Source organism: Sinohyriopsis cumingii, chromosome 18 (genome assembly GCF_028554795.1).
Source record: "Sinohyriopsis cumingii isolate HCF-2022 chromosome 18, ASM2855479v2, whole genome shotgun sequence".
In the NCBI taxonomy this organism is placed as follows: domain Eukaryota; kingdom Metazoa; phylum Mollusca; class Bivalvia; order Unionida; family Unionidae; genus Sinohyriopsis; species Sinohyriopsis cumingii.
In genome coordinates, this window is record NC_142978.1 from 87,819,981 (window position 1) to 88,077,910 (window position 257,930).

Consider the following 257,930-nt stretch of genomic DNA (forward strand, 5'->3'; position numbering starts at 1 on the left):
AATTTCAAACAGATTTTAAAATGAGTTACAAAATTGGAGTATATTTGGTATATTTCCATAACTTGAGTATAATATTTGACAGTAATGAAGACTTCTAAAAATTAAGGAATTCTCCATATTAGTGTGTGCCGTACATTTCTTATAACACTATGATCGAGGGAGGTAAAGTGCACATATGAAGTTACTTTTTGGTTTTCTCTCATACTTAATAGTGTCAATGACTTCACGGCAAAGTAGAGAACAAATAACACTGGTCAACAGTGAAATCATTACTGACTTGAAAAGGCCCTAATCTGTAGTATTTTGGTGTGCCGAACACGAATATAACCGTGAAAAATTTGTATTGGCTCTCGTTTTGAAGATATTCATATACCTCATTTTCTATGTTTCACTGTGTAAATTTCTCCAGTAGGACTGCAGCAACATCCGGAATAATGATGTAACATTGCATAATACCATCATGCTCACATCATCCACAGTTGATTGCATCATTTTCTGATGCAATGCAATACTAATGCCATGCGGCTGCTGAAGTAAGTTGACGTCAGCAGTGTACTATACATGTGTAGGCCTATTATACTAATGCCAGGCGGCTGCTGAAGCTGACGTAAGCAGTGTACTATATAAAGCCCAATCAGATAGGTTCAGCATTTAAAATATTTTAGACGTTGTGCGAGACAGTTCAAGCTACTGTTACATAAAACTTATTATTTTATCCATTTACGTACAATAAAGAACAGTAATGCCTCGAAAGTGTGTTAATACCGCGGACAATTTTTGCTATATTTGTGGGGAAGTGACATTTGCCAACCAGAAGAAAAGTATCAATTCTCAAGTGAAGAAGGCATATCATCTTTACTTCGGATGCAAGGTTGGTGACCAAGACAAGCCTTGGGCTCCGCATATATGCTGTGCTACATGTACAACACAGCTTTCACAGTGGTTGAATTGCAAAAGGTCATCAATGCCGTTTGCAGTCCCAATGGTGTGGAGAGAGCCAAGCAACCACCTAAATGACTGTTACTTCTGCTTGGTTCCTCCTCTTTCCGGCGGAATAACGAAGCGAAAGAAGTCGAGAATAGTCTACCCAAACATTCTGTCTGCATTGAGACCAGTTCCACATGGTGAGGGACTTCCTATTCCAGAACCTCCAGCAGAATATTCTCTTGATTCATCTGACGAAGACAAAGGTGAGTCGACCTGTTCTTCTCCTGGTCCATCAGCATGCAGTGATCCAGATTTTCACTGTGGTGCATCATCAACCCCACACAGAATAACACAGGAAGAACTAAATGACCTGATTCGTGATTTGGACTTATCAAAGAACAAGGCAGAATTGCTAGGATCAAGACTCCAACAATGGAATCTTCTAGAAGAAGATGTCACAATTACTGCATATCGAAAGAGCCACCAGCAATTGGAGCCTTTCTTCAGAAAGGAAAGTAATCTGATATTCTGTTCCGATATTGAGGGCCTCATGAATGCTTTAAAAATCACTCATGACCCACAAGAATGGAGACTATTTGTGGACTCTTCGAAACTGAGTCTCAAGGCTGTGCTTTTGCACAATGGAAACATTCTTCCATCTATTCCAGTAGCGTATGCTGTCCACATGAAAGAGACATACGATAACTTAAGGCAGCTACTGAATTCCATTGAGTATAACAAGTACAGCTGGCACCTCTGTGGTGATTTGAAGGTAGTTGCCCTTTTAATGGGACTGCAGCAAGGATATACAAAATACATGTGTTTCTTATGCGAGTGGGATAGCCGAGCAAGGGAAATGCACTTCATGAGGAAGGAATGGACTCACAGGCAGAATGTAGCCATTGGAGAGAAGAATATCCAACACCCAGCTCTGGTTGAGGCTCAGAAAATCTTGCTACCACCCCTTCACATCAAACTAGGTTTGATGAAGAACTTCGTGAAAGCCATTGACCGGACTTTGCCAGCATTCCGATACCTGCATGAAAAATTTCCTCGACTCAGCGAAGCAAAGATTAAAGAGGGAGTTTTTGTGGGTCCTCAGATTCGAGAGCTTTTCAAAGATGACCGGTTCAACAACTTGCTGGAAGGTGACGCGAAACAAGCATGGAATGCTTTTCGCCTAGTTTCTACAAACTTCCTCGGAAATGTTAGGGCAGAAAACTATAAGGAACTAGTAGAAGACATGTTGATGAAGTATAAGAAACTTGGCTGCAATATGTCTCTAAAGATTCACTTCCTTCATTCCCACTTGGATTTCTTTCCTAGCAACTGTGGTATTGTTAGTGATGAACACGGCGAACGTTTTCATCAAGATATCGCAACAATGGAACAAAGATACCAGGGAAAATGGTCCACTACAATGCTGGCTGACTACTGCTGGACACTCCTCAGAGATGCTCCCGAACAGCTGTACAAGAGACAGGCGAAGAAATCTAAGATGTAGTCAATGACTTGATTTTTTATAGGTAGGCTATTACTATTGGAATGCATTTCGTTATGTAAACATTAATTTCTTGCAGATTACAAAAAAACTAGAGCCAATTTTGCAATTTGACTGTCATATTCGTGTTCAGCACATAAAAATTGATAAGAATTGACTAATTTTATTTCAGTAACATGACTTTTGTAAAAATTTGTTGTCCAGTGTAATCATCTGTATTTTATGATTGTATTAACATTTATGATGAAGAGCCACTGGGTTGGTCTGAGACTACAAGTGTCATGGACAATGTGGAATAATGCTGACCACGTATAATCTTGTTTCCTTCGGAATTAAGAATGTCTCGCGCCCAAACTTCATCTCCAACACTTCCTTGAGCAAGCACATTACAGGGACTTTCTATACCAGGCACAGTAGCAGTATTAAAGGTGTACACTACAACAAGGCACAATGCGACCAATTCTTGACAACTTCTATGTCTGGAGTGTGGTATCCTGCTAATGAAAATGTCATCAGTACTACATATAACCCTGCCGCTGGAGCACATAATATTCCGCTATTTCTGTCATATCCATTTCCCAGATTAAGGTAGATATCGTCGAACACTATAGGCTGACCATTGGCAAAATGACTCAAATCAGTAAAGTAAATCTTGCAGTGAATGTGGTGTACATAGAAATACAGAAAACATAGCTGGTACAAGGACCTGACAATTGTACCATTTATCGATGTAAATCAAAGAATACAGTTTTAAAGGGAAGACAATTTTACGACTGGATGTATTGCGGGTAACTTTGGAAAGAACTTATCAGGGACATGACAGAGTGTATATTCATTTAAGTAGAATAGATATAGTATGAGTTCGTGCTTACGGCTGGGTCATACTTGCCGAACGTTGGAGGGCATTAAGTGGTAATATGATTGTGTCATAAATGAATGTGTAATAGAAATGGAATATTAAATCATAGAACATATTCAAGGTGGCCAAATGGTCTAAGGCGCTCACTATTCCGGATCAATACCATCTCACCTCTGCGTGGGTTCGAGTCTTATGCTCGGCTAACGTGGGCACGTGAGAAAGCTTGTCAGTAGCTTCTGGTGGGTCGGTGGTTCTTGTCGGGGTTTTCTAAGGTTCTTCCTCCACCAGTTATACTGTCCGCCATGTATAGCCTATATTGTGCTACAACATGACGTTAAACCCTACAACAACAACAACAACAGAAAACGTATTCATAGAGATAACGTCATACGTGCAAATTGCTTTTACATTTTTTTGTAGAGATCATCTTTAGGCTGCCAAATGTCTAATTTTCTTTTTAAAAATGTATCAATATTTGATCTAGTTGTAAATGTAATAACTAACCGATGAATGTTTTAAACCTTCCATGCAAACTTAATAAAGCATTTTAGAGACACACAACCCTTCCATGCATGCTTAGTACAGAATTTCACACAGATACACAGAAACCATGCAACCATACTTAATACAGAATCTAACACACAGACATACACAACCTTCCATGCATGCTGTATACTGAATATCACACAGAGACACACATAAACCATGCAACCATACATAATACAGAATCTAACACACAGACATGACTAATGTTTAAAGTTATTGCCATCAGCATACGCCGAATGTTTACCAACAGTTTTCTCCGATTGCACTATGCCATTCATCGGGTCCTTTCTGTCTTCAATGTCATTTTTACGACCATGTCTTCTTTTTATTTTAGCGACATTTTTATGACGATGTCCTACGTCTATTCTGTCTTCGCTTTCATTGTTGTAGTCATCTTCTAGCTCCATTTCAGCTTCATCTTTATGATCATATTCTTTTTCATTTTCATTTCATATTCCAACCGTGGGATCAATTATCGATAAAGATTCCTCATGTAAGGGTCTAAAGCCATTTTTGGCATGTCATTTTAACTGCATATTGTTATCCTCACATTTAAGTACACGAAATTTTAATTCTTTCTGAGGTATTAGTAACTTCTTTTGTACGAATCTCTTCATCGTTTCCTCATACTGAATTGACTTAAGCTGTTCTTTTATCGACGATCAATCCTTTTGAGCGTTGTATATAACTTCTTTTCAGATTTGAATCTATCTAGTTCTTCAATGATATCAATGAATTCCTCCCTTAAGATGTTCTCCAAAGCTGGATCGTTCTCTTCATTTTTGAGTCTCCGCTGGTCCTTTCTCTGAGAATTCCTTCTCTTTAGCTCTTCCTGGGTCCTAAGAAAGTCCTACACAATACGTCTTAGCTCTGCATGCTTTGCCTTCAGTTTGTTTATGTCCGAGGACATTTCCAGTACAATTTGAATGAAATTACGTACCAGTGTTTCTTTGAAAATATTTTTTGTAGATTCGGCTCTTGAAATAGGGCAGAAGGCTAATATCAGAACTAGTGCAAAGAATAGTGGAGTCATCTTTTTCAAAATCCAACAGGATGTGTTCGTGACAAAAGGCACACAACCTGAATAGTTAGTTGATCGCTCAGCTAAACGCGGGCCGTTTGGTTACAAATAGTTCAAACTGTACACGACAAATGGAGAGCTAGAGAATGTATCTTCGATACGTAATCTGTGAATTATTTTTATTATCAATGAAATGAATCTATAAAAGAATCCCAACCTGTCTGTCGGCACGAGCTTTTTCTTTCCCAGGCTAAACTCTTACTCGAACAGCTATTATATAAAGGGGATGTAACAGTACGTTGCTTCCAATCTTACCCTATTTATTAAGGATCGTCACAGTTCATCGTGTCAGACAGGTGATAAGATAAGAAGTCTGGGTCAATAGATGGCGCCTTGGATAAATTCTCGTGAGAGCTCTGTTACAATAATAAATACCATCGTAAACCCAATGAAAACAATGGAGTCTGTGAATTCAGTGTCTTACACGAGGGTTCCAGCAAATTTTGCGTATATCATCGAAGTTATAAGAGTGATATTTCTAGCAGTAAGACCCTATTTTATCTAAGTAACCTTTTGTTTTACAGGGAACCACGGACGTAGAATAAGACAACTAAACACACATACAAAAACTAAAAATAATTTTTGATCGTAATTGCGAGTGGAATTTGTCTTTACACAAAACCGCAGAAACAACTAGGCAGTAAAGATCCTATGTGGCCTTACTTTGAGAAGTTTCTTATCCTCTTTCAAACTATTTGTAAAGAAAGGGTCATACCAAAGATAAATATTTTTCTTGATACATTAAAATGCAGCTACTGTCGAAATCTATGAGAAGGATAAGAAAGAAGCTGATGTGCATCCGAATGAAGAAGAAGAACAATATTTCTCCACTAGAGACGTAACCACCCAAATACGAAAAGGCCTTGGTGACCGTCCACGCAAAGATGAACACAAACGTAGGACAACTAAAGATTCTCTGACAACCAAAGGTTTCAAAGGTTCAATGAATTTGTGTGGACCAACTCGTACCTGGCAAGACGTTGATCTGCCCGCGAACGCGTACGATATATATTGGTTGGAAACGCTAGTTGGGTCCAATCGCTGTTGGTAACAAACTGCCAGAAGTCATTAATGAGGACGCAACCATGTGTCATCGATTGTTCACCAATAATATCATGGACATGGGGACCTTTCATTTCTTGCTAAACTCACTGAAGAGATCGACGATATATATTACAAATGAAGTTCGTACACTAACGATGTGTTATGAAGCAATTTTCATTGAAACACCACACATTTTATATGGAATCAACGCCACCCAGATGATTACAATCTCATAAAAAATCTAAAGTTCTTTGCGGCTTTCTCAACGCAAATCACCGCATGAGAATGACACCCACTTGAGATTGCACAAGCGTCGTTGCGTGTGTATTATTTTCACCTCAAATCCTACCACAGACGTTTGATGTTCTTAAATCAAATAATTCGTTGATTTTTTTTGTTTTAACTGATGAAGGAGCAAACTGGCAAGATATAGAATTGATTAATGAAGAAATTGGACAAATAATTTGTTACATTCTGGTAAAGACTCTGACAAATTTTATACATCAACATGAATTCACACTCAGCTCTGTCAACTCGATTAAATATGCCGTGTACGAAGTTGACATTGCACAATTGTGAATCAGGACAATTTTCGGTTGGCCCGAAAAGATTAATGAAATTCCCGAGTAAACGAAACTTACGGGAAGGATCTAAAAGGTTCGGATACCATATTGCGCTAGATATTGCCCGGATTACCTCAACGATTCAAATCAATTTATCCTGTGATGTCATTGGTCGCCGTTATGAAAACTGCGCGTCAGCAAAAGTTGCTTCTCAAGGTTAGATATTGTTTGGGTTTTCACCAAGACCAGTGACTCTCCGGTCAAATGTTACACCGAAGTGGGTGACTCTTCCATCAACAAGGGCAGTGCTCGAATCGGTCAATACATCTATCAACGTAATAAATGTATTAGACGAAACCGATACTGTATAACAAAAATATATTAGAGGAAACCGATAATGTATAAGCAACGGCAAAATATGACGAAATACCTAATCTCATGTTTAGCTTGGAAGCGCCTTTAAAGTTCAGTATTATCCGTACCCGGTCAAGGATCATAATAAAAAGATCAAATAGAATTACAGGTGTATAGTACGTTTCTGTATTTTCTTTCTTCTTGGAAATCGCTGAAATATTTTGTACAAGACGACTCCAGGGGTGCCAGTTCTATCGCCGGTACCAACATTGGATTTGTCAACAATGGTCAATGTTTGCAAGGCTATTTTCGGAGCAAAACATAGTCATATTATATCGAAAGCAGTAATGGTACAATACAGAGTGTTGTTGGTGTCGCTGATGGACATGTTGTGTTGTTAAAATCAACATTGTGAATGCCCGAGATAATTCCTTCTTTGGCAACAGAAACACATTTGTTGTCGCTTATGAGTTCTGGAAGAACATAACCGCTGTCATTTCACACGCTAACCAGAAATTCGAATAATGGTAATGTTCAGCAGTTATCATGGCAAATATCTACCCAACAACATAACAGCCCACCAAGACATGTGTTTTTGGCTTTTCGGATCATAACTAAAGCGTGCGTTGGACAGCATGTGAATAAAATGCTATTTGGCCATTTAAGAGTGTCTGAAGATTCGTTGTGGTTAACGGCCATCACGAACCAAGGGTAATTTTGCTTGATTTTACCCACAATCATATTACCCGTGGATATCAAAAGCGGTGTTCGATGATGGCTGTGATCAAAACGTTGACACTGTTCTTCTGATTTCCCCTCATAATTCTACTGCGTTGTACCAGATTTATTACTTTTTGTTGGCAGACTTTGGACCTGAGCAGCCATTTTGTGGTCTACATGCACTTTCATGCACTTGTAACTCATGTCCACTTCGGTGGTTACGACTGCATTCTTGTGATTCTCTTTCATAAGATGTGATTGTTGGAGTGTGTAGTTTGTCGAATGAGGATTATTGATGAACCAGTGTGAACACATAATTATTGATGTAGTAAGTGAAAAACACAATCTAAAATAACATCCTATCATGAATTTAATGTTGGTCTTAGTCCAAAGCAACTTACGAAAATAAGGAGAGCAATATGAAACAGTTGCGGGTTCACACTGATAGTTTTCTCCTTAGAGTTAACTGAAAATGACTCATGCACAATATAGTCAACTTAATTCAGCCAAACAAACTAGCACTTCGGTGAAATGAAAATTATCCACGTCCGAGTTGACACAAATTTAAACAAAAACGGGTAGAATATTTCCATTCCTTCTTTGTTACGGCTGCTACGGATGCAAAAGTGGGTGCGTTAGGGGCAGCCGAAACAGCATCTGGGGCCGCTTTGAAACAAAATCCATTAGAAGCCGCATAATATTTTGTAAATGAATAATAAAAAAGGAAAAGGCCTTCGACTGCCTGGAACAACACGTAGAATATCCTCAGGCTGAGGTTTTGGACTTCCCAGTATAACTCGCAAACGGTTATGAGTCCATTACCCAATCTCGGTTTGCTCGCTATGACAAAGTCATTGAAGCATTTCCGATGTGTCTTTATGCGGAATATTCTTGCATTGATGATTCCGCGCACAAGGGAAACAGGAATCGTTAAAATGGTTCAACAATATGGCTTTGTAATCATTGAGTTACATACATCGTGACACCCATTCTACTATTACCGCAACCCGAAGTGGAATAAGTCGTATAGCGTTGTTTAATCGATTATTGCGCTATAAACTCGACTGGACTGGCCAATATGCGGACATCTTGTTATTAAAGTGCTGCTTGCTCTAGAGCGATCATCAACACCACAAGAGTTTGTCACTTAGAAAGTACACTGAATAGTACACGACATGCTATGTTATGAGATGTTTTAACATTTACGGACATCGACATGCTATGTTATGAGATGTTTTAACATTTACGGACATTATTCACTACTTAGCCCGATGTGGCGCTGATGTGGATTTAAGCAGATTTGCCAACAAAGCGGATTTAACTGAGTTTAAAAGTCGGGTGCTGTTGTCGTCGACTAGAGGCGAGCTTGTATTTTTGCAGAGCCAATTGGAAAATTGCAAGCGTCAAACATGTACATTGAAGATGATATTGTAAATGTGCGAGGCGCTATCACAAAAATCTGGTCGCAATTAGTGAAATCGTGAGAATCAAAGACTTTGGAATGTCTCTGCGTCTATCGAATGTTACGACCCTATAGTCTTAAAATAAATAATAGAAAGAAAGAAATGCAAATCGTTTGTAAAACTTAACAATGTACTTAATCCTCTAAGCTATAAAATGAAAATAAAAGACAAACTTACAGAATTGTGAATTAAATCCAAAACAATCCTAAAACTTCTGTAAGTCCAAAGGAATATATAATTTTGAATGAATTCCAGGTCCTGAATCTGCTGATTTACCAATATCATTTAGTGTGCTGCTGTGCCAACTGTCTTGAGTGTATCGCAATGGCATTGCCCAGAATGACATTGAATGAATTCATAATAATCCCAAATCGCTGCTTTAGTCCAGACAGCGATACGAGCACTTTGCAATTGAAATGAATAATTTAAATAAATTATCCCTTTCAAATTAAATCTAAACACAACATTAGCTACATATGAGGACTGATATTAAAACAAGAACAATACTAGAAAATAGGAATAACTGTTCCAATATCATATAAATCCACGACTCTATTAAAACCCTATGCCGCAATTCATCCACGTGACTTTTTTCACAATACCTGACTTCTGTCGAAATAAATCCCACATGATCTATCTCGCAATACTCAACCAACCAATCTCAAATTACCCCAAACTTGTAAACAGGTGTATTATGAAGGCTGAGTATAAAACAACTAATAATACCTATTAATAGCTCTATCTAGAAATAAAATCTACAGTCATGGGCCAAAAGTCAAACACAATTCAAATGTACATAAAACAATGACTATGTTAATAGGGCTATACTAAGACGAAACTACTTTTATGTAAAGGCCGGTCGGCTACTGTTGGCTATACCTTCACCGATACGTTTAGTAACATCATGGGGATATATTAAAGGAATATTGACCAATGAAGAAAAGAAAAATGATGACGTCATACAAGTGGTCGATTTACTTTCGATAATATGGACGGTGATTACTTTGATAAATCTAAACTTCACGTGTTACATATGTCTGAGTTTTGATTGTATTGGTTTTATTCAGATATGAAGGTAAGCTGCTACAGTTATTATATTTTTAAATGATGACTGCGTAGTTATCTATCACAGACACATAACTTTAAAGACACTCATTTTCGAGAACTTTTCACATATGCAGTATCAAAATCATTTGTCGTCGGAGATGAAATTCAGTTCGAAGGACTCAGAGTCTATCCAGAAGGGTATTTAACTATCTTTGGTATTCGTATTAAAGATTAGATATATCATTACATATAATATTTGGGTTCTGGCCGCAGTGATAAGGTTACTGAATTTACCGACTAGGTATTGGACTAGCTTACCTGTGAGGCTAGCATTGACGATTTTCTTCCACTTTTCAATGAATATCTGCGTGAGATTGGTGTTAACGATCCCCACATACACTGAAGTATAATCATCTTTCTGATGGTCATATAGAAATCAACAATAGGAACCACACTGAAGCACCAATGCCAGCTTGAATTCATCCCATTGAAAATGCATTAACACACGAAAATACGGGTCACTGACTCTGTCACAGAATTAGGCAAAAAAAATAACTTGGTTTTGCCTTAGAACTATTTGACTATTTCTCGTTGTACATACGTACAACGTTATCTAGGGTGAATAAGTGTTTTTCCAGGTAAGCGACTGTATTAAAATGTACCTCGTCAGAAATTACTTGCGACGAAGGGACATTAATAACATGATATGCACGGGTATTTTACCCTGACTTTTGCTCACTCTCCTATGGATTTAAGTAAGATCGATTTCTAAACCAACACTGGTCGTTTTGGATCACGTCAAGGAGTGTACGCTCTCCATTGTTCTCCAGCCATAGGGGTAAGTGTTAAATTTACATTTCATTTGATATGCGAAGCTTATTCGGTTTGTAATCTCTTATCCCGTAATAATGCATTTATTACAACGCAGATTTGAACTTTGAATTACAAGTCACTATTAGAGGTTAAAGTATTATCATATATCTAGAGATTATACAGAAACTATTATTATGACCAATTTGGTTTTATTGTAGCTGATTGTGACTGTCGCTATGATTGTGACTGTGACTAAGACTAGAGCGGACTAGAGTTTACTAGAGATGTCTGAAGCTCTCTGACGCTGTCTAAAGTTGTTTAGAGATGTCTGGAGTTTCCAGAGTATTTAAGGCTGCGTGCTGTCGATACGTATGTATGTATGTACGTATGTCTGTGCCACGGACGTAGACGTAGCAAATTCAGAAGGGTGCTGTATGCTGTCTGTACGTGTATACGTATGACTGTACATGTGGTGGATCCATAAAGGATGCGAGCGGCCGATAAAAGTGTGGGCCAACCCAAGGAATCGTGCGACTGTACAAGGGGTCTAGAAGCATACGTTTGGTTCAATTGTTGTTCCAATTGCATTTTTATGTTCATATGATTATTTTGAATCTTAGTTGTGTTCATAAGATTATTTTGAATCTTAATCGGAGTTCATATCTGAGATTATGTGAATCTCTCTTGTTGATATAATAATGTTTCAAGCGTATTTGCAGTCCATGAGGTTTCTTGGATCTGTATTTCATATTGATTTCATATTTTGGTTACTTTTCAATGTGTGAATGTTGTGTAGAGTGATTTGAGTCAATCGTATGTTGAGAGCGTGAGAGAATCATTGTATTTTTACATCATATATTTTTCTTTATAAATTCATTTCATAAATTTCCATCTTTCTCGCATTGTGTTTGACTTATTCATTTAGTCCAAAGACCCAATCGGTTTCTATTCTGCGACAGACTCCACAGCCTCGCGTCAACCCACTCGGGGATTGTTTCTACAACGATACGATGCCGTCATCCGTATGGTTCTGAATAACGTGGTGCACCCAAAACGAACAAATGCCGGAGATTTAAATATTCCTTAAGAAGATATGTTGTATAATTGTATAACAGGTGTAACAGTGAAAAAAGAAGAAATGGTTAGAACTGTGTGTGTCCCACCTAATTAATGATTTTCCAGCAGGTATACTATTCGATCGTATCATTAATATAACTTTTCCAGACCTTCAATATTACCTACGGAAGATATAGAATATATGTTGGGGTTTGGACTGAGACAAGGAAATCTCAGTCAGGGGGTTACATTATTTGTCTCCTTACGAGGCTTGAAATGTGAAATTTAGTCATACAGGCATTCTGATGGTTAAAGTAATTTTACTCAAAAACATGGCCAAAGAATTCGTGGAATATTTAATTTGTACTTTTCCAATTTTCATGTAAAAGATTTTGTCTTCGTCAATTTTTACTTGTTGAAATTCGGTTCCTTGTTCGGAATAATATTTAAAAGGAAATTATATCTTTTTCAAAATGACTATCTTCAACTTAAAAACAAAACTTGCACACTTGCAGATAGACAAAGAGATCTGAAAATCACTGAGAGAAAAAAGTAAATGCATTCTTGCAAGACTGTAATGATGTACATCCTGACAAATCTATTTTCCTCTCACTCTGATCACCTAGATTACGTTGCCATTCAGATACCCCCTCCCGAACAGAGTCCGCTATCCTTTGAGGTTATCGAAAAAGAGATTTTATAATGAGTTACAAAGTTGGAGTATACTGGTATATATATATATATATATATATATATATATATATATATATATATATATATATATATATATTTATATTTATATTAAGGGATTCTTCATGAAATTAGTTTCTTCTGCCCTGCAATTCATATAGCACGATGATCCAGACATCTCTGACAGAGATATCAAGGGAGGTAAAGTGAAGATATGGAGGCATTTGAACCTATATATTATTGTATGTTTTCTCTCATATTTAATAAGTGTCAATGAATTGATGGACAAAATAAAATAACTACCTATATTGCATACATTTATTGTTACCGCCATAACATTTATGACGAAGTGCCACTATCTTGGTCTGAGATTATAAGCGTCATAGAGAAAGTGGAATAGTACTGCCCACGTATAACGAATCCTTCCTTATGAAGCATGTCTCGTACCCAGACTTCATCTCCAACACCTAGATGAACAAGCACATTACAGGGACTTCCGATAGAAGGCCCCGTAGCAGAAGACAAAGTGTATACTACAACACGGCACAATGGCGACCCATTTTTGACTACCTCTACGTCTGGAGTATTGTATCCTGCTGACGAAATTGTCATCAATACGATATACAACCCTGCCACTGGCGCACGGAATATTCCGCTATTTCTGTCATATCCGTTTCCCAGATTAAGGTATATATCATTGAACACAATAGGCTTACCACTGACAAAGTTAATCAAATCATTAGAAACCCTTGCGGTAAATGCGGTGTACACAGACGCTGATTTTCGTATCATTCCTGAAAAGAAAAAGAGAAAACAAATCGAGACGATGGTACATAGATTTAATAACTGTAACATTTATAAATGTCGATAAAAGAATAACATTTTGAAAGGATTACTTTTATGACGGAACATGTTGGCAAATTTTAAAAGACCTGATTAGGGACGTGACAGTGTACGCAGGAATTTAAGTAGAATTGATCGGGTATGTATGCGTGCTTACGGCTGGGTGAATCTTTTCGAAAGTTAGAGGGCATTGAGTGGTAAGATGCCTGTGTCATGAATCAATGTGTAATAGAAATAGAAAATTAAAACAGAAAATAGCATATTGCTCTTTCATTTGTGTACGGATAATCTAGAGGCTGCCATATGTCTAATTTTCATTTTGTAAATGTGATAAGTAAAAGATGACTATTTTGGTATTAAACCTTTCAGGCATGGTTAATACAGAATTTCACAGAGACATAGAACACATTCAGGAATGCTTAATATAGAAAGTTTCACAGACACAGGCAAACCTTCCATGAATGCTTAATACAGATTTTCACTCAGAGACAGAAACAGTCCTTCCAGAAATGCTTCATATACAATTTCACAGAAAGACAGAAACAATCCTTCCGGACAAACTTAATTCAGAATTTATCATAGATACACACACTAACCTTCCAGGAATACAGACTTTCATAGATAAAAGTAAACCGACCAGGTATGCTTAATACAGAATCTTACACACAGACGTACACAAACCTTCCAGGCATGCTGAATACATAGTTTTATGCAGAGACACACACTAACGCAAAGCCAATGAAAAAGATATGAGAAAAAAGATGAGTGATATTTACCTTTATAGCCATCAGCATAAGCCGAATGTTTACCAACAGTTCTCTCCCATTCCTCCATGCCAATCATCTGGTCCTTTCTGGCTTCAATTTCATTTTTGCGACCGTATCTTTTTTCTGTTTTAGAATAATTTTTATGACGATGTCCTCCGTCTATTCTGTCTTTGCTTTCATTGTTGTAGTCATATCCTAGCTCCATTTCAGCTTCATGTTTTTGATTATGTTCTTTTTCTCTTTCGTCTCGCCTGTGAGCTTTGGCATCAATTGTCGACATAAACCACTCAGCTGAAAATCTAAAACCACTTTTTATATGCCCTTTTAATTGTACGTTCTTACCCTGCCCTTTAAGTATACGAAGTTTTAATTCTTTCTGAGTCATTAGTAATTTCTTTTGTACGACTCTCATCGTCCCTTGTTCATGCTGAATCGACTTAATCTGTTCTTTCATTGACGAACAATCGTTTTGAGAGCCGTGTATCATCTTTAGATCAGCTTTGAACCGACCTAATTCTTCAACTGTATCAATGAATTCCTCCCATAAGTCGCTTGGTAAAGCTTGATCGTTGTCTTTTCTTTGGAGTCTCCTCTGCTCCATTCTCTGAGAATACTTTCTCTTTAGCTCCTCCTGGGTCCCTACAAAATCATGCACAATACGTCTAATCTCTGCGTGCTCTTCCTTCAATTTCTTCATTTCCGATGACATTTCTAGTACAAGTTGAACGAAATCACTTCCCAAGTTCTCTTTTACAATATTTCTTGTAGACTGCGCTCCTGCACAGGGACATAATGTTAATATCAGAACTAATGCAAAGAATTCAGGAATCATCATTTCCAATGTCAAGTAAGTTGCGTTCGTGACAAAGGGCACAGGACCTGATAGTCATTTTGTCGCTCTGGACGTTTGGTCACTATAGCTGAAATTGTACACGACAAATGGAGACATAGTGAGTTTATCTTATATACATAATCTGTGTCGAATTTAGTAAGCAGTGACTGAAAATATAAAAAGTTAAATCTGTGACAGGCACATGCTCAAGTTTTCTTCTCGTCCAGAATAAATTCTTGATCTAATAGCTATTATAGAAATATAAAAGTTGACTAAGTTAACGATCAATATTCAATCGTGTTAAAGACTGTTTTCCTGAACTTTGTGTCCTTTCTATCCCCAGTTAGTTAGAATTAACTGGAAACTGAGACCCGTCTACTATTCCTTTGGTTAAACTTAATCGGTATAAGACAGAAGTACTTGCCCGAATTTTATCAAAACGAATACAAACCTTCGGCCAGTATGTTTATTAGCCACTTGGAACTGTACAACAAATCTTTCAACCTAGGGTACGATCTTCTTTTCTTAATCTACCCCTATTAAATAATTGCTTTTTTTCATTGTGTATAATAGCTTCATTTTGACGTGACTTTTGTTGATTGCTCATGCAATAATTACTTATTTAACGTGTCATAAGTGATATAAGTCTACGATTGGCGAGATCAAATGGTGTCTTAACTTTGTTCTTCAGATACTGCACAAATTTGTTTTAACGAATCAGCAAGTTTTCTTTCCGCATTGAAAATTAATTGACGAGTATTTACGTTAATACACCATTCTTGGTGTCATTACATACTAAATGGTCAACTCGGTATGTTAGAGAAGAGTCTTTAAGTATAATACATATATATATCATTAACTCAGGCGACGATATTTGTTTTATTATTATATAACCATCATGTGTTTGGATTATATCCTACACAATGTAATACACCTTCAAATTCTCGCCGTCCTTTGTAACTTCTCTTCAAATTTACCACAGATTTAGCAGATATTAAACCGAATGATCGGTTTGGAGATGATATGATCTGTTGAAATACATTAACTTTTCCAAAATTTTCTAATGAATTTTATTTCACAAGAGTCAGATCATGTAATATAGTGTGAGACCAGATCACAGTATGACATTGTTGACAAGGCAGTAACTGGGATGTAGCTTAGTAGAGAAGCTAAATATGACGAGGCACACATCTCGGCAACATTTATATGACTCTTTAAATGCCTCTAATGTAAAGCAATTAAAATTAATTGCTCAAGATCACAAATATTTTACTTTCAAAATGTGAAAATTATAATTAAGAAATATTTCAAAATACTTGACATAATTATTTCCTACATTTAACCTTGAAATACATAATGAAAGACTCAAAATTATTCAAAGAAAGACTGTTGAAATGAATCATATTATTAATAAAACAAGACCTGTCGCATTGTAAAATGACAGTATTGGCGCAAAAGGTCACTTCCAATCATACCCCATGCGAATCGTGACTTTCCTATTTCATTCTATCAGACACACATAACTGACAAAGTGATAAAGAAGATAAGACGTCTGGGTTAATAGATGCCGCCTTGTACAATTCAGATGAGTGTTGTATTGCATTGATATTTAAAGTCGAAAATACGAGGAAATCAATTTAGAGTGAAAGTTCATTATCTTTTCTGAATCCCCTTGCAAATTATTGCATGTTTCATAGAAGTTACGGGCATGATAGTTCTAGCGGTCAGACCATATTCTATCTAAGTAACTTTTTTATACACCAAAACCATTCAGTATACGACAAATAAACACACACACACACACACACACACACACAGTAATTTTTATTGTAATTGCGAGTGGAATTCATTTTTACACCAATCACGCGTGTAGAGTTCCAACAACATTAACATAAAATATAGGAGATATTTTTCATATAAAACACAAAATAATGATTATTTTTTTGTAAAAAATATTTAAAAATAACTAAAACAAACTTACCATGCATTGAATTTATCGGTTTTCAGAAAGTTATAGAAAAATATTTCATGCGTTTAACGTAACATCGACAAATGTCGGTAACAAAACAATGTATATTTGTTTACCTGTTTATCAATGCCACTTGTATTACAAACGAGGAAACAAGAGAATACGAAATGTTGATTTTCAAATTTTTCCAACATCAATAAAGAGATACTACAACTCTAGAGAAACAAAATGCTGGTGAAATTATAATATTGGACGATATTCGGGGGAGCAGCAAATTTAATAAATGATATTGTATTCGGCTAAATGTTTAGTACAACTTAAAGATCTTGTATCTTACAAGGTGGATCCACAATGATAAAAAACAGAGTTTGATTTAAATCAATAAATTGTGATTTAGTATATGATAGAGCTTTCTAAGAATCAATATTAGAAATGACAACATAGGATATAAATCTGAAGTCATCCATTCGCTTGAAAATATTGAAGAAATGCTATTTCAAAGACAATAAATCTCACCAGCGTAAATTTCAGACTGATAAAACATGGCACAAACCTTGTAATCTATATAGATTTTGAAGGTAAGTTTATTATTGAAAATGACATTTAATTACTAAATTACTAAACATTCAAAAAGACAATCAAAGCAACCAGTATTTGAGACGACATCGTCGCGATAGGTGTGCCCAAGCAAATATGCTGAAGAAGCACAGCCAGCTGCTCCGAAGGAATGACATTACAGAAACAACATGTACATAGGTGCAACTAGGTATCAAACCAATCATAAAACGTAACAAATCCTACAAAGGAAACTTGGTACAGGAAATGACAAAAACAAAAAAGTAAAAAAGATTTACTTGAGTTCTAAATATTGCGTTAAAAAAAGACCATAATTAAAATGGTATAACAGTAGAAGACATTATGAGGTTAGAGAAAGTGCAACCAAGAGGGGACTTACATATGAATGCGGAAAAGATATAAATAAAGGTTTGGTGTATTTACAGAAGAAAAGCCATATAGATGCCCATCGTTTACTAAGTAGCATTATTAATGGGGCTGATAGATTTCCGTTACTAACATAGGTCAAAGCCTTCTATAATACATGCCTTTATCCTACATCACATGAATGTAAATTACATTTCATGAATTCGTGTGACCTTAACAAGTGACCTTAACATACCAGGTCAATACATTGCTGCATGACTATATCCCACTATACGTTATAAAATATATTATACGAAGACCGTTTTATCTGCACGAGAATGTATTTCACAGAGAATATTTTCCATGTACGAGAATATCTTATATTTATTGTGGCTATATATCTAATTCAGATTGACGCATACAATATACTGATGAGTATTACTAATTTGGGGATTAAATTCCTAGAGGAATGGAACTTTTTTCAACGTTACAGAAAACATGAAATCGCTGTCCTTTAAATGAATCATATAGATTTGTTATTACTTCAACGGTAATTGTGCAGTGATTTCACCAAATACCCGCTTGAAAATTGTATTTGCATTGAAAAATCTTCTATATATCAAAATTTGGCGACTGCACGTGGTCATATATCTCGCTTGCGAGAAGCTGACATGCCTTTCAACATCACTGATTTTGATTCATCACGATTTACGATTAATGAATGCTATGACAGTTACCATCCAACATGGAATGGTGTCCAAAAAGCGTCAGATTAGGTTAAGAAATTACGAGGATAGATGAATCATATTTTAGATTAATGAATATCATCCGTATAACTGCAGCACAGTTAAATATCAAAATTCTTTCAGGGGCCAAACCACCAAACATTGCATGTATAGTTGAGAACGAACAAAACCGTTGAAGTATCTCACCCTCTATCGCGCCTGAAGCAATTATGTATATTCATCAACAAAAAAATACAAAATTTAAGTTATATAAGAGTTCTCGTGAGCTTCAAGATTACCGGGAAAATTATCCCAATCGTATATAAGCCAAAACAGAAACGTGGTAAACAATGTTTTATTAAGTCTGCGTCAGGAACTTGTTTCAACCTTTTTGCACGTGCGTGAGACAATCTTTCTGTCTGGATCTAAGACTTTTTCGTAATCGATAAAGTTCCTACCATTGACGACTTTGATTCAAGTTAAGATAATTATGTCTCGTAGGACTGTGATGCTTCAACACCAAGATACCCCAGCGAGAATATTTTGATGAGGCCGTCAGAAAAACACAGACGTGATCTGTCACACAAATATAAGCACATATCCGTGCAGTGATCTGGAACAGCTGTAAATTATTAATAATATCTCGCGGCATTGACTCGCATGACATTGCAAACATTCATTGCACTTGGTGTGCTATTGACTACTCCTCGGATGAATTTTATATGTCTCCTGAGGTCATTTAGGAACTGCATAGTTTCCTCTATGTGGACTTGACCAGAACGTCAGGAAAATATCGACCTTTTTGGACGCTTACGTCTGATAAAACAATTTTAACAAACAAATTAAACAGATACAACGACGTAATCCGCCATACCAGAGGAAGTGGACCGACACAGGGTCGTATGCAATCAACTAGAGCATTTATGCGAGTACATGGATACACGTAAACGTGTCAAACATATGTTACAGTCGAGACAAACTGCACGGAAAGACCTCACAGTGAGCTTCGAACAAACCATTGTATCGCTGATTAAACCAACAAATGGAAAGTATTACCAAGACTGCCGAAGCTGCTGAAACGAACAAAGTGGCAGAAGTCACTGCCTAGATGATGAGAACACAAAGACGACCTAGTCTGATCAAGCGCTGTCGAGAAGAATTAATAGAAATGTGTAAATAAAGAAACTGAATCATGAAGTTGAAGATAAATTACGCTTGTTTCACAAAAGCAACCATCCGAGTATCTATCAGAGCTAAAAGAAAAAGTTTAAACATGTCAACAACCAGCACGGAGCAAATCTGTAAATATCCTGTACGGTTTGTCGATACTGTACCTGGCCCAAAACAATTAAAAGGCTATACATTATAGCATGAACTACTGGCGGGAATTCACTCCAGGTACATGAAAGAGAACTGGCCCTCATTAGCATACAAGGAATGAAGTGGACACACAAAAATATAAACAGTAAAGATCTCATTTGGCCTGAGTTTTAGAAGCTCGTTATACTTATATCAAACCATTGGTAAAGAAAGCGCCCCACAAGATGTCCAGATTTTTCTTCCTAAATTCAATTTAGCTATAGTCAAAATCAATTAGGAGAAAATCCCAAACAAGCACATATGTATCCAATAGAAGAAGAGGAGCACTATTTATTAGAGGAGAAACAAAGCCACCCAAACAGCTAAGGATTCTATGACAACCAAAAGTGGTTCTAACTCGGGTTCAAATGTGTCTGTGGACCAACCTGTACCCGACACGAAGTTCAACTTCCACTGAGCTCATTCATCATTGGTCGGTTAGAAACTCTAGTAGACGCTCTTGTTCGGGTAACAGTGTGTGTATGGTGACAAGAATGATCGTTTCATTCACCATTCAAAAGCATAATCAGTTTTTTCTCTGTGTGAACGTAGTGCTAGACCCACCGAACAAGACTTAAATATTTACAAGACAGAGATTCTCTGTAATTGTATGGCAATTGTACCAGTTAAAACAAATAATTTGGTTAGAAATCCATGCGTGAGTTGCACCTGATCAAGTTAAGATTTTCTCACAATTATACTACGAGATTACATTATCATTAGAACTATGACAGACTCTTAATGTTACCGAAGTGATAAAATAATAGAGGCGGAAAGCAGTCACTAAACAAGCCAGCCCATTTTCATGCCGAACTCAAAGTAAATCCAAACCATATTACAGATTTAGCTTCTGTGTGAATTTATAAATGCTAGACTTATTATAATTAGGTTCATGCCTTAAAAATTAGAGAGGTGTCAAAATACAAAACTATCCAGTGAGACCTTAATCAGCCTGCCAGTATGTTTATCGGTGCACTGGCCTGACCGTGGCATCTCTGTAGTACCTTCGCTTGAGGTTCACGGCGGTTTCACGAGTGTAACTTATTGGATATACGAGTCTTTCACATAGATCAGTAACCAAACTCCAAAACCCCATGATGATATTACTTAACAAAGTAATTATTTTAATTGTGCCAAAAACCAAACATGCCTTCAACAGAATCTAATTGTTAAGAAAATTAAAATATAACATTAGATTAATGGCTTCCATATTTAAAGACATAAAACAGCACAATACAAAATAGATTAATTCTACAGGAATCTATAATTGTCATGTAAGTCGTTTTGTTCAATAAATTCGTTAAATCACTATATATAAGTTGACATCAAATGCATGTGGCGACAAAAACCTTGATGAAAATGTTTTGACATAAAATTCATGAAACAGTCTTCTTAACTGCATTTTCAAACAGCTTGGTGTGTCATCTACAGATATGACTTTTCTACATTTTGTACTCATTGCATTCCACTGCGTTGTATCCATGTTCCTGAGGTGCCATGAATCGAATCTTCAATACTTTCAATTAGATTTGATGTTATCAATACAATATGTTCGTACAAGTCATTATCGAAAGGCCATACATAGCTCTGTGTGATTTCACCTAGGAAGAGGTATAGTGAAAACAATACAAAAGTTGTAGCTTAAAGCATTCAGTTGGTGTGCTCTCCTCTGCTGTAATTAGGTAATTGATTCACTCAGTCGTTGCATTTTGACTGTCCTGTACAGTAAGTATACTGGTGATGCATAACAGAAAGTCCATATCTGATCTCAGACCTTGTTTGGTAAGGCTCTCACTTTGGCTCCCAAACATGTAAATTCTATCTTCTTTGTTGAAGATATATGGGTTACTGCATTTGTATGGGAAAATATGAAAGAGTTTTTGGATCTAAATATTGCTAGGCCTTTGGAGTGTAGTATATCCATCCGACAAAACGAGTTCATATTTTCCTATACAAATGCAGTTACCTTTTAATTATATGCTCATATTTCTTTAACTACCTAAAGCTTAATAATAAAATTCATTATAAGAAACAATGTATTTGATTTATGCTTTATTTCCAAAATAAATTCACAACCGTCGATTCTTCAAAATACATAAACAATATTCATTTGCACATAGCTCCGCCCACGACCTTTTAACTTCATAGCGTACCGCGCGCTCATTCACTCATTTGAAAAAGAAATCCCATCTTGCTCTATCTAAAATTGAAAGTTAAAGTCATATTATGAATGACTGCGCCATTAAACAAAGTTCCCAGCTGGTCAGGAATGGAGGGATTTAGTTGTTCTGTCAATCCAGCTAAATTCTGATTATCTCCTTGACCTTCTGTGAGTTTTCCGCACCGATGTACATGTGACTAGAAGGACTAGTATAAACAAAAAGCTGCATAACTGTTTCTGTTCTGCCGTGGATAGTTTGGAATCGTAAGCTGGAAAAATATGAATGTTTTTAAATCTAAATTCTCAAGAAGATGATTGATTCAACATTGTTTTTTGGTGAACAACAAATTCATTTCGTTTTGGAGTGCAGTACAGTCTACTTTGGAATGTGATTTCGGTTTCAAAAATGTAGTCTGGATTATAGGCCTACATATTAGAGTACATTTCCGCGATATAGATCAGTATTTTGAACTCACGTAATTCTTGTTAGCAAACTTTAATTTTCTGTGCTCTTCTCGGTCTCTAAATCCAAACATTTTTCCAAAAATGTAGAACAGGGAAAATTGAAAAGCAGCTGGCGCGTGAGAGCCCATTTCACCTGCTGAAAATAAAGCTTATTCGTCCTTGTGGCTTATCGGCTCTGATGCTCTTGCTTTTCTTTCAAAACCAGCCTTCTTCATTTGCATTTTTTTTTTTAAGAAGTTAGTGCTTCGATTGATTTCTGAAATGAACGATCTCGAAGAGAGACGGGATACCCTTTAGCCTTAAGATGCCGTTCTATGGTGTTTCTTATGGAATCTAAAGAGAGTGGCTCATACTCAGAACCATTGGCTTTGCGAATCGTTATAAACATCTCGGCTAAATACGTGTTTAAATGACCCGGAATGATATTTTCAATGCAGCGTGTCTCACGTTTGTTATCATACAGCCATCGCTGCACATTTCTGATATCACGTTCAGTCGCCTGCCTTGTTGAAAGTTTCTTCTGTGATTCTATGAATTCATCCACATTGTCAACTTTGGTATCTCTATTTTCAAATGGCTCAAACAGTTCTTTCACTTCATCCACAGACAAATAAAATATATCAAAAGCGCAGGCGCCTGCGTCCATTGTCTTTAACAATAGAAAGTAGTTCCTTTATGCACGTGAATGCAACATGTATTTGCACGCGAGTTCAGTATCGTAAAATATTTCACGATTCTGACAATGTAATGCTAACGGAGAAAACAATGAGCATATAATAAGAAAGTTTTCAGTTGTTCATGTTATATCCAGGTGTTGATCTATCTTCTATTCTTCCTTATCTTCCTGTTGATCCCTACACGGTGTAAAGTATCATTGGTATCTGGTATCAAGGACATGGCGAAGTGGAAAACTTTTGTTCTATTACAACACAATGAGTTTTTTATATCTCAAACTGACGATTAGTTGTTCATAAATTTGCGTTTATAGCTTTGAAGACGTGCAAACTTAAACAAGTGTGATCGGCTGCCTTGAGTAGAAGTGCTGGGGCTCCATTGAGGAAATTGTTTTGCAAAGAAGCGAGCAAAAATGTAGAAAACTCACACGATTTTGTACGGCTGTTTAACAAAAACATTACTAAGTATGCTAGAAAAATCTCTTTCCATTCAGATAACATGGTACACAATTGTGATTCCTTTGTCACCTAATACACGTCGATGAAAATTATGCTGAGGCAAATTATAAGAGAATCAGAACTATTTCCATATAACATAGAATTCTTTGTCTATGTGGTGCAGTTTGTTCCTTTGACCATGACACAAAAGCAAACTCAACTTTAACCAAGGACCAGAACCTGGTAACATTTAGATGTAACAAGAATACTGGGTCACATTATACATCTTCCACTCTGTGTTTAATAGTTCTATCTGCATGAACTAATACAACATGGTTGACTCTCAATGGCATGGCCCTTTGGACAATGCATACAATAACTGAAGTTACTGGCCAGAAACCATTATTTCCCTATTAGATTTACCATGACTGTACCCTATGCCCGCTAGATCTCAGAATATAATGGTTGCTTATTACCCAAAGTGCAATCCATCTACAAAGTTTGGTCAATGAACGTAATCCAGAATTAATTGTTCTCCAAGCCCACTTCTCTTAGTGCAACTGCTATTAACTTCCACGAATATTCAATTCCTTAAGTGCAAGACATCAAAAAACTTTGATCAAGGTATGTGGTCTTAACTAAAGCTATTATTTTTTATGTACATTTCTTTTTGTATTGTGTGATTGACCTTTATCTATCATTGAGGGAAGGAGTTTGGGCCTACTTAACTAATGTCATTTTGTGTAAACATATTATATAGCTAATTTTTGTCTATTTTTGTAAATTATATATTAAGATTATTTATCGGTAAACGCTTAGTTGGATTTTATTTGAGGACATTGGTTTTTCCCTTGGGAATTCCTGTTGTACCTGTTATTTGCCATGTTCTTTACTAAACATTTAATAAAAGACTTAATCATGTCTACAACCGAGAAAGTTCTTGAAATGAACTTTTGACCTCATCCTGGTCCTCATATTGTATCTAAGTCATTTATATAAGGTAGAAGTAAGCATAAATTATATAGTCCTATCTTAACATCCTAAGTGGAATCAGCAGTTTAGATGTCATCAGTTTTACTTTTTAGAGGAATTATTTATTGAAATTATTCATTGGAATTACAAGTGTTTATTAATACTTTCGGACTAAATCATTATTATGCAATTATTTTGAATTCATTCAGAATTATTTTGGATTATAGCAATGTGATACATTATGACTGTTAGCACGTCAACGTTATTCCAAGCTATAGGTACATCGGCACATTTAGAACGGGAATTAGCAGGGTCACATTAGAGGCAAAGACAGACCATATCTCTGGAAAGTTTTGACTGAAGTTTGACCTGTGTTCATAGAACAGATGTCCCACACTGTGCCTGAAAATGTACCTAAACAAAAGACATAACCACAAAGAAAGGCATCTGTACAGACATGGGTTTGACTATGTTCTAAAAGCTTTAATTGTAAGGGGAAAAATGTCAAATTCAAACCTGATCATGGTGGGGTTTTTTTGTTGTTAAAATCGCATACCAATGGATTTCAGTTCATATTCACTCCAAACATTATTCACAGGTGAGAAATAAAGTTACCTTTCTTTTAGTTGCGAAAACAGAATGAATGTGAAATTAGCATAATTCTGTTAAATAAAAATAACAGGATGAATGTGAAATTAGCACCATTCCGATAGGCAAAATAAATAGGATGAATGTAAAATTAGCATCATTCTGATAAAATAAACAGGATGAATGTGAAATTAGCATCATTCTGATAGATAAAAGAAACGGGATTAATGCGAAATAATTCTGAAAGATAAAACAGGATGAATGTGAAATTAGCATCATTCTGATAGGTAAAATAAGATGAATGTGAAATTAGCATCATTGTAATAAATAAACAGGATGAATGAGAAATTAGCATCATTCTGATAGATACAATAAACAGGATGAATGTGAAATTAGCATCATTCTGATAAATAAAATAAACAGGATGAATGTGAAATTAGCATCATTCTGATAGATAAAAGAAACGGGTGAATGCGAAATAATTCTGAAAGATAAAATAAACAAGATGAATGTGAAATTAGCATCATTCTGATAGGTAGAATAGGATGAATGTGAAATTAGCATCATTCTGATAGATAAAATAAACAGGATGAATGTGAAATTAGCATCATTCTGATAGATAAAATAAACATGATGAATGTGAAATTAGCATCATTCTGATAGATACAATAAATAGGATGAATGAGAAATTAGCATAATTCTGATAGATACAATAAATAGGATGAATGAGAAATTAGCATCATTCTGATATAATAAACAGGATGAATGTGAAATTAGCATCATTCTGATAGGTAGAATAGGATGAATGTGAAATTAGCATCATTCTGATAGGTAGAATAGGATGAATGTGAAATTAGCATCATTCTGATGGATACAATAAATAGGATGAATGAGAAATTAGCATCATTCTGATAGATAAAACAAACAGGATGAATGAGAAATTAGCATCATTCTGATAGATAAAACAAACAGGATGAATGAGAAATTAGCATCATTCTGATAGATAAAATAAACAGGATGAATGAGAAATTAGCATCATTCTGATAGATAAAATAAACAGGATGAATGAGAAATTAGCATCATTCTGATAGACAAAATAAATAGGATGAATGAGAAATTAGCATCATTCTGATATAATAAACAGGATGAATGAGAAATTAGCATCATTCAGAGAGATGACATAAACAGGATGAATGAGAAATTAGCATCATTCTGATAGATAAAATAAATAGGATGAATGAGAAATTAGCATCATTCTGATATAATAAACAGGATGAATGAGAAATTAGCATCATTCAGAGAGATGACATAAACAGGATGAATGAGAAATTAGCATCATTCTGATAGATAAAAGAAACGGGTGAATGCGAAATAATTCTGATAGATAAAAGAAACGGTTTGAATGTTAAATAATTCTGAAAGATAAAATAAACAGGATGAATGTGAAATTAGCATCATTCGGAGAGATAAAATGTTGTTGTTGTTCGTTATAGGGTTTAACGCCATTTTTCAGCACAAGATAGGCTATACATGGCGGCCAGTATTAATGGTGGAGGAAGACCCCAGGAAAACCCTGGAAAGAACCATCTACCCATGAGAAGCTACCAACAAGCTCACATATCCACATTGGCCAAGCCCGAGACTTGAACCTACACAGACAGAGGTTATATGCCAGTGATCCGTGATGGAGAGCGCTTTAGACCACTTGGCCACTCGGGGCCACGATAGATAAAATAAACGGTATAAATGTGAAATTAGCATCATTCCGATAGAATAAATAGGATGAATGTGAAATTAGCATCACTGTGATACATAAACATGATGAATGTGAAATCGGCATCATTCTGAGGGATAAAATAAACAGGACAAATGTGAAATTAGCATCATTCTGATAGATAAATTAAACATGATGAATGTGAAATAATTCTGATAGATAAAATAAACAGGATGAATGTGAAATTTGCATCATTCTGATATACAAAACAAACACAAGGTGAAATTAGCACGGTTCTGACAAAAAACAAATAGGATGAAAGAGAAACTAGCATCTTTGGATAGACTATTGGAATTCTGACACAAAACAAACAGGATTAATGTGAAATTAGAATCACATTTACAGAACAAAAAAGATTATTGGGAAATTAGCATCGTTCTGATAGAACACACACGATTTTGGGGAAATTAGCATTGTTTGGATAGATCAGGCATGATGAGTGGACATAAATAATATTATATCATCTCTTTATTTATTCAGTACCCAAAAAATGCAAACGAGGATTGTTTATTAATGTGGCATTTTATTTGACACATTCATTGCATTTTATGGGTGAAGAAAGAAACAAGTGACCATCATGAAAAAAAATGGCTCAGTCTTTATATGTCTTTACATCAAAGACATTAGTTTTATTACAATGCCAAACGTAACATGGCACACAGTCATACAACTAGTAAAGTGGAAATAATTAAATAACTGTACAAATAATTATTATATCAGATGAAATGAAATAAACTTTTGTACGAAAATCTAAAATTTACTCCGGACGCCAGTGGGAAACAAAAGACATTTGATCAGCTAAAATATTACAACAACAAATGCATGGTATTACAATGTGAAATTTATCTTGCTATCCCTATATATGCAATTATATAGAAGATTGTGGTAGAGTCCTTTGTAATGGCTATATTAATGTAAAAGTCACATAATTATCCACAACATTATAAAATGTCCTGGAAACACAAATCCAAATGGAAACCAATATTCACTGGCACTAACATTTCATTCATGGACACCAACATGTCATTTCCCAAGAAAAAGAGTTTCAAAATTCTGATCAAGTACATTTTATCCATTTAATTCGACTGATGAAATATGTGCAAGAAGTAAAACTATGCACACAACCACAGTAAAGCATTGATTATCTGTACACTACTCGTCTGGGTGCTTCTACACTCATCAAGCCCATCAGAATGTCCTCCAGATCTACAGCTCTGTCCTTGCGTTGTATCCTTTATCCAGCCAGTCAACAGGCCTGGTAGAATGTCCTGCAGACCTATTATTTCTTCTATATGTCACATCCTTTACTTTGCATTGTATCCTTTACCAAGCCAGTCAACAGGCCTCGTAGAATGTCCTACAGGCGTGTAATTTCTTCTATACATCACATTCTTTACCTTGCATTGTATCCTTCACCCAGCTAGTCAACAGGCCTGGTAGAATGTCCTACAGACATCTAATTTCTTCCATACATCACATCCTTTACCTTGCATTGTATCCTTTACCCAGCTAGTCAACAGGCCTGGTAGAATGTCCTACAGACATCTAATTTCTTCCATACATCACATCCTTTACCTTGCATTGTATCCTTCACCCAGCTACTCAACAGGCCTGGTAGAATGTCCTACAGAGCAATAATTTCTTCCATACATCAGATCCTTTACCTTGCATTGTATCCTTTACCCAGCTAGTCAACAGGACTGGTAGAATGTCCTACAGAGCAATAATTTCTTCTATATATCACATCCTTTATTAAGCCAGTCATTAGGCCAATGGAATGTTCTCTAGAACCACATCTTTCCTTGACATTAAATCCTTTATTAAAGCAGTCAACAGGCCAAATGCAATAGCCTCTATGCCCCCATTCTTTCCTGACATCAAATCCTTTATCGATACATTATTCAGGCCCAGTGGAATGTCTATAGGACCATCAATTCACTCTTCATATAACATCTTTTTTTTTGACATACATTAAGCCCAGTGTAAAGTTCTCTAGACCAACAGCTTACTTTACATTACAGTATATCCATTTTTCAGACATTCATCAAGTTCAGTGGAAAATTTTCCAGACAACAAATATTTCTTACATTACATACTGTATTCAGACAGTCGTTTATCTTGATACATTTAATAATTTCAACATAGAACAGATAATGTTGACTACAGAAATTGTACAATGATTTTTAGAGTGAAAACTCTTCAAGGAGTAAGAAGAAAGAGTCTGAATGGAAAGGTTCATCCTTCAACAATAATTTGCACAAAGAGAAATCATATGCAATAGTTATTCTCACATAACTACCTAGCAAATATATTTCATGTCAAATACACAGAAAAAGAAGCTTTTTATACATGAAAAACCTGTAATTGAGAATAATATTCAGTTCAGCTGTTTGAACTGGAACTATTTTGGATAAACAAATGCACGTAATACTGTGTTCAGAAAGCAAGTAATACAGAATTCAGGGAGCAAGACATTGTCCAGTGAGCACGTAATACAGTGTTCACTGAGCAAGTTATATTGCATTTTAAGGAACAATATATTGTTCAGGGAACAAGTAATACAGTGTCCAGAAAGCATGTAACATATCATTAAAGAAGCATGTAATACACTGTTTATACAACAAGTAATACAGTGTCCAGAAAGCATGTAACATATCATTAAAGAAGCATGTAATACACTGTTTATACAACAAGTAATATAGTGTCCAGAAAGCATGTAACATATCATTAAAGAAGCATGTAATACACTGTTTATACAACAAGTAATACAGTGTCCAGAAAGCATGTAACATATCATTAAAGAAGCATGTAATACACTGTTTATACAACAAGTAATACAGTGTCCAGAAAGCATGTAACATATTATTAAAGAAGCATGTAATACACTGTTTATACAACAATACAGTGTCCAGAAAGCATGTAACATATCATTAAAGAAGCATGTAATACACTGTTTATACAACAAGTAATACATAATTCAGGGAACAATACAATATTAAGAGAACAATATAGTGTTCATGCAGCATGTAATATATTCTGGAAGCATGAAATACATTGTTTAGAGAGCAAGTAATACCGTGTTTAGGAAACACCATGCAATGTAGTGTTCTGCATGCTTGTAATACAATGTTCTGGGAGCATGTAGTAGTGTTCAGGGAGCATGCATTAGTGTTCAGGAAGCATGTAGTACAGTGTTCAGGGAGCATGTAGTACAATGTTTAGGGAGCATGCAGTAGTGTTAAGGGAGCATGTAGTACAGTGTTCAGGGAGAATGTAGCACAGTATTCAGGAAGCATGTAGTAGTGTTCTGGGAGCATGTAGTACAGTGTTCAGGGAGCATGTAGTACAATGTTTAGGGAGCATGTAGTAGTGTTAAGGGAGCATGTAGTACAGTGTTCAGGGAGAATGTAGTACAGTGTTCAGGAAGCATGTAGTAGTGTTCAGGGAGTATGTAGTACAGTGTTCAGGAAGCATATAGTAGTGTTCAGGAAGCATATAGTATTGTTCAGGGAGCATGTTGTACAGTGTTCAGGAAGCATGTAGTACAGTGTTCAGGGAGCATGTAGTGTTCAGGGAACATGTTGTAGTGTTCAGGGAGCATGTAGTACAGTGTTCAGGGATCATGTAATAGTGTTCAGGGAGCATGTAGTACAGTGTTTAGGGAGAATGTAGTACAGTGTTCAGGGAGCATGTAGTACAGTGTTTAGGGAGCATGTAGTACAGTGTTCAGGGAGCATGTAGTAGTGTTCAGGGAGCATATAGTACAGTGTTCAGGGAGCATGTAGTACAGTGCTCAGGGAGCATGTAGTACAGTGTTCAGGGAGTATGTAGTACAGTGTTCAGGGAGCATGTAGTACAGTGTTTAGAAAGCATGTAGTAGTGTTCAGACAGAATGTAGTACAGTGTTCAGGGAGCATGCAGTAGTGTTCAGGAAGCATGTAGTAGTGTTCAGGGAGCATGTAGTACAGTGTTCAAAGAGCATGTAGTACAGTGCTCAGGGAGCATGTAGTACAGTGTTCAGGGAGCATGTAGTACAGTGTTCGGGGAGCATGTAGTAGTGTTCAGGGAGCATGTAGTAGTGTTCAGAGAGCATGTAGTACAGTGTTTGGAGAGCATGTGTTCAGAGAGTGTGCAATAGAGTGTTCAGGAAGCATGCAACATTGTTCAGGAAGCATGTAGCAGTGTTCAGGGAGTAAATAGTCTAGTGCTTCTGGGAGCAAGCAATATGGTTGTAAATTGTGATGATAATATCAATATATTCATAACTGTTATGACTACAACTAAAAACACATTGAAAGTATTTTGATACACACAATATCATAACCTGTGTATTGCCACACATGGCATATTCTTGCATTATCTTTACCATGACTTCCACTGAGCAACAAATTAAATTGATACAATTAAAATCAAAGCAGTTGATTCAAGTTAAGAGTATTAAAATCATGGTTTATAGAATTTCTGAATGAACAGAATACTTAGAAACAATTTTATTAAGTCTGTTAAAATAAAATTTATTAATAAAGAAATTAGGAATATCCAATATGTATGGAAATGTGACAAGACTAAAACTGAACTAAGTCAGAATCACAATGAAGAAAGAAGAGTTTATCTTGAGATTCCTTTTGAACAAACATGGATGAAATATGCTACAATTATTACTGCAGTACTAAAGTTAAAAACATTGAAATCTTAGAGATTTTAAAATCTCTCAGTCTATCTCTCCCTCTCTCTCTTCTCTCTGTAGTTTCATATCAACATACAACATGCTAACACATTCCAACTTTTTGTAAGTACCATAAATTAATGTACTAGCACAAACTCCCATACTGCACTTCGACCACATGTACCAAAATGCCTCGCCATCAACCCACACAAACATTAGTGTTTTGTCATTAACTTGCTCAGTGATGATGATGGAAAATTCAAGTTACTGTGCAGAAACCATTTTTATTCTTTTAATCACTGCTGCCATGAATTCTCACCATGAAATCAATAGGGATTTTCTGCAGTCCAAGTACAGGCAATCCATAGTCAATGCAGATGATGAATAACTCAAGAAACCATTTTAATTCCTGAAGTCACATGACTTTGACCAATAACCTCTTTTACTCTAAATTCAATATGGTGATACCTTACCCAAAGTGCAAGCCATCTGCAAAGTTTTGTAAATGTAGTTGATGGTCAACTTGAGTGATTGTATAGGAAGTGGGCAATAGACATTTACATGGACAGACAAAATCAATCCACCTTATAAAAACTGAATTAAGCCATCGAATTATGCATCCAAACATGCACACCAAATTTCATTTGCTTTGCCTCACATGATTTGGCATAATTGTGTCCCCAAAATCTTCATTTAAAAAACAACAACAAATAATACAAAAATGTGTTTTAAAAAAGACCAAAAATAGGTGCAATTGCCTGAGGATCTCATGAGGTCTTCTACATATCAATGCGAATATGCATATCAAACATTGTTGTAGTTGTTGTAGGGTTTAACACCATTTTTCAGCACACGATAGGCTATACATGACGGCCAGTATTAATGGTGGGGGAAGAACCCGGGAAGACCTGGAAAGAACCACCGATCTACGAGAAGCTACTGACAAGCTTTCTCACTTACCCACAGAGGTAAGATGGCAGTGATCCGTAATGGAGAGCGCTTTAGACCACTCAGCCACTCGGGGCCCCCATATCAGGTGTAATTTTTTTCAACCTCAAATGGACTTCATTTTTGTGTAAAGGATGTGTAAATAATTAACACAATAAATTACTACCCAATGCTCCACCTTAATGATTTTTATATTTTTCTTCTCTTACCCTCACATTTTATTTTGAACATCTTTCAAGAATATTACCAGTTTTTACTTTATACTTGTTAGACTACTGTTTTACTTTATCTGAATTTTTATCTTGCACTTTTTACCTTTACATATCTGGAGCATTTCATTTAAATGGCACTTTGAAGCCTGGATAATGCTGGAAGTTCTAAATTCAGAAATGTGGACAAAATATAATAAGTGCTGTAACATACCGAATATCTAATCAGGTCATCTAATTATGATGATTATAAAATTTATCTAATTATGATGATTATAAAGTTTATCTAATCAGGTTATCTAATTATAATGATTAGTTCATCTAACTGATGATGATGAGAGAGTGGGAAACATTTCATGGTTCCATGTCTACTTGTTTTTGTGCTAAATAGGATTTGGGATGGATGTACCAATGGAAAGCAGCAGAGCTGCTATAACACTAGGCATAAAAAACAAATATATGTACATTTTAGATGCTGCTATCAAGATAGGCATAAAAAAACAAATAAATGTACATTTAGAAGCAAAAGTTATTTAAATATAGGTTTATTCCTAGCAAAACCAATAAATCTGGTAACAGCTAGTGAAATCCATGAGACAAAAAACGTAGTAAAAAAACCTGGAGACAAAACTAACTTTCTGCCAAATATTTGTGAGTCCTAATGAGCATGCAAACCTCAGATACTATAAGCAAACTAATTACAATTATAAAGATACAAAATCCTGCTTACAGATTCTGATCCTTGAAAATGAGTTAAACATTTTTATTAAATGTAACTTTGATTTGTGACATATATAGAACAAGTTCTTTTGTCTTGAAAATTTACTTTTTATTTTTATTTCATTATTTTCAGAGACAAAGATTGATACAATGTATACCAAAAACTCAAACTTCAAAATCACTTTCAATCTCTTTTCCAAGCATAAATATAACAAATCCCTCTGTCTTTGAAAATTCTCAAATCAATAGCCAATAATTAAAAAGTGAATTTTAAACACAGAGAAAACCTGGTCTGAGACCTATCGTGAACAACAAGTACTGATTGGAACTGTAGTCCATTTACAGGCAGAGATTGTACAGACAGTTTTAAACCCTTCATGGGACTAAAACATTGCAGATACTTAAATCATGACTAGATACGTGTAAGCTGCACATGTTGCCAGACTGATTGCACATGACCCTGAAGAGATGTGTACGAAACAATAATATGGTATTTTTAAGTATATAATACAACCAAGAAGCCAATGAATAAACCAATAAATCATAATCTAGGTTTTATAATAAATATGAAATGCATGATAATAATGACAAAAATAAATTTTACTTCACACAAATAAAATATGTTTGTGAAAAAATTAAAACAACGAAAGTACAAAGAATACTGATGGCTTGAAGTGTTCCTCATTTACATACAGATTGAAGAATATAACTCCAGAGACAATTAATGGTCTCGTTAACTATTATACACCCACCCCTTTATTAATCTGTATAATTCCTTACTGTATTCACTTTCTTTATACGTCACTTGAGAATTTATATTCATATCTGAAACATTATTTGAGAAATTTAAAAGAATTTTCTGCAATTGTTTCAAGTATTAACATTTATGAAACAATACTGAAGGCAGATAACTTCTTCCAGGTCCAATCCTTTACCAATTTGAGTTAGATTTTTGACATAAAGCTTACATGAAAAGCTCATGGTAGTATACTTTGTTCCAAATTTTGGCAAGGAAAAAGGTCTGTTAGTATTTTCAATGGTAAAGACTATATTTGGTAAGACAGAATGGAAACTATGCCATAAGCATTGAGGGGCTTATATCCCTTCAACCCAATTGAATTAAAAGAATCCCTTGAAAAGACTTAAATTTTACTGGCTGAAAACAGGAATTTATGATAAAACAGTTTCTTCCTTTTAACTGCTTAACGTTGAAACCATCGCTGATATTCTTTAATGAAGACAAGATTTTCTAATTAGCTGTTGTAGTGGACATAATGGTTGTCAGATTAGGAAACCCCATGCTGATAGGACTTTCCACTTTTGATGATTTTCAATATGGCTGCCATGGTGACCATAGTGGATATCAGACTGGAACCATTTCTATTTAGAACCGTCCTGACATCATAAGACTGGATATCAGACTGGAACCATTTCTATTTAGAACCGTCCTGACATCATAAGACTGGATGTCAGATTGGAATCATTTCCATTTAGAACCGTCCTGACATCATAAGATATTTTTTGGGTGCAAGTAGAATGTTAATATGACCTGTCATCTGGGTGAAGTGGCAATAAGAAGCTTTTCAAGACAGCCATTCTAGTGATCATATTGGAAGACAGATCAGTGTTGTTTTCACATACAACCAAACAGACATTATAAGAAGTATTTTACTGCACAACCGGTGCTGAGATGACAATTCATCAAATAGTAGAGATAACAAAATTTTTACGATGGTCACTGTGGCAGTCATTTTGGATGTCTGAGAGGCACTACTTTGACTGTAATATGTACCACAGCAAAATACTGTCCAAGAGTCAACCTGTGTGAGCACTAAGTAGGGTTTTACTGAATACATATTCTTTTTCACCTTGTTGCTACATTAATTATGATGTGTTATATACCTAACAAACCAATTTCTGTACTGCATATGAATGTATTTTATTTATAAATAAAGTCCCTCAATTATAAGTCAAAAATGAATTAGTAATGATTGATATAAGCCAAGTTATTTCTTCTAATTTATACAATTTTAAATACAATTTAATTGGCATTTGCTCCCTATCTCTATAAACACACACCACACACACACACACACGCACCGATATATATATATATATATATATATATATATATATATATATATATATATATATATATATATATATATCCAATATGTTTCTAAAAGACTAAGAATATTATTATTGGCACTAGAAACTCATCAACTCATCACATTTCCTTTTAAGATACTAAATGATCATTCCACCCCCACCCAATATACATAAAATGTCACCTAATGCAATAAATCGGTAACATGTGCAACTAACGTCTGTAACTATCCGAACTGCTGTAGCTCCAGCTTCTCCTTATGCATGACCCAGATCGGCTGCCTCTGTGTGATTTAGATGGACTGCGTCTACATGACCGAGATCTGCTGTAGCTGTAGTTCCTACTGTGATGTCGGGATCGACTACGTGATCGGCTGTAACAGTATGAGTCGAAGCTGCTGACAGAGCTAGGGGTGGGTGGTGTAGGACGATGGTATGGAACCGGACGCTTTCTCGCACTGTATATGATGAATTAGAATTATAAGGTGCCAACAAACCTTTTTTAATTGAAAAATTTAATTAAGTTACATGAAGCACAGCTGATACTATTTTATAAAATTATATCATTATGTTTTTGTTTACTTAAAATTAAGTAAGGGTTCAAAACGAAAATAGGAAAGTTATGAATTGCAAAGTGGTTGCTAAATCTGGAATGAAGTTTATTGAAAATTATAAAATAATCAGATTAACATGTTCAAAATAAATTATGGAATATTTTACTGCTTATAACTATAATAATTGTTCCTTTTTATGACTAAACAATGTTTATGGCTTCCATCAAGATTACAGTTAACTTTTGGAATGATTCATGTTCAACAGTTTGTTAAATGACCATGATGAAAATAAAGAGATGATGATGATGATGATGATGGTGATCATAAATGCCAGGTGATAATTATTAAGAAGACTAGTCTACCAATTTGGGAATCATTCTCTAATCAAGAAACATTTATCAGACAAATATAACAATTTGTTGTTCTTTTCAAGCATGATTCATCCAAGACATTAACAGTGTTACCGTATAAGTCAACCTGCTTTATGCATATCTTATAAAAAGGTATATTAATAGCATTATCCGTCATTTCTCATCTTACAAGTTAATCTTGCTGAAACTATGTAATACTGTGTAAGATAATTTTAATACATTTTATGCCAGTAAATGCAAGAATAATTACTATCAAACCAAACTATTGTTCACATAATCCACTTGAATTTCGTATGTAAATGTTGACTATTACACTTTGAATAATCAGTTTTACAAAAATGCTTTTGTACCGGTGTATGATTTAATGACTATTACACTTTAAATAATCAGTTTGACAAAAATGCTTTTGTACCAGTGTATGCTTTAATGACTATTACACTTTAAATCTGCAGTTTTACAAAAATACTGGATGCTTTAAAGATGACTCATTTTTTGACTACGCATTCAATGATAAACCACTCTATCAATTTCATCTAATAATTATCTAACCACTCTATCAAGTTCTTCTAATATTTATCTAACCACTCTATCAACTTATCTAATATTTATCTAACCACTCTGTCAAGTTCTTCTAATATTTATCTAACCACTCTATCAACTTATCTAATATTTATCTAACTACTCTGTCAAGTTCTTCTAATATTTATCTAACCACTCTATTAAGTTCTTCTAATATTTATCTAACCATTCTACTTATCTAATATTTATCTAACCACTCAATCAACTTATCTAATATTTATCTAACCACTCTATCAAGTTCATCTAATATTTATCTAAACACTCTATCAAGTTCTTCTAATATTTATCTAACCACTCTATCAAGTTCATCTAATATTTATCTAAACACTTTATCAAGTTCATCTAATATTTATCTAAACACTTCATTAAGTTCATCTAATATTTATCTAACCAGTATCAAGTTCATCTAATATTTATCTAAACACTTAAGTTCATCTAATATTTATCTAACCAGCATCAAGTTCATCTAATGTCTTATCCAACCACTCCATCAAGTTATTATATGTACTTTTTATTATAATGACCCTTTTAATTATAATGAACCTTTTCCACTTTAGCAATCTAAAGTTTCTTTTAAAGACATGTTACAGTACAACCTGTCTTGAGAGACCACTGATATGAGAGACCACCTGTCTTGAGTGGCCATATTCTCCAAGTATAGATTTATTGATTATATAGTGTTATGACCTGTTATGAGACCACCTGTCATGAGAGACCTTTATATTTTGGCAGAAGGGATGGTCTTTCAAGACAGGTTCCACTGTAATTCTGAAAATATATATACAAAAATGATTGTTCTTTTAAGAAATAAGGATTTTCCCATTACATTTACTCCCCCTCTTTCAGCTATAAACTGGTTGTCCTGTTTAATATCATAGATTTTGCTACACAAAGAATAACTTAGCTATGCATTTTAATGACAGATATTAAAATGTTAGAATTAGCTTTTCTGCCTTGCACTTCAATTGTTACATGTCTTACAAAATGTGTTTGTTTTTTGCTCTATATTTTCATGTCAGACATAAAAGGAGATTTGAGCAGAAATTCTACCTTAAAAATGCAACATAAAGAAATGCATGCAAACAATCAAACTATTAAATGAACACAGAAACAAGCAATCTGAAGTGTCAACTCATGCAAACAATCAAACTATTAAATGAACACAGAAACAAGCAATCTGAAGTGTCAACTCATGCAAACAATCAAACTATTAAATGAACACAGAAACAAGCAATCTGAAGTGTCAACTCATGCAAACAATCAAACTATTAAATGAACACAGAAACAAGCAATCTGAAGTGTCAACTCATGCAAACAATCAAACTATTAAATGAACACAGAAACAAGCAATCTGAAGTGTCAACTCATGCAAAAAAGGAAATAAATTCTTAATATCAACAGCATATGTACATTCCAGAGTACAACCATGTAGAGGGGAAGCAACTGTTGATAAACAGAATGGTCGGAGGGTCTCATAACCAGGTTTGACAGAGGATATTCCTAGAGGGTCATTGAGGGCCAAAACAGATATATATATAGAAAACAATATACACATAACCCTATAACAAATCCTAAAATCATGATGACCTTTCAATTTTTGTAACTTGCTCCATAACATTTTCTGAACTTATTTCATTTTCTTTTTAAAATATAGTAATAGCTTCCCTAATTTGCTAATTTCAATTTAATATTATTTTATTCAATTTCACTGATGACAGCATAAGAAAAAGACACAAAATTTTAATGTCAAGATTATAACTGGCTTTAAAAAGTCAACAGCAAACATATTTAACCAGTCTCACACATCTACCATAGTTTTTTCATGGAAAGGCTGATAATGAAGCTGAATTTGAATCAGTTGTTTCCCTACACTGACAATGTTCATGTAGTGGACCATGTTATATGCAAAGCTGCACTGTATTGAGGTACATGTTGTAATGGACAGGTTTCCATCCAGAACAGCAACAAACTATGAATTTCAAGATGGCTAAGAAAATGATTTCTTTGGACAATATCTTTCTTCCTTGTCCATCGTATAAAAATAAAATGAGGAATCTGTCACATGTGTTTTGATTTCCAGCAAAATTAGGAATATTGGAAGTTGTTTTGACTACTACTAGTAATTTTTATTGAGAATCAAAATGATACATCATATTATAATTGGGCATTTTTTTTCTAAGAAAGCACAGAAGGATAGGCCAGTATATGCCAAAAACAAAAATTAAATTAAGTTACAACTTCAAAAATATAATCAACCCAGTATAGTCCTATCTATGACTATATCTATGTTATATCTGAGTCTATGCAAAGCTAAATGGCATATCATGGAGCATGTTACATTAGGGCCCATATTAGAGAATGTTATCCCAAGGTGCAAATCTGGGAATGTGTTATACTAAGGTCTATATCAGGGACTGTGCTACACTAAGGTGCTTTATATTAAGGGTCCACTAAGTCTGTGTCATGGCTTTAGAGAAAATTGATGAAAAATACTGGCAATCAAACTTGTTCATTTATTGAACCCCCCCAAATATAAATATAAAACCCAGCATAAAGTCATTTCAGAAATGGGTGACTCATTCATTTCTGAATTCTAAAAACAGTTACAATAAATAATGACAAACTACACTGATAGGGTCAGTGTTTTTTTCTATATAAAAAATGAAATACTGGGAGCAAGTAAAATGTACCAGAAATGTAGAACACTGATGACCACTAATTGTAGTGGGCACCTTTAAACTGACCTAAATGCAATACTTAATCAAGGTCTAGACGGATTGAAAGACAAGTGGACAAAGGTACACTATATGCCCCTACCATAAAAAAAATGAGTTGTCAAATTTTCATTCAAATTTTTATTTGTATTTTTAATTAAAGGGAACTTTTACATGCATTACAAAAACTGATGTGTGGGGTTTATCATGCTAATGCTATGCAACCAGACCAATAATTTGGGTTATCTCCCTTCATAGACTATAAACTGGATAAGTTTTTCTTTTTTTTCAAATTTTATTTCACACTCAGATGCAAACTGGATTAGTAATTTGAAACTTTAAAAATGCATTGATTAGTATCATAGGTTAGTATCTGAAATTTTCAATTATAAATCAAGCTTAAAACTTGCATTGTACCATAATTCCTGAAATAGACCAGCTTTTTAATATCGCCCTCTTCTGGGACGGTTATATGACGGTGAGGGTGATCGTCTTGATGAATAATACTGAGTGGAGTTTCCAGTATGTGAATCTCTTCCTGAGTTTCTTTGTTCTTCCAGGGACCTAGACCATGATTCACAAAAAGATAAAAGAACAGAAATGGAACATAAATACAGAAACAAATGAAAATAAAATAAACAAAATAAAATTAAAAAGCATGCAATAACATTACCTTAAGCTAAATGTGATGGCTAAAATTATAAGACAACAACTAAATATATACATGAAAACACAGTGGCTGAGGAAACAATGGTGTAAAATAGACTCAAGAAGCATATTTACTTGTGATACAAAACAAAAGCTAAGCAAATTGTGAAATATGAAAGAATAATGCAAAATCATAGATGATTACTAAATAATAAAGAATAATGTAAAACCATAGCTGATTACCAAATATAGTCTGATATGACAAAAGCATGTAAACAAATTTCCTTTTTTTAAAGGAAAATGAAGCAAGCAGTTACAATAATCTACTGTTTACAGTTTACCAGGGATTGGTGTGAAACAAATGTCAGTGGTATCTGTCAATTATTTTTAAAACTGCCATGCTACATACAATAACGGAAACTGTATTATTTGAGAACTAAAATGTTATGCTACAACTGTGAGCACTTTTGCCTTTTGCTGCTGCAGAAAGGATTGCTCATCTGTTTTCCCTTTTTTTTTTTCTTACTTCCACGAGTCTACAAGACTAAAGTGCATCCTGAAATAAACTGCTGCATTCCACTGAAAATACTGGCCTTATTACGAAGCACTTCTTTCAAATGCTTGTTACATACATTGGATGGTAATGAATCTAATCAATCATTTTATAGTAATGAATCTAATCAATCAAATATGCCATCACTTTTATAATTTTCTAACATAATAGACCAAGTGACTAGCTTAAAATCTTCTACGTGCTATAGCTTCCAAAATTTAATAGCAAATAGTAAAGAAAATCCTATCACGCTTTAGTAACAAAAAACTAAAATTTGATTACTCTCTGTAACCATAAAATCTTGGAGATAGAGACAAATAAGGCATGATTTTACTTAAAAAGGTATTGAAACTTATGTGAATTTTTTATAGGTGGATGAAATGATATGGCATATAAAACTAGAAACATACTGTTAATTCACTATCATGTTATGAAGTACTGATTTTCATGGATGTTGTGGTTCTTATTTTAAAAAAATGAACAATGTTTCTTCTATGGAAGCAGATGAACTCCTCCAATCCATGAATAAATAAGGAAAACTGTTTCTTCTACAGAAGCAATCCATGAATAAATACATACCTGAATATTATTTTTCACAAAACTATAAAATTATTGTTCTTATGAATTCTCAGTATTTTAATACCAGCATTTGACTATTACAAAAAAAAAGAAAATTCTGCTAACTTTACAGCCTTCCACTGAAGATACAAAAACTGTTGATTATCTAAACAGCTTTACAACATTCCACTGAAGATACAAAAAACCTGAATATCTGAACAGCTTTACAGCATTCCACTGAAGATACAAAAAACTTGATTATCTGAACAGCTTTACAGCCTTCCACTGAAGATACAAAAAACTTGATTATCTGAACAGCTTTACAGCCTTCCACTGAAGATACAAAAAACTTCTGATTATCTGAACAGCTTTATAGCATTCCACTGAAGATACAAAAAACTTGATTATCTGAACAGCTTTACAGCATTCCACTGAAGATACAAAAAACCTGATTATCTGAACAGCTTTACAGCATTCCATTGAAGATACAAAAAACTGTTGATTTTCTAACAGCTTTACAGCATTCCACTGAAGATACAAAAAACTGTTGATTTTCTAACAGCTTTACAGCATTCCACTGAAGATACAAAAAACTGTTGATTTTCTAACAGTTTTACAGCCTTCTGTTGAAAATATAGATAAATGTTGATTATCTGCAACAGCTTTACATCCTTCTAATGTATATATGGAAAAATGTAGATTGCTGGTCTCAACTGGGACCAAAACATTGAATAATTGGTCATCTGGATAAATGAATTTCGGAAGCAAAAAATAACTAACTGTTAATGGAAGTATCAAGATCAAATTGGTCAGATAATCATACATTTTATGAATGACTTATTATGTAAATGTTCAAGTGCTGTACATATTTAACATGTTTCAGAAAAGAGAAAGTAGCAAAATTAAAAATATTAAGATATTTTAACTGTGAAAACAAGTGGCAGTAGGTGTTGATCATGGTAAACTTGGCTAAAATGGATTCTTTTCAAATGTTTGCATTAGGTGGTAAAGTTTTAGCAACCATTAAGTCACCACTGCTTGTTGAAAGACAGGTAATTACATAGTCTTGGATGCTATAATCCTGAAGCACTATTACTCTTTTGTGTTGTGAAATAGTTTGTTCCACGAAAAACATTATGAAATGCCTTGAATCTGACTGTCTTTAATCATGCATAATTAACTTGGGATTCTGCCAGACAAACTACATATTCTCATACTCAGCTACAATCAGGTGCAAGAATAAACTGTCACTGTTGGCACCTCCTTCTCTCTCCCTCCCTCTTTCCAAATTACACTCTGTTTCTACTTAAAAATGATAATTTAGTGATTCATAATACCTGTTATATTCCATCAGAAGCCAACATTTATTTATTTTGGTAATTATCCCAGTAACTCCATTAATTTCACTAATAAATCCAATCCTAAAGTATGGTTGCTTTTTATATTTTAAATTTGTTTCATGAAAGGCATTATAGCACCAATTTGCACGACTTCCTAACCATCTTTAAAATAATTCCAATGATAATGATGTTAAGATTTTCTGGGTATAGTCCAAGTAAAATGAAAGTCACCTACACAAAACAGGGACATACTGATCTACACAAATGTACTATTAGTCCCTTAACATGCTATATGACATGGTCATGTGACCCTTCATTCAGACCTGACCCTTAATGATAGAACTGCACATACTAATTGTGGATTATAAATATAGTTGCCTAAATTTTATCAAAACCAATCAAGTTTTTTCAGATTCTCTAATGAACTCAAATAATACTGAAACATTTTAATCTGACATCATGATAAAAAGATATGTGAAAATATGCCAATGTTCTGAATTGCTGATTTTAATTCATTCTTGCCCTTCCCATATCAAATGCTACCAATTCCTGTAACGATGTGACATCATCAGAGTCAATCATACCTGGTTATCCGTCTTCTGTCCAGGTGACTAGGAGACCCCTTTCGAAGACGAATGGAAGGACTTCGTGACTCACGATGCCAAGACCTACTTCTACTTGATGATCGGCCCCTACTTCTGCTAGAGCTGTAGCTGTGACTTCTGTGATTAAATGAACAGTGGGAAACGGATAACAGTTTTTAGTATGCACACCCAAAAAACAGAGAAAAAATAAACTACACTCAACACAGAGATTCACCAAAGAAATATATCATATGTTTTATTTGCATCCATCCATTTTTTATGTAATTTGACAGTAACTAAATACAGCATCACAAATCCTAATCAAAATGGGTGGTTACTCTATTGAATAAACACAGAAGCAATAACTTATACATCAAAAGAGAACTTTTCATACCGGTGTGATCTTGACCTTGTGTGCTGTCTTGGAGACTTAGACCGTGAGTGAACAAGGCTATGTTCTCGTTTACTGCTTTTTGGCGAAGACTTCTGTGAGGATTTTGATTGTTCTGCTGGGGTAGGACTTCTTTGTCTTCTCTGAGCTGGAGAGTAACTTAAGGAATGTCTTCTTTGCCGTGGTGATGTTGAAATTGATGATGAAGCACTTCTCTCTCTGTCCTTTCTTTTGCCATTTGGCTGTGAAGGTCTTTAATGTATAGAAGATTATTAATTTACCAAGAACCATATAAACTGATAAATATTAGAATCTCTCCTATTGGTCTTTACAAGTCACAGAGCAAAATATAAAGAGTGGGTATGATCTGGATTTTTATGTAGCTTTAACAATTTTTCAGTCATATCACTACAATGTCTGCAATATGGCAGTTTATAGTGATGTCTAGTACTGAGGCATCATGCCCCAGACATGAAGCATGATGTCCCACCCAATTACATTACCCAGACACCATGCCGACCATTCTAAGCAATAACCTCTTAATGCTAAGCACCAAGCAAGGCAGCTGCTAGTACCATTTTAATCAGTTTTTGGTATGACTTGACTGGAGTTTGAAACCCACAACCTCCTGCATCAGAGGCAGATGCTCTAACCACTTAGGTCACAGCAGTCAAACAATATCAAGTGACTGCAACCCTAGAATATGCTGCTTGATGGAATATTCTAATGGTATGGCTACTAACAAGTTATTTCATTAAAGGACTGTATATATAACACTCCTGTGTAAACTAGGACACTTTTGTTATTTTAGACATAGGCTTCTTACAATTAAAACTAACATCAGATAAAAGCAACATCTTCATTAATACTGCAGCTATTATCAGATTTAGTTGTGTTTTTGTCATTAGTGTTAGAAAAAATAATCAACAAGAGTCCCCCGAAGGTCTGATGCCCTACTAGGCATAAAGAGTTTCCAAGATTTCAAGGTCTGATGCCCTACTGGGCATAAAGAGTTTCCAAGATTTCAAGGTCTGATGCCCTACTGGGCATAAAGAGTTTCCAAGAATTCAAGGTCTGATGCCATAATGGGCATAAAGAGTTTCCAAGATTTCAAGATAAAGACCATTTCTTTCTTATAACCATCAAGTGCTGAAACCATCTCTGACATTCTTCAGTGATAACAAGATTTTTAAATTAGCTGCTGTGATACACATACTGGATGTCAGCTTGGTACCATTTTCATTCAGGACAAAGTAGACAGCACTGGATGCAAGCTTGGTACCATTTTCATTTATGCCAATTTGGTACCATTTTCATTCAGGACAAAGTAGACAGTATTGGATGCCAGTTTGGTACCATTTTCATTTAGGACAAAGTAGACAGTATTGGATGCCAGTTTGGTACCATTTTCATTTAGGACAAAGTAGACAGCATTGGATGCCAGTTTGGTACCATTTTCATTTAGGACAAAGTAGACAGTACTGGATGCCAGTTTGGTACCATTTTCATTTAGGACAAAGTAGACAGCATTGGATGCCAGTTTGGTACCATTTTCATTTAGGACAAAGTAGACAGTATTGGATGCCAGCTTGGTACCATTTTCATTTAGTACAAAGTTGACAGCATTGGATGCCAGTTTGGTACCATTTTCATTTAGGACAAAGTAGACATCATTGTATGTGCTTTTGGTGAAAACCCCCATGTCATTATCAGAATCCATTAAAGGGGAGAGGTGACAACAAGATTTTTCATATGGTCAGCATAACAGCAATATTGGCACAATATTCGTTTACAATGTGGTGAAAACCCCCATGTCATAATGATCACCATTCAAGGTGAGTAGTGACAACAATTTTCAAGACACACATCATGGCAGCCATATTGAATAAACAACTGGCACCATTTTCATTTAGGACCTACAAGGTATCACATGAAGGCAGCTGGTGAAAACCACATGTTGATAGAGCCATAGATTTAGAGGAGTAGAGATAACATTTTCAAACAGTACCTACAAAGATAACAGCTGGTGAAAACCCCATGCTGATAGAGCCATAGATTTAGAGAAGCAGAGATAACATTTTAAAAATATGACTTCCCACTCAGAAAGCATAGCAATAGCAAGATTTTCAAGATGGCTGCAATTGGGGCCATATTGGAATGTCAGATCAGCATCATTTTCATTTAAGAACTGGACATCATAAGAAGTCTTTTAGTGAAAACCCTCTGATGATATGACCATTCAATCAGGAGAAGTAGCAGTAACACGATTTGCAAGATGGCCACTGTGGTGGCCAAACTGGATGTATGGGATTTTTCACCAAAAGAACAAAATAAAAAATTCTGAAAATGCTGCAGAAGAAAACAGAACATCTGTGTCCATAAAATCTCATTGCCTATGCCATCCCAAATGAACTCAAGCAAACAAGAAATACACAAATCTGGGGACAAAACAGTCATGAATAATATCGAATGCTGGCAATTCAACTCTGCTAAGGTCTCATCTATAATAAGCTGTATACCAAATTTGGTTGAAATCCAAATTAAGAGAGTTCAAGTGCAGAAGTAAAAGTGAATAGGTCTAACAGTCTACAGGTTATGATTCAGCAGAATAATTAGCAAATAATGACATATATGCTGATAATCAACTTCAGAATGTTGTAAATCAAACTTCGATAAGGTCACATCGGTATCAGGCTTCCTACCGAATTTGGTTGAAATACAATAATAATTAAATCAGCTATTGTGTGAACATGAAAAGGGTGAGTCTATCAACCAAGAGATAGAAGTCTGCTAAACAATGACAAAGAACACTGACAATCATGCTTAGCCTTGAACTCCTAAAAATAAACATGCATGACAGTTTTTGTTGAAATACATTAACAATTAAGCTGCATACCATTTCTGGTTGAAATACAATAATAAATCAAATTTTCTTTAAATCAAATTTTAATAAAGGGAGTCATTGTGCAGAAATAAAAGTTGGGTTGAAAATCAAGTGCTATAACTCTGCATAATTATGAAGAAAGCTTACAATAAATTCAACCAAGGTCTCATCTGTATCAAGCTACACCCCGAATTTGGTTGAAATAAAAAAAAATAGCATTGGGAGTTACTCTACAGACATGAAAGTGGAAATGACAGATGATTGCAATGACTGATGTACCAACTGCCAGCAAAGAAAGACAAATTTTGTACGGCTGGGCCTCAAAGTTAAAATGTATTAACAGCTCAATTTTCTGTGCATAAAGCGTACAATTTTAGTAATAAATTTACTTATATAATCAAAAATGAGAAATGCCCTCATTCCCCAGACAAATTTGTTACCTTGCTGAATGGCTTGGAGACTCCTTCTCTGACTCAGATGCCGAGTCCTGGTGTTTGACTGGAGATCTGGATTGTCTCACTTCAAGTTCTGTTGTTCTTTCATTGCTGGAATCATCAGCTGTATCAGAACTATTGAAAAAGAAAACTACAGGTCAGACAAGAAATCTTCGGAATTACTATGTATTGCCTACTGCTGGACCATAGCAAATCTCCACAAGGTAAAGCTAGTTATCAGAGCCATAAAGTGATGGAAACTAATACTGCTGGACCATGGCAAATCTCTTGTATAATTACCTCACAATGTAAAGCTAGCTATCAGAGCCATAAAGTGACAGAACCTTATACTACTGGACCATAGCAAATCTCTTGTATAATTACCCCACAATGCAAAGCTAGCTATCAGAGCCATAAAGTGACAGAACCTTATACTGCTGGACCATAGCAAATCTCTTGTATAATTACCTCAAAATGTAAAGCTAGCTATCAGAGCCATAAAGTGATGGAACCTTATACTGCTGGACCATAGCAAATCTCTTGTATAATTACCTTAAAATGTAAAGCTAGCTATCAGAGCCATAAAGTGACAGAACCTTATACTGCTGGACCATAGCAAATCTCTTGTATAATTACCCCAAAATGTAAAGCTAGCTATCAGAGCCATAAAGTGATGGAACCTTATACTACTGGACCAAAGCAAATCTCATGTATAATTGCCCCACAATATAAAGCTAGCTATCAGAGCCATAAAGTGACGGAACCTTATACTGCTGGACCATAGCAAATCTCTTGTATAATTACCTCAAAATGTAAAGCTAGCTATCAGAGCCATAAAGTGATGGAACCTTATACTGCTGGACCATAGCAAATCTCTTGTATAATTACCTCAAAATGTAAAGCTAGCTATCAGAGCCATAAAGTGACGGAACCTTATACTGCTTGACCATAGCAAATCTCTTGTATAATTACCCCACAATGTAAAGCTAGCTATCAGACCCATAAAGTGACGGAGCCTTTTACTGCTGGACCATGGCAAATCTCTTGTATAATTACCCCAAAATGTAAAGCTAGCTATCAGGGCCATAAAGTGACGGAACCTTACACTGCTGGACCATAGCAAATCTCTTGTATAATTACCCAACAATGTAAAGCTAGCTATCAGAGCCATAAAGCAACTGAACCTTATACTGAGGGATGTTCCAGAAAGGTATTTAATGACATGAAGTCACAGTACAGCTTGCTTTAATTAGCCAAGCTAAAATTTAAGTGAAATAATTCAAAAAGTTACAAAAAGAACTGAAAGGGACCTACATTATGCAAGTATAGAAGTATATTGAAAATCTACAAGGACTTATTTTATCCCTTATTCAAAATAAGAAAAAAAATATATAAGAATAATGCTGGGAAATAAACTTAAACTCTAATCCAAACATGGGTTACTGAAGCCTTCTTTTTACATAAGTCATCAATACACTCCTGAAGATAAATGCACTCACAAAGATTCATAACTGTCCATATTTTTACAAGTTTCTCAATGAACAGATTAGTATGGAGAATTCTCATAAAAATGGGAAAAAGAAGCCCAAAGTTTATTGTGTACAGATTTTTTGTTATGGACCAAGCTTTGTAAAAATCAAGGTTTCTTTATTTTCCAAGAATTGTGTGTGCAACTTTTAGTTATTTTTACAAAGAAATATTCAATAATATGACTGTACCTTTCATAGTTTAATATGGTAAGCAGCAGCATTATTCAAGTATTTTTATGTAAAACCATCATTCAATGGTATATACACTGCTACAAGAGAGATCTAGTACCCATTTACGTGTGTGCTCTGCCACAGTCACTGTGGTCATAATTTGTTAACATCTTACCCAATATGGCCTCTTCCTTGCCCCATATGCAAACCTGCCAAAAAGGTTGCGAAGAATGCAAAATACTAAAATATGTTGGACTAGGTATATGGCATACAAGTAATTCTACTTGGAGTCATTTTGACACTGACCTTTTACATTCTGAATCCCAAATTAATAGGCATCTTCCATATCTCAAATGCAAGCCATCAACAAGATATTAGTCACAGTAAAAGGCACAGAACTGAACTTATTTTTCAGAAACCGTTTACCTTCTTTTAGTGTTGGTCATCTTGACCATTAACTTGTTGAACCCACAATTCATAGGTGCTGTTCATGTCCCAGATGCAAGTCATCCACCAAGTTTGGTCTTTGTGGCACAGAGCCTGGGCTATTTTATGGACACTATTTTCCTTCTTCAGTCCCTCTGGACTAGAACTCTGACCTTTTAACCCATAAAATCAATGAGTCTTTCTTGTCTCAAATGCAAACCATGAAAAATGTTTAGTAAATACATGTGCTTCAGGACCAAAACTTTTGTACAAATCATGCTTCCATCTTTCACTTCCAGTGTCTTTTACCTTTGACCTTTTAACACAAAATAATAAAAAGTCTTTCTTGACTAAGATGAAAGTCACCCAAAAAGTGTGGTCAAAAGAGGTGTCAAAAAAATGGAGATATAGTATGGAAATGACTTTTCTTCTTTGAGTCAATTTGACCTTTGGTCTTCGACTCCAAAATCAACAGGTGTTTCTTGTCTCAAATGCAAGCCATGAGAGGGTGTGGTCAAGTTATTGCTTGAAAACATGTCTCCTTCTTTCAGTCCCCATGATGTTTAACCTCTCAAGCCTAGTTATATTTCATAAATTTATTCCTTGCTCCAATTTTAAGTTAAGTACTATGTTTGGCAATGGCTAATGGTTTTGGAACTTTAGTTATTGTGCTCTTAACAAAATACAAAACATATGGACTGATGAGCAACATCATAACATGATATGCTCCACGTTATGGTGGTGCATAAAAACCTAATGCTAAAATGTACACCAACGATAACCACAATAACGTTAAAGTCATAGCAATGCTTCCATGGCTGGACACAAAGACTGTTAAGGGGCCCTGAGTAGCCGAGTGGTCTAAAGCACTCACCATTACGGATCACTGCCATCTCATCTGTCTGCATGGGTTCAAGTCAAGGTCTCTGTCAATGTGGGTATGTGAGAAAGCTTATAAGTAGCTTCTTGTGGGTTGGCGGTTCTTTCCAGAGTTTTCCCGGGGTCTTCATATACCATTTATACTGGCCACCATGTATAGCCTATTTTGTGCTGAAAAATGGCATTAAACCCTACAACAAACAACAACAACAAAAACTATAACACACAATAATTCAAATAATCTTTCATTTTACTTTTGTCTACATAAACAAGAGTATTATGAATGGCAGATTGATGCCCACCCTGTGCTTAATGGTTATCTGCATTGGCAGCAGTTGGTGTATGGTTTAATCCGGATATTATTGACCAGTGTGTCTCAATAACCTTGACTGAAGGTCAAGGTATGAGGTCTTGAACTAAATTTTAAAAAGTAATGGTATCTGCACAGTAACTTATTTCAAGGCTTTGTATACTGACTGAATATCATGGCTATTGAGACCCTAAAGGATGGCTTGTACTTGAGATAAGAAATAATTATAAAGATCTTGGGGGTTACTACAACTGTGACCTTTAACCCCCATGCTTTATGAAACTGTTGAACAACCTGGAAAAGATGACCTTTTGCAACATGGCTAAAGGTCCCACCAGACTGAATTGAGCCTTTTGGGATAAAGACTCTCTGAGGTAAAAGCTGGAGAATGCGGAATCAGATCTCCATCCCACAGCATGGACAGTATTAGTAACAGAACAGTTCTGGTAATAGGTGAGGCTTCTGGCAACTGCTCTAACCTTGTGAGCCAAAATGTGTAACAATTTCATCAGAGTTGAGAGTTATTTCTCGATATATTGAGGGAATAACCCAATTAATCACGGATGAATGGGTATGTACAGTTATATCGTCCTGTCCCTGTCTGAAAGTTAAAAATAGGCGTTATCTCCCACAATGCACCTGCTCAGTCATTCTAAGATACCACTACAAGGCTCACACTGGATCCAGCAAGTGCCTTCATTTGAAGCATCCAAAGCAGACCACAATTTCGGTACAAAGTTCTGGTTATCCATGGATGGAAGACTGTTTTTGGCGATGAAAGATGGCAATGCCCTGAGTGAAACTGACCCATCTTGTCGGAACTGCATGTAATTTCGGTCCCTGACAGGGCATGTATTGTGCTGATTCTGCCTGCCACAGCTAATGTGATAAGGATGCTGGTCTTGTATGAAAGGTACGCCAAAGATGACTGTGAAATAGGTTCAAAAATTGTTTTGTTCAGCCAGGAGAATACCCATGACAGGTTCTACTTTGGGCACTGAACCAACATTTTTGGCAGTCTATAACCAAAAAAGTTGGAGAGGAGGAAGGGTAAGTCTTTGGTTTGTTTGATATCCTCTCTTCTATGACAATGAAAGATGTCAGCGATCATGGAGCAGTAACATTTGATTGTGCTTGCTGCTAACTTTTTCTCGCCGAAAAGCCAGAGGTGGAAGTTAACTATTTCAAGTAAAGAAACCTGTAGAGGTATAACGTGTTCTTGTGTACACCACTGTGTAAAAAATTTCCATTTGCAACTGTACGCTTATAGAGTGGTGGGCCTTCTTGCCTGAGTGACTTTTTTCACGATTGGTTGAGAAAACTGTTTTTTTTCTGATGGCCTGTTTGAGGCTTCGCATCTTGATTGAATATCATGGTTACAGAGACCCTAATGGATGGCCTGTAGTTGAGATGATGTCACTAGTGTAAAAACCATGGAGGTCAGCAGGAAAACTACCAATTAAACATATTTGCTGATCATACCTACATGAAAGGATGTTTATCGATCATTTTTCAAGTAAGGGCATTTAAAAGAAAATAAAGTTCTATGACTTTTGGACTTCTTGATCACTGTGTAATATTGTTTTCCTCTTTCATACTACAAATATGCTACAATATGTATTGAAATACACTGTCCTGTATTGCAATATATCACGATTCAAAAATTCTTGCAATATTCATCCATTATGTCCAATATTCACACTGTGGAAAATGGCTTATCAGAAGCAGGTCAAAATCAATATTCAAAAAGACTTTGCAGAATTCATTACCAAATCTGATCCTGGAGATACAAGTATGATAGAAGTACACTGTTACTGAGGTGAACTGTGCAATACAAGTATGACAGATGTACACAGTCACTGAGGCGAACTGTGCAATACAAGTATGACAGATGTACACCGTCACTGAGGCGAACTGTGCAATACAAGTCTGACAGATGTACACCGTTACTGAGGTGAACTGTGCAATACAAGTGTGACAGATATACACTTATACCGAGGTGAACGGTGCAATACAAGTATGACAGATTGCAGAATTTATTACCAAATCTGATCCTGGAGATACAAGTATGACAGATGTACACTTTTACTGAGGCGAACTGTGCAAAAACAATCATCATGGCAGATACATAGAAGAAATGCAACCCAGATTAATGAAAACATTCAAACAGGTCAAAACAAAAATCTGTAAGAAACAGTGGATTTTATCAGCTTCAAGGTATTACAAAACTAAGTAAGTTCTTCATAAATCGCCAACATTTTTCAACATTTTGGATGATATCTAGCACATTAGTTATAAGTTCGGATGCAGCAGGGCTTTTTACTTGTTAGGCACATGAACACAATCTATCCAAACTTCTGAACAAGCTATGCTGCATTTTCTGGAATCTGTTGCATTTGAATTAAATGACTGGAATATTTAACATAAATGACCTTACTGGAACCTTCCAAATCAAATCCATTTGCTTTGTGTTCCTATCAAAATTGCAAGAGGTTGAATTAGGCTTTAGTGTTGCCATTAAATAAAATGCCATGAGGCTCAACTGGGTTTTACTGTTGCTTTCTATTAATTCAAAAGTCAAGAGGTTGAACTAACCTTAAGTACTGCTTTCAAATGATTCAAAAGCCTTACTGGAACCTTCCAAATCAAATCCATTTGCTTTGTGTTCCTATCAAAATTGCAAGAGGTTGAATTAGGCTTTAGTGTTGCCATTAAATAAAATGCCATGAGGCTCAACTGGGTTTTACTGTTGCTTTCTATTAATTCAAAAGTCAAGAGGTTGAACTAACCTTAAGTACTGCTTTCAAATGATTCAAAAGCCAAGAGTTTCAACTAGAATTTAGTGCTACTTTCTACTGAATCAAAAGCCAATAGGTTGAACTAGGATCTAGTGCTAATTTCAAATGATTTAAAAGCCATGAGGTTTAACTAGGATTTAGTGCTACTTTCAAATGAATCAAAAGCCAAGAGTTTGAACTAGGATTTAGTGCTGCTTTCAAATGATTCAAAAGCCATGAGATTGAACTAGGATTTAATGCTACTTTAAATGAATCAAATGCCAAGAAGTTGAACTAGGATTTAGTGCTACTTTCAAATGAATCAAATGCCAAGAAGTTGAACTAGAATTTAGTGTTACTTTCTAATGAATCAAATGCCAAGAAGCTGAACTAGGATTTAGTGCTACTTTATACTGAATGCAAGTTACTTTTTCTGTGGTAAGTTAAACTCCAGGAAAAATCGGAGAAAATATAAAAATGACTGTCATAGGGACTACAATAGGATGCCAATTGGTTATGCAATCTAGTGATACCTTATTGTGATGTCACAAATCATATTATTTCAGAATGAGCTCCTGATACATCATTAGTTTTGTCTGAGACAGGTGACCAAGACAGTATGACGCACATAACTATTTAATATAAAAAGGGATTATTATAATGGGGAAAAACTCCTGTGTGATCTGTCTAATATAAACTGAAAGTATAAAGAATGTCGCTAGGAAGTAAATGGTAGATATTTATAAAGGACAACTCTTATCTAACCTGTCAGTCTTCGATTGGACTTCTGAGTCGGAGTCTGAGCTGGAACTAGGACTGGTTTTCTTCTTCTGTTTCTTGGCTTTCCTCTGATCATGCGATTCACTGGAAACAATGCAATATAAAGTCTACAACAAATAGACTTTTAAACACTACTTGTTGAGTGACTGAATTGTGTTGATTCTAGCACTGAATTGTGCTAATGAATCCCTGTATTGTGCTAATTCTAGCAGTTTATTTATTGTATTAATGAATCCCTGTATTGTGTTGATTCTAGTACTTTATTATGTTAATGAATAACTGTATTGTGTTAATGAATCACTCTACTGTGTTGATTCTAGTACTTTATTATGTTAATGAATTACTGTATTGTGTTAATGAATCCCTGTATTGTGTTGATTCTAGTACTTTATTATGTTAATGAATAACTGTATTGTGTTAATAAATCACTCTATTGTGTTGATTCTAGTACTTTATTATGTTAATGAATAACTGTATTGTGTTAATGAATCACTCTATTGTGTTGATTCTAGTACTTTATTATGTTAATGAATAACTGAATTGTGTTAATGAATCACTCTATTGTGTTGATTCTAGCACTGAATTGTGCTAATGAATCACTACTGTGTTGATTCTAGCACTCTATTGTGTTAATGAATCACTGTATTGTGATGATTCTATCACAGAATTGTGCTAATGAATCACGGTATTGTGTTGATTCTATCACTGTTTTGTGCTAATAAATTACTGTATTGTGCTGATTCTGTCAATGTACTGTGTTAATGAATCACTCTATTGTGTTGATTCTAGCACTGAATTGAGCTAGTGAAATACTGTATTGTGTCGATTCTATCACTGTACTGTGCATATTATTCATGGTATTATGTTGATTCTAGCACTGTATTGTGTTAATGAATCACTACTGTACTAATGAATCACTGTATTCTGTTGATTCTCTTACTATATTGTGCAAATGAATCACTGTACTATGCTAACAAATCACTGTACTGTATTGACTGTAGAACTGTTTCTTTTCGTTAACAGTACATGATGTGATTGTACATAATTTAATAATCCTCTAATTAGATAATGGAAATGTATGCACCAAAACCAATTTTCTTCTTTGAGTCACACTGAACTTGACCTTTGATCTTTTGACTCAACAGATTAGTGCAGACCACCCAACAATGACTGGTCTGTTATGGACAGTAAATGTTACTGCGCAGAAACCATTTTCCTCAATTATAGTTTTTCTGACCTTTTACCTTTTGACACCAAAACTGACAGGCTTTTTCCTTACCCCATGAGTAAGCAATCCAGAAACTCTGGTAACTATTAGTGTTGGAGAACTCAGTTATTGTGCTGATATTTTTTTTCTTCATTCAGTCAGTGACCTTTGACCATTCTGAAGCCAAAAGTTCTTCCTTACCCCAAGTGCAAGATATTCACAAAGTTTAATAACTGCTGATGGTGGACAACTTGTTATTATGCAGAATTGAAATTGATAAGAGACACACAGATAGACAATACATAATATGGCTTATGGTACAGATATAAAAATAGAAAGTGAACTCAGAAATCTATTGACCATAAAATAGTTCCTATACTTTTCAGTCTGTCATTAAAATAAGAAATGGCACTATTTGAAGAGAAGATCTCCTGCACAAAACTAACTTAAAAATAAAAGATGGTGACATAGCCTATGATAATGCCCATACTGATGTTAATGCCCTTATTGATATTAATGACTGTGACACCAGGGAAATGGCATAAACCCTCCAGCCCTTAGTGTAAGTCAGCAATCTAAAACTGAAAATGAAATGGAATAGAGCTACAAATTATGGGGAAGTGATTCTGTGGCAATGATTTAATTTTACAGAAAGTTACTTGTAGGTTAGCTCCTCCTGACATCCTACATAAAAAACATCTATACTAAAGCATATCATGTAGTTTTACAATCACGTCTGTTTTTAAGGATGAATGATTCTGGAACTTAGCATGTACACACTCAAGTTCTTTATAAAATGCTGATAAAACCAAGCATGGTAGTGTGTAAAATATTCAACTAACAGAAAATTTCCTTCTGTAAATAGAAAACAAAATAGATCTTCAGATGAAAAATAAAAATTTAAAAAAATAAAAATTATTTTTTACCTTCCTACATTATAATGATGAGATGCCTCATCATCTGCAATCAATGGTGACATGATTGAAAATAAGAAATAACCACTGTTTTCATTAATACCGAATTTCAAGTCTATTCATTTATAAACATTACCTTTTTCTCTTTTTGTGCTTTCTCCTATTCTTATGTTTTTTACTGCTTGACCTGGAATATGTTGAAAATGTTTAATCATGATGGAATAAACTGACCATGCAACCATTCTGCCACAAGGAATCTAAATTTGGATTATGTCTACTGCTTGTTATAAATTTACAGAATCAAATATTTGCAATTATAAATTCCATCCTGACAGATAACGGTCAGTCAACCTGACAATTTTAAGAAACATTTTTAATATCTGTGATATGAGCTGTAAGATTAGGGTAACAAAATTACACCATTTATACTTATGTACAAGTCGGATCCAATTTCAAAACACCATAGAACCTGATCTGCCATCACATAATGCCTCAGCAGTCCAGGGTCTATGTTGTTTGTTCAACTAAATAGTCCTAACAAACTGCATAGACACAGATCTGCCAGTACATTATGTGATGGCAGATCTGGGTCTGTGCAGTTTGTAGCAGGATCGAACTTGTATGTGAATATAGATGGCATGCACATCTTTGGAACCAGTTACAGTGGTGTCATCTTTCAATATGCACCAAAGGAAAGGCTCCTAAATTTAAAACAATTAATTGTCTTGTGTTTTTCACTTCCATATTTACTACTTAAATTGGAAAAGAGGAAAGTGACTGAATCCCCAAGTAACTTCTAAATTTACCACTAATGATTGGCTCATCATAGAACTAACTGTAAAGTTTGTACAGTTGTCCATACACCAGAATTAACAGTATAATTCAAAACGACTTAAAGAATGGAAAAAAATTTAGAAAATTGGTTAATTGGTTTTAATAGCACTTTTAATTATTGGCTTGGATTTCCAATCTGACAGTCTAAATGAAACTGGCATACCTTGGATTTAGAATCTGACAGTATAAACAAAACCAGCATACCTTGGATTTAGAATCTGACAGTATAAACGAAACCAGCATACCTTGGATTTAGAATCTGACAGTATAAACGAAACCAGCATACCTTGTGATTTAGAATCTGACAGTATAAATGAAACCAGCATACCCTGTGATTGAGAATCTGACAGTATAAACGAAACCAGCATACCTTTTGATTTAGAATCTGACAGTATAAATGAAACCAGCATACCTTGTGAATTAGAATCTGACAGTATAAACGAAACCAGCATACCTTGGACTTTTAGTCTGATGCTCTACAAACTGAGCTCAATGGACCAAGTTACAATGTGATGTGATTTGGATTTTTAACTTAGCTTTAAAAAAAAAAATCAGTCATTTTGCTACGATGTCTGCAATGGGGCAGTTTATAGTGATGTCCAGCACTGGGGCATCATGCCGCAGATATGTAGCATGATGTCCCACCAAGTCAAATTATCATGACACCAGGCGGAACAGTCCTAACACTAACCTCTTAGTGCTGAACGCCAAGCAAGGCAGCTGTTAGTACCAGTCTCTGGTATGACTTGGCTGGGGATCATACTCACAACCTCCCGCATCCGAGGTGGACGTTCTTACCATTAGGCCACCGTAGCGGTCCCAAGTTAAAATAATCTGTATCAAGCTGATTACCAATTTGGAAGGGATGAGTCATTGCAGGAACATATTGTACATCTTGGGATTTTTGTAATTTACAACAAATTAATGCCTGCTATTGCTTACAAAAATCTGTCAATCCCCTGAAAATGCTCTTTTTCCAAAGGCACTTGTATTCCTGTGCAAGCTTACTACCCAGATTTTACAGTAGGCTCAAACTGCAAGCTAATGACAGAACAAGAGGCCCAAGTGGGTATGATATCCCTTCTTCTGGAGGAAATAAAGTTAGAATGAAGAGGTCTATATGATGATTTCTGCAGAAATTCATTCTAATTCCTGTTGACTGCATATTAAGAAAACATGTGCTTCAAGATGTCTATTTTTTGTATCCTCATCCATATTTAATTAAACATCCACATTATTTATTCAGTACTCAAAGGCCTTTATGACAGGCTGCTTTCTGTTCAAGCTGGCCAAATTTTGTTGAGTGTTCAATATTCCAAGGCCTTTATGACAGGCTGCTTTCTGTTAACCTTTGTCAAATGCTTTTGAGTGTTCAATATTCCAAGGCCTTTATGACAGGCTGCTTTCTGTCCAAGTTGGCCAAATCTTGTTGAGTGTTCAATATTCCAAGGCCTTTATGACAGGCTGCTTTCTGTTAACCTTTGTCAAATGCTTTTGAGTGTTCAATATTCCAAGGCCTTTATGACAGGCTGCTTTCTGTCCAAGTTGGCCAAATCTTGTTGAGTGTTCAATATTCCAAGGCCTTTATGACAGGATACTTTCTGTCCAAGTTGGCCAGATTTTGTTGAGTGTTCAATATTCCAGGGCCTTTATGACAGACTGCTTTCTGTTAACCTTGGTTTGTTTGTTTGTTTGTTGTGGGGCTTTAACGCCATTTTTCAGCACGATATAGACTATGCATGGCAGCCAGTATTAATGGTGGAGAAAGAACCCAGAAAAACCTCAGGAAGAACCACTGACCCACGAGAAGCTACTGGCAAGCTTTCTCATGTACCCACATCAGCCGAATCCTAGACTTGAACCCACGCAGACAGAAGTGAGATGGCAGTGATCTGTAACGGAGAGCGCTTTAGACCACTCGGCCACTCAGGGCCCCCGTTAACCTTGGTCAAATGCTTTTAAGTCTTCAATATTCCAAGGCCTTTATGACAGAATACTTTCTGTCAAGGTTGGTCAAATTTTGTTGAGTGTTCAATATTTTAAAGCCTTTATGACGTGGTTTCCTGTCAAAGTTGTTGAAATGCTTTTCAGTGATTGTTTTTAAAATAATTTTCCATTTAAGTAATTCAGCCATATTTCATAATGGACAGACATAATTTGCACATATTTCAAATAACTCAATGTAAAATGCTTTCCTCAATTTATTTTAAAATTCCATTTAATACTTTCTGAAAAATTACTGTTAGAAGCTTTTTCTGTATTTTGTAACAGTGGTCATATTTAGTAGAAGATTGACATCGCTTGTACAAAATTAAAAGCCCATTATGCCATGGTGCTGTCTGTGTGAATTCTATTGATCAGTTAAGAACAAGTAATTTAAAGATTTTCCTCGTTTTAGCAACAATGACTATATCTGATTGCAAATAGGTGTCACTTTCTATAAAACTATAAGTCCTTTATGCCAACATGTTTCGTGTCAAAATTGGTCAAATTATATTAACTCATTTTTGAGGAGTCATTTAAAGTTCTTCTACTTTTTAGTAATTGCAGCCATGTTTGAGGGCAGATCAGCATCATCTATTAAGTTTAAAAAACCTTCAAGCTAGTACGCTTTCTATAAAGCCATTGCTTTCTCTTTAGTCAAGCTCTACTCATCAGCTTATAAGAAATGGGCATCAACTATTTCTAGTAATATTGGCATCACTGTTATAACATTAAATTCCCTTCATGACGGAATGGTTTCTGTAAATGTTTATCCAATTTTATTGAGTAGTTTTTTAATTAACTAGTTGCCTAAAAGTTTCTTATTTTTAGTAATGATGGCTATATTTGATGATGGATTGGAATAGTCTATAAATTCGAAAACCATTTGCACAAAGACACATTTATCAAATTTGGTCAGATTCTGTTAACCAGTTTTTGAGTTGTTTTAAAGGTTTTCCTATTTTTAGTAACAGTGGCCACATCTGATGGTAAATAAGAATCATTTGTATAAACTTGAAAGTCCCTTCAGCATTTCCATCCAGTTGTCAGATTCTGTTGACCAGTTTTTGAGTTGTTTTAAAGGTTTTCCTATTTTTAGTAACAGTGGCCACATCTGATGGTAAATAAGCATCATTTGTATAAACCTGAAAGTCCCTTGAGCATTTCCATCCAGTTGTCAGATTCTGTTGACCATTTTTTTCATTTAAGAAGTCACTTTATGATGTATCCTTTGTAAAAACATGAAGACCGTATGCCAGGATGTTTTCTGCCCCATCTGTCTCAAAATGTCCAGGTAGATTTTGAGAAGTTGAAAACAGCAAATGTTGACAGATGCATGATGCACATTCAACACAAAATAGATACGGGATCATACATGAAGCTCAACTGACCTTACTGACAGGTGAGCTAATAAAATCTTTTCCTAGTGTCCTAAATTTGACGCCTTCAGTTTCTGAGCTAGAAGGATCACTCTCTTATCACTATGTAATTTCTGACAAACTATACCCATGATATCAAACAAAGCTGTGTTGTCAAATTATGGCCAGTGTAATATGTTTGTTTTCACACGTGAAAAACTAAAAGCTGTAAGACTGGGGTTTGTAATCTAAGATGTTAATGTAAGCTTTATTCTTGATATAAGTTTAATGACTTATGATTATTGCAAATGCTGTTGCATCAACAATCTGGTGTAAAAATAACCTGAAATCAAATTAATGACTGAAATAAGTTCTTACAGTATAATACAGTACTCCATCACTATAAAGCCCTTCAATATAACAAGGTTCCTGTGATAGGCGATGATAAAAAAACTTCTGTTTCATTAAGTAGTAGTAAAATTATATTTCTAATGTACTCCATTATAGGTGGCCAAGTGGTCTAAAGTGCTTGCCTTGACAGATCACTGTCATTTCACCTCTGTCAGTGTGGGTGTGAGTCTCAGGCTTTGCCTAATGTGGGTATGTGAGAAAGTTTGCCAGTAACTTCCAATGGGTCAGTGGTTCTTACTGTTTTTCTTTTAATTGTTCCTCAACCAGTTATACTGACTGCCATGTATAGCTTTTCATGTGCTGAAAAATGGCGTTCAAACCCACATCAACTACTTCATTATATAGTGCTCTTACTATAAGGCTGAATACTCTAAAACTCCCATGAACAGCGTTGTCAAAATTCAAATTTGCTATTAAATTAATTTCTGGAGCAATACAAACGTATTCAACCCATTTAAACTAAAACGGACAACAGAATGTCATTTTGAAAAAGACTGACGCTGCATAGAACTGACCTGTATGCATCCAGGATGTAGAAAAAGAAATATGTGTATTGCAAGGGCTTTATTTATCTATTTCAGTGTTACAATTGCTTTAAATACATATTTCTGTCTTGCAATGGGATTAGTTACATAATTTTGTTTCAAAGACTTTAATTGCCTGTTTGTGTTGCAATGGCATTAGTTACCTACTTCCAGCACCTTAATTGCACTTACACAACATACATATTTGTTTCACCAGATTAACAGGGCCACTGTTTATGCTTATTCAAATTAACTCACACTATACACAATGCTGTCATTTTCAATGAATACATGTTACTAATATGATGAAAAGTGTCAAACATACAACAAATATAGATAATTCTATTTTGACTCAGATCATATATAGTTCACGATAACAATCTGTAAATTTATAATGTAATAACATATATATATATATATATATATATATATATATATATATATATATATATATATATATATATATATAAAAGCTTCACAAAATTTTATAATTAAAATACTTTAAAATGTATTTCACCTACACTGGGTGAAATAAATAAGTTGACACAAAATTAGCGTAGATATTCAAAATAGAAACAGAGATCAGATTTGTCGTCTTTTCTTACCTTTGTACCTGACCTTGCTCGAGGTCAAGCATGTGTGATTGTTAGCAGTTAAAAAAGGAGGTAATGGTTTAGTAGTGCTTATGATGAGATTACGTACTAGCATCTCTCACACCACAGAGTAGTCTGACACATGCAGAGTCTCTGGGTGTTCCATAACATTAACAATGAATATAAAACAGCAATCATTAACTATTTATCTATTGTAAACAACAAATCACACACAATAATTCAATATGATAGTGTTTTTGGATGGAATATATATCCCCCCCCCAATGCAAGGAGAAAATAAACTGAAATGTTATCTCCCCATTATGGGTTTCTTTCATCAAATAAATGTTGATAATTCATATAATTAAAATTCTGTATTTATCAAAGATACATTAAAATAAAACGAGACTGATACTAAAGCAAATACTCCTAGAACATGTTCTCTCATAAATACATTTATTCAAAGATATAATGTCTTGTTCAGGTATGTTAACCTGATACAGTTATTATGAAAATCTTTCTCAGAAAGGCCAACACTATTTAAAGTTCTCAACATACTAAAAGAAGAAAATTAAGCTTGCTTCACTTCAATTTATCGACTCACAAATAAACATGGCATATCTGGATGCTGTCAACATCTTACAGACAACCAAAGTCTCCCTCAAATACAGAATTTTTATTCTTTTTGCCAAAATTTTGATCACACTGACAACCCAAGTCTCCCTCAAATACAGAATTCATTCTTTACACCAAAATCTTGATTGCACAAACAAAGTCTTCCTCAAATTCAGAATTCATTTTTATGCCAACATTTTCATCATACAGACATCAAAAGTGTTCGAAAATACAGAATACATTCTTGACAAAAATTACTTGTTATCCAGAAAACTGATAACAGAAACAAAATCAACAATGCCAGCATCAGATCTTGATGATAACTTGGAAAATATTTATAAAGTTGATTACTTTCACACATTAGAATGCACACATTGACTCTTGACTGTATTCTACTTGGTGTACATCAATATCAATCTATTTACCATAAATCTGTTTTTACTCATGGCTATGAAATGCTTATTTCAAATTATTCCACTGCTTTATTCATGGTTATGAAATGCTTATATCAAATTATTCCACTGCTTTTATTCATAGTTATGAAGTGCTTTCATCAGATTATTCCGCTCCTTTTATTCATAGTCATGAAATGCTTTCATCAGATTATTCCGCTGCTTTTATTCATAGTCATGAAATGCTTACATCAAATTATTCCACAGCTTTATTCATGGTTATGAAATGTTTGTATCAAACTATTCCACTGCTTTATTCATGGTTATGAAATGCTTATATCAAATTATTCCAATGCATTTATTCATAGTTATGAAATGCTTACATCAAATTATTCCACTGCTTTTATTCATAGTTATGAAATGCTTTCATCAAATTATTCCACTGCTTTATTCATGGTTATGAAATGCTTATATCAAATTATTCCACTGTTTTTATTCATTGTTATGAAATGCTTTTATCAGATTATTCCACTGCTTTTATTCATAGTTATGAAATGCTTTCATCAGATTATTCCACTGCTTTTGTTCATAGTTATGAAATGCTTTTGTCAGATTATTCCACTGCTTTTATTCATGGTTATGAAATGCTTTCATCAGATTATTCCATTGCTTTTATTCATGGTTATGAAAATGCTTTCATCAGATTATTCCATTGCTTTTATTCATGGTTATGAAATGCTTTCATCAGATTATTCCACTGCTTTTGTTTATAGTTATGAAATGCTTTTATCAGATTATTCCACTGCTTTTATTCATGGTTATGAAATGCTTTTATCAAATTATTCCACTGCTTTTATTCATAGTTATGAAATGCTTTTATCAAATTATTCCACTGCTTTTATTCATGGTTATGAAATGCTTATGTCAAATTACTGAACTGCTTTTACATTTCATAGACCGGTTTTTACTCATGTTCTCAAGTTCTGTACAAAATCAAGAAAAATGGATTGTTCTCCTGACAAATTATTACATACAAATCTAAAGCAAAGGAATAAAATAGAGTTACAGCTGTCCTATAATCTTCTTAATGACCCAGGTATAAGTATATACAGACAGGTTTACAATACCCCCGTGTTCAACCTGATGGCCAATGTATAAACAGGCTTATGGTACCTGCGTAGTCAACCTGATGATAAAGATATAAACAGGCTTACTGCATACCTGTAGTCAACTTGATGACGAAGGTATAAACAGGCTTACAGCATACCTGTAGTCAACTTGATGATGAAGATATAAACAAGCTAACAGTACCTCTGTATTCAACATGATAACCAAGATTTACACCAAACCATTGTCTTTTCTGCATAATTCAACCATTCCAATTTTTCCATTTCCATCTTCCATTTTAATGTTTTAAAACTTTTAATGAAATACATCTTAATAACAAATGCCACAAAGTAGTTTTTGTTTTGTGGTTTATTCATCATTCAAGAAACTGATACAACCATGTTGTTCATTTATTACAAAGCCAATGAATTAAATGTTAGAGGAATAAAATAGATGTTGCTATTATGATTTACAATGGAACAATAGATACAAAGAAATAAATAGTTCTGGATTTAAATAAACTCAAAATTGATATCTTACCAGCTCCCCGATAGTGAGATAACAAAATAAAATCAAAACAGTAATTTATTCACAACTGTACAAAATATAATGGTGAATAATTCAGAGTTTAAACAGACAAGTTCTATGCCACAGAATATATATAATATTATTTGCTTGAGAGTTCAAATATAATTATATCAAAATAAAAACTGAATTTCCATCTTTTTTTCACCACAAGTTGACAAAAATATTCTCAGCTGTACATCAATGTGATGCTTAAAATCTACGCAATATGTAGCATATAAGATGATATATCCAGGATGAAATCCACAAAGCATCTTGATTACATTATCAATTTATATACAATATCAACACCCAAAGGATTAAAGATTTTCACTAACTTTAAATAGAACAGTAATTGGAAAACTTTCATATGAATAAAACTGCATATAAATCTTGCGTACATAATGCAAAAGATGAATAACTAACTAAATAAATGTTTCATACATAATGCAAAAATAATAACTTACTAAATAAATGTAATCATTAACATCTTTCTAAAATTGTTTTCAAATGGCATTGCAAACACTAGCCAGTATTGTATGTAATAAAGCATTTCTGCTAATGCCCTCAAAAATGGACAAAAACAGCCCTTGTTTCATGGGTTTCAATAATTGTATATAGTTCTTTTCCCCACTAATATGGACACTTATGTATTCCAATAACCCTAGAAAGTACAAGGCTTTCAGATTGCAACTTTCTGGCACAGGGTTTTACTATACCAGAAGCTAGTATAGTGTAACCCTGCAGAGGTGACCTACTTCATAATCATGTCCTATTACTGTCTGTTTCATAACCTGCAATCATAACCTTTTTATCTGTAATATTAAACAAAAGAACCTTAATGAGAAAAGAATTTCATTTATTTATATAAAATTAAAAAAATGTTCAGTACAAATTACCAAAATATATATTGACTGGAAATTAGCTTTGAGACTGGAACTTGTACACCCTTGGAAAGAAAAAACATTTGACAACATGGCAACAGGTTTAACATTAGGAAAGTCTAACCCTAAAAGCTGAATGCATACATTAATGGGGTAATGAACAGTATAAAATTATTAAAGTTCAAGTAAATGGGACACTTTCTCCATTAGTGAAGCCATTTGCTTTCATACAGTTTAAAATGCAGCATCAGGTAGTATTTGTGATGCTGACAACTGTAAAAGGTCTGTAACAATATAATCCAACTTGTGGATAGTGGTCATACAAAACCAGTCTTAAGACAAATATGGTCTTTATTTGCAGATAAGAATGTGAAAGAAAGAAAGAAAAAGAGAAAGAGAGAAAGAAAAAAGAAAAGACAGGCTCGGTAGGTTGGTAGGTTGGTAGGTTAAGTGCTGGTAATGACATGAAGTAGACATTTACCACTAGTAATCACTGATCACTATAAGCAGTATATGAGGGTCCATGGTACCAAAATAATAATGATGATGATTGTGTTCAACATGTGTCATGAGGGTCCATTTTATCAAAAAATAATGGAAGATGTTTGTGTTCAACAGGTAGCAGCTATACAAAGGCAAACTATATAGGAAATTTCAAAGAAGAATGAATATTGGTGGTCTCTATTGGCTAGTGGTCGCTATCTGCAGGTGGTTATTATAACAAGTTTGACTACTGAAAAGCAAATTTACTTGTTTGTATGTAATGATATGAAAACTTGTTTGGTCAACAGTCTTAACCCCAACAAGATATCTGTCCTAGTTTATACTTTTGTAATCAAGATGCTATGTGGACATGAGGTGGTTGCTGAATCAAACTTGTATACAACACCATACCACAAACAAAATTACAATGAATAAATACCTCTACATATGTATGATGATGTTATAAAATTTAAGAAACACATACAAAAAAGATGTATATTTTTCAACTGAGACCTGAAAATCAAGTTAAAACATTTTTCCTTGTTGGTTCTAACATAACCATTGATTATATCAGATATTTAGTAATAATTCTTCTCAGTCTTCAACTTTTGTTGGTCAATTTAAGAAGAAAAAGAAAATGTTTCCTTGTCCAGGTCTCAGCTTTATCTTTTTATCTAATATTCATTACTTAATGTTAAGGTAAGATTAAAGGACAGTGAGAATCTTTCTGAATTCAAACCAGTACTGACAGAATAGCATTCATTTCAAGAAAAGTCAGTACTGATAGAATGGCATTAATTCCCAGAAAAGTCAGTACTGACAGAATCAGAATAAAACTGACAAAAGCCAGTATTGATAAAATGGCATTAATTTTAAAAAAAACAGTACTGATAGAATGGCATTAACACCAAAAACAGACACAAATTGGTAACAGATTCTTCCCCTTTGTTTTTGATGGATTTGAACTGTACAACACAAATTAAAAAATTCAAGTTCTTTTTCAATACTGCTCACATAAGAACATGGGGAAAATATGGAGTGATCTTCCTTGGATGCTCACTCTGACAATGATCTGCCACTGAAAAGTCACATGAAGCAAGACAACGCCAATCCTACTCACACATACCGATCATGTTTGTGTTTCTTACTCCTTTTCTTTTTTCTCTCTGGTGAACTGCTCTTATCTCTGAAAATTGAATAAAGTATGAAATACATTAATAATAAATTAACAAACACCACATGTCCATATGCTCTTCTCTATGACTGATTTTCTTACCAAACCACACCACTCCTAACTTTCTCAAGGAGAATACATACAAAATATTATATCACTACGCATATTGGCAAACATCCTTAATCAAGCAGTGTGCCTCAAAGTTTGAAATTTCTATTAAACATGATGTACAAAGATGTTTTAAGTAATAGTTCACATGCACCACACAAACACACACACATACACAAATCACATAAAAAGACATACAAGCAGTATAACTATATCAGTTGAACAAAGGAATCAACCAGTGCTATTCCCTCTGATGAGCTACAATAGTAATGAAACTGGTTAGGGACCTGGGTCACAAGGACACACCATTAGACGGGAGGGTTTGCTTCCACATCAAAACAGTTATTATCTTCCCCAAGCATTGGTCCAGGGCTAGTAGCATCCTATAATGCCCTAGTGTGCATAAACCAAGAATTGGTCCAGGACCAGTAGGATCCTACAATGCCCTAGTGTGCATAAACCAATAATTGGTCAAAGACCTGTAGGATCCTACAATGCCCTACTGTGCATAAACCAATAATTGGTCAAAGACCTGTAGGATCCTATAATGCCCTAGTGTGCATAAACCAATAATTGGTCAAAGACCTGTAGGATCCTACAATGCCCTAGTGTGCATAAACCAATAATTGGTCAAAGACCTGTAGGATCCTACAATGCCCTAGTGTGCATAAACCAATAATTGGTCAAAGACCTGTAGGATCCTACAATGCCCTAGTGTGCATAAACCAATAATTGGTCAAAGACCTGTAGGATCCTAAAATGCCCTAGTGTGCATAAACCAAGAATTGGTCCAGGACCAGTAGAATCATACACTGCACTGGTCTGCATAAGTAAAGCATTGGTTCAGGACAAGTGGGATTCTACAATGACCAAGTGTGCATAAGCCTAACATAAGCCTAATATTGGCCTTGCAAGCAAGTCAGACATATAAATATTTACTACTGTGCACAGAACATAAACAAAACACTTTATAAAAATTAACAAAATTTTTAACAAATTCTGACATTCACATACCTTTTTGTTCATTGAAAAATCAATTGTCTATTGAGTAATTTTATTTATATAAAGTAATTTATTAAATTATTATAAATATCAGAAATTATATATTTACACTCACCATGATTCATGATTTTCAAAAACTTGCTTGGCCAGTGTTTCAGTGAGTTATGACACAAAGAGGCCAATCAATAGTATTAAGTTGGAAATTTTAGCCAATGACATTTTATCATATCAAGCTAATCTCATAATAACATGAGACATCACTAACAAAATCCATTTGACATATTATTTGCATGAAAAAGCCAATCTTATAATGAAATGAGATATCACTAATAAAATCTATTTTACACATTATTTGCATGAAATGCCAAATAAATAATCATCTTTACTTTAGGATTCTCCTCTCAGATGCCTCCAGGTATACTGTAACAGCACGGGATAAGTTAAGTCTACATGTACAACTGAATGCACCTCCAATATTATCGATAACCAAAATTTGAGAAGTTCAATCCATATTTTGATGGTGTGGTAATATTTTGCTCCTATTTTCTGCCATTTTGAAATCCTATTCTTCATCCGAAGCTTCACTGTCTGTTTGACTTTCATCTCTGTTTTTATGGATTTTACCAACACACTCATTAGAATCATATTAGCAGCAATTTTATCACTGACCCAATTTGAGCATCATACTGACTTTCCGAAATCAATTATCTGTTGTTCTATATCTACATCTTAGCAAATCTTTGCCAAGTTTACATAAGTGCTACATTTTATGTGACTGGAAGCATATATGAAATCGACGAGACTAGATATTTTCTTTCAGTTAAAGATATTAATGAAATCGATGTGGCAATGTCCTCAATATGTCGCTCCAATTTGTATAATATATTTTCATGAAGACTCTTGCAATCCACCTGTGTGGAAGCCATCAAGAGTGGCACGTTCGATGCGGAGTTAAATTCAAACAGATGAATGAAATCCAGTGGACTAGAGGGCTCAAACAGAATGGCGGCATGGTTTAAAACTGAAGCAGGAACAGGCATCATTTGTATTGGAAACACATCACTTGATTTTATTGCACTTAGACTGAATTCTGGAAGAGTAAAGCCATTCAAGTCTGATACAGATCAGTGACCTAGGAAAATGGGATTGTGTGGTTTACCTTATTCTAAACAAAGGCCATGGCGACTTATCTTATAAAGGGAAATTGGGATTGAATTTAAAAACTTCAAATGGTAAGATGACATCTTGGCTGAATTTCGTCCTTAATTTGATTGTGTACATTCAATTACTGTAATTGTGTTAAATTAATATGTGTATTTGTTTTTATTAGACTGCTTGTATTAGGATGTGGATTTACATTTATTAGACTGCTTGTGTTAGGATGTGTATTTGTTTTTATTAGACTGCTTGTGTTAGGATGTGTATTTGTTTTTATTAGACTGCTTGTATTAGGATGTGGATTTACATTTATTAGACTGCTTGTGTTAGGATGTGTATTTGTTTTTATTAGACTGCTTGTGTTAGGATGTGTATTTGTTTTTATTAGACTGCTTGTATTAGGATGTGGATTTACATTTATTAGACTGCTTGTGTTAGGATGTGTATTTGTTTTTATTAGACTGCTTGTGTTAGGATGTGTATTTGTTTTTATTAGACTGCTTGTATTAGGATGTGGATTTACATTTATTAGACTGCTTGTGTTAGGATGTGTATTTGTTTTTATTAGACTGCTTGTGTTAGGATGTGTATTTGTTTTAATTAGACTGCTTGTGTTAGGATGTGTATTTGTTTTAATTAGACTGCTTGTGTTAGGATGTGTATTTGTTTTAATTAGACTGCTTGTGTTAGGATGTGTATTTGTTTTTATTAGACTGCTTGTGTTAGGATGTGGATTTGTTTTTATTAGACTGCTTGTGTTAGGATGTGTATTTGTTTTAATTAGATTGCTTGTGTTAGGATGTGTATTTGTTTTTATTAGACTGCTTGTGTTAGGATGTGTATTTGTTTTAATTAGACTGCTTATGTTAGGATGCGGATTTGTTTTTATTAGACTGCTTGTCTTAGGATGTGGATTTGTTTTTATTAGACTGCTTGTGTTAGGATGTGCATTTGTTTTTATTAGACTGCTTGTATTAGAATGTGTATTTGTTTTAATTAGACTGCTTGTGTTAGGATGTATATTTGTTTTTATTAGACTACTTGTGTTAGGATGCGGATTTGTTTTTATTAGACTGCTTGTGTTAGGATGTGTATTTACATTTATTAGTATGTAGTTGTTGTTGTTGTAGGGTTTAACGCCATTTCTCAGCACACGATAGGCTATACATGGCGGCCAGTATTAATGGTAGAGGAAGAACCCAGGAAAACCCCAGAAAGAACCACTGACCCACGAGATATTAGTATGTAAGAAGCATAGATTGATGGTTATGGAAAGTTAAACCCTGAATTAGGTTTACATTTATTAATTATAATGATGACACTGTCACAGCCATGTTATATCCAAATTTATGTTATAACAAAGTGTAGTAGGGATTCCCTGTGCTACGAGCCTCTCACAACCATCTTATGTCTAAAATTCTTGTGTTTACGAAATGTGTTCTAGTAAGGTTTCCCTCTGCTGTCAGACAGTCACTCTTCTAAATCCCGACACGATTTTGGTCCTCCATTAAAAAAAAACCTGAACAAATTTTAAGGTGGGGTTGGGGTCCTTCTCCAATGGGGTTTCGAGGGGCAGCGCCCCTGATCCAGGGGTCCAGGGTGCCAAAGGCCCTTGGCCAAAACGCATTTTACACTAATAAAAATCTGCTCATGGTGCAACTTATGATCATAAAATAACCAAAATAATCATTTGAAAAACTAATAAACTTACCAAAAAAGTTCAACTTGACTTTAATAATTTCACAATATTTACAGTCACATGAATTCGTTCTCCAATACTATTAATGCTGAAGTTATTTCATGTGCATGTCAGTGTTCACATCATAATTAAGTCACAATAATTTCTCAATATTTGCAGCAAATACAGTTCACCTCTCTCCTTTCATAACAAATCTGTAAAATAAACACCCTAGTACATCAACTATATACAAATAATCCCATACATTCACTTGGACATAACCTGCTGATATGCCAGTCAAGCTCTTTTTGCGGTTTGGCAAAGACTTCTTTAGCCTTCCTTTTTGTCAACATGGGCTTTTTTGGCTCAATGTGCCATCATTTCTTTTCCTTCTCAATGAAAGCCTTTTTCCTTTCAAGCTATGCTTGTATTGCGACATGCAGTACGCATATTCTGAAAGAGGGCTACATCTGTTTTTGCATGCAAGAAATCTTTCTTCTTATAGTAATTAACTGTACTTTTACCAGATGCCTTCTGAGCTTCAATTTTTCCATATGCAGCATCTTTTGTAGGTGCTGTTCTAAACTCTTCCAACTGCAATTACTTTAATTCAGATCTTAATTGAAGAGGTCTCAAAATGCCAGTCCTCTAGTGTTCAGTTTTCTTATAAACTGACCAACTAAATTTCCATCAACTTTTCGCTCCAGCCATTCCCATAAGTTTTTTAAACCTTTATCTAAACTCTTCGTGTCATGGTCTCTCTCGACAACTCGGGACACCATGTTTTGCAAGCATGCTTCTTCTTTCCATTGCTATCAGTTTCCATTACACGAAGATTCATTGGATGAAATTTAAACCTTTGACCAATCAGAATACTCTTTGCAAGAGTCGTGTGCTAACTAATATATGGAACGAATAATTTACAAGGGTCATTGCAGAATGGTACCAGACAGACCATTTTTTTAAAAACTGGATCAAAGATGATATAAAAAAACAGACTATATCAAGAAAAATCTGATTCAAGTCAGGAGAAAACCGGAATTCTGCTTTAAAAAGGAGAAAAATAATGATTGTAAATCTGACCAACTGGATGGTCAGACTATTACACATATTGTGAGACTGTTTCCCTTGTACAGTTTGACAATTACATCTGTATGATCAGACTATTATACTTAAATGCCAGGCAGTCACTCCTGTACAATCGGACCATAACACCTGTATCGTCAGACTATCAGATCAGACTGAATTCATTGTTATACAATCTAACTCTCATACATGTCAAATCAATTATACGGGAAGCTTACCTGGATTTGGACTTTTTCTTGCGTTTTGGAGGTGAGCTTAAGGACCTCTCAGGGGAACTGTCGGAATCCTTCACAATACTGTAACACAAGTTTAAAAAAGTCAGCTTTCAGATATATCACAGGAATTTCTAGGACAGTACTCAATGCTTATTATTTGATAATTTATAATCAGGTAAAAGAAAGTAAAGTCAAAGTATGACAAAAATCTGTAGAAAAATGACATCCTTTTGGTGAAAAAAAAGGGCCTGACATTAGGGTCTCGAACAACCTTTATGATCGTTATTATTAATGTTCCTTGGATGTAATTGTTCTAAAGCATACACTAGTACAATATGTTGCTTAAATTTGCAAAGATATGTGTATACTGGTTTAGATAAGTTTGACAATGGATAAATACAACATGGACATAAGTGTCACACTGTCAAATTTTTACTAGCTACCTTGTGATGCACATAAAACATGCCCCAACATCATGAGAGAGAGGGAGAGAGAGAGGGGGGGAAAGAGATTTTTCAGCCCTTCTTCATATCATTTTGTTCTCTGTACCATATACTGTACCTATTTAGCAGAAGCTTTCATCAAAGGGAGAACAGTAATAAATGGAAATGATAAAAAATACATAAAGTACTCTTTCATCTTCAAAGACATAATTTATATTGAAAAATTCAACACATTCATAACCATGAGAAGTCCATTTTACTTAAATCCCATGAATGATCATTCAAAATGCTGTCTCATTTACTCCACAAAATAAAATGGCACATTCCAACCAAAGATGATGTTTTATCAGTAAATGCATGTACACTTTATCCAGTTAGGCAGCATCTGGTTTTATCTTTGATCAGTCAAGAATAATAATTTCAATTATTCAAGACTAGGCACTTCTGTTGGCAAATACAAAGGTGTTACTGCTTGAAAAACTTGCGTGAATAGCACCTGGCATTCCACTTAAATGTATATGTTAACATAAATAACCATCCTTAAATGAAACAAATGATTGACTGAAAATATAAACAAACTTGCACATGTCCAAACAAGAGTCCCTTGAACAGACTGACATTCAGTTGGCAGAAAAGAATTTCCAGTAATTCAAGTTACTGTTCAGCAATAACAAAAACATTTAAATTAGCTGTTGTGGTGGACAAAACAGATGCCAGATTGACACAATTTTCATTTAGGACTAAACAGACATCTTTTTAAGTCTTTTTGTGAAAACCCAATATCAGTATGAACACACATTCATGGGAATACTAAAAGCAAGCTTTCATGACAGCTGCTGTACCAAGCATGCTGGATGTACAATTGGCATCATTTTCATTTAGGACCAACTAGATATCATAAGTCGTCTACTGGTGAAAACCCCATAATGATGCAGTCATCCATTTTGGAAGTAGTAGAGACAATATTTCTAGATGGCCACCATGGTGGCCATACTGAGGGTCAGTTTGCAAATATTTTCATGTATGACAAATCAGATGCTATGTCAAAATGACTTTCCATTTAAGAGTAGTAGTGATAAGTATATTTTCAAGATGACTGCCATGAAAGTCATTTTGGATGTCATATCACCACCAATTTAATTTAGGACCAACAAGAAATTATAAGTCTTTTAGTGAATACCCCATCTTCATATGACTTTCCATTTTGGTGAAATAACAATATCAAGATGGCTGCCATAGTGGACTTATTGGATGTCACATCTGCACCATTTTTAGACCAGCTAGACGCCATAACAAGTCTTTGGAGAATCACCATGTTGATATGATCTGCCATCTAGAAGAAGTAGTGATATATGATTTTCCAGATGGCCATTGTGGTGACCATAGTGGAGGTCAGATTGGCACCATTTTCATTTATGACCAAGTAGCCATCATACAAAGTCTTCATGTGAAACCCCCATCTTCATATGTCCAATCATTCGGGCGAAGTAATGATAATAATATTTTCAATATCGACATGTGTGGCACCATTTTCATTAGTACCAACTAGATATCAGAAGTCATTTAGTAAAAGTCCCATGATGATATGACCATTCATTCAGGAGGAGTGGTGATAACAAGATTCTCTAGATGCCCAATAGGGTGGTCATATTGGATGTATAAGCAACACCATTTTCACTTGGAACCAACTGCACCATGGGATATATGTGAGTGTAAAGTTCACTACGATCCTCCATGTAGTTGATGAGGAGGCCTGAGCAAACTATGGCCCACATGCCAAATCCAGCCCAAAACCCTGTTTTCTTCTGCCTATTTATATCATAGGGTGTGGGTTTAAACATTGCTAATTAGGCCTGTGCCTTGTACGAAGTTGCACATGCCTGCCACAGGCTTGTTTTGTCTATAACCAGAAGACCTAAAAACAAATCCCAAATATGATGTTGCTTAGTAAAAAGTGTTAATTTCCTTACAAGTCTGACCAAAAATAAAAATTTAAAATTTTTAACACAGATGTAAGAAGATGTCAAAAACTATATTGGAAGCAATAGGAATGTAATTTTTGTGCTGTGAATATACACAATCATGGTTTTCTAGTGTGTGGTATATTACAATTAAAAGATTCTGTGCTTTCCTGGCAAGACTTTAAGAAATCAGTATTTTGTAATGATACTAGCCTCTTTGTATTCAATGGTCACTTGTCACAACTGACATGCCATCAACACTAGCCTTTTTGTATTCAATGGTCACTTGTCACAACTGACAAGCCTTTAATAGTAGCCTCTTTGTATTCAATGGTCACTTGTCACAACTGACATGCCTTTAATACTAGCCTCTTTGTATTCAATGGTTACTTGTCACAACTGACATGCTTTTAATACTAGCCTCTTTGTATTCAATGGTCACTTGTCTCAACTGACATGCCTTAAACACTAGCCTATTGTATTCAATGGTCACTTGTCACAACTGACATGCCTTTAATACTAGCCTCTTCGTATTCAATGGTCACTTGTCTCAACTGACATGCCTTAAACACTAGCCTATTGTATTCAATAGTCAACTGTCATAACTGACATACCTTTAATACTAGCCTCTTTGTATTCAATGGTCACTTGTCTCAACTGACATGCCTTAAACACTAGCCTCTTTGTATTCAATGGTCAATTGTCATAACTGACATGCCTTTAACACTAGCCTCTTTAACACTAATGAAAATTCAAAATGATTTCAGTAACACATTTCCTTAATTATCTGAAGCTAATTGATAATTTAGAGTCTATATTTATCCCTATACATGAGGTAGGAATGAAAGTGTTCAGATGAACAGTTAACTTTCACTGCATGTAGATTTAAGTGACTGCTACATGTATTCTTATAAATGGGGTGGAAATTAAGTGTTCAGTTCAACCACTAACTTTCAATGTGTGCAGAAGTGACTGCTACTGCAGTTTTGACTTTCACAGCTGACTTACGAATATTTCTTCTGTGCCATAGCCATAGCTTTTGCTGCCTCCTCCTTTGCCTTTCTGTTGGGATCAAATGCACTGCCATCAACATAGTGCTCACTGAGACCAAATGCTTCACGCAGCCTGGCATTTTTCTCCTGTGTTGCCTCTGCAATCTGATGTGTTTCCTTGGCTCTGAAAAATAGGATTTGTTTAAACAATAAATATTTTGATAATGGCATTGCTAAATCCAAACTCTTCCTTGGAATGTATCCTCATGTTAAAATAAAACATGCTGGTGACAGGATAAAAAAGGATTCAATTGACCTTACACAAGATAATAGTTCTGCCTACCAAATCACATGACACAAAGGCGTGTTAACTTCTGACAAACATGATTCTTATTATTCTTAGAAATGTAAATTACCAAGTTGCATAAATTATACTGCAGTACACAATATCCATGTTTGTGTTTTAAGTTCATACAGTAATAACCCATGTATTTAATTACAGTAAAACAAAATCACTTTTAAAGTGGCTTGAGAACATATTAAGACAAGAGGACATTCACTTCAAAAGATGTTTTTTGTAAGTTTAGTATAGTCATATCTATAATACTTTTAACTGACTATTGTTTAGATTGTCTTAGAGGTAAATGAATTGGAACTACATAGCAAAAGCATAATAATTACTGTTCACAAGTACATGTATACTGCTGTTCATAACAATTTTAATGTTCTGATCTGTTCACAAGCTGGAATTATGATCAGTATCAAAATTACAAAGCCTGTATTTACATCTCTTCACCATTATCAATGGGAAAATCAAAACATATTTTGTGATAACCACTGCTATTGTTATACGGAATGTTTACTTTGTTTCCCATAAGGATCACAGTTCAAGTCAAGCATTACATGGCTAAATTCCCATATGGATCACACTTTATGCCATGTATTACATGGCAAAATTTCCATATGGATCACACTTTATGCCATGTATTACACTGCTAAATTCCCATATGGATCACACTTTATGCCATGTATTACATGGCAAAATTTCCATATGGATCACACTTTATGCCATGTATTACATTGCTAAATTCCCATAAGGATCACACTTTATGCCATGTATTACATGGCAAAATTCCCATAAGGATCACACTTTATGCCATGTATTACATGGCTAAATTCCCATAAGGATCACACTTTAAGCCATGCACTAAATGGGTAAATTCCCATATGGATCACACTTTATGCCATGTATTACATGGCAAAATTCCCATAAGGATTACACTTTATGCCATTTATTACATGGCTAATTTCTTATATGGATCACACTTTATGCCGTCTATTACACAGCTAAATTCCCATAAGGATCACACTTTATGCCATGCATTACATGGCTAAATTCTTATATGGATCACACTTTAGCATTACAAAACTAAAGTTTTTGAAGCAGGAGTGAGAATTGTCAGAATTAACTACATAGTAGAATTAACTGCAGGTGAAAAGTCTGTAGTTTACCTTAGAATGTATTGTTCACTCTTAAAATTGTTTGCACAGGATACCTCATAATTATAGTACTCTAAAATACTTGTGCACAAAGACTGGTTCCATAACGAAAAAGGTTTTATGGCTAATTGTGACAACAGAACAATTATTACAACCATTGGAAATATCGCCTCAGGTACCTGTTGTTATGTTCATACACATGTAAATACATATTAGATTAAAATTATAACAAAAGATAAAATTCGTCAGTTTCCGAACTGGTGATCTACACTTACAAACATAGGACATTCTGACTGATATATGCTTAAACTAAAAGTGTCCTACAGGTCACCTATAAATGACCCACAATTTACAGATACGTGTAAGGTGTATGTCAATGTATGCAAGTACAAGTAAAATACAAGTCAACAAAAGAACCATTACATGCATGCCCAGTGTAGAAGTCAGCAAAAATACCATTACATGCATGCCCAGTGTAGAAGTCAACAAAAGAACCATTACATGCCTGCCCAGAGTACAATCAACAGAAGAATAAACTAGCTGTATTGTGGATGGGTTTAATTATACTATTGTGGAAGATGTTGGTATCTGGTTTTTCTAGATCTTTAGTGTCTATGGTTGACATGATATTTTTGAATTTTTTTCTTATTTATTTTATCTGGGTACATTTTTAAAAAGGAATTGGCCATCAATTGGTCTATTTTAGTTACTGTTCCTCCCTGCCTACTGAATAAACCAAGTAAGATGTGTTTTTTTCTTCTTTTCTTACATTTGTGTTAGCAACGTGTTGCTACCTTCCACGCATATATCAGAAATGTAACAAAGGGGTGTTCTGAAGGATTTAATTGACTGAAAAGAAGAGGAATTTTACTTACCATCCACATACAAATGTCAGTCTTTGTAAATATATTAATTACTAGTGAGCGGCCAAAATCCGATGAAAGATAGATTCTGAGATAATGCCTCATCCAGTTATCTCCATTACCAGAAATGTCAACAACAAAAAAAGCGGATATCTCACAACATACAGTGCTCAAGCTAGATGTCAAGATAAGTGGATTATATAACAATGCGCGGTTTAGATGGTTTGTCAATATGGATAAAGAATTTGTTTATGTAACAGTAGATACATTTCAGTGCATTTTATATCCAGTTTGTGGCTTCCTTTCATGGAGCCTCTGAATTTCTCTGCTCCAAACCAATGGCTGTATACACAAGTTTAAAACAGCCAACAAATTGTAGCCAATAAAAAAAAAATTCGCCAGATGGTATATTTTGCTGCCATAAAGGAAAAAAAATCCAAGTTTGCGACATTGGCAAAGTCCTATGTGATCCCAGAATAAACTTTTTACATGTCATTTTTTGTACTTTTAAGAAGAAAAACTAATTTTTCATGTACGAGAAAAATACATATAAAATTGCAGAAGCCATGCCACGACCTCTTGTATTATTCAACTGCAATCTCTTCCCCAAAATGATAATAAACTTTTAATGTTTTTTTTGTACTTTTAAGAAAGATTTGTTTTCTTCATATACGAGAAAAATACATGTATACTGAATTTTGGGAGCCACCCCACAACTGTGTTATATCCAAATTCATGTTTTAATGGAACGTGCTATAGCAGGATCACACTGTATATACACTGAAAATATATATATATATACACATTGCAGATAATTATACTGTCTGCACTTATGTACGTTATACATACATTTATACACAGCTGATAATATTACATTATAACTCATTGCAAATAAATATATAAAATTATTTGAATAGTTTGTTCATTTTGTGGCCTTGCACTCTGGCCCATAAAACACAACTTGTGCTTTAAGTAACACCATATCTTTTTTATTTTTATTTCCTCAATTGTCATTACATATGCTTATAAGAGAAAAAACATGAAATATATTTATAACCCTAACAAAACAGTAGCCATGTGATAAATACTGAATTATTGATTCCACAGTACATGTACAGTTAGAAGACACAAGTGAATCTTTCTATCAGCAACACAGCATGGGGCACATTCCCTGTGGAAAAGTATGATTGTTTTTTAATGGATGAAAGTGACAGGGATAATGGGCTACATCTCATTCCCTAATTACATCCTAATAGATAGTGTCCTTGTATGGACCAGAGGGACTTTTGATAAACCTCTGAACTTCTGTAAATTCATTGCAATAGAATTGGTCTATCACATTTGTCTGACACTAGATGTAAACAGCATACAAAAGTACTTCTAACTGGATGGCATTCAGTAATGCTAGCATCATGCACTTTTAATGTAAAACACCGTTTGACTGTATTAACAGCCTATACTTCTGTACACATTTTCATCATAAGAGGGCAAATGTTTACATCAAGTTGGCATTACATTATATTTTTCGCATTTCTTAAATACTGCTCTTCAGAATAAAAAAAATAAACATAACTTGCCCTTAAAAGAATTATATTAATCCATATCCTCAAGTAAGTATAAACGCACATCAGGTTAATACATTCTAGGTTAATTAACCAGGCATCTACAGTACCTTTTGCAAGCTTCTATTCAAATGTCTCAGTTTGTATGTTCTTTTGCAAGTGAAACTAAATTTGCTGGCACAACAGTGAGCTACCTCTCTCAATGTTAGCTTTTGCCACCTAAAGCCATCCACTTGCAACCTGTACAGTTAAATCCTTAGCCTAGCACTATCCTAATGCTTCCCTATGCTGACCTCACTCTGGCTGCAGGACTGCAAACCTAATGCCATCTTACACAAGCCATACTTAATGCAGTCAAGACCACAGGACACTTAACCTAACTCTAGCCTAATGTCATCTTATGCTAGCCTTAATGCCCATACCTCTGGCAGAAGGACTGTTAGCCAGGTGCAAATCTAATGCAACCTAATAACATTAGCCTTAATGAATGCTACCATACACTAGCCTTACTGAATGCAGCTCTGAGGACCAGCCTTACATAATTCAGCTCTGGTTGTAGAAAAGTTTGCCTAGTAGCTGCTGTACTTAATACAACCTTGCTTGCTCAAAAGATAGCCAAGTACCAGTCTAATGCTACCTTAAGCTAGCCTTACTAAAGACAACTTTGATTGTAGGACTGTTAACGTAGCACTTGCCTTATCCTAGCCTGGCTCAAGTCGAATACTAACTTACGCTAGCCTTGCTCAAGCCTAACACTACCTTACTCTAGTATTGCTATATGCTGCCCTTGCAACAGGACTGTTTACCTACTTTACTCTAGCCTACAGGGTTATTGCACCAAAATGATTTTTATTTTCCAGGAATTTTCCAAAAGATTTTAAGGAGAAAATGACAAATTTCAGGAGTAAGTTTTATTAAAGTCTGACAGTTTGATTCAAGAAACAATACTGCAGTTCAAGCTCATATGAAGTATCATGGCACATCCACAATGTTTGCCCTGGCCATACTGTAACTTGGAATTCTGTAAAAATCCCAGATAGAGAACAAGCCTGGTTAATTTTGAGAAGGGGGTTAAGGAACCAATGTACATCAATGCTCACAAACCAATGCTGAACAAGGATGGGGGTGTTTACAACCTGCCGCATATTTGGGACAATCTGTAAACATGACTCACTATTCCATCAGGCGATGTTAACAGTCAGTAGAGATTAAATCAGTCTGCTGATGTAGTCCTTTGCGCGATACCTAGCACTGGGGCATCGTGATGCAGACATGTAGCATGATGTCCCACCCAGTCACATTATCCTGACACCAGGCCGACCAGTCCTAACACTAGCCTCTTAATGCTGAGTGCCAAGCGAGGCAGCTGATAGTACCATTTTTGTAAGTCTTTGGTATGACTCGGCCAGGGATTGAACCCACGACCTCCCGCATCCGAGGGGATGCTCTAACCACTAGGCCACCGGAGCGGTCTTAGCGCGAGGACGAAAGCTTCAGGTTCGATTTCTCTATTTTGTTTGTGTATGTGGTTGAAAAGTTAAAAATATTGTCAAATATTCCTATACTACATGTATAACTGATACAACCACCTTTACACTAATAGGTTAGCAAAATGAATATTATAGTTATTTTAATTTGTTTTGTTAGTGTGAATCACATTTCATAAAAACTTTGTTGAGAGACTGATAAAAAAAAAGAATCTGTCATTTAACATATCTTGTCATACTTATTTGAAAAATCCTGGATATTTTCCTTTCCTGGTAACATATATTATTTCTGTAAATCTACCAATAAATTCAATGCCAACCAATAAATTTAATGCCAATCAATCAAAAGAACATAACATTCAAAAACTGATCTGCAGCATCACAAGCAGGACAATGCTATACATGTGAAGTAACATAGAAAAAGGTGTGTGACAAAAATGTCTAATAAGTAGAACTATTTAGCTACTGTGCTAATAGCACAATGCTATACATGTCAAGTAACAGAATAAGGTGTGTGACATAAAAATGTCTAATAAGTAGAACTATTTAGCTACTGTGCTAATAACACAATGTAAAATACAGGCATTCATATGGTACTCTACAAAAGATATCAAGGTTGACTGGGATAATGTTTGTGGATGATTCTCTGTCTTATTCCAAAATTCTGTGGTGGTTTCAACATTTTAAAGAGTCCACGGATGATGAAGCATGATCTGAAAGACCACTGTCTCCGATTGGTAAGCGGGTAAGTGGCTGCAGTGAATGGGACAACTGATGCAGATACTTGATATACAATAGAAAATAGGTGTTAGTACATTGAAAAATCACTGGTAGCTCAGAAAGGTTTGTGTAAGGTAAGTCTTGTATTTGTCAATAGCTGATCAAAAACAGACGGGTTCAAACTGTGAAACAGCTACTTGCCAAATAAGAAAAGTGTGACCAAAGACATCTAAATAAGATTGTCATTTTTTAAACCCAACTCAAGAGAAAACAACAGAGTTTGGATGGGAGAAAATAAACAAATCACTTGATGTATCAAGCAGTTTTACGCATTACTGTTTTATGCAAAAGACCCAGTTGTCTAGGTACCTTGTCTGAAACTGCTTATTTCATGACATTTTTTAGTCTCCATAATGTTGCCAGAAGCTGAGGAATACTACTGAAGCAGTCATCTGCATACCAGTACCTGAGATATCCTGCTACTCCAAGACAATATACTGACACATAATACGCCATTGTAAAAGACTTCCGAAGAACCACAGCACATAAACTCTGCCACATCCTTCGGAGAGCTCCGATATAGCTCCAAGTGATTTCTGGCTGAATCCAATTATATAAGATTTAGTAGGGTGTAAATGATTTAAAAACTGTCAACTACAGTTGGAAATGCAGTCTTCCAATGTATGAACAACATAACAAACAGTAGATACAAAATGGCATTTAATACTTGGATAAAAAGATTATGAAAGTGAGTGGAGATGCATGGGGATTACAATGAGAGGATACACTTATAAAGAACATTTTTTTACAGTGCTCTAATATTCAAAACATTTTAAATAACCCTCATACATCTAACAGTGTCATATGATTATTTCTTGTCATATTTGGGCAATACAAAAGGTGGTTAAATTTGTATTTATTGTCAATTTTTCAAACTGTAATTCTTGTTGACTGTGGAGTTATCACTAGCTCTCACCCTGGCCCTACAGTGAGGATGTTACTATTAACTGCTAAAGGCCTTAGGTCATCCTGGCCTTACAGTGGGGATGTTACAAGCTGTTGAAGGCCAGTGAAATAAAGACAGCAATTATTGGCAGAGTGTGTGTGTGTGTGTGTGTGTGTGTGTGATTTGGATTTTTAACGTAGCTTTAACAATTTTTCAGTCGTATCGCTATGATGTCTGCAGTGTGGCAGTTTATAGGGATGTCTAGCACTGGCGGATCATGCCGCAGACATGTAGCATGATGTCCCACCCAGTCACATTATCCTGACACCAGGCTGACCAGTCCTAACACTAACTTCTTAATGCTGAGCACCTAGTGAGGCATCTGCAAGTACCATTTTTATAAGTTTTTGGTATGACTCAGCTGAGGTTCAAACCCATGACATCCTGCATCTGAGGCAGATGCTTTAACCACCGGAGCAGTCAAGTATTGGCAGAAGCAGAGTGTTTGAATTCTGATAATAAATCACTAATAACAGTTCCCTTAGCAGGAAAACATTAAGCTTTAACCACTTTTTATGATGACATTTCTAGTTCTTACACTATGTCAACTGCTTAAAACTGAGTTAAGTATGGTGTAATTTTGAATTATCTACCTATTCTGGAAATAATGTGTAAGTAATTTCTCACTAAAAAATAACCTTTTCAAAAATTCTGTTTCACTACAAATCTGACGCTACATTTATGTTTTGCCTGTCAAGTCAGACATGTAAGTTACATGCATGAAAACTGCAACAAAACTGGAATACAAATCTTCATGTTATCAATGGAAATAATGCTGCATCATGTATAGTCCACAGATGATATCATAGCAAAATGTTTACATACTTGGCAGATGATATCATTGCAACAATGTTTATATAGTCCACAGAAGATATGGCAACAATGTTTACACAGTCCACAGATGATTTCATGACAACAATGTTTACATAGTCCTCAGATGATAACATGGCAACAATGTTTACATAGTCCACAGATGATTTCATGGCAACAATGTTTACATAGTCCTCAGATGATAACATGGCAACAATGTTTGCATAGCTGACAGATGATATCATAGCAACAATGTTTACATATTCCACAGAAGATATGGCAACAATGTTTACATATTCCACAGAAGATATGGCAACAATGTTTACATATTCCACAGTTGATATGGCAACAATGTTTGTATAGTCCACAGATGATATCATGACAACAATGTTTACATAGTCCACAGATGATTTCATGGCAACGTTTACATAGTCCACAGATGATAGCATAGCAACAATGTTTGCATAGTTGACAGATGATTTCATAGCAACAATGTTTACATAGTCCACAGATGATATCATGGCAACATGTTTTTACACAGTCCACAGATGATATCATGGCAACATGTTTTTACACAGTCCACAGATGATATCATGGCCAACATGTTTTTTTACACAGTCCACAGATGATATAATGACAACATGTTTACATTATTATTTTTAATGGTCCACCACTTGTTGATTGTTATTAACGACATCTGAGACTATCTTTTGAATGTAATTTTTTCCTGTACAGAACTGATAAATTTGTTTCTAAAGTGCACTTTCAAATCTGACAAATTTAGTAAACTTACATCATTCAAAATGATTAAAAGTGCCTAACACAATGATGGCCAGCACACTCTGTATACTAGTACACAATTAAAAATCAAGGTAGCTCAGTAGTTAGCACACTGAAATCACAGTTATAAAGATGTGGGTTCGAATCTCACTATTGCAGCAGCCTGGATCAGCTACCATAGGGTGTCAATAGGATAGGCAATTTGCTTCACCACTAAATAATCTGCTTCTGATTTTGTGCCATAAAACACAAAACCAAATCAAATATACGTACGGTATAATATATACTCACTTATTAGATGATTCTAAATGCAAACTGCAGACACCCAGCTCTTCATCACATAAAGCACTGGCTGATCTCAGATCTGGATTTTTGTTGTTTGCAGTTAGACTCGACTTATAAGCGAGCATATACAGTACACTGTACTTACTTTTTTACATCGTTCCACTCCACAGACAAACAATTGAGGCGCTGCTTATTCACTGATGGAAAGCACAGTGTAATACCGCATGCATATATGAACCACTTGTTAAGATGCTTGCACCAAGTTCCAACAAACAATACATGAGCTACTTGCAAAAGTATGACTGGCACAAAGACACACTCTGCTGCTAGCATAGATTTCAAATATGTTGGGCTGGGTGCTTGTTAATATCCTCCCTCTCCTCAAACAAACAGATATGCTGCTTACACTTAGACCATGGGCACATGGCCAGACTCTTCATACCAGCATAATTTTGGAAGTGTATTTGCAGCATCTTATCCTTCCACCCCTAACAAAAATAATCGATTTATGCATACAGAAGAATAGCAGGCATATAGCCACATGGCACACTACCACACATTTCAAAGTATCTATGTAGTACAGAACTTGTTAAAATCCTTCCAACCCTGAAGCAAATGTGATGCTTAGACAAGTATGGCAGACATGAAGCCAAACTATGCACTCTAGTACACTTTAACAATTACATATGTAACACTCATTAATAGCCTTCCAGTACTCAAAGGATAGGTGAGCTGCGTAAACACAAGAATGGTGGGCACATAACTGCACTCTCCAATCTAGCGAATTTGTATACTGTTATAAATACATGAAAATTTTTCCTTGAATAAATACTGTTCAAACAAACAGGATACTTTTCTCAGCAAATGTGAAACATTTTTTTAACATCCTTTCATCTTTCAGACAATAAATGAGTGTTCTGGTTGCACTTACTGCCTTTAAAATCAAGTTATCTATAAACAATACATGAAGAAATTGATACTTCAAGATGTCTTGATACCTTCTAAAACACCTACACAATAAAAGATATTATATACAAAGACAATATATTATACCTACATGTAAACGTCAAAACAACCCAGTGGAATTCCTGGATACTGGCAGGTCTGGCGGCTATGTGACTCGAAATGGGAGATATTCACATCCCTGTTACTTGATCGTGGGGTATTGAACTGTTCCCAGAAAATATCAAATATTGTCCGACTGGCTTGGGATCCAAAAGGAAAACTTTTTATCTTCTGCCCACACAGACAGTCACATGAAGTCACATGCCTGTCAGCTGGCCAACTGGCCTTCCTCAGAATGAGAACTCCATTTTGGTTCTCTGGTTTACATTTGCACTGATCATGACCACTCAAAGAACTGTGAGCACTAAATGGGAAAAACTGAGGAAAATACTGCTCCATGCTAACACAGATGCCAAATATGTTCACATTAAAGCAATCTGGCCACAATCTTTATGTTTGGAATTAAACCTTCAATAACACTTGTATCTTCTACAGCCATAAAAAAAATGGGCATTCTCCAAGAATTAACACTGGTCACAAAAAATAAATTGTGTACATTAGCCTCAATTGTTCGTTATACTACAAAAAACCACTTGATCCAGTACTGTAAGCTTCTTTCCAGGAAATTACATTCTGATCCACCTAAGAACATCACAGCTATTATGTCAAAAGATACAACAACAACAACAGGATTTTAAAAACAATCTGTTTTTATCAATGACATCATATTTGCCTCTGCAATTAATTTGTCTATTATATGAATCAGCACATATCCTACCTCTGTCACCAACAATTAAGTTACAACCAATAATGAAGAAAAAGGCATTCCTTTGAACTGCGGTGGCTCTTTTTTTATAAGTGATGATAAACCTAACTGACCATCAGGATTAAGGTTTCTCCCCTGTCAAAAACATCATGGAATCTTAAGTATGATAAATTCAATTAAATAACAATTACTCCTCCTAATAAAGACTGAATTTATATTAACAATCCATTAGTACAGAACATAACCGACAATGGCTAAAGTACTATTGGTTTATTCTTTTTCTATCTAGGCTTCACTGAATATTTTAAGGCTATCAGAATATATATATATATATATTAGACTAAACTGACATTTTAAAAAAAAAACTAATATCATGACAACTTTTGTTTATTTTGGCTTTTGAACCTCAAGGTAGTTCCAGAGATTAATGTTCTTTCAACAAACACTATGGAGATAAGAGTTTATGTATCAAACAGTATTTGAAACAATTTGCAACATGGAATGTTTAATTCTATTGATCCATACCAACCACTAAATGCTGTTAAACTATACAAATTCTATGCAGCAGATTACTGCATATTAGTGCTAAATGACTTTGCTTTTACATTATCACATCAAAACTTGATAATGATGGTTGGAAATAAAATCCATATACTGGTATGTGCAGACAATGGGAGTAAACTGAACAGATCTATAACAGACATTTATTTGTAGATCAATCAACTGCAGACAATTAAATTACTCAACAAATTACTTAAGTTAGATAAAGTTTCTATAATGAGTGGCTTTCCATTAATATGCTAAACTTTTTAATAACCAACAAGATGCAGGAAGGGTAAAATTTAGCTGCTGAATGGAGATAATGTAGCTGGTTAAATGAGTTACCACATAGGGACAAGAGACTCCCTTTTATTTAGCTAAAAGGCAAAAACACATGGACAAGAAACCCTTTTATTTAGCTAAAAGAAAAAAACACAAGGACAAGAAACCCTTTTATTTAGCTAAAAGACAAAAACACAGGGACAAGAAACCCTTTTATTTAGCTAAAAGACAAAAACATAAGGACAAGAAACCCTTTTATTTAGCTAAAAGACAAAACACAGGGACAAGAAACCCTTTTATTTCGCTAAAAGACAAAAACACAGGGACAAGAAACCCTTTTATTTAGCTAAAAGACAAAAACACAAGGACAAGAAACCCTTTTATTTTGCTAAAAGACAAAAACACAGGGACAAGAAACCCTTTTATTTAGTTAAAAGACAAAAACACATGGACAAGAAACCCTTTTATTTCGCTAGAAAGTAAAAAAATGAGCTTAATCCTAGGTGTGGATGGATGTACATACATATGGACACGCAAATGGATGCCAGGGTGATTGTGAAGTCAAGTTTCAACTAAAGCTCAAGACAAACGTATATTTACGAATTTCATGCAATTTGACTAAAAGCACACAAATGTTTTTAATGCATTCAGATGATGCAGAGCAAATCAGTCAGAAGCATTTAATCTGCGTACTGCTTCTACAATAAGCAAGACTGTGTGCATATGGTACATACAATCAGCAGAAACCAAGCTATGCTTTGGGCTTTTCTGTTATGTAACTATCTTTTATATTACAGTACACTGTAAACATTTTTAGTTCTTAAGGTTGAAATAAGGTAATGCTATTATTTCAAACTCGGTTACGTGTTTCTCTCAAAGCAAGAACATTGAAAACTAAATCATCTCCTTTTATGAATGATTCCAAGTTTTGCAAGGTCCAGAAGGACATTATTCATTTCTGGAACGAAAGAGTTTAGACAAGACATCCAACATTGAAGGATTTGAGTGGGTAATTGCATTGGTCTAACACAAAATTGAATTTAATCTATCTTTTTGCTATGATCAGAATATTTATCTTCCAGTCCGACAGGACTAAATTCAATTTTACCTGGGCACCCAGAACTGATTAACCAATGTGCATAAATACATAATTGGCTATCACATAATGTACAGACAGTTCTGTGTCAAGTGTACAGACCATTGTCTATTGAAGTCAATTATTCACAAATTAGACCATCTTGGAACATGTGGATCCATAATGAAATCCCCAAGACTCCTCATCTACAAGACAGTAATAATTCACTCGTATTGGTATTTTACATACTAATCGTGTATATATATATATATATATATATATATATATATATATATATATATATATATATATATATACACACACACACACATTTATATTATGAAACTATTATCACAGAGTCTTTGAGTACCTGTGTTATGAATGTTTTACATTTTTCTTTTGTTTCAATTACAAAATCTTATATTCTAAATGTTGTTGGGGGTTTGACAGTGTGTTAATATTTCAAGAGAAGAACTTTGCATAACCCCACACGTGTAGTTCTAAATAGCCCTAATCAAGGTTAATTCCCTTGCTTTCTAATGAAAGCTGGCTGGTAAGTGCATACACTGAACTATGTGTATACATGATTTCAATGTGAAATTACTAAAAATGAATGCTGACATTCCACAAGGGCTATAAACAATAACCTAACATATCAAATCTGATAGAATTTAATCAGAAATAATGTCTCTACAGTGGTAACAAGATTGGCATCAGCCTATAAGATGCCAGATCATTAATATCCATGCCACTTCTAACTGAACTCACCAATGCCTATTCCTCAGTAAATGGAGCAATTTGTAAAAATAACATGTAAGTTATTTTTCTAAGAATCTATTATTCATTTTAACAAGTTGGTGCTTTTGACAAGACAATGCCAACCTAAATATGCATTTGAAGTTTTAACTCATTGGCAATACAATTTTGACACAGAATACAGCCAATGACTGAAAAACTGCTATTTTTGAATGTAATGAATTGACGTATAAATTGTTGCATTATTTTAATCACGTACTACTCTTCAATTTTTAAATTTACATCTATTTGGAGGGGTTCGGTGAATAGCTACATTTGTTATATTTACAATGAAGTATGGGATTTCCATATGTGATGAGTAACGTTTGGCTTATGATTTTTGTAATGCAGACACATTAAGTAAGACTGTTAAAAGAAAATAGTTTTAAAAAACCCAATAATATAGCTTTAAAATATTCATTTCTTTTCTAACACTTGTTAGCTATTGGCATATAGCAAAAAGCACTGCAGTACTGGTTTAGTCAATATTTACTATTAAACATTGTCACAACTGCTGTTTTCATGTAAGGACTAATCACAGACAAGTACAGTTTTCATGGAAAGGACCAAACAATGGCACAGACAGTTAGTGTTTTCACATTTTTAGAGTTCACAAATATGGCAACATCCTGTGTATCAGGAAAGGCACTGACTGCAGAAAGGAAATCAAGATGTCCATTACAAAAGCACTCAGAACCAAAACTTTGGAAAATACTGAATTTTCTACACCTTTTATATTTATTAAAATGGGATGTCCCAAATAATTCATTTTCTTTTAAATCATATTATTTAACACAGACTGATGGCATAAAAATAAATCAGCATGATAGGATTAAAGAAAAATCAGACTTATTGGAATAATTGGGCTATAATATCTTCCACATCTGCAGAGTTGTGGATAGCAGAAACACCATTAACTTCCACAAGGCAAGTATAGCAGACAAAACAAAAATAATAATTTCCCCAAGGATTCTTTTCAACTAATTTTATTTAGCCACAACTTCCATTATCTCCTCTAGAGAGTTTGAAAGACAATAAACCAGCAGCTTATTGTCAGGAATTTATGCTCAGTGATGATGAATGTGTTTGTAATGCCCTCTGTGTCCACCTAAAGAGTTCCAAAGCAAGTGTATGACAAAAGGTTTAAATACAACTTTTCACAAATGGGGAGAAACACTCTAAACCTAGTTTATCTGACATAGACAAATCTTATAAGGGATAAAAACTCTTGTGCCTGAATGCTTGAAAAAAACAAATCTTGACCAATGTGAGCCACATGGATAGACAGAAGTACAGACAAGGGTAACACTATATGCCTCTAGTAATGATGTGCCAGACACCACAATTGAAGAATTAATGGTACACATTTGGATAAAATGAAAACATAGTTCCCAGATTATTCTGAACAACTAATATTATTTATTTACACTTAAATAGAGCTGAATTATGGTTTACTTAGGCAACAGACCAGAAGATTTCAAGAATACATGCTTGATGGTGATATACATGTCTCAAATATGTTCAGTGTCAATACAGAGTCTAAAGTTTCAGACCAAACAAATTATGACATATGTTCAGCGTCAATACAGAGTCTAAAGTTTCAGACCAAACAAATTATGACAGAGAACTATATCAATCATGTGATTTATCAAATAGACAAGCATGGCTAAACAGCTAAGCAGGTCAAGGAAATGACTTCTGCTGGCTTCCACTGGCTGTATAAGCATGCACGGCATGAAATTACTTCTATTGGCTATATACATGTGGATATGCTTGGCATGAAATGACTTCCATTGGCTATAAGGACATGCATGGCATGAAATGACTTCTACTGGCTAAACCGATTTACATGCCATGAAATGACTTCCTGTGACTATTTTGACATGCATGGCATGAAGTGACTTCCGTCACCTACATAGACATGCATGGCATGAAATGACTTCTATTGGCTATATACATGTGGACATGCATGGCATGAAATGACTTCTATTGGCTATATACATGTGGACATTCATGGCATGAAATGACTTCTATTGGCTATTATACATGTGGATATGCTTGGCATGAAATGACTTCCATTGGCTATATACATGTGGACATGCATGGCATGAAATGACTTATTGGCTATATAAATGTGGACATGCATGGCATGAAATTACTTCTATTGGCTATTATACATGTGGATATGCTTGGCATGAAATGACTTCCATTGGCTATATAAACATGCATGGCATGAAATGACTTCCATTGGCTATATACATGTGGACATGCATGGCATGAAATGACTTATTGGCTATATACATGTGGACATGCATGGCATGAAATGACTTCTATTGGCTATTATACATGTGGATATGCTTGGCATGAAATGACTTCCATTGGCTATATAAACATGCATGGCATGAAATGACTTCTATTGGCTATATACATGTGGATATGCTTGGCATGAAATGACTTCCATTGGCTATAAGGACATGCATGGCATGAAATGACTTCTACTGGCTAAACCGACTTACATGCCATAAAATGACTTCCTGTGACTATTTAGACATGCATGGCATGAAATGACTTCCATCACCTACATAGACATGCATGGCATGAAATGACTTTCCATTGGCTATATAGATATGTATGGCATGAAATGACTTCCATTGGCTAAGCAGATATGCTTGGCATGGAATTACTTCCACTGTAAAGACATACATGGCATGAAAAGACCTCCATTGGCTATATATACATGCATGGCACAAAATGACCTCACATGGCTATATGGACATGACTTCCACTGTCAATATAGACATGTATGGCATGAAATGATTTCAACTAGCTACACAGACATATATGGCATGAAATGACTTCAACTGGCTATATAGACATGCATAGCATGAAAATGACTTTCATTGGCTATAGAGACATGCCTGGCATGAAATGTCTTCCACTGGCTAATATGCCTGCCATATGGCTACAAGTACTTCATCCATTTTACTGCTATAAGTATTGAAAACAGTTCAAATTCACACTTAATTAAGTCAACATAGTGCCATTATCAAGGATTTGTAGCTTGAGGAGACGGTGATGAGAATGATAGAAACTTTAATCAGTTTCTGATACTCGGATGTTGATGCAAAGATATTCTGATTTCGTTTCAATCATTAATGGCACAAGATTACCAATATTTTGAAGAGAACAATCTGGAAACTGCTATGCCCACCACCATCACTTCACTTGTTTACTGCTAACATGTTCACATCACTTTAAAAATGCTTTTGGGCTATTTCTCAATAAAATGGGTAAATGTACTAATTACAGTTATATCACAACCACATTGACTGAAAACATATTCAGGAATATTATTCTCATTTGGAAATTAAAAGTGAACTTTACCTTATATCATGACATACATTATTAAAAACTAAACATTAACTATTTACAGACTGCAAATGTTAAAATCTAGATGGAAAATGATATATACAGCGTATGTTGGTAGTTATTGGTATCAATGACACACAAGAGTCTACAATAGGAACTGCTAAAAAAGTGAACCAGTCTGAATTCCAGAAAGTGTAATGATTGTGTATTTTAATTAAGTAGAAAGTCTTGTCAGGAATTTATTGCTGCTGTATTTCTTGCTTCATTACTCTGAGTGTTGTCTCACTGCATATAAGCACACCAAACAGAGAAGCAATAAGACCTTACTGCTGGGAAATGGTCAAGAAACAAAGACTGTGATATGTAATGAGAGAGTGAGAGAATAAGGTTATTTCTGTGAATGGTATTTCTATTTCATCATTGGAGTTACCTCTGTGTGTGTGTGTCTGCATGTGTGTGTGCCCAAAACCAAAAATGCTTAAATAAATAAATAAATAAAAACCATGTGTTTTAGCATAAATATTGGCTATTTTTACCAAACACAATGAGCAAACTTTCACTCTGGTGCAATTCTTCTGTCACTAAAAGTTTAAATCACATTATATGCATCCATTCTTTTTACAGTAGGTTTGATTCAACATTTTTGGTACAATCTGTGATGATTAATGTAACGATTGTTAAATATTAATTGTTTGTGCAGAGTACAATTTTGACTTTACACCATAAGAACTCTTCTGGTGTAACAACATGTTAATATGACTTTCTGATTAGGACACTTAGCAAAATACACAAAATTTTCCAGATGGCTACCATGGCAGCCATATTGGATATCAGATCAGCACCATTTTTTTAGTCAGGACCAACTATGTATCATATAAAGTATTTTGGTGAAAAATCCATATTGATATGAGCATCCATCTGAGAGGAGTAGTGTCAACAATATTTTCAAGAGGGGCCCTGAGTGGCCGAGTGGTCTAAAGTGCTCACCGTTACAGATCACTGCCATCTCACCTCTGTCTGAATGGGTTCGTGTCTCGGATTCAGCCAATGCAGGTATGTGAGAAAGCATGCCAGTAGCTTCTCATGGGTCGGTGGTTCTTTCCGGGGTTTTCCCGGGCTCTTCCTCCACCATTAATACTGGCCGCCATGTATAGCCTATCGTGTGCTGAAAAATGGCGTTAAACCCCACAACAACAACATATTTTCAAGATGGCCAATACTGCAGCCCTGTGGAAGGTCAGATTAGCACTAGTTTTATTTCAGACCTACTAGTCATCAGATAATGTCCAATTCTAGTGAAAACTCCATTACAAAATGGCTTTCTATGTAGTTTGCAGTCAGTTTACATCATACACAGGTGAATAATTGTTGACTTTGCTATAAAATAGTTCCCATTCTCCTGAGGAACTGTAAATAGGATGAAGGTAACATGAAAAGACATTAATTTTAGATTTAGCATTCCCAGCTTGCTCCTAATCATCATATATACTGTGTCCAGTTTCCATTAAAACATCTCTAAGCATCATAAATATTGTCAAGTTACCATTATAACAACTCTAAGTATCATATATACTGTGTCATGTTTCCATTACAACCACCCTAAGCACCATATATATTGTCAAGGTTCCATTATAACAAGTCTAAGCATCATATATACTGTGTCATTTATTGATTGATTTTATTTTTAATCTTTTAAAAATTATAAAAAGTCTCATATCGACCAGCAATATAAAAAACAAATAGTTGAAATTAAAACAATAAGATGGTAACGGTACAAAATAAAGCTTCCCGATCAATGGGGGATGTAAATGTTGTATGTAAATGAACAAGGTATTAAAACGGGACGGTATATATATTGCATAAAACTGCACAAGGCGATAGCATAAAAGTTAGAGCTTAGAGTAAATATTCACTGCTTTCAGGAACTCTATAATATAGTCATGTTTATAGTATCAATATATAGTATCACAGTATACTGTGTCAAGTTTCCATTATAAATTAATTATATCAACCGTAAGCATCATATTATATTGTCAAGTTTCCATTATAATAACCCTAAGCATCATATATAATGTGTCACATTTCCATTATAACAACCATAATACATAATATATACTGTGTCAAGTTTCAATTACAACAACCCTATTCATCACAAATACTGTGTAAAGTTTCCATTACAACAACCCAAATCATCACATACTATGTCAAGTTTCCATTATAATAACCCTTCAGAATTAATCATGTGGAAAATTGCACTGATAGACTTAACATTAAAAGAGCTAGAACAAAGATTCCATAGAACAAACAATTTTTCTTACAGTTTCTTCCTTTTTAGAATTTAATATAGTAATTAATACTTGTATCACTCACAGGTATCTAATCAAAGATTGGTGTATCACATATAGGCTATCTAATCAAAGATGGGTGTATCACATACAGGCTATCTAATCAATGTTTGGTGTATCATATACAGGTATCTAATCAATGATTGGTGTATCACATACAGTTATCTAATTAATGCTTGGTTTATCACATTTAGGTATCTAATGAAAGCTTGGTGTATCATATACAGGTATCTAATCAATGCTTGGTGTATCACATACAGGCTATCTAATCAAAGATTGGTATATCATATACAGGTATCTAATCAATGCTTGGTGTATCACATACAGGTATCTAATCAATGCTTGGTGTATCATATACAGGTATCTAATCAATGCTTGGTGTATCACATACAGGTAAATACTATGATGCCACAAATGAGAATGTGTCTGCATATATTCAAAGTTCTGTTGTTGTTGTTGTGGGGTTTAATGCCATTTTTCAGCACATGATAGGCTATACATGGCGGCCAGTATTAATGGTGGAGGAAGAACCCGGGAAAGTCCTGGAAAGAACCACCGACCCACGAGAAGCTACTGGCAAGCTTTCTCACATACCCACACTGGCTGAATCCGAGTCTCGAACCGGCGCAGAGTTGAGATGGCAGTGATCCGTAATGGAGAGCGATTTAGACCACTCGGCCACTTGGGGTCCCTTCAAAGTTCTGGTTACCTGTCCAATTAAAGCTTGGTATATTGCATGTAGTGTATACACTCACTTGTAAGATGAGTCAAACTGCAAAATTGCACAGACCTAGATCTGCCATTGCATAATACGCCAGCAGATCTGGGTTTATGCAGTTTGGTAGGAGTAAACAATAGAACAAGCAAGACAGACCATGATTTGCAGGCACACTATACTATGGCAGATCAGGATCTTTGTTATCTGCAGTTTAACTTGTCTTATAAGCAAGTATATATGGTACAGCATGGTGAATTAAATACAGATAACTAATTAAAGCTTGGTGTATTACATATCTAATTAAAGCTTGGTATATTACACACAGGTATCTAATTAAAGCTTGATGTATTATATATCTAATTAAAACTTGGTATATTACACACAGGTATCTAATTAAAGCTTGGTATATTACACACAGGTATCTAATTAAAGCTTGGTGTATTACATATCTAATTAAAACTTGGTATATTACACACAGGTATCTAATTAAAGCTTGGTATATTACACACAGGTATCTAATTAAACTTGGTGTATTACATATCTAATGAAAACTTGGTATATTACACACAGGTATCTAATTAAAGCTTGGTATATTACACATAGGTATCTAATTAAAGCTTGGTATATTACACACAGGTATCTAATTAAAGCTTGATGTATTACATATCTAATTAAAACTTGGTATATTACACACAGGTATCTAATTAAAGCTTGGTATATTACAGACAGGTATCTAATTAAAGCTTGGTTACTGCACAGATGTGAGTGTGTGATTTGGATTTTTAACGTAGCTTTAACAATTTTTCAGTCATATCGCTACGATGTCTGCTGAGTGACAGTTTATAGTGATGTCTAGCACTGGGGCATCATACCGCAGATATGTAGCATGATGTCCCACCCAGTCACATTATCCTGACACCAGGCTGACCAGTCCTAGCACTAACTTCTTAATGCTGAGCGCCAAGCGAGGCAGCTGTTAGTACCATTTTTGTAAGTCTTTGGTATGACTCGGCCGGGGATCGAACCCACGACCTCCCGCATCCGAGGCTACTGCACAGAGATACCTAATTAAATATTGATGTATTACATACAAGAAAATACTATGATGTCACAAATGATAAAATGTCTGCATGTATTCAATCAAAGCATTATTACATAGATTTAATGGACATACTGGATTCATCCAGTTGTCTAGGACAGGTTAGTCATACGACAGCGATGTCTTAAGTTGATTGCATCTTGTCATACACAAATAACCTGGGAATGTGTAGTTTGCAAAGCAGAAAACTACCCCAATCAGTAAAGAAACAGAGACAACTTTGGAGTGTAGAAAAAAGAAAATATTAACTCTGACTGGATGACATAATTCAATTTTTAACTGCATGGCAACAAATTGAGCAGCAGATCTTCCACATAAAATAATACATTATTTAAGTGAAAAAAAGAAAACAGTTTTGTCATTTTAAGCAAACTAAATTTTTTAAATAGTGAAACCACACAGAAAAAGAATTTGGTTGAGAACTACCCATCAAGCCATACTGGCTGAGAAATTAAAATGGATCTTTTACACTATAAATGCAGTACAATTACAATACTGAAAAAATCTAATAGTTCAAAGAATGTTGGATTTATAAAGATTTAGCTAATAAACCTTGATTCTGCTATTAAATATCCCACAGATGGAAAATGTGACCACTGCTTGTTAAATTCATATGGTTTTCAAAAGTACCTATGCTGCAACACTTTTGTGACACCAACTATTTCTATGCAATAAAACTACAATTTAAAAGTATTCCAAAAAATAAAATTCACTGCAAAATTCTTCAATGCATTGTACACTTTCCTGTTTTAGTGAATTCCACCTTGAAAGTTAAAAATCCAAAGAACATCCATTAACCATGAAGTGAGCAATAATTAAGGCTACCCAAACCATGCAAACATGTATCCAACAATTACAGCATCTCCCACATTATCTTATGATATAAAGAGAAAGGTGATTGGCCTAAATACAGAATAAGCAGCAACATGCTGAAAGCTGATTGGTTGGGTATCTAACATAAAAAATTGTTAGGTGATATATGAGTGACTTGCAGGAAAGAAGACCGACCAATTATATTAAATTATTCAAGGCTGTAGCTACAACAAAAACAAGAGTAGATCAATATGAAGTGGAGCCAAGACAGATAAAAGCTATACAGATTACTCAATCCTTCTGTTTGAAGGATCAAGTATCCCTTTCTATATACTGCTATATTATCAGCAATGTATTTGCACAATACAATGATAAACTGATCGTGTCTTCACATAATCATCCAAAACCAAACAAAAGTCACTCAGTGTCTGTCACTCTTTTTGCAAACAAAAATTTCTAGAAATGCAAAATAAGACTTTTCTCTTCTGTCCTTTTATTCATTTCAACACTCAAGTAATAAAACTATCTCAAACACAGGGGTCTCAAACATGGGGCCTGTGAGTGAGCCGCATGTGGCCTGTGGAGTTATTTCCTGTGGCCCAAAATGACAGCCGGAATTTGTAAAATAATTAATATAATGCAATTTTTTCTTCACATCCAGACAGTTTTTATAAAACTTCAAATTATTACATCATTTACTTCTTGTTTCCAAAAATTCAACTGGCTACCTTTTATGTGAGCCACTTTCGCTGTATGAAAGGCTTCAGTGATGCAGCCCTCAGGCCAATGTACTATAAATATTGTAGGCCTCAAGTTTTGAATTATGCTTGAGACCCCTGCTCAAACATTAACTCCAACATATCAATTTTGGTACAAGAGAAAATTAAAAATTCATTCATGTCTAAGTTAGCATGTTCACCAGATACCTGTGAATTTAGTATAAGAATATTTGTCATGGCCTGGAATTTTGAACCATGGTATCATGGACAGAAAATCACCAAGCTTATCTGAAATGTGTCAAGATAAACCCATGAAGTTCAGTTAAAGTAATAATTAAATATTGTTTGGGGAAAACAAGTTATTTAAGTGGTATCATTAAAGGGAATCATCACATATATCCACAAACTCAGTCTGATTAAAAGAAAACTCCCACTTTGTAACAATATCATAGCAACAGGCAAGAAAGCTATCAACAACAAAAAATACTCAAGACCTCTGACTTTAAAACCAAAATTTCAGTGTTGACAATCAACTTCTTCACTGAAATGCAATTAAATACAAAGTACAGCAAAAATTCACTTGAATGTGTGTACAAATCAAACTGTTCACAAACTCAGTGAAGTACAAAAATGCAAACTGTGATGTCTGGTTCAATCCCAATGTCAACAATTCTGGTTTTCAAAGCTCCTTTGTATCAGTGCCAATACATTTGCACTCAGATCTGCACCATTTTTTTTCAGAACCAATATAATACTACATTATTAAGTAATTTTGTGAAAACCGCATGCCATTCATGCGCAAGAAGAAAGTGATAACAAGTTTCAAGATGGTGCCATATTCATCTGTGAGCATTTTCAGTCAGAGGCAGCTGCATACATTGCTATCCATCCATCCATTCAGGTGAAGTAGCCATGTACAGATAAAGATTTTCAGGACGGCTATCAAGGCAGCCATGCTGGCAGTTAGACCAGCAGCATTTTAATATAGAATAAATACATACTGGAAGAAAGAATCGGTGTATTTTCTTTGTAATTTTTAAATATTGGTATGACCATCTTTTTAATAGAAGCAGCTGTTAGGAGACTAAAATTTTGGGTGGTCACATTGGCATAATTTTCCTTTCCATGTAGTGAGGTGTTTTAGCAAAAAAAAACATGGACATATGACTGACTATATACAACTCTTTAGAATTGGTGGCCATTAGGGTCTAGCACCATTTCATAAATGACTAATTAGATATCATACAAGGTTCCTCAGTGTCTATATGACCATCAAGATGGCCATCAGAGAAGCAATAATGGATGACAGATAGGCACTACTTTGATTTATGTTCCAATAAACATGATGTCTTTTAGTGAAAACCCATGTTGTTAGGACTATGCAGATAGGAGAAGCAATGAATAAATTTTAATTTCACCACTTGCTCTGTAAAGAAAGTGTTTTGAACCTTACACTCATCCTGAATAAATTTTACTTGTTTTAAACTCATGTATAATTTTGACAACTGAAAACCTAAGCTTCACCTATGTTATTTTTTAACAATTCTGGTTAGGTCTTTTCTAATGCCTTTCATGCTCTACACAATGTATGTGTTTCTGACCTTCATCATGCAACTTCATTATTTCCTAAATACAACCCTTAAACCCACAACTAAGGATGATCCTTTGTTTGATATTAATGGATAGTTGAGACAAAATGAGCAAAATAGCACAATGGACTCTTCATCGTTGTCAATGTAATCAAATTTAATAAAATAGCACAATGGACTCCTCATCATAGTTAATGTAATCAAATTCAATAAAATAGCACAATGGACTCCTCATCAAAGTCAATGTAATCAAATTCAATAAAATAGCACAACGGACTCCTCATCATAGTCAATGTAATCAAATTCAATAAAATAGCACAATGGACTCCTCATCATACCCTTAGTATTCAAATTAAACAAAAATAGCACAAAAGACTCATCATCACAGCCAAGATAATAAAAATTCAGAAACAGCACAACAGACTTCTCATACTTATGGTAATTAAATTGTTTAAAATAGCACAATGGACTCCTCATCATATTCTAATTAATCAAATTCAATAAAATAGCACAATTGACTTCTCATCGCTGTCAATGTAATCAAATTCAACAAAACAGCACAATGGACTCCTCATACTCAAGGTACTCAAATTCAACAAAATAGCACAACAGACTCCTCATGCTTAAGGTAATTAAATTCATTAAAACAGCACAATGGACTCAAATTCAGCAAACCATACATTTATCTTATCTTTTTTTAGAAATACTCTGTTTTGAGCAATTTTCTTTCCTCTGCTTGTATTTTCCTTCCTTTCTTCAATTTTCCTGGCCATCAATGAAAAACTTCTGAATTTCCAACATGCCTACCAATCAATTTTACATGGCATCCACCAATATCTTCATAGATGTGAAAATCACATATTGCAACTGATAGAAATATCCATTTTGCAAACCAGTTCATATTGTCTAGTACTATCACTTTTTCTAAATGAACTGCACTAAATGCAAACTTGTCAGTACCAGTCATTAAATTCAAAACACGTCTGCTCTAAATGGATAAAATGATGAGTAGTCCTGGTGTATGAGATGCTTAGGTAAATCTAATTAATGAGGAAAGGAATCAGATGATCAAGTTTGAATATTAGATAATTGTGCATCTGGCAGATAGAGATTCAAGACAAATATATATGCTTGTCAGGTAACAGCACCAAACATTATTTCTATTGATTATGTTATGTCCACTGAGCCAACGTCTGAACAAAATATGTCACTGATCAGAGGAAACACATTTTATTCTCCTTTTTATTTGACAAGTGGCTTTAAATCGCACTGAACCAGTTGAGCAGGTGTCTCTCAAAAGTCACTCACATGTCCCTTTAAGATACAAACAGACAAGTTTAAGTTTTGAGCCTGAAGAAGTTGATAACAATGATTCTGAGATGTTGGAATTGCACCATTTTCATTTGAGACCAACTAGACATTATCAGACTCTCTTTCGCAGAAAACCCCCATGTTCATGTGACCATCTGTTTAGGAGGTAAAGTGATAGCAAGATTTTCAAGATGACCACTGTGACAGCCATACTGGAAGTCATCTGCACCATTGGGACCAACAAGACCTAGGGGTGAATGTGTTTGTAAAGTTTCATGCCAATGCACCATGTAGTTTTGGAGAAGCAGCAACTAACTGGTGCTAATTGAGACGCAACTAATTTATGAAACATGAACAGGCCACATGATATGTTTGTCTAACAGCAGTTAACCTACAGAAAAAAAACAATTGTAGCAAACTGTCACAGGATTATGTTGATAAAAAACAATATAATCATTACTAACTCTGTGAAAGCATCATAATTATTTATGATCACTAAATATTTCAGACTAACATGTTGAAATACAAAATAGCATTTACAATTCAAATTGCTTTTAAGGGAAATTCCGAAAACTCCAGATCTTCCAGTTTTTACTTAAACGTTAGCTACATACATATATACAACATTTAATAATGAGATACACTGTACCATATTTTCTGTCTGCTTTTAGAAATCAAATGTTAATAAATGAATGAATATTCCATGCCCAAAAACAACTAAATCAACACAAATGATACTATACTACCTCTCCGGTCACAGCAAAGTAACAACACTTGTCATGTACATTATTAAATGAAAGCAGACATTACTTGCCTAGTTTTATTTAATTTATTTCAGTGCACAATCAAATAAAAGCATTATAAAACAACTTTACACATAAAGCCAAAACCTGATCATCTACCATTGATGAAATTCTTCAAAAATGTAACTCTAACTGGTTGCATAGTTTGTCAATGAATTAAAAAACAAAGGCCAGGACAGTATATTAAACCCATAAAGCACTGCTACAAAATGAGTGACCTTAACCACTAATATAAAAAAATCCTCATGTTGCAGATGGAAATGTCTACGCTTCAAAATTAATGATGAAATCCATCAAGGTTTTCTAGGAAACAAACAAAAATAACTTTACCCAAGACCTTGAACCAAATTTTCTATGACTGTGAGCTTGACCTCAAGGTCCAAGGGTCAAGTCAGAATGTTACAAAGTGAACTATCTTGGCTTCACAATGTAAATGACAACCCCACCACCCCAAAAAACAATGAAACAACAAGCTCCCCAAAGTAGTTCTAATCATGCAAAAGAAAACAATCATAAGCTGAGGAAGTAATTGATATGCGCAGAAATCAGAGTGGAAAAAATCTCCCTTAGGGGATACTACATTCCATCAATATTTTGATGTCACCGTTACTAATTAAATATTCAGTGGCAATTTCATATTAAATTCCTCTTGCACATTGTCAATTTTCAATTCCGTCTTCTCATTTATGTTGTGGCATTAATAATGTAAAAGGTTTGTAGACATTAAATGTGATGTTTGTGCTAGTAGCAGTTTAGTATGTGTAAAGGAAACAGAGGACTGGTTTGTCTAACAGTGTTAGTGGACTGGGGAGTGGGAGCTGATGATTGTTTTGGTGTATGTAAAGGTGATAGGGAGTGGGGAGTGATGATTTTTTGGTGTATGTAAAGATGATGGGGAGTGGGGAGTGATGATTTTTTGGTGTATGTAAAGATGATGGGGAGTGGGGAGTGATGATTTTTTGGTGTATGTAAAGATGATGGGGAGTGGGAGCTGATGATTGTTTGGTGTATGTAAAGATGATGGGGAGTGGGGAGTGATGATTGTTTAGTGTATGTAAAGATGATGGGGAGTGGTGAGTGATGATCAATATGTGTAATAATGACATAAGTGTGGGGACTGATGATTGGTGTATGTGATGGTGATGGCTAAGTGGGGAGTAAGATGGATATTATTGAGACTGGTATTACTGATGTGTAATGGAGATAACTGAGTGGGGACTGATGGCTGGTGTGTCTAATGGTGATGATGGAGAAGGGAGTGGGGGCTGATGATTGTTGTGTGTAATGGTGATGGTAGAATGGGAAGTCAGGATTGATGACTGGTACATGTAATGGTGATATTGGAATGGGGGAAAAGATACTGATGAATGGTTTGTGTAATGGCGATGGTAGAATGGAAAGTCGGAACCAATGATTGGTGCATATAATGTTGATAGTGGAATGGGAAATGGATGCTGATGATTGGTGTGTGCAATGGTGATGGTAGAATGGAATGTTGGAACCAATGATTGGTGTATATAATGGTGATAGTGGAATGGGAAATGGATGCTGATGATTGGTGTGTGTAATGGTGATGGTAGAATGGAAAGTCAGGACTGAAGATTAGTCAATGTAATGGTGATAGTGGAATGGCAAATGGAGACTGATGATTGGTGCATATAATAATAATGGTAACAATGGAATGGGGAGTGAAAACGGATGATTGGTGCAGATAATGGTGATAGTGAAATGGGGAATGGATACTGATGACTGGTTTGTGTAATAATAATGGTGGACAACGAACTGATCATGTTACAATGGCTGCATATCATGATATGCAGCTTCCAATATGTAGTATGTGTCTATAAATGCTATTTAAGTATGTTTACCTGTAAGGGTGAAATGCATGTTTACCTGTAAGGGTGAAACAATAATGTCTTAATAATGCCATTAATATATGGCTTGATATTCAATACTTATCAATACAACTAGTGAATAAAATGGTGAAAGATTAATAATTATTCATTGACTCTGAAGAATAAAAGTGATTTTTATAAGGTAAGTATTGCTTTGTATTTATTCCACACCTTTAGTATCAGCTTGTATCAGAATGACATTATGCAGAATGTCAAAATAATGTCTGTAATGCCAAGTTTTGCATTTTCTTTCTGAATGAACAAATACTTGCACCTGAAAATAACTTTGTCCATCATTCGATCGGCATTTTTCTCTTATGGGCATTTGATTTATTTTCATAATAAGTGCTACAGTAGCTGTCCACCAATGTTGTTTTTGACTGCATAGTTCTGACTCAGTGTCTGACTGGGTATCAAAATTTATTTAATGTACACCATTTAGCTTCAAGTATATTCTTTATTGTCAGTGGTACACCAGTTTTCATGGATTTCATGATGCCAACAAACCACATCACAGCCGCTTTTTATACTCACAAAAATGTAATTTGGACCATAGTGCAAACTGAATACCTTAGATAATAATAAAAACACCATCTAACTGTCAAGTAATTTCAAGATCAATGTATTTATATGGTCTAGACTTGATCCTATCTATTATTCTATCTAAAAATTCATTTCTTTCATGGCCTTAATACCTGAAAGCAAATTATCTAGAAATAAGGATGTCTAATTGCATATTTTTCTACTAAAGTAACCTTTCTAAGGTCAGATGAGAGTATCTAATATATGTGATTTGTGTATAACATGAATATTTCTTGTGCAAAATCAACCAAGAATCATTTCTCTCTGTATCTGATGTAATTAATCCAATGGCCATTTCTTTGACTTTTGTGTTCTGCAGGCCATTTACTATCTTGTCTAGTTATCCAAGGATTTGATGTAAACATTGTGTGTTTAATAAACATGACTTGATTGTCTTTTATGTTATTAGCTATAGTCACACATCAGTAAGAAATATGGGTTGTTAGCATTTTTGTTGTTGCTGTTGTTACTGACCAAGGTGGGGCCCCGAGTGGCCGAGTGGTCTAAAGCGCTATCCATTACGGATCACTGCCATCTCACCTCTGTCTGCGTGAGTTCGAGTCTAGGATTCGGCTAATGTGGGTATGTGAGAAAGCTTGCCAGTAGCTTCTCATGGGTCGGTGGTTCTTCCCGGGGTTTTCCTGGGTTCTTCCTCCACCATTAATACTGGCTGCCATGTATAGCCTATCGTGTGCTGAAAAATGGCGTTAAACCCCACAATAACAACAATAACAATAACTGACCAAGGTACTATGCATCCAACAAGACGTCAGGAAAACTATGACCACAATGGGGCTTGCAACCATCAATAACAGACTTAAAGGCAAACCATATAACTTAAATAAACCCAATTAACTGGCCCACACACCTCAAAAGATAAAAAGTGTATTAATTTTGCAAACTGATTTTGTGCTATAGACTGAAAGGAACAAATATACAAAATCATTCAGTACTTTATGGACCAAAACTACTTCATTTTTCAGGTACTAATCAGCTAATTAACTGTAATATGCAGTTCAACTACCTGTCTACTACTAATAAATGGTCTAAAGCTGCAGCTGAAATTCTCTGGGAAAAAGGAGAGCAAAAACTTCATTGAAAATTTCTACTGAAGAAGTGAGCATTAATGTTTCGTCTCACTACATTCTGAGGAGACATCAGATGCTATTTAGAATATTATCCTTTCACAATAATGATTGGATTATTCTAATGCATTAGCTCATTCGGCCCCATAGGTTTTTGTCGTTTTTGCCTGAAATGTGCGTAGGAAAGACATTTGGGGGGCTATTTCTGAATACATCGGCTTTAAACCGATTTTCCATGAGACGAATGCCTAGTTGTATTAGAAACATCATTTTCCATTGGTTATTTTGCTTGTGCATGAGCAGAAGGGTAAAAGTTGGAGTGGGTCTTTTGGGGGTTGGGGGGTTTGTTGCTAAATGGACCCATCATTTTCGTATGGAGACCGCTCTTTACTCCAAATCCCCACCTTATCCAAGTTTTTGCAAAGGATCACCTGTCTGTGTGCAGTTAAGACTGGTCTGCCTTAGATCTGAGGCCAAAAGGTCTAAAATCCGAAAACAAAATCACATTCCGACCATGAGCAAATTTTGGGTGGGGGAAAAAACGGGTCCAAAATATGAGGTTTTTCCCTATGTATTTTGTAGTGCAACTAGAACTTCCAGATTATCAAGTATCATTGTAGATCTATATCTGTCTACCTTTCTATAATACCACCCACTTTAGTGTATCATACATGACCTTGATGCTACAGTGCTCGGCAGTAGGCTACTACCTCCTGCCATGTAAATGCGGTGCCAGAGGTTAATGAGTTAAATCACAGCACTGTCCATTAATCAGAATATGAAACTGGTGTAGAACTTAAACTACAATATTGTCTCTTTTATTATTCCACAAACTAAAATTGCCTTTGACTTACTGGGAAGAGGTGATAATGTCATGAACTAGGTCAGTGGGGATAAACCTCTATTTGCCTGAATAAACACACATACCTCTATTTACCGGTACCTGAATAAGCACACATTCCTGTTTAGTCAAAACTTGCATAAAACTTCCATCACTAACCTTGTGTTGAAAATTCAAGATTGCTTTTAGGGAGTTAATCAGCTGCTAAAATCTGTCTAGAACATCAACTTTTTCCTTGTAACTTACCAACATGAACTTGTGACTTAAAGTATCATGATTGGACATTATGTTCTTTGATGTGATGAAACAATATTATGATGAACTTTTACGTAAAACAATTCACTCACATATGAACATTTTATCATACAGTGCAACTATTAGGTAAAATACTGCATATAGATGGTTACCTGACATGTTATAGGATTCCTTCAGGCCCTTTGAGGAGTCGCCAAAATTATAAAAATCTAGCTATACAGTGTCAAGTAAATTTAGGTACAAAAAAATACACAACAAAGATAAAGAAAAAAATGAGCAAAATCTTCAAAGTAAAATTTTATATATAAACCAATTTTTTTTTTTTAAAAAGTCTAAGGCATTCTCAGCTGGAATATAATCCCATGACATATCACATGAGAAAGATAGCTGACTCCATCGGAATCCTCTAATGAGATACAGGAGGCTGTATTGTATTGGGTCAGTGATACAGTCTACAAATATAGGGATCATGACGACATACATGAGGGAGCAAATCATGTAAGTCTATTATACCTGCAGGGATCAGGAGGGTCTATAAATATAGCGATTATGATAAACTCAATACTGCCTGAAAAGGCATCTATATATGTGTTATGATCATAGGTGACTGCATTTGTATGGGAAAATATGAACAAGTTTTTCTGAATAAATAATGCATGATCTTGGGAGTGAAGTGTTAGTATTAAAAAAAATTGTTAATATTTTCCCATACAAATGCAGTAACCTTTTTATTATACTCATTTTGCTTTTCTGCAAAAAGCTCAATGATAAAAAGAATACATTACAAGAAACAAAGTTACTGAATCTTTGTTATATTCCAAAATAAATATATAACTGAAGATTCATCAATACACAGTAACAATAGTAATGTGCACATCACAGTGATGTTTGAACTTTGATGTGCGGGTGACATTAGTTTAAAATAAATTTTATTTTGGTCTACTTAAAAATGAAATTCAGTCATCCTGTGAATGAATGTGCACTGAAAAAATATTTCCAGTTGGTCTGGAATGAATGGATTTTGTTTTTTTGTCGATTCAGTTCATTGCTGCTTTTCTGCTTGTGATGTAATAGATTTAAGAGCTGAGTTAATTCCATACGATGATGTACATATGATTTGAGCAATGGAGGAACAGCACTGAATTTGGTCACTGATTGTTTGGAATCATAATGTGGGGAAAATATTAATTCTTTTATTTGAAATTATCAAAAAGACACTATTGAACAATACAATACATTCATTTCCTTTTTTGTGCAGCAAGAAAGAATGTGATTTCTGTTTGAAATGTTGTCAAAGTTACAGTAAAATTTGCAGCATCAAGTTTTGGAACCCATGACATGTAATTTGTATTTTCAGAACAAAGAAAGTACATTTTAAGGAAATTAAAGATGCAAAAATATAAGTATATTTATTGCCATACTTATTACCAGCTATAGAAGATAAATGTTTATGCCGTCACATGCATGCTCTCTGTTGGAAGGAACCCATGTACATGAACTGTATGGCTTCTATCATTAGACTTTATCCAAAACTTTGTATCGAAAAACTTAAACAAGGAAATTTGCAAAGTAGCTTACAGTCTGTTTAGCTAGCAGAAATAAGACTTTGTCATCTTGGCTTATTTGCTATGAGGCTGTTAGTTTTATACCAAATCCTTCAGTTGCATTTTTCTCACAAATTTAGTGTTTTGACTGACTTGCAAAATGGTACGTTTCTGATAAATATGAAATAGCCCTTATCCTTATAATGCTTATCTATGCTATTTTTATAGACGCTGTAGAGCACTGGTCATAGTCTGAACTATTCTATTTGCGAAAAGTTCGAACATTTATACTAAATAACTGTTTAAATGATCAGAATGGTGTTTTCAAGAATGTTTGTTGTGGACATCATGAAAATCATGTTGATTCGTTTCAGTGTTTGAAACTTTCATTTGTGACTCAGTAAACTCGTCCACATTGTTAACTTTATTATCTCTTCTTTCAAATGGATGAAACAGATTGTTTAGTTCATCCACAAAGAAAACTAATAAACCAAAAGCTAAGTGTCTGCTACATGAACGTACATTGTTTGTTAACAATCAAAGTAGTTCCTAATATACAATACTAATTTTAGACACACATGTCGTGCAATATGAAGCTGTTCAGTATGAAATAATAATGCAAGATTCTAACCATGTAAAGTAAACAGAGAAAAAATGAGCATATAAGAATTTATAGTTCTTGGAACAATTGATAGTTCCATGGGGCAAGTGATTCAAATCCAAATGCACTTCAGCTTAACCACATTTCAGTACGTTGGTGAAATATACAAAATAATACTTCAGTTATTCTTACTTACATTGGTCTGCCAAATTCATCTTTTTCTACAGCGGACTCTACAACACCTTCTTTGTCAATGAGCATCTTGCGGAAAGTTGACACTTTGGTTTCAATCTCTTCTTTGGAATAGCTGAAAGAAGGAATGCAACATAATAATCTGGTATATCGTAAATGATTTTTAAATTTACTTACCTTTCTAATAAATAACTAAAATGAACCGACTTTCTATGGTGAACATGGCCGTTTCTTCACATGTCAAAATATATGAATAAATGACTTGAATCAAATTTATTTACAATGGTTTATATTCAAGACTTACATTCAAGGACCAAACTTACTTGGAATCATATGGCTTATTTCTGCAGTAGGCATAAATTTAAATTTTTAAGCTATTGGGTACAGAATATCCGATTCTGTGGGAATCATTTTTACCAAATGTATGGTATGTGGATGCATCTCTGTAAAAGTAAATTGTGTTCTTTGATCAGTGATAAAAATTGCCTGGGGCAAAACTCTGAATACGATACAGTACTTGATATTTTAAAGAGTATAATGCCTTATAATGAGAACTGCTTAAAACGAAGTACATGATACATTTAATGAAATAGGCTCCATAAACATACTTGTATTATAAAAAGGAACTGTGTTATAATGAAAAGCCTTAAAAAAAGGTTGAATGCTGGATCACTCAAGCTTTAACAACATTTCAACTCCATAGGCTAAACGGATGAACATTCTTACATGTTCTTGAAGAAAATAAATTAGAGAGGTACATTTGTTTGTTTTCGATTAAGTTTTGAGTTTTATTTATATAGCTCCAAGTAAGAACAGAAAAGATATGTGTATATCAGCATAATAATAAGGGCATTTAAACCCGTATGATAACAGGATGACATGATGTACACACAGTATATTAGTTACGGTAATGCCACTCAGACAGGATAACTTTAGGATGAATACCACAAGTAAATATGGTTATAAGCAATGTGATGTTTTATTGCAATATTTAATCTGTCTTTATCACCATCCTTCTTACAAATTTGATTCTACAAGAATAGCTGTCATGGATGAACCATAGACCACTGGCTTGCCCTGACATAATCACACTCAAGGGATCTCTGAATAGTATTAATGAACCAATTTATATTCAATAGACTGAGCTACAGTTAACAATTGATGAAAACATGCATAAAAATTTTGATAGCATATGTGGGCTGTCTTTTTCAATAAGTTAAAGTTATGGAACAAGTGATCCTTTCTATCAAATGAATACTGATGTCCACATGCAATAAGTGTCTTAATTTCTATTTTAAAATTTTTTTTTTCTTCATTTGAAACTTGACATGTTTCTTGATTAAGATAGACTCTTTTAGAACAAATAAGCCTATAAGTAATCACAAATGAAATATGTATAAAGATGCTCCTAAGATGTCAACAAGAAATATCACCTCTTTTTTAGAATGGCATCAACAATTTGTCAGAAGCTTGAACAAGTAAATAAATATCACTGTCTCCAATCTTTCTTTAAAAAAAAATTGTACAGTAAATTGTGTTAAATATTCCAGCATGATGAATAATGCCTACAGTCTATATTAACAATGAAAGTCCTTTTTAACACAATAACCCCTAGTGATGACTTAACGGAGCAGGAGGTAGTAGCCTACTGCCGAGCTCTGTAGCGTCATGGTCATGCATGATACACTGAAGTGGGTGGTATTATAGAAAGGTAGACAGATGTAGCTCTACAATGATACCAAATAATCTAGAATATCAAGTTGCACTACAAAATACTTTTTTCTACCCAAAATTTGCCTGTGGTCGTAATCCAATTTTGCCCGGATTTTAGACTCTTTGGTCTCAGATCTAAGGCAAACCAGTATGAACTGCTAACAGACAGATGAGCCTTTGCAAAAAGTAGGATAAGATGGGCATTTGGAATAAAGAATGGTCTCGACAAAAATAATGGCTCCGTTTAGCAAAAACAAGACAAACAAAAAAGAACTCCAACTTTTACCCTTCTGCTCATGCACGAGTCAAATAGCCAATGAAAAACAATGTTTCTAACACAACTTGGCAGTATGTTATTGAAAGATCACCGAGGATTTGGTGTTTTCTGATCTATTCAGAAATAGCTTTCAAAATGTGTTTCCTACTCAATTTTCAGGTGAAAATGACAAAAACCTCCAGGGGTTAATGTGTTAATAACAGACAGTGCTTGGAAATATACAGTACTGTACTATCATTTTCCATACACTTTTTATTAGTTTTTTTTTCTTTCCGGTGAACCTCACAAATAAGGCACCTAAAACTTCAAAAATTTCAATCTGCTGGACAAATTATGTCCCAAACATGATGGAAAGAAATTATAGCATTTATGGATGTATGGTGTATGAAAATTTGAGATAATACAGTAATGTATCTCCATTAAGCTTTTTACATATATAAAAAAATTCTGACATTTTCCTCATAACTAGAAACATTTTGTTTTCCGTAACAAGCACTCTTTAGGGGGAAAATAAAAGCTAACAAGACTGGCTAGTTAAATATGCATAAAGTTGCCTCCTCTGAAATTTGCAGAAGAGAGACTTATCTATTTTCCCCAGTAACAACAATTATTGTAATTAGATGCATGAAATATTGCCTCCCTGAAAAAGGAAAAAACAGACTGATTTGTTCTGTATTCCACAGTAATGATTATTTTCATCAGATGCATGAAACAGTATCAAAACTCCTCTAAGTTACCGTATTCTATTAACAGCACTTATCTTATCAGTTAAAATATACCATTATTTATAAAAAAAGATGTATGGTAAACTGTTCATGTCTGTAGGGAAACTGCTAAGAAGCATTAGATAGTTCTAATATAGGCAAGCATTAAACATTAACTCAGATTTTATGATCAGCAAAATTAATTACAGACTTGCATTTCTGAAATTGCAGTATTGCTGGGAAAATACTGCATCATTTCATTGAAAATGCACAACAAACTGCAATTCAAACAAAATCTGATACAACCACTGTCTCCCAAATGCCAATTACATGTGGCAGATGAATCGCTTCATGGCATTAGTGAGATGGAAGTATGTATCTGTGATAGCTGTGTACAGTACATTGTTGTTTATTTTAAAAGATGGTATCTTCTTTTTTTACTGCATAACAATAGATGGGACTGACTTTAAATATCCCACATACCAACTTTCCTAGCAATAGTTTTTTGAAGGTGGACAAATAAAATTTGAGAGGGCTGTAGTCTGACTAGTGATTGTTTTCCTATCTTAACACATCAAGGTATTCTGGGCAAAATGGATGCTTGAATCAACATCTGTTTATTCATTCATATCTTGTGATATAGACAAATCAAAAGCTATGATCATAGGTAGCTGTGCAAGGGTAAAAGCTGAGAAAGATAACTTCTTAGTAATGATAAAAGAAATGGATATACAGCAGTCTGGCAAAGTTGGCATCATAACAGATAATATCTTGTGCTGGAAAATGCAAAGTGATAAGGTTACTAAAAATGTTAACTAACTGCTCTATCTCTGGAAGAGAATACAATCTTACCTCCCTCAAGAACATAGATATTCTATAATGCAGCTACCCGTCTTCACTAGCCAAGGATCACTAACCCTATCTACACCTTGGCATATCAAGCAGATATTTCTGTGCTTCGCGTCTGTGAATTTCAGTGGATGCGGCAGCAAGCCACTGCACCCAATCAAAATTAAGTTGTTCAAATTTTAACACCGTCGTGATCTAGACAAGGGGAGCACACAACTTCAATGGACTGATAAATAAGCACTTTTCCAGTGCCAGTTCGTGTATGCACAAATACATTTCACTTAAATAGACATGTAATGGCTTCCCTCTGGTACATACTCATACTTTCAATGATAAACTTACAAAGTATCCATCAGTCGATATACAATGCACCACGCTATTGGTTCGTTGGAATTACATACTAAGGGAGGCAACACATGAAATGCAATAGACGTTGCTAGACAAAGCACCAATACAGCTGTTTGATCTCCCAAGGTGTAGATAGGGTTATTGGAATCTTGGCTAGCGAACAAGGCATCTACCAAGCCAGATCTTGAATACTGTTGTTCTATTTAGGGTAATAGTTATAGAGATAATCCAGAAAGATTACTGAAATTTCACCAAAGAGCAGCTAGAGTTATTCCTTATGCAGATTTAAATACACCATCAACAACATTAAAACCCTAAAATGGCTTCCATTTTGGCAGAGAACTTTGTTTCAAAAGGGTTTTCAAGTCTATAAATCCTTACATGGACTGGCTCATGATTATCTTAAATGTAACTTTAAATTGGATGAAAACGTACAAGTTTGAATGATTTTGTTTCATTCAGTACTACTACAATTGTTATTTCATGTATTCACCAATTTATTGAGTGTGTAATCAATAAATTGTCCAAAATAGACAAGTCCTGAAACCTGCAAATTGGGTCACAGTGATTTAAATTTGTGACTGACAAGTTACTCACATACCAATTTTTATAAATGTAGGTGAAATAGTGTCCAAGATATTGAGCAGTTACCAAATTATTAAGAGGCTAACAAGTAAATGAACAAAGAAACAAAACCCAACACATACATGTCATAGTCTTAGCTTCATAATGGTATAAAGTACCATAAAAATCATTAAAAGACATATGTGCCAACCTGGGCTGGCAAGGAAAAAGTATAATCCAAGTGGACAAAAAGAGTAATCCGATCAGAAAAAGAGTAATCCACATATAACATAATAAAATTTATTGAGCATATGTACAAAATGACTATTTACCCCTTCTGGTCTTTTAACATCAATTACTGCTTCAAATTTTCATATATAGCACTTTGAGCTTTAAAAAGCAAGTCTCTCATATTGTATTTCAAAACACTTTGTACACGCCGAGATTATGAATGTTTTTCACACCAGTAGAGAACCAAGTGCTGGGTTTCAGAGCCTGGATCTGAATTCAGTTTTATTTTTGTTAACAATACTGAACAATCTCTCACTGTCAGCATTAGAATGGTAAAGAACCAATATTCCTTTCATAACCTGACAAAAAAAAGGAAATATATATCTTCCAGTTATTGGATCTTTTAGCTGGGCAATAAGGTGCCATTTGCACATCAACTCTGTCTGCAAGAAGTACATTGTCAGGTGGAATGCCAACTAGATACTTCAGGGGTTCTCCTAAAAACATTATCAGAAGCCTTTCCTGCAGCAAGGTGTATCATATGACAGGGACAGACTGATATGTACAATGATGGAGACATTTTTCAAAATATAGAACGCAACTCCTTTATGAATTCCAGTCATCACCAATGCATTATCAGCTGAAAACCCCATACAGTTCTGCCAACTTATGTTCATTCAAAGCATTATTAAGCAAATAAAAAATGTTTTCTCCAGTGGAATCTATTGTTAATTCTGGTAATAAAAGAAGAGCACACTGACTTTGCCCTTTTTGTTGTCAAGGTCTGTTACACAGACTGGGTACAACTTTTTGTCATCATAATCACTGCTCCTGTCTGTTGCAATACTAAACAGACCAATTTTCATGGCTTCTTCCATTTTAAGCCAAGTATCTTCTGCTAAACACCTAACAATATTGATGATTTTATTCTTGCACTGGCATATTTTCTGCAATTTCGGAATCAGGGAACATCCATTTGAACAAAGGAACAATGTAGTCTTATACTGCTAGGGGTAGTCTGTGTTGTATTAAGAACAAAGGACCAATGTAGTCTTATACTGGTAGGGGTAGTCTGTGTTGTATTAAGAACAAAGGACCAATGTAGTCTTATACTGCTAGGGGTAGTCTGTGTTGTATTAAGAACTGGGTAAATAATGCCTCTGCATTTATTAGTTCTGCTGTAAAATAGAAGTTACAAGTTACCTTAGTATTGGAGTTAGTAAAATGAGCCAATTCAAGGTTTCTTTGTTTTACCATCATGACCCATATTAAAATCCTTTCCACACAGCCTGCAAGGGGTGTGAAGCTGCCTTAGAATGGAACGCTGTATTGTGTAATTCATGTATTCATCTTTGAATTGGTTTTGTGTCTTTTTCTGATGAATCTGGGAAATTATTTGAAAAACAGTTTTGCTCTAACACACGCATTACCAGTACTAGAATATATTTGACTTGACTTCAAGTGCCAAATGCCTACAGACTGGTTCTGTACCAGATACATGTATGAATTAGGACACAGAATCTGCAAGCAACAATTAAAAATTAGAAAACCAGTCTGTTCTCTCCTAACTAAGCCATACAGCTGCTATAAACAGAAGCCAAGGTCAAAGGTTTTAAAGTAGAAATCAGCATGTTTCTTGAAAATAGGGCAGCTGCTATAAATATAACATAATACTGTTAGGAAAGTGCATGCAAGGTTACAGACAAGCACACTCTTATGTCATAGTTACGTAGAAACCATATTTTCTAGAATATGGTCTGAAAAATTAATATGATGTTAATAAAAATGAGAAAACAATTTTTTATTAGGAGGGGGGCCATGCCAAAAATGCGTAATCCGAATACGTTTACACGTAAGGCATAATTTAGTGAAAAAAGTGTAATGATTAAGCCAAAAGTGTAATGGCTGCCATGAATGCCAATATCCCACCATACCTTTGAACTTTAAAAGTAACTATTTTGTTAAAACAAAATTTCACGGATCCAACAATCGGCTAAATGATGATGTAAGATTGAAAAGTTAAAAATCAAACTTGAAGTCCTATGAGATTACTGAACACAAAGGAAAGTTGGCAATTCTGACAACATAAACTGCTAAAAGATAATGCTGCATCCAAGGAACAACGACAATTAATCCCAGCTGATGTCTCATTAATATCAAATTGTACTGAATTTGATTCAAATCTAATAAGGCCATCGTTACACAACAGAAATGAAAGTGGGTAGATCTGACAAGCATATGACGAAACTCAGCTAAGTGAACCAGAATGTTGATAACTTAACTCAGCCAAGGTCACATCAATGTCAATCTGCATGCCAAATTTGGATGAAATGAAAAATAATTACACTGGAAGCTGATAATCAACTTCCACCAGGGTTGTTATTATCAAGCTGTGCAATGATGTCATATTAATTTCAAACTTCATACCAAGGTCCTATCAATATTAATCTGTCTTCTAGAAATATCAAGATGTTCCCCCAAGGTCCTATAAATTTCAAAGCTATCCAGCAAGATTCAATTACTACCAAGCTGTCCACTAAATTTGGTTGAAATCCAATCATAAATAAAGAAGTTGTGATGCATGATGTAAACTAAATGGGGAAGCTGCAGACTGCTACAAACTCACCGAAAACCTCATCAGTATTAAGCTGACGATTAAATCTGGTTGAAATCTGACCATCAAGGGCTACAACTTCATTAAACAATGAAACATACTGACAAGCAAACTCAACCAGTCTTGTCAATTTCAAGCTGCATAATAAATTTGGGTGAAATCAATTAATTAAGGAGTTACTGTGCACAGACAAAAACGGGAGGGAGGGACAATTAGGAATTATAAATCTGCTAAATAATAAAAACAGAATGCTGACCAATGAACACATGGAAATCTTGGCGGAAAAAGGTGATCCTGACAATCAAATGGTGGCCCCTTTACTAACATGTAGCTTTTATTTGTGGGTGGAAATAAATCTGACTTCAATCACATAATACTTACCTGTTGCTATTGCAATGCTTACATTTTCTGGGACAGAAATTACCTGATTTGCTTGATGACAATTCCTCCTCCCACTAAGTGTCTTCCAGATGGTTCTCAAGTAAAACCCACAATCTGACACCTTTACCCATTAGTCCTTATCCTTTTGTATGGATTTAGATCACTAGCCAAACATCAGTGCAAGCAGGAGGTGGCAATTTGGTACCATTTTTATTTTAGGACAGAATGAACATCAATAGAAGTCTCTTCAAGAAAACCTCATGCCATAGGCAAGTAGTGACAACAGGAATTTTAAAACAGTCACCCTGACAGCCATACTGGATTTACATCTGGCACCATTTTCATTTAGGTCCAGCTAGGTATCATAAGAAGTCTACTGGTGAAAACCCCATGTTAATATAGCCATCCATTTGGAAGAGCAGAGGTAACAATATTTTCAAGATAGCCACCATGGTGGGTATACTGAGAGTTAGTCATTTCATTTAGAACAAGTAGACACTGCAAAAACTCTTCAATGAAAACCCAATGTCAAAATTTCTTTGCCTTTAAAAGTGAAGAGAAAACAAGATTTTCAATATGGCCATAAATTGGATCTCAGACCTGCACCAATTTCATCTAAGATCGACAAAACACTATAAATCTTTAGTGAAAACCCCATGATAATATGGCCATTTGTTCAGGAGTAGTCAAAAAAAGATTTTGAAGCTGGTCACTGTGGCAGCCATATTAGACCTCAGATCAGCACAATTTTCATTTATGAAATACTGGACATCATATTTTCCATTCTGGAGGAATTGTGACAAACGGCTTTCTAGATTGCTATTGGATGTCAAATCAGCACTATATTCATTACGGGCCAAGTGGAGATCATAAGAAGTCTTTTAGTGTTGATATGACCATCTATTCAGGTGCATCAATAACAAGAGTTTCAAGGTGGCTGCCATGTGGTGGTCATATTGGAAGTTAAATCAGCACCGTGTTCATTTAAGATCTACTGGATATCGTAACAGTCATCAGGTGATAACCGCACATCAACATAGCTTTCTGTTCAAGAGAAGAGGCAATATGAAGATATTCATGATGGACTTCAGATTGGCACCATTTTTCTTCAGGACCAACTAGATATCATAAGAAGTCTTTTAGTGAAAACGCCATGTTGATCTGACCATCCATGTAGGAGAAGTAACAATAACAAAACGTTCAAGATCATCACTGTTGTGGCCATACTGGACCCTAGATCAGCATCATTTTGATTTAGGACCATCTAGACATTATAACAAGTCTTTTTCATTAAAACCCCATTTCGATATGACCACCCATGCAGAAGTAGTAGCAATAACAAGATTATCAAGATGACCACTGTGGTGGTCATACTGGACCCCAGATCAGTACCATTTTCATATTGGAACAATAAGACATTATAGGAAGTATTATCATTAAAACAGGGAATGAAACCTGATCCTGTGTCTTGTGATTGTTAAGTGAAGCAACAAAACAGCCTCGCGGATAAGGTTCTTGCAAGAAGCATCACCCAAAGGTTCAAATGGACGTTTTGCACAACAACAAAAAAAAACAAAAAACAACAGAAGACACATGATAGATTATGCATTAGCAAGTGAGATGCAAGTCTCTACATTTGAAATACCTGAACAGGACATCAAAATAAAAGTCTGAACGGATGGCCGGGCCTTTTGAAAATTTGTATTGGAAAAGGCATCCCAATAGCCTAGTAGAAAATAGGCACTCTTTTCCCAAAAGGAATAGAATTAAGGGTCGGCAACCTATTTTACATAGCAAGCCACTTCTTCTGGATTAATTACAAAATGAACAAGTGTGGGCCACAAGTAAGAGAGTAACACTGTTAAAATCAAGATTTTTGGCTGCCGTTTGCATGCCACACACCTCTTGACATGCCACCTTGTGACACGTGTTATAGGTTGCCGACCCCTGCAATAGAATATCAGCCACTGTGTTTATAGAGGGTTAGTTCAACACATTTCCAACTGTGTCAGTCACAAAAGGGTCTCAATTTGGCATCACAGATCTTTGAAGTAAAGCAACTCCTCAACCAAATGATACACTTGGCAACTGAAAACATTTTCTGGTGCTGATGAATAGATCGTCTGAGATGAGCCAAAAACATGAAAATTGAGAATATGCTATCTGTAGGAGAGAGTTCTTGTGCAGTGTCATGCTGTCTGCCAGGATATTCCTCTTGCATTGAAAATGGCAGACTCGATGCTTCCCATCAGGAGTTTTAGACTTCCACACAAAGAGAAAGAGCATGCAGAGCTCCTGTCCTGAAGCCTTACTACTGATGTGTTGTCTTTGATGATGATAACACAATGCATTATGAGGCTGATAGCCTACCCCTATAAGGCTAGGAATTTGCCCACATGTCCAAATGGTTTATATGAAGGGTCACTTCTTCCTGGGACCAAAATCTCTTAAGAACTACACTCCCACTGCAGGTGTGTGCCCCATTCTGAATCCCAGCTCCAGGTGCACATCCCATTCTGAATCAGCTGCATCAGTGTACAGAAAGGAGCGGGGCTTGGGAGTGTGAATTGGGACTCTGTTCATAAACCTGTCCAGATTTAGCCACTATGGAAGGTGATGGTAACAACTGGATCCAAGGGGTATTTGAGATGATAGAGGGTCCTCGTGGAGTCTCCAGCTTGCTAGAAGCATGAACTGGAGAAGGAACAAGTAAAATCTCCCTAGTGAAGGTAAGTAAAGGTGAACTGACATGGTATTGACCAGAAGATCCATTATTAAGGACAAGATTTGTTTGATTCTGTCTGGAGGAACATCACCCATCCCTAGACTGGTAAGGAAATTCATTACCAAATACATAAAGTCCTGAGGAGGAATTATATCCAACTTCCCTGGGTTGAGGACAAGACTGAGATGAATCACCTTCAATCAAAAGAGGAACAGATCATTAGGAAGAGAATCTCTGAAGACATGAAGTGGGCTGCAACTATCCCCCTCACCCTGGTAAAGGCTCTAGGGACAGAGGCAATGCCAAGCAAAGGCTTAAATGCCAACACTTTACATAGGCCAGTACAATGTGAAATGTATATCTCTGTGAGCAATTTGCATGGATGTACATAATACTAAGAAAAATGCATTAATTCATTCGGCCCCGATCCCCGTCTGTACACGTAATCCGGTTTCTGCATTCAATGGCCAATCCCGCCTGTAGTCGTAGTTTGTTTACTGCATTCAGTGGTCAATCCTGTCTCTAGCTGTGGTGAATGTGTGTTAGATACAACATCTCTGATTGGTTACAAACAGGGGTTTTCCAAGAATCAGACCAATATTAAACCAATCAGAAATGATTTTACTTTCCTTTGTGGAAATTTTGAATTGTTCAGAAACCAAGGGTTACTAATTGAAAGCAGTTTCACTATACATGCTCTGTTAATGAAAAATCATAGATGATGGCAGACATAAGAGTGATTTTTGATGATGAGAGTGAAAATGAGGAGTTTCTTGGGTTTGGTCTCGAAAATATTGAACAAGCAGAGGAAAGATGTTCAACAGTTGGATATTTTGCGAGATTTAGATTCGGACATATAAGTTTCAGCGATTGAATCATAAGAAGAAAAGGTTGCTGATAGCGATGATGATAGAGGTCTCACAGATCTAGCAGACGGGAGTGATCATCTTCGGCCTGTCCAAATCGATGATTTTTTTGTGGACCATATCTGAGACCTACAACGAACATGGACAAGGAAAAAGAGAAATGGATTTTTTCATTTGTTATGTCCAGAGGAACTATACTCTGACATTGCAGACGAAACCAATGCATATGCCCAAAAATGCATCTTGGTATCACCAAACAAAACGTGGTATCCAACAACACCAGACAAGAAAAAAGCTCTGATTAGGGCTCATGTTGTTATGGGAGTCCTTCCAGCCCCAGCCCAAGATATATATTGGTATAAGGACAAACTTTTCCATCCTTCCCACATTGAACTGAAATTTAGTCATGCAAGATTTGAAAATCTACAGAAATATTTTCATGTGACTGACACCAGCAACAACCCACCTCAAGGAACACCCGGTCACGACAAACTGGCCCACTTTTCGACCAATATTGGAGCATATTCGCAACACATGCTCTAGAGAATACAAACCACATCGTGAGGTGTCCACTGACGAAGCAATGATTGGATTTTCAGAATGACTGGGCTTTAAGCAGTAGGTGCCTTTAAAACCGACCAAGAGAGGCATCAAAGTATGGGTACAAGCGGATCATCATAACTAGTAAGATTTGGTTATCAACAGCCAGCATTTGTTTATGCCATTCACTAAAAAAGACTTGACTTCAACAGATGTTCTGTATAATCAAAGCAGTGGCCATTGAAAACACAGTCATAAAATATTCGCATGAGAAGATGAAGTCAATTTCTGCCTTGGAATGGTGCGTTTCTTTAACAAGAAGCCATCTGATTTTGTGCATTTCACTTAACAGCACAAATTATGGCCCCGTCATTAAGAATGGAAGTTTGGAAACATGTTACTTGCTCTGACTTTCTTATGTAAATGACACTGTGCCATTCCTTTTCTTAATTTAAATAATTCATGTTAGCTATTCTGTAACATCTCGTATTTCAAAACGAGGCACAATTCCATCTTTATAATAGAGACAAAATGTTGTGTTTTATAGTAGTTCAGCCACCGGAAAAAAGCAAAAGCTGAATGAAAATGACATAAAAGAGAGGAATAATTGTCATGAGAGGGAAAAGCATAATCGAACGTTTCAGAAGTCATGGACAAAAAGACGGGAATGGCTGAATTATGATGAGGAAAAGAACGTTATGCGGTGTAACTGGTGTACGTAATTCGAGAAAACAGAGAAAATTTTAAAATTAAATCGGTAAACATATATGAAAGTTGTGGGCAACTCAAAAAGAGTTCCGAGAGAAAAACAGCTATGCAGATATCACCAGAAGAATCGACCGCTGGTAAGAACTTGGAAAGTTTATATCAGAGCGTGTTTGACTGGCTCATTAATTAGTTTAGAAATGCACATGCTGTCCTAAAGAACAGAAGACCTTCACAGATTTTGTATGGATGTGTCAGCTGGATGAGAAGAAAGGAACTGATGTTGGAGAGACTTACAGAAATGATAAACAGGTTGTTACATTTACTCACTAATGGTTGAAAGTGAAAGGCAGAAATTTGTCAAAGGTGTGAATGAAACAAGGTTTCTTGCAGTAGTGTGCGACAGTTGTACTGACAATTCGATTCAGGAGGAGGAAATTGTATATATAAGAATTTGCAAAGAAGAAGAGATTAAATCATCGTTCCTAGCAATTGACATTATAGAGAAGGCAGATGCTGAAGGGATCCTGAAGGTGATCACCAAAGCACTGGATAATGCTGGAATCACCAACTGGCTGAATAAGATTGCTGCATTTGGTAGTGACAGAGCAAGTGAAATGATGGGCAAAAATGCTAGAGTTGTATATAAACTGAAAAACATCCAAACAGCTCTACCGGGTATTCATTGCTTTGCACACCAGCTTGAGTTGGCATATAAAGATGTGACAAAAACCTCCTGATACACAAAGATGAACACGATTTTGATGAGACTGTACTATTACTACCACAACAATCCCCTCAACAGAAGCAATTTAAAGAGGCCATTTGCATCTCTAGACGTATCACCAGTGATGCCAAGCAGGGTTGGAGGCACATGCTGGTTACAGCACACTGAGAGAGATTCGGAGTTCTTGACAGCTTCTGGATAGGATATACGGCCATCAAGAACGACCTTGAACAGGTATTAATCTTTAATTTAAAATTTAAATACCCACTGAAAATATAAAATACAGCTTTAAATGCACAGCTCTCACATATAATGTAATTGAATTGTAATGTAACAACGTAACACATGAAAATATGTTCCATTCATATGTTTAATTATACAAAGTTTAATTGCAAAAAATGCTTTCATTTTATAACTTATTTTATATTAAAAGGGTATGTTTATTACTACTGCTTATTTATATTTTATCCATATTATGTTAATTCATCCATCTTTTTTGAACTAAGAAGTAATGTTAGATTTTCACCAAAAGTTATTTTTTGTTATCAGCTTCCTTCACAGAAAGGAGCTACGTTGAAATTTATGCTGTTCATGACAGATGTCATTAATGCTGCGAGACACAAGTCCTTCACTTGCTGACATCAAGCAGAAGTTGGATGCCACCATTTCCATTTTGAAAAAGTACAAATGGAAGTATTTTTAGCTAATTTATCTTCCTCATCTGCAGACTGTTACATTCATTACTTACTAGAATTATACTGATTAGATTATATGCAAAATTAATTTTATGGTTTGTCTCACACAGTGTTTATTATATTGATCTTTACATATTGTAATTGCAATTTTGTAATCAATAAATGTAAACATCATTAGCTAAATACAATCATTTATGGTTTTAATACTCAAGTTCTAAGAATATAACTCGTCAAAGCACACTTTTACATTTTTATTACAACAGTCAAGTATGTTGTTCTGACCCCTGCATAATTTACTGGGATGGCCCTCAACTTAGACAGCTTGGCAGTATTTCTATGCTGACAGGTGTAGACTTTGGTGAAGATGATCTGATCCAAAGGACCAGAGAGGGAGTGACATCCTTAATCTCATGTCTTGAGAATAGATTTAGTGATGCTCATCATGGTGTTATAGGTACATGCAAGATAGCAGACTTCAAGATATGGCCAGCTTCACTAGACAGTTCAGGTAATCTCCAATTACTGTTTTCATCATAAAGTTGATGTTTTGCCCATTTTCGTATATTAATTTATGTAGTTATTTAGTTGGGGTTCTATAACAAAAATGTGTAGATGTTGTCCAAATGTTAAAGACACCATATTTCTTCAGCACAAAATTATTTTTCTTCAAATGCAACTTTTTGGTTTAATACAGACTTTGATGATGATGGTGTGGAAATTTTGTGGTGCATTTCTGGCCAGTGCTTGCCCATGCAGGTGTAGATGCTGATGCAGCAGAATTGGAATGGGACATATTAAAGAGTTTACTCTACACCAAGTATGTGCATATTCAAATATTTATAAATAAATACAAGAAACATCAGTGATGCCAGATTTATTAAAAATTCTTTATTTAGCATAGTATATTGATTACAAAAGTTAACCATTTAAAGAAATAAAGAAAGCTTTTAGAAACAATTCAATATAAACATTATTTAAGTATTGAAGTTACATTTTTCTTTATGTAAATTTATTCAAATTAATATTTTCTTAATGTATTCTGTTATCTTGCAGTTACAAAAACATCTATGCTTTGACTTGGCCCACAGTTGTAAAATCATGTGCTGCTGACTGACATTGATTGATCTTATCCTGACAATCCCAGATCACTCTGCTGATGCTGAGACAGGTTTCTCATAGATAAAAGGGGCCCCGAGTGGCCGAGTGGTCTAAAGCGCTATCCGTTACAGATCACTGCCATCTCACCTCTGTCTGTGTGGGTTCGAGTCTCGGATTCAGCCAATGTGGGTATGTGAGAAAGCTTGCCAGTAGCTTCTCGTGGGTCGGTGGTTCTTTCTGGGGTTTTCCTGGGTTCTTCCTCCACTATTAATACTGGCCATCACGTATAGCCTATCGTGTGCTGAAAAATGGCGTTAAACCCTACAACAACATGGATAAAAAATGGCAAATAGTGACTACAGATCATGTTTGCAACCTTGAGTTCTGTTTGGCCTACTCTTCATAATGTTCCATACAAATGATATTCCAACATATGATCCATCAGTAGCAATATATTTGTGGAATGTTTGTGGAGGATGAGAAAGGACACCTGGATCCCTTTCTGGATTTGGATCCAGATTATCCTGAGAAACTAGAAATGTGAATTGAATGATTGATGGATTTGATGTAGGATTTGTACTTCTGTACTTCATATGATAATGCTATTTATGAAATAAAATTGTTGTAAATCACAATACAAGTGTGTGACATTGTTTTGTGGACAGGACTAGTAAAAAGTTGGCAGGACTAGTGAAGATCTCAGCATACTAGTCTTTCTGACTACAAGGAAATTTGTGTTAAATTCGAACCCTGGTAACTATCCAGCCATGAACTAAATCCAAACACTCTTCATAGGCCATAAAAATGTGAAATGTGTCACAGTGACCTACTCTGGCTGTAATGGAGATGAATACAACCATCTAGTTTGGTGATTCTAGCTTGAACAAAGGTTGAGAAATAACTCAAAATTCCAAATTTAAGTCAGTGAAGCACAAAGTATGGATCACAGTCAACATTTCTTTCAAGATATAACCAATCACTACCTTTCATGATTCTAGGTGTAACAATATATATAAATATACACAGGGTATACAAATCTAAGGTGTGTGTGTGATTTAGATTTTTAATGTAGTTTTAACAATTTTTCAGTCATATCACTACGATGTCTGCAGTATGACAGTTTATAGTGATGTCTTGCACTGGGGTATCATGCCACAGACATGTAGCATGATTTCCCACCCAGTCACATTATCCTGACACCAGGCCAACCAGTCATAACACTAACCTCTTAATGCTGAGTGCCAAGCGAGGCAGCTGTTATTACCATTTTTTAAAGTCTTTGGTATGACTCAGCCGGGTTCAAACCTGTGACCTCTAGGTGTAACAATATATATAAATAGTTACAGGGTATACAAATCTATGTGGTCATGAGCTAAGCACAAGATCTTAACCAAAGTCAGTAAAATGTGAAATTCAAGTTATGGTATCTTTCTTTTGATGACGAGAGCCTGAGAAGAAAACTTAAAATTCAAAATACATGTATAACAAAACACTATCAAATATGGATGGTAATGACAGTGTATTACTCATTATATGCATCCCCACACCAAGACATAGTGTGTAACAAATATGGATACAGCATGCAACAAATATGTATACTTGCACATGGGTGTGCAACAAAATCTGAGATGAAACAAAAAACCTTTGCCAAGAATGCACAACTGATGTATGTGTATGTACAGTCAACCACCTCAGCCCCCTCCCCATCAAACCAACTACAAACTGTTGCCTACAATTTTGGCAGCAAGAACGGTAAAGATGCATTGAAGCTGTACATATATGCATGCTTTTTCCATACAGATGCAAATGCCAAGATTAGCACAGTAGCTCTTTTCTACTTCACAGAAATCAGCTAAAAACAAAACTCAAATCTGACCCAAAAATATATAGTATTGATGACAAGCATGCTCCCAATATCTACACAAAAAACTGACTTCCATAATTATAAAAATAAAAGCAATGTCTGGTATTTAAACATTACAAATGGGTAGAATTAGAGTTGATTTGAACATTAGAGATGGTATAACGGTACCAATTGCGCAAGTCCAGGTGGGCAGAGCTTAAGGTGTATGGAACATTGTATTCAGAATTAAAGAACAAAACTAGCTGTGATTGGTGCATTATGTAAGACTTGTACTTTCTGTTTGGCTTAAAAAAAAGTTGAGCCTCTTGGCAACATGTGAGTTTGTGTTAATTTCTATCTAGATCATATTTTGTATTTTTTATGATTTTTTTAAAATATGGTACACATGACTGAAAATGTGCTTGTTGTGACTAGATAACTCTTACCCCTGTCTAGTTCCAGTAGAGTTATCTCTCTTAAATGCAATGGAGTACCTGGTTATGTCATTGTCAAATTGACAATCTAGCATTGTTCTATATGACAGCGTGTGACATGCATGCCCAAGTAGGACAGAAAGTATATTTATTTCACAAAACATTAGCATTGAGGTATATGGAAAAACAATTGGTACCGTGATACCAGATGGGGTTTTCCTATGACACCATTGGGAAATAATGGACTAATTTCATCTCCAATTCACACTACTTGTTATTGATTTTCATCTCTTCACTTGTGCACCAATATGGCTTTTTTAAAGTTTTTTTGTGATTTTTTTTAAGGTTTAACGAACTGCACGTTGTTCAGACTTTCATGCACACAAATAATATCATACACATCAATTTTACATTATTTTTAATAATATGCCTTATTTTCATGTTCTGTTCAGCTGTGGTCAAACTGCACAATACCTAAAGATAAGCCTTAAATAAACAAGAATGCCAGCGCAACTAATTAAAAGTTCACAACTATTTTGTGAAAATGATTGGCCTTCCGTCTTAATTCAAATAAACCATGCTCTACACTACTGTGCATTATGCAAGCACCAGCAACTGATTGGCAAAAAAAGGATTCCCAATTTTGTTGAATTAAAAGTACCTAAATAGGCAGCCTCATGGTACCATACATATGGCAACTATTTTCCACTCGTATATCCGACCTTATTCCCTTATTGTCAACTCATAAAGCATTTAGTATTGTTTACTATAAAACGTGTATTCTGAATTAGTTTTTTGATGACACATTTGCTGTGTGGTATGTATTTTCATTCCTTCTTTTGATTTAACCATGGTAATTAACATTGGTATATATAGTATAAAAATGCCAGGTGTTCACTCATGTAATCTTGGGATTGAAATTAAATGTAGATGATTTTACTGTTTTGGTTTACTTTTTGTTTTATTTTTTAATTTTATATTGTTGTAGAAAAGAAATTTTTTTTTTACATGAATACTGTTTAAACTTTACATTCTATTTAGTGAAGAAGTGAATTCTTTCTAGTAAAATAATTATTTTGTCACAACAATAATCCACAGGTGATACAACAGAACATGTAGGACTTTTCTTGTTTAGAAGAAATGAAAATCAAAGACATAATGTAATAATCGGGAAATCTCTGCTAAAATCGGGCGGTAGGCATGGAGCAACCCCAAAACTTGGTAGGTTTTTTCTCCTCCGGGTGTGAAAGTTGACAGGTATGGTGTAAGGTCGCTTACATCAAAAGCGAGCTACAGCTCAGCTTTTATGGTATTAGCACAATTTTCCAAGCATTATTTCTGAAACATCATGTTTGTATATTGGAGATATCATTAAAGTTTAGTGCAATGCTGTCCATGATTTTGACTCCAAGGGATGTGCTTAATTAAGTGCGTAATCAAAACTACAATGTACATGCAGTGATGCCATTATGTAAATATGTTCAGTAGCCTAATTGCGAGCGTTGAATCGAACCATATTGTTGACCATTTTGTAGTCATACTGGGATTACATTTTAATGAGTTAGGTATTTACAATTTCAAAGAAAATTTAAAATGTAATTACTGGTGCACTGATATAAAATGTCAAATGCAATAATACATTAACAAACAGTAATCAAGTCCAAAGGGAGAGGTAGTGTTATAGCAACTCGTGATTGCTAAATCCTTGTCATTGTTCGATCAGATTATACACAAATCTAAATTAGGCAGAAACAATAAGAAAACAGACAATTAAATAAATTACTTAAGATAAGTGTACATGTAATTTTTGTTAAATATAAGTTTGCCTAAATAAATGCATTTAAAACTTACCTCATGCATCTTGAGATGTCTCGGAGTTGTGGGTCAACTTATACACGGGTCATGAACTTTTTAGTGTTTATACCTGTTCAGTTTGGGGATCGGCTTATATGCGAATGGGCTTATACGCGAATATATACGGTAATGACAAGTTCAATGACAAATGCCTAAGGTCCAAGTAAATACTAAGATCATTATGTCCAAAACACCATTTTTATAACATGTTTTGCAATTAGCTACTACATTTGGGGACTGATGATTTCATGATACAATATACTGATTTAGAGACAAGTTCAGCTTGTGATTGGGACTCTCTCAGATGAGATGAAATCATTTCAGGAAAGGGGTTCACTGGTGGATGAGAGAGAGAGAGAGAGAGAGCTGAATAATACTGTGAAGCAACTTTCTTGATATGAAAGAAATATCCAGTGGTTATTCTACATGAGAGCTGATTAGTCCATCAGAAGTTATCTCCCATGTTAAATAAAATGAGCTCATATCACAGGCAATACAAATGTTTAATTGCAAACTTCTTGAGAATAACTGATTCTTTAGTTATTTCTTCCACAGGTATCTACACTGTACTTAGAAAATAACACTGCAATAACTAAATTCAACATGCACACGATCGTAAAGTGCAAATTAACTGTGAACAATGCAAGCTGAGATTTTAAAGCTCTAACTGGCATCTTTTTATGAGTGCTACATTTTTCAGTTATATACATCAGGCAAATAGTAAACATCCAAGAAGTAACAATTGCAAAGACTGACCATGAAAGAAGATGTGTCTGGTATCATTCTGAAGCTAAGCAGTCTAAGAATTATCAAGAAGTAATTTACATGTTTGTGTTGTTGGCTTTAAATAATTATCATGAAATATTTGTATTAAAAAAATTCAAATAGCATTTTTGCTAAAATGTACAAAATGCCGTAGGTCTTGTCTCTCTGACAGGACTATGGAAGAGTGCTGGAGTCTGATCTGAAAATGGTCAGATATGCTGAATAGTGGGAACATGCATGAATAGTGGGAACATGCTGAACACTTTTGGAACATGTTGAAGATGTGACATACATGCTGAATTAAGTAAAAAAAGACTAACAACTGTAAACCCCAATTGTGACCTCAAAAAAGCTACGATGAAAAGAAAATGAAAATCCATTACGTACAGCCTCTCACTATCAAGTGTTTTTCAAGCCAAACACTGCAATTCACTCAAAGTCACACTAAATCACTCATCAAATTCAAAAGCAGTGTTCAAAAGGTAAATCTCCCTAACATAATAAATTTTAGAGTAGACTAGTAAATTTCTGAAGGCTTTTGCTATTTGCTATTGTTTTTAAAGTTGATGTATATAAGTCCAGATTTTCAGCAAGTCAGTTTCATACACTGACCAAATTATATTGTGGAACACATATTATTAATATGATGTCAAATGACTGATGCACTAAGATAAATTAATAATAATAATAATAATAATAATAATAATAATAATAATAATGACCTTATTTAAAGAGGGTAACACAATTAGCTAAGAACTAATCTACCTTGAGGCCCTCATACAAAGTAATTTATTTATGTCAGCTGCATCTCTGAAGCCACTGAATATATTGGGTTTGGAAGAAATAGAGTGGGCATTTCTAATCTCAACTGGAATACTATTCCAGAGCAGAGTTCCAGAGTATTGGAAACTTTTTTAAATAATTCCTTATTTGGTTTGGGAATTTTATACTGTTTAGCAGACATGGATCGCAGGTGGGGAGTATTACCAGGTAGCCTATACTGGAATAGTGATTGTAAATATTCAGGAGCACTATTATGAGATATCCTGTACATTAATTTGGCTTTTCTTAAACATATTCGGTCTTTAATAGGTAATATTTTTAACATACCAGCTAAATTTTCCTTGCTTTCTTTCTGGATTGATATTAGTCCAAATGCTCTTTTTTGAAGATGTGCCAGCTTTGCTATGTTTTTATCATTTTGAATTACCCCATACTGTATTACAGTAGTCTAAATAGGTTTGTATGTAACTGTTATAAAATAGTTTTCTGTGCCTTGCAGGGAGAAAATGTCTTATCCTACTGAGAAGCCATAAACTTGAATCGACTTTTTTTTTACTGATATGTTTGATATGTTCAGTCCATGATAGGTTATTATCTACCAGAACACCAAGTAGTCTATCATGACAGACAATTTGCAAATTTTTATCCTTCCGTGTCAGACATAGTTCATCACTATCAAGATTTGTCCTTCTTTGCCGTGTTGAGATAAGTAATATTTTAGTTTTACCAGTATTTACCACCATGCCATTGCATGTGCACCAGTTTTCCAGTTTGTTTAGGGCATTCTGTAAATTCAAGGGAAACCGCATATCAATTTAATTATATACTACCAATGCACTAAGTATCGATAAATCTTACCCTTGCTCTTCCATCAATTCCTGCATTTCCATACATTTCAGCTCCACTTTCCTCTTTCTCTCATGATCCAATATCTCTCTGTTTGGTTGCTTCACCAGCTGAGCATCAAGCTTTTTAAGCTCCTCTTCCGACTTGTAATCAACACGATCCTTGTGCTTTTTTATGAAAGCTACATTTCTCTGTACATAGCCATTGGTCCCACTGCCACGGGCAGTTTGCAAACCAATTCCATTGTACATGACTACTTAATCTGAAAAGAAAACAGATCATGTTTATGATCCTGAGTATATTACAGTCAAAACTGTGTTAACTGGCAAACTATAGGAATCATAAGAAAAACAGGCCCCTAATTTGATTTAAAAAATAAATCTTCAAACCTGCTTACTTGTTTTATTTAAGGTTTAGTCATCTTTAAGATGTAGAAATGAATTAGTGGTCTCTTTATGTTGAAGAACATTAGACTTGTAATCTAGGGGTTCCTGTGGTTTTTTTTATACCTGCCCAGGCAGAGATCTCGCTACGATTTTAAAACTAGGAGTCCAGGACTCCCAATTTGGTAAAAATAGGAGTCCCACCATCAAAAGTTGCAGTCCCTTCTTTCCTACAGAATCAACACAGACGTGAGAGCATCTATTTTTAGATGGAGATGTTTTCGTAATGTAATCACTCACTATAATATAGCTTCATTACAACAGTCCATTGACAGGATCGCTAATTTATGGTTTATTTATTTGTGTACGTACTTGTAGTAATTTTAGGCAAATAAACAGTATCTGATTTGCTGTTTTTTCTCTTATTTTCGCAAATACGTATCAAGTCAGAAAACAGCTTAGACCTTAAATCACATCTCGCGAATTCCACAACATAGCATTGTCCCATACGTTTCTGACCTACATAATTTGCATTTTAAAGTTAAATCTTTAATAAAATAATACATTGGCTTTGGCTTCAATGATCTGTATATTTTTTCTGAATATATCTGCCCAATGATTTAAGAAAACAGACAATCTAATAAACTGGTACATCCCAGACTTAGCGAAGTCCACCATTATTTCCCGTTAGGCCTACTGGTTCACTTACAGTTTCAAACTAATTTTATGACGAAATAATGTACAAGAGGCAGTTAATATATATCCAGATCACCGATTCTGATCTTAAAACACATGTTTGTATGTTTTATCATCAAAGGATAGCATGCAGGAAATTGACAGTTGCTACCTTACTCAGAAAAGGGTTAATGGTCAATCAGCTATCAAAACATAATGCTTGTGAATGGGCAAGAGTTTGGTTGTCAACATAATTATATAAAAACTTGGCCTAGCTACTGATGTCTTGATGAATACATTTCGCTACAACACTAGAACTAACCAGGCCAAGGTGAGGGGCATTTAAAAAAAATACGGTATGGTCAGTCAACATACCTCTTAAATAATCATAGGGTGAAGTCATTTTCATTTTCCTAACAGAAGAAGGTGAAGTTTACATTTTTACCCACTTACAAATGGCATTTTGTCTAAGTCTCAACATGTTTTGATTCTGAGGTCATGTGCACTGCTTATTCCACTACATTCGAAAATGAACACAATAACAAAAGCTAAAGTTGTTTATTTTATGCACTTTTATAAATGGCTACATGTACATCTCTGGGTGTTTCTGCCTCTGAATTCAATCACTGTAAATATCTGTACATTTTCCCACCCGGCCGCCAGTCAAAGCCTTTGAACTTGCCGCCCAGCTGATGCATCATGTTCTTTTTTATGTACTCATAAAATGGCAACATGTATGTACATCAAGGAGTCTTTCAGTCACTGAATTCTGTCATTGTAAATATCAGCACAGCTAACTGATCAACACATTTTCCCACAAAGCAGGTGGCTGAAGCAGGACTGGCAAGTCTTTGAATTTTGCCGCACACCTATTACATACGTACGGAGGACTCCCACCTCAGTGATTTTCTACATCCCAGATAAAAAACTGGCGTCCAAATACGTGTAATTAAGCATTTCCGAGATCTCTGCCAGGTCAGCCAGTGAGCTACATCTGCAGGTCATTAAAGGTGGCACTTTGATCAAGGGCAATATTATGTTGATACAGCCATTAAAATCAACAATCAAACTGTTCTTGTTTAATAAAAATGAAAATCTTCCCATGTTTTCTATGGTAATACTAATTGTTCACCAGATTATTCTATAAACAATACCTGAGCAATTAAGTTTTCTATGTGTACCACTCCATCACCAAATTCAAACCCATGCACATACAGTTGTACCACCATGCTCTTATCACAGTCCAATATTTTGGAAAATTAGTTGCTGGTATGGTATTAAATTTATTTCAAATTTGAAGCAGACTTCTGTTTCTTGGTACTGAATTTATCACTGCTTACATATAAATATCCATCTATTGTAAGCCAAAATGTACAGATTGGGAGAAAGGATGAGTAGTCACTTAAACCAAATAACATTAATTTTATTGCATACCATGTACATGTTTAGACATTTTAATACAAATCACAACCTTATTAACAGGTGGACAATGGACAACAGGTCATCCCATAAACTCTTCTGGTAAATGACCTGTAGCATTAAAAATTAGAATTTCTCCTATTTTTTACTTCTTAAACTGAATACACAGTCCAAAAACAATAATATCTGCTTTAATGTTTTCTCTCTTCACCTCATACCAAAATGTTCATACTTATGTTCACTTTCATTTCCTAATTTTTGGGGAATGTCTCATTCTACACACCCATAGTAATTAAAATCATTGGGTTTTGTCACTAGGAATTAAAATGTCACACATTTCTGATGCACGGAAATTCCAACCTGTGCATTTTTATGATTCGCACAGATTTGAGCTGGAGTATCAGGAACTGATTACCCTTCATTTACCAGATTATTTCATGTGGATTATGATAATAGTGGAATTCCTAGCATATGACAGAAAATCAAACCATGCTTCCAATCATCACACAAATTAAAATAAATGACTTGAAAGTAAAAATCTTAATCATACTTAAGTTTTTAACCAAAGCTCTAAAATTCAATGACATCATGACATATCAAGGCCTTAAACTGAGGTGTTCATTCTTGATGACTTTCAACGACTTTTAATGATATGCGAACACTGACAATGAAAAATCAAACACATCTATCACTGTAAGCAGTTCAAACCTTCAACAGCAAAAAAAGTATAAAACAATCCTTTTGTAGGTGTAATATGCAGTCATACATAATCAGAAAGAAACATTTATACAGAAATCAGTAATAACCATGTCTGTTTCACTATCTGCTCGTCTATTACTTACAACAAAAAATGCAAGCAATTTTCTTTATTCAACAGTACAAAAACAAAAAATATTAAACATCAGTTTTTGCCATTACTTTCCAAACAATCCCAGTTATGTTGCTGTTGTAGGGTTTAACGCCATTTTTCAGCACATAATAGGCTATACATGGCGGCCAGTATTAATGGTGGAGGAAGAACCCGAAAAACCCCGGAAAGAACCACTGACCCACGAGAAGCTACTAGCAAGCTTTCGCACATACCCACATTAGCCAAATCCGAGACTCAAACCCACACAGACAGAGGTGAATCCCAGTTATGAGCTTATAACTGCCAAAAAGCTAATGACTACTGAGATTTTAGTTTTGACTATTAAGATTATTGGGTCAAGGATTAAATCACTCGTCAGTTAAATCTGAAGAGAGCCAGAATTATAACATTATTTCTTTTCTTTTTGCAAGCAGGTAAATCTTCTCAAAATTATATGCTAGAAAAGATGAAGTTATGTTTTTATTCCAGGAATACATGCTTGTTTCTGAATGAGTAAATCTTTTAACAAGTTTTGATTTGGGTAATGTTCTAAAAGTAAGGAAATTCAGCATTCCATGTGATATACAACATTGCTAATTATGATCATATCTTTCTTTTGCAATGAATATGTCATCAGCACAGTTTAATATCAACGTCAAGTACTATATCAGGCTTAAATTTTAATGTATACTATATACTTAATGCAAAGTAGCAATAGATTTCGAAACATCATTCTGCCCTGGATACTGGGGGGCTCCAAGCGGCCAAGCGGTCTAAAGCGCTCACTGCTCCGGATCACTGCCATCTCACCTTTGACTGCATGGTTCAAGTCTCAGGCTCGGCTAACGTGGGTACATGAGAAAGCTTGCCAGTACCTTATCATGGGTTGATGGTTCTTCACAGGGTTTTCCAGGGTTCTTCCTCCACCAGTTATACTGTCCACCATGTATAACCTATCTTGTCCTGAAAAATGGCGTTAAACCCCAAAACAACAACAACTGCTCTGGATACTGTAATGTAGTTCAATGATAGGCAAGTACTGTGATGTTGAAGATGATTACCAAGACAGTGATACTGATGTGACTTTCTATAGTACAGGTCATGTAGGCATTCAACACCATTTCAGTAATGGGTGTCAATTTTTTAGAACTTGATTCTACATACCTTTAAGTGACATGTATTCACTTCTTTATGGATTCTGATGAATTAAGTACAGTAGTCCCCCTCTTGAACGGCCCCCCCGCTCCTTATGGCCTTAATCCGATGGCACCGACAAATTTCTCTTCAAAAGAACCCTTCGCGAAAGGACACCAGGATAACGCGACCAGCATATTAGTGCAATAATATAAAATTTACCCCTCACAAGCGGCCGCATTTTATTTTAATATGTATCCAGATTCAGTATTTTATTCATAATCTGTGTTAAGTAATCTGATTTCTGTTTCCCGATGTCAGGTTTTCGTTACTGAAAGAAGTGTTGAGTAAAGTACATGTACCACTAAGGTTAATATTATATCATTTATGCCTCACGAGAAGCCAAATTTATTCCATAAAAACCAAGAAAGACTCAAATTGTAATCCATACAAAAGGGTAAGTACATGTAATCCAATTAGCCTTACTGCTGTGTTATCATAAGATGTCTGGTTTAGTCACTCTGATAATTGTTAAGATTACAATTACTGAACAGTAGTAACAGCTGAGAAGTGTCAGTATCGATGTACAATACCCAAGTCAGCAGGAAAACAGTTTGACAGCCTTTATGGCTTCCCTTTGTAAGATGTTGAGCTTGTTCAGTTTGATAATTAGTGGCTATTACTACTGACAATAATTGTCAAAATTACGAATCCTAACGGCCGCAAGGTCAAATCGCGTGATGTTATGGTACATATCGAAGCCGTTTTGGCTTCTCTCACTTAGTGTAAAGAAATGCATAAAAACAATAGGGTACCAGACTGTGACTAACGAATCACTCCCTTTAAAAACACACGGCAATTTGTTTAGATGCATACAAAATTGTTTTATCAGTATTGTAGTTGGCAACATGAATAACTTACTGCAAAAAGATCAACATGTCATCAAGGAAAAGAAAAATTCTCAGTTTAGAAGAGAAAGTGAAAGTAATTCAACTGACCGAGAAGGCGGGGGGTCGAGGATCCTTGCAGAAAACTAATGTCGGGAAGACTCAGATAAACAATATCGTGAAAGATAATGAAACAATTCGGCAGAAGTGGGAAGGTGAAATGGACGGAGAAAGGAAGATTGTTTGAGCCAGGAGACAGTTGTATCCTGATTTGAATGACAAGAAAAAGCAACAATTTTGTCAGTTGAATTGGGATATGACGACTTTACCGCAAGTAACGGATGATTGCACAGATTTCAAGTGCGACACAATATTAAGTGTTCTGTCCTTAGTGAAGAATCAGCTGATGTTAATAATGAAGTTGTCAAAGATTGGAAAAAAAGACTAAACGAAATAAGCAGGGGATATGACAGCAAGGATATTTTTAATTGTGACGAGACTGGTTTGTTTTTTAGACTGTTACCAACAAAGTGACAGATGATGTGATCTGAGCCATAATTATAAAGACAGTTTTAAAACTATATCAATGGTTATTCATAGCATTCTTTTGAAAATGATGACACAGTTTGTTTTACATTTATTTCACAACATGCATGTGATATTTTAATAAAAATATTAAATGTTTTAGAATTAAATGTACTTGTGATTTTCTTCATATGTATTTACTATTTGTGTTTGTCATCTCCCCTCTGGAAAGGCCACCCTCATTATAAGGCCACTTCCCTGCTGCATTAGGGGTGGCCTTATAAGAGGGGACTACTGTACATAGACATTTTTGGATGAAATGAACCTAAAGGTGTAATCCAGTAGAATCTGGATTTAATGTCATGCGTCATGATGTAACAAGGAAAGGTACTCATCTTGATGAACAAATCTGTACTACCCTATATTGTTATGATTCCACTCGACGTGTTCATTTCTTCACCAATGTTCAGTACATGGCCACCATTGTAAAAGACAATAGAGACAAATAATTTTCGTCTGGAAGTTTCTTGATGACAGTTAAGGTGCAGGACATTTATTAATCAGGATTGAACAGACTTTGCTTAAAGAAAATTAGTGTTAAATTTTAAAAGAACAAATTATATTTAATATAAAACGAGTAATGTGCATACATGACCCATGTGACTTTTCATCTAGTAGAGGCAATAAAACAATCTTTCAACCATGTGCTTGTTATGAACAAAGTAATAATAATGTCGATGCTAGATCCATGGTGAAAAGTGTACAGATCTTATGTCCACCATGGATCATTCAATATTTTGTCCAACTCATGAACAATACACAGGCAAAAAATATACACAAAACAGAATGTGTCAAATCTCCATGAGACATCATACTATATGTTTCAAGCAAATTACAAAGTTAAGCTTTTTTGGCACAAGTGCTCTTCAAGTTCATGAATCGAGTCTAGTCCTACATGTAAGACCTTAATGCTGATATTTGTTTTGAGCATCAGGGTCTTACCGCCTAAATAACAGCGCTGAGTAATGTGTTTTGGTGTTGACTAACACTGTAACGAAAGTCAAATTTTCAGGAATATCTCACACATCTGGCAACTAAAATAATGGCACTTTTTATACAAAGTAAAGTCATAATGTTTTAGTCAGACTTTACTTACTCTGATGTCTTTTCTATAATAAATTCGAATTCTCACAAAAGAAATGGGCCTGTTTTCAAGTTTCGTTGGCCACCATTTCAGTTGGCTGGAAAGTGATGAAAGCTGGGAATGCCAAAATCGGGTTAAGTTGAAATATCATTCTTTGACGAAACAAATAAAAATAAATGCCTATGGGAACTGTAAGCAATGTTTTGTTTCTTCTAAGAAACATATCCACCACATGAACCTACTTCAACATACCTCAACTACCGTCGCATTTCATCAAATTCAAATATATGTCAATGAAACATGAAAATGCGTCCATTTGCTAGTAGTGTCAGATTTTGATTCCATCAGGATAAAAACAGCACAGTAAGTATATTAATTACACATAAATTAGTGGAAGAGTATCGATATATGCTGCCAAATGTGCGAGATATTCCTGAAACTTTGACTACTCGTTGCGATGTCAACAACATCAGAACACACTATACATGGCCATTATTTGGATAGTAAGACACAGCACTAAAACAAAACCACCGTGTGCTATGTCTTACACTGTAGGACTAGAATCGAGTCTATTGTTAATCAGGCGGTGAAAGTGCACTTATTACAATCATCGACTAGTGGTATGATTGTTTCAAACAGTGATCCTTCATAATGAAGCCTTACTTTTCATCAAACAGTGATCCTTCATAATGAAACCTTACTTTTGTGATTAATTTCATCAAATAAGAACATAAGAATAAGCATTACAAATTCCAGCTATATCGATCGACACTCTTTGCATTGGTATTGGATGCGAGTCTCTTGTTGTCGAGTCGTAGTACCCAAGATTTGAGTCAGACTCTGAATTAAATGGGTAATGTCGGCGTTTGTATTTCTTACCTAATATTCTCTCTATGGAAGATATGCACTTTCAGCAGAAAAAAATAGTGTTCTCCTTTATATCTACACAAAATACAAAAAGATTGTTCAACTATTGATCGACTAAGTCCATCAACTTTTAACGGAAATACCTGGCGCCATCTGGTATGAAATGGTAAATAACGAGAGGACAAACGCTAACAATAGGTAAAGGGAAGCAGACTGGATACACCAAAAGCCGGAAAATGATATCGACATCATGGCAAATAAAATAAAAATTAATATTAATGATTAAGTATTTATATGTTGTTATGATTGTTGTTCCTGATGCTAAAACTAACGTGTTCAATGATAATATATATTAAAGATAGATATAAACTTTAGAAGAAGTAGAAATGTCACACTCTAATCCGGCCCTGTTGAGCAGGATGAAGGAGATTGAAATTAGTCAGATTTAAATCTGCTGATCCGATGCCTGCTGGAACTGATATTCTTAGTGCCAACATTTTCTTTTCTTTTGTTTCATCATTGTGTGATAGTATTGTATCATCATAGTACTTAATATAAAGATATATGTCACTTGTTTAGGCTCGAATAAACAGTAACACAAGAAAGAGTGAAAACAACAAGCTTTTAAAGATACGATATTGCCCTGGAAAAATTCTGTAAAAATGAAGAAAAAAAAATATGAACTTAAGGTTTTATAGAATCAAATCCAAAAATAATCCAAAAATAATCCGAGAATAAAATGTTAGTAGTCCTAATAACAAAATATTCATCTGATTTCCCCTTCGAATCCCGACGAAGAATCCAAGATGGAAGACGATGACGTAAGTAGTTAAGTGGGGTACATTAGCGACAATGGGAATTAGCATTACAGAGACCCCTGGGTCAGATTAGCGACAAGGGAAATTTAACATGGTGAAAAATCGTGGGTCAGATTAGCGACAAGGGAAATTAACATGGAGAAAAATCGTGGGTCACTCTAGCGACAAAGGGAATTTAACATGGAACTATAGTGTGGGTCTGTCTAGCGACAAGGGGAAATTAACATGGGGAATAGAGTTTGGGCTTTTGGGATTTTTTAAAAAATTTTTTAAATTTAAATTTAAATTTAAATTTAAATTTTAAAAAAGGGTAGGCAATGGAAAGGCTATCTCTTTTCGAGAAATATGGCTGGCCCTGAAAAGGGCCTTTGGGTTTATGTTAATGTATTCATTAACATAAATGGTACCGCATTGGTCTTCTTCTTGTCCTTAGGCTACGTCTCACTGTTGGTCCGTAAATCAGCACTCTTTTCAGGCATCCTTGTCTTTCAACGTAGATCCTACGTATCCACAGGCTGGTGTTTGTCCTGTGGACAACGGTCCACTTGGCTCGGACATACATGAGCATGTCCGTCCGGAACATCATGGAAGACACAAGCGTAGAAGATTGCACATCGGTCCACATCTTGAAGCGACGAGAACAAGTGAATCAATGCAGTGAACTGCGCTTATTTATAGGTACAGGAAGGATTGAAACGGATTGAATTCATTTACCAATCCGAACACGCGTTACAAAATTCAGTCAGCTCGCATCCAATCCGAAGAGAGCAGTCTGTGACGTCACGTGATCTATATAGATTCGTTAGCGCTTGTGTGCAGTCAATCTATGCGACAGTGATTCAACATGACGGAAACTCAGAAAACGATCCATTGGGGTGCACCAGCAGGGGAGACTGCCCAAGGGAACCCGGACTTACTTTCAGAAGAGGTACATTGGGATTTTGTGGATTTTCTTACCTCGCAAGAATTTGTTCCGGAACCTTCGTTACCTTCTTCATTACCGCAAGTGGAGAATTTTAGACAGAGACAGAAAGAAGAATTGGAGAAATTTATGCAACGACAAAAGGAAGCGGAACAAGCTTTTCTCCTACAGCAACAGCAACAGCAACAAGAAGAGGTAAGAAAAAAACAACAGCAACAACAGCAAGAAGAAGTAGCAGCAAAGAAACAAGAGGGTGAAAATCAAACGGCTACGGTACTGTTGGACATTTTAGCGGAGTTAAGAAGTCTGAAACAAATGTATCAGACTTCTTTATCACGACCGAAGAGAATACGACCTTCCCGAGCTAAACACGCCAACCCTGTGACTAAGCCTGTCGTACCACCCTTAGTGATTTCAACCCAATCATCAGAAGTAGGCCTTGGCTGTGGCAAAGGCTTAAGGCAGTTAAAGTTGATTGGTTAAACTCACCCCTACACCAAAATAAAAAGGCCCTTTTCAGGGCCACCCACATTTCTCGAAAAGAAATACAATTTCAATTTGCCAATAACTCAAGAATAAACCCCACCCATTTTACCTTATAGTACGTGTCTGTGTATGAGTGCTTGAGTATAGCTTCTTATTTTAAAATCAGAACTCAAAGACACTTACCTTATATCATTCATGTATTCTTTTATCCATTTTTTTACAATCCAATTCAGAATTCACCACAGAACACTTTAATTAAAAGTTCATTGACTTCTTCTTTCTCCTTGTTTAGTCTCTCTGTTTTTTTTAATTTCTTCACCGTTTTTTCCTCATTTTCTTCCCTTCTTCTTTTCTTCTCCTGTTTCTTTGCTTCTTGTAAATAGAATTGTTTTCTTTCTTCCTCTTCTTCCTCTGAAGAATCCCTCTCTTCTTTCGCAGAATCCCTCTCTTCTTCCGAAGAATCCCTCTCTTCTTCCGAAGAATCCCTCTCTTCTTCTGACTCCTCTTGTTTCTTTTTTGGGCAATCTGGAGACCAATGTCCTTTTTCTTGACAATAATAACAGGTATCTTGACTTTTGTCTTTTTTAGCCCCTGTTTTTTTCTTTTTTGACGGTCTGGACACTCTGAAGACCAATGCCCTTTCTTCTGACAGATATAGCAAGTATCTTGACTTTTATCTCGAAAGGAAGGAGAGTAGTCCGTCGGCTGTCTGAAGAGAATTTTCTAATGACCCCTCGCAAAGCTCTGACGAAACGTTCCATCTGGGTAGTCTCTTCCATTGTTGTGCTCAGCTTGAGAGTGAAATGAATAGTGAAAGGACAAGACACACACCCTTTTTATATACGCTGGTTTGCCAAGACTATAAATTAGTCTATGGTGTTTAAACTTGAGTCATTTGACGTTTTGCACTCAAGATGAAACGATCCCATTCATTCGAGAAGAAAGAAGAAGAAGAAAGTAAGAGGCAGAAACGTGATCTATCGCCTCGTACCAGGGCTGAAATCTTGGCACAAATTCATGCCAGTGATTTTGAAGAGGACATGAGTGAACCAGATTCCGAACCCTCTAAACCAAGTTCACCACCCTTAGTCAACCCTGAAAAGTACTATTCCATTCGAGAGACGGAAAAGCGCTCCTCTAGAAAATTTAGAACCACGGCTTACACCTACACGGTGAAGTTTAAAGATTTCAAGGCCGACGTACCCTTGGAGAAAGCAGAAGGGTTTATCACCGAGATGTGGGATTCTTTGCTCACCGCACTCAAGCGACAATGTCAACCCAAAGAAGACGATCGCTTGACACTATCCATAGATCACGACGGTTTGAAATCCCCTGTTTGGATCGAGTTTAGCAGACGCGCAGAACTGACCCCTTCCAAAGTCATGGACAAGATACAACAGGTGCAACAATCTAATGACCAGTTTGACATCACCGATGGTAAAGCCACACTGAAAATGGCCCACGTCTCTCCTCCTCAAGGAACTGGATGCAAAAAGATGTTATTGGTGGACGACCTTCGCAACACCAAAAAGAGTCTCGTCCGAATTAACAACCCTCAAGACCAGATGTGTTTAGTCCGTGCCATCGTGGTGGGACGAACCTATGCCAACAAGAACGACACGGTAGAATGGAAAAGAACCTGGAAAACTATTCAACGATGCGATCGAGCCAAACAACGAAATGAAGCAGAACTCCTGTTGCAACAAGCCGGACTGTCCAAAGACACACCCTGTGGCATTCCTGAGATGCAAAAATTGCAAGATGCCCTAGCTCCACGCTACACCTTGAAAGTGTACCCTCAAGAAATGCGTGGAACTCTGTTGTTTCGAGGCCAAGATTTTAAGGACGGAAAATACATTCATGTCTATCATCACGATGACCATTTCGATACCATTACCAGTATCACTGGATTCCTGGGATACAGTTATTATTGTGAGAAATGTGACTATGGTTATAACAATCGAGAGCAACACAAGCATTGTGGAATGAAATGCCCAGGATGTTTGGCCTCTCCACCCTGTCTGAGCGAAGGACCAGTGCCTTGTTCGACTTGTTTGCGCACGTTTGTCAGTCCTACCTGTTACCAACAACATTTGAAAACACAAGGTTCACAGAAGAAATGTGCTTGTCAACTCCTGAGATTGTGCCCTACCTGTGGACAAGGCATACTTACCAATAATGCCAAGGCATACGTATGTCGAGGAAAGAAAAAATGTCACATTTGTCACCACATCGTGGACTTGGAACACCAATGCTACGTGCAAAAATACCAACCCCCACCAGAGGAAGAGGACGGTCACAAGAAGAAAGGCAATTTCATCTTTTTCGATTTCGAATGCATGCAAGAGACCGGCATTCACATACCTAATTTCTGCGTGGCTCATCGAGCGTGCGAGAAGTGCATTCAAGAACCTATCTTCAGTCATTGCCCTCACTGCAGCAAGATTCCTGGAGGACGTGAAAAAATCTTTCGAGGACCAAACACGTTAGCCGATTTTGCCCGATGGGTCTTAAACCCCATCGACAAGACGTGGAGCCAAGAGGACATCGAACGTTACGGAGATTGTCATCGTCATGCCACGGTGATGGCTCACAATTTCTCCGGATACGATGGACAGTTTCTTTTGAGGTACTATACGGAACATGGTACCGAACGTCCTAAAGTGATTTTGAACGGAGCCAAAATCATTTTCATGCAAGTGGGACAAGTACAGTTTAAAGATTCGATGAGTTACTTAGCCATGCCTTTGAGTCGAATGCCTAAAACGTTTGGAATGACAGAAATGGCTAAAGGGTACTTTCCACACTTTTTCAATACTGAAGCCAATCAACATGCCGTTCTACCCCATTTGCCTGAGGCTCACTATTACGACCCCGACAACATGCGTACATAACAACGAGAAGCTTTCTACGCTTGGTACCAGGCTCATGCCTCTGACCCCTTCGACTTTCAGGAAGAAATGTTAAAGTATTGTCGTTCCGACGTGGACATTTTACGGCGTTGCTGTGGAAAATTTCGAGAACTGTTCATGGAACACGGAGGGGTCGATCCTTTGAAATAATCTTGCACCATTGCCAAAGCGTGTTCCTTAGTGTACCGCCAACGATTCATGCCTGAAAACACCGTGGCTGTCATCAGTCCTCAAACGACCCACTATGTCAAGCGTCAATACTCGGTCAAAGCCCTACGTTGGTTACATTACTTGTGCGACAAGGAAGACAAATGGATTCAGCATGCCCGTAACGGAGGAGGCGAAAAGACCATCGGAACGCATTCGGTCGATGGCTGGGACCTAGAAAACCCCAAGATCGTGTACGAGTTTAACGGTTGCTTATTTCACGGATGTCCCGTCTGCTACCCTGACCGTGACACTAAAAATCAGTTTTTGCAACGAACCATGGAAGACTTGTACCAGGACACTTGTCAGCGACGCCTAAAGTTAGAACAGCAAGGATACCAAGTGGTGGAAATGTGGGAACACGAGTACGATCACCGTTTGAAAACCGATCCCGAGTTTAAACGCCTCGTGGAAAGTTACCAGTTCATGGACCCGCTGAACCCGAGGGATAGTTTGTACGGAGGAAGGACCAATGCCACCTGTTTGCTGTACCAAGCCGACGAAGAGAAAGGAGAAGAAATCAAATACTTGGACGTGTGTTCGCTGTATCCCTACGTGTGCAAATATTGTCGCTTTCCTGTAGGGCACCCGCAATTGTTCATGGAACACATCGACCTGAAAAACATTCGACAATACGAAGGCTTGATCAAGTGTAAAGTTTTGCCTCCCACGAACCTATACCATCCCGTCTTACCTCACCATTGTCAAGGCAAACTGATGTTTCCATTGTGCCGTACTTGTGCCGAAACGTGCAACCAGGACCAACCTTGCCATCACAGCCAGGAAGAACGTGCCTTGACGGGAACCTGGGTCAGCGTGGAATTGTTCAAAGCTCTGGACATGGGATACCAACTGTTAGAAGTGTACGAAATTTGCCACTTTCCCAAGACGCAACAGTACCACAAGGGTGACCCTACTCAGAAAGGCATTTTCGCCGACTACGTGGATGCCTTTTTGAAACTGAAACAACAAGCCAGCGGCTATCCTTCCTGGTGTCACACTCCCGAACACCAAATACAATTCAAAGAGAAATACTATGCACAAGAAGGCATCTCTTTAGACCACATCGAAAAAAACGAAGGCAGGCGATCGTTTGCCAAAGTGATGTTAAATTGCTTGTGGGGTAAAATGGCACAACGACCGTGTTTACCCAAGACGGAATATTTGACAGAACCTTCCCGCTACTTCCAGATGATTCACGACAAAACCAAATACATGAAACACGTGGACGTCGTTCGAGAGGATTTGATCTTGGTCAATTACGAAGAAGATCTGGACTTTGTACAAGACGACCCTTTTGGAAATGTCATCATTGCGGCTTACGTGACAGCTCATGCTCGCTTAAAATTGTACGAAGCTTTAGAACTGTTAGAAGAACGCGTCCTGTACTTTGACACGGACAGTTGCATTTACATCCATCACCCGATTCAACAGCACCCTGACATCGAAGGAGACCGTTTAGGAGCCTGGACAGACGAGCATCCCGACGACAAGATTCTAAGTTTCGTCAGTGGTGGTCCCAAAAATTACGGCTACGAATACCGGGACAAACAAGGAGAAGTGCACACGACGTGCAAAGTGAAAGGACTGACTCTGAATCATCGTACCAGTCGAGTGGTCAACTTTGGGGTATTGAAAGAAGCCTTGCAATCGGGAGAGGATGGAAACTTTAAAGTGACCACCTATCAACCGAACAAGATTGTACGTTTACCCACTCACCACATCGTCAGTCGACCCTTGGAAAAAGTCTATCAAATTGTATACCAGAAGCGAGTGCGACTTCCCAATCACTTCACCTTACCGTACGGTCACGTCGGTATTGGTCTGTATATGAAAAGGAACCCTAGGCAAGATCGATAGTTCATTGTTCATTGAAGTAACTTACCATGTCGTTGACGAAGAAGAAACCAGATTGGTTGGAGTCAAATGTTGGACATCACCGAGACCAGGGTTTTGAGGCTTGGACACAAGAGGTGGCCCAGTATGCACGAGAGTTATTCAAGGAAAAAAGTTACTTTTCAACCTGTGTTAGTGACGGTGCCAGAAGAACCCGTCACCCAGGACAGGACTGTCGTGGACAGGCCTGAAAGACCCTTTCGGGAGGACACTTGTGTGACCTTACCCCCTACTATAGAACTGGTTAGAACTTTACCCAAAACATGTTGTACAGACACTTGTGTTTATTCCACGTTCATGGTTATCATGTGCCTTTTATTCTTGTACTTAAGCCTTTGGCTTTTATGTATTTTTGTCTTTCGTATTCATGTTTGAAACATTCAATAAACGTGTTCTGAAAAAGTATATAAACTCTTGTCTTGTTTGTTTTTCGTGTCACAAATGACATTTCTCACACCATGGCTACCTCTGCTGTCTCTGCTCCCTCTTCCTCTACTGTCAAAGTCATCGACGAACACTTAGATCGTGCCAGTTGGGAGGCTTTGTATCTTCGCCATCCCTTTAACATGCTCATTGCTGGACCTAGCGGTTCGGGCAAAACCGAATTCGTCAAACGTTTGATCGAACATAAACATCATTTGATCGATCGACCCCCTCAACAAATCGTGTGGTGTTACAAAGAGTGCCAATCGGCGTACAGCCTCTTGCGAGAAAGTCAAGGCGATTCCATCGTGTTTGTGGAAGGCATTCCTAAAGAAGACGACGGCATCGTCTCTGACTCCCGTCTAACCCATTTGGTCATTTTCGACGACATGTTAGGAGAAGACGAAGAAGAAATTAAACTGTGGTTCACGCGCAAAGGGCATCACCGTAATGCCAGTGTCGTTTACATCACCCAAAATTTGTTTCAACAAAGTAAAGCCCATCGCACCACAGTCTCAATGCGCATTACGTGGTCTTGTTTAAAAGCCCTCGAGATAAATCGCAAGTGCAAGTCTTAGCCAAACAGTTAGGAACGCCTTGGCTGACTCAGGCGTACGACGATGCCACTCAAACTCCACACGCCTATTTACTCGTCGATTTGAAACCTACGACTCCCGAGGATTTGCGATTTCGTACCCACTTGTTTCACCACTGGTGCCAAGACGGAGGGCCTGTCCTGTACACGTCTCCGTCCTCGACTTCATTTCACTCCCCATAAAAAATCTATAAAAACCTCAGACCCTTTTTCGTCTGTCTCACTCTCAGTGCGAACATGACGTCCCTTCAGTCGCATCTTCCCGTCAAATTGATTCGTGCCTTGTATGGCATCAGTCGAGAAAAAGATCCACAAACACGAGCTCGTGTCTTAGAAGCTAGTCTCAAAGAAGTCTTACGATGGTTCACGGTGACGGCACGTCAATTACTCCAAGGAATCATTCAGATTCCTCATCAAACCAAACGCTTTTTCGATCGAAACAAAGTCGCTTTGGTCCAACTGGCCGATCCCCGCATCGACACTCAAACCAAAAAACAAATCATTTTGAAACCTGGAGGGAGCGGTACTCTAGGAGGGGTCATCATTCGCTCACTCTTAAGATGGGATCCTAATGCCCCCAAAGTTATACCCAAGACAAAAGTCCAACGAAGCCCCAAGAAGAAAAAGACCAGGTCCCCAAGGAGAACTTCTCCAGTGGCAGGACCCTTCTCTGACCAGACACCACCCCGGAAAAAGAAAAGAAGCCCCCAGAAAAAGAAAAGTCCACAGAAAACTAGTCGCAAGAGAGGCACTTCGGCCAGGACGCAACCTTACACTCGCAAACCACGACCTGCCACGGCGGTGACTGCGTCTCCGGCAGCTTCACGTTTGTCCACTTCTCCGTTAATGACACCCAGAACTGAAGAGTACTTGGAGACGTTGATCACACCAAGAACTTCTCCGTTGATGACCCCCAAAAGAACTTCCCCAGTGGCAGGACCTTCCAATTTAGTGGCAGTGGCTGCTGCTCATAAAGTACCTTCTTCCAAAATCAAAGTTCAAGAAAGATCGGGCATGTTACAAAGTTTACTGGATTTGTCCAAGCAAGAACTGGCTCGATTTAGTCCGTTGCGTACCCCTGCACGACGTGTCATGCCTGTCCTCAAACTGATACCACGTAAAGACAATCAGTGGCGACGCGTTCCAGTATAAAAAAGGCCTGTGACCAAGTCGGGTATCAGTGTTTTTTCGGTGCTCCTGAAGACTCAAAGATGTCACCCTCCAGAAAACCCCAAGGAAAGAAAAGGAAAGGACTGCCACCACGTTTAGCCAAACATGGGGACATGTTATCTGTCCTGTCCAAAGCTTCTCCACCCCTACGAAAAAAACTCATTCAAACGGCCTCCAAAGAGGTCATCGATACCGTGTGCGAATGCTGTTTGAACGTTTTGAAAGGCACGATCCCTTTGTCCAAACACCAGAAACAATGCTTAAGCAAACATCGTCACGTTCTTCGCCAAATGGTTCGAAAGAAAATTCCCATTCGTCAAAAAAAGAAGATGTTAGTGCAACGTGGAGGTATTTTACCTCTCTTGTTAGGCCCCATACTGAAAGGAGTCTTGGGAACCATGTTGGGAGGACTGGTGGGAGCAAGATAAAAAGGCCTTCGGAAGTCCCAAGATCTCAGAATCGACCCCTGACAACCCCATGGAAGGACGAAAACTAGCTTTAGTGCCTTACAAACGATGGATGGAATACCATCGGTGGCAAGAACAACGCACCCCGCATTTACCTCCCAATCCCCATTTGAGCGAGATGTCCCAGTTACAACACGAATTGCAGTCCTTGATGGATCGCCAAGATTTGTCCGAAACAGAAAAATCGCAAAAGTACGGTCAACTCTTGCAACGACTGCAACTCTTTCACCAGAAAGCTTTAGACGAAACAGCTCTACCCACTCTGAAAGATTTTAAGACCTTGATGAAAAGTCCAGCACCATCACCAGTACCAGTACCAGTACCACCAGTACCCGTGACCAAGACAGAAAAAGGAGAAGAAGAGGAAGGGTTTCAAACTCCACCAGAAAAGTACGCAAGTTAACAACACCACCTACCTCCAGAATTGGATGGATTAAAAAGATGATGGCCACCCCTTCTTCCTCACAAGAGAAAAAGAAAGTGAAGACAGAAGTGAAGACAGAAGTGAAACAAGAACCGATATCCCCCGCTCAGACATCCTTCTCCTCTTCGACGCCTATTGCTGGCCGCACACGCAAAGCATTGCAATCCAAGAAAATACCCCAAGAGAAAAAGAGTAGCATCCTCCAAGAGTGGGTGTCTTATTAACACACCAACCAACACAAAAAAAAATGGAAAAAGTCTTAGCCAGCATTTACTACGATCCCTCGCATCCTGCAGGTTACGCAGGAGTTCAAAAATTGTATCGTGCTGCCAAAACGCGACTGAAAAGTCTCCGTTTACCTCAAGTGCAACGATGGTTACAAGAACAAGCTACCTACACTTTACACAAACCCATTCGACGCAAGTTTGCCAGAAGTCGCACCCGAGTGGAAGGCATCGATCATCAATGGCAAGCCGATTTAGCCGATGTCTCTCATTTGGCCAGCTACAATCGTGGCTACAAATATTTGTTTTGTGTCATCGACGTCTTTTCCAAATTTGCCTGGGTCGTGCCCTTGACTTCCAAATCGAGCAGCGAGTTAGTGCGAGCCCTGCAACGAGTGTTGAAACAAAGCGGTCGTCACCCTCTTCGATGGCAAACGGACAAAGGTACCGAATTTCTGAACCAAGCTTTCCAAAAAGAATTAAAGAAACGTGACATTCATTTTTTTACCACCGAGAATCCCGAAACCAAAGCCAGCATCGTGGAACGTTTTCAACGCACTTTGAAAGAACGCATGTGGAAATATTTTACGCATCACCACACTCTGAAGTACATCGACATCTTACCACACCTGGTGCAAGCGTACAACCAATCTTACCATCGAAGCATCGGACGTGCCCCGCAAGACGTGACTCCCGAGAACGAAGTGTTGGTGTTTGAGCGCCTGTTTGGTACGTCCCCGACGAGGGCTGTCCCCAAGAAAAGTGGAGAGTTGGCCGTAGGAGATTGGGTGCGCATTGGCAAAACCAAACGCACTTTCGACAAAGGTTACTTACCTAACTGGACGACCGAATTGTTTCGCGTCACTGGACGAGTGCATGGCCGTCATCCTGCCGTCTATAAATTGGAAGACATGAACGGAGAAGTGCTCAAAGGAACGTTTTATTTGCCCGAGTTACAACGTGTGACCAAAAAAGAAGACGACGTGTACGACATCGAAAGCATTCTCGAACGCAGAACCCGTAAAGTGGGCAAACGACGTGTCAAAAAAGTCAAAGTACGTTGGAAAGGATATCCACCCAGTTTTGATTCTTGGATCGACGCTTCGCAAGTCATCGACTATAAAAAGAAGTGACCATCATGCCTTTTCACACAGCAGACGCAGCTACGTCGACCACTCCTCCTTCCCCTAGTTCTTCTGTGCAAGATTTACAAAAACAACCCTTGTGGGTGTGGTGTGGAGAACGTGTGCCTAAAACGCAAATCGTCTTTTTCTGCCAAATCTTCGTGGTGTATTGTGTCATCGGGGCAGCCATCGCCAATTTGAGTTTGCAACAAGGAGACAAACAATTGTGGACCATTTTATTGAGCAGTTGCATCGGTTACCTGCTTCCTAATCCCTCCCTGAAATTCACCTCGAACGGGAACCCCGGGAACCTTGTGTCCAGTGCCAGTGCCAGTCACCACTTCAACCACAACCAGAACCCCATTTTAGACGGAGACACGCCTCTGACGTCCAGTAATATCCCCTCGGACAGCCACAGAACTCTGGAATTATGAGTCACCAAAACCAATTTTACTTAACTTTACCCAGTGACAGTTCCATGGAGGTGTTTCCCAAGAACACGTTGTGCTGTTACACGGCCAAATTACCTCAGGCCATCCAGTTAGATCACGAAGCCCATTGGGAAGTGGCTTTAGTAGAAATGATTCACCCGACCCAAGTCCTCAATGTCCTTCCCAATCAAAATTTTTTTGATGTGGAAGTTCATGACGAGCAAATGCAACAGTGGATGGATAGCAATGTCAAATATGACAAGAAAACCCGTACACAAAAGTACACCACCTATCACTTGTTCATTCCCCCAGGCTATTATTTTAGTGGTCAACATTTGGTCAGCACCATAACCTCCAGGTTTAATGTCGTGTTTCTGAAAGCTTTGGAGCATGTCAACAAAAATGTCACCATGGAGTACCACAAAGCAGCTCGTCGCTTCTTGATGAAATTTGAACGAAGTAAAATCGTGTCCATTTTATTTTGTCCTGAATTGTTTGACATGTTGGGCGGAGACATGGACATGAGAAAGGCCATGCTCAAGAAAAACGAATTACCCATCGTTTACGACAACGAGTCTTTTAGCAAGTTATTTCGTGCCCCGGTAGAACTGAACCAAGGACTGAATTTGATGTTCGTGTATTCCGATGTGGTGGAGTACAACGTGGTGGGACACACCTCCGTACCGTTGCTGCGTGTCATTCCTTTCAAAGTGGATTCTGCCACGAACGCTGACGAGGAAGGTGGAAACACTTACCACGTCCACCGCGAATTTGTCCATCCTCACTATTTGCCTGTCAGTAAGTCGTATTTGGACACGGTCAACATTGCTATAAAAGGAGATCTATGACAAAATATTCCATTCACCAAAGGAAAAGTCACGGTGAAACTCCATTTTCGAAAACGGTTCTCTCACGACTCGTAAGTAAGTCATGTATCCAGTGTACCGAGGGGTTGCTCGACAGCGAGGACACGGTTTAGGAGACATGTTAAAATCGGCCTTTCGTTCGGTGGCCCCGGTGTTGAAACCGATGGTGACACGCGGATTGCACGCCTTGAAAGATGCGGCACTGACGCAAGGCAAAGAATTTCTCCAAAATGTCATCATCGACAAACAAAACCCTAAAGAAGCCTTCATGAGGGCAGGCAAAAATGTCTTGCTGCAAACGGGCAAAGACATTTTAGGCCAACGAGAAACACCTATAAATGCCCTGCACGCTAACGAGTCAGGCATTCAGCAAGGACAAGGCAGAAAGAGACGACGAAGAAAACACCCTTTCACCAGACTTCAAGCGAGAAAGAAAAAGAAAAGAAGAACCGTTCGAGACTTAGACGTTTTCGATTATTGAGAAAAGAGACAAAAAAAAAATGATGCACCGAGAATCTTGCGCTTGTTCCAAGACGGAACTGGATCTGTTTGCCATGCCTCCTACCATGATGACCATGCAAGAATCCCAGTGGGTGGAATTTCACCCCGTCTCCTCACTGACCGATTCCGCTCCCATCGAGTTTGAAATCAAAGGACAGCCCGAAGATTACATCGATCTGAATAGCAGTTACTTGTACCTGAAAGTCAAAATTCTAGATAAGACTGGAGGTGCTATAGACGATGAAGCAGTAGCTCCCGTCAACAATTTCATGCATTCCTTGTTCAGTGGAGTGGACTTGTACTTGAATAACAAACTGGTCAGTAGCAGCATGGATACTTACCCTTATCGTGCCTACCTGGAAAATCTCTTGACGTACGGAATAGATGCCAAGAACACTCATCTCAATGCCTGTGTGGTATGGGAAGCTGACGAACCTACTAAGTTTGAAATATTAGAAACTGATGAAAAGAAAGACAACAATGATGGATTTCTAGAACGAAGAAAGAGAATCACGGGAGCCGACACAAGTTTAGAACTGATGGATCGTTTGCATTTGGACATGTGGTTGCAAGAAAAGTATTTGCTGAACGGGGTGGATGTCCGCCTGAGACTGAATCGTAGCAGTGCCGCTTTCCATTTGATGGCTGATAGTGACGGTTACAAAACCAAAATCCTAGAAGCCAGACTCTACGTACGCCGTGTGGAAGTGTTACCTAAAGTGGGAAACGACATCAGTCAGACGTTGAGTAGAACGACTGCCAAGTATCCCATACGACGCGTGGAAGTGAAAACCTTCACCATTCCCAAGGGACAGCGATCCATGATCGAAGATCATCTGTTCCAAGGACAGTTACCCAAACGTTTAATCGTTGGTATCGTCGAGAATACAGCCTTTTACGGAGCTACCGAAAAAAATCCTTTCTACTTTCAACACTTTGGCGTGTCCAAAATCGAAGTCAGTCGCTATGGCAAGACCTTGTGTACCCGACCTTTCGAACCTGACTTTACCAAGAAGAATTACTTGAGATCGTACTTGTCCCTGTACGAAGCCACCGGACAGTTAGGAACCAATACCAGTCACGGTATTACGTACGAGGATTATGCAGGAGGCTACGCTTTGTGGGCTTTCGATTTCACTCCAGACCAAGGCAGCGACGAGGGACATTTCCACCCTATAAAATCCGGCCAGATTCGTGTGGAAATTCAGTTTAAAGACCGAGACCCTGATGAAACGGTGAACGTCATCCTGTATGCCGAATTCGATAATACCATAGAAATCAACAGTTTGAGAGAAGTCATCCTAGATTACTAGAAACCATGGAAGACTGTTATCCCTCTTTACCTAGTGGAGAAACTTTTAGTGTTGGATTATTGTTAAAAAATGTTAGAGTTCTTGTTGTTTAGTGTTAAGTGATTTTTGAATTAAAAAATGTTGTGTTTTGAAAAAAATTGTTTGATGTTATATTGTTGGATTATTGTTAAAAATGTTAGAGTTGTTGTTTAGTGTTAAGTGATTTTTGAATAAAAAATGTTGTGTTTTGAAAAAAATGCCTTTGTCTTTTGTTTAGCTATAAGAATGTTGGATTGATGCTCTTTCATTTCTTACTATGACACTCACTAAACGTTGCGACTCAAAAACCGTGTGGGGGATGTTTTCCTTCACGTCCGCGCTTTAACTTTAAGAACCGGGTTGTTTCCAGTCTAACCATCCATTGTCGACTCATCCTCCTAAGAAGATGTGCTCCAAACTAGCTAAACTCAACGAAGCCTACGTGAATTTGCATAGGGTCAGACACAGTCTGATACCGAAGCCAGAAGAAATAGAGAATGTGAGAATGTTAAAAATCACTGAAGACCTGATAGAAGAGCTCTTCAGAGAAGAAATGAACAGGAAAAAGAAGAATGGACAGAGAAGTACAGACTTCAGAGACAGCAGCAACAACAACAACAAGAGCAGCAGCAGCAGCAACCTGAACCTGACAGAGGCTTTGTCGATTGCCGTATCGACACCAAAGAGTTCTTCTTTTCTTTCCGAAGAAGCAGACCTATCGCCAGAAAGTCTATCCTCAGAGGACATCGCATTCTTAGAAACTAAAAAAAGAATGCCATAGCAAACAAAAAAAAAAACAGCCCTTTTCAGGGCTACCCCAATACTCTAGAAAAGAAATAACGATCGATTTGCCAATGTGTGTAGGTAGAATAGTGTGAAAATAAACACTAACTCTTTTTTAAAAAATGTGAGGGTATGTGTTTGTGTGTTAGTAAGTGCTTAAGTAAGTTGGTATGAATAGTAGATTAAAATCATGTTTTTTTGGTGTTTGAGGTGTATATTTGGAGTTAGATTGGATTGCTTTGCGTATGTGGATAGTCTAATGAAGTGATTTATAAAAAATTTTAAAATAGTGATGGGTAGCATAAAAAAGTGAGTGAGTGTTTCTTTTAGGTCCGCGCGTTGTTGTTTTTGGTCATGATGTAGGTAACATCAATTTTATGTTTTTTTAGGGGGACGTTTTCCTTCACGTCCGCGCTTTCACTATAAATTGAAACTCGCTGGGCAGTCTAGCTACCCTTGTTGATTGATCAACACCAAAAATGAACACGAGACTGTCTAAACTGTTGGAACTTCATGTGCATCTGGAATATGCCAGGCGCCTGTTGAATGAACTGGCCGCGGAAGCCATTGTGGAGGAGGGAAGGATAAGAGAGGAGGAGGAAAGAAGAAAAAAAGAAGAGGAGGAAAGAAGATACAAAGAGGAGGAGAGAAGAAACAAAGAAGAGGAGGAGGAGAAGGAAAAGAAGAGAAGAAGAATAAATTTCAGAATCCCAGAGAGCGAAAATTGGGATTCTGAAGCGACATATCCTGCCTCTGCTCTCTCCCCCAAAAAAGTAAAAAGTAACTGGGGGATAAGATGTGTATGTGGCGCCAGGCCTGGAAGGTGCCACCATTAACCAGGTGTCCATGAAGTTCCAAAAAAACAGCCCTTTTCTAGAAAAGAAATAACCATCAATTTGCCAATGTGTAGGTAGAGTAGTGTGAATATAAACACTAACTCTTTTTTAAGATAGTGTGAGGGTATGTGTTTGTGTGTTTGTGTTTGTGTGTTTGTGTTTGTACCCGCTCACGTACGATTGTGTGGATAGTAGATTATGGATTTGTTTATTGTTTCTTAGCGTATGTGTTTGTGTTTGTGTGTGTGTTTGTGTGTTTGTGTTTGTGTGTTTGTGTTTGTACCCGCTCACGTACGATTGTGTGAATAGTAGATTATGGATTTGTTTCTTGTTTCTTAGCGTATGTGTTTGTGTTTGTGTGTTTGTGTTTGTACCCGCTCACGTACGATTGTGTGGATAGTAGATTATGGATTTGTTTATTGTTTCTTAGCGTATGTGTTTGTGTGTTTGTGTTTGTGTGTTTGTGTTTGTGTGTTTGTGTTTGTACCCGCTCACGTACGATTGTGTGAATAGTAGATTATGGATTTGTTTATTGTTCTTAGCGTATGTGAAGAGTATAGTTTGGGTTTTGTAAGCGCTCACGTAAGATTGTGTGGATAGTAGATTATGGATTTTGTTTATTGTTTCTTAGCGTATGTGGAGAGTATAGTTTGGGTTTTTATTATATGAAATGAGAAAGTATAGTTTGGGTTTTATTATATGAAATGAAAAAGTAGGGGGATGTTTTCCTTCACGTTCGCGCGTTGTTTGGTCATGATCTAGGTAAGATCAATTTTACGTTTTAGGGGGATGTTTTCCTTCACGTACGCGCTTTAAGTATAAGAACCCACAGTATTCGTCGTTCAAACCATTCTGCAAAGAATAAAAAAAGAAGATGGCTTCTAACCAAATGGACAAAATACAAACATTACAAGACGTTTTAGACAACTTAGGAATGATGGAGCAGATGTTAATAAGACTGGTTGAAGACCATTATTCCTATAGTCCCCATCGTGTAAAGATGGAAATTAATAACTTAAAAAAGGTAAAGGACAAGATTAGTGGTGTCATGAAAGAGATAAAGGAGGAGAAGGAGGATGAAGAGGAAAGAATAAGAATAAGCAAATGGAACGAAAAGATTGAAAAAGAAGAAGAAAATGAGAAGAGGAAGAAAGAAGAGGAGGAAGAGAAGAAGAAGAAAGAAGAGCAGGAGAAAAAGAAAGAGAAGAAGAGAAAGAGTGTTGGAGATAAAATAAGAACTTGGTGGAGAAAAAGAAGAAATTAGAAGCAGAAGAAGAAGAAAACCCAAAGGCCCTTTTCAGGGCCAGCCATATTTCTCGAAAAGAGATAGCCTTTCCATTGCCTACCCTTTTTTAAAATTTAAATTTAAATTTAAATTTAAATTTAAAAAATTTTTTAAAAAATCCCAAAAGCCCAAACTCTATTCCCCATGTTAATTTCCCCTTGTCGCTAGACAGACCCACACTATAGTTCCATGTTAAATTCCCTTTGTCGCTAGAGTGACCCACGATTTTTCTCCATGTTAATTTCCCTTGTCGCTAATCTGACCCACGATTTTTCACCATGTTAAATTTCCCTTGTCGCTAATCTGACCCAGGGGTCTCTGTAATGCTAATTCCCATTGTCGCTAATGTACCCCACTTAACTACTGACGTATGCTACCATCTGTAATGTTGAAGTCTGCAGTTCCTTGTAGAAATAAGAACTATCACTCCAGTTTCTGATAGCTGAATAAGTTTATATAAAGAAAACTGTCCTTGTTCCAAAAAATTACATGAGCACACGTATTTTCCAGAAAAATAACATAATTAACCCTTTTGAATCCAAGTAATTTGAAATAACTCCAAACCAAGTAATTTGAAATAACTCCAAACAGCACAAAATACAACAGTTTAGCAGTCCAACTTCTACTTTTGATGACATTTTAGAAAAAGATTGCCGATTTCACTAAGATTTCAAAAACTAGGGGAATTAAAATTTAAAAAATACGAAGTTTTCTCAACTATTCTATGCAAAATTCAAAATTATCCTTAGGATGAGCGCCCAGTTTTCTTATTTCCTGTTTCCTTAATGAAGCCTTTACCTCAGAAAGATCGTATTTCCTGGCAAGTTGAATCAAATCATCTTTATTGAAAAGATCTAATTGTTCCTGGGTAGGATTTGAAAGAAAGATTTCTGAAGCTCCAGCATCCTCAACTCCAATTCCATCTTGTATTTTAATTCTGATTCCTTCATTTTTGTGTCAGAGTCTGATACAGACTTACTGACTGAAACCAAAGCACTTTATCCAAAACATTCTTTTTGACCAAATACTGAACCAAAATATTTCTTTTTTAATTTCTTGGAAAAAATTAGCACACTGGATGATCAGTACCACTTACATCTTCTTGAATAAAAACTGCTCTAACCATAACATCACTTGCATGAACAGAGAGTTTAAATGATTGGCTGAAATTTGGAGCTATAAGAACTGGCGCGCTTTTAAGTATGGCTATCAACTCCTGGCATTTTTCAGTCCAAAGGAACTTGTTTTTCTTACTCAATAAATTTGTCAGAGGTTCAGCAATAATATCAGAATTAGAACAATATTTTCGATAGTATCCGTCCATACCTAAAAATCGCATCAGTTGCTTTTTATTAATAGGTACGGGAAATTCATATATAGCCTTGACCTTAGCATCTATAGGTTTAATTTGTCCATGTCCCACGATGTGTCATAGGAAAGTAACACCTGTACGGCAGAACTCACTTTTAGATAAATCAATTGTCAAACATGCATCAGTGAGTCTGTCAAAGAATTTCCGAATTGTTGCTAAATGTTCTTTCCAGGTGTCATTGTAGATGATGACATTATTGATGTAAGCATCACAATTGTCTAGACCAGAGATGATCACATTCATGAGACGTTGAAATGTACTTGGCAACCCTTTCATCCAGAACGGCATTACTTTATATTGGTAAAGTCCATCTGGAGTCACGAATGCCGAAATTTCCTTTGTTCTTTCCGTTAGTGGAATCTGCCAAAATCCTTTCAGAAGGTCAACTGTGGTGACTCACTTGGCAGTCCCTATCTTATCAATAGTCATCGATTTTTGGTAATGGGAATTAATCTGTTTTTGTCACACTATTCACCTTCCTATACTCAATATATATACGGACAGTTTTATCTGGTTTTGGAACAAGTATGCATGGTGAACTCCAGTCACTTTTACTGGGCTCTATAAAATCATTCAAAAGCAAATATTGAATTTCTTTTTTCAATTATTCCTGTTTGAGAAGGTTCATCCTGTAGGGGTTTTGTATGACAGGTTTGGAATTTACAATTTCAACGTCTGCATTCTCTAATTTCATTTGTTCTTTCTCTTTCTCCAGTTTAATTTGTTCTTTTTCTTTTTCCAATTGCAACTGCATTTGCATTTGTTTTTCTTCTTTGAGTTCCTGTCAAAATTCTTCTATTAAAAATGTGATCGCGACAGGTTGACCTTCAACAATTGCAACTGGCACGCAAACTTCTAACCAATTATTCTTTAAAGTGTCATACAATCATAAAAATACTATATTTCGGGGGAATATGTAAATTTCCGGCGATTGTGAGTGCTTGATAATATTAATTTTGTAGATGTCAAGCGACAAAGAAAAGGGAACAAGAGCGTGAAGAGAGTTAATTAAGTTGTTCTTCCTGCAAGTGCACGCAGCGCTTCTACAAGTTGTCCACATATTGTCCGATCAATAGCGATAGATGACTTTGGCAGTCTCGGGTTAAATAATCAACAACTTCATGTGGTCACGCAAGCCTGTACGGTTCAAAATACAAAAGATGTCGAAGCGTTAGCACGCATGAAATCCTATGAGTGCCAGTTCCTACTGATGAATCTAGGTTAATAATTTTCCCTTGTACGTGGGATCATCGCCTGAGATCCAATGGCTCCGAGTTAACTTCGCATAAAAACACCTTGGAAATATTTGACTGACTTTGTCTTTGCGAGTAAATTAAGATGGTTAACGGCGCGGACTTTTGCGATACGCACCGGATAGCCAAAGACATCTCCCTGATAGTATTCTGATAGCTGTCTGGGGTAATCGAAGGCCTTCTTCCTTTTCTTCGTTTATAAGACTCTATGCGGTCACCAACACCTTTTTTCAAAGCCGTTCAGAATGCAATTCCGACGGCTCCTAACGCTGCTGATTTTGCAACCGTAAGATCCACAGCCACTGACAACGTTAGAATGGCCCAGACAACTGGAAATATTCCACCACTCTTTTGCCTTTGTTTCACCCCAGACTTCAATAAGCTTAATGTCACTGAGGTGTTCTTTTCTTTGGCTGTATTAAGCTGAACAATTTGTATTTGAGTCAACATTTGAGTCAACATCACGGTGACAACTGCAGTTAACTTTTCCAAAGAAAATTTAAATGCGACTCCTCAATCAACTTGTAAAGCGCTTTTTATTTTTGCAAACTATTTAGACTAAGGCAAAGTTTAACTTCGCGATAGGACATTATTATTTGAAAACGTAACATGTTTGAGAAATCTTAACTAGTTTTCCACTGGCGCGTCAATAACCTTCATTCGGTCACCTGATCCCTCCTACAGCATCATCTTTTCAGAGAGAATCACAGCAAAGCATCTGTAATTGTTGACAGCAGGCGGAGTAATAATACGTGCAAAAAAAGTACATGCCTACCGCAGACTGCTTAACAACGTTCAGATTGTCGTGTTGAAAGTAACAAATCACGTATAACCCATCGAAGTCTTCTTGTGAAATCTGCCGACCAGAATCAACGTTTTTATGCATGTCTATCTACGACCACTGCTTGTGATATGCAAGTGCGACATGATCGTTGTTGAAATCAAGAATAATTTTTTCGTCGGATTCACGATGACTGTTTAACTGCACAGAAACTGTAGATACTGCTAAATGATAAAATATCATTTTAGTACGAAATTCTGACATTCCCGAAACACGTCTTGAAATGCTATGAATACATGTTCTAATGTTCTTACACCTCGTTGGTTAATTTCCGTGAAAACTGTGGAACGCTGGCTTCTACTGAGTCTGTGGTGGCATGTGAAATGATAATGGCAACAACAAATGCATTTATGCAGCCACTAAAGGGACTATCTCATGCATCCATACTGTTAACTTTGACAACTCAGCTTAGGTATCAGCGACACCATCACACCACGGGTACAACTGATCTGAATAGTCGAATTAATCCTGATAATATCTAGTCCGATATGGCACCCAGACCCTCCTGGTCTTGAGTGTAATATTGGGTTGTTAAAGATTCTGAGCCAGTCGTCAATAAAATTCTCCATCGAATCTGTTTAATATTTTATTCACTGTTGTACGTTTAAGCGGGAACTTGACACGTGTCTTCTCGACCGTCTTCGAATGAGAAAACAAACGAGTTATTCTTGGGGGAAAAAACCCAAACGGATACACGCATAACGACGCTGGTGCAATCTCAAGTGTTAGCGATATCTTCATTAAGTTCCTGCATGAACAAGCTAAACATCCCCGAGTCCATAATGTCGTTGGTGAGCAACCGTTGATAAATCGATGCGGTCTCATCGTGCGTTGTTGCCAGCCCGAACTGCCCCCACTGGTGTTTTCAACTAGTTCACGAGGTCATTAACATTTTATTGGTCCACATGCATGCATTTTGACATTTTCCATGGAACTTTAGTTGTAGTAGACCTTTTCCAAGTGGAAGTGGTTTCTAGAGTAGATTCTCATTCCTCGGGAGGCACATCCTCCTTTTGACTCTTCTCCCCAAAACTAGTCCCATAGATTTCATGTAACTCTGTTTTATATGTGTTGTCAAAATTGTTCCAGCTTTGACAGGATATTTTTTCTGCTTAAAGAACTCTTTGAAGTTCTTGATGATATAATCATATATACTTAGGCTTCATGGACTTCAACAAGCCGTGCAAACTTAGTCTACATAGTATTACCTTTTCATGTATAGGTCGTCCAATCCACTCACGAAATTCCCATTTGGCCCAATGCTTATTGTGGTTATGCATGCTCGTATATATTCTTTTGAATTCTTTGACATTAGGTACTCTAAAGGCAAATCTAACAGCATTGTTCAAGATCATCATCTGCCGTTTTGGCTGGTTAAACTTTTGAACAGGCTTGATTAGCTATAGCATCTGTTCAGGTGTCCGCTCTTGTAGAAAACGCGTATCTTCAACTTTATCTTCCATGCCTTAAAACCGTTTTTGCATTTGTACTAATTGTGATGGTGGAGGCCTGATTGGACCAGGTTGTTCCATCATAGATATAACAGTTTCCGTGACTGTTCGCTCAGCGGTGCAAATGTTTGTTCGAATCGCTCTGTGCGTATTGTCGCAACTGTAACATTACTTTGACACGTTCACTTACAAACATGTACTCGCGAAAAATTTGCTGATAGCGCAGTACTTCGCGACGTTTTTCAGCAGCTTTTCTTATGGCATCGCTGACGGATTTCGTCATCGTATGTGTTTATTGTGGTTGTTAATTTGCTTTATCTAAACCGGATCAATATTTTCCTCCGAGATCGGTCCGCTAGTTGATGTAATAGTGAGGAGACTATACGACTCCTTGGTAATATTCGAAATCATCAAGAAACTTATTCAAAGAGTGTTCGGGGGCACAAATGGTCTAATAAATGGTTGCGAGACCATGCTCTCCTATGTCAGTAAATATCATCAACATGCTGCAGTTGTCTCGGATTAAATTACGTTTGTATTATTATTTTTTTTTTGTCGACCTCGGGAAAATATTTTCGCGGTGTTGTCTTGATGTTCAAGCATCACATCGTCGCACACGACAAGATTATTCGCGCTTGAATCAAGGTCGTCAGTGTTGAGAGCTTCACCGATTATGCTTCTCGTAGTAGCTTCGTCACCCAACGGCTGAAACGTTTCTAGAAAATTCCCGAGTACGTGTAAATGGTTGAACGTCCTCCGACTGCGCAATCACGTACAGGAGATCACTTGTTAACCATTGGGTGGCCTGGTCTTTGCCTGCGCAAGATTAAGTGATAAAACAAATTGTCTCAAATCAGGGCCTTTCCTTTTTCATGACGTCATATGTTGGATATCACTTGTACAACACATTCATGTCTTCATATTGTGTTAGATGCCGCATGAAAACTGGTACTGCAAATCCAGCACGGGTTCAAGCACGTAATGGTTCAGTAACAATCGCTAAAACTTGCGACTGATGTGGAACAAAGTTTACATTTATTAAGAAACTCGTCGATGTTGATGTCACTGCCACGTTAATGAAGCTACCGGGAAGACCGTTGAGTAAATATCCTTTTGAAAAGCACATCCCTAAATACAGGTAATGCGTGCCTGAGTGTGCGTGTGTATATATATATAAAATTTTGTGTTGGCGTAAATACGTGCCCTGCATTGGTTGTTAAATCACAAAGAGTACTAAGGTATGGCGTAAAGTCACTTTTCTGTATATTCAACACAGGTCTTAGGACATTAGACATTGACTCATCGGCCTATGCCTTTTGTCAGTTAACTTTCACATAACATAAATTCAAGTGGTACTTATCAAATTTGATCAGTATCTACGTGCGAATCATTTAGTAATCGTGTGGCCACAGTAAATTAAAAACGAAAACAAATTTCATTTTTTATAACTTAAACATATTTCATCCAATTTTAATTAATTTTTTTTCTCTTCACAATATACTTATGAATACGGTTTAACAATTAAATAAAAATAAGACGTGCAAATGAGTATGAAAAGTATTTTGAGGTGGCAAATAGATAAAGAGAACCTTGTTGACTGACAGAATTGAATACATAAACTTATTGATAAAAATTAGATGTTACACTCTCACTCTTAAGATTCATGATAATTTTTCTGTTTGCAAAAAGTGGGTAATCATTATCATCATCATCGTCATCATCATCATCATCAGCAGCAGCAGCAGCAGAATGTAACATGTTCGCAGGTTGAACAGCGAAATTTATAATGTTTCTGTTTTAAGGAAGTATCACTAAACTTCTCAATTTAACATTAAAATGTAGAATAACTAGCCTATCGTGCATTTCTTTTATGATCATTATTCTGACGATAATGATTGTTATAAAGACTATAATGATATTTTATCCCCAAAGAAATTAAAAAATATCCTCAACGTATTATTTTTTTTATATTATTTGTTGAAAGCAAATAAGTAAAGGCCTCTTTAGATGATAAGGAACAAAAAAATCTGTTTGATCAAAAGTAAAATATATAGCATATAAACTGAACCTAATCTTTGGAGAAATTTTATGAAGAAAAAAAAGCAACAACTTGAAAACGACGTAAAAGTACGTACTTTTAAGTTGAATTCTTATATTATTCGAGTCAATAACTTTGCATTTGTCATCATTACCTCCCTTCAAGCACTCTTTACGTATTTGTAATAGACAAGGCCACCATGGCTGGTGTCCTTCCAAAATGTAGATCGGTGATCCATCGTTTTTATGTTCGAGTTATTATTCCAGTAGAACACACATGTAAAAGGAAGTTAACTACGAGGTATATCCTAGAAGTAACTTATATTTTTAAGTAAATAAGCGATACTCTCTTGTTAACTTACCTAGTTCTATTTTCAATATGCAATAGCACTGATGTCTGAAGTTAGTCCTACATAAAGACATAGCACATTTTGATTTTGTTTAGGTGCTAAGTCTTACTATCTAAATAACGGCCTTGTATAGTGTGTTCCGATGTCGTTGACATCGGAATGAGTAATCAAAGTTTCAGGAACATCTCACACACTTGGCAGCCTATATCGACATTTTTTCACTAATTTATGTGTAATTAATATAGTTACTGTGCTGTCTTTATCCAGGTGGAATGAAAATGTGACACTAGCAAATGAATGCATTTTCACGTTCTGTTGACATATATTTGAATTTGTTGCAATGCGACGGTAGTCAAGGTATGCCGAAGTAAGTTCAAGTAGGTTCATGTTGGGGATCTGTTTCTTGAACAAAACGAACCGTTGTTTACAGTTTCAATAGGCAAAATATATTTTTATTCGTTTCGTTAAAAATTAATTATTCAACTTTATCTGATTTCGGCATTCTCGGCTTTCATCGTTTTCCAGCCAACTGACATGTAGGCCAAAGAAACTTGAAAACGGGTCCATTTCTTTTGTGAGAATTTGAATTTATTAAAGAAAAGGCATCATAGTAAGTAAAGTCTGACTAAAACATTATAACTTTACTTTGTAGAAAAGCGTCTTTATTTTAGTTGTCAGTTGTGTGAAATATTCATGAAAATTTTACTTTCGTAACGATGTTAGTTGACATCAAAACACTACACACCACTGTTAGTTAGGCTGTAAGACCCTGACGCTCAAAACATAAATATCAGCGTCGGGTCTTACAGGTGGGACTAGTCTGAAGTAGGCGTAGACTAGTTATACAATGTAAGACATAGCACATGGTATTTTTGTTTTAGTGGTATGTCTTACTATTCAAATAATGTCAACCGACATCGGAACGAGAAATAAAAGTTTCAGGAATATCTCGCACACTTGGCAACCCATGTCAACACTCTTCCACAAATTGACAAATTGACAAATTAATATACTTACTGTGCTGTTTTTATTCTGGTGGAATCAAAATCTGACACTACTAGCAAATAGATGCATTTTCATGTTCCGTTGACATACATTTGAATTTGATGAAATGCGACGGTAGTCGAGCTATGCTGAAGTATGTTCAAGTAGGTTCATGTGGGGGATACGTTTTTTGAAAGAAACAAAACATTGCTTACAGTTCCCATAGGCATAATATATTTTTATTCGTTTCATTAAAGAATGATATTTCAACTTAACCCAATTTTGGCATTCCGAGCTTTCATCGCTTTTCCAGCCAACTGAAATGTAGGCCAACGAAACTTGAAAACAGGCCCATTTATTTTGTGAGAATTTGAATTTATTAGAGAAAAGATATCAGATTATGTACAGTCTGACTAAAAGTTTATGACTTTATTTTGTAGAAAAGCGTGGTTATTTTAGTTGACAGTTGTGTGAGATATTCCGGAAAATGTGACTTTCGTTATGATGTTAGTCGACATCAAAACACGCTACACAGCGCCATTAGTTAGGCAGTAAGACCCTGATGTCCAAAACATAAATATCAGCATCAAGGTCTTACATGTAGGTCTAGGCATAGACATGAATATTGGGATTACAGGCCAAATGTAAAATTTCATCCCAGGTTCATAAATATAGTATCTTGTGCAGGTCAAAGCATCAGAAATGACAAATATTTTCTTTGTTTTTTGCTGATAGTATGTAACATTATTTGTTAATGAAGAATGATTGCAGAAGGCATTTTATACTATTTTTTTAAATATCAGACATTAGTACAGTTAGGAAGGAGAGAAAAGACTGCCCTGAAAGTATTTTTCCCATGGAACTTTAACCCTAGTGAACATATAACATAAACCAGCTGTTTGTGTATATCAGTTCTAATCCAGTGTGGAATATCTGATTACTTTTACTGTCAAGTGATATTTCAAAGCTAATTAGATTAAGGCTTACACTGCATCTCCCTTTCTGCAGTGTGACAGTTTATAGTGATGTGTAGCACAGGGGCATCATGTCGCTGACATGTAGCATGATGTCTCACCTAGTCACATTATCCTGACACCAGGCTGACCAGTCCTAACATTAACCTCTTAATGCTGAGCGCCAAGTGATGCAGCTGTTAGTACCATTTTTAAAAGTCTTTGGTATGACTTGGTGGGGGATCGAACCTGTGACCTCTTGCATCTGGGGTGGATGTTCTGACCACTAGGCCAGTGGAGTGGTCATCTCCCATCCTGAGAGTTAACATTAAAACAAAACGTGATCTGATGACCACATTTCTAAACAAGCTACCTAAGTTTCATTTTTGCAAGTTCAGTCTCTCAGGTGGTTTTGACCATCTTCCCAAACGTGTGAAATATCCGTTTTGACTGGTTGGCACTGCTCTGCTTTCATCTAAGTCAGACAAAGTATCAGGGTTTGAAATAGTCACTCTAAGAGGCTCCAATATTGAGGTAGGCATGGGAATTAAATTTCTCCTATTATGCAGTATCTCTTCCTCATTAGTTACTACCATGTATGAATGAGGTGTAGATGCCTCAGATATAACTATGCCTGAAGAAAAAGTGATCTTTATTCCATACTTTATTCCCCACCTAAGTTTTTTCATATTTCAGGTGTGTTGTCAATGATCATACTTTCTCATTTGAGTGTGCCCTTGATAGTTTTCCAATTTCTGCAGTTTCATTAAATCCAGCCATTTCGGTTATAAGTTTTTCGATGCCATTGGCAGAGTAGTTTGTAATTTTCTTCCCATCACTAATTCAGGGGTGTATCCATTCAGTAATGGTGTTGCATGATATGTCAGAAGAGCTATGTAAGGGTCATTTGCTTTTTTAAGCATTCTTTTAATTGTTTGAACAGTTCTTTCGGTAAGACCATTGCTGTGTGGATATTTTGTAATATGAATGAATCTGTAATTTGTCACACATTTTTTGAGTATTACAGATGTGTATTGCAAACCATTATCTGAAAATAATACTTCTGGTGTACCATGTCACCAAAGATTGATTTGAGATGATTGACAATTGCTTTTGAGCCTTTGCCTTGCAGTTTTGCTATTTCGATGTATCGTGAAAAATAATCACCAAGAGATATGTTTGATCATTCAGTTCAAACAAGTCAGAAGTGACTCTTTGCCAAGGTCAGCTTGGAAATTCATTTGGTATCATTGGCTCAGCTTGATCGTTTGAGTTTTTGATGCAGTTTTGGCAAGACTTTACTTGGTGTTCTAGCTGAGTACTTAGTCCTTTCTATCAAACTGACGTTTTGGCGCATTCTCTGCATTTAACTATGCCTTGATGACCATCGTGAATTCTCTCTAGGACCATTTTGAATTGTAAATTCACCACTATCTGCCTAGTATGATTGAAGTTTTCCATCAATAGTGGATTTCTCTTGCCACCCCTTTTCACAGAATTGTACAGGTTGTTTGCAAATTGAATCATTTCAATATTCAGACTTTTTTTAAGACTTTATTTGTTCAAGCTGAGTATTTGATGTGGGCAAATTACTAACTATGAAATCAACATAGGCATTAATTTCAGCCTGAAATTCTCTGTCACTCTCAGAGTGATGACTTAAAGGTGTTCTGGATAGAGTATCAGCAGTTAATAGATTTTTGCCAGCAACATGAACTATGCAGAGTTGAATCTCATCAAATGCATTCTAAAGTGTTGAATTCTAGGGGGTAAATCTCTCAGTTTTTTTGTGCTCATTAGTGGTACAATTTACTAATGGCTTATGGTCAGTTTCAAATTTAAATTGTGATCCAGTTAAATAACTACTGAAGCATTCACATGCCCAAGTGAGCTCAAGAGCCTCTTTCCATTTGAACATAGCATTGCTCAGTTTCTGATAAACCAGTCTCATGAGTAGCACAGCACCTAGTTAAATTGAAGATGCATCTGCAGATACAACTATTTCTCTATTTGGATCATAATGGGCTAAAGTTGGTGAAGATCTAATTTCTTGCTTGATAGCTCTAAAAACTTGTTCTTGATCTGCACCCCAAGTCCACAAGGTTTTAGCTTTGAAAAGCTCACGTAATGGTTCTGATTTTTCTGCCAAATTTGGATTAAATTTGCTAAGCTGATTTGCCATGCCATGAAATCGTCATATCTCTGTTATGCAATTTGGTGTTTCCATTTCAGTTATAGTTTCAACTTTTTCAGGATCAGGTCGGCAACCATTTTCATCAACAACATGCCCAAGAAACCTAATGGATGGTCTTGAAAATTCATACTTTTCAGCATTCAAAGTAATACTGGCCTTTTGAATTGATTTCATGACCATTTATAGTCTTTTGTCATGCTGTTTCTATTTTTCCCTCAAAACAAGAACATCATCTATGTGACAGTGTTCCTCCATGTTACTCCAGAGTTTCTGACATCTTTTTCTGAAACAATTCAGGCACTGAACTGATTCCAAATGGAATGTGATTCAAATAAAACCTACCAAAAGAAGTAGTGAAAGTTGTAAGGTGGCATGAATCTTCTGACAGGTTTATCTGCCAAAAGCATGAGTTTGCATCATGTTCTGTGGAAAACTTTGTACCTACTAATTTTGCAAGGGATTCTTCAACTGATGGTAGTGGGTGGTTCTCTCTTTTAACTGATTCATTCAAATTATTACCGTACCGTTTGGTTTCAGAACGACAACCATTGCTGTGCACCACTCAAGGGCTTATCTGCTTTTGAAATAACACCCATTTTTTCCATTCTATCCAACTCCTCTTGAACTTTATTCAAGGGATAAGAACCTTTCTTGTAGTAGATAAGGCATAAAGTTTGGCATTTTTGTCTAGAGTTCTGTTATAGAACCATTTTGTTTTCTCTTGACCTTTAAACAAATTTTGGAATTTCTTGTGATAATCCTTATCTAAATTTATAGATTTATCGTGAATTTTGCTTGCATTTTGTGAGTGTTTATATGAGGGCATTTACTGAGGATATATTTATCTTTTTAATAATCTTGAAAGCCTGAATTGTGGGCCTGCCTAGGAGTGCCTGATTCAGTCCCTTTACAACAAATATGTCTTGTACACTGAATATATTCCATTCCATATGTAAATTTTCCCAGCACTTTAAGTTCAGAGTTTCCAGGTCCATACAGTTTTCTATCAGACTTTGATATGTTTGGTCTTCGATCTTTTGTAAATCCCTCTCATGACTACAGTCATATCATCTCCAGTATCAGTTTTGAATAAAAGTGATTTCTTGTTCAATCTCACCCGTGTTTTCCATGGCTGATTCTATTCTGTGATAATAGTCCCTAGAAATCCAGGTTCAGCTCTCGATTCTATGTGCTAACTACTGATTTTGACAGCATTTTGCATGGTGTCCCCTTTTCTTACACTTATGGCATTCTGCTTCTTTTGCTGGACATTGGTCCAGAGAATGATTAACTTTGTTTCCACATCTCATGCATCCTTTTCTGCTGACATTATTCTGTTGAACTTATGGGATTTTATGTTTCTGCTTCCCATACTTCAGTGAAGACAATTTTACTGCATCCATTTTAGTCATTTGTTCTCCAGTTGCTCGTATAGTTGATTGTTGCTGTTTCACAGCCTTGAGGGTTAGATTTGCATCTAACTGCAATGTTTCCGACAGTTTTGAATCTCGCAGTCCAACTACAAGTCGATCTCTGATCATTTTATTATGTAGTGTCCCGAAATTACAATTATCTGCAAACACATAGATAGCTGTAACAAAACTGACCACGTTTCTCCCACTTCATGTTTTCTTTGATTAAATTTTGCCCTTTCAAAAATGACATTCCTCTCTGGAATGAAATATCGCACAAATCTATCTGTCGTGGACTTCCACTTCCTTTGATCTTCCTGTCAGGTTGGACAAAGACAAAATGTCATCAACCTCACTTCCAAAGGTACAAATCAAGGTATTTACTTGAATTTCTTCCTCTTTTTCACCAAGTCCAGTCACTTGACAAATGCGTTCAAAGTGCTTAAACCACTTTTCACAAGCTTCAGGTCACAAAAGGTCAAATTTGTCTGGATTTGTAAATTGAAATGAAGCCATATTCAACTGTGATAATTTCAATCCTGTGTTTTTACCTCTGCCACCATTAAACTTTATTTGTTATTGAAGAATAACTGCAGAAGGCGTTCTATACTATTTATTAAATACCAGACATCGGTACAGTTAGGAAGGGGAGTGAAGACTGCCCTGAAAGTATTTTTCCCATGGAACAATAACCCTAGTAAATTTATAACAAACCAACTGTTGGTGTATGTCAGTTCTAATCCAGTGTGGAATATCTGATTACTTTTACTGTCAAGTAATATTTCAAAGCTAATTAGATTAAGGCTTAACATATTAACCGCTGGAGGTTTTTGTCATTTTTGCCTGAAAATCAAGTAGGAAACACATTTTGAATGCTGTTTCTGAATAGATCTGAAAACACCAAATCCCAGGTGATCTTTCAGTAACATACTGCCTAGTTGTGTTAGAAACATCGTTTTTCATTGGCTATTTGGCTTGCGCATGAGGAGAAGGGTAAAAATTGGAGTTCTTTTTTTTTTCTGTTGCAAAACAGAGCCATTAGTTTTGTATCAAGACCACTCTTTATTCCAAATGCCCATCTTATCCTACTTTTTGCAAAGGTTCATCTGTCTGTTTGCAGTTTATACTGGTTTGCCTTAGATCTGAGACCAAAAAGTCTAAAATCCAGACACAAAATCGGATTCCAACCATGGGCGAATTTTGGGTAGGAAAAAATTGGGTCCAAAAATAGTTTTTTTTAATCTGTATTTTGTAGTGCAGCTAGATATTCCAGATTATTTGGTATCATTGTAGAGCTACATCTGTCTACCTTTCTATAATACCACCCACTTTAGTGTATCATGCATGACCATGGCGCTACAGAGGTCAGCAGTAGGCTACTACTTCCTGCCACATTAACTCGTCGCTAGGGGTTAATGTGTTAACATAGTAAGTGCAAACAAGTTATTTTATTGCCTTTAAAAAGTTTTCTCCAAATATTATGCATTTTTGTGCACAGTTTGTATAATGAACAGCCAATCAGGCAATGCAATGTTTATTGGGGTAATTCTTAAAACAGTTAATAGTGAATATAACTAGACTGTTCTTGAGGCATATTTTACAAACGCATGATATACGTGTATATAAGATCTATTTGGGGAAATGTGCCTCTGTACTTTTAATAGATCAGAATTTGCAATTATGAGTTTATGTCCAGTACTAAAGATAAAATTATTAGCTTTTCTTTATTCATGTTTTATTCAAGTATAAGTGAAAGATATTAGTAACATCTACCACCTTGCTTTTTAAATAAATCTTCAAAGACACTGTAACAAAACAATTCAGATAATTGTTCTTTATAAATGCCTACTTGTATGAGAAATAGTTTTAGATTAATTCATCGTAAAATATTGTTTTCATGATCAATACAGTACAGTATATACTTTTTTATTATTTTTTTTTGTTTTATTGCATTGTTGTACAATGTATTGTGTCGATATTTTTTGCACCATAACAGTATCAAATTATTTTTTAAACAGTAAAACAATGATAAGAGCACAGAAGAATGAAGATATTTATGCAGGGGGATGGAAGCTACAACAGCTTGAGCTGTGAGCAGCCTAAAAAATGTTAAAAGACAACAAAATAAACCCTGGCAGATGAGGATTTCTTATTCTTCAAACAGAAGATAATCATACCTTATCTATAGAAGATACAATTAAAAATTTGTATTAATCTTTTTTACTACTACATTAATTTCATATCCATTTGTATCAAACAAGTTTAATACTATATTGTGGCCGTAATAATAAAAACAAACTGAGCTGGTAGTGGTAGCAATAATAATGTTCAGTGAGTGTATTGTTGCTACTGCTACCAGCAAGGGAGAGAACTGACACACATTTCTTGTTAAAAAATTAGCTAGGGGAGTATGTTATAATACAGTTCTATTTCCGTGAAATGAAGATAAGTGCTAACAAGTTCTTGTCACATTCCATATGTAGATACATAAATAAAACCTCTCCTGCATCCATACATTTTGTGGATTTTTCAAGACAATTTCTCTGAGCCATATCAAATTCTTACCAATAATGTATGGTTTTTAAAAAAAAAAGGTCAAATGGTTACCTTTGTTATGATGTAAAATTTTCACTCTATCCCTAAAAATTATCCAGTCAGAGTTAAAGGAATGGGAGCAACGCCAAGAGGGGTACCATCCCTGTACAAAAATAGTAAGATGGTGGCACTCGGCTGACAGAAATGCCCCCTGGTTATGTTGTTAATGTTGATGAATATTGAAGTACCAGTTTTTCAACTGGACCAATCTATTTTCAGTGGATGTGCAGCCAAGATTTATAACAATCAAGTCTGAACTGTTTTTTATATCCTATGCAGCATGAAAGAGTAGGCGAGTGCAATTTCAAAAATGACTTTTTTCTAAGTTGTTCTCAGAAAAATATGGTCCCAGATAATTTCCTGGAAATTAATAGAGTAAGATACTTGTGATGGTGCTACAATACATGTTTATATCTTCATATTTAATTATGACAGAGAATGAAAGATATATTAAGACACTTTTGTTGGCAGTCATCTGAGGGATGACTTGGCCCATACATTGGTCGTGTCCAAATGGTTGAAATGACCAAGTAGGACTGCTGAATTGAGGCTTCATTTGGTAAATAGAGGTTACTCAGAAATATAAAACATAAATGGATAAATTCCAACTTATTGGCAGCTTAAGACCCGCTATGTTTGTTTCCCCTCTTTTTATGTGGAAATAAAAAGTATGAAAGTTTCAGTTCTACAAAAATATTAGTTTTCAAACCATGGGCTGCTTAATGTCATAAACATATGTCCAGATGTTTATTCTGTTGGGTTCCAATGCTTTTGCATTCATACATGTCAAACTTTATATGAAAACCACTGTAAAAGCAGACCAATGTTTTAGAACCTAAGCAGCAAAATAAATTGGAAGCTACAGAGTTATGTCTCCTGACTGTCCTTTATCTCTCTGAGTCTAAATGCTGTACATATCTGGTGAAATTAATTATAAGTACCTGTCTATTAATTTTCTTCAGCTCATGAAGTAAGCAATATTGTATTTCTATTTCAATGTTGCAGTGTTCTTTCAGTGATTAGGGATAATTTGTCATATGTTCAGGCAGTACCAAGGTTGAGGCAACTGAACTGGGATAGAACAGTGATTAGCTTTGCTGTATTTTGACAGTGTATTGCTTGAGCATTTGATCCTGTTACTAGTGGTGATAGCTCGATCATTCAAATATAACGCATACAGAGCTTTCTGTTGGATTTTAAGACCACAAACATACAGTATTTCACTGTTTTCTCAACTCTCCAAGAAAGATGGGTCTCTAGGTCCCCTTGGTTGATTTTATGAGCCCCACCCAAGAGTCATTTACCCTCAGTCAGCAGATACTGCGGATCCAGTTGAAAAAAATGTGAGGATTATTTTTGACTCGGTGGGATTATTACTTTCCCATGTTGTAATTTATGGGTCGATGAACTTGTTTAATGCTGAATTATTTTTTTCTATTTAGACTTGCAGAGGTTGGCATATTGGAAACTCCAAAGGATGCAGGGAAAGCATATGACACAGGACAAGTTTGTATCCTTCCCATTTAAGTTCACACCACCCCAGAACTCTGTAGTGGAAGGTCCTGGCTCCTGTCTTTATGGTTCTCATGGCTGAACAAATTTAATAATAACTTGCCCCAGGGCAAGCTGACTGGAAATTTGAACTTGCCCCAAAATATGGATTTGAGTTTGCCCCAAAATATGGAATCATAAAATCACAATGAAGTAAAAAAAATTATTAATACAATGTATTTTTGAAACCTTTATCCCTTTGTTTACAAATAAGTCAAATGGTACATGTAGATTGGCTTGTAGATAAGAAAGATAGGTGAACTGGTACATGTAAATAGTTGTGTAGATAAGGTAAGGTTTGAATTGCTGTAGAATATGATGCGTACATAATTAGGAAAGCAATGAGGCATCTGCCTACCAACCTATAATTGTATGCTAAATGGGGCTTCAGGTGGCCGAGTCGTATAAAGTGCTTGGCTTTACTGATCACTGCCATCTCTCTGTCCGCATGGGTTTGAGTGTTGGGCTCAGTCAGTGTGGGTATGTGAAGAAGCTTGCCAGTAGCTTCTAGTGGGTTGATGGTTCTACCTGGTGTTTTCCAGGGTTCTTCCTCCATGAGTTAATCTGGCTGCCATATCTTGCACTGAGAAATGGCATTAAACAAAGCAACAACAGTTGTATGCAAATGAATAAAAAGATGGTTAGGTAAAAGACCTTGAACTGTAAAGGTAAATATCACAAAGGGCAGAACTGTTTAAATAGTTTTATTAATGTTTTAACATATTATAATGTAACATTTTTCTTATCTACTTTTCCATTTGTTTAATATTTAAGTTTTGTGTAGCATTAAAAATGGTTATTTTTTTGCAGCAGATTTGTTTCTGGAAACTCTCTCATGTTTTCTCTTCAGTGCTACCAGTAATAGAGTTCATGAGATGACCTGTTGTCCTTTAGCTATCACCACTCCTTCGAAACTAAATCGAAGATTGTCATGAATTACTTTTATATGTTACTTTTTTATATATATATATATATATATATATTGTTCAGAATGTTAATATTTTTTATGTTTTATATTTGATTTTATGTTACTTCATGTTTACATTTATTTGGAAGAGTTTACTTGCCTGCAGTTTTGATAGAAATAAATCTTTGGAACATGTCCTCTAGTTGGTGCCATAAAATCACTATTGTGAAGAGGTGCCTTAAAACTCTACTGAATACATACATTCTACCAATATTTACCATATATAATGGGACATGATAAAATAATTATTTTTTTCCTGTCCCAGAACTTTCGGTAAAACTTTTCACCTAAAATGAAAGAAATTTGTGCCCCCTCCCCCACTGCATGTTGCGATAACATAGATAAACCAAATGCTTATTTGATAATAAAATGAAACAAACTAACCTTATGTTGTTATCATACATTCATCTTTGCTCATCATGAAAAAAGTAATACAGAAAAAAAGACATCCTTGAATTCCATATATGTCATGTATCGATGCATACTGCAGTGTTTATCGCTTATGTCAGGTAGCACACAACACCTTGTTCACTGACATGAATATAGAGAAATAAATTGTGTTGTACTCCAAGGTTTGGATATGTTATTGGACTGAAAACTGGATCCAACAAAATCAGAAATGAGAGAGATATCAAGGGGTTGCTTGCAGCACCTGCCATTCACACATGACACAGTGTAAGATGCAAAATAACCAACATTGTATTCTGACTACCTTGCAAATAAAAATGTATTACTTGAAAATACATTCATTATGAGTGCAAATGACACATTTGTAGTATCTTTTTGCTAGCATGAGTTACAAAAAGTTTTATTAAAGCAAGATCAACAGATCAGAGTCACCCATGAAGATTACTGCTCAGAAGCTTCGAGCCTGTCTGCATATTGGTGAGCCTCACGTTCAAATGTAATGTTTTGATCTGAGATATAATAGTAACCAATTGTTAGGGTCACAAGTCTAAGTGACCCCAGACTGTGTTGCTTATGTAATTAGGAGAACGGGTTGTCATTCACATGGGGAATTCCAGTGATTTTTCCCTAGAAGGATATCCAAGGTAGTCAGGTGCTCAGCATCCCCTCCTACCATTACTTATTTTCCTAACATAATGTGATTGGGAAATGTATTCAAAGGAGAAAGCAAATTTTTAAGTAAATTATGTTTCTCAGAGAATACCTAATCACGGTACATAAAAAACCTTCCCAACCACCCCACCATGCGAACATCCTCACTAGTATCTCACTCAGTTAAAAACTAGCAAAGCCTGTTGGTGTGTGGTGGAGGTAATGGATATGAGTTATTGCCCTTTGTCTATTGATATAGACAGAAAAATACAATTTTCGTCTCTTAGTAGGGCTGGATTCACGAGGTAGCAGGCTAATATTCCTAACGTAATGTGTTTGGATAATGTTTGTACAATATTAGTGTTGTATTTGCTCCAATGTTCCCAGAAATTTCAGAACAAAACACAGAATGAAGCATAGCACACAAAAACAGCTTTATCATGATACATGTATATTTATAGGATATGATTAGTGATACTGTATCATATGTATATATTGATAGGATATGATGTATGGTGATACTGTATCAAGATACATGTATATTGATAGGACATGTATGGTGGTACTGTGTCATGATGTATGTATATTGATTGGACATGTATGGTGATACTGTGTCATGATAATCATATATTGATAGGACATGTATGGTGATACTGTGTCATGATACACATATATTGATAGGACATGTATGGTGATACTGTGTCATGATACATGTATCTTGGTAGGATATGTATGGTGATACAGTGTCATGATACATGTATGTTGATAGGACATGTATGGTGATACGGTATCATGATACATGTATATTGATAGGACATGTATGGTGATGCTGTATCATGATGCATGTATATTGATAGGACATGAATGGTGATACTGTGTCATGATACACATATATTGATAGGACATGTATGGTGATACTGTGTCATGATACATGTATATTGGTAGGACATGTATGGTGATACTGTGTCATCATGTATGTTGATAGGACATGTATGGTGATACTGTATCATGATACATGCATATTGATAGGACATGTATGGTGATACGGTATCATGATACACATGTATTGATAGGACAAGTATGGTGATACTGTGTCATGATACATGTATATTGATAGGACGTATGGTGATACTGTGTCATGACACAAATATTGATAGGACATGTATGGTGATACTGTATCATCAAGGAAAGCATCAGGATTTGCAATGCATTGATATATTGTTCCTTCTTTATTGTTTACTCATTCTGAAATCCTTCTTTTGCTCTATTTGCAGCTTTTTCTTCACAGAATCTTTGGTTATAGAGGAATCATTCTGTTTCCCTGGATGGCCAGAGTATATGACAGAGCCTTTGCCACAAAAACAGAGGACAAGTAAGATGAACATATTTGTTTTTCTAACCTCTTGTCTGTCCATCCTTGCATCAGTTGTTTTTCTAACCTCTTGTCTGTCCATCCTTGCATCAGTTGTTTTTCTAACCTCTTGTCTGTCCATCCTTGCATCGGTTGTTTTTCTAACATGTCAGTCCATCCTTGCATCGGTTATTTTTCAAACCTTTTGTCTGTCCATCCTTGCATCAGTTGTTTTTCTAACCTCTTGTCTGTCCATCCTTGCATCAGTTGCTTTTCAAACCTTTTGTCTTTCCATCCTTGCATCGGTTCCTTGTTAACAATAAGTCGGTAAGTCTTTTGACATTACACCTTTTAAGAACAAACATGACATGTGGATACATTATCTGTTGAAGATTTGGAACTTGTTATTCAGAATTGTTCCAGTATCATTCGTTTATTCTTGTCCTGATGCCTAATCATCTATTTGGTTAAAAACAGGTCTCATTGGGTTGAGCACTGGACTCATGTTAATGTTTTAATTAATATTTTTAAGGACCATTATGCAATTGGAAATGCATTATGTGAATGTTTCCTCACGCTGAACTTAGTATTTAAGGGACTGGACACTTTAATTACAGCATATTATATAAATTTGCATGTAATTTATGTTATTTCCATTCATCATAAAGTATGGAAAATTCAGCAAAATGATTTAAGATTTTCATTTAACTTATATAGATAGAAAGCACAATTGGAATGCAGATAACCTTGTTATGAGAGACCACCCCTTCTGCCATCAAAAAACAGTCTCTCAAGACAGGTGGTCTCTCATAACAGGCTTGTGCAAAAAGACCAGTTTCCAAGGTCCAGTTTCAGAACAGTTTAAAGAAAAATAACCACAATCACAGTTAATACTTTCTATTCTTTATTAATAGTTCTTGCTAAAATATTGTATGCATTCATCTGAAAACAAAATTATATAGCAATAAAGATATCATTAAACATTGAATTACATTTACATTTGATGATCACTTGTACATGTATTAGCATATGAAATCATTTCTGATTTACTTCTTTTCCTTCATAACAACCTAAATTTGTTTTTACCAACATTTAAACCACTATTTTGCAAGTGGTCTGTTTTTTTTTCTCCACTTTGTTCATCTACAGTAATTATTTTCTCCAGTGTTAAAATTTGTCTTTTTTCAGTTGAACATTGGCCCAGTGTTATTAAGGTACTAGGTATTAATATTATTAGTGCTCAGTTGTGATATCGACTGTAAAGACAGTTTTGACTGGGCTTTAGAAAAATATGAAAAATCTATACATCTGTATTGCATATCTAACAATGAAATAAAAAGAAACAGTTATTTTGTACTGAAACAGAATCATTTTCTTAAAGACAAAAGTCAACTGTTTAATTCAAAGAAGACATACAGAGATTAACTCTATAAAGAAAGCATGTAACCTGGTCGCACCAACTTGAATCGAAGACAGCTTGGTAATTGGGATGTAATCACTTTAGCAGCGGGGAAAAAACACTAAACATAGCAGGTCTTTAACACTATCAATGGAATCCCGCAAATGATTCTCTCTTGCTGGTTTAATAGACAAAGACAGGGTTCTTATGATCTTTGAAGGTTTTTGACAGTTTGGGAGAAATGAGGTAGCATTTTCAAGGCCTTGAAAGTTTGGGAAATATGAGCAAATTGCCCTGAGGTTTTTAAAAGTCTTTGAAAATTGAAATAAACCTAAACATTTTAATTTCTTTCCATAATCACAAATAAAATTGTCCAAGGTTGTTTGATTCTGATTTAGTCAAGTTTTCCTGCTTTCTTTCCTTTGATGAATTACAGTTTGAATTTCATCTTTAAACAATATTGTAGTATTTTGCATTCGTTATTTTCTCATATAACATAACTTGTATACAAAATGTTAGTAAAATAGGTCTTGGAAATTTATGTTTGTGGACTTTGAAAGTTTGGGAAAAGTCTTTGAATTTATCATTCAGAATTCTGTATGAACCCTGAAAGACCTTATTCATCCCCAGGCAATATGGATTAACTCTAAAAATGAACAATCTACATGACCACTACATTAATTTTGGTACTACAATGGCAATTTGCAACCTGTACGTCAGCATGGTATACAAACTGTAGCATATATCACCGGCAGCCAGAATACTTTTTTTGTTTTTTTATGTTTGTTTTTGATCAGAATAATCGTTACTAATCAAGCGCTCATTGTTACAAATGATTACATATAGGTCAGTGGTGTCTGTTTATGTTCTCATGGTACAGTCATTCATAGGTATAATAGACCCAACTCATTCATATGAGCACTGGCTACGATAAGCCCGGTAACCAGGGTAATTGTGGGAACAATCTACATGAACTTTAGTCTGGTTTACAATAAAAACTATAAAACACTATTAGCATACATACAAAATTTTCGATATCAGTAGCCAGCCTATTTCATTGTTAAAGGGATTAAATAAAGGTTGGTGGAGTAGATCCCTATTTTTGTGATGCGTCCATTCATAGCAGTGTCGAAATGCATATTTTGTCAAGACATTATGGTTGCTCGTTATGACCAACAGGTAGTTGCTCATGACAGAGCATTTATATAATAAAATCGATCTGTGCATTATGATTATGGTCGGAAATGACTGGTGGTCGCTCATAGCAAAGGTTGTTCACAACAGGTTTTACTGTAGTAAGATTACACTATCAGAGGAAATATGTTATTAAACCGGAGTTAAATCTGGCCAACATCAGTTTTGTTGTGTGTGTGTATATATATCAAAACATATACTAGCATATCCCATAACTTCTATTTATTTTTAACTATAATGGTTTGACCATAAAAAATGCCTATACATTTTTAATCGTAAATAGATCATTACTTCGAATGGCAAATATAAGAAATGTAGTTTGCTAAATAAAATGTCACCAAAAAAATATTGAAATGAGTCTCCGTACATTAATAACATCATGTGTTTTTAACAAAGTATGAAAGTGGTGTTTTTAAAAAGCAAAATAAATGCAATAAATTGTTGCAATCAAAGTTGATCAACCTTTCCTAAATATACATGGATTGAATATACATGACTTTTGAAATGACATTTTTTGTCCAGATTTATAGTTGAAATAAAGACGACTGACTCTTTAAATGGTATCCAGTTGTAAATCACTGACATATCAGTCTTCCATGGGTAGTCTTCGTTCATTGGTTGTTCATATTTAAAAATGTAATGTTGATCAGGTCCTCTATGGTGTAGTTGCCAATGGCCTGCTGAGGCACAGCGTGTTTTGTAGGTATTTATTCCTCAGCTGTGGAGTGTTGTCATGGAGCTATTTTGGATGAGATTACGTCTAAGGGCAGATAAACGAAAAATTTGAGCTGTATTGTATACCGAGTACATCCCTGTATTGTTTGCTCTGAGAAAAGCAGTTTGCACATGACATTTGCATGATCAAGGACAGTACATCAGAATCGAAGAAAACACAGGAATAAACTAAAAGAAAAGCAATGTGACTAAAATGTGTGCCATTTTAGTAGTAACAACTGTATCTGTCACACTGACACAAAAGACAACTGCTGTAATAACAAACCTGCTTTTGCTACCATCCAGGAAATGAATTACTTCAACCCTCTGCAGTACAGTACCCTAATGCAGTGTATCCTCCAGGGGTGTAAAATTGAGGGTAACCCCTCCCTTGTTGTCAGAACTAGGGGGTCAAATAAAAAAATGACAGGGTCAAAAATGTACAAACTTTCATCTCACCCATACTTTTTCAGCTTGAAATAGGATATTGCAACTTGTACAACATACTCTTTCTCTCTCTAAAAATACAAATAAACCAGCATGCACAATTACCAAACAAATGTATTGTCTATTCAAAGAATAATTTTATTAGTTCATTTTTCTTTTAGTTTAAAGTCGTACTGTTAATGGTCTTCTTATAATCTTTTTGTAGCAGTATTATAGACCAACACATTACATGTAAGCCAATACAAAAAGCCAGTTAAATCTTTTTAACCTTATGGCAGTTAATTTACTGTCATAAAATGTGTACTATCATTGGTTTCATTGTACTTCGTCATAGAACACATTTATCCAAAAATCAAAAAGGCTAATGATTAATCTTTCTAAAAAGTTACACTTGAACTTTAAGATCTTTCTTTTATTGCAGCAAGTTCTAAACCAACAAAATCTGCAATGACACCCTGACTTTATAATCCAAATAATGCATGTCTCAGCAAGTTTACTGATTTCTTTGTTGTGAAAGAATGTCCTGGGTGATAATGTTTTTTCCAGATATGTTGTGGTGAACAAGGGCAGATTTTTAAAAATTCTTAAACCCTGTCACGAAACGATTATTCACTTTTGCAGTCTTTGCAATCATGTGATCAGACTGGTAATCCTAATGAGTGTGCTGTATTCCAGTGAAGGGAATTATTTTCTCCGTTTTTTATTAAAGTTAGATCCACATTTACTACTTCTTTCACTTTTTTCACTAATGATTCTTAGTTCAAGCCATTTTAATCTGGTGATCACTTTCTAGTGCAACAAGCATTGACGTTAAACATCTGGATGACATCTTGATGAGCTCGATGGAAATTGCGTGAGAGCTCGCGAGCTTAGGGGAAGCATCTCCGTCATAACAATGCCTGTGCTAGTCTGGTTCCCTGTTTCATATGCTCCCTGTGTTGCACTCTGCTATAGGAATAGCAAAGTGCAGCGCAGGGAGCATGTAAAGCCGGGAACTAGACTATGCCTATGTATACACAATGCCATCCCTCATCAATAACATTGGATATTAAATAAATCCTGATTGATTTTTGCGAATCCTTTGCGTCGAAAAATGCACTGCACAAATGTGCGTAAAGGGAAACACTGCTTATGACAAAAATTGCTTAACTTTTGAATTGTATTGACACTTTTGAGTTACAATGTTAGTGTGATTGGAGTACTGGGAATAATGGTCAATGTGATTAGAGTACTGGGAATACAAGTGAGATAAAAATCTGTGCACATCAATTTCACATGATCAGTGTTGCACCTGGAATGCGTGATCATGCAAATTCCCCCAAATTTAAGATTTTTTCTTACAAGATTTTTAATCCTATGTGGGCAAAATTGCACACAAAATAAGAATTGTGTGCATTTTTTTGTTAAGAATAAATTATTTTATCAATTTCATTTTGCTGCAAAATTCTCAGTTATCACTTTCAGCAAATATGCTGTACTTGTATAGTTGTAAATACGTCATGTATTTCTGTGTGCCATGTGCTCAGTTCTGATTGGTTAATAACAAAGGTCAGAAGAGCATGTTTGATACAGAGGCTGGCTTGGCAGAATGTGTTAAATGGCTAAATCAGTTAAAACTCAGACACTTTTTCATTATTTTAGCAGTAGCACTTCTAATAACAGTCTGGGTGCAGAAGTTTCTGTCAGTAGGCACAATGACAATGAACAAACACTTCCTCAGGCTAATCCCATATCGGACAATGCTAGGTTCCATCTAACACCAAGAAAAAAAGTACTCTTTCAATTCATATTGGAAACAAATGAAAAAAATGAGACGCTTTGAAGATGTGTGTAAAACTGACAGACATGTTCACAAACAGGTGATTCAGAATTTGAAAATAAGTGAAAATCTTAAAACTACATGCATGACAGCTATCAGCAAGAAATCTGAATCAATTATTCATGCTATGTCAGTTGCCTATTACTTGGTGAAGGAGAATATTGCTTCTCTAAAATATGGCTCACACATGAGAGTAGGAGGAAATACAACATATTCATCAAGGGCTCCTGTGGAGAAATTTCAGGTAAGTTCTTTTATTTTATTTACATGCTTTCTATTGAAATTTCAATGGAAAAATGGTGTATACTAACATACAACCAAAACATGATCAGTTAGGTTCATATGCATATCTTGAGGAATCCATGTGTTACTAAAAATCAGCCAGTGAAATTGCATTCTATAGCTAGTCACAACTTCCTGTCAATGTTTAATGGTGGATAACATTTTTCTTTTTTAATCAATCTGGATTCTTGGTACCTGCTTCTTTTGTCATGAAATTCTTTCCTGTCTAGACAGGTCACATTTCAGTATCACTGTAACGAGTTTTTGTGTGTTTGAAATGACGATACAATCGCCGTTGTTTGAATAATCTCCTGAGCATGTAAGGAGTTGCTGTCGACATCGTGATACAGTACAGTAGTCAGACAAATCCCACCACTTGTAAGTTACATAATGCTTTAGTAAATAAGTTATTATTTGCTCTGATGATCATTGCAACAAATGACATTGATCCTGATCTGCATATTTCACAACTGTGCATATGTAGGGACCCATCAATGATGTCTATAATACCTACGTTTTTTGTTTTTAAAATAGTCGTATACAGACAGGCATAATCACTTCATTACTATAATTGAATGACTTTAATTAACAGAGAGAGACTGTAGTGCCATATTATTTTAGCATTTAAACACCTTGATGGGATTTCTTAAAATGACAATGATCACAAGGCAACATCCTTAGACACTCTGTGGTCATAGGTTATGGTTTTTGCACAATTTGCATCTGATTTTGGTCATTTTACTTTGTTTTTTTTATATATAATATATTTGTTTTACATTTCTCAAATACTTTGATAATAATAAAATAATAATAATAATGATAGATAATAAACTACTTTTATACTTTGATTTATCATCGAGTTTTATTTTTTTTCCAGGATTGCATAGCAACAGTGATAGAATCTGAGTTAATGCAGAAAGTACAATGTTGTCCATTCATTAGCATCTTAATTGATGAGAGTACAGACATTTCAAATGCCAAGAACCTGGTCATTTATGCCAGAATCATTGAACCAACCATGTTTGTTTCTACAACTTATTTTCTAGGTAATGTGTCAGTGGAAGGCCAATCACACACTGCTGAGGTTCTTTTCAAAGAAGTTGTCCAGTTCTATCATTAAAAGAGAAATGTACCCTAGAGACAAAATGTGCAGACTCTGGCAGATTGTACATCAACATCATGCAGACACATTTCCAAATCCTCTTCACTTAACATCAGTGGCCATGGTTATGCCATACCAAACCTCTGACTGTGAGAGAGTATTCAGCAATCAAAATCAAACCAAAACTGCAGGAAGAAGCCGTCTAGAAGAAAGGGTTCTCAACAGGCTCATGATGATTTCAATTGAAGGACCTCCTCTGAGAGACTTCAACTTTAACAAGGCATTGGTAGAGTGGAGGATGAGAAGGACAGGAGGCTATTTAGGAAATAGTGATCATGTTTGCAGAATAAAGCAGTCATACTTACAGTCAGTCTGGACGCAGATGTATATATGTTTCAGTTAAGAGTTAACTGTTATAGAAATTGTATATCTACTTTCCCTAATTCATTTTGAGCATTGGACTTTTCCTTAAAAATTATTTTTTATCATCCATGAAAGGAAAATATGTGCTCTTCTGATCTTTCTTAGTATGGATTTGTAACCAGTCAGAATTGAGCATGTGACATGCAGGAAGTACATGACACTTTTTTAAGATTGGCCAGAGGAGTAACACTATTTGCAGTCAATGGTTTGATTCTTTAGTAGGTTAGTGTGTAGATAGAATATTGTTATTAGAAAACAGAAGACTTTGATTTCAGTTTTAAGTGTTATACTATAATATGTGGAAGACATGAGATGCATTTAATGCACTTGTTATACTTGCTATTGCTCTTTTTTTACACCATACTGGTAGTCCCCCCCCTCCCATGGATACATTGCCCCTCCCCCCTTTCTTTTCCTCAGATTCAGTGGCTCAAGTACCCACATATATCAAATCCTAGATGCAACCCTGCTTGATACATTGTACTCTTATCTAATCAATCTGTTCCTGATGAAGCAAAAGAATGAGCAGGCATTATAGATGCATTTAGTGACTGTGTAAAAGCAGGGAGAAACCATTGTTTAGTTAGGAAAAACTTGGTTTCTGACCACAGTTAACCATTACACACAGGACATTTACATAGGAGATTTGCTAGGGTGAAATTAGATTGACAGTTTTGAACAGATGACTATTAGTTGTGTGTGTGATTTGGATTTTTAACGCAGCTTTAAAAAAAATGAGTCATATCACTATGATGTTTGCAGTGTGGCAGTTTACAGTGATGTCTAGCATCATGCTGCAGACATGTACCATCATGTCCTGTCCAGTCACATTATTCTGACACCGGGCCAACCATTCCTAACACTAACCTTTTAATGCTGAGTGCCTAGTAAGGCAGATATTCGTACCATTTTTATAAGTCTTGGGTATGAATTGGCTGAGCAGTGGTGACTATTAGGACAGATTTAACCGTATTTTCTAATGTATCACTGGAACTTGTGAAGAGCAGTTCAGAGATTAGCTAATGTGAAAACTTATCAGCTGTTTGTGGTGTGTGATCTCGATAGGAAATTTCTAGGCTGACCCAAGTTTACAGTGTGTGATTTCATAGAACATTAGGCTAACCCAAGTTTGGAGAGTGTGATTTTAATATGAAATTAGGTTGACCCAAAGTTTAAAATGTGTGATTTTGAAAGAAAATTAGGCTAACCCAATTTTGCAGCATGTGATAGGAAATTAAGCTGAACCAAGTTTACACTGTGATAGCAAAAAATTAGGCTGACCCAAGTTTACCGTGTGTAATATAAAATTAGACTGACCCAAGTTTACACTGTGATAGGAAAAAAATTAGGCTGATCCAAGTTTACAGTGTGTAATATAAAATTAGACTGACCCAAGTTTACAGTGCGTGAAAGGAAATTAGACTGACTCTTCACACAGGCTCTAATAATATGATGTTTGCACTTTGTACATAATGTAATTAGCTGAGACAGTTAATCCAATCATTATCTTGTTTCATCATGCCATAAAACCATTTAGTTTTCAGCATGTATCAAAATAAATTCAGCTTTGTCGCTGATTTTCTCTTGTGTGTTTGCAGCCACAGTGACATTCAGTAGACCCTTTTCATGCTTGAAAAAAAGGGTAGATAACATTTGTCATGATTACATTGAAACTGAATTAAAAATTAAAATTAAAAACGTGAATTTCACTTGTTGAGACTTCTTGTATAATTTACTGAGACACTATTTTTAAGAAAATTGTATAAAATGTATGCTTTCTTCTTTACAAAAATGGAATCAACAGTTGCCTATGTAGCAGATTTGTGAAATCGTCAGGGCATGCCAAAATGGAGGAATAGTGAATCTAATGCCATTTCTGGTCAACGACAAAAAATTGACAGTCATGCATAATCATATACCTGTAGATATTTCATTTTGTTCTAACCTCTTCAGGTCAGTATTACAGAGTTGTCTGACATATGGTTTTTCTACACATTACTGACCGCCATTTCTTTTTGTTTCAGAAGCATTAGTGACCAGTCAGCTTCAATAGGAAAAGAGGTCAAAGGGAAAAACCACCTATATTATCAAGTGTTGATTGACAACAGGGATTGTCCACACATTGTAAGTAGTTATTTTTTCAGTATACCATAATCGCTTATAAGTTAAGTCTGATTGCAAACTGCACAGAACTAGATCTGCCATTGCTTAATGCACAAACAAATGAAGGTCTGTGCAGTATGTTATATTTTATTAGTAAAAATAGCAACACAAGCTCTGATGTATTGGAATTTATTATGAAGGCAGATCAGAAATCTATCTTGTTTGCAGTTGGACTCAACTAATAAGAGAGTTCTGATGGTATATCTCTGGGAGGAGATGTTCCAGTAATGTGTACAAGCAGCACTAAATAATGATGTCACAAAGGAAAATTGGTAACAAATGAAAATATAAGATATTTTATTTTTGATCTAGAATTTCAAACTCTTCTTGGATGTTTTTGGTTCCTAAAATCCCTGAAACTGCTGTTTGCTTTTACTGCTGATAAGCTTATTCAGTCATGTGCCAGCAATTGTAATTCAGAATATTGTAAGTAAGAGTTAATCTTTGAGTCAGTAAAAAGTGAATATGCTTACAATGAACACTTGTTTCAAAATTCCTGATACAGCAATCAACATGTGTACCAAAATTCCTGATACAACAAAGTAGTGACTTAGGTCTTAAAGATGATAAAATGATTTTTTTTTGTTTTCTATTTTTCAAACAATTTTTTCTCTATATGTACTAGAATTGCAGTTTTAATCATCTTTATTATAGGTTTGTTTATCATTATTGGTGTAACATTTTTTAAATTAATCTTACTTAATAATTTGGTCTTGAAGATGATAAGTAAATCAAATTGAATTAAATTTCAGAGAGCCCAGACAGAGGCAGTCACGTTTCTTGGAGACCATGAGAATAGCAGAGCTTTGTATGCAATACCGGGTGAGAATATTGCCAGCTTATACATACTGAATTGATAACATTAAACAGACTGTTCCCAGTCAAAAGTGTTTGATTTAAATGGCAGTTAGATGACACTAGTAAATTATTTCCACAGTAGCACCTTATGACCCCATTGTTGGAATGAATGGAAGTTGGATAAACAAATCCTCTCTGTAGCTGATTGAATATGTGTATTATCATTTCAGATACTGGTTGTGTAATGCTTTTCTTTTTACCATCAATGAATATGCCTGTGGCATTTGTCATAACTTGTACATGATCAGAACATAATTAGCATTTACTGTTACATGCTAGAAAAATTAGTACATCATCAGCATTTACTTTCACATGCTAGAATTAGTACATCATCAGCATTAACCCATTTACTGTTGCATGCAAGAAAAATTAGTACATCATCAGCATTTACTGTCACATGCTAGAATTAGTACATTGTCAGCATTTACTGTCACATGCTAGAATTAGTACATCGTCAGCATTTACTGTCACATGCTAGAATTAGTACATCATCAGCATTTACTGTCACATGCTAGAATTAGTACATTGTCAGCATTAACACATTTACTGTCACATGCTAGAATTAGTACATCGTCAGCATTTACTGTCACATGCTAGAATTAGTACATCGTCAGCATTAACCCATTTACTGTCACATGCTAGAAAAATCAGTACATCACTAGCATTTACTGTCACATGCTAGAAAAATCAGTACATCATAAGCATTTACTGTCACATGCTAGAATAAATACATCATCAGCATTTACCCATTTACTGTCACATGCTAGAACTGGTACATCGTCAGCATTTACTGTCACATGCTAGAATTAGTACATTGTCAGCATTTACTGTCACGTGCTAGAATTAGTACATCATCAGCATTTACTGTCACATGCTAGAATTAGTAAATCATCAGCATTTACTGTCACATACTAGAAAGATCAGTACAGCATTAGCATTTACTGTCACATGCTAGAAAAATTAGTACATTGTCAGCATTTACTGTCACATGCTAGAATTAGTACATTGTCAGCATTTACTGTCACATGCTAGAATTAGTACATCATCAGCATTTACTGTCACATGCTAGAATTAGTAAATCGTCAGCATTTACTGTCACATACTAGAAAGATCAGTACAGCATTAGCATTTACTGTCACATGCTAGAAAAATCAGTACATCATCAGCATTTACTGTCACATGCTAGAATAAATACATCATCAGCATTTACCCATTTACTGTCACATGCTAGAACTGGTACATCATCAGCATTTACTGTCACATGCTAGAATTAGTACATTGTCAGCATTTACTGTCACGTGCTAGAATTAGTACATCATCAGCATTTACTGTCACATGCTAGAATTAGTAAATCGTCAGCATTTACTGTCACATACTAGAAAGATCAGTACAGCATTAGCATTTACTGTCACATGCTAGAAAAATTAGTACATTGTCAGCATTTACTGTCACATGCTAGAATTAGTACATTGTCAGCATTTACTGTCACATGTTAGAAAGATTAGTACAGCATTAGCATTTACTGTCACATACTAGAATTAGTACATCATCAGCATTAACCCATTTACTGTCACATGCTAGAAAGATCAGTACACCATTAGCATTTACTGTCACATGCTAGAAAAATCAGTATATCATCAGCATTTACTGTCACATGCTAGAATTGGTACATCGTCAGCATTAACCCATTTACTGTCACATGCTAGAAAGATCAGTACACCATTAGCATTTACTGTCACATGCTAGAAAAATCAGTATATCATCAGCATTTACTGTCACATGCTAGAATTGGTACATCGTCAGCATTAACCCATTTACTGTCACATGCTAGAATTAGTACATCATCAGCATTTACTGTCACATGCTAGAAAGATCAGTACAGCATTAGCATTTACTGTCACATGCTAGAATGAGTACATCGTCAGCATTAACCCATTTACTGTCAGATGCTAGAAAGATCAGTACAGCATCAGCATTTACTGTCACATGCTGGAAAAGTAAGTACATCATCAGCATTTCTTGTCACATGCTAGGAAAATCAAAACATTGTCAACATTTATTTACTGTCACATGCTAGAAAAAAGACCTTGTTTGTAAAGAGTGGCCATTTTGAAATACCCTTTTGATTGGTTTTTATTGTTGAGTTGATGTTAGTGGAAAGTGAGACACAGCAGTCACTTTTCTAATATCATCAGCAACACTATCATTAACAGATTGTTAAACTTTTGGTACAAGTTTTTCAGGCAGTGTATTGATTACTGGCTTGAAAGCAGGTACCAGCCTTATTACATATGATAATTTTATTCATATCACAGTGACTTGACATACATACTTTGGCCTTATTGCTTATGAGAATTTTATTCTTAAATCTTTGAACTGCATTTTGAAAACTATTTTTTCATAGTAAACTTTACTAATGTGTGACAAAAATGTGCATTCAAAACCTGTGTAAGAAATAAAGTTGACTACATCATGAGAAGCAAACTTTTGGACCTTTTTCATCATAATTGTTTCTGAAGAAAGTATTCTATTGACCAAGATTTCTTGGCCAACAGCTCTTGCATTTGTCTACCTGGCAGGTGCCATTTAGGTGAGCAGTCACTCATCAACTTGGGATTCTTGTTTATTTTATTGTCCGTCATTTCTGAAATACATGTAACGGTGGCTGCACTTTTGTGATTTGATTAACTGTTATTTAGCTTACTGTAACTGGTGTGTATCCTGTTGCAGGTTTGGATTATGTGGGCCATGAGGACATCTTGCCATACACAAGTACAGAACATCCTCCAGTCCAACATGAGCTTTTTGACAAGTTCCTAATGCATGACCCAGGCAGTTGTGAGTGCTTTATTTTAGCTGAAAATAGGTTTAAATATTTTGCATGTTCTGAGAGGCAGTGACTGGATTTGAATGATCAATTAGTTCTGAACAAAAATGAGAACTTTAGTCTTGCCTTTTCCATGTATAAATGTGTGGAGGGATGGAAGATGTTTTTTTCATGAACTTCTGTCATCCATCAAATGTTTGTATGAATTTTCATGGGTGTCATTTTTTGTGATTTGAAGAAGAAAAAATCAAATACACCTTTCATTTGTACTGAAATTATTCGATTGGGGAAAGGATTCTGTTATTGTATAGAAAAATCATTTTTCATTCATTAAATTCCTGGTTTGTAGCAATCACCGGATTCATGAAAATGTTATCCCATGCAAAATGGTATCCATTGAAAATTTTATTCCATGAAAATGGTATAATATGAAAATTGGCATTCAATATAATTAGTGAATTTAAAGTATCTGGACCAGTCAAAATGAAACTCTTAAAACACTACCTATATGCATTTACATTGAGGCCCCTCCCCCAAGTTTGTATCCCTGAAACCAAAGGTACATTTGAGTTGACAGTAGTATCCATACATCCACCCACAGTGGGGTATCACAGGAGTTCAGTTGCCTGTGCATCATACACTTCAGGGTTTGCAGATTCAGTACCCACCAACACTAGCCTGGGTTATGTCTGTCATTGGGAAAGGCTATTGGCTCCCATTTCCGATGCATTATATAGCCAATAATGTGTTTAAACCTACCTTGAGCAGAGAAATGGTTTGTTGGTTAGTTGGTTTTAAGAGCACTTTTAACAGGCACTGAATCTGTAACCCATGGATTACAACTCTGATTCTCTGTCAAATACATTACCTGATAAAATTACATGAGGATAACCTTCTTTGATACCCCTGAATCCAGCTCTCCTTGAAAGAGAAAAACTTCTATCTACATATATGTATGTTATAGACAAAGGGAAGTAATTTGTTGCAGTTTTAGCTTCCCTTTCTCCTTTGAATACATTTCATGATTTTGTTAACATTAGAAATATAGCTCTACTAAAAGACCAAGCCGATGGTTACACATGTAGGTTGGGATGATGACAGTAGCAGAAAATCTTTACAACCAGCCATACTGCCAGCACAGCTGGTACTGAAGCCAACCAGTTGTCAATGCATGTCTTACATCCAGACCAACCATTATTCCTGCTAACCAGCCATCTGTTTAGGTGTGATAAAATCATCTGGCAGAGCTGGTGTTTCCTATTTTCACTGTCTACCTACAGGTTATAAACATATATTTATTTAGAGATGATAGCATTGCATCATTGTTAACTCAGGGCATGATTGGAAGGAGATCAAGACTGTGAATATTCACACAGCAAGTGCCCTTCTCCAATCCAACCATCGAAAGGATGGAGTTTACTCTAAGGCTGTCATCAGTGTGATATACCTAGTGTTAGGATGGGGTTTACTCTAAGGCTGTCATCAGTGTGATATTCCTAGTGTTAGGATGGGGTTTACTCTAAGGCTGTCATCAGTGTGATATACCTAGTGTTAGGATGGGGTTTACTCTAAGGCTACCATCAGTGTGATATACCTAGTGTTAGGATGGGGTTTACTCTAAGGCTGTCATCAGTGTGATATACCTAGTGTTAGGATGGGGTTTACTCTAAGGCTGTCATCAGTGTGATATACCTAGTGTTAGGATGGGGTTTACTTTAAGGCTGTCATCAGTGTGATATACCTAGTGTTAGGATGGGGTTTACTCTAAGGCTGTCATCAGTGTGATATACCTAGTGTTAGGATGGGGTTTACTCTAAGGCTGCCATCAGTGTGATATACCTAGTGTTAGGATGGGATTTACTCTAAGGCTGCCATCAGTGTGATATACCTAGTGTTAGGATGGGGTTTACACTAAGGCTGTCATCAGTGTGATATACCTAGTGTTAGGATGGGATTTACTCTAAGGCTGTCATCAGTGTGATATACCTAGTGTTAGGATGGGGTTTACTCTAAGGCTGTCATCAGTGTGATATGCCTAGTGTTAGGATGGGGTTTACTCTAAGGCTGTCATCAGTGTGATATACCTAGTGTTAGGATGGGGTTTACTCTAAGGCTGTCATCAGTGTGATATGCCTAGTGTTAGGATGGGGTTTACTCTAAGGCTGTCATCAGTGTGATATGCCTAGTGTTAGGATGGGGTTTACTCTAAGGCTGTCATCAGTGTGATATACCTAGTGTTAGGATGGGGTTTACTCTAAGGCTGTCATCAGTGTGATATACCTAGTGTTAGGATGGGGTTTACTTTAAGGCTGTCATCAGTGTGATATACCTAGTGTTAGGATGGGGTTTACTTCAAGGTTGCCATCAGTGTGATATACCTAGTGTTAGGATGGGGTTTACTTTAAGGCTGTCATCAGTGTGATATACCTAGTGTTAGGATGGGGTTTACTTCAAGGTTGCCATTGATATGATATACCTTGTGTTACTGGCTTTAGAATGCCCTCCACCCTCTACCACCACTCACATTGATAAAGTCAAAGTGTCAGTTGATATTGATGATGAAGAGTCTCCTTCTTTCTGTCTGCTTCCCTAGTCAGCAAAATGGAAGGAAATTAATCATTGTTTGTCCAAAGATCTCTGTGAGCTGGGGAATGGTAAAAAAAATTGACAAACCTATGTGTGTGGGAGTGGATGGCCCAGATTGTTAGGATCATTAGCACAGCAACTCACCATATAAAGCCAAATAATGCATTGACTGCCTATGTTAGTCTTGACTTGATATATGTCTTATTGCTAGATTACACACCACATCACTAAAACCGCATGTTTCCTGATGGATTTGTCTTCAGCTTGCAGGGTGAGTGAGTTACATGCCATTTCAGTCGACCCAAACTATCTACACTTTAGATCAGATGCTTCAGTGATCCTCATGACACAGCCAGGTTTCATGACCAAGAATCAGTTAAATTAAGTGGGTAATCAGGGAGTCTTCCTATGCTCCCTGTCATCAAGTTGATAGCAGTGGAAAGATCCTGTATGCATCCTGAAGTATTACTTGAATCACACTGAGACACATCGTGGCAACCACAAAAGACTTTCCCCCCATGAAGGTAGGAAAGCAGGATGTCACCTTTCAAAATCTGTCTTCATGGGTACTCAAACAATCAGACTTGCCCTTATTAGGATTTCAGCTATGAAATTGGAGTGATTTCTACAAACCTAGCCAGGAGCCCCAAGTGGCCGCATGGTCTAAAGCGCTCTCTGTTACGGATCACTGCCGTCTCACCTCTGTCTGCGCCAGTTCGAGTCTTGGATTCAGCCAATGTGGGTATATGAGAAAGCTTGCCAGTAGCTTCTCGTGGGTCGGTGGTTCTTTCCGGGTTTTTCATGGGTTCTTCCTCCACCATTAATACTGGACGCCATGTATCGTGTGCTGAAAAATGGCATTAAACCCCCACAACAACAACAACAACAATAAACCTAGCCTTTGAGCGCGACAATTTGATCTGAGACACCATAGAAGCTGGTTACCAATTCCAATAGCATTTGAGGTCTTCAATAAAGATGTGATGTGTACATAATCAGTCTTGACATGAATGATGCATACCAATTCATATGGCTCCGATCTAAGCACTTGGCCCTTTACTAAGAGTTAGGACTTCTGCTGCATAGAAAGCAATGTTTCTGCATGATACACCACAAAAACATTTGGTAAGTTTGGTTTCTGGTTCAGGACATAAACAACATTACTTTCCTTAATGTGTGGTTGATAGTCAGTGTAGAGAGGTCAGGCCATGTCCTTTCTCCACATTTTGGCCCATCTAGCTAAGGAAACTTAACACATATCAACTTAACATATTTCTTCCAACCACATTGATGGAATCATTCATGCCTTGGGGAGGCTTCAACCAAGACATTGAAGTTCCCCAAGACATCAGACAAAGTAATATCCCAGTTCAGGATGTCCTCCAAAGAGAAGGCAGCATTACTGAATGACACACTATTGAACCATTCTGTAAGTCTGGAATTTCGGTTCACAATGTGAACAACACTAATTTCCTCAGTTGCAGTTCAGGGGGGATAATCCATGTAGAGAAGTTGTACTTTATACCTTCTCAACATTTTGTCATTCTAGATATGGAATTCTTAACACATACTAACTTGGTGTCTTTCTCCCAAATGCATAGAAAGTATTGTTCATGTGTTGAGAAAGTTAAGGCGAGGAACTTTCTTACAGATCCTTGGCCTACCAAATGCATGGGTGGACCTTTTACAATGCCAGTTTTCTATTGGACCTGCAGATTCTTCAACAGATGTCTCTGGATATCAAAATTTAGGAAATGAAAGCCATTTTCTCAATACCTTTGTTATGTGGGTGGACATATTGTAATGCTGGCCCAGTTCTTAAGAGATCTTGGTGAGTGTATGAATGCATGGTTATTGGGGTTTCAAAAGTGTTGAGCCGGGACATAATCAACAGGGGTTTGACTCTTTGTTGGATTGTGGTCAAGTAACCCCCAAAAAATGATGACGCAGTCAGTGCGTGTTCAAGAAGAAGAATATTTATTAAATAATGAAGTTCATGTTTATTGGTTGTGTGGAAGTAAAGAATACATTAAATTTGATAGTATTGGAATGTTCCTTATTATTGTCATAATGAGAATAGTTTTATGAAAAATACTCATTATTTTGACCATAAATTTAAATGAAGAAAGTTTCTTGCAAATCTTCTACATTGTGTGGTCATTCAGAGTTTACTATGCATCTGGTTGTAAGGTTGACAACATGGGTTGACCCTCGACATAATCTGGTTGTGTTACTATACAGTGTTATATTAAATATATAAGTCAATTAGTACAGATAATACATATCAGTCTTATTACAGGTTGCTTTTAACTTTCTCAACAAATTCTTCCTATAGTACATAATATTGCTAACATATGGTCAGGATCCAGGTGGTCAACCCAAACTTTGCCACCTTATAGGTGGACTGTTATCAGTATGAATTTCTTAGAGGGTTTGCAATATTATCATTGTAGGGACTTCCCCAAGGTTGCTTCGTTCATTCAGATTTAGTCATTGTCTTAACCCATGTTTTTCACTAGACAGACAAACAATCCCCCCATTGTAATTTGCACTGTTAGTATTTATAATCCTTAGCAACCAATTAGAATTAAGAATATTAGCATTCGGTTAAGTTTGCATATTGCCATTGAATTGAATTATCATTTTGCGGTTCTGTCCGTTTATGAAAAAAAAGGATCATACCTGAACAAATTTTATGGAACACACGCTACTCGACAACCTAACGGTACAAACGTACAAAGCAAATGTATATTTTCTGTCTCATTCTGCTCTCAGCTCAAGAATCTAATTACAATAAAAATAAAAGTACTCAAAAAGATTTTTGTTGTTATTAGTGAATATGAGAGAGAGAGAGAGAGAGGATTATCTCTCAGTGTGAAAGCTTGTATATATTTAGAGCCCATCTAGCTATTTTTTTTTTTGTATTGTTGGCAAAATGATAGTCAAAAAAACCAAAGACGTATCACATCTTATTATGTTTTAGTGCACACAAAAGTCAAAACATAAATATCAGCGTCGAGGTCTTACATGTAGGACTAGCAAAATGATTAAGATGGTTTGAATTAAGGGTATTATTTATTGGTTAATTGTACACAACAATATGAGTCCACGTTGTCAAGAAATTAAGTTCAACCTGTATTTTTACAGCAGCAATAATCTCATCAAATTGCAATAAAAAAAATAAAGACCTTGTAATCATGTTTTAGTTAATGTGCATGAGCCCACACATGTATGTGTTTATGCACGAGAGAGAGAAAGATGAAAAAAATGTGTCCATGTACAAAACCTTATTTATTCAGGGCAGTTTTTATCTGGCTTTTACAAAGAGAAAAAAGACTTTATTTTGATTTACCTGACAATTGTGAGCATACACCTTCCCTCCATCAGCTAGGAGGTAATGTAAGCATACACCTTCCCAGCATCAACTAAGAGTTAATGTAAGCATACATCTTACCTCCATCAGCTATTAGGTAATGTAAGCATACACCTTCCCTCCATCAGCTAGGAGGTAATGTAAGCATACACCTTCCCACCATCAACTAGGTGGTAATGTAAGCATACACCTTACCTCCATCAGCTAGGAGGTAATGTACGCATACACCTTCCCTCCATAAGCTTTGATTGTTTAATCATTTAAGAAATAAGGTGCACAGACTGCAGTAGATTGGATTGCCCCACTAAGATGAAACAACTTGGGTCAGTGATCTGCTTGATTAATGACAGACATACCTAGATGAATCATAGCGACCTTCACTCCACTGAAGCAATCAAGGGATGTCCTGATTGAAAAGGAGTTTTGTAGCTTTGATCCTGGTTAGGATTGTAACACCTGAAGTTTCTCCATTTTGAGGATATAAAAGGGGAAATCATGTGTTATTGACTGGTGTCACATCAATTAAGATGAAGTCATACCACTCTCAACACCCATTCTCCAATGGCAGAGTTTCTGTTTTTCTTCGAAGACAGAAAGTTTGCCCTATCACAATCAAGGTATACTGTTTCATGACCTAAGACACTTTCAGACCTCATGGAAGCAATGATTTTGCTGCAACAGGGTAATCTCTGATTTGCAGTCCAGTTCTAATATATCCAGACTGGGAATCTCTCCTGTGGCTTGATATGGTCAAACTCAACTAAGTTTGAGCCATTGTAAACCATCCCCCCCAAATACATAACACAGTAGCAGCTTTCATACATGACTTGCAGTTTATAATATTAACTTCAGTGCACATTGCAATTTATAATAACATTAACTTCAGCATGCAGTGTAAGTAAGATACCTATGATATCCTTTGATCCAAATTACAGGCAGTTCTGGTCTGACGGTTCATATGTCCTAATGATACAGCCTGGTTCATTCCTGAGAATGGCAGGCCATTGGTCATTGGTCAACCAACAGTAGCTATTTGTTCCCTCACTTTGATTAGTCTGTCAAAATGCAGGATCCTGTACCTTCAGATATTACCCAATATGCATGGACAGTATCTGCATCAGTTCTGAAAGACTCCTACCACTGAAAGCTGGAGTGCAGGACATAACCTCTCAAGTGCTGGCCAGTTCCCAAACCAAATAAGGAATAATTTTTAAAAAAGTTTCCAGTGCTCTGAAACTTTGCTCTGGAATAGTATTCCAGTTGAGATAAGAAATGCCTGCTCTATTTTCTTCTTCCAAACCCAGTATATCCAGTGGCTTCAGAGATGCAGCTAAAATAAAAAAGTTCCTTTGTATGAGGGCCTCAAGGTAGATTAGTTCTTAGCTAATTGTGTTAACCTCTTTAAATAATGTTATTATTATTATTATTATTACTTGACTAAAGGGAGTTATTAAATCAGTGTAGTCGGAACTAGCACAGGATTAGGTACACTAATTAACTCACAAAATATGAGAGACTTCCATGAGCCTGATCTTGAATGTAATGTCTCAATTCTGGAAACAGTGGAGTCAACTGGCTGGCACACACAGTCTGTCTTTTCTAGCTTCCATTTGCATGATATGGCCTCACTAAGGAGAGCTAGGGGTAGCTGCTTAGATATTGACAAATCTCTATTCATGAAAATGGAACCTTTGACTCAGACGTGAATTTTCCACTTTTGCTAGATTTGCTTAGCTACTTTTGATCATGAGACAATAATCAAGTATGGAATCCTACAGGAATTTCCTGCACATGTTTGAATAAAATGCCTCTTTTTGTGCTGAAGAAACGTTAGGAGCTTATTCTTGTAGTAAAGCTTTCGGGCTTCTGCTGGGTGACTCAAGATGAGATAAGATGCTCAGCATTTCTTCATCATACATTTTCTCAAATGTAATGTGATTGGCAATGGTATTTAATAGAGAATTTTTGTGTAAATTATGTTTCTCCAATAATACTTACCTGATTACATTACAAATAATCCACTCCCACCCTTCTGTGCAATTCAGGTATCCTTTAAGGTGTTGTTCAAGTAAAAAAACTGATTTAAACTGATAATAATGGTTGCCAACTAGTTGGTAAAATGGGGAGTTAACCTGTAAGATTTGATTCCCTTTGTCTTTATGAGACATTTTCCAGGAGGGCTGCATTCAGAGGTAGCAAAGAAAGTTATCCTGATGTAATGTTATCAGTTAGGTATTATCAAAGAAACATCATTTGCTAAAACATATTCTGTCTTGTACAGACCCCACTAATACAGAGAAAAGCAATAAATTTGCATTTCTCTTCCCCCACATAGATATAAATGGAATAGCCCTAAGCAGTCACGACACAGTATCTTTCAAAGTAACAAGCAAAAACAGAAATGAAAGGGTTGGAGACAGTATTTAGACTTGTAGAACATTAATTGTTGTTATTTGTAGTAATGGACAGCAAAACTGTTTAGACAACTGCTGACTAAAAATATGAATGTTTTGTTAGCTCTTTTTCTTTCTTAACAGCACCCATGTACATACCACGAGAAACTTTGCGAGCATGGCAGGAAAAGAATCACCCCTGGTTACAGCTGTCAGATGTTCACAAGGAAACTACAGAAAACATAAGGGTTACAGTAATCCCCTTTTACATGGGAAGCAGGGTAGGTTAATGATGCTATTCAGCATTGGGACATATCAAGTTAATTTCAGTTTAAATAACAGCTTGATTTCACGAATTAATTTCCAGTTGGTTTTCAGTCAGACATGTTCTACATGTCATCTGTATGAAGCAATCACAAGCATAAAATAAGCACATTTTCATGTCTTTTAATAAATCAATTATGGTGTTTGTACTTTTGGATGTTGTGTGCAGGATCAAGGTACAGTTGTGCAAGCCTGCAAGTTCTACTGTCTCATGCACAATATCCCAACACTACAACACTATAATTCATTTAGTATATATCCCCCAATTTTTGTTAAACAATAAAAAAACAATGTATTTAAATTGCTTTTAAAACTGTAAGAGTGAACATACACAGGTTTGAAGAAAGATTTCATGTTTTAATTATTTTGAAGAGTGAAACATGCATAAGTACACAGAATGACATGACATGATTTTATGTGCTGTTGCATCATAATAAACTTGCTGTATTGTCATAGCAACAAACTTGAGTGTGCCCTACACGTGTTGAACAACAATCAGAAGCTACATCCAATAAATGAAGCAGTGCATTTGCGCAGGAAGTCACAATTGGGGTTCATTAAACTAAATTATTGTCAAAATTCTCTGAGTTGGCTGCTACAGTATCATTATTGAACCTTTGTAGCTGAACTCCAGTTATTGATATTAGTAAATAAAAAAATGAACTCCAGTTATTGATACTAGTAAATCAAATGCTGAACTCCAGTTAGTGATACTAGTAAATCAAATGCTGAACTCCTGTTATTGATACTAGTAAATCAAATGATGAACTCCAGTTATTGATACTAGTAAATCAAATGCTGAACTCCTGTTATTGATACTAGTAAATCAAATGATGAACTCCAGTTATTGATACTAGTAAATCAAATGATTAACTCCAGTTATTGATACTAGTAAATCAAATGATTAACTCCAGTTATTGAAACAGGTTAATCAAATGCTGAACTCCAGTTATTGATACGAGTAAATCAAATGATGAACTCCAGTTATTGATACGAGTAAATCAAATGCTGAACTCCAGTTATTGATACGAGTAAATCAAATGATTAACTCCAGTTATTGAAACAGGTTAATCAAATGCTGAACTCCAGTTATTGATATGAGTAAATCAAATGATGAACTCCAGTTATTGATACGAGTAAATCAAATGCTGAACTCCAGTTATTGATACGAGTAAATCAAATGCTGAACTCCAGTTATTGAAACAGGTTAATCAAATGCTGAACTCCAGTTATTGATATGAGTAAATCAAATGCTGAACTCCAGTTATTGATACTAGTAAATCAAATGATGAACTCCAGTTATTGATACTAGTAAATCAAATGATTAACTCCAGTTATTGAAACAGGTTAATCAAATGCTGAACTCCAGTTATTGATACGAGTAAATCAAATGCTGAACTCCAGTTATTGATACTAGTAAATCAAATGATGAACTCCAGTTATTGATACTAGTAAATCAAATGCAGAACTCCAGTTATTGATACTAGTAAATCAAATGATGAACTCCAGTTATTGATACTAGTAAATCAAATGATGAACTCCAGTTATTGATACTAGTAAATCAAATAATGAACTCCAGTTATTGAAACAGGTTAATCAAATGCTGAACTCCAGTTATTGATACGAGTAAATCAAATGCTGAACTCCAGTTATTGATACAGTAAATCAAATGCTGAACTCCAGTTATTGATACTAGTAAATCAAATGATTAACTCCAGTTATTGAAACAGGTTAATCAAATGCTGAACTCCAGTTATTGATACTAGTAAATCAAATGCTGAACTCCAGTTATTGATACTAGTAAATCAAATGATGAACTCCAGTTATTGATACTAGTAAATCAAATGCAGAACTCCAGTTATTGAAACAGGTTAATCAGATGCTGAACCCCATTTACGTAGCTGCCAAGTAACCCATATTTTTCCACATTCTTCCTATATTTTGGACCTAAATACAGCTTTACATTATTTTGGGTTAAAAGTCCATTTTTTAATAAAAAGAAATTAAATTAAATTAACATTTCCTTGCAATTTTCTGTTTGGAATGGCTAACTGGTTCCATTCTGAGCAGAAATGTATCCCATGTATATAGAGTTCTAAAATATGATTGGTTCATTCAAAATTGAGGCTATCATACCAGTCTTTAAGCGCCATATTGGATTGTGCAAAGCAGTCAACGCTATCACTGTGTCTTACCTTTGTAATATTCAACTTCTAGTCATGCCGAAAAGGAAAACAGAAGATTCAGAATTTTTTTCAGCAAGGAAAAGACAACAGAATTGGAAGGACAATTGTGCCATCTTGTTTAGATTTGTGAACCATCTAGTAAAGGAGAAAACTTTGCGTTTTTGCAGAATTTGACTTTGCAGTTGGGCATGGAGGAGCCCATGACATAAAACAGCATGAAAAAGCTAATAAACATCAGCTTCTCTGATTCATCATCAACAACTCAGCCTGAACTTGCAATGTTTGTAAATGCCAGAGAGAACCTGGATGTAATTTGATCAAAGTTCATTTTACTAAATTTCTTTTAGAAATAAACCTTCTGCCAGTACAAGCATTGCTGGCGATTTATTTTGCACACTTTTTCCAGATGGTACAATTGCAGCCAGTGTCTGAGTGTGTGTTGCATTCTTGCACCTTCTGAGTGAAACGGGTGCCTGTTCAGAAGAGGCAAGAATGCAACACATGCATATTTGATATTAAATAATTGAATTACTGTCCTACTTTACTGATGATTGCAGATGTTTTAAATAGTTAGATATGCATTAAAGTTTTAAAAATCAGTATTTGCTCCAGAAAATCAGTATTTTTGTACTCTGGCAAGCTTTCTCACATATCCACATTGGCCGAACCTGAGACTTGAACCCATGCAGACAGAAGTGAGATGTCGATGATCCATAATGGTGAGCACTCTAGACCACTCGGCCACTCATGGCCCCCTTTAATTTTGGGTTTTCAGTAGACTTAGGAATTCAGTACCATACCTTGCCTGAATACAGCTGTGGTTAATTAGAGTTAAACTGTGACAGTAAAAACTCATTGCCTGAATGCAACAGTGGTTAATTAGAGTAAAACTGTGACTCATTTTGGTAATGTCCAAATTAAGTACAGTAGTTTTTGATGTAAAGGTTTCAGCTGATGTTAAAAATTATTTTTTAAAATTATAATTTTTATAATTTTGATTATGGAGTCCATTGCACTACTGTGTTATATCTGGAATCATGTTATAGCGAAGTGCATTATAATGGGGGAGAGCTGTAGATATACATATTATCCTTTGGCATTATTCTTTATTCTTTGTGTCCACTTCTTGGTAACATAAAGCAACACTTGATTGATTTCACATACCCTTCTTGGTAATAAAAAGCAACATTAATTGATTCCATATCCCTTTCTTGGTAATACAAAGCATTACCTAATTGATTTCACATCCCCAAGTACATAATACAAAGCAACACTGTATTTCACTTTTGTATGCCATTGCTCTGCTGTCTCTATTTATTTGTGTCAGCACACTCTTCAGGAGTTAGCTCTGGATGTTGTACATATAGCATCAGTGCACAGCTTGGTTTGATGGCTGTTTCTCATCTCTTTAAACTGATCCCAGACTATTTTGTCGAGAAGTGATAGTCATACTTTGGGGTCTCTTGTATCATGGTTTTGCTTAATAGTGCATGTGAACACTCACTTTACAATACCATAATCTATTAATCTGGCAGTCTTCATCTCACAGAAAATGGTTTAATATTCATGCTGCCCTTTACGACATCCTGGTAGGGGTGAAGACTCCAATAAATCATCTTGTAAGGCCTTTAGATCATGTTCAGTGCCTCTCCTCATTGTCAAGGGCTTCCATCTGTACAGATGGTCTGAGAGATCTATACAAATCAACCATGAGATCTATACAAATCAGTCATGAGATCTATACAGATCAACCATTTTGCATCAAGAATTAAACACTCTGCTGACAAAAGGGTGGTAGAGATTGTTCACCATGCAGACTGATTTTACTTTTGTTTCATCTGGTTATAGATCTAAACTTTAACAACCGTTTGATTCAGGCACTATGGTTCAGAATGAAGACAGAGAAGTTAATTTTCAGTATTGTTAAGGAGGAGGACTTGACAGTCAGCTTAGACTTGCAAATTGCATCTTCGCATTCCACTCCAGGCTTTTTAGAGGTTTTCATACAGGGACTCACTTTTGGTCTGAAAATCGCTTCCTAGGTCTTCATGAAAATCACATCACAGTTCCAAACCACTCCCTCAACTGAATTTCAACTACCTGGATGATATTCTGGAAAAGCACCAAGTGAGTTTTCTTTCTTTTTAAGACCTGCAATCCCTTATTTTTCTTCTGATTCACCTTGGATCCCTCATCAACAAGGACAGCTCTGATCTGATCTAATCACAGCATTTCACTCACTGGGTATGGAGTTCATAAACTTAGCCTATCTCCATCAGGAAAATGCATTGAAAAATCATCTCGGTAGTGTCTACCATTCATGCATAAAATCAGCTTTTATGAAGGGAATTTCTTTGCCACCAGGGTCTCTAATAATGTGGAAGTTCATCTCATCCCGAGATGCTTGTTCATGAGAACACAACAGACGATTCTCATGTTCCAGTTGCAGCCAAGACTTTGTCCATTAGACCAGACAGTCCAAGTTTCAGACTATATGAGGTCCCATATCAGTGTAGTACTTGGTTTATGAAGGATATCCTGCAGCAGGATCAGCTGCCAGATATTTTGATCTGAAGAGGTAGTGTCACAATATGATGGGATGCCTATCTCCTACCCTCTTTCAAATATGTCAGGGGGGTTTGGTCACTTTAGGAGTGTTCATTACACATCTGTTTTTTTAATTTAATGGCCATATTGAATTCTCTTCAATCATGGCACAAGAATCTGTAAGGAAAGGGCATTCTCATTCTATTTGACAACTTGACTGTCATCTATTACAGGAGGCAAGAGTTAAATAAGTCCTCAGACCTCAGCCTTCTGGTTTGGGATTTTCTTGGGTGATGTCAGCATGCTCAGCATCCAAGAGGATTTGTTGTTTTGATTGACTCACCCTGATTCACACAAAATGCCCATTTGCCCCATGGTCTTCATTTTAATATGTGCCTGTTGACGTCAACCTATTGTACATGTATTTGAGATGAGGTGGAATGAAAATTGAAAAAACCTGAACATTGGAAGACTTTACCAGAATTTCATCAGTTTATTGCATACACGCTACCTCCAATCACTTAAGTTATGCAGAAGTCGAGGGAATTGGAGTGCTGTCTAATCCTGACTGCTCCCCTTAAGTTGGAAAAAATGGATCAGTGACTTATTGGATCTTAAAAGTGGAGATTCCCAGGAAGATCCCATCTTCTTCTCACCTGCTTAGACAATTATGAATGCATTTTTTCAATCTGAACTGTTGAACCTGCATGACTGGCTCATATTAGCCAAGTCTCAATGGAGAATTCTTTTCAAAACAAGTGGTGGACAGAATTATTTAGCCAATAAGGCTCATCACTTTGAAAGCATATGAATGGTAATGGATGGTTCTCTGCCAGTGGTATGGGTGGGAACACATCTCTCTTAGAAACCTCAATACCACAGAAATCTGACTGCCTCATATGGCTTTTCAAGGAGCAGAAAGTATCTCCCATCACATTTAAGAGCTATTGTTCCACAATTTCAGACATGTTTTGTTATCATAAAAAGAGGATATACCCAAGCCAGAACAAAGATATATCAAACCATGCCAGTTTTGATGTAGCCAAAACAATGGATCCTTGATTAAAATGGAAATGTTATTGGGTACTGTAGAATATGACACTCTTTGAATATGACACTGTCTAGAGTCTCCATGACCTCCTTTTGTATCAAAATATACTTGTTCTTGCTACAGCTAGCAGAATCAGTGAGATACTTGCCTTTTTGGTTGCACCAGACTATCTGATGTTCTACTCAACAGGTTTAGGTTTGCTCTCGGTGGTCCACATATCAACAGTACAACAGACTACCTTCCCAGGTACCTCACCAACTTTGTAATAATGCAGTTACTCTCCTTCTGATGGATTTGTGGGGTTTTAAATGTTTTCTGCAAACTTTCATTGGTGGGCAATGTGCTAAACCTATCCCATTTCTCACACTAGTCAAACCTGATTCACATACATTAGATGTAACTTCCTCCACCGCTTACCTATTCTCCAAAGATATTAAAATTGGGTACCATATTAGAAGACGAAACAGATTTATTGAATAGAAAATGTTATTTCTATAATACCTACCCAGTTAAACTATGGGCACACCCTTCTGAATCCTTCCCACATTGACATCCCTGGAAAACTGTGCACATCAGCTCAAGTTGTAATGGTAGGTGAGATTTGTTGCCAGATCCACAGTCCATTGGGAGACCTCTCTCGTTTTCCTTCCATCCTGGCAGGAAGATGACATTTTAGGAAAATGTTTGCTAAAACAAGTCAAAAGATGTAGTAAATGACTTTTGTTTGGGAGGTTTTTTTTTGTTGTTGAGATAATGTACATATTCCCATTATATTATGGTTGAGATAAGTTATCCAAGAGACATATTTTACTTTAAAAATTGGATTCTCAGGCGTTATAGGTAACAGAGTCAGGCAGCTTGGTATATAGTTGCATCTTTGCGAGCATATCACTATTAACAAAAGTAGATCACTCTTACATTTCTTACTTCAATGACATCATTTAACATTTCCAATGGGTCATTTTCTCCAGCATTAATGGACATATATGTATGGAACTGTGTGTAGAGACAAAAATTACCCAGTCAAAATTAAGTAATTATGTAACCTACATATTGCACTTCAGTGACAGGTTTTGTGTATATGTCAGTTTCTCGGCCATTGTCTACAGAGGCATACAACTTAGTGGTATGTAGAAGCATCTCAGAGAGTACAAAGCTAGCTTACCAAATTAGGTCACTGTGACCTATATTTTGTGACTTATATGATCTAACTCTGCAGATTTTAAGCACTTGATACAAGAAGCCTGGTCGAAAATGAAGACCACAAAATAAATAAAAACCCAGAAATAGTTACATTTTCATTTCAGTATGAATACATCATTTTGTTTTAGGGAGTGTGGACATGTTGATCACTTTTTTATTTCTGACCTTATCTTTTTTTTCTCACTTCAGCAATCACAGCAGACCAACGTGTATTGGGTAGGTGATTTTACATTGGTTGGACATTTTAAATCCTGGTGTTGGATAATTTTATCATTCAGTCCTTTAAACAATAAACTCGACCTTCTTTCAAAATTTACTTTCACTTTATTGTCTGTAGCTTTTTTCGTCACTTTTGGTACACATATTCCATAAAACTTTCTATCTTTAATATTTTGTACCAAAAAATTGTTCCATTTTAAAGCATGCATTTTTAGGTGCACAAATATTCCATAAAAATTAATTTTTGTCCTTTATATTTTGTACCAAAAAATGGTTCCTTTTTAAATAAATCGTGCATTTTTAGGTATACAAATATTCCATAAAAATTAAATTATGTCCTTAATATTTTGTACCAAAAAATGGTTCCTTTTTAAATAAAGCATGCATTTTTCGGTACACAAATATTCCATAAAAAATGTATTTTTGACCCTAATATTTTGTACCAAAAAATGTTTCCTTTTTGAAGTATGTATGTTTAGGTACTTAGGGGATTTTACATAATCTCATATAGGTTCTACATTGATACTTAGGGGATTTTACATAAAGGTTCTACATTGATATTTAGGGGATTTTACATAAAGGTTCTACATTGATACTTAGGGGATTTTACATAAAGGTTCTACATTGATACTTAGGGGATTTTACATAAAGGTTCTATGTTGATACTTAAGGGATTTTACATAATCTCATAAAGGTTCTACATTGATACTTAGGGGATTTTACATAAAGGTTCTACATTGATCATGCTGTTTCATTCAAGCCTATAAACAATCGTCTAAAATTATTTGAATATTTAAATATAATTCCCAGTGATTTAGGCAGTTGAGTGTGTGTGTGTGTGTGTGTGTGTGTGTGTGTTTGCAGTAATTTTTTTATATAACATTATTTCTGGCAGTACACCACTTCAATAAAAAGAAATAAATACTCCATCAAATTCTCAGAAAAATGCATGTTCCTCATTTGAATTTGATCTGCAATGTTTTAAAACGTTTTTTGTAGCAGTAGATCACAGGTGAGATTTATTTTCAGTTTAATCAATTTATTTATGTCTTCAAATTAAAGTCATCATTTAATATTTTGGAATATATTTATGTTTTCATTGTTTATATTTTTAAAAATATTTGTGTGCAGTGCTTTTTTGTTAATTCATTTTTAAAATGTTTTTATTTATTACACATGATCGATCATTGATGTTTATGACTTTGTCCAAAGACGCATTGGAATTGAACCCTAGGAAATTGTACCATAAATTATGATAAATCATGCATTTTCCATGCTTTCAGTGGCGTTACTGTGTACGACTGGAAAATCTGGGGGAGGAAACAGTTCAGCTTCGTGAAAGACACTGGAGAATTTTCAGCTTGTCTGGGACACTTGAAACAGTCAGGGGGAGGGGTGTTGTGGGACAGGTATAGGGTATATTTTTGTACCAGTATTCATTTTAAAAAAAATACTTAGACCTTGTTTGAGGGGATTAAAATAGTAAAATATACTGCTTTGGTGTCTGGCAGTGCAGCCTCTAATCATGAGGGTGGTCTCTCTTGAGAGGAGTTTTTCAAAAGGAGGATTGTTGTACAGTGGAACTCGTTTAATGGGACTGATTGTTTTCCAGATACGTTAAAATTCAGATGGTTTCCACAGTGATGAGGGATAAGTTACATTCAGCAGCCTTGACAGATTCCATAATGGCCAAGGATTAGTTATACTCCAGGACCTGATTGGACATGTTTCATTCTATGGTCTTATAAGGGTGATTTTTAATAGGTGAACAGGGGTAGCAAAATTTTTAATATCTGTGTTTTTTTTTTTTAAAGGGCAACTAGCTTTGAAAATCTGGCTGCCCAAAATATTGATCTGGTTGCCCAAGAAATTACTGCAGTCACCCACAATATTGCTATCAATAAAATTATTCAACAACTTTGGTCATATATGTAGTTAGTCCTAATTGCATACAATACTTATAACTCACTTTCAGTCGTACTAATGGAAAGTGTCACAAAAATCGACCTATTCACTCCAAGTGGCTTGTGGTATGTATTTAATCAGATAGTGAGTAACTGACATGTGTTGATTAGTGCAGCCTGATAATGACAGCAATTACACAACACCCAGCGTACCACTCCAGTGGCCTAGTGGTTAGAGCGTCCACCTCGGAAGCGACAGGTCATGGGTTCTATCCCCGGCCAAGTCATACCAGAGACTTAGAAAAATGGTACTAACAGCTGCCTCGCTAGGTGCTCAGCATTAAGACGGTAGTGTTAGGACTGGTCAGCCTGGTATCAGGATAATGTGACTGGGTGGGACATCATGTTACACGTCTGTGGCATGATGCCCCAGTTCTCAACATCACTATAAACTGCCAAACTGCAGACATCTTAGCGATATGACTGATTTTTTTTTTAAAGATACGTTAAAAATCCTAATCACACACACACATAACATTCAGCTATGGAATTGTAATTAGATAATTTGGGCATCCGTCTGTTGGTACCTAGAGGGAAGATTTAATGATCAAATGTTTATCACTGGAAAATATACAAAATTCCATTATAATGTTTAACATGAGTATATTCAATAATACTTTGGCATGCCCAACCAGGTGATCATTATTTTCTGGTTGTCTTGGGCACCTGGTCAATGGATTTTTCTACTCCTTGCATCTTGTTGGAGTACAGTGTCTTGCAGCTTAATTTTAACTGTTATGGCAATGTATTGGATTATATTGTCTTGTAACTTAATGAAAACTGTTATGGGAATGTATTGGATTACATTGTCTTGTAGCTTAATGAAAACTGTTGTTGCAATGTATTAGATTATATTGTCTTGTAGCTTAATGAAAACTGTTATGGCAATGTATTGGATTACATTGTCTTATAGCGTAATTATAGCTGTTATGCAGTTCACAGTCTTGTAAACTAATATTCCATTTGAAACTACCTTCCAGACTGAGGTAAGATGGTTTGTATTGGATGTGGTCTTAGTTTAGGGTATAAAACAGAAATGATCAAACATGTCTGTAATTGGGGAGTGGTTTTATTAGCTATGCTAGTCACGGTCTGTTGTCTGTTTTCAGTCATCTGTCAATCAGCATACATTTGTTGTTGCTTTTCATCCTAAACTACTTGGAGAATGTCATGGAATTTCATGTACACTTTCATCCAAGGGTCTAGTTCAACTTGAATGAAAAGGATGCGGCTTGTTGTGGCTACTCTTTTTGAACAGATGGTTATATCAAAATGGGATTTTTATTAAATGACTTTTTATGATATCTGGTTTGTCCTACACAAAAATGGTGCTGATTTGACATCCAACACTGTCACAATCAATGGCGGCCCTCTCATAAATCATGTTATTGCTATTTCCTCAGAATGGGAAGTCATTTTGACACGGGTCTCACTAAAAGATTTCTTATGTCTAGTATGACCTACATGAAAATAGTGCTGATTTGACATCTGATTCTGCCACCAGCCATGGCAGCCATCTCAAAAATCATGTTATCGCTGTTTCCTCTGAATGGAAAGTATTGGGTCTCATGAAAAGACTTCTTATGTCAAGTTTGTCCTAATGAAAATGGTACTAATCTAACATCCAATATGCATTTCAGTCATTTGAAATTGATCCTTTTCCTGAATGGATGCTCATTCTGACATGGAGTTTTCACTAAAAGACTTCTTATGATATCTAATTGGTCCTAAATGAAAACATTGACAGTCTGACATCCAGTATGGCTACCATGGCAACAATCTTGAAAATCTTGCTACTCCGCCTCAATAAATGAAATATGAGTTTTCACTAAAAAAAATCACTTGTGATGTTTAATTGGCCCTGAATTTAATGATGTCCCTTGGACATCCAATATGGCCACTATGGTGGCCATCTTGAATATCTTGTGATTGCTACTTCTCCTAAGTGGATGATTTTATCGACATAGGGTTTTGATTAAAATGTTTCTTATGATGTTTAGTTGGTCTTACTAAAGATGGAACTGATCAGTGGTGGACATCGTGAAAATCTTGTTATCTCAACTCCTTCTTTGTATCACCCTGGGGTTTTCAGTAAAATATGTCTCACAATATGTAGCTGACCCTAACGAATAAATGATGCCCATGTAACCTCCCAAAATCTTTAAAAAAATTTGAAACAGCTATGTCTCCTAAATGGATAGCTATGTGATCTTTGAAAAAGATAAACTTTCTTTCTTACCATATGCAGTTTTTCCAATATTAAAATGATGATGATCTAATTTTCAAAATGCTACCTTGATGTCTGTCCTGAAAATCTTTATATGGTTACCTGGATTAATGGTCTTTTTGGTGAGGAGTTTTCACCAAACCACTATTATGTAGTTAGTTCTGAATGAAAATGCTTTTCATCTGGTTATCAACACTGTACAGTAATGACCATTTTGAAAATCAGATTACTATTTCTCATCTTGTATGAATGATGACATTAAAATAGGGTTTTAACCCCCAAAAAAATATTTTGCAGTATTGGTTCTGAATAAATAATAGTCTGTAGTTAAAAAGTAAAATTGGTCTTATCTTGGATTCCAGGAAGTCATTTTTGGCCATTAGGGAATCAGTCCCTTTGTTTCAGGGGAATATTGTAGAGAATTTATGGCTTAAAAGTTTTTTGTTTTAGCTTCATACTTGTAATTTGCAGAATTTAAATAACTATTGTTTTATGTAGATAGAGAAAAAAAAACAACAACTAACAAATACAAATTAAATATACATAACACCTCCTCCCATAAAAAAAGAGATTTATACAATAAAGCCAGTTTTTAAATAGTCCAATATTAAAATTAGACAAGAGGAATCTTACAAATGACACGAAACATACATAAAACAATATAATACTTCTGTACATGTGAAAGTGCATCTGCAATTAGATTATCGTTTTCCTTGATATGCCTAATGTCATTATTATATTCCTGCAATATCAAACATCTCCTTAATAATCTCTGATTTTTGTTTTTTATCTCGCCATGGAAAGTATGGGGGTTGTGATCACTGAATACAATAGTCAGAGGAGCTGAACTAATATACGCTTCAAAGTGTTGCAAAGGCATTATCAAAGCCAAACATTCCTTCTCGATTGTGGAATAATTTCTCTGGTGTTTATTTAATTTTTTAGAAAAATAGCATACTGGATGATCTTCACCATTTTTTTCTTCTTGAATCTATACTATGCCAACCCCAACAACACTTGCATCAACACAAATTTTAAATGTTAGAATGAAATTTAGAGCTGAAAGAACTGGGGCACTTTTAAGTATGGCCTTTAACTTAGCAATAGGCCTCCTGACATTTTTCAGACCAATGAAATTTAGTTTTCTTACTCAGTATATTGGTCAGGGGTTCAACAGTTATGGAAAAATGGGAACAAAATTTTCGATAGTATCCAGCCATACCCAGAAATCACATAAGCTGCTTGTTATTAATAGGCACAGGGAATTCAGAGATAGCCTTGACCTTAGCATCTATAGGTTTAACTCGTCCATGTCCCACAATATGTCCTAGAAATGTAACACAAGCATGGCAAAACTCACTTATACTAAAATTAATTGTCAAATTTGCATCACTAAGTCTATCAAAGAACTTTCAAATCATCTCCAAGTTATCTTTCCAGGTGTGGTAGATGATGACATCATCATTGTAAGCATCACAGTTATCCAGACTAGATGTAATTATGATCATTAAACACTGAAAAGTACAAGGCGAACCTTTCATCCCAAACGTATCACTTTATATTGATAAATTCCATCTGGAGTCATGAATGCTGAAATTTCCTTTGCCCTTTCTGTCAGGGAAATTTGCCAGAATCCTTTCAAAAGGTAAAACTTGGTGACATATTTTGCAAATCCAATTTTGTCAATGTAGTCTTCGATTCTTGGCAATGGAAATGAATCTGTTTCAGTCACACTGTTCACTTTTCTATAGTCAGTGCTCAAGTGGATTGTAATATCAGATTTTGGTACAAGAATACTTGTTGAAGTCTAGTCACTTTTACTCAATTCTATGAAATCATTCTCCATCAAATATGGATTCATTTCTGTATCTTCATTTGACAGAAGTTTCTCTTTTAACAACTTCTATGGTCCATGGACATTATGTCCAAAAAACTAGTTCAGAGTGACTTAAAGATTTTTGAACTGATTCCCTAACAGCAAACAACAGTAAATGAACATGTTCATCCCAGTCTTTTTCGGTATAAAAACAATATGACCAAATCATATTTTTCATTGTTTGATGAAATCTTTCTAAGCCCGTTGGCATTCAGGGTGATAGCAGAATACTTGAATTGTTGGATGCCTAATTCATGCATAACTTGCTGGAAAATTCCAGACATAAGATTTGACCCCTGATCAGATTGGACTGATCTGGGAAGGCAGAATTGTGTTTAAAAAAGAAACATTATCAAAGCTTTTACTATTGTTTTAAGTCTTATTGATCTGTTAATGACCAGCCAAAGGAGTAGCATGGTCTAGACTAGGAATTTCCTGTCTATATGACTTAGGAACTACAATTTGACAGCTCACTGACAACTTGTCATCAGTAGGTACCTCAGGTGGTCTCCATTTTCTCATAAAGACCCCATTTTTAACCAAAATAACAAATAGGTACTTCTGCAGCTTCAGTGTCACTAATAGCCCTTTGAAATAAACTGGAGATCTCAGTGTCTTTTTCCTGTTCGACAATGAGTGATTGTCGTTTGTCATCCTGATTAAAATCTAGTGAATGAGTAGTAATAATAGGATCACTGTGTTCAATACATTTTGATTGATCCAAACGAGGAGTGAAAGTGACTCAGTAGTAAAAAGAGGATCATTGTGATCAATACATTTTGATTGAGCCATACCAGGAGCAAAAGTGACCTTGTCAAAAGCCTGACCAATAAATGTGTCAACTAAAGGAGTAATTTCCTGATCATTATCATTCTCAAAGACTTTCTTTGCCATAACGCTAGTAACTGCACAAACTGGGTATAAATCAGGGATTTTGTTTTTCCAGATAGGTCTTGACATCACTGTGGATGCAGTTCTTGAATTATAGAAATTGCCAATTGTAAAGATATAAGAAAGTTTAGAGTTCTTGAACTCTTCAGTTAATATGAGCTGTCTGAGGTTATTGTGGTCTTGACTGTCTTTGTTGGCTGAGCACCACTTGTCAAATAATTTTTCTTTTTCTCTGAAAAATGACATGTGGGTTGGTCCAGTTTCATATAGTTCCTAGTGTTTTCCACTTTGCCAGCTCAAATGTTTAAAACATCCTTTGAATATTTTTATATAAAATTTAAGAAATATCTGGCTGTCATGTTAAGATTTTGAAAAAAAGTGGCAACAGCCAGACGAAAGTTTGGGGATCCATGGTACATACCTATATCTGTACTTGTCTACCTACTTACCAACACACACACACACATAGATGATGCCTTTGTTTAGATCATAATGTTTTTCTTGCAGGAACCAGTTCTGTCAAAGGAACAGCCAGCTTTTCAATACAGCAGTCATGTTTCCTTGCAGGCACAGAGTGGACACATGTGGTTAGTTATTTTTTGAACTCTTCATTGTAACAAGCTTCAAAGAGTAAATATGGATGCAACTTTTTAATTTGAAGGTTATAATGCAATTGGACAGTTTATATATGTCTGCTTTACGTAGAGACCACATGTCATCATTGGTCAGATATGTCATGCTGTATAAAAATTAATCCATACATACTAAACTATGTTGGGGGGGCCGAGTGGTCTAAAGTGCTTTCCGTTACGGATCACTGCCATCTCACCTCTGTCTGTGTGGGTTCAAGTCTCGGATTCAGCCAATCTGGTATGTGAGAAAGCTTGCCAGTAGCTTCTCATGGGTTGGTGGTTCTTTCTGGGGGTTTTCCTGGGTTCTTCCTCCACCATTAATACTGGCCACCATGTATAGCCTATCATGTGCAGGAAAATGGCATTAAACCCTACAACAATAACTGAACTATGTCACTTCCTCATAAGCCCTCTTTAAGCCCCATGGTTGAAATGTTGACATTAATAGCATCATGTGTAATAATTTCAAAAATTGCTTTTTGACTGTTCCGGTGGCCTAAGTGGTTAGAGCGTCCACCTCAAATGTGGGTGGTCGTGGGTTAGAACCCATGGCAGAGTCATACCAGAGAATAATAAAAGTGGTACTAGCAGCTGCCTTGCTTGGCGCTGAGCATTAAGAGGTTAGTGTTAGAACTGGTTGGCCTGGTGTCAGGATAATGTGACTGAGTGGGACATGATGCTACATGTGTCAGTGCTAGACATCACTTTAAACTGCCACACAGCAGACATCATAGTCATATGACTGAATTTTTTTTAAAGCTGCCTTAAAAATCCAAATCACATGTACACACACACACATACTGTTTTTGTGTCTGCATCTAAATGTCAGGTCATATACATTCTTCTTTTTAATGAAAGTGAATATGACATAAAGTATGGACTCTCATTTATGGTGGGGGAGGAAAAAAAACCAACAAGTTTTGTAAAGTCCCTAGAATACAAAGTGAAAATCTAAACAAAAAAAGAACTTATATAATTGTGAATTAAATCCCAAATTGTCGTAAAAGTTCTATTACAAGTCCAAATGTATGAAGTTCTAATTCAATTCCAGTGGTATTTCCAGATCAATTCTGATATTGAATGTGTTGATGTGCCTGTAGTCACAAACATGCTAATGTGTTTTCTATAGAAAATGCTATGAATATTTAATCCACAATGATAGAGAAATATTAGCTATGTATTATGTTGTTTACAAAATAAATGTCTTAGGTCAGGTTCACCATAACTTGATTTTGGACAAGGCCAGTTACAAAATACAGATATACATAACATAATTAATCATGGAGAAAAAGCCAACAAACAGTACAAATTAAATATACATAACACTTCTGCACCAAATAACACACTTGTATTGTTGTGTCTTAAAACACATAATGAAACCAAAGCAAACCATCTTTTAGTTTTATGATTATTAACATGTAGCCATGGTAACAAGAATTAGTATTTCACATGCATATTGACAAAATGTTACATTTACCATTTTCCATGCTTTTGTATTTTCAGGGGTACATACAAAATGGAGAGAAGAGATGGTACAGCATTTGATTGCAGAATTCCCCCATTTTCATTGGAGAGTAAAATGGAAGATAAAAACAATCCTGGTGGCTTCATAGGAAACTAAATTGTGTGCAAGGGGTAGATCACATGCTGTCAAGTGTTCCTTCTCAGTGAAATCACAATATGTGATAGTGGTCAGTTAATTTTATAACTGTATGCACAATTTAATCACATGTACTTGCAGGATGCTGAAGAAAGAAGGTTCTCAGAATGCTCAAATTTTCATGAATGATGCACCAGTTTTGGAGGATTGTGTGGTTGATACAAACTACAAATTTAAAAACCTGAAGAACAGTGATTCTTTTGTGGAAACAGTTACACCTCATCCTCAGTCCACAAATGAAAGAATCAGTGAAAATATAACTTTTCCCCAAATCATGAAAATTAATATCCACCAACAGATACTTTGTCATAAAAATAATTATTGCATATAATTTTTTATAATACAGTATTTTTTTTTTTACTGAGTGGACTCGTGCAACAATTAATGCAAGGAAAGATCAATTTAATTATGGGCTTGTTTTAGGAATTGTATAGTTTTATTGATGTTCTTGGAGGCAGCAGAAGTCATCCATTACTCTAGTATGTTTCTGTACCAAGATCTTTCTAGACTGGTTCTCTGTTTAAGAATCCTTTGATTGTCAGTAAAGCTTCAAAATAGGAAACCAGGTAACCCATAATACAAATCTGCAGATCACTTAGGCAATCACATTCTGCAAAAAAAATTAAGCAGTCAGTTTATGTTACTCATAATTATTTAGTATCTGTAGAATTATGTGTGTGTGTGTGTGTGTTTGTGTGTGTGTGTGTGTGTGTATGAATTTGTGTGTGTATATACATATGCACAATCTTTTTTCTTCATATCCTGCCTTTTTTGTGAGGCAAACTTTTATAGAGGAATAATTTATTTGTTGTGCTTCTGAACCTTGTAAATAAGACTTCTTTTGGGAAATAAAACAATGTAAATATACTCTGGAAACTAATCATTTATTTTTTCTTTTTATCTGTGTCTTGCATTTATTGGATCAAATGCAGTGCATTGTCTTACTTACCAACCTTACCACTGACTCCCTGTATTTCAGCATCAAATAGACAAATAGGAGCGTAGTAGATAAAAGTAACTGTAAACTTGGAGGCTGTTATGTGTATATAAATGAATTTTCCATTTTTTAAATTAAGATACAGTCAGTTGACAAATCAATCATTTGGAGTATGATGCAAGTCAGCAACATGGGAAAAGTTTGCTTATTATTGTTCACTTTTTATTCTTTCAGTAATCTCCTCCATGTTTTCCTCATGTAATCGTTCTCCTCTGCCTGAATAAACTACATTATTTTACTGTAGAAGCAAACTACATATATTTTTAAGTCTTCTGTCTTGTACATGAGTTATTTGACAAAAACAACAATAGCATATTGTAGTCTTGTGTTGAATTAGTACCAGTTGATTTTTGGCTTGTCTGTATAAAGTACAGGACAGACTGTGATACGAGCTTGGCAGTATTGGTATTGGATATGGACAGACTGTGATATGAGCTTGACAGTAGTGGTTTTGGATATAAACAGACTGCGATATGAGCTTGACAGTATTGGTTTTGAATATAGACAGACTTTAATATGAGCTTGGCATTATTGGTATTGGATATAAACAGACTGCAATATGAGCTTGGCAGTATTTGTTTTGGATATAGACAGACTGTGATGTGAGCTTGGCATTATTGGTATTGGATATAGACAGACTGTGATATGAGCTTGACAGTATTGGTATTGGATATAGACAGACTGTGATATGAGTTTGGCATTATTGGTACTGGATATAAACAGACTGCGATATGAGCTTGGCAGTATTGGTATTGGATATAGACAGACTGTGATATGAGCTTGACAGTATTGGTATTGGATATAGACAGCCAAGATAAAGATTTTGGCTTGTCTGTACAAAGTACAGGACAGACTGTGATATGAGCTTGGCAGTATTGGTATTGGATATAGACAGACTGTGATATGAGCTTGACAGTATTGGTATTGGTTATAGACAGACTGTGATATGAGCTTGGCATTATTGGTATTGGATATAAACAGACTGCGATATGAGCTTGGCAGTATTGGTATTGGATATAGACAGACTGTGATATGAGCTTGACAGTATTGGTATTGGATATAGACAGACTGTGATATGAGCTTGGCATTATTGGTATTGGATATAAACAGACTGCGATATGAGCTTGGCAGTATTGGTATTGGATATAGACAGACTGTGATATGAGCTTGACAGTATTGGTATTGGATATAGACAGCCAAGATAAAGATTTTGGCTTGTGTGTACAAAGTACAGGACAGACTGTGATATGAGCTTGGCAGTATTGGTATTGGATATAGACAGACTGTGATATGAGCTTGACAGTATTGGTATTGGATATAGACAGACTGTGATATGAGCTTGGCATTATTGGTATTGGATATAAACAGACTGCGATATGAGCTTGGCAGTATTGATATTGGATATAGACAGACTGTGATATGAGCTTGACAGTATTGGTATTGGATATAGACAGACTGTGATATGAGCTTGACAGTATTGGTATTGGATATAGACAGCCAGGATAAAGATTTTGGCTTGTCTGTACAAAGTACAGGACAGACTGTGATATGAGCTTGGCAGTATTGGTATTGGATATAGACAGACTGTGATATGAGCTTGACAGTATTGGTATTGGATATAGACAGACTGTGATATGAGCTTGGCATTATTGGTATTGGATATAAACAGACTGCGATATGAGCTTGGCAGTATTGGTATTGGATATAGACAGACTGTGATATGAGCTTGGCATTATTGGTATTGGATATAAACAGACTGCGATATGAGCTTGGCAGTATTGGTATTGGATATAGACAGACTGTGATATGAGCTTGACGGTATTGGTATTGGATATAGACAGACTGTGATATGAGCTTGGCATTATTGGTATTGGATATAAACAGACAGCGATATGAGCTTGGCAGTATTGGTATTGGATATAGACAGACTGTGATATGAGCTTGGCATTATTGGTATTGGATATAAACAGACTGTGATATGAGCTTGGCAGTATTGGTATTGGATATAGACAGACTGTGATATGAGCTTGGCGTTATTGGTATTGGATATAAACAGACTGCGATATGAGCTTGGCAGTATTGGTATTGGATATAGACAGACTGTGATATGGGCTTGACAGTATTGGTATTGGATATAGACAGCCAGGATAAAGTTTTTGGCTTGTCTGTACAAAGTACAGGACAGACTGTGATATGAGCTTGACAATATTGGTATTGGATATAAACAGACTGCGATATGAGCTTGGCAGTATTGGTATTGGATATAGACAGACTGCGATATGAACTTGGCAGTATTGGTATTGGATATAGACAGACTGTGATATGAGCTTGACAGTATTGGTATTGGATATAGACAGCCAGGATAAAGTATTTGTTCAAGGGTTTGATTATGGATTATATAAAGGAAGTAAGCATTTAAATTTCACTGCTGATTAGCCTTACTTAGTTCTATTTTATCCAGTTGTATTGAGTTTTAACTCTGGTCATAGAGCAGAAGAGTTTATGAGATGGTCTGTTGTCTGGCATCAATCTGCCCATTAGCATACTTATGCTGTCATTACTCCTCTACTTGGAGGATTGCGTTTAAACACAAACTTAGTCTAAAATGAAAATTTTGCCAATTTGATGGCCACCATGACAGACACTGTGATCATTACTCCTTCAGAATGGAAAATCACATCCACATGGAGTTTTCACCAAGAAGGCTTCTTGGGGTGACAATTTGGTTCTAAATAAACAAGGTGTTGATCTAAGATACAATATGGCCACCATGGTAGCCATTTTGAAAATTTTGTTATCACTACTTCTAAAAGAATAGTAATATCAACATGAGGTTTGTACCAGGAGACATCTTATGATATCTGGTTGGTTCTAAATTAATATGACCTTCAATATAGCCACCATGGTGGCCGTTTTGAAAATTGTAATGCTACTCGTTTTGGGTTAAATTGACATGCGATTTTCACCTCTTATGTTATGTGTTTAGGCTTGAACAAACAGTAACAAAAGAAAGAGTAAAAACAGCAAGCTTTGTAAAATTTAATGAATAATTTATTTCCCTGGAAAGCAACACCGTAAAAATGAAAAAGTAAGAACTTATGGTTTTAAGAATCAAATCCAAAAATAATCCAAGAATTAAATTTTAGAAGTCCTAGTAATGAAATGTTCTAATGAATTCAAGTTCGAGTCCTGATGAAAAATCCCAAATGGAAGACGATGATGTATGCTGTAGTTAGTATAGAATCTGATAGAGATTACATTACATCTGACAGATTACATTACATCTGACAGATTACATTACATAGGATAGAGATTACATTACATCTGACAGATTACATTACATCTGACAGAGATTACATTACATAGGATAGAGATTACATTACATCTGACATATTACATTACATCTGACAGATTACATTACATCTGACATTGCATTACATCCGACAGAGATTACATTATATAGGATAGAGATTGCATTACATCTGATAGAGTTTACATTACATCTGATAGAAATTACATCTGATAGAGATTATATTACATATAGAGATTGCATTACATCTGACAGATACTGCATTACATATGATAGAGATTACATTACATCTGATAGAGATTACATTACATATGAGAGATTACATCTGACAGATTGCATTACATATGACATACTGCATTACATATGATAGAGATTACATTACATCTGATAGATATTATATTACATCTGACAGATTACATTACATCTGACAGATTGCATTATATCTGACAGATTACGTTACATCTGACAGATTGCATTACATCTGACAGATTACATTGCATAGGATAGAGATTGCATTACATCTGACAGATTACATTACATCTGACAAAGATTGCATTACATCTGACAGAGATTACATTACATAGGACAGAGATTGCATTACATCTGATAGAGATTACATTACATCTGACAGATTACATTACATCTGACAGATTTCATTACATCTGACAGAGATTGCATTACATCTGACAGAGATTACATTGCATAGGATAGAGATTGCATTACATCTGATAGAGATTACATTACATCTGACTGACATTACATTACATCTGACATTACATTACATCTGACAGATTGCATTACATCTGACAGAGATTACATTACACCTGACATATTACATCTGACAGAGATTACATTACATCTGACATTACATTACATCTGACAGATTGCATTACATCTGACAGAGATTACATTACATAGTATAGAGATTGCATTACATCTGATAGAGTTTACATTACATAGGATAGATACTGCATTACATCTGATAGAGACTACATTACATCTGATAGAGACTACATTACATCTGATAGATACTGCATTACATCTGATAGAGACTGCATTACATCTGATTGAAACTATTAAATCTGATAGAGACTGCATTAGATCTGATACAAACTGCATTAGATCTGATAGAGATTGCATTACATCTGATAGAGACTATTACATCTGATAGAGACTACATTGCATCTGATAGAGACTGCATTACATCTGATAGAGACTACATTAGATCTCATAGAGACTGCATTAGATCTGATAGAGACTTAAATCTGATAGAGACTGCATTACATCTGATAGAGACTGCATTAGATCTGATAGAGACTATTAAATATGATAGAGACTGCATTATACATGATAGAGGCTACATTATATCTGATAGAGACTGCATTAGATCTGATAGAGACTGCATTACATCTAATAGAGACTGGGTCAGATCTGATAGAGACTGCATTAAATCTGATAGAGACTGCATTAGATCTGATAGAGACTGCATTAGATCTAATAGAGACTGGGTTAGATCTGATAGACTGCATTAGATCTGATAGAGACTGCATTAAATCTGATAGAGACTGCATTAGATCTAATAGAGACTGTGTTACATCTGATAGAGACTGCATTAGATCTCATTGAGACTGTGTTAGATCTGATAGAGAATGCATTAGATCTGATAGAGACTGCTTTAGATCTGACAGATACTGCATTACATCTGACAGAGACTGCATTAAACATGATGGAGACTGAATGCGAGACTGTTACTATTACACCAACATTATCCAATATGTTCAATTAATGAAACTTATAAAATGAATTTTCAAAGATTAGAATATGCTACAGTCTGAGATAAGTGGTTTCAGTTTTATTAGCTGCCAAAGTACACACGCTTTAATATGATGGTTGTTGCCGGCTTCAGAAACATCAGTTGGGAGGAGGAGGGAAGTAAACAAGTTGGCAAAGAGGTCTGTAGGATGGCAAAGCCTCTAGAGGCTTCTGCTCTATCAACGTTTCTGGGACATTCATTTAACCATCTAACTGAAGAAAAAGGCTTACTCTATGAAATGTACCTGCTATTTTGGAGCATATTTTGTTTCCTGGAGGGGATAGGACAGCTCTGCTTTCCTCCTTTCAAACCAAGCCCTGGATGTAATCCGGATGATGCTAAAAGAAAGCAACCAGCCAAACTAAACCATACTTTTAGTGCTAGACAGTTTGAAATTTTGTGGCAAAATATAAATTTGCAACCAAAATCTCCAGAGAGAATACGTCGTTTTGGTTGTCTTATAACACATCCAGAAAAAGATAATGGAAACTGCATATGCGAAGAACCATGTTATTATGGACGAAACAAAAGTAAAAGCTGTAGAGGCGATGAACAAAGGAAACAAACTTTGAATAAGACTTTTAATGAGAACCTTTTCAATAACAAGGTACTGGCATTATTTTAATATAGTGTATTTATGCTATTGACACAGCAGTATTTTAGAGGCAATGCTTTCGCATTCTGATGATCTACATTTGTGATTGTATAACCTGGGTGAATTATAAGCTCTTATTTTTTCCCCTGTGATTGAATAATCTGAAAACATTCTCCGTTTTTTATTGTTTCCTTGTGGTTGAATACTCTGAATCAGTCATCAAAGCCTTGCACTCAGCAATGACGGAATCACTCATTAAAGCCTTGGTCATCAAGCCTTAAACTCAGTAATGTCTGAATCGGTCATAAAGCCTTGAACTCAGTAATGTCTGAATTGGTCATCAAGCCTTAAATTCAGTAATGTCTGAATTGGTCATCAAGCCTTAAACTCAGTAATGTCTGAATTGGTCATCAAGCCTTAAATTCAGTAATGTCTGAATTGGTCATCAAGCCTTAAACTCAGTAATGTCTGAATCGGTCATCAAGCTTTAAACTCAGTAATGTCTGAATTGGTCATCAAGCCTTAAATTCAGTAGTGTCTGAATCGGTCATCAAGCCTTAAACTCAGTAATGTCTGAATCGGTCATCAAGCCTTAAACTCAGTAATGTCTGAATCGGTCATCAAGCCTTAAACTTAGTAGTGTCTGAATTGGTCATCAAGCCTTAAATTCAGTAATTTCTGAATCGGTCATAAAGCCTTGAACTCAGTAATGTCTGAATTGGTCATCAAAGCCTTAAACTCAGTAATGTCTGAATCGGTCATAAAGCCTTAAACTCAGTAATGTCTGAATCGGTCATCAAGCCTTAAACTCAGTAATGTCTGAATTGGTCATCAAGCCTTAAACTCAGTAGTGTCTGAATCGGTCATCAAAGCCTTAAACTCAGCAATGTCTGAATCGGTCATCAAGCCTTAAATTCAGCAATGTCTGAAACGGTCATCAAAGCCTTAAATTCAGTAATGTCAGAATCGGTCATCAAGCCTTAAATTCAGCAATGTCTGAAACGGTCATAAAGCCTAGAACTCAGTAATGTTTGAATTGGTCATCAAAGCCTTAAACTCAGTAATGTCTGAATTGGTCATAAAGCCTAGAACTCAGTAATTTCTGAATCAGTCATCAAAGCCTTAAACTCAGTAATGTCTGAATTGGTCATCAAGCCTTAAATTCAGTAATGTCTGAATCGGTCATAAAGCCTAGAACTCAGTAATGTCTGAATCAGTCATCAAAGCCTTAAACTCAGTAATGTCTGAATTGGTCATCAAAGCCTTAAACTCAGTAATGTCTGAATCGGTCATAAAGCCTTGAACTCAGTAATGTCTGAATCAGTCATCAAAGCCTTAAACTCAGTAATGTCTGAATTGGTCATCAAAGCCTTAAAGTCAGTAATGTCTGAATTGGTCATCAAAGCCTTAAATTCAGTAATGTCTGAATCGGTCATAAAGCCTTGAACTCAGTAATGTCTGAATCGGTCATAAAGCCTTAAATTCAGTAATGTCTGAATCGGTCATCAAGCCTTAAACTCAGTAATGTCTGAATTGGTCATCAAGCCTTAAATTCAGTAATGTCTGAATCGGAAATAAAGCCTTGAATTCAGTCAGTAATGTCTGAATCAGTCATCAAAGCTTTAATTCAATAATGTCTGAATCAGTCATCAAAGCCTTAAAATCAGTAATGTCTGAATCAGTCATCAAGACTTCAACTCAGTAATGTCTGATTTGGGCATAAAGCCTTGAACTCAGTAATGTCTGAATTAGTCATCAAGTCTTTAACTCATTAATGTCTGAATCGGTCATCAAAGTCTTAAATTCAGTAATATCTGAATCGGTCATAAAGCCTTGAACTCAGTAATGTCTGAATCAGTCATCAAGCCTTAAACTCAGTAATGTCTGAATTGGTCATCAAAGCCTTAAATTCAGTATTGTCTGAATTAGTCATCAAGTCTTTAACTCAGTAATGTCTGAATCAGTCATCAAAGCCTTAAATTCAGTAATGTCTGAATCGGTCATAAAAGCCTTAAATTCAGTAATGTCTGAATCGGTCATAAAGCCTTGAACTCAGTCAGTAATGTCTGAATCAGTCATCAATTGGTCATCAAGCCTTAAACTCAGTAATGTCTGAATTGGTCATCAAGCCTTAAACTCAGTAATGTCTGAATTGGTCATCAAGCCTTAAATTCAGTAATGTCTGAATTGGTCATCAAGCCTTAAACTCAGTAATGTATGAATCGGTCATAAAGCCTAGAACTCAGTAATGTTTGAATTGGTCATCAAGCCTTAAATTCAGTAATGTCTGAATCGGTCATAAAGCCTTGAACTCAATAATGTCTGAATCAGTCATCAAAGCCTTAAACTCAGTAATGTCTGAATTGGTCATCAAGCCTTAAACTCAGTAATGTCTGAATTGGTCATCAAGCCTTAAATTCAATAATGTCTGAATTGGTCATCAAGCCTTAAACTCAGTAATGTCTGAATCGGTCATAAAGCCTAGAACTCAGTGAATTGGTCATCAAGCCTTAAATTCAGTAATGTCTGAATCGGTCATAAAGCCTTGAACTCAGTAATTTCTGAATCAGTCATCAAAGCCTTAAACTCAGTAATGTCTGAATTGGTCATCAAGCCTTAAATTCAGCAATGTCTGAATCGGTCATCAAGCCTAGAACTCAGTAATGTCTGAATCAGTCATCAAAGCCTTAAACTCAGTAATGTCTGAATCAGTCATCAAAGCCTTAAATTCAGTAATGTCTGAATTGGTCATCAAAGCGTTAAACTCAGTAATGTCTGAATCGGTCATAAAGCCTTGAACTCAGTAATGTCTGAATCAGTCATCAAAGCCTTAAATTCAGTAATGTTTGAATTGGTCATCAAAGCCTTAAACTCAGTAATGTCTGAATCGGTCATAAAGCCTAGAACTCAGTAACGTCTGAATCAGTCATCAAAGCCTTAAATTCAGTAATGTCTGAATCGGTCATCAAGCCTAGAACTCAGTAATGTCTGAATCAGTCATCAAAGCCTTAAACTCAGTAATGTCTGAATTGGTCATCAAAGCCTTAAACTCAGTAATGTCTGAATCGGTCATAAAGCCTTGAACTCAGTAATGTCTGAATCAGTCATCAAAGCCTTAAACTCAGTAATGTCTGAATTGGTCATCAAAGCCTGAATGTCAGTAATGTCTGAATTGGTCATCAAAGCCTTAAATTCAGTAATGTCTGAATCGGTCATAAAGCCTTGAACTCAGTAATGTCTGAATCAGTCATCAAAGCCTTAAACTCAGTAATGTCTGAATTGGTCATCAAAGCCTGAATGTCAGTAATGTCTGAATTGGTCATCAAAGCCTTAAATTCAGTAATGTCTGAATCGGTCATAAAGCCTTGAACTCAGTAATGTCTCAATCGGTCATAAAGCCTTAAATTCAGTAATGTCTGAATCGGTCATCAAGCCTTAAAATCAGTAATGTCTGAATTGGTCATCAAGCCTTAAATTCAGTAATGTCTGAATCGGTCATCAAAGCCTTAAATTCAGTATTGTCTGAATTAATCATCAAGTATTTATCTTAGTAATGTCTGAATCGGTCATAAAAACCTTAAATTCAGTAATGTCTGAATCGGTCATCAAAGCCTTAAATTCGGTAATGTCTGAATCGGAAATAAAGCCTTGAATTCAGTCAGTAATGTCTGAATCAGTCATCAAAGCTTTAATTCAATCATGTCTGAATCAGTCATCAAAGCCTTAAAATCAGTAATGTCTGAATCAGTCATCAAGACTTCAACTCAGTAATGTCTGATTTGGGCATAAAGCCTTGAACTCAGTAATGTCTGAATCGGTCATAAAGCCTAGAACTCAGTAATGTCTGAATTAGTCATCAAGTCTTTAACTCATTAATGTCTGAATCGGTCATCAAAGCCTTAAATTCAGTAATATCTGAATCGGTCATAAAGCCTTGAACTCAGTAATGTCTGAATCAGTCATCAAAGCCTTAAACTCAGTAATGTCTGAATTGGTCATCAAAGCCTTAAATTCAGTATTGTCTGAATTAGTCATCAAGTCTTTAACTCAGTAATGTCTGAATCGGTCATCAAAGCCTTAAATTCAGTAATGTCTGAATTGGTCATAAAGCCTTGAACTCAGTCAGTAATGTCTGAATCAGTCATCAATTGGTCATCAAGCCTTAAACTCAGTAATGTCTGAATTGGTCATCAAGCCTTAAACTCAGTAATGTCTGAATTGGTCATCCAGCCTTAAATTCAGTAATGTCTGAATTGGTCATCAAGCCTTAAACTCAGTAATGTCTGAATCGGTCATAAAGCCTAGAACTCTGGAATGTTTGAATTGGTCATCAAGCCTTAAATTCAGTAATGTCTGAATCGGTCATAAAGCCTTGAACTCAGTAATGTCTGAATCAGTCATCAAAGCCTTAAACTCAGTAATGTCTGAATTGGTCATCAAAGCCTTAAACTCAGTAATGTCTGAATTGGTCATGAAGCCTTGAACTCAGTAATGTCTGAATTGGTCATCAAGCCTTAAATTCAGTAATGTCTGAATCGGTCATAAAGCCTAGAACTCAGTAATGTTTGAATTGGTCATCAAGCCTTAAATTCAGTAATGTCTGAATCGGTCATCAAAGCCTTAAACTCAGTAATGTTTGAATTGGTCATCAAGCCTTAAACTCAGTAATGTCTGAATCAGTCATCAAAGCCTTAAACTCAGTAATGTCTGAATTGGTCATCAAAGCCTTAAACTCAGTAATGTCTGAATCGGTCATAAAGCCTAGAACTCTGGAATGTTTGAATTGGTCATCAAGCCTTAAATTCAGTAATGTCTGAATCGGTCATAAAGCCTTGAACTCAGTAATGTCTGAATCAGTCATCAAAGCCTTAAACTCAGTAATGTCTGAATTGGTCATGAAGCCTTGAACTCAGTAATGTCTGAATTGGTCATCAAGCCTTAAATTCAGTAATGTCTGAATCGGTCATAAAGCCTAGAACTCAGTAATGTTTGAATTGGTCATCAAGCCTTAAATTCAGTAATGTCTGAATCGGTCATAAAGCCTAGAACTCAGTAGTGTTTGAATTGGTCATCAAGCCTTAAATTCAGTAATGTCTGAATTGGTCATCAAGCCTTAAATTCAGTAATGTCTGAATCGGTCATAAAGCCTAGAACTCAGTAATGTTTGAATTGGTCATCAAGCCTTAAACTCAGTAGTGTCTGAATTGGTCATCAAGCCTTAAATTCAGTAATGTCTGAATTGGTCATCAAGCCTTAAACTCAGTAATGTCAGTAATGTCTAATAACATTCAATCTCTAAAAACATCAATTAATAAATAACTTAAAGAGGTAATATCTAAAAACTTATAAATAACATAACGTAAGAAACACACCCTAAACACCTCGACTAGTAATACCATAATAATCTTGAAAATCTCTCTTCATACATGATATCTACTAAGAACCTCTATAAACAGCATAGAACATCCCCCCTCCTTTTAGAACATTTTGAAGAGGAAAAAAAAAAAATCTCGAAAAAAAAAAAATCTCGAAGAAAAAAAAAAAAGGCAAATGCAACAAGAAACCAGCGATGTAAAGCAAGCAGGACCATTCCCGAGCTCTCCTTCCCACTAATGACAGCCAACCATTCAACTGTAGGGACCTTTATGGACCCACAGATTGAGGCCAAACCATCAGGGTTCCTTGAATACATAAAAGCCTGGGGGAGGTGGCACCATCCCCTTCCCCAGGAACAACTAGCAGGCTGCGGTGCAGTCAGAAAATAGTGGCACATGCACAGTTGTGCGAACTCTACTATAATTAAACTCAACAACAACAACAGTAATGTCTGAATCGGTCATCAAGCCTTAAACTCAGTAATGTCTGAATTGGTCATCAAGCCTTAAACTCAGTAATGTCTGAATTGGTCATCAAGCCTTAAACTCAGTAATGTCTGAATTGGTCATCAAGCCTTAAATTCAGTAATGTCTGAATCGGTCATAAAGCCTAGAACTCAGTAATGTCTGAATCAGTCATCAAAACCTTAAACTCAGTAATGTCTGAATTGGTCATCAAGTCTTAAATTCAGTAATGTCTGAATCGATCATAAAGCCTTGAACTCAGTAATGTTTGAATTGGTCATAAAGCCTAGAACTCAGTAATGTTTGAATTGGTCATAAAGCCTAGAACTCAGTAATGTCTGAATCAGTCATCAAAGCCTTAAACTCAGTAATGTCTGAATTGGTCATCAAGCCTTAAATTCAGTAATGTCTGAATCGGTCATAAAGCCTTGAACTCAGTAATGTCTGAATTGGTCATAAAGCCTTGAACTCAGTAATGTCTGAATTAGTCATCAAGTCTTTAACTCAGTAATGTCTGAATTGGTCATCAAGCCTTAAACTCAGTAATGTCTGAATTGGTCATGAAGCCTTAAACTCAGTAATGTCTGAATCGGTCATCAAAGCCTTAAATTCAGTAATGTCTGAATCGGTCATAAAGCCTTGAACTCAGTAATGTCTGAATCAATCATCAAAGCCTTGAACTCAGTAATGTCTGAATTGGTCATAAAGCCTTGAACTCAGTAATGTCTGAATCAGTCACCAAAGCCTTAAGCCCAGCAACGTCTGAATGAGTCATCAAGCCTTAAACTCAGTAATGTCTGAATAGGTCATCAAAGTCTTGAGTTTAGCAATGCCTCAATCGGTCATCAAAGCTATAAACTCGGCATTGTCTGGATCAGTCATCAAGCCTTTAACTCAGTGATGTCTGAATCAGTCATCGAAGCCTTAAACTCGGCAATGTTTGAATCAGTAATCAAAGCCTTAAGCTCATTAATGTATGAATCGGTTATCAAAGCCTTAAACTCTTTAATGTCTGAATCAGTCATCAACGCCTTAAGCTCAGTAATGTCTGAATCGGTCATCAAGCCTTGAACTCAGCAATGTCTATATCAGTCATCAACGCCTTAAACTCATTAATGTCCGATTCAGTCATCAAAGGCTAAACTCAGTAATGTCTGAATCAGTTATCAAAGTCTGGAATGGATAAAGGTTTATTCAGGCAAATACATGTATATTTACTAACTTTTTTCTGCTTCTCAGTGCTTAAGCAAAGCGAAATTCTCTGCAGTTTTACTTTCAATATGAACAACATAAACGTCATTACAAATTATTTAACTGACTGATAATTTTACTTCCTTTATCAAACTTTTGCATTTCTCTTTCTTGTTGCAGCTATCAACTCGACTAGTGTTAGGAAAAAGCGTTTTGATGCCATCTTAACTCAAAACTTTCCTAATATATCCATACTGTCATGACTGTAATATCCATTCATAGAAATGATTTACAACTAGGTTTACCTGTTATCTATTAGTTTATAGGTAAGTAAAGTTAAGTAATTCACTTGACACTCTCATGACACTGTCACCCTTGAACGCATACATGATGAGATAAAGCAGGTGTACGTAATTATTAAAGATAGTAATTTCCTTAATTAATTTTACAGTCCACTTTTCAACGGCACGTGGTTCATTTAAGAATGTACTGGTTTTCTAAAATATATTTTCAAATAAATGAAATGCAATAAAATATATTGTTTTAGTGGTTTCACTTTATACATTTTCGCATCCATTTTTTTGCTTTTATAGTGCCCTACTATAAGGGTAATTAACTCCACAGAAAGTGACCAACATACTAAGATATTTATTTCCCTTGGTTATTATTTTGTTAGAACAAAAGCCAAATAAGCCTTTGCTAATTGGCTTAATAACTTTGCTCCTGTAGAAATGTATATTTTATTTACAACCACCAAATTAATATGTGTCTGGTGATTTTATTTTGATCTGTGAAATAATATGTTCCAGTGTGTTTAATAATTTTAATTTGACTTTTTAACGCTCTCCTCTCACCACGTTATACGCTGAACTGTCCGATTTGACTGGTACAGTTCTGTAACTAAATAATTTCATAGTCCAAGTTTATCATTTATTTTTTTTAATATTTGTTTTCCTGTGTTCCGTATCCCGATGCAAGATGGTGACACATACAAATATGAGTGACCCTGATTTTTAATAGTAATTTTAAATCTGTATTCCTGTTTTTCTGCCTTGGATTTTTTGGGGTCTCAATTCTTTATGGTTTTCTTGTAAAACCAAAACGATATATAGATATCCAAATACAGAAAATACGAGTGCACATGCACTTTCACGTTTATTACTACTGTTATATCTAAATTTCTTCTCTTCTCTCAAGTTATATTTCAGGCTTGCAGTTCTGTCATTATGGCAGTGGAACTGGTAGCAAATTGAAAGGTCAATTGCATCCCTGTTGAAAATGTATCCTCATGCTATTGCAATCGAAGACATTTCGATTTGGAATTTGAATTTCGATCACACACACTCATCATAATGAAATTTTTACACCGTGCAGCTTCGACCATTACAACAAAAATTTATTTTAGAAAAAAAGAATATGTCTGTTCTAGCTTTAAAAGTACTGAATTAGATTTTCTGAGGATTCATCATCTGGAATTCATATCTGTGGTGACAAAGTCAAATCTTTGGTTGCTTTGTGGGTGGAGATGAGTAACAAACTCATTTTGTAACTATCAGTTCGTGCGTATGATATCATATCAATATTTTCATTTTTGATTTCCATTGGTTCTATTTGGTATGATCAAACTGAGACACAGTACTTTGCTTTTATTCGCATTTTTAACTTTGTATAAAAGTATGATTTTGTTTTCCAGTGTAAGTTCTTTTTCTTAAATATTTCATCGGCAGCATGTTAAAAATGAATTCCATAGTTCCTGTGGTATAGTCATATTTGGATGTAACAAACCTGGTTGCTCGCTTTCCGATACTATTTTTTTCAGACGTGGGAATGGGTCTGACTAAATCCTTGAAAGTTAATTAGTTTTTCAAAGTTGTGGGTATTACGTCTTAATAGACGCAAAGTAGGATTTACTTTGGTGCATAATTCTTGAATTTTAAGGTTCCTAGTAAGTATGTATGTATGTATGTAATGTACGCCGTATCGTTGATTTAGCACGAGATGAATACATTTTTCATTAAAATGAAATGAGGCTTTCTTTTAATGAAACATGTATACAACGAGTGGTATATCGAAGATAAAGCGTGCATACTATGCATTTCATTTATATTACATACAGGTAGATATACCTGTATTTCAAACGCAGTTGAGATTGATTACAAGCAATTGTTTATTGATGGAACGAATGAACCCTCCACAACCCTGTCCAGTGTGTCCGCTATAAAATGTAGTTCTTAACCTTTTGCGAATAATCGCAATCTCCTTTGCAAATTGATAAGTTGATTTCTTGTAGTTTTTAAACTTCACTTTTCATTCATATTGATTAAATAAATATAAGACACAATAATTATTTAAACAAGAAAGATAGTTTTAATGAAGAAAGCAGACACACTACAAACATAGCCTAGTTAACTACCTCAGCATGGAACTCGCTGGCCTTCACATACCGGCAAGCATATTTAATCGAGTTGGAAATATAAACTAAGCGAAACGAGAAACTAGCAGCAGGTCATTCAAACATTAAATTCATTTCCAGTGCATCTAAGTCATTATTATGATTTAATTAAATTGCTACCAACCATACAATTGTTTCTGTCCTTCGTTTCTAACTTTCCCCTTTCCACTGCTTCGTGTGACTTCATTGTTCCATTATTCATAGGCCCAGACATCGTCGCATAACACAACTGAACTTACCATAAATGCATTCATTCAGAGAGAGAGAGAGAGAGAGAGAGAGAGAGATGTTTGGAGGGTTGGGATGACAGACCGTAAAGGCAGTTATTCGTTGCCAATCCCGATGTTTCTTTATTTGTCGATTAACATGTGGCCTTACCAGACCATACAGCGATAGAGAATGGTTGAGGGAGGGTAGATCTGCCTTCGGACATTTTAATGTTAAATATATTTTTTAGACCCATATTAATATGTTTTATAAAAGAAATAAATGAGAATAAAACATTAAATAGATTACAGTATCCGTATTCCTGCTTACAAATAAATATACCTTACAAGTCGTGGCAGCCTATTGCAACTTCGTATCATTGGTACTGTGAACACTGTATTAAAATCTCATGAAAGTATACACCTAACATAGTCCCAGGTTCTTGTAGGTTACTTGGTGTAAATTTAGCTATCTTTTTTTTGTCTCACTCCACACAATTCTCCATATTATCTTCCTTATGCATGTGTGTGTGTGTGTGTGTGTGTGTGTGAGAGAGAGAGAGAGAGAGAGAGAGAGAGGGCTTCGTTGAAATTCGGCACCATGTTATATTCATTTAAAAGACGGGAATTATTGATATTTTTATCGTTATTTTGTTAATCAGTGAGAATCCATCCATCACAGATTTAGAGAATATAAAAGCGATAGACAATATTTATAAATATATGTATTAATGCTCCATGAGCAGATCACAGATTGATATACCAATAGTATTGGTATATCAAATTGCTTTATACCAATGTGTGTGTGTGTGCGTGTGTGTGTGTGTTGATAACAGATCAAGCTAGCAATCTAAGTTTGATTTTGATAAACTATTAGTATTCTTATCACGACATAAAATTGGCTTATAGTTTACAGTTTGATACCGTGCCCTTCCGCTTCTTTTCCCCCTATTATTTAACTCGTGTGTATCGATCTTCCCTCTTGATCAATTGAGTCAATAGCTCAGTTTTTATTTCTTCGGATTTTTTTTTAAAATTTGCATATTTTGTGTTTAGAAAGTGTTTCTAAGCTCTGAATTTTCGGGAACTGTTTTGCAACTGCGATGTTACCATTGTTTGCGTGCGTGCGTGTAATAAAAACACTGACAGATTTTCTAACGAAAACATAAACCTCACTATTTCTACTTCAACTAATACTGCTTGTGTTACTACTACGACTACCACCACTACTACTAATGCTGATCCCAGTGCACTCCTACAGATACGCCCCTCAGCCATCTGTAAAAGTTGAAGCATTGATTAATGAACTGAACAGCTCGTTAAGGTAGATTTCATTTTTGACACGGAAACCAACAGGCATCGTCAGATGGGTGCCGTTGCCTCACACAATTGTCACGCAAATAATTGGGATACTTGAGCGTGTTATCGTTCCATCAAGCGCGTTATGAAAAGAAATACTGGTGGTATGCGAGCAGTAGGGTTAAACTCAAGGAGGATTATAAGTCAAATACTACTGTTAAAATTTCAAGAGTTGAGATGATGGCAGATCACAAACGTGGGGATATCTTTAATTCATTATTTTCAAAACAAAATCTTTTCCCATCAATGTTTCAGTATCTTAGCAAGAACGTTTTTGCCCCGCCCCCTTTCAAAGTCCTATTTACGAGTGTTGTCTGGGTGGTTGTCACGCCATTCCAACGTTTGTATTTCGTGCATACTGTAGTAATATACTCTAACTGTAAAATGTTTAAATGAAGTCGAACTGGTCTACATATTCATATATGTTAAATGAGGTGACTGGTAATGAAAAGCGAGATTGCTTTGTAGGTGTGAACAATACGAAGAAAGAAGTCATTCATTGGCCTCACATTAAACCAATGACACTGAACGTAAAAACGAATTTGTAATAATGGCTGTTGATAACATACGGGTGTGCGTGGTGGAGGACCTATTGTGCTCCGAATACAGCTTAGCCTGTCTGGAGGAATTTTTATGTTTTTTTGCACAACATAATCTCAGGAAAGAACATTATTTGAATTTAGCCGATTGGCCACCAGCAAGTATATACATATATTTAAAGCATTATTCAATATGCTTTGTTTAATAATATTATAAGTACATTATGAATGAAATATGACATAGTAGTGAACAAAGAAACTAAATTATATCAGATGGTGCACAAATCAACTATGTGAACGGTTGAGTATAATTTAGACGGATGGTTATATCGATGAGTAGATGGACGGATGAACGGACGAAAAGAGAGATAGTGACATACATACCTAGATGACTAACGACCCTCCTACATACATACACGAAAACATAAGTACATAGAAAATTGTTATATTTGGTACGTATGGTTAACTTCCAATTGTTTGGTGTCTTCCCGATCTTGGACGTTAGATACTCTTGAGGTAAACAGTAACGTTTTATTCTGTAAGAATCTTGAACTACGTGTTTATTGAAAGAGATAAGTTAGGTGAATAACAACAATTTGTCTGGATCTCTAGTGAATAAGACAACATCCATATCATAGAAGATACATGTGTCCAATCTAATCAAAAAGATTATAAATTTGTTATATTTTTTTGTTGTTGTGTAGTATCCTCTTAAAGTAAATACTAGGCATATTTATCCACTTAAAGTGGCATGTGGTCCAGCTATTAAAAAACTGGTGAATGAGTTGGTATAAGAAGCATATAAAGAATCAACTATTCCTATGACAGTATGAAAAATCGGGAATTAAGTTGATATTCCTTCTGGTGAAGTCGAAATTATCTTGCCATTCCTTTTCGGACGGTCAAGAAGTGCGACGTAAGAGGAGCATTAAATAAAGCAGCATGCAGACGTAATACGAACATGTTTGTTGATACACCTATGACAGAAACGTGCGTGATTTGAGATAAATTCTTTTAATTTTGTACCTCTTTAATATCATTTTAAATTGTGCAATTTCATTCTTTTTACTGTTAACATTTTTTAAATTCTATTTCCAAGAATTATTCTTAGATTATTTTTAAATTTTAAATAGAACTTTTACATATTGAATTATTTAATATTGTATTATATTTTTAATTTTCATAACTTTTATATTGTTTCTTTTGCCAATTACTTAATTAAAAACAAATGATGTAAATTTTTTTAAAAAATATGTTATTTTTTATTGTTTTACAATTCTTGTTACCATTTTACCATACAATCTTAATTGTTTTAATATCTTGTATTTTGTATGGAACCAAAAGTCATATGAATCAGCTCAGATGTTGAAGTCTTTTTTGAGGTAATATAGGCCACTGTCCCAGTTTACATAAGAAGTGTAACATTAACAAATATTAAGCACGTAAGTGGAATAAAGAAAATTATATATGTAAATGTTTAATGATCAAAATCATGAATATTCATCGGGGTTTACATTACAAGATTCAAGGTGTTTCCTTTCTAGGTCAAAGATCGTAGAAGAAAATGTACGTCCACTTTGTTAGACAGATAAGCACATAGTGTGTGTGTGTGTGTGTGTGTGTGTGTGTGTGTGTGTGAGAGAGAGAGAGAGAGAGAGAGAGAGAGAGAGAGATTTGGATTTTTAACCTAAACAAATATTCAGTCGTATCGCTACGATGTCTGCAGTGTGGCAGTTTATGGTGATGGCTAGCACTGGGACATCATGCCGCAGACGTGTGGCATCATGTCTCACCCAGTCACATTATCAGACCAAGCCCACCAGTCATAACACTAACCCATTAACGCTGAGCGCCATGCAAGGCAGTTGCTGATACCATTTTTAGAAATCTTTGGCATGACTCGGCCAGGGTTCGAACCCGCGACCTCCGCATCAGAAGAGAGAGAGAGAGAGAGAGAGAGAGAGAGAGAGAGAGAGAGAGAGAGAGAGAAGAATATACATAATACAATAATGAGTTATGTTATTATTATTCGTCATTTGTTTTTATGACATGAATCATGGAGTATCTTTCTATGCTTAAGTACATGTATTAAGGATATACATTTTGAGTTCAATGTACATTTGTGTTTACTTTGACGTACAGGTTAAAACTTATCTTCTGAAGGGTTTACAAAGATATTTAGGTAATTAAATTTACAGAACAGATATATTCTTTCACGGTATGGGTGTGTTCATATCTCTACCCATATTGACCCTAACATTCAGATAACTGCCTCGAAGCCTGTAAAATAGATCTACCTAACTACCTATCTATCTATCTATCTATCTATCTATCTATCTATCTATCTATCTATCTATTCAATTATAGATGCGCTATATGAGTAATTGCAATGCTACTAATTTTAACTAACATAACTCCGCAAGATGTCAGTTATATTTTAATTTCACCTTGCAATATCTATTCTTCTAATATATATGTATATGTATATGTATATATTTATATATATATATATATATATATATATATATATATATATATATATATATATATATATATATATATATATATATATATATATATATATATATATATATATAATTTCGAACTCTAATCAAGCTTCCAGTATCTATTCGCACGATATAGTTCATATTTCAAACTCAATATTTATTTTCTTGCGTTGAAAAAAAAAGACTTTTTAGAAAACATTTTTTTTTTACATTAAATTTCAATAGAATACCCATACCGTCCAATCCAATATGGCAGGAAAATGGATTTACACCTATACATCATATTGTCTCCAGCATTGTATTCTATTCCCATCAACTGCTTACCTGACTTATTATTGCGAGTTTGACAGTAGACATAATAAGGTAATGTCGACGGCGTTGAAAATATACCCATCATCGGTTTATATCACTAAATATTAGTATATGAAATGTTATTTGTGCCAATATTAGTTTTTTCAATCTATCAGCCTGTCTGTCAAGTTTTTGGTATATCTGTCCAGTGTCGTATATATTGTAAACTATATAATACATACTAATATTTTTCTATGAATATATATTAAATATTCAGATCATTATTAATTGTAAACATAGTTCAGTTTGAGTTAAAGATACAGTCTTGGTTCTGTTCCATAAAATAAATTTTCCATTAAGTTGAGAGCGTATTTCCAGAAAATGGTGAAGTGGAGGGGTATATAAACTTGTTTATTCATTCTTGCTTTTACATCCAAAGCGGAATCAGTCTTATTGTTGTGTTCAGGTTGTAATTTTTGGCGGGTTTATTTATTCAAATTATTATTCACTGGAATTACAAAGTGCTGAATAATATTCTTGGACTAAAACAGTAATTTGGAATTATATTGAATTCAGACAAGGACTTTTTGGATTATATTATTGTGATACATCAGTAGAATGTCAACAGATAACCACATTTCAGGCCATTGTCACATCCGTACATACATGCACGTTAACACATTCAATATCGGAATTTATTTGAAATACCAATGAAATTCAGTTAGAACTCTATACATTTTGACTCGCGATAGAACGTTTAGGAGTATTTGGGATTTCATTCACAATACATTAAATTCCTTTAAATTTTAATTTAATATTTTAGGGAAATAAAGTATTTGTTGAAAGTTACAAAACTTGCTGGGTTTGCTCTTTTCTGTACCTTAGTTTAAGACCACAACGATGTAACAATATATATACGTCTAGGGGCAAAACTAAGTAACAAGACAAAGTAAAAACCAACAAACATTCAAGTTTCCAAAATATAAATTTATTTTCCAAAAATATAAAATCAAGCAAAGTGAAAGAAGTAAAAATAACTTACAGTGTATAAATTCTAAGAATATTATACTGAATTTTACAATCAATTTCACATCAAACCTGAAACTATTGAAAGGTATTCCGAATAAAGTTCTAGTGTTTGTGTGCTAATGTGCTAATACCACTGAAGAATCACTGTTCTAAATCCAAAATATATTTTACTGCAAAGTAATCCCTTGAATCCAGAATATCACTAAAACCCTTGAATGTTTCACATAATCCGTCTGAATTATTTAAATGTTCAAGTTGTTGAATAATTCTACATAATCCGTAAGGTACTGTCTGATTTAGAATTAAATTTTTCCCCCACTCTGTTAATCCAACGAACAAATTATAAATAAATCACGATTTCCTCTCTCAGCGGAATCCCATTAACGGCAATAATCCACAGCCCCAACTGAGTTCCGAAGCAAGGAAAGAAAATTAATTTTACTCGTTACCCCGCCTAAATTTCCATGCAGCTTAAAACAATAAGACTCAAAACGGGTCCAACGCGCAAATATAATCAGTATCTATCTAGTTAGTGCCCTTATTTTACAATTAAATAATTTGTTAATTTGGTTCATTGTACATTTACTTACCTATATTTTGGTATTGTTTTTCATACTTCTGGTTGGTATTATTATTATTATTATTATTATTATTCATGTGGTTACTTCATTATGAAAACGTTCCTGGGATATAATATACGGGTATATAATTTTATATATAGATGTATCAATCACTTCTCTTTTATAGGTTAATATCAGGTAGGTTGCCATGTTATCATCGGAAATCAGGCTAACTACGTGCGACATCTACAATTTTCAAAGAATACTTCCATCAGATAGTCCTATAGAACGCTTTCGTTTGTGCCAGACCGCTCCGGTGGCCTAGTGATTAGAGCGTTCGATCTCCGGCCGAGTCATACCAAAGACTTACAAAAATGGTACTAACAGCTGCATCGCTTGGAGCTCAGCATTAAGAGGTTAGTGTTAAGACTGGTCGGCCTGGTGTCAGGATAATGTGACTGGGTGGGACATCATGTTACCTGTCTGCGACATGATGCCCCAGTGCCCCATTATTTGTATTACCAGCTAAGCATCACTACAAACTGCCACACTGCAGATATCGTAGCGATATGACTGAACAATTGTTAAAGTCACGTTAAAAATCCAACACACACACACACATCCTTTGTGCCTATTATTTATACTTTTTGGCCCCTGCTTTGTAATTGCCTTCGACAAAGACTCAGTGAGAGTCGTAAGTGCTTAGGATAGATAAAAACTGGTTTTGCAATGTACAATGTTTGGTGAAGAACACTTGTTACAAAAATACAGTATCCCATCCCTCTCTTGGAATGTAATATTTGATTACTTATTTTCATGTATGTTTTTTTTATGAACTATTATGTGCAGTCGTTTACTTATTAATGGAGATTTAAAACAGTTAAAGTATAGTTACAACTTACAAGATCAAATCGAGTTCCTTGTCACTTGAGAAGTCTTATCAACTGTGAAAGATTATGCAGTGATTTGAACCATTTGAGAACACTACAAATAGCATGGAACACGATCTAAAGCCCGTCCAGCAACATCAAATCTGGATCATCTGCACTCATTTAGTATCTGGCTGCCTCGAATTGTCACATACATTATTTATCACTAAAGGTAAGGCGACTTCTAGAGAATGGTGTAATATATCCCATGTTTACCCGTATTTCTCAGGGTTGTTGCTATCACAGATCTGTGCTTCGTGGATAAAGTTTCACAGCGATTGTTCTGATATTACACATCACCAAGATTAAACCCAAAGGGAACCAAGGAGATTTTTCGTTTTAAGTTATCTAAATGAAATGCAAACAACTTTTATTGCACTTTATATTACACGCGACGTGTTCTGTTCATCACCACTTAAAATGGCGTTGGGTGTGGCGTATGTAAGAGTTTGCTTTTATGAACTTCCATGTTTTCTTTTTTGAAACTGATATAGAACATGATAATGCAGAAACAAAGGGGCGATGGAGACAAGGTCTGTGACATTCCGCCGACGATAGCAATCATAACAACAAAACCAATCATAATGAAAACAACAACAATGGTAATAATCAAACAAATATTTTGTGAGTGCAATTACTTGCTAATTCATTTTATTATTTGTCATTCTTTATAAAAAGGATAGGACAAAACGGATGTTCCAAGCTGAATCCCGCAAAAAGTAATAAAATATGACAAAATTTCATGAAAATACACCGTCTAAGTAAGATTATTTATGTTACCAGTTACCAAGTATCAAATACTCTGTGGATACAAGTTATCACAATAACACAGTCAGTATTTATGATCTCTACCCCTCCCCCTTTTATTATATCGTAATAGTTATTGACGGACGTTTCGCCTGATATAAAAAGAAACTATTAAAAATTACAATTGACTAAATTATTATAAGCCGAGTCAAGGTATATATTTGTGCATTCAAATGAACTGTAGTTTGGGTCTTTTATATCTGCTTCAAAACAAATTGCTGGTCGCTATGGAAAATGCAGGTAAATGCTCAGATTAAATTACATGTCCCTGTATTTCGCGTTTCTCGCCTTTAAACACAGAATTTAGACGTAATAACACGAATTGACTCGTGGACGGGGTAGTATATGAGTGATACAGAGAACTAAAGATTGGCATAAAAATGCCTCTATCGTACTTCAAAGGCTCTCTGTTACGTGAGAAATTGCACTAAACAACACATATTCCACACGAAAAGTTGCTATCAAAGCCTGTATATTTCACACGGCAAGTTACCTTCAGTTATTTTCTATTCCACCCGATAAGTTACAATTAAATTTTTTATATTTCCAGGTAATATGCTACTTCCGGAAACCTTCTATTTCACACGATAAATTAATGTAAATTTTTTTCTACTCCACACAATAACTTACTATCGAAAACTGTTAGTTCTACACAGTAAGTAACTATCAAATGTTTTCTATTCCGCACTATTAGTTACTTTGAAACACTTTATATTACTCACAAGTACTATCAAGTATATAAAAAACCATACTACACATACAAGCATTGACATAAAGTATTTTTTCTAAAATTCATACTTGACATACTACAATAGCAAACACGAGAAACTAAATTGGTACAAACAAAATAAAGCGCAGATACCTCTGGACAAAGATCAAAAACTAGGACAAAAAGCTTGACAAATGTCAAAGACTAGGACAAGAAACTTGATAAATGTCAAAGACTAGGACAAGAAACTTGACAAACTCAAAGACACGGACAAGAAACTTGACAATCGTCAAAGACTAGGCCAAGAAACTTGACAAATGTCAAGAACTTGGACAAGAAACTAGTGTATATTATTATTTATATACTTTGTTAATGACCGTATTGGACATTAATAGGGTCTGTATGCAACTTCTATTGGACTAGTCGCTTGCGTCGAGGCTAAAATTACAAATTTCACACTGACCCCATAAAGGAGCATTCTTGCATAGTACGAAAAATATTTCTTATAGAAAAACAATTTTCTGACCCATAAGGTACCTTCAAACATTTGGGTATACATGGATGATGAAGTCAGACTTTGAGTTTGATAAGCGTCGTCGAGCGTCGCTTTGGGGCTTATAAATAGTTATCATAAATAAGGTATACATATATTCGAACGATTGCTGATGTTACTATAGAAGCTGATAATTCCATGTAAATATTAGCGTGACTAAGACCCCCACCCCAGAAGAGCAAATGTCCTTTGAGGATGGGATTAGTTTCATGAAGTGGACGGGAAAGGACTTAATAGCTAAAGGAGTAATTGATACAACAAAGCTACACGTTTCCAGTTAATGGAAAGAATGAGACAGCGTGTGTGTGTGTGTGTGTGTGTGTGTGTGTGTGTGTGTGTGTGAGAGAGAGAGAGAGAGAGAGAGAGAGAGAGAGAGAGAGAGAGAAGGTGCGAGAGTATAATGTAAACTTTCAGTCAGTATACTATGAGATGACCCCACGATCCAATAACACGAGAAATTTACATTCTTATCCACTGCTCTAAAACTGCATAGAAAAAGTGCCTTAGTCCCAGGAGAATATATTACTATGTACTTAAACTCTTTCTTCCCATGGGTGACTGCATTATGTATCCTTTTGTTATGTTATGTATATTTGATTGAATTATATCTGATTTAGTATGTATTTATTTCAATTTAATTGTTTGTCAGATTTAAATTTTATTTATTTTTCATTACATAATATTGCAATGTAAATTTATTCTCTAGAGATGTTACTTTTTCAGAAAATAATTCGACCTTGACTGTTAGTTTATAAACACCAGGTGTTGATCTAAATCCTGACCTTGTTTCACAATTTGTGTCAATCACGTTAGCAAGTTCTGTCTTGATTTTAAAATGATTGGTTGTTGTCGAGGTCATGATGAGACTTCGTGCTTAAGATGTAAACACATTTTGTTTTATTTCTTAGAGTAAAATGATTGGTTTTCGTCAGGGTCAGACTGGGTGTACGTGACCTTTAGCAGGTACATGGTTTCTATAAGCTTCGAGAAGATGATCACGTGACCCCTTGTTTACGTTTAGAAGACGTTATAACCTATGTTTTAGAGAATTATTCTTTGTAGAAGCTGGGATGTTAAACTGGAAGTTGTATGTTGTGTTGTTTGGAGTTATTTCAAATTACTTGGATTCAAAGGGATTAATTCTGTTATGTTTCTGGAAAATATATGTCCTCATGTGAGATTCTTAATCAAAGACAGTTATTATATGAAATTTATATTGATTTCCAAAACCGGAGTGATACTTCTTGTTTCTACAATGAACTGTAGAATTCAACAATACAGATTTCACCATACGTCATCGTCATCCATCTTGGATTCTTCAACGGAATTCGGACTTGAAATCAATAGAACATTTTGTTATTAGGACTTCAAAAATTTTATTCATGGATTATTCTTGGATTTTACTTTTGGATTTGATTCTATAAAACCGTAAGTTCATATTTTTTCATTTTTACAGAATGTTTACAGGGAAATAAATTATTGTATTTTTTCAAAGCTTGTTGTTTTCACTCTTTCTTGTGTTACTGTTTATTCGAGCCTAAACACATGATATAAGAGTTATCACATAACGTTAAAGCATAAACATCCACTCGGCTAGTTAGCGCCTGAGATGACCAGTTTGGTATGTCAAATAACCATATTACGTGTCGTCAAACCCTATTTGTAGACGAGGAACGCCATTCGTACATCTACATTTGATGGTCTTTAAACGCGATTTTCAGCCTTTTCGATCCAAGACTAAGACAATTTCAACGAGGCTAAAAAAAATTTAAAAAATGAAAGCAAATAGCAATTTTGAAAATGTATGGTCCTTTAAATCCCAATTACGGTCACTAGCAAACTATAATGAAGAATTAACACCACCGAAAATGCTAAGCATTTGACTGAAATAATAGCGACAAGAAAATGTCTCCGTTTGGATTTCGTTGTAAAGAATGAAAGGAGAATGCATCAAAACTGACAAAAATTTAATAAGGCCGACGTACAACGGAAACGACCTCACCCGGACAATATATATCACGTCACCAATTTTATCCAATGATATTGAAATATATTTAGATGAGATGGTGTCAAGGAATATAGGTGGACATAGACGCCTTTGCAAACGTTGTAACACGCACATTGCCGACAAATTTCATTCAGTCCATTCATCATCGTGATACTGTATATCAAAGATTATTCAGGTTACCAATCACTTAAATCTTTAGAAAAGTTCATCTTTTTACAATTGATTATCAGGACTTTATGGCACCACTTGTTGGACTGTTTTATGGTGAAATTTTCCGATACAGCACATTTATATTCTTTACGCATCAAATATATGTAATTGATATAAATGTAATTTATACACATGTATGTTGATTAATTGTAGGTAATTGATATAAATGTAATTTATACACATGTATGTTGATTAATTGTGTAACTATCGTATGTGGTTCCCTCTGATATATTTATTCTCTACTGGTTGTAAGATATATAGTTTGTTCATATAATCTGCTATGTTCATCTAATCTGTAATGTTCAATTACAGACAATTAATGAATGGAATTTAATTAATGGCATGAAATCCGATTGTGATCAAGCACGGTATCAGCCATCTGTATCTCTGCTGATGCGTATTCTACGTGTATTGGACATACCATGGAATGCTGTAAAATAAGAGGAAAGATAACTTGTCAAAATTCACCTTTTATACGAAGCTTATTGTTGAAACGTTAAAGTTGATTTTAAAGATATATTTTAATGTTATTATATAGTAATAAATATATTGCATAAATGATACCACCCCATCCCCCCAAAAAAATTGAAAACAAAACAAAACAAAAACCCGCATAAAAAAAGCATAAAACAAAAAACTTCAGTTAGATACACGCTAGTACACGGGTGGAAATATAGGTTCGCATCCAGTGGAAAAAATAAAATAAAATATTAATTATATTTCTGAAATTATAAATGTCCTATTGTTAATTTGCTCTATTTAGCAACCAGCGACCGAAGTGTCCTATATGTAAACACCATGATAACAAAGTACATTTAACCATTTGGTCTTTGTGTTTTAATATTGTCTATACACAAACATGTGCATTTTGTATTTAATATAGCCTGGGAAAGTTATACATATATTCAAAGAACGTTGAGAGTGGTTAGCTCCGTCTTTGCACAGTGCTTGCAAATTATCGGTCATACTATTTCTTTCGAGATCTCTATAAATTCGTTTTATCTACTATGAAATATTGCTTGAATAAATAATAATATTAGCCACTAGAATAGGTACTTTACGCATATATTTATGCATTTCTATGACTAACACACATATTTAATATTAACCGTAAACCTTACAACTTCAAACAGTGTACTTCTGGTAATAATATACTTTTTTTTTGGTAATAATATACGATCTTAGCGTGAATAGAAATATAGAAATATGTGCCTTACAACATTTCACAAAACTGATTTGCATAAATAGCATGCTACTTAAAAAGTATTTTTGCATGAGTAGTTACAAATTTGTTTAGTTACAAAATTATTTTAGTATAATGTATCTACCTGAAGAGTATCCGTGACGATGATGCAATGAATCTACCTGAAGAGTATCCATGACGACGATGCGATGAATCTACCTGAAGAGTATCCATAACGAAGAGGTAAAAGTACCAGACTGAATAAACAGTAGATATACTGCCTATTCCCTTCGAATGAGGCACATTTTTATGTATTGTTTCACACAAGGACTTATTCACACACACACACACACAGACACGCACGCGTGCGCGCGGGGAGAGTCAACCAACCAATTAATAAGACTTGACAGAATTTTTCTTAAATTACAAGACTTCTTGACAATTAGGAGCCGGCAATAATAATCAACTCCTTATATTCATTCTCTATTTTAGAATGATCATTTAATGCACGCGAAAAGAAATCACCTTTTACAAAAATTTGGCATCAACTAAATACCAATAAAGAACGAGAGGCTTATTTGTGTTGAAAGGGAAGAAACAAATAATAATCCACAACGAAAAAAAAAATTGATAGATGTTTTATAAATTAAAAGTAACAGAACAAGGCTTGAGTCTTTAAATCCTAACAGATTACATGCTTTCTGGTTTTAAATTTTGTAATGCGCATTGAGACAGATTACCTCTCGAGACTTCTAACTGATAATGGCACGAATTTCGAACTGCTTTCGTCTTCTAACACGCAATATCTAATCCTAACACTTTTGCAGCGGTACCGATCTAAAGACCAGCCTGTTACTTAAGAAAGTCCATCCCTCCACAACTCTCTTAGGAAACTGTTATATCGTGTTATATCGTGTCTTCTGTACTGGAAATGTCTCAAGATATTATTTTCTCTATTCATTCTTTACTATTAGAATTGTCGACTGCTAATAAGGAAGTAAAACGCGTTGGAATGGTTTCTTTTTGGCGCATTATCTTAGTTTATTGTCACTTGAACCTCGTTTTCCTTGCTTTTGTATAATGGTTTCTTTTATATTCTAGTGTTTCGCCAACGCATTATTTGCAGTATGATTTTCCAAAAATAATGATAAACTTTACCCTTTGAATGAAAAAAGAGTGGGACCCGAACGTTCAATCTATACTTATTTTGAACATGCACTACTAACAAATCCGATTATAACGTAATTTCATACATTTGTTGTGGCTGTTTATTGACTTGATCCTAATAGCCTAAATATAAAGTGACAAATTTATTCTAAAACTTAAAAAAAGAACAAAAAGCGACACAAACCTAAAAGATGTAGAACAGAATAATTGAAGGTTAAAAGTCCATTCGGTGCAAACAGTTAGTAGAGCTGATAACGTTAAAAGGTTGGAATAGAACGTGTCAGAAAGAAAATATTTTCTTAAAATTTTGACTACATGAATGTAAATTACATCTTAAATCGTTTTGTTGTTTTTGCAATTAAAGAGGAGGTCTTCCAATTACCAATAATCAATGTAATAACCTATCCAGCAGAAACGTGTTGATTCGAACATCAAATTCTGCATTTACTCGACCTTCAGCTCACTTTCATGCCAATTACTGTAACAAACTAATGACAAGATCGCATATATATTTCTAATTTTTAAAGATTCGTATGATTACGTATTAAGCATGTAAAAAGTTTTCGCTCGATTTTATATCAGAGCAGCATTACAAGTATTAAAAATATGAGATATTTAACTTTATCGAGGTGTTTAATTATATAAATATTGTTGTCTAATTAAAATTACAAATGGCTATAACTTATCCGTCATTCTAACGTAAAATATATTGGCTGACCATGCTTTATTTTAGTACATCGTTGCTTGTATAAATTATTTCAGACGTTTTATTCAACTGGTATCTGTGCAATGAAAGCTGGTTGATTTTGATAATAAAAAAAGATATTACATGTGTATTTCATGGCTACATGTGATGTGCAATATAATTAACTCCTTCCGCGAATGTCTTCTGAAATTAGGAGCAAATCCTTTATTAAATACCGCAGAGTCCTCAGTTAATGGAGAGGCGAGGACACCGCTGGACTTAAGACCGCGAGAAGTATCATAATCAAGCAATAGACCAAGAGATAATCTTAAAAGAAGACATTATTGTGCATTAGGCTCAACTTAAGGATGTGGTTTACCTTCGGCTCACAGTGACAGAGCTACTAATCAATACCTTTACGATCGTAAGAAACACATGGCTGACGCATACTTTGTTCTAGTTTTATTAAGCCTGGGCTCCCAAGGACCTTGTAAAGCTAGGCATTCCTTGGGAGCACAATATTGTTAGGTGAGTCACTCATACCCTTTGGATTTGATCATGTTTTCATTAATGCCCCCAAACTATGAAAATTAGCAATCTGGAATAAATGTTTCATGCCAGTATATGCTTTATTTTAAATTATACTGACTTTGTGTTTGTTACGCAGCTTGAAATAGACCAAGAAATAGGAAAAGATTAAACGATTAGGTAAGGACCCTAGATTCTTGAAAATAATGCATTTTGACCAAGTCTTAATTAGAAATAAAATTGACAGAGAGAAATTAAATCTGCAGTGGGCCTAATGCCGTCATCATTCGTGCCTATTTCAAATGATTCCATCAATGACCTGAAGTTTATATAATATCTGACCAAATATATATATATATATATATATATATATATATATATATATATATATATATATATATATATATATCCCAACATATAGTAAATATAACATGGCTTTTAATGTGTTTGTAAAAAGCAATTTGATATACCAATATTGTTGGTATAACAAATTATAAATTGTGATTATTAATACGTATATATACATATTGTTTCATCATTTGATACAACTTGATACATTTCAGCAGTACGCGATCGGTTCTGCATTTTCACTGATTAATTATTAGCATCCAACTCCTCATAAAAATACTATCCATTACACCATCTATACTATCCAACATCCCAATACCACTATTTTATTATTGTCACTTTCACATTTGACACACACACTCACAGTAGAGCGAGAATAGCTACAGTACTGAGTAGTAGTTTTATTCTTCTTCAAACTATTGAATTTGGAGTTTTATGAAGTAAATAAGCTTACGTACAGTGTTCCTCATGTCACCGTTAATCATTAATTATATTTTTATGTAAGTCTTTCTAAGTTAGGCGAACGTGAAGGAAAATATCCATTTTGTTAGTACAGTTTACTGTCTTTGTATTCATTATCATCATATTTGCCTTGTATGGTACAGACTGTGTAATTGAAAGTATTTTTATGGGGTGTAAGGGATATTAAATTTGTAAAAGTTCGTCTCCTCCTCTTAAACTTTAAGCCAACACAGGGATAGTATATGCAAGGGTTGTTGAATGGCATTGCGATGTTGGATGGTATAGGTGATGTAATGGATTTTATGGTGTGATAGTATGTTTTGTTTACGCGCGCGTGTGCGTAATTTGGATTTCTAATTTAGCTTTAACAATTTTGCAGTGTTATGTATATTTCATTTAATTGTTTGTTGTTAGTTTTAATTTTTTTATTTCATTACATGTTACTTTAAAGTAACATTGCAGGCTGGACTTGACTTTGTCCAAAACTGAGTTAATTTCTGCTTGACTTGATTGACTTTTTAATTTTTTTTTATATCATTTATGTAAATAACCAAAATAGCTTCATTATATCTCGATGTATATGAGCTTATTAACCGAATTATTATTCAGGTAAACAAGAAGTGGTAAATATGTTGATCAGGGTCAGGGTTTTTGGAGATTACCATGTGAATTTTATATGTTATTGTGATGTAAGTAAACAAGGCTCATTAGAACATTCTATAAGGTTATTTTCCATTAGGTAATGGTTGTTTTTAGAAAAAGGTAATGTGACCTGAGGTCAATCAGTGAACTATATTATCTTGTGACTGTGAAGATTTTACCAGTCATTCTTTAACATCTAGCACTTTACGTTGTATTATGTTGTGATCAGTTTGGGCTGAATTTTATTTTCTTCAAACTATTGAATTCAAGTGATTTTTTTCTCGGGAAATACAAAAGTGCTTTGATAAAAGTTTTGGATTAAGACATTCTTTGGAATTTATACATAATTCAAATCTGGAATAATATTTATTTGATTCAACAAGAGACTGTTGACACATCAACACTTCGCTGACCATATCAGACACGTCATCGCCTTCAATTTTGGATTTCACCAGGAATCGACCACAATTTCATTCAGGAGTTTTCATTACTGGACACGTGTTTTTAATTTTCGGATTATTGTTGGATTTAATTCGCAATACCGTAAGATCTTTCTTCTTATTTTCACTTTTAGTCCAATATCTGGTGGAAAAGAATGTTTTGGATAAAAGTGCCTTGGTTTTGATCAGTAAGTCAGTATCAGACTCTAACATTAAAGTAAAGGAATTAAACTTAAAATACACGATGGAATTAGAGTTAAGAAAGCTTGAACTTCAGAAAGAGGAGAAGCAAATGCAATTGGATAAGAAGGAAAGAGAAAGAGGAAAATGCTACTGCAAAAAAGAGAGATAGAGAAACAAATGCAGTTACAGAAAGAATACAAACAAATGCTATTGGAGAAAGAGGAGAGAGAAACAAATGCAATTGCAACTAGAATTGCAGAGAGAAGGTGAGAAGGAAAAAAGGGAATATCAATTTAGATTAAGAGAATAAGAGCTGGCAAGTGAAAAGCACATTCCCATTTTACATACAAATTCAAGTTTTGATGATAGTAAGAATATTAGGTTAATGTACCCTTTTAGAGAAAAAGAAGTAAACAAATATTTTTCTCATTTTGAAAAAATTCCTGAAAATTCGAAAAGGCCAAGGAAGCATTTGGACTTTATTATTACAGAGCGCACGTTTTGGCAAAGCCCGAGATAGTTGTGCTTCCCTGTCCGTACAGCAGAGTGCTGACTGTGATCTGGTCAAGGAATGCATCTTAAAGGGTTATTTGTTAGTCCCTGAGGCTTACCGGCAAAAATTCAGGAACTATAAAAAAGGAAGCTGGACAAACTGATGTCGAAATTGCAAGAGAAAAAGAGTAGTTGTTTGATAGGTGGTGCTTAACCAAGAAAGTTGATCAATATTTCGAAAATCTGAGAAAACTCGTATTACTTGAAGAGTTCAAGAATTGTGTCCGTTAAGACTTATGTTGATGAGCATAAGGTCGAAACTTTAGAAAATGCTGCTCGTACTGTTGACGAGTATTCCATAGCTCATAAAGTTTCGTTTGTAACTTAGTCTTCCACTCAGCAGTCCTCTGCTAAAAAAGTACTTCAGCCTAATATGAGCCCGTCCAACTTATCTGGCACAACTTTGAAAAATCAAGTTTATGGTAGGATTGATCAGAAATAATTGTCTATTCCTACGTGTATCTATTGCAAGAAGAAAAGACACGTTATTTCTGATTGTTACAAATTGAAAAATAAGCATCATAATCAAGACAGACCTATTCCAAATGTTCTTATTTTTAAGAGGTCAAGGTCACGGTCATGTATTGAAAGCAATACATTTGTTGGGTCTAATAAACCCCAGTCTGATTTTATTATGGGGAATTATTAACCATTCATGTCGAAGGGTTCTAGGTCACTCATGGGTGATTTAGCCAATCCCACCCTTATTAAAATGGTAAGGGACACGGGAGTTTCTCAGAGTCTTTTATTATGAGGTACCTTGCCTTTTTTGGAGAAGTCTTCTAATGAGAGTATTCTTATTCAGAGAGTAGAGTGCGGCTGTGTTAATGTTCCTCTACATTGTGTAAATTTGTCATCCGACTTAGTCTCAAGAACCGTGACAATCGGAACAGTACATTCGTTTCCCATTGAGGGCATTCATTTATTACTAGACAACGACCTAGCTGGCAATACGATTGTGGTTAATCCACTTGTAACGGACAAACCTTGTTTCGATCAGAAAGTCAATCCTGTTGAAAAAGAATTCCTTGATTAATACCCAGTCTGTGCAGTTACTAGATCTATGGCAAATAAAGCTCTTGAGAATGATGTTGATCAGGAAAGTTTTCATTTAGCTGACACATGTATTGGTAAGTTTTTTGATGAGGTCACTTTTACTCCTTATTTGGATCAATCAAAATATATTGATCACATTGATCCTCTTTTAGCTACTCATTCTCTTTATTCTAATCAGGGTGACAAACGACAATCACTTGTCGTCGAACAGGAAAAAGATCATGAGATCTCCTGTTTTTTTTCAAAAGGCCATTAGTAAAATTGAAGCCATATAAGGAACCGTTTGTTATTTCATTTAAAATGGGATTCATATGAGACAACTGAGACCACTTGAAATACCTGCTGGTGAGGATTGGTCAAATTGTAGTTCCAAAATTGTACAGACAGGAAATACTTAATCTGGCCCATGCAACTCCTTTGGCTGGTCATTTAGGGATTAATAAGACAAACCACAAGATCTTGAATCACTTATATTGGCAAAAAATTAAAAGTGATGTTTGTGAATACTGCATATCTTGTCATACGTGTCAAATGGTAGGAAAACCCAATGAGAAGATACCTAAGGTTCATCTGCAACCTATTCCTGCATTTGACGAGCCATTTAGCAGAATAATGGAAGACTGTGTCGGTCCTTTACCTAACAACAAGTCATGTAACCAATACTTGTTGACCATAATGTGTGCATCGACAAGATTCCCAGAAGCAATTCCTTTAAGGAATATTAAAACTATAGCAATAGTAAAAACTTGTATAAAGTTGTTCTTACTCAATTTGGCTTTCCCAAATCCGATCTGATCAAGGGCCAACGTTTATGTCTGGAATTTTTCAGCTAATTATGCTTGAATTTGGCATTCAGCAATTCAAGTCAAAAGTGAAATTATGGTTTGACAGAACCATACTCTACTGGCTGTAGAGTAAAAATTCTTCAGAATTCAGAAATTATAAATAATCTGGACCAGTCACTTTCACGTTTGCAACAACAAAAAAGGAATGAACTTAAACGGTTATTACCTTTATATGAGCACTTATTTGCAGTTGTTCCTACAAGAACAAACACAATTTATCGTGACGTTGAAATTGTAAATTCCACACCTGTGAAACGACACCCGTATAGGATGAACCCTCTCAAACAGGAATGCTTAAAAAACGAAACTCAGTATTTGCAGGATAATGATTTCATAGAACCGAGTAAAAGTGACTGGAGTTCACCGTGTATACTTGTTCCGAAATCAGATAATACTTTCCGCATGTGCTCTGATTATAGAAAGGAAAACAATGTGACTAAAACAGATTCATTTCCATTACCAAGAATCGATGACAGCATTGATTAAATTGGAAATGCAAAGTATGTCACCGAATGTGACCTTCTGAAAGGATTTTGGCAAACTCTACTGACGCAAAGAGCATAGGAAATTTTGGCATGCGTGTTTCCAGATGGACTTTATCAATATAAAGTTATGCCGTTTGGGATAAAAGGTTCGCCAAGTACTTTTCAACGTTTAAGTAACATTATTACATCTGGTCTAGATAATTGTGATATTTTACGTCGATGATGTCATCACCTACAAAGACACATGGAAAGAACATTTAGCAACAATTTGGAAATTCTTGGACAGACTAACTGATGCAAGTTTGACAATTAATTTATCCAAAAGTGAGTTTTTCCGTGCTTGTGTAACATTTCTAGGACATATCGTGGCACATGTATAGATGCTAAGGTCAAGGCTATTTCCGAATTCCTTGTGCTTGTCAGTAAAAACCGATTGATGTTGATGCGAATTCTGGATATGGCTGGATACTATCGGAAATATTGTTCCAATTTTTCTATAACTGCAGAATTCCTGACAAATGTATTGCGCAAGATAACCAAGTTTCCTTGGACTGAGAAATATCAGGAGGCTTTTGATAATTTAAAAGCCATGCTTAAGAGCTCACCAGTTTGTACAGCTCTAAATTTCCGCCAATCATTTAAACTGTCTGTTGATGCAAGTGATGTTAGGTTTGGAACATTATTGATTCAAGGAGATAACAATGGTGCTGATCATCCAGTGTGCTATTTTCTAAGAAATTAAATAAATTATTCCAGAATCGAGAAGGAATGTTTAGCTTTGAAATTAGCATTACAACACTTTGAAGTTTACATTAGTTCAACTCATTCTCCGATTATTGTGTTTAGTGATCACAACCCCTTGCTTTCATCGGCAAGATGAAAAACAAACATCAGAGATTATCAAGGTGGAGTTTGTTGTAGCATGAATATAATATTGACATCAGTTACATTAATGGAAAAGACAGATTAATATCAGATGCACTTTAACGTGTATAGAAATATATTGCTTCATTTATAATTTGTGTAATTCATACGATTTCATCTTATATTTTTCCTAACCAAATGCATTGTTTACTTATAGTAAAAAGAATGTTTTATCATATAATCTTTCTTTTTCTTTATGAGTGGAAATGTTATGTATATTTAATTCAATTGTTTGTTAGTTTTAATTTTTATATTTCATTACATGTGATTGTAATATAATATTATTTGCTGGACTTGACCTTGTCCAAAAATGAGTTCATTTCTGCTTGACCTGATTTACATTTTTAAAATATATATTTCATTTATGTAAGCAACTAAAAATATCTTCATTATACTCTGTGTGTATGAGCTTATTAACCAAATTATTAGTCAGGTAAACAAGAAGTGGTAAATTTGTTGATCAGATCATGGTATAGGAGAATCCTACGTGAATTTTATATATTATTGTGTTACAAGTAAACAATGCTCATTAGACCATTCTAGAAGGTTATTTCCCATTCAGTAATGGTTGTTTTTAGAAACTGCTAATGTGTACATAGATCAAGCAAAGAACTATACTAGCTTGTGACAGTGAAGATTTTACCAGTCGTTCTTCAACATCATGCAGTCTAAGTTGTATTATGTTGTGATCAGCTTGGGTTGAATTGTATTTTCTTCAAATTATTGAATTCAAGTGATCATTTTCTCTGGAAGTACAAAAGTGCTCTGATAAAATTTTTGGATTAACACATTCTTTGGAATAATAATGAATTCAAACCTGGAATAATATTTATGTGATTCTACAAGAGACTGTTGACACATCAGCACTTCGCTGACCATATCAGACACGTCATCGCCTTCAATTTTGGATTTCATCGGGACTTAATCTCAGTTTCATTCAAGACTTTTTATTACTAGGACTTCTGTTGTTAATTCTCAGATCATTGTTGGATTTAATTCGCAATACCGTAAGAGCTTTTTTTCCTCATTTTTCACTTTGTATTATAGGGAAATAAACTATTTGTTAAATTTTACAAAGTTTGTTGTCTTCACTCTTTTCTGTTACTTATTTTAAGAACATAGACTCGTAACAGCAGTCATATCGCTACGATGTTTGCAGTGTGGTATTTTTTTAGTGATGTCTAACACTGGTGCATCATGCCACAGACATGAAGCATCATGTCCCACCAAGTCACATTATCCTGACACCAGGCCGACCAGTCCTAACACTAACCTATTAAAGCTGAGCGCTTGCTTTCCTCTGCTTGTTTTTACACTCTAAGCTAACACAGGACGTTTTTGGATCGTGTGTGTGGAGGTGATGAATGGTAACTACTCCTGTTGCTGGGAATACGTTGTACTACAAATATAAACTGAGATGCGACAATGTCGTTATTTATAATTATGTAACTTCATATATATCTTATACATGTTATGTCGTGTCTTATATTTCACATTTTGCCTGCATTAAATATTCACTTTACAGTTTTGGGACGTTTTGAATAAATCTATTTCAAAAAGATCGAAGATGTGTAATTTAGCATCGAAACAGTCTCATGAGAGATTAAGGCGGTATAGCCAGGAAAATGAAGAAAATTAAAAAAAAAATTATTCACCACTTGAAATAAATAAAATATGTACTATACAATTGACATATACGCCATAAACTAACATATTTTGCTGTTGACTTTGTTCAGCCTGTATGAAATAAGCGGTGTGAAAATCACATGTTTTAAATTCAGAAATACTGTCCAGATTTAGACAAATTTAGTAAATTATTTGAACGGCAATTAAGTGGTATATAAGGGCCTAGGTCAGGCATATTAACTTGCAATCGTGACCCCTTTCTGCCTGGTCAAACATGAACGTGAGTTCTTTCTGTTTTAATCAGGTATGTATGCTTACAACTTCAATATATTACTGTGTGAAAATGAACAGGAAATTAGCTCATTACACTTTTACGTTTCACCTGCTGGTGCCTAATGCGTTATCATAATTTTTCATTGTTAGCATCATAACTATCCATCATTATCACCACCACCACTGTCATCATCATCATAATCATCATCATCGTCTTCTTCTTGTTTCTTTCTACCTTCATCAAATTCTTGTACGTTGCATTGAGGGCAAGAATGCATAAAACCACATGGTGTGATATAAATTTGTTCAAGGGAAGTATGATAGTAAACTGATGCAGGTTCGTGTTTTAAACTCTGTTTGCATTATATTGAATGGATTTCTTTACATTAATACAAGTTCTTGTTTTAAACTATGTTTGCATTATATTGAATGGATTTCTTTACACTAATACAAGTTCTTGTTTTAAACTATGTTTGCATTATATTGAATGGATTTCTTTACATTAATACAAATTCTTGTTTTAAACTCTGTTTGCATTATATTGAATGGATTTCTTTACATTAATACAAGTTCTTGTTTTAAACTCTGTTTGCATTATATTGAATGGATTTCTTTACACTAATACAAGTTCTTGTTTTAAACTGTTTGCATTATATTGAATGGATTTCTTTACACTAATACAAGTTCTTGTTTTAAACTCTGTTTGCATTGTATTGAATGGATTTCTTTACACTAATACAAGTTCTTGTTTTAAACTCTGTTTGCATTGTATTGAGTGGATTTCTTTACACTAATACAAGTTCTTGTTTTAAACTCTGTTTGCATTATATTGAATGGATTTCTTAATACAAGTTTGTGTTTTAAACTATGTTTGCATCATATTGAATGGATTTCGTCGCATTAATACAGGTTCGTGTTTTAGAATTCGTATGCATTATTTTGAATGGATTTCTTTACATTAATATAGGTTCATGTTTTAGACTGTACGCGTTTTTTCGAAATGGACTTTTTACATTAATATAGGTTCATGTTTTAGACTGTACGCGTTTTTCCGAAAGGATTTTTTTACATTAATATAGGTTCATGTTTTAGACTGTACGCGTTTTTTCGAATGGACTTTTTGCATTAATATAGGTTTATGTTTTAGACTGTACGCGTTTGTTTGAATGGATTTTTTTTACATTAATATAGGTTATCTTTTAGACTGTACGCGTTATATTTCAATGGATTTCTTTGTATTAATAAAGGTTCGTGTTTTAGACTCTGATTGCTTTATGTTGAATGGATTTGTTTTACGTTAATATAGGTTCATGTTTTAGACTGTACGCGTTTTTTCGAATGGATCTGTTTTACGTTAATATAAGTTCATCTTTTAGACTGTATGTGTTATATTTCAATGGAGTTATTTACCTTGATACAGGTTTGTGGTTTAGACTTGTATGTGTTATATTTCAATAGATTTCTTGACATTATCGTATTTGAATATAATACTAAACGACCATTACCACCACCATAAACTGGCCTGTGTAGGTTTGGAGGGTATGGCAGTGACACTCAAGTTATCATTATTGAGTTATTCTTGATATTTATAATGATTTAGGACAGACAATAGCATTACTTTAAAATTTCATTTGACAAATAATAAAATACTTAGAATTTCATTTGACAAAAAATAAAATACTTAGAATTTCATTTGACAAAATATAAAATACTTAGAATTTCATTTGACTGACAATAAAGTTATTTAGTATTTCATTAGACAGGCAATAATATTACTTAATATTTTATTTTGGCAAACAATGACATTACTTAGTATTTCATTTGACAGACAATGAAGAATATTATTTAGTATTTATGAGACGTTAGACAATAGTATTCACAAATCAGGATTGAATAGACCTCGGTTAAACAAAACTAGTATTAAATTTTAAAACAACAATTTATATTTAATTGAAGATGACTAAATGTGCAGACATGACTTATATGACTTTTACTACACCCAATTCGACGTTTATGAAAAAATGAGTGAGGTCGCTATTCGATGAGTTTAGAACGAAGACATAGACGATCTGACACAAAATACGTTCGAATTTTCGGATACATTGAAGGAGAAAGAATGTCATACGGCTACTTCGTTTGACCCAATATTCCCAGAGGAATCCACGAATAGAAATATCATAAAGACATTAGGGTGTTAGAAGTGTCATAAAGTCAATACGGTGTTAGAAGTATCATAATGTCATCATGGTGTTTGAAGTGTCAAAACGTCATTACGGTGTTAGAAGTGTCATAAAGTCATTACGGTGTTAGAAGCGTCATAAAGTCATTACGGTGTTAGAAGTGTCATAAAGTCATTACGATGTTAGAAGTGTCATAAAGTAATTCCTTGTTAGAAGTGTCAAAAAGTCATTGTGGTGTTAGAAGTGTCATAAAGTCATTATGGTGTTAGAAGTGTCATAAAGTCATTATGGTGTTAGAGATGACATAAAGCCATTATAGTGTTAGAAGCGTCGTAAGGTCATGTGGTGAATTCCAGATTGACAAGAGAGCACACAACGAGTTCTAGAAATGTAATATACTGAATATAAAATATTAGGGAATAAATTCATGTTGTAGTGCTCTTGACTTTTAATATGTGATTTAGATTTTGGATTTTTTTAAACGTAGCTTTAACAATGTTTTAGTCATATCGCTACGATATCTACAATGTGGCAGTTTATAGTGTTTTCTAGTACTGGGGCATCATGCCGCAGACATGTAGCATGATGTCCCGCCCAGTCACATTATCCTGACACCAGGCCGACCAGTCCTAGCACTAACCTCTTAATGCTGAACGTCAAGCGAGGCAGCTGTTAGTACCATTTTTATAAGTCTCGAACCCACGACCTCCCGCGTCCTAGGCGGACGCTCTAACCACTAGGCTACCTGAGCGGTCTTTTAATGTCATTTTGCTTCTATTCATTTTATTTGCTTGCAAATTCGTATTATGTTATATTCAAATAGATGCAGCGAAAGTGTGTACATACATTTACGATAGTGTCAGAAACCTTGCTGACAAGCTCTTATCTATAGTTTCTTTTTTACAATGCTGACGATGATGTCATGTCTACGAAATATCTGTCGACTCAGTGTCATTTGATTACGTGTCGATAACCCGTTAATAGCAGTCACATTTTCAGGAAGGTGAAAGGTATTAACATTTGCAGAGCACGTGCGATAAGCAGGATGTGGAATCGTTCACAGTTGAACCACACGATATGGTCTCAGTCATCAAAGACAGCATATTCATCATCAAATCAGTTGATTCCAAATCTGATTTATTTCAATTTTATTATCTAGTAGCTACTTAGAACGAGACTGCATATGTGATCGCCATAAACCACATGCATGGACAGTAAATCATTATGTTAAAACAAATACATCAGGCAAATTAAGTTCTTTCGTGATTTTGTGACATAAATGGATGCGTATCAAGCAGTCTCGTCTAACTATTTCTAAAACAATGAAGTCTAACAATGTAATAAACCAGTATATAGAAATAAT

At 35.6% G+C, this 257,930-nt stretch overlaps 3 protein-coding genes across 5 annotated transcripts; 1 reads left to right on the forward strand and 2 right to left on the reverse strand.

Moving 5' to 3' along the window:
- Positions 1 to 13,003: 13,003 nt before the first annotated feature.
- LOC149777242 (uncharacterized) lies at positions 13,004 to 15,316 on the reverse strand. The gene is made up of 2 exons (XM_089941389.1): positions 14,284 to 15,316; positions 13,004 to 13,458 (listed from the first exon to the last, which is right to left on the reverse strand). The coding sequence occupies exons 1-2, from the start codon at positions 15,107 to 15,109 to the stop codon at positions 13,004 to 13,006; spliced, it is 1,281 nt and encodes a 426-aa protein (XP_089797515.1). The 5' UTR covers positions 15,110 to 15,316.
- A 12,339-nt stretch (positions 15,317 to 27,655) lies between these two features.
- LOC149777243 (uncharacterized) lies at positions 27,656 to 138,803 on the reverse strand. 3 transcript variants are annotated; one of them, XM_089941986.1, is made up of 13 exons: positions 138,665 to 138,803; positions 130,781 to 131,030; positions 109,211 to 109,321; positions 75,986 to 76,153; positions 72,577 to 72,654; positions 67,279 to 67,338; positions 56,541 to 56,591; positions 54,269 to 54,367; positions 47,418 to 47,546; positions 44,097 to 44,345; positions 43,703 to 43,840; positions 40,437 to 40,583; positions 36,123 to 36,259 (listed from the first exon to the last, which is right to left on the reverse strand). In XM_089941986.1, exons 2-12 carry the CDS (start codon positions 131,017 to 131,019, stop codon positions 40,463 to 40,465), a joined length of 1,443 nt encoding a protein of 480 aa, XP_089798112.1. In that variant the 5' UTR covers positions 131,020 to 131,030; positions 138,665 to 138,803; the 3' UTR covers positions 36,123 to 36,259; positions 40,437 to 40,462. The 3 variants fall into 3 exon arrangements, with proteins under 3 accessions (XP_089798110.1, XP_089798111.1, XP_089798112.1); XM_089941984.1 differs by lacking the exon at positions 40,437 to 40,583 and having other exon boundaries at positions 27,656 to 36,259; XM_089941985.1 differs by lacking the exons at positions 40,437 to 40,583; positions 56,541 to 56,591 and having other exon boundaries at positions 27,656 to 36,259.
- A 24,689-nt stretch (positions 138,804 to 163,492) lies between these two features.
- LOC149777244 (polymerase delta-interacting protein 2-like) lies at positions 163,493 to 215,950 on the forward strand. Its single transcript, XM_089941987.1, has 11 exons — positions 163,493 to 163,608; positions 173,238 to 173,301; positions 176,647 to 176,744; positions 186,128 to 186,227; positions 187,019 to 187,088; positions 189,855 to 189,962; positions 198,448 to 198,584; positions 205,804 to 205,830; positions 207,117 to 207,242; positions 213,299 to 213,378; positions 214,927 to 215,950. The coding sequence occupies exons 1-11, from the start codon at positions 163,508 to 163,510 to the stop codon at positions 215,042 to 215,044; spliced, it is 1,029 nt and encodes a 342-aa protein (XP_089798113.1). The 5' UTR covers positions 163,493 to 163,507; the 3' UTR covers positions 215,045 to 215,950.
- Positions 215,951 to 257,930: the final 41,980 nt, after the last annotated feature.

What these genes read in the sequence shown, in the direction of transcription:
- LOC149777243 (XM_089941984.1), bottom strand. Translation starts at nt 131,019, where the DNA reads ATGTACAATGGAATTGGTTTGCAAACTGCCCGTGGCAGTGGGACCAAT. An exon ending in ATGGCACAGAAGAAATATTC is followed by an intron (nt 72,655 to 75,985) that starts GTAAGTCAGCTG and finishes CTTGTGTTACAG; the next exon opens with TATTGTGAAGGATTCCGACA. An exon ending in GTCCAATCGAAGACTGACAG is followed by an intron (nt 47,547 to 54,268) that starts GTTAGATAAGAG and finishes CTTTTTCAATAG; the next exon opens with TTCTGATACAGCTGATGATT.
- LOC149777244 (XM_089941987.1), top strand. Translation starts at nt 163,508, where the DNA reads ATGGCTGGTGTCCTTCCAAAATGTAGATCGGTGATCCATCGTTTTTAT. An exon ending in ACAGGGATTGTCCACACATT is followed by an intron (nt 186,228 to 187,018) that starts GTAAGTAGTTAT and finishes ATTAAATTTCAG; the next exon opens with AGAGCCCAGACAGAGGCAGT. An exon ending in CCTTTTACATGGGAAGCAGG is followed by an intron (nt 198,585 to 205,803) that starts GTAGGTTAATGA and finishes TTCTCACTTCAG; the next exon opens with CAATCACAGCAGACCAACGT.
- LOC149777242 (XM_089941389.1), bottom strand. Translation starts at nt 15,109, where the DNA reads ATGATGATTCCTGAATTCTTTGCATTAGTTCTGATATTAACATTATGT. An exon ending in TTATGCTGATGGCTATAAAG is followed by an intron (nt 13,459 to 14,283) that starts GTAAATATCACT and finishes TTTTCTTTTCAG; the next exon opens with GAATGATACGAAAATCAGCG.